This window comes from Xenopus laevis, chromosome 9_10L (assembly GCF_017654675.1).
Source record: "Xenopus laevis strain J_2021 chromosome 9_10L, Xenopus_laevis_v10.1, whole genome shotgun sequence".
Lineage (NCBI taxonomy): Eukaryota > Metazoa > Chordata > Amphibia > Anura > Pipidae > Xenopus > Xenopus laevis.
In genome coordinates this window covers 118,508,892-118,732,560 of record NC_054387.1, presented here as the reverse complement: position 1 = coordinate 118,732,560, position 223,669 = coordinate 118,508,892, and the positions used below count along the sequence as shown (strand labels likewise).

The window sequence follows — 223,669 nt, the reverse complement described above, 5'->3', positions numbered from 1 at the left end:
TTTGAGTGAGGAATGGAGGGAAAAATAGTTTAGAGAGTGGGCTTTAAGTCTTATTTTGTCTGGTGGGCCCCTGGCATCCCACTCCCAACACTGCAGGGGAACCAGTATAGAAGGGGACCAGAATAGTTGAAAGTGGGGTTTGAACTGAAAAAGCTTGACAACCACTGGAAACCCCTTCTGTCCTTAAAGAGTGGTTAAGTTTTAAGTTCACTTTATAACAGAGTTCGTTTTTTAATGATTTGCCTCCAGGCCGGGACTGGCAATCTGTGGGTTCTGGCAAATGCCAGAGGGGCTGCTATAAGGTTCCATAGAAAGTCAGTATTTAGTGGGCTGGTGGGGGCTGTTTGGGCCTCTGTGTACTTGAATGCCAGGGCCTATTTTAATTCTCAGTCCGGACCTGTTAGCCTCCTGCTTCTGACTCTTTTCAGCTTTTAAATGGGGGTCACTGACCTCATCTAAAAAAATACTCTGTGAGGCTACACTTTTATTATTACTGCTACTTTTTATTACTCATTTTTCTATTCAGGCCTCTCCTATTGGTAGTCCAATCTCTTATTTAGATCAATGGTTTCTGGGGTAATGTGGACCCTAGCAACCAGATTGCTGAAATTGCAAACTGCAGAGCTGCCGAATAAAAAGCTCAATAACTCAAAACCCACAAATAATAAAAAATGAAAACCCATTGCAGATTGTCTCAGAATATCACTCTCTATATCATACCATAAGTCAATTGAAAGGCGAACCACCCCTTTAAGCAGGAGCATCTTTATTGAAAACAACAACAAAAAGCCTAATTGAATTAGGTTAACTCCCCCTTTAAACGAGATAATAACGCATTGTTTGGATGTTGTCTTGTCCAGATTTCATAAGCGGCTCTTTCTGTTTTCCCAAAATCCTGCCCTGCTGCCCCCTCCACCACCATCTTCCCTCTAAAAACAAAACATCAGCTTCTCTCAGCCTGTGAGTGAGGGGGAGTCAGCCCGTGCCTTGTGCGGATAAGGAATAATAATATTGCATGTTGAACAGTCCCTTAGGGCCTGCACATTCCTTGCTGCAGCCCAGAACCGCTGGCTCACGCTCCCCGGCTGATGTGCAGCTGCTTCTCATTATGGAGAAAAATAATAGAAAAGCTCAGAATTGTTGGAGGATTTACCCCCACCCCCTAGTACAGGGCATAAATACCCTTTTCTGTGTCCGGCCTACTCTCTTCTTTGCTGGACCTCACAATGCTCTCAGTCAGAGGGGGACACATTCATTTACATAAAGATGCTGTGAGGAATTTCAAGTAGCCATGAGTATTCTACAATGTGGCAACTTTTCTCTATAGCACAAGCTTATTGTCAGAGCTAAAGACTACTTACTACTTACTAGGTGGCAGCTCATGAATTAAAAGGGCTGGCAGTATAGGGCTAGTAATTAAACTGGCTTCTATGTTAAATTTTTACTCCCATTATAAAGGGCTGCAGATCGAATACTAGAATTTGATCCTGGGTTACCATTTCTTTTCCAATGGCCGGGGATTTTTTTTACCCTTTTTTAAAGCAGCACTTAAAGTATGGGATCCAAGAATAACATTTTAATTACTGCCGGGGAATTGGAGTCGTAGCGGATAAAGCAAATATTTTCTCGCTGAGAAATTCTCTAAACAAATGCGTTTCCTTTGTCTGGGAAAACTGAAGTGTAGGAAAAGTTCTTTGTCTAAGCCAATGCCGCCTCCTAGTGGCAGTTTTAAAGGGGTGGTTCGCCTATCAGTTCATTTTTGTGTTATAAAATGGCCATTTTTAAGCAACTTTTCAATTGGTCTTAATTATTTAGATTTCATAGATTTTTAATTATTTGCTTTTTTCCAGCTTTTCAAATCGGTGGGTCACTGACCCCATCTAAAAACAAATGCTCTGTAAGGCTACAAATGGTATTGTTATTGTTACTTTTTATTACTCACCTTTCTAATCAGGCCTCTCCTATTCATATTCCAGTCTCTTATTCACATCAGTGTATGTTTTCTGGGGTAAATTGGACCCTAGCAACCAGACTGCTGAAATTACAAACTGGAGAGCTGCTGAATAAAAAGCGAAATAACTCAAAAACCATAAATAACAAAAAATCATAACCATTTGCAAATTGTCTCAGAATATCACTCTCTACCTCATACTAAAAGTTAACTCAAAGGTGAACAACCCCTTTAAGCTTTCAGAAGGCAACAAATTATCTTAGCTCGCTTAGGGCAAAGCCAGACATGGAGTTTTTACGTCGCGTTTTTAAAAAAGCTCAGTCGGCGTAAATACGCCACTGAAACCACACGTGACCGTCAACATGCGTTTTTCATGCGTTTTTTAGCACGTAGGTTTCTTTTCCCAACATGCACTTCTCATTGTTCTCGTTCCCCATAATTCCGCTGGCTGGAAATAGAAAAGCTATTTAGAAATAGAAATATGCAAAATTGAGAAGGAATGATCGTCAGAACACAACGTAATTATGTCACTGGCCCTAAAAATTTATATGCGTCATTTATCTCGTGAAAATTTGGAGGCCATATTTAAAATACGCTGCGTATTTACGTAAAGTGTGGTTTCAAACTTTCAGATCCTATAGAGTCTATTGATTTAGTAGTTTCTTAACGTATTGGCGTTTCTGCTAAAAAAACGGCAATACTGGCGTCCCGTGTTGGATTTCAGATTGCAAGCGCCCTGGGAGAATTGCCATAGTGCGTTTTCCATTCGTTTCAGTGGAAGTGCAGTTTCTGCGTATTTACACCCGACAGATTTTTTTTAAAAACGCAAGGTAAAAACGCCGCATCTGGCCATGCCCTTAGGTCTGACAAGTGGCACCATAGTTGTTGCCTCAACTCATCAAATTGTGCTTTGTAAATGCTGAGAGCCAGTACTCCATATTCCCCACTAGCTAGATGCAGGTATAACTAGTAGGCAGTTCTGATTCTAATTTAAAAGCAACCCTTGCTTTGTAAATTGCAATTTAACTGTTAAAAATGGAAAGTGTATAAGAATACATAAAGCCATAAAATGTCTTTTGGGTCTTAATAGTTGGTTGCCTACACAAAACGATGTGTATATCATGAATGAACTTGAGATAGTCTAAGTTCCATATTCTGTATTTTTTTTTAGCAACTCCTTTTAGTAAATTGCCCACTTTGTTTAATTAGCCCTTACTACTTTTGGAGCAGGATGTGAAATTAGGAAGCAGCAGGGAGGACATTAGAAAATGAGGATCGTTATAATATAATTGCTTGTCACAACCATAGGGTAGTAATAAACGGCAAGTGAGCTGAAGGCATATCAATCAAGTCAAGCAGGAACAGCCTTATATATATATATATATATATCTATATATATATATATATATATATATATATATATATATATATATATATATATATATATATAAATAATGAATAAAGTACCCCCTCTTGTAAAATATAAGGATATTGTAAGTTACTGAGGAGTTCCATGACCATATAAAAGCACGAGGCCCAGAGCCGAGTGTTTTTATACAGGTTATGGAACTCCAAAAGTGACTAATAACATCCTCATATCTTGCAACAGGGGTACTTTATTTATTATAATACACAAGTTTCAGTGAGTCATGTGACAGAAATGACATCACTAAGCTCTGATTATAACCAATTACATCAATAAGCTCTGATTATAACCATTGACATCACTAAGCTCTGATTCTAACCAATGACATCACTAAGCTCTGATTGTAAGGATATAATTTACATGATATTCTGGGTATTATATATATATATAGTGAATAAAGTAGCCCCTCTTGTAAAATATAAGGATATTATACACATATATAATACACAAGTTTCAGTCATGTGACAGAAATGACATCAGAAATCACCGTTTATAAGGATATAATTTACAAGATATTCATGGCTTTTGTGTATTATATATATATATATATATATATATATATATGTGTGTGTATATATATATATATATATTCTTCACTGGAAGACGGCAATTAGAGCTTGTTTGAAGTTTTCTTGCTTTTGGAATTTTCGTATCTGGAGTCAGAATTGAGGGATTCAGAACCACTAATCCTGTGGGTGTATATAGGGCAGAGCAGGTGCTGCTATGTTTGCAGATAGTATTACGTAGATGGTGCACATTCCAGTAGCACTGGGACTGCAATTAGACAAAGTGTGAGAGTTTGGTTACTCCCAGGAGTTGCACATAGGAGCCAGGTCACCATGTATGGGCTGCATGTAGCTCATGTACTGAAGGATAAAGTATGTAAATGTGTTGAAAGCAGCAATACAGATTTAAGGATCGTGTTATGTATTATGTACATTAGATTCAGGAGTCGCATTGGAGAGCACTTGGGCAATGTAGGAAAACCAGGGCCTTAAAGTGGAGCTAAAGCAGCCGTAACACCGTCCCACGGCACAGAAAAGTTGCAGAAAACTGTAATTTTAGATGCAAGAAAATTCACCAATGACAATTCTACTGAATCAAACATGGGGATAAAGGACAGACTTGTTCAGTGCTGGGAAACTCTGCTTTAAGCTTCCAACTCCAGTTGCAGGAACAAAGAACCTGGAGCCAGATTGATACAGATCAGCTGGGATTCTCATTGGAGGATTTATTTTTTGTATTTTAAAGCAGTCGCTGGCTGTGGAGATTTGGAGAAAAGTTTTATTGAGCAATATTGCTTATGGATACAACCCTGATGTTGCTGGACTACAGCTCCCAGCATGCCTCAACCTTCATTACATGTTACATTATTTTGGGATATGTAGTCCAGCAACAACTAAATAAAGTTTGGTTGAGCAGTGCAGTACAGTAGGGTTTACTACTAGGGATACATCCAAATCCACTATTTTGTACAGGTATGGGACCTTTTATCCAGATCGGGACTTCAGGCTTTCCGGATAATGGGTCTTTTTGTGATCCTCACACCTTAAGTCTACTAGAAAATCATGTAAACATGAAATAAACCCAATAGGCTGGTTTTGCTCCCAATAAGGATTAATTATATCTTAGTTGGGATCAAGTACAGGCTACTGTTTTATTATTAGAGAGAAAAAGAAAATTTTTAAAAATTCGGATTATTTGATTATAATGGAGTCTATGGGAGACATCCGTTCCGTAATTCAGTACTTTCTGGATGATGGGTTTCCGGATAACAGATCCCATACCTGTATTCCGCTGAATACAGAGATTCGGCTGAATACCGAACCAAATCTGAACCATAATTTGCAAATGCAAATCAGGTAGGGGAAAGGGAAAAGAGCCGCATTCGTGGCTAAAATTTTTTATTTCCTTGTGTTGTGACTAAAAGTCACATGATTTTAAGAATTCGGTTCAGCCAGGCACAAGGATTCGCCCGAACCTGAATCCTGCTGAAAAAGGCAGAATCCTGGATTCGGTGCATCCCTATTTACTACACCTTTAAGTAAAAATTGCTTGAAGTGTAGGAAAGCCTTTAAATATGCCTTGATGCTATTATTCATAAGGCCCAGGGCTTTTCTGTACTATTCCCCATATCCAGCAGCTGTATGCCACTTACAGAGCCCCATAGAGAGGCACTGCTCCTTTAAGTGCTGAGCAGTGGGTCGGCTGGAAGGTGCAGGGTATTGGCAGTCTATGATTCCTCTATTTTCTTTTTGGCCATGTGCACTAAAATCATCTCTTGTGTGCACTGACAGGTGGGTTAATGTTATTAGACACAAGTCTGTGTGTGCAATACAGCGTAGAGGAAACATTTGCACCATTACCTTTTCATCTAGAAGAGCTCGAGGCAGGTCTGGAATGGGACTTAAAACACACCCAGGCATTTCAAGTACACAGAGGCCCATTAAATAGTAAATGGCTATGGCATCTTACAGCAGCCCCTCTGACTGCTTGAAGGAGCAAAGCCACATCAGAAGGTGATCTAAAGCTTCTTGATATGGGAAGCAGTAAATACTAATAAAAATGAAGTTTATTCTGTGCTTTACTTACCCTTTAAATCAGGGATTTCTTGCTTGTAATCCTCTAACTAGATGTTTCAGCACCTCAGGGCAGCTTGTAGTTGTATTGTAAAAATATGTTATTTTTAACAAGGTGCCCAGGGCAGTTACTCACCAGCCCATAACAGGATGATTTAAGAAATGTGACAATGTTTCTGCGGATGTGGCTTCTCCTCGGCCGGATTTATTTTTACGTTGTGTAAATACAGAGGTATATGAAGGAATGGACTCTCTGATATAGCCCAGTGGCTAGTATGGGACTTTGGGTCAACATTACTCATAGAACAGAGGACTCGTGGGTTCTTCAGCCACTGGGATGGAGCAAATAATGATCTGGCGTGGTTTAAAGAGGATGCCATGCTTCCCACTGACCAATCCCGCAGGATCCATGGAAATAGATGTACATTTATTCTGTAGGAAGGAACTTATACATTAAGGAAGAGACTGATCCGAGCTTTGTGGTTGCACGTGGCCAGGACGCTGCCTACTGCTTTGGAGACACCATATTTTTGTACTATAAACATGTAATTATATAAGGCACAAGTATCTACGATAAACATTTTAAGGAATAAAAGAAATGAAATACCTTGTAAACTGCTATAAGCACAATAAACTGCTTTCCCATGTACGCTCTCGTGTGATTGGTCTGTCAGGGCAGAACATCCTGTACAGGTCTGGGACTTGTTACCCAGGATAAGGGATCTTTTCATAATTTGGATCTCCATACCTTTAGTGGGTTATTTATTAAGGTTCGAGTTGTTTTCCACGAAAATTCCTCTATTTTTTTGGTTAAAACTCAAATTTTCAAAAAAACTTTTTTTTTTTGAGATTTATTATACTCTGACTGTGGAAATCGCTTGAATCCGAAAATACACAATCTAAAACCTGTCAAGGTCATATAGGAGTCAGTGGCAGAGGTCGCTTGAACCATTTGAAGATGTTAATAGCCTCCAGTTTTTTTCGGAGTGTTTTGCCCAAAAACTCGAGCAATTCGAGTTTTCTGGTTTCTCAACTCGAACTCACGGAGTTAAGTTTTTCTTAAAGTAGAACTAAACCCCCCTTTTAGACAAAAGTCCCCACTGGCACCCCTCCGCTGGCCAGCCTCTCCCCTCCACAGTGCTACAGCAGATTATGTGTCCCCTCTAGGAATACTGACTCGCACCTACAGAAGAGGGCAGCGGAGCTCACGAGCGCCATCTTCCGGCGCTTCGGTAAACTTATTAAAAAATAAGTGCCGCCCCCTGGGATCGTAGGATTCACGGTGCACACAAACAACCCATACATGTTAGGTCACATGAGCCAATTAACAGACAGAGTTCTGTCTTTTGCTTCCATACTTCTTCCTGTTACAGTTGGAGCTGCAGTATTTCTGGTCAGGTGATCTCTGAGGCAGCACACAGACCATCATGAAATGGTTATTCAAGGCAAGAGATGTAAAAGAGCAATATTTACTTAAACATATTTTCCAGTTTGAAAAGATTCTGTAATATGCCACTTAATTTGATATAAACTATCTGTTGCTCAAGTATTCATTGTGGGGGTATAGTTTTCCTTTAAAGGAGATATATAACTAATTAAAAGGCCCCCTTTATTGGAGCTCCCCATAGATCTGCTACGGTCAGGGGCGTAGTTTCAAATGGGTGGAAATGTCCTAACAGTCCCTGCCAGAAGCACAGTAGGAGGGGGGTAGCCAATCACAGCCCTGCAGTCTCACAAGCGCAGACAAGATTCAGTTCCCTATCAGGTCAGCCTAGCTGCTGATAACTGATACAGGTAAAAGCATGCATTGATCTAATTCCAGATGTTTATCTGTGGGACAATAAGAAAAATGAGGTGCAATTATTATTTTTTTAACATAAACCATGTCACATTAAACATGATTCAAAAATGAGATAAGAGGCAGGTTTGGAACTAGCTTCTCAGTCCCTTGGAGCCTGGGTTGGATGGTTTCACTGCTAGAATAATGGCTGGCAATGGCAAGGCCTCGGTAACATCTGGGAAAGATTCCCCTATTCTTCCTCAAGCTACACTCATATCTAATTTCTGATTCGCTACAGAAAGCCTATTTCTCTTTCAACCCATTTCACGTCGCATGTACTTAGACGTCTTTCGGAAGCGGTTAAAAACAATCCCCTTTCTGTGGAAAGACAGGACCACAGTGAAATTCACCTCCCAACTGTACTGAATACTCAGGACAACTATACACTACAACTTCACAACCCCTCAGTGCAACTTCTAACTTCGAGCAAATACCAACAAATGGCCCAATTCCTTTTCAACCTGCTGCTAAACGACACAAAATGGGTGTTCTACCCACAAGCAACTGTTTGCGATGTCCCACTCCAGACGCAGAATTGGAGCATTGTCTTTGGACTTGCCCCCAGATGCCAAGTTTATCACTTAAAAGGGTTGTTCACCTTCCAAACACTTTTTGCACTTGAGTTATTTTCAGATTGTTCCCCAGAAATAAAAACTTTGTTTAGTCGCTTTCCATTTTTAATGTTGGACCGTTTAAACAAAACTGAAGTGTAAAGTTTAAAGAGATACTGACACCAGAAATTAAACCATTTTACATCTATCATAATATTGGTTTTGTTTGCTACTTATAATTTTGCTGTTAAGTATTTGCCCAATGCTTTTACACTACTTGTGTGATGCCCCATGTTCCTCTATGAGGGGGCGGCCATATTTGTGCAGCAGGAGTCTGTTAGCATTAGAAACGCTAGGTGCAGATTCTGAACTGTTACAATTTTACAACATTTAGTTGATACATTTCTCAGGAGCATCTCTGGAGTATTAGCAACTATTGTATCAAGTCTATCAGCTGCCTGTAATGAAACCCAGGGATTCTGCTCAGCAGGGGCAAACATAAGAAATGTATCAACTAAAAGTTAAAAGTTTCAATTTAGAACAGTTAAAGGGTTGGTTAATTTGTTTTTTGGTTAATTGTGTATTTTAAAAAACTTAATAAAAACACACTTTAAAAAAAAAAAAAAAGTGTATGTAGCTGTGACACAGTTGGTACAATCTCCATCTGGTAGTTGTCTGCTTCGTGGGCTGCCATCTTGTGGTAGCCTGAGCCAATAGCAGAAACGATCATGCAAACAAAGTGTGTTTCCCTATAGTTCTAAATGGATCCCAGTGGATGTGGATTTCAATAACTCAGACCATGAGTTGTTATAAGGACACCGGTGCCTTCTTTGTAAGCAGGGCTGTGGAGTCAGTACAAAAATCATTCCCCTTGAGCTCCTTGGTTTATGGTACCTCCTCTGTTTTTAAAGGAACAGCAACACCATAAACTGAAAGTGTATCAAAGTAATGAAATTATAATGTACTATTGCTCTGCAGTGGTAAAAAGGCACGTTACATAGCACATAACAGATAAAACACCATTATATAAGACAGGGCTTATCTGTTATCTGCTAAGTAACCTTTGCCTATTATCCAGCATGAATGGCTGCCCCCATGGCTACACAGCAGCTTGTTTATATCAACTATAGTAGTCTTTCTGAAGCAAAGACCCCAGTAAAACCAGTGCAGAGCAACAGTATATTAAGGGGCCAATTTACTTTGCTCGAGTGAAGGAATAGAGGAAAAAAAACTTCGAATTTCGAATGGTTTTTTTGGCTACTTCGACTATCAAATGGGCTACTTCGACTACGATTTCACATCGAACGATTCAAACTAAAAATCGTTCGACTATTCGACCATTCGATAGTCGAAGTACTGTCTCTTTAAGAAAAAACTTCGACCCGCTAGTTCGCCACCTAAGAGCTACCAAAGTCAATGTTAGCCTATGGGGAAGGTCTTTTTTTGGTCGAACAAAAATCGTTCGATCGATGGATTAAAATCCTTTGAATCAAACGATTCGAAGGATTTAATCGTTCGATCGAACGAATAGCGATAAATCCTTCGACTTCGATATTCAAAGTCGAAGGATTTAACTTCGACAGTCGAATATCGAGGGTTAATTAACCCTCGATATTCGACCTTAAGTAAATTTGCCCCATATGTTAATCACTTTAAAACGCTTTAATCTTTTGGTGTTACTGTTCTTTTAATATACCAACATATTTTCCATATTGTGTGAAAGAAGTTAAATGAGAATTCAACCATTTATTAAAAAAACCTGTACCCTGTACCCTATATAGAGCCCCCTCCCTCCCAGTCTAGCTGCCCCCGGGGAAATGCCCCTAACTTTTTACTTACCCCTCTGCGCAGATTCAGGCACCAGAGTACACTGCAGCCATCTTCCGGGTCCTCGTATCTTCTTTAGGCGCTTCGGCAATTTCTGTCCATTTCGGCTCATGCACAGTTGGCGCTAACTGGTAAATTGTTTCAACTGCACATGCGCTGCTTCGCCGGTCTCCGTCTCAGCTTGCCGAAGACACGGAAGATGGCTGCGTGGAACTCTGGTGACTGGGGCCGAGGGGTAAGTAAAAATATAGGGGCATTTCCCCGGGGCGACAGTTAGGCTGGGCAGATTTAGATATAGAAGAATTGTGCTTAAAGTAGTGTTTTCAGGCTGATTTATTGAATATTTCTGCAAAAACCCCAAAAATCCCTCCCTTCCACTTCCTGAATTCCTAGGCTGTGCAGGGGAGCCAGTGGCTCTCAGCTCACTGCACTGTAGGACAGGAACCAATCAGCAGCTAGCAGGACTTGATAGGGAACCGAAGCCTGACTGTACTTGTGTGACTGCAGGGCTGTGATTGGCTGTCCCCCTCCTACTGTGCTTCTGGCAGGGACCGTTAGGACACGCCCACTCCAGACCAGAGAACATCTATAGGGAACTCCAATAAAGGGGCTATTTTTAAAGATATTAATTTTTAGCACCATGTAAAAGCAACACCATACAGTATATTACTTAGAATTGCCTAAAATATTAGGGTTTTTTCGTTTTTCCAATGTCTCCTTTAAACATTATTGTACCCTCTCACACTAAATAACATCACATGAATGAAGACACAAACTCAGTAGTGCACAACTTTAATGAAAATATAAAACATCACTAATTAAATGAAAGCAGTGTAAGTTTTCCGCCCACATTTAGCAAATGCTAATATATTACCATACTACAACTTGATAACTTCCCAATAGATTGTAATGGGGTTTTATGAAATACCGTACAAAATGTGTGGGCTATTTTTGTTCCCCAAAAGTCATTTTGGCCTTCAAACGGGCCACTTTTTATCTACAGCTTGTGATCTCTTCCATAGGAAGGTTGGTTGCTGCTATGTTCAGGTGGGCCCAGCACCTTCCAGGTTCGGTATCTCAGTCAACTGAAGCTCTCGGACTCCACACTCAGCTCTATCTTGGCTTTTTCTTTTTTGCTCCTGGACAGATGCTCTTGTTGAGACATTCAGAGCACCGGGGAGACACAGGGAGGCAGACTTGCTGCCCAAACCCTACTAGCAGCCAGTTTATCTCACTCCATATTTCCCTGAAAAGAAAGGCAAACATTAGCTACAAGATTATGGTAGCATTTATAGATCAACATCCCAGCAGAGATGGTAGCTTTTCTCCAAGTACAGGAATTAAGATATTATTTGTAAAAAATGTTAATAATTGTGAAGTGTACTGAATAAATTGCATCCTTTGCGGGGAGGATCCTACCTAGGCATCCAGTCTTCCATGGCCACCCGAGTCTCTTCCGGGTTCTTAGTTTCCTTTTTTACCCACTTCAGCCGGTTGGAAATACGATGCACGTGTGTGTCCACTCCTGCAGGGTAAAAGCAACCGCCAAGTTCAGAATCCAGCAACTTAAAAGAACAGACTCTACAGAGATGACGGCAAGCTTCTCTACTCACATCAGCCTTTAAAGGGGTTGTTCAACATTGAATTAACTTTTAGTTAACAGTGACATTCTCAAACAATTTGTAACTGGTTTTCATTTTTTATTATTTGTGGTTTTTGAGTTATTTAGCTTTTTATTCTGCAGCTCTCCAGTTTGCAATTTCAGCAATCGATTGCTAAGGTCCAAATTACCCTAGCAACCATGCATTGATATGAATAAGGGACTGGCATATGAATAGGAGAGTGACTGAACAGAAAGAGGAGTAATAAAAAGTGGCAATACAAATAAATTTGTAGCCTTACCGAGCCTTTGATTTTTTTTTAGATAGGATCAGTGACCCCCATTTGAAAGGTGGAAAGAGGCAAAAAAAAAAAAATAAGACAAAACTCAAAAGCTATAAAATATAAATAATGAAGCCCAATTGCAAAGTTATCAGGAAACGGACATTCCATAACATACTAAAAGGCAAACAATCCCTTTAACTGATTTTATATCTACACCAGGAACAGGCAACCTGTGTGTCTATGAAGGTTTTCATTCATCCAGTTCATGGTATATCTATAAATATAAATATAATATAAATCTAGAGCAACTGGACTTGCTGAGTAATCATTGAAGATGTTTCACTATTCATCCGAGCAGCTCCATCAGTTTAACTGACTGTTGTGGAAAGTCCTTGACATATAAACTCACCCAGTAATCCAATCACATTGGTGCAGTGTCACTATCCAGAGAGGTGACAAATGTGACAACAGATGACCTATCAGGATAGTTACACTGAACCAATGTGATTGGATTATTGGAAGAGTTTATATGCAGAGGATTTCACGGCAACCTTTGTCTCTCTAGTTGCTGTGGAACAAAAACTCCTAGCGTGCCAGTGAAAGCTAACATGGTGGGTGTGAGCAGGGTGACTGGTGGTTTTAGAGTAAAGTCTGGCTGCCTAGTAAGTAAACTAAAACCTACCAATCCCAGATACGTTGTTCCAGGCAATGTCCATAACCAGATGAGCCATTTTGGGTCCTACGCCAGGTAATTTCACTAGGTCGGCGACATTATCAGGAATATCTCCTCCATATTGCTCTTGTAGGATCTCAGTCGTCTGCTTGATGTACTTGACTTTGCTCTGCAGCAAGAAAACAAGAGAGTTGGGGTTGTGCATGCTCTGGGAGAAATCTTTCTCAAAAGCCTCCTATTGTATTCTGCAGCATTACAGAAATGGTGTTCCAAGCTTGAAGGAAAATGAAAGCCTAAAACAGCTCTTTTTCCTGTATTGTTTTTTTTTATAAATTGAGTGTGCATTTTTTTTAGAGTTTATTATTTTTCCTTAATATTTCCTAACTTTTCCTTGTTTTTTTAAGCTTTTTCTTTTCTCCTCTATATTAGAGATATATATATAGCTTTTATATGGGGTGATTTGTGTAACAAATCTTGACATGTAATCAATGTAATAAACATTCGGATTGGTTCTGCACTTTGTACAGAAATTTTCATCTATTGGTTTAGACTGTTTGTAGTGCAATGTATTTTAATTGGTCGACACCGCTTTAAAAGGATTGTACCTGGGGGAGACTTACAGCCTATGAGTAAGTGCCCACACAGGCACGAAACGCGTTAGGCCTATGTATGTTCTAATAAAGCCTTTTTAACATATTGAAAACCAGAGCTACTGCTTTACTTTGAAATGGATATCATCTTACTTGGATCATTTGTACTTTGAAAAATGAATGGCAACCCTTGGACTGGGGGTTGCTCTGATGAGAAACCATTTTGTTATTTTTACTTTCTCATTTCATTTTTCTAGTTTCTTATTTCTGGACTATTTATTTATTTCGCTCCTGGACAGAGCCATACACCAATATATGTGTGTTTATTCCTAAAACTGGGGAGCCTAACAGTTACCTTTTAACTAGACTGTCTTGCCTTTTCTTTAAAAATGTGCCAGCAAGGGACACTTTCCCTCAGAGTGCCACCACCATTCTTTCCCCTCCATACAGAGATATCCTAGTGTGGGTCTGCGCCCTTCTCAGATAATAATATACTGATATACTATAGATGTTGCCAAACTGACCTTCCAAAACCCCACCGGGTAGATCAGCTTCCCAAGGGTTGCATCATCAGTCTCCAGTACCCTGGCAACTGTCAGTCCGTGCTCGCGCAGTCTGCACATGGCGGCCGAGGTCACCTGATCTTTTGTCTGACTGGAGAGCATGAGCGACAGAAGGATCTGGTACCTCATTACCTATTGAAGAGAGGGAAATGGCAGAATTCATGCATCACAATGACGCCGGGGGGAAAGTATCATGAAAGGAAAAATTCTATAAATTCCCTAGGGCTGCATGGTGCCACGATGGCTTGTTAGCACTGGTGTCTTGTGGATAATTCTACCATCTCATCTCCTTGTGTTCTGCATTCCTCCCACATCCCTAAACATACAGATGGGGTAACTGGCTTCTAATGAATGTGCCCCCATTGCATGTGTGCGGACGGTATATATAAATATAGGTCTATATAAATATACCAGTAAACCCTCAAAGTAATGCTGCTCTGAGTGATCTGTCAAGAGAAACACAGCATTTCTTTCCTTCTATTGTGTACTCATGGGCTTCTGTATCAGACTTCCTGTTTCCAGCATAAACCTCCAGGGCTAGGGCTTGAGCATGCTCAGTTTGCTCCTCCTCCTCCCTTCTCACCTCCTGCTGTAATCTGAGCCCAGAGTTTTGAGCGAGCAGGGAGAGACTCAGACAGGAAGTGATGCCACAGCAAGCTAATATAGCAGCTGCTATCCTAAACAAACAGAGACAGTGTCTAGAGCGGTTTACTCAGGTATGGAAAAGCATTCTAAAGAACAAAAATGGTGTTCTAGCTTGCACTGTTGTGGCTAATCTATTGGCAATAAACTGCATTGGTAGCTTTCCTTCTGCTTTAAGTCCCTTGTTACCTCTGGGGCAGCATTCTGATCATAGCACTTCTCCGCTCCCATCTGATCCACCGGAGCATCCCTTTTGCTTCTCATCTGCCGTATGTTCTCCAGATGTTGCACCCAGTTCTTTGGTTCCCATTTGGGCCTTTTATCTACTGTCTGACTTGCTGCCTGCTCGTATTCCACACTTACTCTTCTTTTCCCCTTTGATCGCTCTTTGGGGGAACTCAGCTTGTCATTTTCACTGCTTTCTGCAACAAAAGGATCTGTCATGTCTAACCTCTGGCACCACTTTCAGCTACACATCCCAGGGCTGGATTTTGGGAGTTGTAGTAGAGGGCACCAAATTCCAATCACTAATGTATGAGGAATGTACTATGTGTAAGCCAACCCATTAGTCTGAATGGGATTTTATATCCGAGTGTAAAATACAGTTTTTAAAGGGGTGGTTCACCTTTTAAGTTAACTTTTAGTATGTTATAGAATGGCCATTTTTTTTATAGTTTTTGAATAATTTGCCTTCTTCATCTGACTCTTTCCAGCTTTCAAATGGGGGTCACTGACCCCATCTAAAAAACAAATGCTCTGTAAAGCTACAAAGGTATTGTTATTGCTACTTTTTATTACTCACCTTTCTATTCAGGCCTCTCCTATTAATATTCCAGTCTCTCACTGAAATCAATGCAGGGTCGCTAGCGTAATTTGGACCCTAGCAACCAGATTGCTGACACTGAAAACTGGAGAGCTGCTGAATAAAAAGCTAAATAGCTCAAAAACCACAAATAATAAAAAACAAAACCAATTGCAAATTGTCTCAGAATATCACTCTCTACATCAGTGATCGCCAACCAGTAGCTAGTGCTCCAATCCCTTGGATGTTGCTCTCAGGGTCCCCAAAGCAGGTGCTTATTTTTTGAATTCCAGGCTTGGAAGCAAGTTTTAATTGCATAAAAACTAAGTATAGTGCTAAGCAGAGCCTATTGTAGGCTGCCAGTCCACATAGGGGCTACCAAATATCCAATCACAGCCCTTATTTGGCATCTCAAGGGACTTTTTCATGCTTGCGCTGCCCCCCAACCCTTTTTACATTTGAATGTGGCTCACGGGTAAAAAAAGGTTGGGGACCCCTGCTCTACATCATCATTATAGTTGTTTAATGGTTAGCCTTCTTCTTCGGACTCTTCACAACTTTCAAACGGGGATCACTGACCCCATCGAAAAACAAATGCTCTGTAAGGCTACACATTTATTATTATTACTACTTTTTATTACTCATCTTTCTATTCAGACCTTCTCTTATTCATATTCCAGTATCTTATCCAAATCAGTGCATGGTTGCTAGGGTAATTGGGATCCCAGCAACCAGACTGCTGAAATGGCAAACTGGGGCGCTGATGAATAAAAAAAGCTAAATAACTCAAAAACCACAAATAATAAAAAATGAAAACCAATTGCAAATTGTCTCAGAATATCACTCTCTGCATCATACTAAAAGTTCATTTAAAGGTGAACAACTCCTTTAATAGTGCTTGTTGGCACAGAAATCAGTGCAGCAGGGTTGCCAGGTTGGCGGGTTTTCAGCAAAATTGGGCTACTAATTTAAAGCCCAGGCGGGTTTTAAAGGTATAAACTAGCCAAGGTATGGATTAGGGCTACTTTTTGGGCTTTGGGTGGTTTATACTTTGGAAACCAGCCAGTTTTTCTTGCCCTAATGGGCCAAGCCTGTGTCTCCCAGTGCATGTTGGGTAATGTAGTTTTTGCTAAATTTGCAGATTGTCAAATTTAATGTAAGACTACAATACCCAGCATGCAATGGGACTGACTTGTGTAGTTAGCAGATTTTAGGCTCTGTACCCCAGTCTCCCTCTTAAGCATTCTCACATTTTCCGGTGACTTTCCTCAATTGGACAATTTTGGGGCAAAAATCTACTGGCCACCAAAATGTCAAGAGGTTGACCTGTTTTACCAATATTTATTGAAATTGTATATGTATTAGGGCTTTATTGGACCCCTATACCTCCCAGGCCCCTGGTGACGGGTGAATTTGTCCCATTTTGCTTCATGGAAAAATTTGCTAATCAGTGAAAATTTAAGAAAAAAAAAAGTATTTTCACATATAGTCATTTATTTTTTCAGACTTTTTTTCATTGCACGTATTGTGCTATTTATGGGCTACCTTTGAAGAGCCTCTTGGCTAGTTTTGAATATTAGACCTGGTAGCCCTGCAGAGCAGCTGCATCTAAATGAACAATTAACAAGACGCATGTCTGCAGGCAGGTAGATGAGTAGAGGGGCTAATTGTATTGTACCTATTAGCATGCCCTGAAGAGCTTACACTCTTATTACACACTTACTATGGTCACATGCTCCCCCCTCCCTTCTCACCAATTCGTTGCCCCTTGTTGGTCCCATCCTGCTTCCTCTTGCCCCCGGCTGCCCTTTGCCCTCCCCTCCTCGTTAGCGGTCTCAGAGTGCCACTCATATCAAGCCATCCGTGTTATGTTGCTCCCTCTCAGAACTACATCTCCCACAATACGGCGCGACCGGATATTCCGGGTTGTCCGTCGCAGCTTGTGATTGAACGTGCAATGGGCGGTACTTGGTGTCAAGGGGCGGGGCTAGCAGGCCCAGAAAACAGAGGCCCAAAGCGAAAAAAGAGTGCTGGCAATGGGTGAGGGTTTTGTTCGGTTCTGGTGACAAGAAGAACGGGCCCACAGGTGGGTAAGAACACATGTATTCTCCATTTGTGCAGGCTGCTAGTTCTGCCATGTTCTAAACAGTGAAGGCAACTGGCTCTGTGTCATAAACATACTGATAAATACAAAGCTGTGGCTGTCCATATAAAATCCCTATGTATTAAGGTAAATACGGCAGTCTGTAGCCATAGCCAGTGAGTTTGTAGCCATAGTCAGTCTGTCTGTAGCCATAATCGGTCTGTAGCCACAGTCAGTCAGTTTGTAGCCACAGTCAGTCAGTTTGTAGCCACAGTCAGTCAGTTTGTAGCAATAGTCAGTCTATCTGTAGCCATAATAAGTCTGTAGCCACAGTCAGTCTATCTGTAGCCACAGTCAGTCTATCTGTAGCCACAGTCAGTCTATCTGTAGCCACAGTCAGTCTATCTGTAGCCACAGTCAGTCTATCTGTAGCCACAGTCAGTCTATCTGTAGCCACAGTCAGTCTATCTGTAGCCACAGTCAGTGTCTCTGTAGCCACAGTCAGTCAGTCTGTAGCCCTAGTCAGTCTGTCTGTAACCCTAGTCAGTCTGTCTGTAGCCCTAGTCAGTCTGTCTGTAGCCCTAGTCAGTCAGTCTGTAGCCCTAGTCAGTCTGTCTGTAGCCCTAGTCAGTCAGTCTGTAGCCCTAGTCAGTCTGTCTGTAGCCCTAGTCAGTCTGTCTGTAGCCCTAGTCAGTCTGTCTGTAGCCCTAGTCAGTCTGTCTGTAGCCCTAGTCAGTCTGTCTGTAGCCCTAGTCAGGCTGTCTGTAGCCGTAGTCAGTCTGTCTGTAGCCGTAGTCAGTCTGTCTGTAGCCGTAGTCAGTCTGTCTGTAGCCGTAGTCAGTCTGTCTGTAGCCGTAGTCAGTCTGTCTGTAGCCGTAGTCAGTCTGTCTGTAGCCCTAGTCGGTCTGTAGCCAAGGTGGGACTTCAAGTTCAGCCTGTGAGACATTGCTGTGGCAGCTGTGAGGTAAAACAGTAACTTACAAATGCCTTTCCCCACCCTCTGTACTTCATTCTATCATTCTCATTTTCCTTTAAAGGCACAGTTGGGGTATTTCTTTCCTCATAAACACATTGCAGATGATTGCTCCAATCGAAAATCAACCAATGAACACAACGGGGGCTGGGCAGTATCTGGGGTGCTATATGCCATATGCCTTGGTCATTACTCAAAATTAAACATATTTATCGATTCATTATGAACCACTCTTAAAGGAGAAGGAAAGCTACGGAGGCAGTTTATTGCCAATAGATTAGCTGCAATAGTGCAAGCTAGAATGTTATATTTATTCTGCAGAATGTTTTACCATACCTGTGTACCATTTCTTTCCTTCACAATAGAAGGAAAGAAATGCTGTGTTTCTTTTGTCAGAGGACTCAGAGCAGCATTACTTTGAAGGTTTACTGGTGTATTTATATAGACCTTTCTGATAAGGCTTACTTAATTTTAGCCTTTCCTTCTCCTTTAAAACAAAGAAACCTAATCGTGAGGGGCCCCCTTTTAGTTAACTTTTAGTATAATGTAGAGATGCAATAATAATATGGTTTATGTTGGTGCCAAAAAATCTATATAGGTACTACTACAAAACTAATCAGTAATTCAAAATCAAAAATAAATAAAGTTAATCAAGGGGAATACACTCACAATTCACCCCAGTCCTAGGGTGTAAGTCCAAGTCAACATTTCAAAAGAGAAAAATGTGAGTGTCCCCCAAAATAATGAATCAATCAATTAAAAAATGAAAAATTTCCCTTATCAATAAAGACTAAGTGGGATGTGTATTAAACAGACAGGGAGCAGATAGTTACATAGTTACACCTTTTGTGTGGCACTGTATCAAATGCTTTAGCAAAGTCTAAGTAAATCACATCCACTGTCATCCCAGAATCGAGGTCTCTACTTACATTCTCATAAAAAGAAATTAAGTTAGTCTGGCAAGATCTATTACGCATAAAACCATGCTGGCACAAACTCATAGTATTATGATTTGCTATGAAGTCCAGTATCTTATCCTTTATTAACCGTTTGAAAAGCTTTCCTACCACTGACGTCAGACTAACTGGCCTATAGTTTTGAGGCTGAGAACGGGATCCTTTTTTGAATAGAGGCACCACATTAGCAATTCGCCAGTCTCTCGGCACTATGCCAGATCTCAATGAATCCTGAAAAATTAAGTAAAGAGGTTTGGCAATCACAGAACTAAGCTCGCTAATTACCCTGGGATGAATACCATCTGGCCCTGGACCTTTGTTAATCTTAACATGTTCAAGTCTCTTTTGAATTTCTTCATGTGTGAACCATGCATCATTAGTTGTATTACTAGAATTGGGACTGTTAAGAAGGAAACCTTCACTTACTGGTTCCTCATTTGTATAGATAGTACTAGACGGTTTCACAATATTCTACACATACTAAAACAGGCTAACACACCTGCCCTGATGTTGTCTTTAGACGCTGAGAAGGCGTTTGACAGGGTGAACTGGGACTATATGAAAGCCACGCTAATGAAATTCCAATTGGGACAATCATTCTTAAAAGCCATACAGCCGCTTTACTCCAGTCCAACAGCTAAAGTCTGTACTGCAGGGACCCTGTCAGGCGCCTTCAAGCTCACAAATGGGACTAGACAGGGGTGACCGCTGTCACCCCTAATTTTTGCTTTAATGGTCGAGCCACTAGCCCAGAATATAAGAGACAATCAAAATATAAAGGGCGTAGCTACGTCGGCAGGACAACAAAAGATAGGATTATTTGCAGATGATATACTACTGGTTGTCACTGAGCCTGTTGTCTCTTTTCCAAACTTGTTAAAGGAACTAGAGCAGTTTCAGTTAATATCATGGTACAAAATAAATACTAAGAAAACACAAGCTCTTCCCATTAACATTTCGAAACATGCTATAGCAGGGTTCATGCAACACCATTCGTTCGAATGGAGGGATTCCCATATCTTATACCTGGGCATAAAATTACCCAAAAATCCTGAGTCGATCTATAAACTAAACTACTTACCCCTAATCAAACTGGTCGAATCAGAATGCTACAGATGGCAAAAAGAGTCAATCTCCTGGTATGGGCGCATAACATCCATAAAGATGAATCTGCTCCCAAAGATACTTTATGTGTTCAGAATGTTACAAATAGCCCTTCCCTCTCAATTCTTTGCTAAACTACAAAAAGAGGTTAATAGGTTTATATGCCAACAAAAGCCCCCGAGGTTGTCGTTTGCGGTATCACAATACTCTAAATCTTCAGGAGGGCTAGGTATACCCAACATAAAATCTTATTATTTGGCTACAGTACTTGAAACGGTGGTCAGACTACATGCGGAAGGTGGTTATAAAATGTGGGCGGACATGGAGACTCATAGGGTCAGGGAGAAAACTCTTACTCAGTATTTCTGGTTACCTAAGAAACGTAGACCAACAATAGTTAACCTATTGCCGACAACAATACTCTCCATGAAAATTTGGGATAATACGTCTTTAAAGTATAAGTTTGGATCTTTCCCATCACCATTGCTTCCTCTATCAGCATTCAAATATTATATTCCGCAAATATCCTTGAGCAAGTGGATAGATGCAGGAATTAACAAACTTGGGGATCTCTATTTCGCAAAAACATTCAGCCGATTTGAGGATCTGACGGGAAAATATGGTCTACATCAAAACCAACTCTATGCCTATCAACAAATAACCCATTTTTTGCAATCACTAAACCCGGATTACAAATCTCTCCGAAACAATACTCTAATGGAACACCTCTGAGGTAAATTTTGGAATGGTAAAGCGATCCTGTCAGATTGTTATAAAATGCTAACCCAGAGAGACGAAACACAAAACTTACCGTATATGGAAGTGGGAGAACGAACTGCAAATATCATTCACGCCTGCACAATGGAAACAAAGCATAAACAGCCCCAAAGGAGCTACACACTGTACAAACAGGGTCGGACTGGGGGGCCCGGGGCCCACCGGGACTGCTGGTCCAGGGCCCCCCGCCCCCCTACTGCGCCGCACCGAGTTTGGCCGCTGGAACGCCGCCATGCGCGAGCGGCGCTTCTCGTGTGCATGCGCTTGCGGCGATGCGCATCGGCGAAAACTTTTTTTCTCAAATTTTTATATGTAGAGGGAGTCTGGCCCGGCGGGGGCCCACGAGGGTCGGGGCCCACCGGGTTTTTTCCCGGTGTCCCGCCGGGCCAGTCCAACACTGTGTACAAACCATATAGAAACCCACATGAAAATACTAAGTAGATGGTACCTAACCACAAGCAGAATTGCAAATTTTTCTCCAAACTATCCAAATGTATGTTGGAGACAATGTGGTCATCAGGGTACAGCGATCCATATGGGGTGGAAATGCGCGAAAGTGGTACCATTTTGGAACAAAGTCTTCAAAATAATCAAGGAGGTACTTAATCAAGATATACCGCAGGTGCCACAAGTAGCATTGCTCCAAATATATCCAACAAAAATTACAAAAGAAGAAAGATGCCTACTGTTTCAAATCTTCAACAAGGCAATAACTTTAATAGCTAAAACATGGAAACAGCCTGAGACTCCCACGACACAACAATTGTATACTCGGCTGAACACAAGGACAATGGAAATAATGTCAGAATCCGATACTGACAGGAGAACTAGATTCATTAAGATTTGGGAACCCTGGACTATCCATCAGATCTCCATGTCCACCCACACTCATGTTCACATCCCCTTAAGCATGTAGTGAGGGAGTCTACCTAGTCGGTTGAGAACTAGCTTTAATAGTGCTTTCTAACATTACATATGTAACTCTTACTGTTTGTTCTTGCAACAAATACCTTGTACTTACCTCTTTTTTTTTTTTCTTCCTTTTCTCTGTTTATTTTTGCATATATTATACAATAAAAGCAGAATTGAATTTAAAAAAAAATTAAAAATTTATTAGGACATCAGAGCAAGACCTCTTGCTCTGATGTCCTAATAAATTTTTCATTTTTTAATTGATTGATTCGTTATTTTGGGGGACACTCACATTTTTCTCTTTTGAAATGTTGACTTTAATGTAGAGATGCACCGAATCCACTATTTTGGATTCGGCCGAATTTGCATAAGCAAATTAGGGGTGGGAAGGGGTAAACATGTTTTACATCCTTGTTTTGTGACGAAAAGTCACGCAATTTCTCTCCTCGCCCCTAATTTGCATATGCAAATTCAGATTCGGTTTAGTCGGGCAGAAGGATTTGGCTGAATCCGAATCCTGCTGAAAAAGGCTGAATCCCGAACCAAATCCTGGATTCGGTGCATCCCTAGTATGATGTAGAGCATGATGTTCTGAAACAATTTGCAATTGATGTTAATTTTTTATTATTTGTGAGTTAATAAGCTTTTTATTCAGCAGGTCTCCAGTTGGCAATTTCAGCAATATGGTTGCTAAGGTCCAAGTTACCCTAGCAACCATGCTTTGATTTGAATAAAAGACTGAAATATGAATAGGAGAGGCCTGAATAGAAAGATGAGCATTTGTTTTTTAGATGGGGGTCAGGGACCCTCATTAGAAAGCTGTCCAGATTCGGAAGAAGAAGGCAAATAGTTCAAAAACTGTAACAAAGGAAGAGTGAAGGCAAACTGAAATGTTGGTTAGAATTTGCCATTTTATAATAAATTAGAAGTTAACACCTTAAGAGGGTGTTTTGCCTTTGAGTTGTTCGCCTTTTAACACTTTTTTTTTAGTTCAGTTGGTTTCAGATCATCCACCAGAAATATTTTTTCCAATTACTTTCTATTTATTTTTTGACTGTTTTTCTAATATTGAAGTGTAAAGTGTCATTTTTCATCTTCTAAAGCAGCTCTGGGAGGGGAAAGGATCAACAACTCTGTAACTGTTCTAAATTGAAACATTTAGTTGATACATTTCTCATCTTCGTCCCTGCTGACCAGAATCCCAGAGTTTCATTAAAGGCAGCTGTTAGAATTGATACAATAGTTGCTAATACTCCAGAGATGCTGCTGAGAAAATGTATCAACTATTGTAACGGTTCAGAATCTGCACCTGAATTACTGAGCTGCCAGACTCAAACACCATGGGAACCTTCAACTTTAAAGGGGAACTCCGGCTTCCAAACTAAAACTTGAGAAAGAGCCCACATAACACAGCAACTCCCTTATCGTGAAAAAGTATGAATAAATGCCATTTTCTATGCTGAAATCCAGCTGTGTAACAGTTCTTCTCTTTCTGCATCATTTGAAATCCTGGCAGGGAAGGAGGGACTAAACACTGATGTTACAAATTGTAACAACTTCTCCACAGCTTACAGACAACATGCAGGAACTACATAACCCACATTGCATTGCACTGGGATGTTCCGTTCCTTGGGTTCATTTACTGGCAGCTGGGTAAAGTGAAAAAAAAAAACAGGCCATGATTTTTGCCCGTAGCACCTTGAATTACAGTTAGTGCATGTGGCTGCAGGTCATTGGATTTTGGAATGGAGCACAAGGCAGCACTCTGTGAATACAGCACTTTCTGCATTTGACAACACTGTATTTATAAGGGACATGTGAGGGGAGGCACATATGTGACCCAGCTACCCATCTCCTAACGTTCCTTGTTATTTGGTAGGTGCAGGGGCAGCTGCTGAGAACAAGGTTGCATTGTGCATGCTGTTCCACCACATTTTGAATCCAGCACATGGTTCAGAGTACATTTATGCTCCAGACACAAGTGTTCTTGTTCTGAATGAATTATAAGGCATCGAAGCTTGCACCTGGGGCATTAATAAATTCAATACAATGGAAATCTCATTTGGTTTGTTGATCAGGAAGGCTCAAAAAATGTGTTGGTTTGCCCTAGGAAGCACATGTGCATCAAACAGAGAAACATCGATAAAACTCTTGCATAGAACCTATCTGGTACCATTGCGACTACATAAGATTTATCCATCTTGTGATCCTTAAAGGGATCCTGTCATCAGAAAACGTGGTTTTTTCAAAACGCATTAGTTTATTTTAGTAGATTTTTTTTATATTCAATTTTGAAATCTGACATGGGGCTAGACATTTTGTCAATTTCCCAGCTGCCCCTGGTCATGTGACTTGTGCCTGCACGTTAGGAGAGAAATGCTTTCTGGCAGGCTGCTGTTTTTCCTTCTCAATGTAACTGTCAAGACCGCCGGGAGCGCGAGGAGTCGCGTCCGCTCCCGGCGGCGAAGAATCCAAAATGGCGGCGCCCAGGCAACCCACGTGGGTTCCGACGCTGGCGCCGTGACGTCGGCGCGGCGGGCGCGCTGGCGCAAGGGCGCCAAATTCGAATATAAAAGGACGCCTGAGGCGCCAAGATGGCGCCCGAAAATAGGATTCTGTTCCCTGAGTATTCCTGGGTTCCCTTGCTGTTCCTCTGCTTTTCTGCCTGATTCCTTGTTGTGACCCCTTGCCTGGACCTGGACTTCGCTGATTCTCTGCCTGCCATTGACCCACTGCCTGGCCTTGGACTTTGTTTGTATTCTGCCTGTCTTTTGACCTGTGCCTGGACTTTGATTATTCTCTTGCCTTACCCCTGGATACCACGACCCTGATTCCTCGTGAGGGGCTTCCTCCTAGATCCGGACTACTCCCCAGAGGGGGCTCCCGGCTCCCTGACATTATTTTCGGGCCATGGATCCTTCTGAGGAAGCCACACCTCATGTCGGACGAGCGCTCCGCGGACTGGCATCCCGCATGGAGGACTACGAAAACCAGCAGGTTCGCATTGGGCAAGCACTCGATGTCCTGCTAGCTCAAGTGCCTTCTGCGCCCTCCACTGCTCCACCTACTGGAGATCCTCCCATGGCGGCAGCCCCTACGAACACAAGCTACCCGACAGGTGAGCCTCGCATTCCACCTCCCCCTCGTTTCAGTGGGGACCCACAAGCCTGCAGGGGATTTGCCACGCAATGCCAAATTCAATTTGAGTTCCAACCCACACAGTTTCCAAGTGAGCGTTCCAAGGTGGGGTATGTGATGTCTCGATTGGAAGGCAAGCCACTGGAGTGGGCAACGTCTCTTTGGGAGAAGAATTCCCCGCTGACTTTTGATGTTAAAGACTTTCTCCAAGCTTTTCGTATAGTCTTTGATGCTCCAGGTCGGGTTACGAACGCCCCTGCCCGTCTCTTGCAGCTCCGGCAGGGAAGCCGCAGTGTCAATGAGTATGCTATAGACTTCCGAACACTGATGGCGGAGACTTCCTGGTGTGATGACGCTTACAAGGCTGTATACTACCAAGGCCTATCCATCCGCATCAAAGATGATCTCGTCTCCAGAGAGACTCCTGACACCCTGGAAGGGCTGATCGCTCTATCCATTAAGGTGGACACTCGTCTCAGAGAGCACCAGGTGGAGAGAGAGCGCAGCAGACGATTTTCTCCCATGTTGGCCCCTCGCTTTCAAAGGCCGATTCTGCAAACACCCGCTGTTCCTGTGACTCATGTGTCGACGTCTCCCTTGGAGGAACCTATGCAAGTAGGAAAGACTCGCCTCTCCGAGCAGGAAAGACTCCGAAGACGTATGGCAGGTCTCTGTTTATACTGTGGTGGGCATTCCCATTTTGCCAACGCCTGTCCTGCCAAAGCCAAGAGTTTTGTACCCCGAGGTATGTCTCAGGTTTCTCATGTAGGGGGCATCACTCGAGGTCCTCAGGAGAAGTATCAAGAAAATTCACGCAGACTTCTCCTTCCTTTGCAGATTCACCTGGCAAGTAAGTCTATCTTCGAAAGGGCCTTCCTCGACTCCGGAGCGGATGGCAATTTCATGGATGCCTTTTTTGCCGAACGCATGAAGATTCCCCTGCTTCCATTGTCTTCACCCCTGCGAATTACCGCCATAGATGACAAACCCCTGGAGTTTGAATTCGTCACAAAGTTCACGGCGGAACTATCTGTACAAGTTGGGGCGCTGCATCAAGAAAAACTTTCATTCTTCATCATCCCCTGTCCTTCTACTCCAGTAATATTGGGTCTTCCGTGGTTACGTCTGCATAACCCCACCATAGACTGGTCCACTGGGCAGATCTCTCGTTGGAGTTTATTTTGCCTGCAACATTGCCTTCCGCCAAAACCCCTCGAGAAGGTGAATGTCTCCTCTGCGGAATTAAAGACTTTGCCCTCCACTTACAAGGGATTTTCCGATGTGTTTTGTAAAAAGTCTGCAGAGTTCCTTCCCCCACATCGCTCCTACGACTGTCCGGTTGAACTCCTGCCAGGAGCTATGCCCCCCAGAGGGCGCACCTACCCTCTCTCTCCTGCAGAGACTACCGCTATGAAGGAGTACATCCAAGAAAATCTCCAGCGGGGGTTTATCCGCCCTTCTACCTCTCCTGCAGGGGCTGGGTTCTTCTTTGTGGAGAAGAAGGACGGAGGCCTTCGGCCTTGTATAGACTATCGGGGTCTGAATAAGATCACCGTGAAGAACAGGTACCCCCTGCCCCTGATTGCTGAGCTCTTTGACCAGCTGAAAGGGGCAAAGATTTTCTCCAAGTTGGATCTCCGGGGGGCCTACAACCTCATTCGCATCCGGGAGGGTGACGAATGGAAGACGGCATTCAACACTCGGGATGGGCACTATGAATATCTCGTTATGCCCTTCGGCCTATGCAATGCCCCTGCCGTCTTCCAGGAGTTTGTTAATGATGTGTTCCGAGATCTCCTAGGAAGGTTCGTAGTCGTATACTTGGACGACATCCTGATCTTTTCCAAGGACCTTGAAAGTCATCGCTCCCAGGTGAAGGAGGTACTCTCTCGTCTGAGGAAGAACTCTCTCTTCGCCAAGTTGGAGAAGTGTGTCTTCGAGGTATCCAAGATCCCCTTCCTAGGATACATTATCTCTCCAGAGGGATTTGAGATGGACCCCGTGAAAGTGTCGGCCATCCAGGAGTGGCCTCTCCCTTTGAGTACCAAGGCAATCCAGAGATTCATCGGATTTGCTAATTATTATCGACAGTTCATCCGGGGGTTCTCTTCCCGCATTGCACCTATTCTGGCCCTCATCCGGAAAGGGGGTAAACCCGGCCTGTGGCCTCCATCTGCCATAGAAGCTTTTCAGTCCTTGAAAGAGGCCTTCACTTCCGCTCCTGTTCTCCGACATCCCAATCCTGCACTACCCTTCTGCATCGAAGTTGATGCTTCTGAAGTCGGAGCCGGAGCTATCCTGTCTCAGAGACACTCCACTGATGGGAAATTGCACCCCTGTGCGTTTTTCTCCAAGAAGTTCTCATCCGCAGAGCAGAACTATGATGTCGGGAATCGGGAACTCTTGGCAGTCAAGCTTGCCCTTGAAGAATGGCGTCACCTCCTGGAGGGCTCTGAAATTCCTGTCCAGATTTTCACAGATCACAAGAATCTGGAGTTTATACAGTCCCTCAAGAGGCTAAATCCCAGGCAAGCCAGGTGGGCCCTTTTCTTTTCCCGATTTAACTTTGTTTTGACCTATCGCCCAGGTTCCAAGAATCTGAAGGCCGACGCCTTGTCTCGTAGCTTCACTCCGGTGGACCGTGACCCTGAGAGGCAAGAACCAATCATTCCACCAGTCAAGATCATTGCCTCTCTGTATCCCCAATTTGCCGACCAGATTCTGGCTGGGCAGTCCTTGGCTCCTCAAGATACTCCGATTGGCATGGCCTTCGTCCCTCCAGAACTTCGCCTGGCCATCCTACAACAAACCCACTGCTCCAGGCAAGCTGGACATCCTGGTCCGGCCAAGACCCTTGAACTCTTGAGGCGCCTAGTCTGGTGGCCTGATATCCGCAAGGATGTAAAGGACTTTGTGGCTGCTTGTAATGTCTGCGCCACTTCTAAGCCTAGCCATTCCCGCCCCAGCGGGTTGTTACAGCCTTTGCCGGTTCCCTCTCGTCCATGGACGCACCTCTCTATGGACTTTATTGTCGAACTTCCTCCCTCCGGTGGGAATACGGTGATCTGGGTTGTTATTGACCGCTTCAGCAAAATGGCCCATTTCATTCCTTTGAAGAAGTTACCCTCTGCGGTGGAATTATCCCAACTCTTTATTAAGTACATCTTCCGCCTGCATGGTTTCCCGGTGGAGATCGTCTCCGACAGAGGCACCCAGTTTACCGCCAAGTTCTGGCGTTCCCTATGTAAAGATTTGGGAATAACACTTCAATTTTCGTCTGCCTACCACCCGCAGACGAATGGGGCAGCTGAACGTGTGAACCAAGCCTTAGAACAGTTCCTGAGGAGCCACGTGTCTCTTTGCCAGGACGATTGGTCTGACCTCCTCCCGTGGGCGGAGTTTGCTCATAATAATGCATGTCATTCCTCCACAGGAAGGTCTCCGTTTATGGTGGTGTATGGACAGCACCCTCAAGCCTTTCCTCAGGACTTCGTGTTGTCGGACGTCCCGGCTGCAGATGATCTGGCAGCCCATATGCTTGCTATTTGGGCTGCAACCAAGTCTAATCTGGAGAAGAGTGCTCTAGTCCACAAGACTTTCGCGGATCGCCGTAGAAGGCCCTCTCCTCCCTACAAGGTGGGTGATAGTGTCTGGCTCTCTTCCAGGAATATTCGCTTGAAGGTGCCATCTCCCAAGTTGGGTCCGAAGTTCCTGGGTCCGTTCCCCATCTTGGAGATAATTAACCCCGTAGCCATCAGACTTCAACTCCCACCAGAGATGAGAATCCCCAACGTGTTCCACGTCTCCCTGGTGAAGCCCACCATCTCTAACCGTTTCTCTGATGTCCAATCTCCTCCTCCTGCCGTCTCTGTGGAGGGTCAACAAGAATTCGAGGTGGAGAGAATCCTTGATTCCAGAATCTCCAGAGGGTCCCTTCAGTACCTCATCCATTGGAAGGGCTTTGGCCCCGAAGAATGCTCTTGGGAGGGACACCGTGATGTGCATGCTCCTCGTTTGGTAAGAGACTTCCACTCCAAGTTTCCCCAGAAACCAAGTCCTGGTGGTCCTGAGGCCCCCGGTGAGGGGGGGGTACTGTCAAGACCGCCGGGAGCGCGAGGAGTCGCGTCCGCTCCCGGCGGCGAAGAATCCAAAATGGCGGCGCCCAGGCAACCCACGTGGGTTCCGACGCCGGCGCCGTGACGTCAGCGCGGCGCGACGGTCGCGGGCGCGCTGGCGCAAGGGCGCCAAATTCGAATATAAAAGGACGCCTGAGGCGCCAAGATGGCGCCCGAAAATAGGATTCTGTTCCCTGAGTATTCCTGGGTTCCCTTGCTGTTCCTCTGCTTTTCTGCCTGATTCCTTGTTGTGACCCCTTGCCTGGACCTGGACTTCGCTGATTCTCTGCCTGCCATTGACCCACTGCCTGGCCTTGGACTTTGTTTGTATTCTGCCTGTCTTTTGACCTGTGCCTGGACTTTGATTATTCTCTTGCCTTACCCCTGGATACCACGACCCTGATTCCTCGTGAGGGGCTTCCTCCTAGATCCGGACTACTCCCCAGAGGGGGCTCCCGGCTCCCTGACAGTAACTGAATGTGTCTCAGTGGGACATGGGTTTTTCCTATTGAGTGCTGTTCTTACTGATCTACCAGGCAGCTGTTATCTTGTGTTAGGGAGCTGTTATCTGGTTACCTTCCCATTGTTCTTTTGTTTGGCTGCTGGGGGGGAAAAGGGAGGGGGGGTGATATCACTCCAACTTGCAGTACAGCAGTAAAGAGTGATTGAAGTTAATCAGAGCACAAGTCACATGACTTGGGGCAGCTGGGAAATTGACAAAATGTCTAGCCCCATGTCAGATTTCAAAATTGAATATAAAAAAATCTGTTTGCTCTTTTGAGAAATGGATTTCAGTGCAGAATGCTGCTGGAGCAGCACTATAAACCAATTCATTTTGAAAAAATTTTTTTTCCCATGACAGTATCCCTTTAAGGTCCCCATAGACGCAAAGATTTCTCTTGCCAAACGACCGATTTTAGGGAAGCCCGACCAATCCTTCGAAATTATTGTGCGGTTAGTGGGATTCGAACGATCGTACATCTTATGATTTTTCGGCCGACATCTGTCAAGAAATTGATCAGCCAGGTCGGTCCCAGTGCAATCTAGCTATGTTTGCAGGGCTAAGCAGGCAGCTCCCCTTTGTTTTCCTGGAAAATTGGTCTTTTTAGTTGATGGTAAATTCATATGATCGTTCCGAGAAGATCGTGGTCTCACGATCAGGATCTGATCTTTTAAAAATCTCAACATCTATGGCCAGCTTTACTGTTTTAGAAGATGCCAAGAGAATGGATCAATGCTTCATACATGGTGGAATTGTAGAGTAGTCTTCAAGTTTTGGGATTATGTTAAACAACTACTATCTAAAATACTGCATACTGATTTCCCTAAAGACCCGACTAATATGCTCCTAGGTATAAAACCTAATAGATTTTCCAGTCCAGCTCACAGATAGTCCCAACATATCCTTACGGCCGCAAGACTGATCATTGCACGCAACTGGAAAAAGGCTACTATACCTTTGTCTATGCTAAAAGCAAAAATCATAGACATAGCAGCCAACGAGAAAATGACATATATGCTACAAAATGATATGGAAGCTTATGATAGAATCTGGTTGCCTCGGTTATCATACGAAAATGACCCTCTGCTCTTTTCAGCGTTGCACGTATGAATGGTCAGTTAAGGTAACTTGTAGAACAAATGTTTTCGATATCAGATACTACCTCTCCTACATGTATCTATCTATTATATTGTGAAACCCAGCCGCCCTACTTTACTTAAATTTATTTTATTTCATTTATCTCATGCCATTTTATGTTTATATGCTTGAAAAACCCAAGCAATGTTATGTGAAAAAAAAATATTTTTCTTTGGAAAATTAATAAAACATTTCAGTAAAAAAATAAATAAATAATAAAAAAAAGTCGGTTTGGCTGAAACCAAAGCAAATATAATTTTATATATAGCCTGTCTAACACTAACAATGGAACAGTAGTGACTGATGTTCCTGCCTGGTTCTGACTGTCTTTACATGCATTACTTGTTCTGTTACAGTCATACAAGATCTCTCCCCTAATTGGCCGTCAGTGCTGGGCTTTGGGTTCCATTTAGTGAATCCAACCCCACAGTGTGGAAACCTATGGATTAGACAGATCAATTGATGTGAACTTGTTAACTGGCTAGAGTTTTTAATGGAATGGGTTAATTGCACGGAAATGGGGATGTACCCACTCCTTCATGGCACAGGTATGGGACCTGTTATGCAGAATGCTCTGGACCTGGGGTTTTCCAGATAACAGATCTTTCCGTAATTTGGTTCTTCATACCTTGTCTGCTTGAAAACCATGTAAATATTAAATAAACCCAATAGGCTGGTTTTGCTTCCACTAGGGATTAATTATATCTTAGTTTGAATCAAGTACAAGGTACTGTTTTATTGTTACAGAGAAAAATAATTTGGATTATTTGGATAAAATGGAGTCTATAGGAGACAGGCTTTCCATAATTTGGAGCTTTCTGGATAATGGGTTTCTAGATAACAGATCCCGTACCTGTATATGATAGATGTGACAAAGTAAATTCAATAGGGATAATCCCCGTAAAGACCCTTTATTTTAATTTTATACGTAGGCTGTGGTTTTAATTAGGGATGCACCGAATCCGGGATTCTGTTCGGGATTCTGCCAGGATTCTGCCCTTTTCAGCAGGGCGTATGCAAATTAGGGGCCGCAAGGGCAATCATGTGACTTTTTGTCATAAAACGAAGTAAAAAATGTTTTCCCGCTTCTAATTTGCGTATGCAAATTCGGATTTGGTTCAGTATTCGGCCAAATCCAAAATAGTGCATTTGGTGCATCCCTTCATTATATATTAATGCATTTATTATGGGTATATTTGTTACTATTAGGGATGCACCGAATCCACTATTTGGGATTTGGCCCGAATCCCCTAATCCCTTTTAAAAGATTCGTCCGAATACCAATCTGAATCCTAATTTGCATATGCACATTAAAAATGGTAAAGGAAAAATTGGAAAAAGAATGTTTTACTTCCTTGTTTTGAGACAAAAAAGTCTGTGATTTCCCTTCTCATACATAATTTACATATGCAAATTAGGATTCGGTTCGGCCACACACAAGGATTTGGTCGAATCCGAATCCTGCTGAAAAAGGCCGAATCCCGGATTCGGTGCATCCCTAGTTACTATCATCGAACAAATGTTTTTCGGGCCTTGAAAATATAACCTGTTTACTGTTTGAGCCAGTGTTCTCTCTAAATTCTCATCCCTGCTTTGTGTATTTGTAGTTGTGTCTAGAAATTGTCAACCCCTAGTTAAATGATAACAGGGAAGTCTGATAGAGTCTATGAGGAAGTCACTAGAAAAGTACCCAAACCATATGTGATTTTCTTTTCCTAACTTTAATTTCACCGCAGATCTGCCACTATTCCATGCAATCATGCAGTGTGTGCTTTCTGCTGGGTAGTATGCACTTTGAATTCACCACAGATCGGACATTATTCCATGCAGTGTGTGCTTTCTGCTGTGTAGTGTGTCAGTGAGTGGTTTTCTCTGTTGCACAGGCATTGACAGAGGATGCAACGTGGGCGTTCGAGCAAAACACAAACTGCCATGTGCATCATTCTGTCTGATCACAGCCTGTGCAACAGAAATATATTCAGCCCCATCATCCAGCCGAACAGAAAGCACACTCTGTATGGAGAACTGCCAGACCTGTGGTGAGTTTACAGTACACTAAGGGGCCGATTCACTAACTTCGAGTGAAGGATTCGAAGTAAAAAAAACTTCGAATTTCGAAGTATTTTTTGGGCTACTTTGACCATCGAATGGGCTACTACGACCTTCGACTACGACTTTGAATCGAAGGATTCGAAGTAAAAATCGTTTGACTATTCGACCATTCGATAGTCGAAGTACTGTCTCTTTAAAAAAAACTTCGACCCCCTAGTTCGCCATCTAAAAGCTACCGAAGTCAATGTTAGCCTATGGGGAAGGTCCCCATAGGCTTGCCTAGCTTTTTTTTGATCGAAGGATATTCCTTCGATCGTTGGATTTAAATCCTTCGAATCGTTCGATTCGAAGGATTTAATCGTTCGATCGTACTATCTGCGCTAAATCCTTCAACTTCGATATTCGAAGTCGAAGGATTTCAATTCCCAGTCGAATATCGAGGGTTAATTAACCCTCGATATTCGACCCTTAGTGAATCAGCCCCTAAGGCTTGCAATTTAAATCAAGGATCCAAGTAAAAGTGACGTAACTAATAATTGTTTTTTTTACTTGTACAGGCTGACTCTTGGCTGCAGCAATGGCCAAACAGATGGGTAAAGATCCTGGCCTGAAGGAAAAGGTTAAAATGTTATTTGGACTGGCCCCTTCACGAGGAAAAGCCAAACCTTCAGAGTGGAAACATCCGGAATATGTCATTACTTCAGAATTAATGAAGGTAAATTCAATTTTTGTGCGCTGGGCTGACCGTTAATGGGGTTACATGACGTAATACACTTTTACTACAGATCTTTGATCTATTTTTGTGAATATCACTGTTTATATTTAAATGTATGACTATACACGTCACAATTTTTACGTCACTGCGGGTTCCCGCCACACACCAGTATTTGTGTGGGGGTTTGATATAAGTCTCTACTTTGAGAAAGGCTACGGATGCAGCCGAAACATTAGTTTGTGCCGTCTAATAGTCTAATAAATTATATTTTATATAATTCTAAGAATTGCGAGGCTGGGTTATTATTATGGTATTGTTATGTGTAGGACCATGAGAGCAGAATTCTAAGTACATGATAGGTTACTCTGGGGATTGTTCACCCCCGGTATGTCTGTGGAAGGAGTTGTAGTTTATAACCGCAGGGTAATTTTGTGCTCCGATTCAGACCATAGCAGTGCACCTTAATTGTGGCTAAATTAACACCTCTCCCTGACGGTTCTGCTTGTTACTTTCTACAGAGCCGATTCCCATGGGTCCAAATAGTTTTATATAAAGACTTTGCTTTATTTTGCCTACAGGAGCTGAGCCCTGAGTCTGCTCTCCACATTCGTCTCCGTGCAATTAATCAGGTCTGTGAGCTTGCAAAGACAAAAAAATTTGAAGAGGTACGTATGAACTCTTGCACTTAAATAATATTCCCCAATCGTCCCTATACAGTCACCTAAACATTTATTCTAACTAAAAAAAAAAAAGTATTGCCCATTCTAGCTGCATTTGGCTTTGGCACAGTATACTCGCATGTTTTTAGAATCCTGAGAAATGAGTGTGAATGTCACATGCTGCTAGTCACAACCTGAACTTCTTGTGTTATTGGGAGGCTCAAACATAATTTTCCTTGCTGAATGTTTACACTGAGAGTACATTATTTATTAGGAGAACTCTGGGTATCTGAGTGTCTGGGGAGTGATCAATTGTTTATTTTTGTTTTAACTTGAAAAGAACAGGGACTATAGGCATAATAAAAACAGTTGTATTATACAGAGAGAATGCCCCTAGAAATAAGCAGTTGTGGGTGGCATATAGAGGTCACATTTCTCAAATCTATGTTGAAAGTTGGGGCACTTGAGCTTCTAACATGCTCACAATCATTTAGATCAGGGGTCCCCAAACTTTTTTTGGCCCGGGGACCAAAAATTTTTTTCCCAAGGACCGGGGAGTCGGGAGGGGTCAGGTAGGGGGTCAGCGTCAAATTTGGGTGCGTCGGCGTCCAATTCGGGTGCACCGCATTCATTATTTGGCGTCCCAGTTCAGGACTGTCTGGCCCGTGGCGCCTGTGGTTGGGGACCCCTGATTTAGATAGTTCCAGTGAAGACTTAAAGTATAACTAAACCCTAAGAAGATGGGGAGCTACTGGAGCATCTTCAGAGGCACAGATCTTTATTGCTAAAGGGCTGTGGTTTTTATGGACTGGTATAGAAACCCAAAACATAATGTACAACATTTATAGCCTACTTCTCAAGTTAAGCTTTAGTTCTCATTTAAACTATAGTATCATAATTAGAACAGCCCTCACAGCTGAAGATAGATGGAGGTTAGTGTTGGTAAATTCAGTGACCTGGAAAGACTCCTTTGGGTAGGCTGCATTTCCAAGTGTCACATTGTCGTCTTGGTGCCAGAATAAGGGAGATTGTCACTTAAAGGCGTTGGTCACCTTTAATTTAACTTTTAGTATGATGTAGATGGTGATATCTGAGACAATTTGCAATTGCTTTTCATTTTTTATTGCTTAAGGTTTTCGAGTTATGTAGCTTTTTATTCAGCAGCTCTTCAATTTGCATTACAAACAATCTGGTAGCTAGTGTCCAAATTACCCTAGCAACCATGTATTAATTTGAATAAGAGACTGGAATGTGAATAGGAGAGCACCTTACTAGAAAAGTGAGAAATAAAAATTAGCAATAACAATAAATTTGTAAGTATTTGCTAATTAGATGGGGGTCAGTGACGCCCATTTGAATGCTGGAAAGAGTCAGAAGAAAAAGGCAAATAATATTAAAACTTAATAAAAATAAATAATGAAAACCAATGGAAAAGTTGATTAGAATTAGCCATTCTACTACATACTAAATGTTTACCTTAAGGTGAACCACCACTTTAAACACTGTTGCAGATTGTCACACAAGTATGGGAGCAAAATCCGGGTCCTTTAGAACATTCAACTCTTTGAGAGGGATGAAAAAGGGAAAGGTTTGCTTAGTAGGCTTTTTAGACTTTTTAAGCACTTCTAGGACACATCAGGGCTAACACCTTATCGGTTGCTATAAGTCACTAGACCTAATCATATCTTGTGATTTGTTCCCCTTTATAGAATTAAAAACACAATCACTATCACAATATAACTAAGCAGGCTTATTCATCATTTACAATAACAGGGAATAACTAAGGATCAATGGCAAGAAATTACTATAACCCTTTTTTTTTTGTCCCACACTTGCAGCACGCAGTAGAAGCAATTTGCCAAGCAGTGAGTGACTTGCTGCAGCCTGAACAGCCAGTAGAAGGTCGACTTCATGTTCTGCACTTACTGAAGGCCATTATTTTGGGGCAGGTAATTCTACAGATAGGCGTCAAAATTGGAGTGATGCCTTACCAGTGATGTTGCTCATAGCAACCAACAAGATCTTTGCTTTTGTTTTCTAAATCTAATTGCTGATTGGTTGATCTGGGTAACATCACTGCACAGCATGATAAATATTCCCATTAGTGTTTACCAGGGATGGAGCGACAATTAAATTCAAGCAAATACCGAATCCTCCTCAAAATCCAGAAACAATCCAAACCCAAGTCTGCATATTTAAGTTTGAGAAAATAAGAAATGACATCAATTGTAAACAAAAAATTGTTGCATCTAGTATTCCAGTCACATCAATTAAAAGGTTCGGTTTGGCTGAATTGTCAGTATTCATCCGAATCCTGCAAAAGAAGTGCAGATTTGGTGCATCCCTCTCTTAATCGGCAATTCTGTGCAGTCAAGCAATGTTTCTGAATCTTGGTGTTATTTTCCCCAGGGTGAAAGACTTGGTGTCCTTCGTGCCCATTTTTTCCGAGTCATAAAAGATTATCCTTCAAAAGAGGATGTTGCAGAGCGACTGGAAGTTTTTAAAGCTCTAACCGACAATGGGCGAGAAATTGCTTATCTAGAGGAAGAGCTTGGTATGTTTATTTTATGAAATGCTGGCCTCTAATGTTCAATAAAGGTGTCCAATTGGCATACATTAGATTGTTTTAAAGGGCATATAAAGGCAAAAAAATAAAATCCCATTTTTACTTTCTTTAATGAAAAAGAAACCTATCTCTGATATACTTTAATTAAAAAATGTGTACCGTATTTATAAGAAACCTGACTGCATGCAGTGAAATTCTCCCTTCATTTACTGCTGTGGATAGGAATTGTCAGACGGTCCCTAACTGCTCTGCTGGGAAACAATCATACTTATGAACAGCAGGGGGAGCCCCAGACTTACTTCCCAGCAATGCAGAACTCAAGCAGCTTTGTTTGTTTCCCTGTAGAGCAGTTGATGACTTTGTAGAGAGAAACTGGGATTCTATTTGGAGGATTATTTTGCTGCAGCCGCTGGTTCTGCAGAGTTGGAGACAGTTTGTATTAAACAATACAAAAACTATAAAATCCACATTAGATTACATGACAACACAGGACCCAGTACAGTCTGTATATTCTGATTATTAATCAGTCTTGCTGTATCAGCTTCTGGCAGATATTATTTGACTTGTGCTGTTTTGATTATTTATGACAATCCCTGAGCATGTGCACGGTCTTGGTCTTTCAAAGATGTTTAACAAAGTTACAAGGTGGTGGCCCACTGTGGCCAACTTTGAAAGCATAAATCATTTGTTTTATTAGGCTTCTGATGCAGTAAGTTTAGTATACAAAATACATCATTTCTAGCCTTATTCTATTTTACTTCCCCTTTAAGAAAGGGTTAGCACGTAAAAAAATAAAAGGTTATGCTCTTATAAAGACAGGAAGGATTTTTTCTACTTTTAAGGAAAACTGGAGGCTTCTTCTTCAGATTTTTTTACCTTCTTCTGGATCAGGCTGTGCTGGGCACCATCACTTTAGATCAGAATGGCAGTGAACTTCTCAAAGCAGTCAAAAGTATTCTGGCCAGCTGATATAGGTCTGGTTAGAGAATAATTCAATAAAGCAAGGGATATGCAGAGACTGAGCAAGATTTATTGGTGTCTTGGTATTTGTGCTCTCATATGAAAGTTATTATGAGCTTGTCCGTTATTTGATTTACCCAGCACTTGGGTTAAAGCAATAGCTTGCAGGAACCACTAGCAAGATGTATCTCGGACCTCTGTATCCATTTTTAATGCGTGACCTCCAAGGTGCACACTGGTAACACTGCTGTTGATCTCTCTTTAGCTGCCTTTGTCCTCCAGTGGATGGATATAGGTTTGACTCCGGATTTCTTGATGGTTTTGGTTAACCTGGTTAAGTTCAATAGCTGTTACTTGGAACACTTTATTGCTCCAATGGTGCAGTAAGTACAAAATCTGATTTTAATGTAAAAAAAAAAATGATTCCTCCCCTCCTTAATGTGTTTAGAAACCTAAACATTTATTTTCTCTTGTTTTAGGATGATATGTCTCCTCTGTAATCGTACTACATCTCCTTATGATATTGAGGTTGGTATAGAACTAAATCCGCTCATTTTAAAGAATTGAATGTTTTATTATATTCTAAAAGACAACATTATTTACTGGTGTCACGTATTGGGTAGCTGGGACCAGCTTTCTGCAGGTAAAGCAGCCCACGGCACAATCGCAACTCATGAGAATGTGGTTTCTTGCCAGAGGTTTATTTTCACTTGCAACAAATAAACAAAATAAACAGTTCAAAATAAAATCCTTTGCTCTTAAAGGGGACCTGTCACCTACACCAGAAAATGCCTCGGGTAGACATAAACCGCTCGGGCTGGATTAGCAATTCCGGAACCACTCTGTTAGAAACCTGGGAGATATGTAAGCTCTGGACTTTCCCAGGTATCCTGATCGTGACCTCACCACACTGGTTATAAAATTGATATTTATATACATTGTAATTATTTACACCCTGTTGCTGACTCTGTAAACTGTTCTAAATGATACATTTAGTTGATACATTTCTTGTATTTGTCCCTGCTGAGCAGAATCCCTGAGTTCATTAAAGGCAACTGCTGGAAATGATACAATAGTTGCTAATATTCCACAGCTCCTGAAAAATGTATGAACAGATGTAGAAAATTGTAACAGTTCAGAATCTGCAACACTGAGCTGCCCGACTCAAACACCAGTTTCCAGGCAAGAACATTAAAGGGGACCCGTCACCCAAAAATATTATTCACAATCTTATTATATATCACGTTAGTCAAGCAAAATAAACTTTATTTACACTGTATAAATTATTTGAATCTTGTTTCCTTCAGTCTGGGAATTCATAATTATAACAAGCAGGCAGGAGCCATTTTGTGGACACTGTTATTAAGACAAGCCTTGTATCATCTCAGAATCTTGTTTGTGCACCAGAATGGGGACCTGATGTCCATCCCCATGCCCTGGCTACACAATTATACTGTGAAGGGAACGGGGAATGTGTGGAGGTCAGTGACATCTAAGAAGTGCTAAATGGAAAGTAAAAGTAATTTCCTGCTCCACCTCTATGCCTTAAGCTGGCCATAGGTGCAAAAATCCGACTATGCGAATCATCGTACGATCGGGCTTCCCCATCTCCCGACCTGCCACTAACCATTCCGATCAAATAAAGGACAAAAGAACAGATCAGCCGATGTTCTAACCCTACAGCAATCGTACTAAAGTTATGTCCGACCAAAGCTAGTGACAGTCTCCCACTGAAAATCGTCTGATCGGCAATACATGCAGAGATATTACCCACAGCCGACCGAAATCTTTTAACCTGTCCGATCAACCACACGACTGATCTCCGCTGGATGAAAAATGTCGGGACTCTCCACACACGGTCCGAAAATTGTACGAATCCTCGATTCGTACGAACTGATGTGTGCGTCTATGGCCAGCTTAGAGGCCTAGAGGAGGGGCAGACAAAAATTAATTGACAGCCGAGATTTTTAAATGAGCTTACAGCAGCTATGAATGCTTTAATAAAAAATAGAAATTTGTTTTAATGTTTAATTTGAAAAGGACTTTAATTATACAGATTTTTATGTCTTGGTGATGAGTCCACTTTAAACTTTCACTTTGGAAAAACAGGAAAAAAAAGAAAGGACTTGAAAAAAGTATATTTCTGATGAACAATCTGAAAACAACTGAACTGAAAAAAGTGTTGGGAAGGTGAACATGATGGTCTGTGTGTTCTCTCAGAGCTAAAGACAGAACTTTGCCCATTAATTGGATGATGTGACTTTTAAGTGTGCCTTTGATTTGTTTGTGTGCACCGTGAATCGTATGATCCCATTTAGGATTACCCAATGTCACATACTGCCAAAAAGAGTATATTTTTATTAATATGGTTTTTTTAGATGAAGCAGGGTCTTACTCTTTTTTTTATGAATTATATTTTTATAGAGACATATGTTGTTTGGGGATATAGTTTTTCTTTAAGGAGTATATGGGTTCAGCTCACAAGAGGGAAGTAGTATTAAGGGGCCGATTCACTAAGGGTCGAATATCGAGGGTTAATTAACCCTCCATATTCGACTAGGAACTAAAATCCTTCGACATCGAAGTCGAAGGATTTAGCGCAGATAGTACGATCGAAGGATTATTCCTTCGATCGAACGATAAAATCCTTCGAATCGAACGATTCGAAGGATTTAACGCCAACGATCGAAGGAATATCCTTCGATCAAAAAAAGTTAGGCAAGCCTATGGGGACCTTCCCCATAGCTAACATTGACTTCGGTAGCTTTTAGATGGCGAACTAGGGGGCCGAAGTTTTTTTAAAGAGACAGTACTTCGACTTATTGAATGGTCGAATAGTCGAACGATTTTTACTTCGAATCCTTCGATGGTCGAAGTAGCCCATTCGATGGTCGAAGTAGCCCAAAAAAAACTTCGAATCCTTCACTCGAAGTAAGTAAATCGGCCCCTAATAGTCTAAGCTATATTTCAGTCAGTTCTATATTTAATTTGTCCCCTCCACCATTATTTAAATATCATCTGCTTGCATTGTCCCCGACCAAAGCTAAGATCTTCCTCTTTTTGCAGGTTTCCTTGAAGGTTCTGGATGCAGTGGTCTGCTATAACTGCCTTCCATCTGAGAGTATACCCATATTTGTTATAACCCTGTGCCGCACAATAAATGTTAAGGAGCTGTGTGAACCATGCTGGAAGGTTTGTCATTCAGAGATGTCTAGTTCAATTGTAGCGCTTCTTGAAATTCAGCAAAAGAGAGTGACGCTGAGACTGTAATATATAGGTCATTTAGAGACTGTCAGTAGTAGCTTAGTAGACTCTGCTAACATAAAGTATTTGGTTTGTTAATAATGATTTTGTGATATTGTCTTAGGTAAATGTTTTTTTTTTTCTCTGTAGCTCATGCGAAACCTTCTGGGCACCCATCTAGGTCATAGCGCCATTTATTCAATGAGTCGTATAATGGAGGATAGGTATGAAACATTTAAAAGTGTATCCTGGCCAGAGATCTATAACGGGCAGAGTTTATGCTAGGGCAGCAGCTAATCACCCGGTAGCATTTACTGGTGTAAATCAGATTATTAAAGGAAATATCTGGTTGCTGATGGTTACTAGACCTAGGCCTCTGCTTAGATTAAATGTGATGATCAATGTTTTGTCTTCCGCTATTTGCTCCAGATGATAGCAGCCACTAAATGCTCTGTTTTGGCACGTCACAGTATACAGACTTTTTTTTATCTTTATAGATAATTGCCTTTTATTGGTGTTCTAGTTAAGTGATCGAACATGTGCAAATCTGTACTGTTTCCAGTTCTGTCTCTATATTAAAATCCTGACAGTGGCGTGTTCCTTTAAAGGGATCTGGCAGCTCAGTCCTTCTAAAGCACAAGACCCCCAGATAATAAATAGACAATAAACAAGGTAAATGTTGTTTCATGAAAAATGTGCTTCTTTTGTGAAAATCTGAATTGGTTATTTTGTAGAGTCCATATGGAAGATGCCCCTTTGCTGAGAGGAGCCGTGTTCTTTGTTGGGATGGGTCTCTGGGGAGCTCACAGACTGTTCTGCCTGAAGAACTCGCCAATCTCTGTTCTCCCATCTTTCCTTAAGGTAATGATGTGTATGGATACTAATAATATTCAAAGTTTTTAAAACATTAACATACAAAAATTGTAACGTTTGCATTCATGCTATGGAAGCAACTTTTTTTTATAATATAGCTGCCATTGATGTTCTTTCGAAGCTATACATTTGTATACAGGTTGTTAAAGGATAAGTAAACCTTAAAAATAAGTGAATACCTAGATATTAAGGGAGACATGTACTGTTAATATGAATGAATTTTGTTACAACAGCACCACCTGCTGGTCATTTTCCGACCAGTCTGTCCACCAAGTAGTCAAGGAAGTTGTTGAGAGAAAGAAAGAGGCTGCTCTGATGTTCTTCTACTTAGGAAAGATTTGAGAGGTTTCTATTGTTTTCCCTGACCCTAAGCAGAAGAACATCAGAGCAGCCTCTTTCTTTCTCCTGACAACTTCTTTGACTTCTTGGTGGACAGACTGGTCGGGAAATGACCAGCAGGTGGTGCTGTTGTAATAAAATTAATTCATATTAACAGTATATGTATCCTTTAATATCTTGAAATTAAGAAAAAATAAATAATGAATGTACCCTCATTAATTTTACATTTACTTATTTTTAAAGTTTACTTATCCTTTAAACCAGCACACAATGAATTGTGTCACTATCAAGGATCAGGACAGTTTTTAGCTATACTCTTGTCACACATAATGTGCCCAGCACTTCCCAGTAAGTACCTTCACTTTTGTGGTTTGATTTATGATCAGTGGTTAAACAACTTCTATGTTTAATAAAGATTATCTATTTATTGTTATGATCCTTTTTCAAATAGCGATTACACATTCTGCAATGTTTTATATCATTTATATATCTATCATTTTCATCAGTCCCTGCTTCAGCTTACAGTCTTATGTCCCTATCTTTGTGGGCCCTCATGATCATTTGATACTGAACAATAGTCACACTGAAGAATTTATCCACTTATTACAGTTGTTCTAATTTTCCATGGTTAATTGTATTTGTTTATTTGATTAATTACACTTCCTCTTTTTCGCGATCAGGCTATGAACTGTAACAATGCCGTTGTCTCCTATGAAATTGTTCTGTCGGTCACACGGCTAATCAAGAAGTACGGCAAGGATGTGCAGGCTGCCACGTGGGATGTCCTCCTGGATATCATCGAGCGCTTATTCCAGCAGCTTCAGGTACTTGGTAAATATGTATAAACCTGGTGTGTTCAGTAACTTTGCATTTATTGTGTCAAACAAGGGCAACGTTTCGGGGGCTGGCCCCTTCGTCAGGTGATGTGAAACGTTTTGCTTGTTTGACACAATAAACACATAGGGGTCTGTCCCCTTTTGCATCCATCTCTGTGTGCCGGTTCCTCATTTGTTTGTTTCCTGTGGATCCAGGGGAGTGCCGTCTCCCTAGAGGACTGAGTCCACTGACTGAGTATCACAGGAAGGCCAGCGAGTGCATACGAAATTTACTTTGACCAGTGTTCAGTAACTTTTACATAAATATTTTAAACTATACACAGGGATGTAACTTCATAGCCCTCATAGCCCCCCAGAGAAAAAAATGTTTTCCTCCAACAATTAGAACGCCACCATTGCTGCCGATAGCACCCATCACACTTGCCCTGATCATGTTTATGCGTTAAAGCAATTGCTACCAGCAAATCGGCACTGGGTGCTATTACAGAGGATCTCCTATAGGCACAAGCATGTCTGTGAATGAGGTTTTATTCCCAGTAACTCCCCATCTTCTTTTCTGCTGATTCACTGCACATGCTCTGTGCTGCTGTCACTTACTGACTCACAATATAAAGTACACATAGAATAGAAATGTCACAATATAAGGCTGATTAGTAATTAATACAGATAATTACTACATGGCAGCACAGACACCAGTGCAATCAGCATCAGAATTTAATAATCAGCCCTGTAGCATCAGCTTATATTACAGAGGAACCTCATTTTCTGCTAATTCATTGCACATTACTAAGCTTAGGGACCCACTCACAATATACAGTACACATAGAATAGAAATGTCACAATATAAGGCTGATTAGTAATTAATACAGATAATTACTACATGGCAGCACAGACACCAGTGCAATCAGCATCAGAATTTAATAATCAGCCCTGTAGCATCAGCTTATATTACAGCCAACCTCATTTTCTGCTAATTCATTGCACATTACTGAGCTTAGGGACCCACTCACAATATACAGTACACATAGAATAGAAATGTCACAATATAAGGCTGATTAGTAATTAATACAGATAATTACTACATGGCAGCACAGAAACCAGTGCGACTAGCATCAGAATTTAATAATCAGCCCTTTAGCATCAGCTTATATTACAGACCAACCTCAATTTCTGCTTGATAATTTGCTGAGACCCCTAAGCTTAGCTTCTCAACAGCTGCTCAGAGCGCACTGAGCATGTGAGTGTTGCAGACACTTTCCAAGATGGTGACCCCCTGTGACAAGTATGAAGTCCTGGATCATTGCTGCTACTGAGAAGCTGAAACTTTAGGCTGGTGCAATAAGTTCAGTATATTAAATATGGTATTTTTAGATATTAATTTTTAGGGCTTAGTTCTCCTTTAAATCTTTTAAGACCTACAAGAAAAAAAACGTAATAAAGCTAAAATATGAAATTAGATTATTTCACCACTACAGTGTGGTGTCGGTTGCACTGTAAGGTTTTCTATTGCATGAGTACATAGTCATCCTTACATACGCAGAAGTCAAGTCAATGTTTTGTAAATCATGTGCCACTTGATGTTGTCAGATGCTGCGAAGTCAGGAATTAAAGGCTACAGTACACAATCTCCTGACCACCACAGAGGAACTTTATAACCAGAACGAATTCCATGGAGACGAAGAGAGATTTTTCGAGCTGGTTGAAAAAGGGGCAGATGAAAGACCTGTGAGTTCCATTAGTTTGACCTGTTCTATTATTACTTAATTATATTATTATTAAACTGTTCTATAGGAAATCAATTAAAAGTCTTAAAATCTTATACTGATCAACAGCAGATTTTAATTATTGTGTTAGTTTCTGAAAAACCACTGCAGTTGCTTTGTAGCTGTGTAACACCAATGTGGGGTCTATTAAAATTGTGTCCCATTCTTGCCCCTCTAATATCCATGGAGTACTGAACCAGTACGTAGACACTCAGGGTCATTTTCTGTATCACATAATCAATAGGCCAAGCATAAGAGAAAGTAAGCTGTAGTCTTGCTTGTAGAGGTTACAGTGGGTGGGAGCTTAACCCCATGTCTAACTTACAGAACTTTTTTTTTTTTTTTTTAAAGGAGAAGGAAAGCTACCAATGCAGTTTATTGCCAATAGATTAGCCACAACAGTGCGAGCTAGAACACCATTTTTGTTCTTTAGAATGCTTTTCCATACCTGAGTAAACAGCTCTAGACCCTGTATCTGTTTGTTGATACTTTGTTGATACTGTTTGTCAGATTACAGTGGGGAGGCAGGAGAGGGAGAGGAGCAAACTGAGCATGCTCAAGCCCTAGCCTTGAGGTTTATGCTGAAAACAGGAAGTCTGATACTGAAGCCCATGAGTACACAATAGAAGGAAAGAAATGCTGTGTCTCTTTTGACAGAGGACTCAGAGCAACATTTATAAATACCTTCCTGATAAAGCTTACTTCATTTTAACCTTTCCTTCTCCTTTAAAGGAGACATTTTGTGTAAAAAAAATAAGAACATACCAGTGCAAATACAAGAATTGTGCTTCAAAAAAAGTAGTGTTTCTCTGTCGTCTTTAGGGGGACACAGGGACCGATGGGGTTAAGCTCCATCCTCCAGGAGGCAGGACACTTGAAGTAATTAAAGTGGGCGTGCCAGGTTAGGCTTAACCCCACACACTGTACTCAGACTTCAGTTTTTTAAGTGTCCTGCTACCTGGAGGATGGACATCTCTATCTCTGAGAGAAATCTACGGTCAGTCTGTGACTGACACCAGGGGTGACACCTAAGGCAGGATTACCTGTACTTATATGGTTAGCCCCCTACGCGAGGACATCCACCGGGGTCATAACTCTAGCCTGTGGGCTATACAGACCACCCAGACGTATGCCTGTTCTAATTCTAGCGCAGAGGGTCTGGCCGGTGTGAGGGGGGGGTAAGTGACTACATATATGTTATATAATGTATGTTCACTATGTCTGCTGATTCTGCATGACTTTGTCTCCGGTGACCCCCTTCACCCCCAACACCCCCCCCCCCGCTCACCCGCCCGCCCGCCCGTCCGTCGCCTCACTGACTAGCCTTACCTTACTCTCCCTTAGTAGTGTGGGTGGAGGAAGATAGGAGGAACCCAGCGAGGGAACGTCTAGCGTTCCAGCGCTGCTCAAATGGCGGCTGTCTGCTTCTTCGGCGGGCTGTATTACAGCACGCGCCGAGTGGAACGCATGATGCGTTCCAGCGGCCATTTTGGGTTTTCCTCGGCGGGCTGTTACACGCGCGCGCCGAGTGGAACGCATGTGCGTTCCAGCGGCCATTTTGGGTCTTTTCCCGCGGCTCAGCAGCGCTACACAGCACAGCTCTTGTCTGGTGACGGCACAGGTTGGCTACCCCACACCCTCTACATAGGATGGCAGAAGGTAGGCCAGGGGGGCTATTCAGCAGGGCGGGGGGACGAGTCCCCACAGCACAGGTGAATTTTTTTGTGTGTGCTAAGTGTCAACAAAAATTTCAGGGGGCACAGGGTGAGTCGCTTTGCAGAACTTGCACCAGGGGGCAGCTATTGTCTCTGAGGCTCTACCAGAAACACAAGCTGAAGATACAGTGCAAGGCACTTCTCAGGAATTATCTCATGGGCCAGCAACAGACCCACTCCCTCCATTATGGGCATTACAGTTGTCACAGTCACTGGCTTCTCTTCAGGGATTGCCAGCCATTGCTGATAATCTAGGAAAGGCGCTGGCTAAATTTTACCACAAATCCGGTGGTAAACGCAAACGTCCTGATGACGAAAAAGCAGATTCTGTTACTCACAATTTTTCTGAGGATTCCTCTATTGAACAGGGTTCTTCCCAGTCAGAGGGAGAAATACCGGCATCTATTGCTTCTTCTGATGATGAGCAAGAAGAACAAGATGAGGCAAGGGAAAAGGATAGCCTTCATGATGTTGAGGGCATTATTAAAGGGGTACTCGATGTACTTAACATTTCACCGAAGTCTAAAACAGGGGAGACAAAATCTCTTTTCAAACGACAGCATAAATCTACAGTCTGTTTTCCTGAACATGATCAGTTACTAGGGATCATTCAAGAGGAGTGGGACGCTCCTGAAAGGAAGTTTCAAGCTACTAAGAAATTCACAAAGTCCTATCCCTTCTCTAAAGAGCTTATTGATAAGTGGTCTAACCCCCCGGTGGTCGACGCACCAGTGTCAAGACTTTCTAAATCTACCACGCTGCCAGTCACTGACGCAGCGGCATTCAAGGATCCATCTGACAAAAGACTAGAAGGTTTTTTAAGGGCAATATATTCCTCAGCAGGATCTACACTGCGGCCCTGTTTGGCTTTAGCATGGGTCTCAAGAGCCATTCAGGCTTGGTCCGAGTCACTCGTCAAGGACATTCAGGGTGGTGTTCCCCGAACTGATCTTCTGTCCTCTGCACAAGCAATTGCGGAAGCATCAAGCTATCTTTGTGATACTTCCTTGGATGCCTCACAGCTTACTTCACGTACTTCGGCTCTGTCAATAGCAGCACGCAGAACGCTTTGGCTGAAGAATTGGTCAGCGGACATTAGTTCCAAGAAGTCCTTAACTTCTCTTCCGTACAAGGGCCAACGATTATTTGGCGAGGAACTCGAGAAGATTATCTCACAAGCGACAGGTGGTAAGAGCACCTTCCTTCCACAAGCCAGAAGTAGAGCATCATCAGCCAACAGACGGGGAAAATTTTTTCGTGGCCAGAGTGGCCGGTTCGCGCTGCGGGGTAGTCCGCCACAAAGATCCCACTTTCGCTCCAAAACCAACGACAAGAACCGCCCCCCGTGGAAGAGTAATCGACCTCACAACAAACCATCAGCTGATAAGCCCACGTCGGCATGACGGGGCAATCCCTCCGGAATCGTTGGAACAGATCAGCGGAAAATTACTACGATTCCGGGAGGAATGGATCCGTCACTCTTCAGATGCCTGGGTCAAAGAGATCGTCTCTGGGGGCTACCATCTCGACCTGGCGGCACAGCCTCCCAGGAGATTCATTATGTCCAGGGTACCCTCCAATCCCTTAAAACAAAGACCTTTTCTGGAGTGCATAGACAAGATGGAGAGATCGGGGGTTATCACACCAGTACCTCAGCCGGAGAGATTCTCCGGGTTCTACTCCAACCTTTTTACAGTCCCAAAGAAGGACGGCACGGTCAGACCTGTTCTCGACCTCAAGCGACTGAACAAGTACATCCTTTCTGTGCGCTTCAAAATGGAGACTTTGAGATCAGTAATTCGGGGCATGGAACAGGGTCAACTAATGATGTCCCTGGACATAAGGGATGCCTACCTCCATGTTCCCATTTGGCCTCCTCATCATCGCTACCTCCGCTTTGCATTTCAAAACAGACATTACCAATTTGTGGCACTACCGTTTGGCCTGTCCTCGGCCCCGCGGGTCTTCACCAAACTAATGGCAGTGTCGGCAGCCACCCTGAGACTGCAAGGGATTTCGGTGACACCTTATCTCGACGACCTACTTATCAAAGCCCGGTCAGTAGAGAAGGCCAGGGTGGATCTCCAAAGGGCGATTTCACTTCTCCAGAGCTTCGGCTGGACCATCAATTGGTCCAAATCCAATATGACTCCGAGCCATCACATGACCTTTCTCGGGCTGGAATTCAACACCCTCACGCAGACCGTGAGTCTACCTCTGGTCAAACAGAACAGAATCAGGGGTCAGGTACAGTCTCTGATAGACAGCCCGGTATCCACAGTACACAGAGCAATGCAAGTCCTCGGATCGATGGTATCAGCCATCGAGGCTGTCCCCTTCGCACAGATACATCTTCGTCCTCTTCAGTCCAGCATTCTTGCCACCTGGAAGGGGGGATCGTTGAACCAACCTGTCCGGTTATCTCCGGCGACGAAAGAAGCTCTACGGTGGTGGCTGTCCCCCGAGAACCTAGCAGTAGGACAATCTTGGGCAACGCCAGATTGGAGGGTGATGGCCACGGATGCCAGCCTTCAGGGCTGGGGAGCAACTTGGGAGAACCACTCTGCGCAGGGCCGCTGGTCTCCCGCGGAGTCCAGACTTCCTATCAACATTCTGGAACTCAGGGCAGTGAAGTTGGCACTCAGTCAGTGGAGTCACCTCCTTCGGCTACAGTCAGTCCGCATCCAAAGCGACAACGTCACCACGGTGGCCTACATCAACAGACAGGGAGGGACTCGGAGCCAAAAAGCTCTGGCAGAAGCCAGAGAGATTCTGCAGTGGGCAGAGCAGAACTCTGTCAGACTATCAGCCATTCACATACCAGGCGTGGCCAATACAAAGGCGGACTTCCTCAGTCGAAATCAACTCGATCCCGGGGAGTGGGAGCTTCACCCGGAGGCTTTCGATCAACTAGTGTCAATCTGGGGAAGACCAAGCATAGATCTCATGGCGTCGAGGCGAAATCGAAAAGTCTCAACCTTCTTTGCACGATACCGAGACCCTCTAGCGGCAGGGGTAGATGCCATGACACAACACTGGCAGTTCAAGCTGGCTTATGTCTTCCCTCCACTTCCAATGCTCCCTCGGGTGCTCAAGAAGCTCAAGCAGTCCAGAGCCACAGTAATCGTAGTAGCTCCCTTCTGGCCGCGAAGAACCTGGTTCTCCGATCTTCAAGAACTGTCCGTGGCTCCACCGGTCCGGCTGGACGGCAGGCCAGACCTTCTGCAGCAAGGGCCCATAGCTCATCACAATCCCGGTCTGTTTGCTTTGACGGGCTGGCTGTTGAAGCATCCATCTGGCGAAATCAGGGATTGACGGAAGAGGTTATTGCTACTATGCTCAAAGCTCGAAAACCATCGTCTTCCAAGTCGTACCATAGAGTTTGGCACTCCTACCTCGAGTGGTGCAATGAGTCAGAATTTTCGTTCATGGAGCCCTGTATCCCTCGAATCTTGTCCTTTCTTCAGCGGGGCCTCCAATTAGGGCTTAAACTCAGCTCCCTCAAGGTGCAAGTTTCTGCCCTTTCTATCCTATTTCAAAAGCGCCTAGCTACTGAGGAGACGATTCGCACCTTTCTACAGGGAGTCGCTCACGTGGCACCCCCATTCCGACCGCCTACAGCTGGATGGGATCTCAATCTGGTGCTGGAAGCCTTACTTGATCCTCCCTTTGAACCCCTGGGTTCAATTTCCGATGCATGGATGACGTGGAAAGTGGTCTTTCTGATGGCAATATCCTCTACTAGACGAGTATCTGAACTTAGCGCTCTGTCTTGCGACTCTCCATATCTCATCTTTCACAAAGACAAGGCTGTTCTACGCACACTTCCACATTTCCTGCCGAAGGTTGTTTCGGAGTTCCATCTGAATCAGGAGATTATCGTTCCTTCCCTCTGTCCGGAACCTAAGAACGATAAGGAACGCAGGATCCACAGCCTTGACGTAGTCAGAGCTCTTCGCTGGTACGTTGAACGGTCAACAGCCTTCAGAACTTCAAGGTCATTGTTTGTGATTCCCTCTGGACCTCGAAGAGGACAGGCGGCTTCTAAGACTTCTCTTGCTCGTTGGATTAGAGAAACTATCAAGCAAGCATATACTACAAAGGGAAGAGCACCGCCTGAAGGTATCCGGGCTCATTCCACTAGATCGGTAGGTGCCTCTTGGGCTTGGCGTAACTCTGCTTCCTTGGAGCAGATCTGCAAGGCGGCTACCTGGTCATCCGTTAACACATTTACCAAGTTTTACAAAGTTGACACCTTTTCCTCGGCCGAGGCTTCTCTCGGGCGTAAGGTGTTGCAAGCAGTTATTAAGTAATTCTGCAGTTTCGGTCTATGCTCGCACCCACCCTGCTGTTTGGGACTGCTTTGATAAGTCCCCATCGGTCCCTGTGTCCCCCTAAAGACGACAGAGAAAACAGGATTTTTGTACTCACCGTTAAATCTGTTTCTCTGTAGTCGAAAGGGGGACACAGGGCTTCCCGCCCAGTGACGAGCTACAGACCATATTTGGTTTTCTGAATAGGTTCCTTGGTTTACTAGTTCTGCCTGTTATAAGTTTAGTAATTCTAGTAGCAGCTTTGGAACAAACTGAAGTCTGAGTACAGTGTGTGGGGTTAAGCCTAACCTGGCACGCCCACTTTAATTACTTCAAGTGTCCTGCCTCCTGGAGGATGGAGCTTAACCCCATCGGTCCCTGTGTCCCCCTTTCGACTACAGAGAAACAGATTTAACGGTGAGTACAAAAATCCTGTTTTCAGCTTGATTTATTGAATATTTCTGCAAAAACCCTAATAATCCCTCCATTCTCTTCCTCTTCCTGCTCCCTGAATTCCCAGGCTGTGCAGGGGAGCCAGCGGCTCTCAGCTCACTGCACTGTAGGACAGGAACCAATCAGCAGCTAGCAGGACCTGATAGGGAACTGAATCATGTCTGTGCTTGTGTGACTGCAGAACTTTGATTGGTTGTCTTCCTCCTACTGTGCTTCTGGCAGGGACCGTTAGGACCTGCCCACCCCTCATTTGAAACTGGGACCGTAGCAGATTATAGGGAGCTCCAATAAAGGGGCTATTTTTAAAGATAATATTAATATTTAGCACCATGTAAATATATTACTCCTAATTGCCTACAAAATTAGGGTTTTTCATTTATCCTATATGCCTATTTTAAATAAGGTATTTTAAGTATATGAAGTCCAACAGTCCCCCACAGGCCCATTAAATAGTGACTGTCAATGGCATCTTGCAGCAGCCCCTCTTGGCATTTGCCAGAACCCACAAATTGCTAAACTCGCCTCCTGCAGGTGAATTCACGGTGTGTCGCTTAAGTGGAACACCAGTGATGCTGCGAAGTTTATAAGGTCCTGGGCGTAGTAGTAAGCTTTCATCTCCCTGCTTGTGCTTTGTATTTTAAATGGATTAATAAAGCTATGCTTGTTTCACCGTGGATCTCGGTAGTACAAGTACAATCCCTATTGCTGTGAATCGACGTTGAGTGTGAGGCAGTTATTGATTTTCTGCCACCCCAAATTTTCCCAAAATCTATGTTCCATGTGTATGTGCCTAACCCTAGTCTGGCCCTGAAAAAAATAGAATATTCATCTTTCTTCATTTTGTCTTTCCTTGTAGATTGCATCAGTTGTGAACCTTATCACCTATAGAGCTCAATCCATTCACCCCGGGAAAGAAGGGTGGGTTATGAATCTACAGAAACTAATGGACAGATATTTCAGGTTAGAACCATTACTTACTTGATTTCATCAGCGGGGGGTGTGGGGAAAGACCGTGATATATACAGTACTTCATCATGACATCATGGAACATCATTTATCTAGTCAAAGTCAACCCTCAAACTTAATAGGTCAAAATTCTCAGAAAATCTTGGAAATACCTGGAAACTCAGGTGGTTTCATTGGTTGTCTACAGGGACTGCACCCAAAATGGCCCCATGTGCCATTACACTACTAGCTCTGGCACACACATTTGTTCCTAATTTATACTAGAGTACTTCTACTGAAGGCATGTGGGCAAGATGTGGTCCTCCGACTGCTTCAAGGGGTTGTTCACCTTTAAATTAACTTTTAGTATGATAAAGAGCAGGGGTCCCCAACCTTTTTTTACCCGTGAGCCACATTCAAATGTAAAAAAAAAAGTATTAAAAGAATATCTTGGGGTACCAAATATGGGCTGCTTTAGGTTATTTGTTAGCCCTTATGTGTTCTGGCAGCCTATAAAAGACTGTTTTGGCAGTCCACATGGTTTTTATGCAACCAAAACTTGCCTTCAAGCCTGGAATTCAAAAATGAACACCTGCTTTAAAGCCACTTGGAGCAACATCCAATATGTTGGGGAGCAACATGTTATTCGTGAGCTGACCTCTGTTATAGAGAGTGATATTCTGAGACAATTTGCAATTGGTTTTCATTGTTTATTATTTGTGGCTTTTGAGTTATTTAACTTTTTATTCACCAGCTCTCCAGTTTGCAATCTCCGCCATCTGGTCGCTAGGGTCCTAATTATCCTAGCAACCATGTACTGATTTGAATAAGAGAATGGAATATGAATAGGAGAGGCCTGAATAGAAAGATGAGTAATAAAAAGTAGCAGAAACAATACATTTGTAGATGGGGTCAGAGACCCCCATTTGAAAGCTGGAAAGAGCCAGAAGGATAAGGCAAATCATTAAAAGACTATAAAAAAAAATTAAATCATGAAAAATAAATAATTGAAAAGTTACCTAAAATTGTCCATTCTATAACATATTAAAAGTTAACCTAAAGGAAAACCACCCCTTTAAGAGTTCCAGTGACCTCGTATTATTTTTTATTATTTTTAGGGATGCACCGAATCCACTATTTTGGATTCGGCCAAACCCTCAAATCCTGCGTGAAAGATTTGGCTGAATCTGAACCCTAATTTGCATATGCAAAATAGGGGTGGGAAGGGGAAAACATTTTTTACTTGTTTTCTGACAGTCACGCGATTTCCCTCCCCGCCCATAATTTGCATATGCAAATTAGGATTCGGTTCAGCTAAGCAGAAGGATTCGCTGAATCCGAATCCTGCTGAAATCCCGAACCGAATCCAGGATTCAGTTTGGGATTCGGACAGGATTCTGCCATTTTCAGCAGGATTCGGCTGAATCTTTGTGTCTGGCCAATCCAAATCCTAATTTGCATATGTAAATTAGGGGCAGGGAGGCAAATCACGTGACTTCATCACAAAACAAGGAAGTGAAAAAAAATTCACTTTTTTTTCTTTTCCCGCCCCTAATTTACATATGCAAAGTAGGATTCGGTTTGGTATTTGGCGGAATCTTTCACAAAGGATTCGGGGATTCGGAATGCCAAATAGTTTATTCGGTGCATCTATAATTAAAGTCTGATCAAAATGTTATAATCTGACTGAAAGACATGTATAGAGAATAGCTGTCCTACTGAATGAACATTTGAAAGCCCTGGTCTAGACCAAATTTGCTGAACATCTTTGTGTTGATGACCTGTTGTATTTTGATCTGTGCAACTTCTGCATTTTCCAAATCGGTCTTGCAAAACCAGCCAGCCAGTCAGTGATCAGGTTAATCCACTATTTAATAATCAAGCATTTATATGAAGCTACACAATGGCTAATAGAAATGTTTATGTCTTTCAGGAATGAGTCTCGCAGTGTTGTACGCATGAAGGTCTTGGATGTTCTGTCCTTTGCACTGAGCATCAATCGCCAGTTTTACGAGGTTTGCTTTCGTGTCACTGTTAAAGTCCGTTCAGAATCAAATGTCTTCTTGTTACCAAGTGATATTTCTTCATGGCTTAAATGGGGGGTTCACCTTTAAGTTAGCTTTAATATGTTATAGAATTGCCAGTTCTAAGCAACTTTTCTATTGGTCTTAATTATTTTTTTAGGGTTTTTAAATTATTTTCCTTTTTCTTCTAACTTTTTTTAGCTTTCAAATGGGGGTCACTGACCCCCATCAAAAACAAATGCCCTGTAAGGCTACACATTTATAGTTATTGCTGCTGTTTGTTACTCCTCTTTCTATCCAGTAATGAAAACCAGTTGCAAATTGTCTCAGACTATTGCTCTCTATATCATAATAAAAGTTAACGCAAAGGTGAACAACCCCTTTAAATAGATACAGTTGTGCTCACAAGTTTACATACCCTGCCAGAATTTATAATTTCTAGTTAGAGAATATGAATGATAACACAAAAACTTTTCTTTCACTCATGATTAGTGGTCGGCTGAAGCCATTTACTGTCAAACAAATGTGTTTACTCTTTTTAAATCCTAATCACTACACAAACTACCCAAAAGACCCTGATCAAAGGTTTACATACCCTGGTGATTTGGCCTGATAACATGCACACAACTTGACACAAAACGGTTAGAATGGCTGTTAAGGTAACCATCTTCACCTGTGATCTGTTTGCTTGTAATTAGTAGGGATGTAGCGAACGTCGGAAAAAAAGTTCGCGAACATATTCGCGAACTTGCGCAAAAATGCGAGCGGTTCGCGAACGGTTCGCGAACCCCATAGACTTCAATGGGAAGGCGAACTTTAACATCTAAAAAAGACATTTCTGGCCAGAAAAATGATTTTAAAGTTGTTTAAAGGGTGCAACGACCTGGACAGTGGCATGCCAGAGGGGGATCAAGGGCAAAAATGTATCTGAAAAATCTGCCTGTGTGTGCTTGGAAGAGATAGTGTAGGGGGAGAGCTGTTAGTGATTTCAGGGACAGATGATAGTAAGCTTGCTGGCTAGTAATCTGCTTGATACTGCTCTGTATTGGAGGGACAGAAGTCTGCAGGGATTTGAGGGACATTTTAGCTTAGGTAGCTTTGCTGGCTAGTAATCTACTGTTCTCTTTAAACAACTGCCATACGTTGACCTTGTAGGCATTGTTTGCCCAGTTTTTTTGGACGCAGCCACTGAAGCACAGTTGCCAGAAAAAATATGCCATATAAATGCTGAAAATAGTAATTTTTCGCCATACGTTGACCTTGTAGACATTGTTTGCCCAGTTTTTTTGGTTGCAGCCACTGAAGCACAGTTGCCAGAAAAAATATGCCATATAAATGCTGAAAATAGTCATTTTTTGCCATACGTTGACCTTGTAGGCATTGTTTGCCCAGTTTTTTTGGTCGCAGCCACTGAAGCACAGTTGCCAGAAAAAATATGCCATATAAATGCTGAAAATAGTAATTTTTTGCCATATACGTTGAGTCAACGTATGGCAAAAAATGACTATTTTCAGCATTTATATGGCATATTTTTTCTGGCCTCTGTGCTTCAGTGGCTGCGGCCAAAAAAACTGGGCAAACAATGCCTACAGGGCAAATAATGCCTAAAAGGTCAATTTATACACTAATACAGCGATGGATACGGATTACGTAAAATATATTATGGCTGCTTGAAAAACGTCACTCCGGTGTTTTTTCTGGAGACGGTAATATTATGGATATTTAGACAGAATGTGAACAAGGTCACACAGCTAGATGGCAGTTGGTTGAATAACACACTGGGCAAAAAATGCCTACAGGGCAAATAATGCCTAAAAGGTCAACTTATACACTACTACAGCGGTAGTAAAATAAAAAAAAGTAAAATAAAAAAAAATGAATATTAAAAAAAAAAAATTAAAGTTGGTGCTGCTGAACTACTAGGAGCAGCAGATTAGCACACCAGTCCCACTCCCCAACACTGCTAGACTAATAGCACTGGGCTCTTATAGTAGTAGTAGTAGTAGTAGTAGTAAAACAACAAAAAAATAAATAAAAGCAGTCCTTACAAGGACTACTGTTATTGCAGCAGTCAGCAGATGAGATCAGAAGCAGGACAGCTGCCCACTGCAGCTACATACAGAGCACTGCAGTAGAAGGTAGATTACTAGCCAGCAAAGCTACCTAAGCTTAAATGTCCCTCAAACCCCTGCAGACTTCTGTCCCTCCAATAACAGAGCAGTATCAAAACGATTACTAGCCAGCAAACTTTCAACTGTCCCTGAAATCACTAACAGGCAGCAGCTCTCTCCCTACACTATCTCTTCAGCACACACAGGCAGAGTGAAAAAACGCTGCAGGGCTTCGGTTTTTATAGGGAAGGGGAGTGGTCCAGGGGAGAGCTTCCTGATTGGCTGCCATGTACCTGCTGGTCTGGGGTGAGAGGGCAAAAAAAAGCGCCAACAATGGCGAACCCAAAATGGCGAACGTCGCGCGACGTTCGCGAACTTCCGGCGAGCGCGAACACCCGATGTTCGCGCGAACAAGTTCGCCGGCGAACAGTTCGCGCCATCTCTAGTAATTAGTGCGTTTGTATAAAAGGTCAATGACTTTCTGGACTCCTGACAGACCCTTGCATCTTTCATCCAGTGCTGCACTGATGTTTTTTGGATTTTCATTGGGAAAGCAAAAGAATTGTCAAAGGATCTGCGGGAAAAGGTAGTTGAACTCTATAAAACGGGAAAGGGATATAATAAAATATCAAAGGAATTGAGAATGCCAATCAGCAGTGTTCAAACTCTAATTAATAAGTGGAAAATTAGGGGTTCTGTTTAATCCAAACAGATCAGGCAGACCAACTAAAATTTCAACCACAACTGCCAGAAAAATTGTTCGGGATGCAAGGAAAAACCCGCAAATAACTTCAGGTGAAATACAAAAAATACTGGAGGAAAATTTGCACTCATCAGCCCGAAAGCTGCGCATGGGACGTACTTGGACATTCCAACATGAAAATAATCCAAAACACAGGGCCAAGTCGACCTGTCATTGGCTACAGCAAAATAAAGTGCAGGTTCTGGAGTGGCCATCTCCGTCTCCTGACCTCAATATCATTGAGCCACCCTGGGGAGACCTCAAACGTGCAGTTCATGCAAGACAGCCCAAGAATTTACAGGAACTGGAGGCTTTTTGCCAGGAAGAATGAGCAGCTTTACCGTCTGAGAAGATAAAGAGCCTCGTCCACAACTACCACAGAAGACTTCAAGCTGTCATTGATGTTAATGGGGGCAATACACGGTATTAAGAACTGGGGTATGTAAACTTTTGATCAGGGTCATTTGGGTAGTTTGTGTTGTGATTATGATTTAAAAAGAGTAAACCCATTTGTTTGACAGTAAATGGCTTCAGCCAGCCACTAATCATGAGTGAAAGAAAAGTTTTTGTGTTATCATTCATATTCTTTGTAGAATGGTTAAGAAATTATAAATTCTACCAGGGTTTATGAGCACAACTGTATATAATAGACGTGGCATATTTTAAAGATATTGTAACAAAAAATGTGCAAGGTAGTCGTGCACTAGTAAATCGCATGGCTTTATTTACAAGCCCTATTTGCTTACAGGACGAGTTGATTGAGAAGGTAGTTACGTGCCAGCTAGCCCATATACCTGAGGATAAGGACCACCAGGTGCGCAAACTTGCAACACAACTCCTTGTGGACCTGGCTGAATGCTGTCACTCCTGCCACTTCAATAGTCTCATGGACATCATTGAGAAGGTGATTGTTAGATGCAGTGTGCAAAAAATGTCAATCTTTTCATTGTTTTGTGTGTAACCTGTTTCCTTTGATCCGTCACCTTATTGTTTCTGAATTTAGGTGGTGAACCGTTCTTTGTCTACACCAGAGTCAGGTCACGATTCTTCTTCTTCTTCTTCTTTAGAAGATGTGAAAACCTCCGTTTTGGGGCTGATGGTTATTCTACAGGTATGTCCCAAGCACACCTTTTTGTTGCTGGCTGAGAAGTACTGAAGCACTTCATGCGTTTCTTTTGGGTATTCAGGTTTCCCGTCTCTCCAAAACATACATGCAGGTTATTTGTCTCCTGCTGAAACTGGATATTGTGTGGATGAATGCGATCGGAACCTTAGATTGTAACTATGGATGGGCAAATTTAACCCTTTTCCGCTTCGGCAAAAAATTTGCTGCAAGTGAAAATTTGCCAAAAAGCATGTCTAATAGTTTTTTGACGCGCAACGCAACATTTTTTTCTCACATTGAAGTGTATGGGCGTCGTTCCTTAATAAGGATAAGTGGATTATATCGCTGTGTTTCGCCACGGAAATAATGCCCATAGACTTTGATGGGAGAAAAAAAATGTTGCGCATCAAAAAATATTTGTCGCCCATAGACTTTTAATGCATTTTGGCAAATTTTCGTCAAAAACCAAACGGGTTAAATTCATCCATCCCTAATTGTAACTCCACTGGGGCAGGGACTGATGTGAATAATAAAAAAAAAAAATCTCTGTAAAAGCCTACAGAATGTGAACCCAGGATTTGTTTCGGGATTCGGCCTTTTTCAGCAGGATTTGGATTCTGTCGAATCCTTCTGCTCGGCCAATCCTATTTGCATATGCAGATGAGGGGCAGGGAGAGAAATGTAATGACTTTTTTTAAAAAATGGTTTCCCACCCCTAATTTGCATATACAATTAGGGGCATATGCAAATTAGTATTCGGTTCGGTATTCAAATCATTCGTGAAGGATTAAGGGATTTGGCGGAATTCAAAATAGTGGATTCAGTGTGTGTGTGTGTATGTATATATGTATATATGTATGTGTGTGTGTCTGTACTCTGCATAATGTCACATTTTAATCCTCCGCTTAATTTTACATTTAAATCTTCCGCAGACCAAGCTATACATTCTGCCAGCTAGCCATGCCATGCGTGTGTACGAGATGCTGATTAATCATATCCAGCTTCACTACAAATACAAGTACAGCTCACCCCTTGCTAGCAGTATACGCCTCCAGGTGAGTCTGACTGTTAAAGGACAAGTAATACTAAAAAATTTATAAGTAAAAAATGTATTACTCCCCCTTCCAATAATACTGTTATCTATCTTTAATATTTAAACATAAATAATGTGTTAAAATCTCGCTTCCGGTCTGGTTTAAAAAGGCGATGTGGCGACCTGCACTTACGTGCGCGCTCCAATGCCCTGCTAGCAGTTTCTTTTTAAAACCAGAAGTCACTTGCTTCCATCGAGGGCAGCAACTGGCCTGCGGCCCTGAAAATGTACATCCCTGTTCTAGAGGGATGTTGTTGGCATGGGCTTGCAGCAGGCTAGTCTCAGCCATAAATAGCCTTGTCTGATGCGATGCAGAGCCCCATCTGCACCCAGCAGTCGCGAAAGTCTAGTTCTGCCGCTTGCTGATGGTTCCAGAGATCACAGTTAGGGTCCCAGTTGTTGGGAGAGCTACCTTTCTCCTCTCTGTTCAGGGTGTGAGAGCAGGTGCTTTATGAATGATTTTCAGCCTGCCTTCTCCCTCTGTGTTCCTGCCGCATTTAGGATTGGGAGAAGGTGTGTGTTTTATATCCTCCGCTTCATTTATTTCTGTAAGAGCTCGCCCATAAAACTGTCAGGACCAAAAAAAAAAACCCTGACAAAGTCAGTACGTTCATGCTCTTGTTCCTTTACTGCTCGCAGCTCTTAGGGAAATAAATCATCCTAACCAAAAGGGAGAACAAGGCAGGCTGAAAATCATTCCTACGGCACAGCAAGTAACTTCCGTTTTTAAAAAGAAGCTGGCTAGCAGGACATCAGGTCGCCACATCGCCTTTTAAAACCAGAACGGAAGTGAGATTTTAATGCATTATTTATGTTTTAAATATTAAAGATAGGTAACTTTGTCCAGGATGGCAGTATTATTGGAGGAGGGAGGAATTTCATTTTTTGCTTGTAAATTTTTAGTGTTACTTGTCCTTTAAGAGCAACCCTGTTGTTCAAAATGGGGGTTCTTTGATTAAAATTATAGCCTGCAAGTCAAAATTTGAGTGGTGTATATCCTGTATTCTTTTTCCTGTAAAAGGTGTTTGACTTTCTCCTACACCTCCGAGCTGACTCCTTGCGGCGTGTTGGGCTACCTAACAAAGATGGTGCCTTCAGATTCAGTCCCTATTGTCTCTGTGAATCCACGTAAGTTTTTATTGCTCTTGGCTTGTTTCGTTCTCTGCAGACTCCTTATTGTTTGTAGTTCTTTCATATGTCTATTGTCAACAACACTGTCCTGTCTTAATGCATAGCTAGTTCTCTTCAACACCCCAGTGCACAACTTCAAGTTTTTAATAAAAAGCTATTATAAGCCTTCATTAGGATTTTGGATATTAAGCTGAAGCGACAAACTTGAGTGCCATCACCTTTATTCTTCATGTAATGAAAAATCTGTTCTTTTATACATCGCTAGCTCAGCTCAACAGTCTTGGATGTTTTAAACCGTGAACCATGACCCCTCATTCATTATTCCAACTGCAGTTTCTGTGCTATCCCTTGGCTACACAATCTTTGGATTTAGGGCAAGATGTGATATACTAATATTTAGTCCCTCTGTTAACAGAAATGAACAAGAGAAGAGAGCAGCTGAACGCAAGCCAGCAGGCACCTTATCACCACCCTCTGGTAGCCCCAGTGTCCCATCACAGACTGTCGTTCCACGCATGGGTTTCCTTCCATTCTCCCTAGCATTTGGAGTTATCCTGCAGTGCCTGAAGCAGGCAAGTAGAGACACAAGACTTGGCTTTTGAGCAGAAATAGCCCTCTTCTAACTCAGTAATGTTTGTCTTTCTGCAGGAAACTGACTGGAAAGTCCTGAAACTAGTCCTCAACAAGCTGCCTGAATGTCTGCGTTACAAACTCCTCATCCTTTCATCGCCCTGCAATATAGATCAACTGGCTGCCTCCCTCTGCGCTATGGTAAGGATGACGCGCTTCCAAACTGTCTGTCAAATGCCCAACTCAAGGAGATCTCATTTAATGGACCAAAAATTGGAAAGTTTTTGCTGTATGTTATTAAAGGCTGGATATGGCCCTCTGATTATGCCCCTAGAATTACAATGGAAATTTGGATACACTTATTTCATTGTAATCTGGCATTATCCTGCTTCACCACACGGGTTTAATGCATTTGGTACACCAAGAGGCCCAAATCCAAATTTATCTCATTATTCTCTGAAAAGTATCAATAAAATTTCCTGTGCGGGGAAAAAACATGAAAAAGTTGGATTGTACTAAGTTTTCAGATTTTCTGAAGGAAAACCCAGACTTTTTAAGATTTTTGCCTGAAAACCACAGAATCTTCGGGTTATTGCACGAACCCAGCACAGATCAAGATATCTTCGGGACTTCTCCCACTGACTTATATGCACCCGCATATTTTTTTTTTTTTTCATCCTCGGGGGTGTAATAAATCCAGAAAAATTCAAATTTTTCGGGTTTTTGCCATTTGGACTTTAAAGTGGACTGTCCCCCAGACAAAAAAATCTGTATAATAATTATAAAAGTCCTTTTCAACTTAAACATGGAATCCAATTTCTATTTTTTATTTAAGCATTCGTAGCTGTTATAAGTAGGGATGCACCAAATCCACTATTTTGGATTCGGCCGAACTCCCGAATCCTTTGCGGAAGATTTGGCCGAATACCGAACCGAATCCAAATCCTAATTTGCATAGGGGAAAACATTTTTTACTTCCTTGTTTCGTGACAAAAAGTCACACAATCTCCCTCCCTGCAGCAGGATTCGGCCGAATCCACATCCTGCTGAAAAAGGCCGAATCCCGAACCGAATCCTGGATTCGGTGTATACCTAGTTATAAACTCATTTAAAAATATCAGCTGTCAATCAAATATTGGCTGCCCCTCCTTTATGCCTTAGGCATAGAGGCGGGGCAGACAATTACTTCCATTCAGCACTTCCTAGATGTCACTCAGTAGCGTAACTAGAGGGGGACGGGCCCTGGTGCGTTACGCGCAGCCGGGCCCCGCCCCCTTCCGTACGGCCCGCATTTTCAGTGGCGGTCGGGCTGCCAGGGGGCCCTGGCCTTCTCGCACCCCCTACTCCCCTGGTAGTTCCGCCACTGATGTCACTGCTCTCCCCACATTCCCCCATTCTCTTCATCGTTTAATTGTGTAGCCAGTGCATGGGGATGGACATCAGGTCCCCCATTCTGGTGCACAAACAAGATTCTGAGATGATACAAGACTTGTCTTAATAACAGTGTCCACAAAATGGCTGCTGCCTGCTTGTTATAATTATGAATTCCCAGACTGAAGGAAACAAGATTCAAATCATTTATACAGTGTAATTAAAGTTCATTTTGCTTAACTAATGTGATAAAATGGATTTTGAATAATTTTTTTTAATGAGTCCCCTTTAATAAATAACCCCCCAACTGTTTTGGACTTGAAACTGAAAATGTTTCCTTTGTTTTTCTAGCTTACAGACAAGACTGCAAGTGACCGCCTTTACATTACTCCCGATGGCTTCTCTCGTACTGATCTGCAGCTGGCAGTGGTTCCTGTGCTGACTGCCTTAACTTCATACCACCAACACCTAGAGCTCTCTAAACAGGTACAGGAAAATGTATTCCTTATGTAAAGCCATGCAAGAATTCCACTCTTCATCCAATGGAGAGCACTGTATGCGGGTGTATGCGTGAAATTGCTGCGTTGGAACAATGGCTGCTCCCTGAGATACAAATAAAACACATGCATTCAGCTGATTTGGACCTCCTGTCTAATATGTTTTAATGAACTTTTTTTTTTTTTTTTTTTTTTTTTAAATGAATTTGAATATAAATGCCGCTTCGGAAAAAAGTGTATTTTTTTTTGGGTTTTTTTATATTGTTCATTAACCTAGGGGCTTTTCAGCAGTTAATCACTACTAACCAAGCATTGTCCTCAAAAAGTGCAATATATACCAGTTTTTAACATGAGACTAATAGGACTGCCTAATAAATGTAAATTTTTCCTAAATGTCATTTTTCCTAGAGGGATATGGTGAGGTGTCTAGAAACAGGCCTGATCTTTCGCTGTGGCAAGCAGTGTGTTGTGGCACTTTCCATGTGTGTGATCGAGATGCCAAGCATTCTAATAAAGTCTCTCCCGGTCCTCATCGTGAAGCTAACCCATATCTCGGCCACGGTCACCATGGCCATACCAATGCTGGAGTTTCTGTCAAGTAAGTACGACTTAAGTAGCTGTGTAAACCTGTTGAGGCATAAATGAGTGGGAAAAGTATTTTCAGCTGAATAATTTGCAGCCTTCCTCTGTCTGTTGCGCTAAAGCTGACTTGTTTTCTTTCAGCCTTGGTCCGCCTGCCCCACTTGTATGCAAACTTTGCTGCAGAGCAGTATGCCAGTGTATTTGCCATCTCCCTTCCATACACCAACCCATCAAAGTGAGTCTCCATATTCACGCTATTCACTAAACGTTGCTCATATTCAATATGGGGGGGGAGAGATATATTCTACTGTATAAATTGAAGGGATGCACCAAATCCACTATTTTGGATTCGGCCGATCCCCCAAATCCTTCGTGAAAGATTCGGCCGATTGCCGAACTGAATCCGAATCCTAATTTGCATATGTAAATTAGGGATGTGAAGGGGAAAACATGTTTTACTTCCTTGTTTTGTGACAACAAGTCACACAATTTCCCTCCCCGTCCCTAATTTGCACATGCAATTCTGCTGAAAAATGCCAAATACCGAACCGAATCCTGAATTCGGTGCATCCCTAATATATTGCGATCAAATGGCAAAGGATACCAATTACAGATTTGCAGCGGATTGCCTATATTAGTTCTTGCCTAATCCATCACCAACTATGTAACAACCCAAGTACCCTTAAAAAAGTGGACCGCATGCAGCTGCTACTGTATAGCTGTTCTCTTTAGGTTAAGATGCCTTGGTATCAAGGGTTTGAATAGGGTGCTGTCTTGAATAGGGTGCTGAGTTTTAAGGTGGCACAGGGATGGGTGATAACAATATATGTGGTGTTTGTACATACACTGCATTTGGTAGTTTAAAAGGATACTGTTATGTTTTCTCAAAAGAGCAATCAGATTGGGCAGGGTTGCCACCTTTTCTGGAAAAAAATACCAGCCTTCCTATATATTTATCTTTTTCCCCTATTAATAACATTGGGATCAGCCATCATTTTTACCAGCCAGACCGGTAAAATACTGGCCAGGTGGCAACCCTAGACATGGGGCTGGACATATTATCAGTTTCCCAGCTGCTCCCAGTCATTGTGCTATGATAAACTTCAGTCACTCTTTACTGCTGTACTGCAAGTTGGAGTGATATCACCCCCTGCTGCAGCCCATCAGCAGAACAATTGGAAGGTAACCAGCTCCCTAACACAAGATAACAGCTCCCTGGTAGATCTAAGAACAGCACTCAATAGTAAAATCCAGGTCCCACTACGTCACATTCAGTTACATTGAGTAGGAGAAACAACAGCCTGCCAGAAAGCAGTTCCATCCTAAAGTGCTGGCTCTTTCTGAAAGCACATGACCAGGCAAAATGACCTGATATGCACCTACACACCAATATTACAACTAAAATAAATACACTTGTTGGTTCAGGAATGACATTTTACATAAGGTGGCACAGGGATGGGTGGTACAATATATGTGGTGTTTGTAAATATCCTGCATTCTGGAAGGTTAACTGGCTATGGATATTACATTGTGGCACTGTGTGCCTAATAACAAAAATTTGTTTGATTCCATAGGTTTAATCAATACATTGTATTCTTGGCACACCATGTAATTGCCATGTGGTTCATCCGGTGCAGACTATCGCTGCGCAGAGACTTTGTGCCATATATAACAAAGGTAAGTTCAGCTACACAAAAAAAAAATCCTTGCTTATGGTAGTTATTGGGCCCCATGCAGCGTGTTAAAATGCAGTTTAGTGAACCTGAGCCCACTTAAAGGAGAAGCAAACCCTTACTGATCTATGTAGGGTAGGGGGGTAGGGTTTTTTAATCTTTTGGGTTTGCTTCTCCTTTAAGTTGTGCGTTTATGAACTGGAGCATTGAGAAAGAAGAAACATTGGTGGGCTGATTTCCCCAGTTATAGTGTTGATTAGTGTATTCTTGAAACCTTTCCGAGGGGCTGTGCAGTAATTGGTGACTTAATCTTTACTCTGGTCTGTATACCAGGGTTTGCGATCCAATGTCCTGCTGAGCTTTGATGACACGCCAGAAAAGGGCAGCTTTAGAGCTCGCAGCACCAGTTTGAACGAGAGACCCAAAAGGTACTGTGTTTTTTTTATTCTTTTCTTTTCTTCTTCATTATCCGGTAAAAACGATCACGTCTAAAAAATAGCAAAATGCAGGTTTTCAGTCATCAGTTAAGGGAACACAGAAACAAGAGAGAGAGAGCCTTAAACAATGATATTATTCAAAGCAGATAAGTGTCCTTTTTTTATTAGATATCCTGCATTAATCCTTGGTCCCCTGGGTTAATTTTTTTTTAATTCAAATTTCTTTTTTTAAACATTATTTTTTCCCAGTCCTCCTATTTTATTTTTAAGGCGTGTCTTACACTTACCCATTGAGTCTGATTGGCTTGCACTTACCCATTGAGTCTTACACTTGCCCATTGAGTCTTACACTTGCCCATTGAGTCTTACACTTGCCCATTGAGTCTTACACTTGCCCATTGAGTCTTACACTTGCCCATTGAGTCTTACACTTGCCCATTGAGTCTTACACTTGCCCATTGAGTCTTACACTTGCTCATTGAGGCTTACACTTGCCCATTGAGGCTTACACTTGCCCATTGAGGCTTACACTTGCCCATTGAGGCTTACACTTGCCCATTGAGGCTTACACTTGCCCATTGAGGCTTACACTTGCCCATTGAGCCTTACACTTGGCCATTGAGCCTTACACTTGCCCATTGAGCCTTACACTTGCCCATTGAGCCTTACACTTGCCCATTGAGGCTTACACTTGCCCATTGAGGCTTACACTTGCCCATTGAGGCTTACACTTGCCCATTGAGGCTTACACTTGCCCATTGAGGCTTACACTTGCCCATTGAGGCTTACACTTGCCCATTGAGGCTTACACTTGCCCATTGAGGCTTACACTTGCCCATTGAGGCTTACACTTGCCCATTGAGGCTTACACTTGCCCATTGAGGCTTACACTTGCCCATTGATGCTGATTGGCTACCCCTAAATACTCTGTATCTGAATCAGTGAAGGCAAAATACACAAACACATCTACTTGTATATGTAAGTTCCTTTACACTTTAAGCATCATAGCTAGATAATAAGTGTATTTTGCCCTGGTGTGTTTTTTGTGGTTTAATTTATTTTAATTTTCTTCAGCTTGCTGAAATGTTCATGTGATGCCCATTTGCTTCCTGTTGCTAAATACAATTGTTTATACCAGGAATGTCAATATGGGTCATTGGCTGGTGTGAATACCAAAATCTCTCTCTAAGGATCATGGGAACTATTCCCCAGGCTTGGAATGCCACAAAATTGACATCACATTTAGTAATTCTCAAGCGCAACCAGGGTTGTAACTAGAGAGGAATTGAACTCTGAGACTGCTGGCCAGGAGGTATAAGGAAGCCAATGTGGCATTAACTGATACACAGCCAATATGTTTATAAAAAATTTCATATTCCTAAATTCTGTTACTATGGAACACAGTGAAACTTCTTGTTAAAGTGGACCTGTCACCCACACATAAGCTGTATAATGAAAGTCCTTTGCAAATTAAACATGAAATTTTTTTTTTCTTTAAAACACCTTTTATAAACTTTATAAAAAGTTTTAGCTGTCAATCATATATTGCCTGCCCCTCCTCTATGCCTCAGACATAGAGGCGGGGCAGTCACTTCCTTTCACTTTACATGTTTTTAGTTTTTTCTTAGGGTGACTGGTCCCCTTTAAACCACAGGGTATGACATCTTGATATTAAACATTGCCATGGACTTTTTTCGTTGTTTAAGCTAGACACCCAAACTGTGGCTTTACAGCTTTTCTAAGAAAATAAATTGGCAGTCCACTGAGTAACCCACCGTATCATTCCCTATTTCACACCCTAACAGGCTGCAGCTGGGGAAGGGAGGGGTTTGTTTATGTAGCGACCAATATGTTCAGTACAAGCCCTATTAACTGAAGTAGTGTTAAAAAGGGGCTATACTGCCCTTTAATAGAATGTATGTTAAATGATTTTCCCCTCAACAGCCGTGTAACGTTCATTTTCCTTTATGGCAAACTTGTGTCCTCCCGACAGCTTTAAAGTCCCATCGTTCTCGGCTACTGGCTGGGGCTGCTGGGAGTTTGAAGTCCAAGTTTGTCTTCGTCTTGGAGGAAATTATCCATTAATTTAGCATTGTTGCATTCATTTTTTTTATGTTATTGGCTTTGAAGAATTTTCAGAAAGTTATTTTTTTTATATTTCCTGCAAAATTTGGAATATTTGAATGCAAAATTTCCTTGAGCTGACAGTATGTTTTTTTTATTTTTTTTTATTTTTGCCTTGCTCTGAATTTTTCCTCCTGTTTATATCAATGGTAAAGGGAAAGTATCACTGGGAAGTCATAACAGGCATTGGATTTACACATAAACCAAGGGCACACATCTGGAATATGATTAGGAGAGGCCTGAATAGAAAGATGAGTAATAAAAAGTAGCAATAACAATACAATTGTAGACTTACAGAGCATTTGTTTTTAGATGGGGGTCAGTGACCCCATTTGAAAACTGGAAAGAGTCAGAAGAAGAAGGCAAAAAATTTAAAAAACATTCAAAATAAAAAATTAAGGGTAATTGAAAGGTTATTTTGAATTAGTCATTCTATAATTTACTAAAAGTTAAAGTAAAGGTGAATCCACCCCCAGTAGTAACAATACATTTGTAGCCTTACAGAGCATTTGTTTTTTTAGATGGGGTCAGTGACCCCCATATGAAAGCTGGAAAGAGTCAGAAGTAGACGGGAAATAAAAAAATTGAAGGTCAATTGAAAAGTTTTTAGAATTGACCATTTTTAAAACATGCTAAAAATTAACTTAAAGGTGAATCACCCCTTTAAGTGCTCAGAACCGAGGGGTGATCGGCTTCCTCCAGCATGATCTTTGACCACAATGTGGATACTCCTTACACCAGGGATCCCCAACCTTTTCTACCTGTGAGCAACATTCAGATGTACAAGGAGTTGGGGAGCAACACAGCCATGAAAAATGTTTCTTGGAGGTACCAAATAAGGGCTGTGATTGGCCATTTAGTAGCCTTCATGAAGACTGGCAGTCTACAGGGGCCTCTGTTTGGCATTACACCTGTTTTTTTTTTTTTTTTGTTTTTTTTTATACAACCAAAACTTGCCTCTAAGCCTGGAATTCAAAAATAAGCACCTGCTTTGAGGCCGTGGAGAGCAACATCCAAGGGGTCGGAGAGCAACGTGTTGCTCACAAGCTACTGGTTGGGGATCACTGCCTTACTCAGACATTTTTAGTAAAAGAAAATATAGGAAATCTAGTGGAGCTTTCTGGCCTTTAGATCATGGGGCCATGCATTGCATCCTGGGGAAGCTATCATATCTAATACAGTCCTGTGTAGCTTTTTTTTTTTTTCCCACCCCCTTTTTGTGCCTAATTTTCTTTATGCTTCCCCCCCCCCCCCAATCCTTCTCATTTTTGGCATTTATTTTCTGTTCTGTTTGTTTTCTGTTTCTCCTTCTCTGCTATGTACCCCCTGATTTCCGCGGCTGCTGGTGTTCGCCCTCTACGTCTATTCACCTGGTACCACCTGCATTCTGTACATGTGGGTGGGGTGGATTTTTTTTTCCTCCCCCACCCCTTTATGTGATACGGTGGTTGGGCTGTGGGGGGGAAACAACCCCATTGCCCTGTGGGAATGCTTTTTTTTTTTTATTTTGCCCAACCTCTGTTTTTAATGGGTAGCTTGAAGCTATCTAAACACACAAAGCCTGGCTTCAGTGATACGTCCCCAGTTAAGGAGATGAGAGATCTCTCCAATGCCTTCCGTTCTCGCAGCATCAGCGTGTCGGAGCATGCTGCATACAGGTAGTGCCAATGTCGAGATGGGCAATGCCCTCTGCACTGGGGCGGGAATGGGATGCATGCCAGACAGACCTGCATGCACATGTAGACACTAGTACCAATCCCATAACTCCTATAGGTACCTCTCAGACGTGGGGGCCTTAACCCACCCAATGCACGTTGTTACTCATCAAGTTCTCATAAAGCAAGCGTTGGTCGTTTTTTATTTCCTGTAGATGGACTAAAACACCTTGAGGCAGAAAAGGTTGCAATCTGATTGCCTCTCCGAAATTCTTGATTCCCGTTTGTCCTTTTGGGTTTACTCGACCTCTGCCTTGGTGCATCATTTTTCTCTGTTATTGTGTTTTTAGATATTTCTCAGAAAGTGAAGAAAAGAGTTGGATTCAGAATGCAACCTTTTCTCCCTGGATTTGGTTGTAGACTGCAGTTTATCCTGCATGACTTTTACACTGGTCTTGCTAAGGATCTGACGGGCATGGCCAGTAATCTCCCTGAAGCATTTCCATAGCCACTGGCAATGAGACCTGCATCTCTTAGGTGATTTACAGATAAGTCTCTGCTTATCTTACTGTGCTGCTTTCTCCGGCTTTTTGTGGCATTAAGGGTTGTGACACATGGGTAGAATCAGGGAGATTTAGTCGTCTTGGCGACTAATCAACCTCTTCATCTGGGCGACAATCTCTCAGAACTGACTTCCCGTCCGCTGTAATGAAAAGTCGCCTGCGCTAAAGCACATGCGGCACTTCGTTTTCCAAAGTCGCCCGAGGTTGTCTCACGAGGAAATCTCCCCGAATCTGCTTGTGTGTCTCAACCCTTAAACTCCTAACATTCCTTTAACAAATTCACCAGAGTTGTTCCGTAGTAGAAAGCTGCCTGTTCATGGATAATGCTGTCATTTGATTGCACAGCTCCTAATTACAAAGCATTTTCTGCCTAGGCTCGGTTAACCCTCGGCAGCCATGAGATCTCTACTGTATCATTAGGGTTATAATAATCCACTCCTGGCATTTTCCAAACTGTCAAGCTGGCCTCCCAGGGAGCCTGGAGCAGTAGCAGGGGTAGGCCCATCTGGAAGGTTAGTAAAGGATCATTTCAGTGTAAAAATAAAAACAGGGTAAATAGGCTGTGCAAAATAAAAAAAAAATTTCTAATATAGTTTGTTAGCCAAAAATGTAATGTATAAAGGCTGGATGTCTAACATAATAGTCAGAACACTACTTCCTGCTTTTCAGCTCTCTAACTCTGAGTTAAGCTCCCCATAGACGCGACGATTCTTCTTGCCGAACAACCGATTTTAGGGAAGCCCGACCAATCCTTCGAAATTATCGTGCGGTTAGTGGTATTCGAACGATCGTACATTTTACAATTTTTCGGCCGACATTTGTCGGGCAATTGATCGGCCAGGTCAAAAAATCTTTGTCGGTCCCCGTGCAATGTATCTATGTTTGCAGGGCCAAGCAGGCAGCTCCCCTTTGTTTTCCTGCTAAATTGGTCTTTTTAGTTGATTGTAAATTCGTACGATCGTTCTGAGAAGATCGTGGTCTCACGATCAGGATCTGATCTTTTAAAAATCTCAACATCTATGGCCAGCTTAAGTCAGCGACATTAAAGGGGGCCTCATGGGACATAACTGTTTATTGAGTTTGCAATTGATCCTCCACATTCAGCTCAGATTCAAAAGCAGCATTTATGGCCCATGTGCCCCCCCCCCTTAAGTCCCTGATTGGATACTGCCTGGTAACCAATCACTGGAAACCAAGAGAGCTGCAAAGCAGGAAGTAGTGTTCTGTTGTATTATATTAGACATCCAGTCACTCCAGGTTTTCTAGCATATATTTTTGGCTAACTAATTATATTGGAAACATTTATTTACCCAGTTTTTATTTTTATACTGAATAATTCCCAAGGGTGAGATTTGAGGAGAATGCCCACTTGCTTTCCTAGAAACACCTGAAAACCCATCTCGAAGATAAATAATTGGGAAATTTGGGATGAAAAGGTATTTGCCAAGATATTCTTAGAACTATGGCTGACTGAAAAAATGTTGCTCTATATCTGTAACCTTGTTATGGGCTATAGAGGACTTATACTATACTATAACAACCACTGATTTAGAGTAAAGTTTTATAGAACCCAGTAGTGGATCATTATCAGCCTAATGATACGGGATTGGTTGACTAGTCTGCTTGTAGCCACAGGAGTTTAGCAGAGAATGGCTCAATCTGCATGGCTCAGTGATGCTCAAGGGAATGACATGCCGTGCATCGTCAGACCACAAAAAAGATTTTTCGTCACCAAAACAATATGACCCCTCTGTCTTGCACAGCCGCATGCAGACCTCTGTCACCAGCTCCAGCTTGAGTTCAGCTGACGAGAGCTCTATGGCCCAGGCTGATGACAGCCTGAAAAATCTTCACCTGGAATTGACTGAAATCTGCCTGGATATGATGGCTCGATACGCCTTTGCCAACTTCACGGCTGTGCCCAAAAGGTAAGCCCTTGAATGTTGCTGGATCATGGCTTATGCTGACCATGAGGCTTCTGCTAAACCTAATATACACCCTATTCAACTATTATATGTGGACTGGAATCTTACATCTCAGAGCATTAATTCTGCTGCAGTGTTCAGAGGAATTGTCCACCTACCTATTGTATGTTTGCCCATAGGTCACCTGTAGGTGAGTTCTTGCTGGATGGCGGAAGAACAAAGACCTGGCTAGTTGGGAACAAGCTGATAACGATTACAACAAGCGTGGGCATGGGGACACGTTCTCTTCTTGGCCTGGATACAGGGGAGAACCATGGTGACCCTGAGAACAGGTAAGATCCAATACTATAGCAGTTTTGAGGTAGAATAGTCAGCACGACTTCTTACACCTTGTAGTGCAAATGTAACAACAGTAGAATAAAACATCACCACTCAATCTTCTTAAGATAAAAATGCCTTTATTGCAGACTTCTGGGCATCACAGCAACGTTTCAGGCCTTAAATGGCCTTTTATCAAGCTTGATAAAAGGCCATTGAAGGCCTGAAACGTTGCTGTGATGCCCAGAAGTCTGCAATAAAGGCATTTTTATCTTAAGAAGATTGAGTGGTGATGTTCTATTCTACTACCAATACTATAGCAGCACAGATGAAATCCAAGGAATGGTGGTCTGTAATATACAGAGTACAACTGTTTATGTAACATGGGATGCTGAATTTAAGCTTTTATGAAATCACACTTTTCCTGGATTTTCCCTGCCTTTTATCAATATATGACTTGCTTTGCTTGCAGTTTCAGCCTTGCATAAGACTCCATTGTTCTGTAATGTCAAAATCACACAGAAGCCCTCCGTATTTGCCAGCCAATTAAAGAACATGCCCTCCCATTGAAATATGGAATTGGTGGTGATGCCAACATTATCACATCCTTTACAACCCTGCCAATAGGCTGAGCAATTTAATGATGAAAATCGTTGCCCTCCTATTGTCTTGCAGCTCTCCCGTGCAAACCGAGCAAGTCAAGGAGTTTCCGTCCATGCTGGATCTTCAGCAGAGAAAGCCGGGTATGCAAACGCCTCGTCACAGAGTCCGCTCCATGTCTGGTGAGCTCAGTTTTGTTGGGAGAGGAATCTCTCCCTTTGCTTTTTATAACTTTCCTTGTTGGACATGAAAGCGGAGAAATCAGATTTCCCTAAGTTAAGTAAAATGTGTGTGTGTGTGGCCAATCAAATTTGTGCAAAAAAATCAATCGCTTGAACAGAAATCACTATAGGCAGCTGCTGCTTGCTGTGTAACTTGCTACATGGAGTTATTGATGTCCCGATAGGTCTTCAGAATTCCTTACCAACCAGAGATTTACTACCATTATTTTACAGGCCGTATAATAATGAAATCTAATTGCTGATTGGTTGTTATAGACTTCTGCATTGGAGCATATTTGCACAGTGTTTTCAGGGGGTTGAAAGGGGCCTGCTCCCCGGTCCCACCTGCAAAGAAATTAATCTTCTAATATAGACTATGGTGTTTGGTATTTTAACAGTAAATAAATAAATGTCCATTCCACTTAATTCTCCTTCCCGAAATGTTTTATTAACACACCGCATTATGTTTAATTGAAATGCTTCTGTTTTGTGTCAACTCTAAAGTCGTCGTATTACGTGCTTTGTATTGGCTGTTCAATTTATATTTTGCCAGGCACTGGAGACAACCTCTAATGTTGTTGTTGTTGTTGTTGTTGTGGGTTATTTTATAGGAGGGACTACACTGAGAGCTGGATCATTGGAGGGGACCCCTCTTTCAACCAGTATAGGGCAGCCAGGGGCAACTCCAGTGACCAGAGCAGAGAAACCTTCCCGTCGGGCGCAGGTGAAGAAAGAAAAGACCACCCTGGCTGACTTTGTTCCTGTACTGACACAAGGCTGGGCAGAGGTATTGGTTCGCAGACCCACAGGTAAATCTAGATTTTGCCTACATTTAAAGTGATACACCTTATTTTTTAAATACATCAGCCTTTGTGCGTTCATCCTTCACACAGACCTAGGGTTTGTGCAAGCTTCTCATAGGCTAGAGATCCTTTTTTAGTGACAGAGGGGAAGCAGATCTTGTGGCTTCAGATGGGCCCCTGTGTCTTATAAGTCTTATGTTCTCTTATTTAGTGTAAGTAATACATCAATATCTGCTCACTAGGTAACACTAGCTGGTTGATGAGCCTGGAAAACCCTCTGAGTCCCTTCTCGTCCGACATTAACAACATGCCGCTGCAGGAGCTTTCCAATGCACTGATGGCAGCCGAGAGGCTCAAAGAGCACCGGGAGACGGCACTCTACAAATCTCTCTCTGTGCCAGCCTCCACTTTATCTCCCTCCACAGCCAAGACTACTCTTCTACAGCGCGCAAACACAGGTTAGTGGTAAAACAAAAGGGAGGTAAACAGTCAGGGAAAAATGAAATCCGATTTACTTGACTTTGTTTCAAACCATTATTACCAGCTCCATAATGTTACCAGGCCACTCATTGAAGATGGTGCACATTTAGATTGCTCAATTATAGCTGGGGCTTTGAAAAACAAAATGTAGTACTGCTTCTTATGGCACAGGGTAGCGCCAAATGTAACACATGAACAGTTCACTATTGGAGAAAGTGGATTTGGTTGCACCCAGTGGTGTAACTACAGAGGAAGCAGACCCTGTGGCTGCAGGAGGGGCCTAGGAGGTATAGGGGGCCCCACGAGGCCCTAATTCATCTAAAATTTCAATAAATAATGTTAAAACGGGTCAATCTCTAGATATTTTGGGGGCCTGAAAAATAATTTTGCTGTGGGGCTTAGTAATTTCTATGTAGAAACAATAGAAGGTATAGGGCACTCGGAGAGTCACATGCAGATCAGACAAAAATATCAGAAAAAAATCTTTATTTAGACAATCATATTAAGCTTTATGCATTTTATGTCCATTTGACACCATATATAAATAGAAAACCTCAGTGGACATTAAAATACAAAAAAATAAAAAAATAAATTGTATTTTAATGTCCACTGATGTTTTCTATTCGCGTATGGTCCCTTTAAATTTCTGATTGCAATTACCAGTCGCCCCTCCCCCCTTTTTTCCTATTGGTATTTTGGTCTTTAAATACTGACTTCACATGTAACTGATTTAAGCTTATGACTAAGGGCAGATTTATCAAGAGTCAAATTGAAAATTCGAATTTCTGAGTTTTTTATGGGCAAATTTGTCAAATTCGACTAGGGAATTTTCAAATTCATTTCGAGTTTTTATTCGAGTTATCATACTCTGGCCCTCGAATTTGACTATTCGCCACCTAACACCATCCGAATAGCTGTTTAAGTCAATGGGAGACGTTCAGGGATCAATTTGGAGTTGTTTGCAGCCTTCCTGACATTAAAGTTTTTTTCTGGGTAGAAAAAAAATGAATTGAGTTTACAAAATTCAATTCAGATTTGAATTTGAGTTTTCAGGTCTTTCCTATTCACCCTAGTTTAAAAATTAGATTTTTATAATAAATTTCAATTGGTTCAAATTTCAAGTTCATGGGAGTTTAAAAAAAAATAAAAATAAATAAATTTGACCCTTGATAAATGTGCATTTAAAGGTGGCCATAGACATAGAGATCCGCTCGTTAAGCGGTGTCACCAAATGAGTGGATCTCTCCCCGATATGTCCCCATTAAAGTGGGCTTTTCCGATCGTGGGTCGAATGGCCCAACGTTCGGATCATAATGCATCCGATACAGGCGGTCGGATCGTGGCACCGCATAAACACACAGATGCGGCCACGATCCGATGGGATTTTTTAACCTGCCCGAAATCTGACCAACTTTCGGCCAGATATTGATCTGAGAAGCCCGTCGGATGGCCAATAAGCTGCAGACTCGGTTTTAAGTGTCAGATGTACACGAAGCGCGTAAAGCTTAATATGATTGCCTAAATAAAAAATTTTTTTACTTTTTAACTTTTTTTATCATCTAATCTGTATGTGACTCTGAGTGCCCTACCATTTTATTGTTTCTACACGGATTGACCGCCCCCCCTAAACTTGAGGGCCTGGCGCAGGAGCACCTGTGAGTTATCTACATTACATAGACACATTTGTGCTTATATTTGCCTTTTGGAATGCCGAGTAATTTCTAGTTACGCCACTGATTGCATACATTGATGTTACTGTAACTCCGTACTTTTACTCTCTTGTTCAGTCCCATTCATCAACCCATAAAGATTGCATGTCACACAGCCCTGATATAAAGAGTTACTTACAAGATCTTTCCCTACTATACACATTAATCCCAGCAACCATTTTCAAGTCAGTTGGGCTTAAAGGGATACTGTCATGGGATAACATGTTTTTCTAAAAACGTATCCATTAATAGTGCTGCTCCAGTAGAATTCTGCACTGAAATCCATTTTTCAAAAAGAGTAAACAGATTTTTTTTTATATCCAATTTTGAAATCTGACATGGGGCTAGACATATTGTCAGTTTCCCAGCTGCCCCCAGTCATGTGAATTGTGCTCTGATAAACTTCAGTCACTCTTTTACTGCTGTACTGCAATTTGGAGTGATATCGCCCCCCCCCCATCCAGCAGACAGAACAATGGGAAGGTAACCAGATAGCAGCTCCCTAACACAAGATAACAGCTGCCTGGTAGATCTAAGCCAAGTCCCACTGAGATTGATTCAGTTACTTTACATTCCACATGAGCAGATTCGGGAGATTTAGTCGCCTGGCGACTAATCGGCTCTTCTTCTGGGCGACAATCTCCCTGAACTGCCTTAGCGTCTCTTCCCATCCGCTATAATGAAAAGTCGCCTGCGCTAGAGCACACAAATCAATTCGTTTTCTGAAGTCTCCCGAAGTTTCCTTGTGAGGCAACTTCGGGCGACTTCGGAAAACGAAGCGCCGAGTGTGCTTTTAACGCAGGCGACTTTTCATTATAGCGGATGGGAAGACACGCTAAGGCAGTTCAGGGAGATTGTCGCCCAGAAGAAGAGGCGATTAGTCGCCAGGCGACTAAATCTCCCCGAATCTGCTCGTCTGGACTGACCCATAGTAGGAGAGATAACAGCCTTCCAGAAAATAGTTCCATCCTAAAGTGCAGGCACAAGTCACATGACTGGGGGCAGCTGGGAAACTGACAATATGTCTGGCCCCATGTCAGATTTTAAAACTGAATATAAAACTGTTTGTAGAAGTCTGCTGGAGTAGCCCTATTAACTGATGCGAAAAAAAAGCATGTTTTCCCATGACAGTATCCCTTTAAGATAAGTTACTCTTCTACTAAGTACCGAAAGGTGTTGGGGACAAAATTGCAATTTGCTCTTCCTCTCCCATTACAGTGGCCTCTGTGTCTCTCGTTGCCCAGTCCAGTGGTCAAGGAAAGCTGCTTAGGAGCATTTCCTGGGCAGGTATCTATAGAGCTTGAAGGAATCCTGACAAAAGTCTTGTTTTTCCCCCGATGACTTGTTTATAACTTTATCTAACTGCTCTCTGTGACTGACCTGTTCATGAGATGTTCTGCTCTTTGTTCTGTCTCTAACCAGTGTAGGATTCAAAAGCGGGATTTTTTTTTGTGACTCATTAATGGCACGGGGTAACTGATACATTGCACGTTGTTTGGCTGGTTTCATTACTACCTAACACATTGTCCCATGCAAAATTCAATGTGAGGACTGCATGTTTTTCATTTTAAATACTGAACGGCTTGTCATCAAAATAAAGCTCCGCGTGAAAAAAGCCTGGAGTTGCGCGGCATCAACTTGTCTGTAATTGTGGTTAATCTCCCGTTTTTGTTTTCTTTTAAAAGGACAATCTTCCTACTAAAGCTGTTTGGTTCATGAGTATTCTATTCCTTCCAAAGCGCATCTTCTCTCATCATTTTTATGATGTCGTTTTTATTTGTAAATTACACTGTTTACACTGCAAATAATTCACGTTACAATATAAAATTTCATTCCTGAACCTTAGTTGTAATATTGGTGTGTAGGTGCATCTCAGGTCATTTTGCCTGGTCATGTGCTTTCAGAAAGAGCCAGCACTTTAGGATGGAACTGCTTTCTGGCAGGCTGTTGTTTCTCCTACTCAATGTAACTTAATGTGTCAGTTCAGTGGGACCTGGATTTTACTATTGAGTGTTGTTCTTAGATCTACCAGGCAGCGGCTACTTTATCTTGTTACCTTACCATTGTTCTGATGATGGGCTGCTTGGGGGGAGGGAGGGGTAATATCACTCCAACTTGCAGTACAGCAGTTAAGAGTGACTGAAGTTTATCAGAGCACAAGTCACATGACTGGGGCAGCTGGGAAACTGACCATATGTTTAGCCACATTTCAGATTTCAAAATTAAATATAAAAAAATCGGTTTACTCTTTTGAGAAATTGATTTCCGTGCAGAATTCTGCTATTAACTGATGCGTTTTGAAAAAAAAAAAATGTTTTTCCTATCACAGAATCCCTTTAATACAGTGTATGCCTCGTCACAAACACATCATATGCTCCCCATCCAGACAGACACTACCTTACAAATAATAGCCGCAGAGCGAATGCAGATTTATATTTATATATATATATATATATATATATATATATATATATATATATATATATATATATATATATATATATATATATAATTTTTTTTTATTTATTTTTTTTATGAAAAATAAATGTAAAAATGGAACTGTGGAAATGAGAAATGGGGAGAAGTAAAGGACAAGAGAATTTTAAAGAACAGAAAGCAACCAAAAGAGAGAGCATGAAAGGGAAGGGTAGAAGGCAGCCCAATTTGTATGTGAAGAGTAATTCCACTTTGAAGGAATTAATATAAACTAGAGAATTTGTTGTTCCAGCTATGACACCGTTTTTTTTAATTTTGTCAGAATCTTGTGCTGTGCCAGAAGAAGGGGCGCAAGCCGATGGGGAAGCGGAGGAAGCGACCACTCCCGGTGGCTCTCAAGAGCTGGAAGATTTTGAGGCTGTGGTTAGTGAAGACACTGCTAGTGAGGAGAAGACTGCTAAGAAGACGGAGTGCATTAGCAGAGTGAGATTTCTGTTTATATGTCTGTCTATGTATTCTTGGAAAAAAGCATGGTGTCTCGAACTGTCCTCCCCACCAACCACTAATTACCTTCAACCACGAGTACTAAAACCGAAACAAATGAAGCTGTCCCGTTTCAACCATACATGTATTCCAGGTTAAGGCCAGTTTGGGGGGGGGGGGGTCAACTAATAAAATTAATGACATCGGGAATTATTTAATTCATTTTATCCCTTTTCTATAAAGTCTTCATCCACATCCAGTCAAGAAGAGTCTGCTGCCACCCAAACAGAAGAATCTGAGGCTGGTGGGATACCCATCGAGGGCTCCACTCGTGAGGTCCCATTTCAGACTTTGAGCAAGTCCAGCTCATCTCCTGAACTTCAGGCCTTGCAAGAGCTTCCTAAAGAGTTGGTCTCTACAGAAGACATGAAGAAGCCAGCTGCCGACCTCAAAACACTACCCCGCATAGAAACCCCTTTAAGCCATAGAACTAAATCTGAAGAGGAACGCAGCACTGGGGCATTATCCAAACCAGAAGGCGGAATGCGACTGGAACCAGAGTTGCCTGTTTTGTCCCCGCATTCTCCAACTGGCCACCGCCCAAGGGGTCACACTATCTCTGATTCTGAGCCATCCCGCAGAGGCAGGAGGATTCAGATCGACCCTTTCAAGAACAGCACCAAATCAAGCAAAGCTGAGAAAGTGCCTGGAATAGACCCGAGGTACTGGCCATTTCTGTTTTGGTTCATGGAGAATATCCAGTACTTGTAGCTTGGATGAAATGGGTAATAATGTTTCTTTTAGGTGTATTAGAAGAATAAAGATTCTTATACAGCACTGCATGGGGAATTGTACACAGATTAAAACACAGTGGCCCACAGAGCTTACAAACTATTTTCGGTTCCTGTACATAAAGTGAATAAGGTTGGCCATGCATGGTTGCATCCCCCAGGGGTTACACATTTAACTCTGGTTTAATTTGGACACATGCAGGGATTGTCGGATAACTTGGAGATCTGTTGTTTGGGCAATGGCCTGTGCAAGTGGATTGCTAAAAATTTGGGGACAAACGGCTACGGCAAAGACTGATTGGTGACCATATTTGATTATTATATTGGTCAGAGGAATCCACAGATCAGTCTGTAGAGCCTCTATCTAAACAATAACTCTGGGTACCTACCTGGCGGCCATTTTTGTATATATACATTCCGACTTGTGAATGAATGTACATTACAAAAGTGCTTAGAATAGCTCCCTCATTCATTTTACATTCACTTATTTTTAAGGTTAACTTATCCTTTAACATAGATGCTGACACAGATCACGGTCCGTGTCCAGTGAAGTAGCCTTTCCAGTAATTAAAACGGAGATGATTATTTCTAGTAATGCCCTGCAGCAGCGACGATTTCACAAATGTAAATACTGCCTCTCATTGCAGAGAAAGGGATTCATGTCCAGTTTCATTCTTCTCCCTCCCTAGCTTTGTGTTTTTGCAGTTGTACCATTCCCCGTTCTTTGGTGACGAGTCCAATAAACCCATACTGGTCCCTAATACACAGGTAAGTGGAAATAGTTGTTTTCTAGATAACATCTAATTAACCCCACACAGCCCAGGGTATGTTTCAGAACCAGTCCTACTATAGAACATAATGGCTTTGGCACAAGGGGTGTGTTAGTCACGTGCTTATATTGCAAAACATTCACTTCCCTTTGCAGGTCACTTTCCATGGACTCCAAAATGACAATCCCTGGATCAACTTGTACTATGAGCTATCTCCCATAATAACCCTGTATTCCCTCACTTGCTAAACACCATCCAACCCCTTCTTAAAGCTATCTAATGTATCAGCCTGTACCACTGATTCAGGGAGTGAATTCCACATCTTCACAGCTCTCACTGTAACAAACCCCTTCCCAATATTTAGGCGGAACCTCTTTTCTTCTAATGGGAATGGGTGACCTTGTGTCAGCTGGAAAGACCTACTGGTAAATAAAGCATTAGAGAGATTATTATATGATCCCCTTATATATTTATACATAGTCATCATATCTCCCCTTAAGCGCCTCTTCTCCAGTGTAAACATCTCCAATTTGGCCAGTCTTTCCTCATAGCTAAGATTTTCCATACCTTTTACCAGCTTAGTTGCCCTTCTCTGTACCCTCTCTAATACAGTAATGTCCTGTTTGAGTGATGGAGACCAAAACTGTACGGCATATTCTAGATGGGGCCTTACAAGTGCTCTATACAGTGGAAGAATGACCCCCTCCTCCCGTGACTCTATGCCCCTTTTAATACAGCTCAAGACCTTATTTGCCCTTGATGCTGCTGACTGGCATTGCTTGCTACAGCCAAGTTTATTATCTACAAGGACTCCAAGGTCCTTTTCCATAATGGATTTGCCTAGTGCAGTCCCATTAAGGGTATAAGTGGATATTGTTACATCCCAGGTGCATGACTTTACATTTATCAACATTGAATCTCATTTGCCACTTAGCTGCCCAGATTGCCAGTTTGCAAAGATCATGTTGCAAGTGCCACATCCTGGATGGAATTAATTGGGCTGGATAGTTTTGTGTCATCTTCAAATTTTAATATGTACCAAAGTCCTGAAGGTCTGATTACAACCACATGGAGTCATTCGAAGCCTCTTATGCGTTTATTTATTTGCCTTGCAGACATTCGAGCGAACAATGAGCCTTCTAGATCGAATCCCACCCTACGACACCCACAAAATTGGTGTTCTCTATGTTGGAGAAGGGCAGGTGAGCCTCTGATCACCACTGAGCTATTTCCTTATGTTCATGTGTTTTTCTTTTTGTTCAGTTCTATTGGTGCAGGAAAAATTTTTTTTTTACAGGTGGATTCACTAAAAAAATATATTATCTGCAGAGGGAAAAAAAGTCCAGCCATCCTTATAGTGTTTATCCATTGTGTTTGAACAGATTGGCAGCGAGCGTGCTATCCTATCCAATGAGCATGGCTCGTACCGCTACACACAGTTCCTTACAGGGCTCGGGAAGCTGATTGAGCTGAAAGACACTCAACCTGACAAGATCTTCCTGGGAGGGTTGGACGGTTGTGGAGATGACGGGCAGTTCACTTACTGCTGGCACGATGATATTATGCAAGGTACCGCTTTCTGCATTTAATAGAGGCGTTCCCTAGGTGAGGCCTCTTGTTCTCCTTGGTAGTATCCAAAACAATCCTGAACATTCGTGTATTCTGAAAGCAGGTACAATACTATGCAGCCATCCTTGTAAACAATTAGCAAGAGCAAAGTTATCTGTGTGACACTACCTTGATTAAAGAGATGGTTTACCTTTAAAGGGCTTGTAAAGTCTAAAATAGAATAAGGCTAGAAATGGTGTATTTTGTATACTAAACATAAACATGAACTTACGGCACCAGAAGCCTAATAAAACAAATGATTTATGCTTTCAAACTTGTAACTTTGTAACTTTGTTAAACATCTTTGCAAGACCAAGACTGTGCACATGCTCAGTGTAGTCTGAGCTGCTTAGGGATCATCAAAAATTATCCAAACAGCACAAGTCAAAAATATCTGCCAGAAGCGGATACAGCAAGACTGATTAATAATCAGAATATACAGACTGCACTGGGTCCTGTGTTGTCATGTAATCTAATGTGGATTTTATAGTTTTTGTATTGTTTAATACAAACTTTCTCCAACTCTACAGAACCAGTGGCTGCAGCAAAATATTCCTCCAAATAGAATCCCAGTTTATCTCTACATAGTCACCGACTGTTCTACAGGGAAACAAACAAAGCTGCTTGAGTTCTGCATGGCTGGGATGTAAGTCGGGGGCTCCCCCTGCTGTTCATAAGTATGATTGTTTCCCTGCAGAGCAGTTAGGGACCGTCTGACAATTCCTATCCACAGCAGTAAATGAAGGGAGAATTTCACTGCATACAGTTAGGTTTCTTATAAAAACGGTACACATTTTTTAATTAAAGTATATTGGAGGTACCGGTTTCTTTTTCATTAAAGAAATTGGATTTTATTTTTTTTGCCTTTACATGCCCTTTAAGTTCGCTTTTAGTATGTTACAGAATGGCTAATTATAAGTAACTTTTCAATTGGTCTTCATTATTTCTTTTGTATAGTTTTTGAATGATTTGTCTTCTTCTTCTGACTGTTTCTTTTAAGCTTTCAATTGGGGGGTCACTGACCCCATCTAAAAAACAAATGCTCTGTAAGACTGTATTGTTATTACTACTTTTTATTATTCATCTTTCTATTTAGGCCCTCTCCTATTTATATTCCAGTCTCTTATTCCGACCAGTGCAATGGTTGCTAGGGTAATTTGACTTTGCAAACTGGAGAGCTGCTGGATATAAAGCTAAATAACTCAAAAAACACAAATAAAAACCAATTGCAAATTGTTTCAGAATGTCACTCTCTACGTCATACTAATGGTTAACTTAAAGGCAAACACTCCATTTAATACTAAAAATAATAACTGGGTATTCTATTTAATGCAACCAATTTTAGATTTGCTACTTAACTGAACAAATTTTCACCCATATCTGTCCTTTTGGGGAGAGGAGAATAAGTACAGTTCTCATTTGCATTTTCTTGCTTCTGTCCTTCCTCAGTCATTTTTCAGATCACCACCCTGATGCCAAACAAAGAGATCGATCCGAACCGCTGCAATAAGAAACGTCACGTGGGCAACAACTTTGTCAATATCATCTACAATGACTCGGGCGAGTTCTACAGGTTGGGGACCCTCAAGGTGAGTCTTCTACTGACTTGTTCCTTCCACCTGAACCTGGAGAAACATCCTGTGACGTTGGATTCATTTTGTTACAGGGTCAGTTCAACTTCGTAGATGTCAACATTCAGCCCTTGGAATGCGAGAGTAACCTGGTGACGCTGCAATGTCGAAAAGGTAGCGCCAAATCCTTATGAGCAGGGCCCGGCCTATTAATCTCTGTGCGGCTTCAAGTGTCTTACATTAATATTTCTTTTTTATGTTTCATGTAGATATGGAAGGCCTTGTAGATACCAGTGTGGCAAAAATTGTGTCGGACAAAAACTTGCCCTTCTTGGCCCGTCAGATGGCTCTACATTCAAATGTGAGGATACCCGGGGTTCTGTTTTGTCTCTGACTCCAACGCACAAACTGTTATTAGCCACTATAGCCCTGACTCATATCTTAAAAGTTTATCATTGGCATCAGTCTCTGCTAGGGTTGACAACTTTTCTGGAAAAAAATACCAGCCTTCCTATATTCTTGCCGTTTTTTTCCTATTAATAACATTGGCATCAAGCATCTGGCCGGTAAAATACCAGGTGGCAACCCTGGTCTCTGCCCCAGTGGAGCTTACAATCTAATTTGGCAAGCACTTGCATGCACTGATACTTGGGTTACTTTCATAAAGGGATCCTGTCATGGGAAAAAACATTTTTTTCAAAATGAATCAGTTAATAGTGCTACTCCAGCAGAATTCTGCACTGAAATCCATTTCTCAAAAGAGCAAACAGATTTTTTTATATTCAATTTTGAAATCTGACATGGGGCTAGACATTTTGTTAATTTTCCAGGTGCCCCTGCTCATGTGACTTGTGCTCTGATAAACTTCAATCACTCTTTACTGCTGTTCTGCAAGTTGGAGTGATATCACCCCCTCCCTTTTCCCTCCCAGCAGCCAAACAAAAGAACAATGGGAAGGTAACCAGATAACAGCTCCCTAACACAAGATAACAGCTGCCTGGTAGATCTAAGAACAACACTCAATAGTAAAAAACCCATGTCCCACTGAGACATATTCAGTTACATTGAGAAGGAAAAACAGCAGCCTGCCAGAAAGCATTTCTCTCCTAAAGTGCAGGCACAAGTCACATGACTTGGGGCAGCTGGGAAACTGACAATATGTCTAGCCCCATGTCAGATTTCAAAATTGAATATAAAAAAATCTGTTTGCTCTTTTGAGAAATGGATTTCAATGCAGAATTCTGCTGGAGCAGCACTATTAACTGATTCATTTTGAAAAAAATGTTTTTCCCCATGACAGTATCCCTTTAGGAACCTGTTAAACCAGCAGTATACTTCTGGCCATATAAATACCAGGCAACTGTGCTAATTGAAGGGGAAATATATCTATTGTATACATAATATTGACATATGACTGTAGTTTTATTTTATGGACACTTACACATTAAATTATGAACTAACCTGCTGCTTAACAAAGACTGTTAAAATATTAGTAAACTTTAAGAATAAGTGTAAAATGAATGCGGGAGCTATTCTAAGCACTTTTGCAATGTACATTCATTATTTATTTACTTTTTTAATTCCAAGATATTAAGGGAGACATGTAATGTTAATATGAATGAATTTTGTTACAACAGCGCCACCTGCTGGTCATTTTCTGACCTACAAGTAGTCAAGGAAGTTGTCCGGAGAAAGATTTGAAATTTATATTATATTTAGAAAGTTTCTTATTTCGGTACAATTAAACATATATTAAAGGGGTTGTTCACCTTTGAGATAACTTTTAGTATGATGTAGAGAGGGCTATTCTGAGATAATTTGCATTTGGTTTTCATTTTTTTTTTATTTGTGGTTTTTGAGTTATTTAGCTTTTTATTCAGCAGCTCTCCAGTTTGCAATTTCAGCCATCTGGCTGCTAGGGTCCAAATGACCCTAGCAACCATGTACTGATTTGAATAAGAGACTGGAATATGAATAGAGAGGCCTGAATAGAAAGATGAGTAATAAAAAGTAGCAATAACAATACATTTGTAGCTTTACAGAGCATTTGTTTTTTTAGATGGGGTTTGAAAGCTGCAAAGAGTCGTCAGAAAAAGACAAATAACTACAAAACTATAAAAAGTAAACAATGAAGACCAATTGAAAAGTTGCTTAGAATATGTCCTATAACATAATAAAAGTTACCTTAAAGGTGAACCACCCCTTTTAAATGTTTATTTTCACTTTATTTTCCCTTTATTTTGTTTGTTCCTTACTTTTCAGATGGCTTCCCAAGTCCATCACAGTAGGTCCAACCCTACGGATATTTACCCTTCAAAATGGATTGCCAGGCTCCGACACATAAAGAAGATGAGGCCGAAGGTAAAGCAACTGTAGTTTCAGGAAAGGATTTGGCTCCCTCCTTACCAGCCAGGAACCTGCCCCAGGGCAACAAATAACCTGTCAGTCAGTCCTTCCTCTGACCTTTGATTTTATCATACACTTGCCTTTGTGCAACTCCGTGGCAGGACCCTCATCAGGGCAGCCATCAGGGGGGCACAGGGGGTACTCCTGGCCTGGGCCTGAAGGGCCCCCCTTAACCGGGCCAAAGCCACGCCACCCCTTCTGTCCCGAAAAGCAGAACAGCTGAGGTGCCGAACAGCTGAAGTCCCGAAAGGGGCGATAAGACCCGAAGTCCTGGAAGCGGCGCAAAGACCCAAGTCCCGGTTTCGGGCGAAAAGACCCGAAAATAGCCGAAACTGAAGTCCTGACGCGGCAAAAGGAGGCGAAGTTGAAGTCCTGAAGCCACGAGTTCAATTCTACTGAACACCAATTTTTATTTTTTTTTAATCCCCTGGCCACCAATGTATTATTTTCATACTCTATAGGCCCCTGCCACCAGTGTTTTTTTTTTTTTTAAAAATATTCTCTGGGGCACCAACTTTTTTTTACTTGCAAGGGGGGGCCCAATGTTATTTTAAAAAAAGAAGCTTTTTGGGGGGGGGGGGCTCTGGCGCCAATTTTTTTTTTAACTGGAACACAAATTTATTTACAAAAAAAACTTTTATGGGGGCCTTGGTGCCACAGTTTATTTTTTTTTAACTTATAGGGGGACTTTTTATAACTTGTGCGTGTGTGTGTTACCTTTTTTAGCGCTGATGTCTGCGGTGTTTTAACGCTGTGTGGAGTGGGCGGGATCTGGGGTGGGGCTTGGCGTGGGCGGGGCCCCGTGATTTCTAATGGCGGTCCTGACCCTCATACATGTATATGGGGGATGTACATGATCCACATACAGCCAAGTACAGTGATATTTTCTGCTTCTCTTCCAGATACAAGAGGAGTTGCAGGAGCTGAGTGCCAGCATGCCCTACCAGGTCCCTACGATCTCCAACAAGCCTCCTTCACAGAACCCTCAGACTCCCCCTGGGGCTTTTGAAACGGGCCAGAGGACCAGGCTCATTTCTGCCGTGGACGATTTCACCGAGTTTGCTTGATGCACTTCAGCGCCCTGGGACTTGGACTCGTGATTTGATTGGTACAGCCAGAGCCCTATAGCCACCCTCCAAGCCAGGACCACGATTGTGAGGCAACGACTACCATGAACCTGAAGGAAACTTCCTGCCATTAACTTATCTGTGAACCAAAATAACAATGGACTTTTAAGACACTTTAAAAAGCTAAATTATTTTCAATATTGAAGTAAAAACCTAATTTATTTGTGCTCTCGTATCTTTACTGCTCAGAACACAAAAATGATCTCTAGAGACCAACAACTGAGTTTTCAAATGTTGTTTCTTCTTAACATTAAACTGAACTCGAGAAGATTGAAGTGCTTTATTTTCCTTTAAATATCCTGATGACTGTAAGGAAGCCATAAGCGGCGATTAAAGGAGAACTAAACCCTAAAAATGAATAGGGCTAAAAATGCCATATTTTATATAGTGAACTTATTGCACGAGGCTAAAGTTTCAGCTTGTCAATAGCAGCAATGATCCAGGACTTCAAACTTGTCACAGGGGGTCACCATCTTGGAAAGTGTCTGTGACACTCGCATGCTCAGTGGGCTCTGAGCAGCTGTTGAGAAGCTAAGCTTAGGGCTCGTCACTAATTATCCAGCAGAAAATGAGCTTCCCTGGCTGTAATATAAGCTGATGTTACAGGTTTGCTGATTATTAAATTCTGATGCTAATTGCACTGGTTTCTGTGCTGCCATGTAGTAATTATCTGTATTAATTACTAATCAGCCTTATATTGTGACATTTCTATTCTATGTGTACTGTATATTGTGAGTGGGTCCCTAAGCTCAGTAAGTGGGGAGCGACTGAGTCTGTTTCATAATGGAGATAATGAAGCAGCCACTGTGGGTTAGAAAACAGATTTAAAGGAAAACTATAGCCCCCAAGAAATGTAGGTCTCTATAAAAAGATATTGCATAAAACAGCTCATATGTAAAACCCTGCTTCATGTAAATAAACCATTTTCATAATAATATACTTTACTAGTAGTAAGGGCCATTGGGTAATCATGAATAGAAAATTGCCATTTTAAAAAATAAGGGCCTCCCCCTGGGATCGTAGGATTCATGGTGCACACAAACAAACCATACATGTTAGGTCACATGAGCCAATTAACAGACAGAGTTGTGTCTTTTGCTTCCACACTTCTTCCTGTTACAGTTAGAGCTGCAGTATTTCTGGTCAGGTGATCTCTGAGGCAGCACACAGACCATCACAAAATGGTGGCTCAAGGCAAGAGATGTAAAAGGGCAAGATTTACTTAAACATATAGACCAGTTTGTTTATTAAAAAGTCAGCACATATAATTAACATGCGCAGCGTGACAATGTATAAACCACGATTTACAAGAAATCTAAGCAGAGTAGATCCAGTATACAAAGATTATATCCTTTCATAATTAACATGAAGTGCAATACCATTTGACTGTACGATGCTGCGTAGAATCACAATCCAACTAATCTGACCATTGGCTCCAAATTTTTTATTAGAACCTCTAGATTTATATATTAGATTTTCTTGTGCTGTTAAATGATTAACTTCAGAAAGCCATTGCGCATAGGTGGGAGGTAAATGATCCTTCCATTTTCTGGTTATCAACTTTTTCCCAATAAATAGACATTCACTAGCCAGCATGCATTGGTATTGAGTGTAGTGCTCCTTTAATCCGACATACAGCAAGCATGCTCGGGATGTTCGAGGAATTTCTCCCTCCAAAATTGAATCTAATTTATCTAAGATTTTGGTCCAGTACAAGGTTAAAGCAGAACAATCCCAAACCATGTGAAGCAATGTAGCCTTCTCAGAGTGACACCTGGGGCATTCGATGAGGTCTTTTTATGTAATTTATGTAATTTAGCAGGTGTATAATATTCCATATGCACAAAAAATATTTAACATCCTGTCCCATGCCTATGATTAAGGGATTGTATCCCGAAACACGTAGGGCTTTTTGATCCCTGTATGAGCCTGCAATAAAACTTGCTTCCTCCTCGAATGGAGTGCCGTCCATTCTTTTGGCACTGAATGAATTTTGGCGGTGGGGACGCTGCGGACAGAGCACCTTACGAGGAGGAATTGGAGCAGCCAGAGGGAGGGTAAGCTTGGAGCGGTCCTTTTGGTGCGGAAGAGACATGCATGGAGAGATCCGCCCGTTTGGCGATGCCGCCAAATGAGCAGATCTCTCCCCGATATGCCCACCTGGGCAATATTGGGCTGATCTGATTGTGGGCCCTAGGGCCCAACGATCGGATCCTAACGATGGGTAACGGGCGGTCGGATCGTGGGACCGCATCAACGAACAGATGCAGCTGCAATCCGATGGGATTTTTAGTCCAGTCCGATCGACATCTGGCCGACTTTCGGCCAGATATCGATCGGAGAAGCCCGTCGGAGGGCCCAATACACTGCCAATAAGCTGCCTACTTGGTCTCCAGCTTTTATCGGCCCGTGTATGGCCACCTTAAGAGAATCCCGAGACGGGGATTCCAGAAGCTCATCTCATTCATCATCATTGATGGGCCCCAACTCCACATTTTTCTCTGTTTTTCCAGCGGCTTGTTAAATAGTTTGTCATGCAAAGCGGCATACACATTTGTAATTAGGCCCTTGGAGGAGCCAACCATAATACTATCCAACACTGAGTGCTGTGATAATTGAATAGCCGCCCTATTGCACTGAGCTGACAGAGATCTTTGCACTTGTATATAGTGGAGCCATTGATTGTTGGGGAGAGAAAAATCTTGCCTAAAGGCCCCCATAGACGCGACGATTCTTCTTTGCGAAACGACCGATTTCAGCGCAGCCCGACCGATTCGTCAAATTATCGTGCGGTTAGTGGGATTCAAACGATCGAACATCTTACGATTTTTCGTCCGACATCTGCCAGGAAATTGATCGGCCAGGTTAAAAAATCTTTGTCGGTCCCAGTACAATCTATGGATGTTTGCAGGGCCAAGCAGGCAGCTCCCCTTTGTTTTCCTGGTAAATTGGTCGTTTTAGTTGATGGACAGTTCGAACGTTCGTACGATGGTTCTCAGAAGATCTTGGTCTCACGATGTGGATTGGATCTGTTGAAAATCTGTACATCTATGGCCAGCTTAAGACTTGCAAAGCTAACCCTGCCTCCAGACATCTCCAATCATACAAATGTTACAATTTTCCGACTTTTTTTCCCTAAACGTTCAATACCTGGAAACCAGTGATTGCACCAGAGTGGGGTTTGAGGAGGATGACCGCTAAATAGAAAAATCTGAGCTGCTTTAAGCCAAACTTGGCCGGCATGTTGAATAAAAATGTTGTGATCCGCCAATTTAGTCGTTTTTTTGACAAGTAGCCACTGCAATGGGGTAAGGGGAGTGCCAATTAATTGCTGCTGCAGTAAAAACAACGCTTGGTGGTGCGCATCTTTCACCCAGGAGGCTAAGTGACTCAATTGTGCCGCAAGGTAATACAAATATATACTTGGGAGGGCAACTCCACCAGTTTGATACGATTCTTTAATATGCCACTTGATTTGATATAAACTATCCTTTGTTCAAGTATTCGTTTTGGGGCTATAGTTTTCCTTTAAGGTTCCCACAGCTTCCTTAGAAGGGAGGACCTAGTCACCTGAGTAGGAAGGAGAGATAAGAGACAGTCTCTTCTTTTTCCATAAACAGTCTCCCCTTCTTCCAGAGAGAAGCCTTTGTGGCCTGGGAAGGAACACATTGCTTTAGTGAGGTTGAAGACCAGTGATCCCCAACCAATAGCTCGTGAGCAACATGTTGCTCTCCAACCCCTTGGATGTTGCTCCCAGTGGCCTCAAAGCAGGAGCTTATTTTGGAATTCCAGGCTTGGAGGCAAGTTTTGGTTTCATAAAAACCAGATGTACTGCCAAACAGAGTCTCCTGTAGGCTGCCAGTCCATATAGGGGCTACCAATAGCCAATCACAGCCCTTATTTGGCACCACAACATTTTTCATGGTAGTGTTGCTCCCCAAGTCCTTTTACTTCTGAATGCTGCTCACGGGTTCAAAGGTTGGGGATCCCTGTTGTAGACCAACAGACCTAAATATTTAGTATGGGCATGTTCGGGGTTGGGTTCAGAGGACCCTGCAAAGAGACAATGACATGACCTGAGATCTGAACGAGAGAGGAGAAACTGCAAGAACTGGGAAGTCTGATGGCAAACAAAATGGGGCCTACTAAGTAGAGATCCTGAGGAATGTTCAGGGGACCATTTTTATCCCTCAAAATGAGCACATAATCTGGGGTGGGGGTGCGCACAGTGAGTCTCTTTCCTGGGAACTTAGTTCAGGGAAGATTTTATTCAGTGTCCTTTTCGTGCAGATATTGGAGATGTACTCCAGTCATTGCCTTTGTGCCTACAGTTATCAATTACATATGATTTAGGGTAGGACTACACGGATGTTTTCGGCATGATCCAACATGCTGCAACAAATGGCATGCGACAGAAATAAGTTAGTAATGGAAATGTCGTATGAAGTCACAACGTTGATCCGACGCGACACGACTGTCGGAAGCAGATGCAATGTGCAGCGTATGCATCCAACAGTCATGTCCCGTCGGATCAACGCTGCGACTTCATCCAGCATTTCTATCTCTCACCTTATATCCGTCGCATGCGTTTTGTCGCAGTGCGTTGGATCATGCCAAAAAACGTCCGTGTAGTCCTGCCCTTACACCATAAAATGGAAAATGAAAGCGTCTTTAAAATCACCCTCATTACATAACCCAGGATAAATAATAACATGATGCCCGATTCGAATTTGGGCGAAAAACAATCATTACTTACATCTAGTACAGGTAAATCTAAAAACAACTGGACTTGCTGAGTAATCAATGAAGACGTTTCACTACTCATTCGAGCAGCATCTTCAGTTCAACTGACTTGTGTGGGAAGTTCTCGCATATAAACTCTTCCACTAAAGGCCCAGAGTGGGCCTTTGTCAAAACAGCAGCAACCAAGCCCAACAGGAACACCAATAGAAATAACCGCCCGGAGACACATAGTAGGTGAAACATAGTCATCCTGTATGTAGCTGGAGTGTCTGAGAAACTCAGGAGGAAACAAACACCACGTCCCTGTGTTTTTCAAACCTAGCAACACACTGAGACAAAATCTGGTACACCCAAAGGATCCAACCCCTAAAGAAAAACAAAGCAATGTGGTATACGGAGTCCAGTGTAGAGAGGAGTGTACAGATCTATACATTGGGGAGACAAAACAACTGCTCTCCAAGCGAATGGCTCAGCATAGGAGGGTGAACTCTACGGGGCAAAACTCAGCTTTCTACACATAAAAGACGAGGGACACTCCTTTGAAGATAGCAAGGTCCAAATATTGGATAAAGAAGACCGCTGGTTTGAATGAGGCGTGAAAGAGGCGATACATGTCAAGGTGGAGAAACCATCCCTGAACAGAGGCGGGGGCCTTCGACACCATCTGTCTGCTAAATACAATGCTGTTCTCAGATCTGTACTCCGGCAGTTTCAGAACACTTCACACATCCATTTATACAACTCTCACAAGTAACACCTGTATCTAGGAGTTACATGACACATTGGATAATCCTATCACAACTACACAGAATCATCACCTCTGTGAATTTCAGATGTCACCTCTCTGAAGAGTTACAATGTGCCATTGTTATTGGATTAGTGGAAGAGTTTATATGGTGAGAACTTCCCACACCAGTCAGTTGTACTGAAGAAGCTGCTCGGATGAGTAGTGAAACGTCTTCAATGATTACTCAGCAAGTCCAGTTGTTTTTAGATTTACCTATACTAGATATACCATGACCTGGATGAATGAAAATCTTCATAGTCAAATCATTACTTACGAAATCTGAATCGGCTGGCATCCACCAATGGCTGGGTGCAGCTAGAAGTTTTTGTGGTCATGTTCCTGCTGAAGAAGTGGAATGAGTTGACTCCACCTCCACTGGCTTTTATGCCTACCATATGACAGCCATCCACCATCTTAATCCTTCAGATACACTCTCCTATATAAAAGCAAGTCAGGTTCCATCACATCCCTATTGAGAGGTGGAAGCAGTTGTGGACTTTCTTTAGCTTCTATGATGGAGATTATATCAGAGTAGAAAGGCTTTATTAATAGATTATTGGAGACACATCCCAAACAGTTTGATGAACCATTTCTGGGTCATGACTCTCAGGTTAAGGGGCACATAAAGGCAAAAAAAATAAAATCCCATTTTTACTTTCTTTAATGAATAAGAAACCTATCTCCAATATACTTTAAAAAATGTGTACCGTTTTTATAAGAAACCTGACTATATGCAGTGAAATTCTCTCTTCATTTACTGCTGTGGATAGGAATTGTCAGACAGTCCCTAACTGCTCTGCAGGGAAACAATCATACTTATGAACAGCAGGGGGAGCCCCCGCCTCAATTCCCAGCCATGCAGAACTCAAGCAGCTTTGTTTGTTTCCCTATAGAGCAGTCGGCGACTATGTAGAGATAAACTGGGATTCTATTTGGAGGATTATTTTGCAGCAGCCACTGGTTCTGCAGAGTTGGATAAAGTTTGTATTAAACAATACAAAATCAAACATTAGAGTACATGACAACACAGGATCCAGTGCAGTCTGTATATTCTGATTATTAATCAGTCTTGCTGTATCGGCTTCTGGCAGATATTTTTGACTTGTGCTGTTAGGATAATTTTTGACGATCCCGAAGCAGCTCAGACTACACTGAGCATGTGCACAGTCTTGGTCTTGCAAAGATGTTTAACAAAGTTACAAGATGGTGACCCCCTGTGGCCAACTTAGAAAGCATAAATCATTTGTTTTATTAGGCTTGTGGTGCAATAAGTTCATGTTTATGTTTAGTGTTAATGTTAATACAGCATTTCTAGCCTTATTCAATTTTAGACTTTAGTTCCCCTTTAATAATTCTTGCTCTAGAAGGTTATGGTCAACCAGCCATGGACAGTAATACCTAAAATTGTCAACTGAGCCAATATCAACTTCATAGGGAAACAATTATAATTGTGTCTCCATTATACTTTATGAAACACCACTCAGACTCAAAGAGAACTTCTTGAGCAGTCAGTTTTATTTAACGACATTGTCTCCTAAAAAGTATTGCTCAAGCAATTACAGAGTACAACAGTGATTGGCTGTGCCTGTGGAGTGTGTATCCCTGTGCCAAACAGTAGTAGCTCCATGATCTTGTCTGAAACAGCAACACTGCCTCTGCTGGATGGAGTCCAACATTACAACCATACACTCGGACGCTAGGCAATAAATACAAAAATGTAATGTGGGAAATAAACAAACGAAAGCAAAACATTTAGACTCTTCTGCTGTGAATACAATGAATCCGGTAAAAGTAGAAGAGGGGGTTTAAGTGCAGGTTTTTAACATTGAGCAGCTGATGCAGCCAAAGTGGCTTTTGTCCTTTTGAATGAGGTGTAATTTGTTACCTGCTACCCCATAGGAAAGCCCTTGGCAATCTCCTATCTGGTACCCAATGGGTTAAGAGCTTTGATTTGTAAACTTGGATAAATAAAGTCACTTCTAATTAAATTATATTCTCTCTTTGGATCAAATCCTATTTCATAATAAAATCCAGCTATGATTCCTAATCAAAACTGAGTGAAATAATATATAGAGATTTCCAAATCAACAATTTAAAGGGGTCCGGTAAAGAGTGCCTGGTCTGTAGGTGGCTGCTGGGAGTTGGAAACACTCCATTAATGCCTCGCTCACCCAATCTCACTCTACTAATATTAACTTATATTACCTTCTCAGAGATTATTATCCCACTGTTACTATAGGCACCATCTCTCCCTACTATACATGCTATCCCACAGTCACACTCCCTTCCCAGAGACTATTATCCACTGTTAGTATAGGCACCATCTCTCCCTACTATACCTGCTATCCCACAGTCACACTCCCTTCCCAGAGACTATTATCCACTGTTACTATAGACACCATCTCTCCCTACTATACCTGTTATCCCACAGTCACACTCCCTTCCCAGAGACTATTATCCATTGTTACTATAGGCACCATCTCTCCCTACTATACCTGTTATCCCACAGTCACACTCCCTTCCCAGAGACTATTATCCACTGTTACTATAGGCACCATCTCTCCCTACTATACCTGCTATCCCACAGTCACACTCCCTTCCCAGAGACTATTATCCACTGTTACTATAGGCACCATCTCTCCCTACTATACCTGCTATCCCACAGTCACACTCCCTTCCCAGAGACTATTATCCACTGTTACTATAGACACCATCTCTCCCTACTATACCTGCTATCCCACAGTCACACTCCCTTCCCAGAGACTATTATCCACTGTTACTATAGACACCATCTCTCCCTACTATACCTGCTATCCCACAGTCACAGTCCCTTCCCAGAGACTATTATCCCACTGTTACTATAGGCACCATCTCTCTCTACTATACCTGCTATCCCACAAGCACTTTTCGGAGCACTGCCTGCCTCGCCAATCAGAGAATACATAATGTATTATTAGTGTTCCCCACAACCCTGCAGCCAACAGTTCCTTCTTGACAGCACAATTTCTCCACTACTTTAAGGACACCTACAGAGCAGCACCGTCCCCTTCCTACAATATAATTCAAGGCCTGCTTAGCAAAGACCTTGCTTGAACTACTTTAATCTATTGATATCGCATGATACCTGGAATAACCCCAGCAGAACCTTCTGCCTCTCTCCTTCATGATCCAAAGCCTGAGCAATAAGCGCTTACATGAACAAATACCCAGAGTTACGGTTTTCATTTAGAAAGGTGGATAATTGAAAGAAAAAACAAAAAAACTCACAAAAACAACATCTATATTCCCAGTATACAAAATATATAAAATATAAATTAGAAAGCAGCTCCGATATGTTTATTTTTGCATTATATGCTTTCCCCTCCAGGCTCCTAGCTTTGGCCTCAGGTTACCAGATCATCTGAATAAAAAAAAACCAGGGACCCTGATAATAAACGCACTAACACTGAGCTAAAATCTGTGCGGCCCTTCCAACTGGAACAGCAAAAAGTGCCCCTGATTTATCACGTGATCTGCTAACCTCACTTTGGCCTACAGTATGTCTAATCAATGGTGCTTTAGGCGGTATAACTGTGGGCTGCATTGACTAAAACGAGGGCTCCAGCAGTTGTAGAACTACAATTCCAAATAGGCTCCGACTCATTGGAACGACCCCCACCATGAAAGCAAATAACACTTGATAAAGGGCATACCGCCCGAAACATGTTGTGGTAATAAACACATTCAAGCAGCAAGTACTGCGTCTGGCTGAATCTCTCAGTACCTTTATATGTCTGACTAAGTTTTCTACACCAGGTGGAGGTGTAAACTGAGATTGAAAGAGCCTATTATTTAACCCTCCAAGCGCAGTCAATCCAATTGTGTGGTGAAAGCTGAATTTCCACAAGTCACTTTTTTTTTTTATTATTTCACTTCATATGTCCCTGTCTACTCGCCTGCTGACACTAAAGGTGGCCATACACGGGCCGATAAAAGCTGCCGACAGACTGTGTCGGCAGCTTATTGGCCCGTGTATGGGGGCCCCCGACGGGCTTCCCCGATCGAGATCTGGCCGAAAGTCGGCCAGATCTCGATCGGATGGGACAGAAAATCCCGTCGGATCGCGGCCGCATCTGTTCGTTGATGCGGTCCCGCGATTCGACCGCCCGTTTGCCGAATGCTAGGATCCGATCGTTGGGCCCTAGGGCCCACAATCGGATCTGCCCGATATTGCCCACCTCAAGGTGGGCAAATCGGAGGGAGATCCGCTCGTTTGGCGACATCGCCAAACGAGCGGATCTATCCATGTATGGCCACCTTAAGATAGTTGACAGTAAAATGGTGGCCGTGTAGTCTTTCTGACTGGAAATTCAGCTTGTACCTGATTGGATGTTTGCCGGTCACATGCTTCTTCCCTCCCACATACAAACTGACTGACCTATTCCTCACAGACTGGCAGAGAGGAGAGTTGCCTACAAATGGACACAGTCTTTTCCACAGTCAAATATAAATTTTTCAGTCAGGGATGATCTGGAATATGTGCTATAACATGGGGCAGAGCCTGGCCTCTTAATTTTACCTCACATTGGGAGGGTGGGGCCTTCAACTAGAGAGCAGCCTACTCATCCTTCTTTAACACTTTCAAATTGGAATATTCTTCTGTCACCCAAACATACATTCCACAATTAGGGTTGCCACCTTTTCTGGAAAAAAATACCGGCCTTCCTATATATTTATCTTTTTTCCCTATTAATAACATTGGGATCAACCATCATTTTTACCGGCCGGACCTGTAAAATACCGGCCAGGTGACAACACTAGCCACAATGATACTGGGACTCTCATAACAGTATCTGAGCAGCTTATCTGATTCAAATTCCCTGTCGCGCCTTTGCAGCCCTTGAGAGGCATACTCACAGTGAAACATGGGAGTTGTAGTTCGACAACAGCTGGAGAACCTGTGCAGCCTTTGGCGGAAAAAAAAAAGCAGATCCTTCTATTTAGATATAAAATAAATATGTACAACGGCACGTGAGCACAAAATACCTCATTTAAATAACTTTAGTGTGCTTCTAGGGCTCACGGATTATAATGCTATCAAAATATAGCAAAACCTGCAAAAATATACAAATTATGTAACCTGTAAATACGACTCACAGGTCTCCTAATAGTGACATGTTAGTGGGGCTGTGGAAAGGAGTCTCTTTCTCTCTCTCTCACCCCCATCAAGAGGAGCATAATGTATGTGGAGTCATGAGAACAGCTCTTTGGTAAAGGGAAGCAAATTTGGCATTGCTGTCGTATTACACTACACTGCCACTATATACCCTGTTGTATTGTATAGAAAGAGATTAAAGGAACAGTAGCACCAAAAAATGAAAGTGTTTCAAAGTAATGAAAATATCATGTAGTGTTGCCCTGCACTGGTAAAACTGATGTGTTTGCTTCAGAAACACTACTATAGTTCATATAAACAAGCTGCTGTGTAGCAATGGCGGACACTGAAAAAAGGCTATATGGCACAGGTTAAATAATGGATAACAGATAACACCAGCTTATTTATATAAACAACAGTAGTGTTTCTGAAGCAGTTTTACCAGAGCAGGGCAACACTACTCTATATTTGTATTAGTACTTTAAAACACTTTAATTTTTTGATGTTACTGTTCCTTTAAGGTACAAGGGAACAGAACAGTTTTTGTGCCGGGCGGGAGGGTTGTCTTATCAAGAGGCCATTTTTGATTTTTAGACCCATTACATCAGTTTTAGCCAACTGTAAGGGGGACTCTGTAATGCCCATGTCAAATGGCCCTTCTAGATCACTCACTTCATGGCTTCAAGTGAAAGGGGCAAAACCAGGAAATGTAAACCCTCGAAACTATATTCATGGCAAATTGCGATTGCTCAGAGCGCATGGAAGGCACTTGTGGGGGCAGTGAACACCTCTATATACCTTTACTCAACATGAGTGCAATAGATAGGACAGGATAGAAGTTTAGTATATCTTTTCTTTGAATTCGAAAAAAAAATCCATCTTTACCTCAACTGTTACCACATGACCTCCCCCCTCTCCCAGTGGAAACAGCGTTATTGTTCAAATGAAGATAATGAGCATTACATAAACAAACTCCTCCCTTCCCCATGCTGCAGCCGTTGTGATAAGGAGCAGCTCATTATTCACTGGGATTATCTGTGGACTAATATTTTGCTTTACTGACTACTCCTCTGCAAACAGTGACTCATCAGAACCAGGAAAGGAGGCACCAAGTTCAAAACTGAAAGTGGTTTCAGTTTCTTGTGTAGTGCAAGAAAAAAAAAAAATTACATTCAGAATAGTAAAAAGCATATCCAGTTCAAGTCCTATTCATTGAGCTCGTGTTGACTGATACTGTTGATAATTTCCCCTTTTAGCATGGAAGGGTGAGAGAGAGAAAGGACCAAGCACAAAATAAACCCACAGCCCACTAAATCCTTTGTATTTCAGTTCATGATTTCCCCCACCTAATGCTTCTCTTGTGGTTTGTTAAATATTTTTGTTCTAGTAACATGTGTTAAAGCATTTGGTAAAGTGCTAGGCGCTCCATGCAAACTGCTGAATATATCTATATATAATTATGTATGTGTATAGAGCGAGGGAACCTGCTGCCATTCCCCTGTTCTGGAACTACAACAACTCCCAGCATCTTTGCTGGGAGTTGTAACAGATCAGCTGGTCGAGGGAAGCAGGTTCGATAACTGCTATGCAGCGATAACACTACATTCCAACAGAAACAACATTAAAACATTTGAAAAGAAAATATATCTTTAAAGCAATGTGCCAGCTGTATGACCTATTTAGGGCAGCCTGCACAGGTGTTTTCAGTTCTTGTCTTCAACCCTTTTTAGAATATACGAATATTATTAACGACGCAATAGTAAATGCTGTATCTGAAACCCCTTTAACATTCCTGTATTAGAAAGTAATGCCACTTAAAGGGCTGACTTTTAATAAAAAAAAAAAATCAAGTGGGAACTTTGTTCCTTTCTCCACCTTTGTGGCAAATGTCTGTTCCTCTGGCAAGGTTTGGTTGGTGTCCATCCCTTCAATGCACAGCTGATGGTCTTTCCTTTCAGGGTGGACAAAAAAAATGTCATCAATGTATCAGTCCTGCCTAAATGTTAAATGGTAACTTGCTTGCCGTTTCTTGATATTGGGGCTGATATATTCTAGCAAGAGGTTGAAGATGTGTCACGTAAACACAAATGTAGCATTTAAGGCAAAGCGTAGTGCGATTTACTGTAATACAGTCAGACCACACATCTGACATACCATACCATATAAATTCTTCTCGTACATTTCGTCCTTGTTCCCTAAGTGCATAATGAGGTCAATGGTCTTTTACATTGTGAGACCATGTTTTTGTTTTTAAAGGAGAAGGGGGAATGTGTTCCTTTATTCAGGGTTCGCCGATGTCCTAAAAGAATAAAAACAGAAACCTGCAGCACCCTGATATATTTACATAGAGACCAAAAAGGAAGAAGCCAGTGGGCCTGTTGTAATACTACAGGAGTGGCTAACAAGCCAGTGGTCCCTCAAAGCACCAAGGAGTTGCAAAAGGCAACACTTCCCCTCCATTCCTCGAGTACTGCTATGAACATTTGATGTAGCATTTCCTAAATGAGCATTTCCAGACGCCAGCCCATAAGCACCATTAACAGGACATGCTTTGAGACAGCCAGCTGCCTGCAAGCCTAAGTTATACAGGAACCACCAGGGCTCATGGAGGTAACTCTGAGAAGCCACCAGGGCCTCTATTAGGGACGTTATAAAAACATAGCCACCAGGGCTTTTAATGGGATGCATTTAAATCTTTAGAGCCACCTGGGCTAACCAAGGTATGGGTTCAAGACCATAAAGAGCCACCAGGGCTCATGTAACGACATTTGGAATTAGTCCTGTTGGTTGCCTTAAGCTTAGACGCAGGAAAACACAGATAAAATTGATTGACGCTGAGAGGAAGTGGCCTAAAGTTTACTCTCTGTGTTGACACAAAAGAGCTATTCAACAGTGGATCTCGTAGCTTCCCGGGCAAAAAGCCCAAAACTTCCATCTGGAACTGCACCCAAAATTATTTCTTTGGGGCTGGGTAAGTGCATAGAACTCTGTTGTCTCTTAAGACAAGCTTTCAGAGGTATCACTAACATGGATGCATGGATGCCCGCTAACTTACACTCGGGTGAACTCTATTATGTGCCCGTATTGACTTTCTCTTTTTATTCTGGGCAAAGTTTATTTGCATAGGTACCACAGCCGGCTCTTCTTTTCTTGCTTTGTCCACAGCATTCACCCTGCATGCTCCTGAGTTCCCCACCAATGTCTGAGGAGCTGTGGATGGTCTGGGAACCTGCATGGAATCTTTTGGAACCTCACTGCGTGTATTGTGTTTGGAATGATGTGTTTGGGCAGCTGCTATGTTTTGGGATGTTCCGCTGGAAAGCTGAATATTCGATAAACTTCTCTTGGCTTTAGGTCTTCCACATTTCCTTATCTTCGTTAGATTCTTGGATGCCCTTTTTTGTACATCTTCAAGGGAGCACTCTATGCGATATACGTCCTCTGTGGCCTGGTTGACCTGATCAAACTGTGACAGCAGAGTATCCAGCACTGGCACTAGCCTCTGCACATTGGCATCTACCTCTGCTCTCTCCCGGGAGCTGATGGCACTTAAGTTGTCCAGTTGGCTGGAGATGGTCGAAAAAGAAGATGACGAGGAGGTGTCAGAGGCAGCGCTTGGAGTAAGGCCTCGGAATGATTTCGAGTCACTGGATGAACGTGAAGGGAGCGGTTCCATTCCTTCAAAACGCACCTTGTGTCTGAACTGAAACAGGAAATAAGTTGTGATGTAATGTAGATACTGGAAGACACACTTGAGACTGTACAATAAAAATTCAAGGCTATATTAGGCTTTCTTCATGGCTATGGGTGTTTCTCTATATCACTGTGGTATAGTGTAGTTTAGGGATGAGCCGACATTGTGTAGCATTCTACGTTCCACTCCAACTTACAACTACATGAACGTATTATATAATAAAGATGATAAAGCCATCATACCTCCTTAACCTTGCTGACTCCCATCCATATGCGTAGCCTCCTGAGAAAAAGCTCCACCATCTCGTAGTCTTGAGGTTCGAAAGCCGGGCGGAACATTTCCAGTCTCACCTGGCGGTAACTATTTATCAGCACTGCCGCAAAAAGGCGCAGCAGTATCCACACTTCCAGCACCAGATAGCTTGCAAAGTAGAGGTGAGAGATGGCAGAAGGATATGGGAAAGGTGCCTTCAAACTGACACTGCCTCGTGCCACAGCAAATAGAGTCAGGATGCTGGAGCCAAAGCTGTGGAAATTCTCCCAGGATGAAGAAAAGAGCTGAACGGGAAAAAAACAGGACAATGAAGAGAACAATTAGTAGGAGGTAAGAACTGTGGATTTCTGCAAATGTCTATTTTTGTAACTCGTCCATGTGTATTAATTTACCCACGGAGAAGCTTTTTAGTTCGAAATTAGCCATTAAAGCCAGGGGCCACTATTATGCTTTATTTATAGAATCCATGTATGTTATGTATGAGAATGCTCTCCTTATGGACACACAGGCAGGCCACCTCAAAGCCTGTATATAATCCCCCCAAAAATAAATACTAACAAGACACAAACTCTGGGACAGAGAAGTGGTGGCAAATGGTGCCATGTGGAGCCATTCCTAGACATTATTCTGGTACACAAACAACAATCTTGCTGCCCAGTCTACTCCGCTATGAGCACAGTGAAAGTTATTAAGTAAACCAGAGCAAAATATGGAAATCTTACAAACTGACACATAAACCCAAGACTCAACAGACTTTTATGATTGTCCTCTTACCAAAAATCCAAGCTGAGCATACACCAACACCAGTCCAAGGACTGCGCCAGATGCAGCACATAGCTCCCTCACTGCTAGGCTGAGTGTTTTCCCAAACACAGACCACTCTCTGATAAATCGCATCTGCTGGGCAGCCTGGATGGATAGTAAGTGGGAGATGTCACAATATGCCTTGTCACTATCATCAGGGTGTCAAACGTATTAATGGCGCTTTAAGATATAATATCTTACCTTCACAGTGAGCAAAACGAGGAGGGAGGCAGACAGGCTGTGGAAGGTGTTTCCCAGGAAGCCCACTTGATACAAGCTGACAAAGGACTCTTTGTCCTTCAGGTACCGGTCCCACTGTCTGTCAGCCAGACTGGCCTTGCTGAGATATACCACCACCGTACAGACTGCCAGTACAGTCAGCAGCCACTGCACGTAGTTCCAGAAGTGGGTGAAATACTGCAGTCCTTCCTTCCTGATAATAAGGCACTCAGAAAGGACAAAGTACACCACAAACATCATCAGGAAAACCTAGGAGGAAGGAAAGGCAAGGTTTGGGGTGCTATACCCACTGGCAGAAATTCCATCTCTGTTATCGCAAAGTACCTGCAGCAAATGAGTCAGTGAGTGACTTTGCCCCATACTAAAATCACAGTTCTCCCTGTTTGTTAACAATTGCAGCATGAGGTTTTAAAGTCTCAAATAACAGAAGGGGATATACATTGTACATACCATCATCACCAGAAGGAGGTGGGTGCCACTGGTCAGACGTAGCAAGGGAAAAGCCCTGATGTCAGTGGAAGGAAGAACACTGTCTGCCAGCGGGAATTCCAGGAGCAGAGTAACCGAGGCGTATAGTTCTACCCCGGGGCTGTACAGGGAGAACTCCACAAACAGGGCCCTTGTGCTGCAAGGGAAAAGATGGTAAGAGCTGAAGAAATATAATTACTATTGAAAGCAGCATCTGTCTGTCCCTTGTTAATTCCTTCACTGCTTGTCCTTACTACATGCACCATTAAAGGGAATGTAAAGGCAAAAATATAAAATCCCATTTTTACTTTCTTTAATGAAAAAGAAACCTATGTCCAAAATACTTTAATTAAAAAATGTCTACCGTTTTTATAAGAAACCTGACTGTATGCAGTGAAATTCCACCTTCATTTACTTGCTGCTGCAGATAAGAAACTTCAGACGGTCCCTAACTGCTCTGCAGGGAAACAATCATACTTCCGAGAACTCGAGTAGCTTTGTTTGTTTCCCTGTAGAGCACCCGGTGCCCGTGTAGAGATTTGTATCCACAGCAGTCAGAGCAAGTAAATGAAGGGGGAATTTCACTGCATACAATCAGGTTTCTTATAATAATGGTACAAATTTATTATTTGGGATAGGCTTATTTTTCAGTTAATAAAGTAAAAATGGGATTTTATTTTTGCCTTTACATCCTCTGGTTTCCAACTCCAGCTGCAGGGACAAAGATCATGGAGACAGATTTAAACAAATAAACTGGCTGCAGGGACAAAGATCATGGAGACAGAATTAAACAAATAAACTGGTATTCTATTTGGAGGATTATTTTGCTGCAGCGACTGGTTCTGTAGAGTAGGAAAAAGTTTATATTAAACAATACAAAAATTATGAAATCCACATTAGATTATATATAACACATGACCCAGTGCAGTCTGTATATTCTGATTATTAATCAGTCTTGCTGTATCGACACTGAGCATGTGCACAGTCTTGGTCTTGCAAAGATGTATAACAAAGTTACAAGATGGTGACCCCCTGTAGTGACCCTAACCCGCCCTGCACCCGCTTCCGGGAGTCCTTTTATAGATCCGCGCCGCCGATGACGTCACTATGATGTCACAAAAGGGGCGGGGTGAGCAGACGCGAGAGTATAAAACAGGAACCCAGAAGTCGGATGCTGGCATTTGAAGGTGGCGGGCGGGGAGAGCAGGAGAAGAGCACAACCCGCACCCGCAGGGAGCACTGCGAAGTCGACCCGTGGGTATCGGGTCAGCCCGCACATCACTAACCCCCTGTGGCCAACTTTGAAAGCATAAATCATTTGTTAATTAGGCTTCTGGTGCAGTAAGTGCATGTTTATGTTTAGTGTACAAAATATAGCATTTCTAGCATTATTATATTCTAGACTTTCTAGTTTCCCTTTAAAACAATGTAGAACAGGGGTGTCCAAAATTTAGCAATTTTTTAACTTACTGTGCATAATGCCTGTGCATAATGCCTGTAATATCCTTGGGTTGTTTCCAGTGGCTGGAAATAACCGAGGGCCTGTACTTCTAACCTAAGAATAAATTAGAAGGCAGTTTTGTCAGTGTTACTTTTACCAAGTATAAACATGTGCTAGCTTACAGGTTGTCAATCCAATAGCTCTGCTGTAGTTTCTCCAACAGTTCCTCGTTATGCTTCTGGCTGCCCTGCAGAAGCTGCACATACCCAGAGGTGTCATAGAAGGAGAGGAATCCCCAGTACCAGGCTCTGCAAGACCAAAAGAGAAGGGAAAGTTAGACAGGAACATAATCGTTTAGCACAGAAACAAATTACAGCTGTCATGTGGATCAAGTTCTACAAAACAGGTTCCTGGCTCCAGAGGTCCCAATATGACCACAACATCATCGGGTTAGGGCTTGGAATTTCATTGGCTTTACAGTTAAAGGAAGATAAACACTCTTTGGTAAACTGGCAGTATACAGTATATGCAGTTGCTGAGGAGGTTGGGGGTTAGTCGGTCACTAAATAAGATATTGCTTACCCTGTATTATCAGGTGGGGAATAGGACCAGTTCAGTGATGGGAGGACAGCACTTTTGAAAATGGCATCATCAAAAAGCTCTGGGCAGGATCGTCCAGCAGATAACAGTTGGAGGCTGCATGATGCTGGCAAGGCTGGAAGAAGACAGAAACATCAGTAGTTACAGGCTGGGGAGTTCATAAGTGGTGAAAGTCAGTGTGAAAGTTACCTACCTTCCTTCAGTCGGACCTGGCGCAGGCGAGCTACTCCCAGCAAGCTGCTGTAACCCTGCTGCAGGGGCTGCTTATGGTGCAGATATGGTAACAGTATCTCAGATGCCCACGTCCAGAATTCATCAGACCTTCGGAAATAGAATATAGTCAACCTAAAAAGACAGACTCACTGCGAAACCTACTGCTCTATATATATTGATATATATTGTGTGTGTGTTTCATATATATATTATATGAAACTGGCAGTTGTAGGAATATACTGTATATCTTTAGCTGCCTTATACCTTTAGATGTTATACCTTTTGATGTGCAGGAATTTGTGAGTGCCCAGTTCCTGTCTGATGGAGCGCTGAAGGAGGTAAGCGTTGTTGTTTTTCGGAGCTTCCCCGTAGTTTGTGATGAGGATGACCAGGAAGAAGAGCATGAACACCACAAGGTTCTAAAATAACCCAAAAAGAGAGAACATTTGGCTTGTAAGCATTTACACAGCATACATAGTGCAGTCAGCTGAGTTATCACTGATCCAATGCTGCCTTCAAGGAGAAGGAAATACATCCTGCACTTGGGGCTGCCAAATGTTAGGTACCCCCAAGTGATTGTATTTACTTACATGAAACCCTGGGCCGGTGCTCCTATCAGCAGAAATCTGCACCGGCCCGGGGTTATACCAGTGACCACCTCGAAGCTTCTTCTTGCTTCAAATTTCTCGGGGGAAAGATGCATGTGCGGTTGAACGAAATAGCCGACTTTTTAGTTAAAGTTTGGCTTTTCGTTCTACTGCGCATGCGCAGCAGTGCAAAGAAAGTGGAAGACAGAAGATGAGCTCTCCGTGGTGGTCACTGGTATAACCCTGGGCCGGTGCAGTTTTCTGCTGATAGGAACACCGGCCCGGGGGTTTCAGGTAAGTCAATACAATCACTTGTGGGTGCCTAACATTTGGCACCCCCAAGTGCAGGATGACTTTCCTTCTTTAAAAACCAGCCTCATCTTCAAACCAGTCCTTTAACCACAGTTAAACTATTTGTGAAGCAGGGAAATTAAACAAGGAGCATTTTAGAAATATATACCGCTGCCCTGTTTCAAATATGGATGCACCGAATCCACTAATTTATGATTTACCTGAATCCTTTGAGTAAGTTTTGGCCGAACATCAAACCAAACTCTAATTTGCATATGTAAATTTGGCAAACCAAAAGCTGTTGGATTCGGATTCAGTAAATGAATAGTTTTTGGATTCGGATTCAGTTCAGCCAGGCACTGCCGAAAAAGGAATCTCAAACCGAATCCTGGATTCGGTGCAACCCTATTTCCACCATGGTGTGCTGCTAGCTACCAGCCATAGATAATTCTCATTCTTTACCTTCAGCATCCTGTGCAGCAATTTCACCTTCTGTGCCTCCTCTCTGGCCTGGAACAAGGCAAACCCTTGGGGAGGTCTCACTTTAGTGATCCGCTCAGACACTTGCTCCACTATAGGGCATTCCACCAGAGTGTCTTCTTCTTCTGGGTGCAGACGTTTCACCACCAAAGCAAAGTACAGCGCTTCAAAAAGAACCTGCCAGGCAAGCAACAGAATATACAGCTTTCTCACCTTTGTATGTATTACCAAGGGGAGCAGTTTAAGAATGGATCATCATACTCCATTGTATAACTTGACTTATTTATCTATCTAGATAACAGGAGACTGGACTTAAAGGAATTGTTTTGTTACCTTTGGGGCAGAGGACAGACCTAGAATTTTGGAACCACTATCCTACATTATAAATAAGCAAAAAGTGGGACTGTCTGCCTAAAAGGCCCAAATCAGTGTAATATGGTTCCAACCAGAAGCCCAGTTATAGCGAGAGTTACTGTAGGATGGAGATCTTGTAGTTAATGGAGTTCTAAAGCTTCTTAACCAACTTTCAAGGGCTTAAACCCAAAAAACCTGTGATTTTGACACAAGCAGACTTTTACTTCAAGGAGGCATTCACCTGCCAACCACTCACCTTTAGGGGCTCCAGTATGAAGAAAGAGCAGAGGAAACTGAAGATCCCAGAGATAAGCCACATGAGGCCCACGCTGGAGGTGAAGCCAACTCCGATCCAGGAACTGACCACAAAGCAGGAAAGCAGAAGGAAGCAGCTTAGAGCCAGAGCAACGCGAGCACACCACGAGGGCAGCATCTCTCTGCGTCGCTGAAAAGCGTCTGTGATCACTGTGCAGATGAAGCAAACAGGTTAAATGCAGATCTTAGACAACAACAACATTTCTCGTTTGTGGTTTACAACTATAACCATCAGGAGTACATGTTCTGTTTTACTGGGGGTCCAGTACCATCCCACTCATGAGAAAATGTGTTTTCCACTGTTGAAACCTTGAAGGAGAAATTAGGTTTCCTCCAGCCAGAATTCCCATAATGGTTTGCCTGGGTCTTCACAGGTTTGGGAATCAACTGGCTTTTTTTTTAACATTTACAGTAGTCAGAAACCGCAGTGCAAGGCCCAAAAAGATATAGCTTTCATCAGTTCTCCCTGTAGAAGGTCAATGACCAGATATAGATGGAAAAGTACTAATAAGTAATTTTTTTTTTGGTGCCGAAACTGAATCCTGTACCTGTTCTAGTCGACTTGGGTGATCTTGTCATCTCTTTGGCATGGCCGGCCACTGCCTGACCCTTCTCATTCAGTTTCTCCAATATTATGGTCTCTGTCTTATCTCCAAATGGGTTGGATCTATGAAGACAATCAGTAACAATAACAGTTCTTAAAATCCAAGGGTAAATCATATACCATGAGAGAAGCCTCGTAGTCTAGTTGGGCTTGTGAACCAAGCAGGACACAGAATATTGTCTATGCCATTGGAGGTGGGGGTGGTCCCCTTTCCTGGAAGGCTTTGTTAAGATGGGTATTGGTGTTAGGCAAGTATAGTATTGATTGCAGTAAATGTCTTATTACATAACCAGCCATTCAATTTGATTTACTTCATTAACAGGATTCTACTTACAGGTCAGACAATAGATCGGTATCTGTTCTGGAGATCCGCCTGAGATCCTGTGGGAGCGACATGCTACTGGCTCCATCTGCAGATATAAATCAGACAATAAATATATATATATCATGCAAAATCAATGACAAAGACCTCAATAGCTTTTCCCTTACCTGAAGCCAGAAACTGGCGGGCCAGGGAATGAGGAAGGCCAAGCACGACACTATCATCTTCACTGGGGTGGGAGCTGGCATCGAGTCCAAGGTGACGGATGGTTCTTCGTCTCTCTAGCTTCTGAATAGTATTTCCCATAATAGAGGGATCACTAAGCAGGTCTGGCCAGCTGAGCATGCCTTCATTGCTAGTCCACTGGATGAAGCTGCCGGATGAGACCCAAAGATGAGGATCTATAATGATCTTATAGAACCTGCCCAACAGTAGGCAGTCTGTTGTCTCTAATCTATCTTGTGTATATAAAGGTTCATACACCTTGTCAGGTCACTTACCTCTTTGTATCATCTATAGGTATATCTGTTTTGGTTTGGTCTGAAAAAGCCTAAAGAATAAAAACGAGATGTTACTGGTAGTGCCAAAGCCAACATATCTATGGCATCATTGTTGTCTTTGATTGGTTAGGCACAATGTCCAATCAGAACTGAGCTTGGATAAACAAACTCATTGGGTTGGAAGCATAAGGCATAAACAACAAGAAACAGCATTTATCATGCTCGGTCAGCGTGTGGCCTCACCTCTCCATGGATTCCAGTATATGTTATAAAGGAACTTTCCATCATATCAAGGTAATTATCAATTTCCAAAGACTGTTGATCAAAGTATGAGAGGGACTGCCTGATGCAGGTCTGTGGAGGAATCATATGGATAAAGAGACTTCAAACACAAGGACTGCCAGAGAAATGATAATGAGGACATATATCTGGCTATTGCTTTTGGGAGTTATAGTACCACACTCAGGGAATGGAACATAGGACATACTTGTTTTGGGAGTAATATATACATTATACGGATATCAGAATTCATATATTAAGGCACAAGGCTGCAGGCTGAGTACTTATATACAGGCCACATAAGTACAAGTTGACTTCTAATATCCTCACATTTTACAACAGAGGATTTATTATGTTTTATAATATTCTTTCACTAGTTTGCAGTGACAAATGCCTGAAGATTCACACTCAAGCCATAGTCACTTTCCCCATATTTTACCTTGCTTCGGGCTCGTCTGAAGAGGAAGAGGAGAAACAGGTATATAGGATACACCAATACACTGGTCACCATCCCTACAGCCACCGAATCCACGCTTAGAGGAACATGCTGGGACACAGCACCATCCCTAGAGCACAAAGCAGAGTTCTCATTCACAAACAGCATTGGTCAGCACATAACCATCCCTAGACTTATAACCGACTATTCCAACTACAAATTAATACTTTGGAAGGTTTTTCTACAATTATGGTTCCCATATGGACAACTAAATAACTATGGGACCAGCATCAGTGCCGTAGAGAATAATCAGACAGCTGGTGATACAAAAGATGTTCTGCTTGCCATCGAGTTTAGTGAAAGAGACTCACCCAAGTTCCTTGTCTCCGACCACTCCATACCACACAGCATTGGCACAGAGGAAGAGGAAAATGAGCAAAGCACAGCACGTGGCTCTTTGAACCCGAGTGAAGCGGCTGCGCGGGGGGCGATCCCACATCGACAGCCAAACGTGCTTCTCGGAAACCCCCCGCTGCACCTCTGCTACAAAGATTCTGGAGAACTGCTTCAGCTCTGTCTCACCTGAAGGGAAAGGATAGAGTTTGTTCTGCACGTGTCTGGCCAGAGACAAGACATGGAACAAGGATGTACCAGGAATACTCACTGGCAGCAAAGATCTCTCTCTCTACTCTGCGCCCGCTCTCCTCCCGCCCCACCGATAACCAGTCATTCACCAGGAAGAAGTATTCCTTATTGCTCTGAAGATCTCGAATTATGACATGCTGCACGTACCAGGATGGACTCAGGCCTGAGAGAGAGAAATTAACTGTTGGTTCCTAAATGGTGGAGCCAGGGGCTGTATGTCTTAGTGTTTATGCTACGTAAAGCACTGCACGCACTTGTAATGCTATAGAAACAAATACAGTAGAAATACAGCGTCGCTTCCATGCACAATAGATTGATTTTTTGGACAGACATAATATCAAAGGCTATTGTGATACAAAACTCTATAGTTAGTATAAATATGGGTATATATAATTTATATGAAAGTATGGAGGGGTGTGTGTATGGATGCTGGGTTTTCATTTGGAGGGGCTGAACTTGATGGACTTTGTCTTTTTTCAACCCGATTTAACTATGTAACTATGTAACAATACCTTTATTGTCGTGCCAAAGGCGGATTTTCCAAATGTTCCCCAAGTTCTTCTCTGTTGCAATCTGGAAGATATCCACGCTGTTCCTGTGGAAGGTGTTGTCTCCATCTAGATGCCTGTGCCCGCTCTTGTAATCTACTCCATAAAGACTGATCCCAACGTGTGCTGTTGTACCTGTATCAGAGAAGCAGGTGTATCAACAAGAGCACAATTGTTAGTGTAAGGTAAAAGAACATGTAGAGTTTCTGTAGTCCAATCATTTTTTACTACATTTACTCTACTATTTTTATTCACCTCCATCAACAGAATACACTCTAGAAAACTATTGGCATCCAACAATGACCTACACCCTTCCTGCAACATGACCAATCGTAACACATGCTCAAACGGTACTTGCTACTCACCGGAGCCTCGACCCCATCCAGTCTTCACCAGGACCTTATATTTAAAAGATCCGGCCTTGCCACAGAAAGGGATAACGCCAGCTTTATTCACATCAAGCAGGTCCAGCTTGTGAACTATTATAGTTGCCACTGAGTAGGTGACAAAGCAGACTGCACAGGTGAGTAGGACAATGTAGTTTATTCCAGGGGGAGGAGGCTGCAGAGACAGAAGAGTGGTCAACTGACCCTTAGCAACATAAGCATTACCATACTCCATCTGCCCCTATACATTTCCTTTATTATCCCTTTATTACTATTGGACAGATTTATTTAAGACCAAACTGGAGAACAGAGAAGGATTTACAGGGGTTTAATCTTTTTCACTTACTGGGTGGATAAACATGACTGAATGAGGTGGGACAAACAGGCTGGCTCCGAAAGCGGTGAGGTGCCGGGTCAAACACACTGCTTGGTCCGGTCGGGTGTCATTTAGAGGAAAAACCCCATCTGTGCTCCACTTGTTCTCATTCCCATCGAAGTACTGGCACAGGGATGTGTACAAGCCAACTGTCACCTCCACAGAGGTCCACATGTAGTGATTGGTGATGTTTAGATAATAGTGCCTGGACAGGTCCCCAGTCCTAGAAGTTTAACAGAAGAGAAGGAAATGAGAGGCAATGTCCTTTCCATAAGTTTCTCTGACTTCTACAGCCATACATTGTTCCTTGCTGTCCCCCCTTGATATCACTTTTAATAATTCCACTGCTTTCCCTCTCCTCTTCCTCCATATCTCAAATTTAACAACAGAAGAGCGCTTTATGACCTGTTCCTTTTCTCAGATCCTTCATCAGGCAACCCCTCACCTCCTGACGATATGTATGAGACAGCTGGAAACTCCTACTCTACTAAAAAAGGAATTGCTACACTACTAACAGAAAGAACTGCAACACTACTACCAGAACAAAGTGCTACAGGATTGTAGCATGTCTGTGAGTGAAACAGGCATGCCCTGGGTGAAAAGTGGGTGTGTCTAAATAGGACTCTTCTCATATTCTCTCCTCAATTCATCTGCTCAAATCCTTCTATACCCAATAAATACAAAAGCTGGAACTTGGGGTGCGCAGAAGAGTCTATGGTGCAACAACGGTGTGGCACTAGGCATGTACCTCTTCTGTTTGCCTACCCTAACTCATACAAAAAACAATGTCAAGTAGTTTGATTTGGGTGAACACTGAGGATTGGACCAAATCTAAATTCAACCAAACCCTGGATTTGGTGCATCTCCAAAATCCAATCCAAGGCCTTGTACAAGATGATACCTAATGTCACATAGCATTTACACTGGGCACCGTGGCACATATGACATCAGCAACTCTCCACCACATCTCTGCCCACTTCCATTACCACTTAAGTACTACTTGTAGCATCCACCCAGTGCAAATCATGGCCCTCCCACATTTTTTCAGCTGATGGATATGCACATCCCAACTGGGACAACACATTTCTTAAGCCTAAAATCAAACAGTTTTCACAATACTTCAATCTTTTTCATTTTTCCAAGATACTAAGGAGTCTCCAGTTGTCCTGGTGACCATCATGCCCTGTATCGAAGGTATGGATCACTACCACAATAAGTCTGTACTTAATGTTCTCTTACATTGGCACTAAGAAGAACGTGTAGAGCTTGTGATCCTGTCTGGACAAATCCTCCATCCCAATCTGCTTCATATCAGTGAAATTGTACTGGTTGGGGTGACCAGATTCATGTAAGTAAGCAGTGATGAATGGCTCCGGTTCACTCAGCACATACCGATCTGCATGGGAAGGAAAATCAGTATTGTTAGTTTGGGATAGTCCAGGCAGTTATTTTGTTGTTTGCACGGTGAAGTAGAAATCTTTCTAAGGGTTCAAGCATACGGGCAGATTCAGGGAGATTGTTGCCCCGCAGAAGAGCCGAATCTGCCCGTGTGCTAGCTCCCGTAAAACATAATACTTCCTCATAGTTACTCTGTGCTGCAACTCCACTTGTTCAGCAAAACAAAAGAAAAAGGAAAATATCCCCAGCAAATTAACTGCAAAACAATTTACTACAGGTAGTGGTTACACAAAGTTTCGGTCAATACCCTTTAGTAAGTGTGACACTTGTTGGTTGCTGTCTCCTGTGGCGTTTCAGACCTTTTAGAAATATTTTTATTAGCATGGAGACCTTGCAGGGTGCCTAAACACGTAAGTACTGAGCTCCAGTGAACCTACAGTAACGCATGTAATTTACTCTAGCTGTCTCTATGACATAGGCAAGACTAGTCTTTCTATGTGGCAGTTTATAATGAAAGAAAAAAGGAGAAAATTTTGCACCCAAGGGCAGAAGGAAATGATGCTCTTTATGTCAACACTAAACATTTGCCTAGTGGACTCCAATTCCTGGTTCTGTTTAACGCACTCACCATCAAGGACCACATAGGTGACTTGTATGTGAAGCCTCGCATTCACATTACTGCTATTTGTCTCTATATCCACCTTCACAGAGCGACGGCGTTCTATCGTGGCTACACCAGCTGTTATATTGCGGTCTCCGGTGTTGTTATCAATGCGGACAGTGATGGCCTTCTCAGAGTCCAAGCTCTCGACGGGGATCTGGCTGCCATTGCTGGTGTGGAACTCCATGGAGGCTACCTTGGTGGACACTGTGTAGTCAGTGATAAAACCATAAGGATAGGGGTTGGAGTCCACTTGGAACATGACCTGGATTATATCTGACAGGTCAGGTAGGGCACTGTTAAATCCCTGGGGAATGAAGAACTGGCAGCCTGTCTGGTTACTATAGCAGAGCAAGTTGAGTGGATCAGAACGCTTGCCCCGGGCCAAGATTTCTCCTCCTTGGAGGGTCAGAGGCTCCTCGTTGAGCACCCTAGATTTCATGAGGATCCGCATAAGGTCAGATGAGAGGTTGTACGCCTTAGAGGCCACTGCCAAGGATTTGTCACCAGCACAAAGATTCCCATGTTTGTATGTGGGAGAGTTGGTATTGACCAGGTGAATGAGGTCTCCTGCAATACAGAAATTTCATAAATATTGTCTATTCCTGGAAATAAGCTCTATATATTCAACTCAGCTTTCAAGAAACACAGTAGGCATTCTTTCAAATTCCATTTTAACAGGACACCAGTGGCCCAGTTTGGGACCACAGCTCTAAATTCATTACAAGGAATGTTCACCTTTAAATTAACATTTATATTTGGAAACAATTTACAATTGGTCTTCATTTTATTTGTGGTTCACCTTTTCAGTGGAATTTCAGCAGCTTTGTGGTTGCGAAGTTCCATATTACCCTTGCAACCAGGCAGTAGTTTGAACGAGAAATTGGAATATGAATAGGAGAGGGACTGAATAGAATGATAAGTAATAAATAATGACAATAAAATGGTAGCCTTACAAAGCAATGGGCTACTGGGGTCAGTGAAAGAGAAAGTGTCAGAAGAAGAATGTAAATAATACAAAAACTATAAAGAATATTAAATGAAGACCAAATGAAAAGTTGCTCAGAATTGACCATTCTATAACATACTAAAGTGAACTTGAAAGTGGACTACCCCTATAATATGGGCAATGGCTGACCATTGTGACTTCTTCTGGCAAATTGTCAGCCTATTGGCTGGTGCATTAAAACTGTCCCTTCCACAAAGGTCATCTTATTGGGACTGGTTCCTATTCCTTTGGTCATGAACTATGTCAGGACACGGATGCCCTCTGCAGCCAACAGTTTTGCATGGACACACTGAATATCAGAATAGTTGGCCCACCTTATGGGTAAAAAATGAAATCAACCCAATTTAGCCCATCATTTGGGTGACCGGACCAGGCTCCCCTTTTTTGGACCAGGTCCTTTTTCTATAGGGCAACTAAACACATATACCTATTTACTAAATAGGCTTAATTAGGCCTATTTCTCTCTATATGGCCTAGAATTTCTCATGTATTAAAAGAGACCTGACGCTCTTTACATTCATTTTCTATTTTTTTGTTTTGTTTTCCCACAATTTTTCTTTTTCACAGTAGAAGAATGTCATTTTTACACTGGGCGAGTTTAGAACATCCTACATGGAAGAATCTGTCTAACAAATGATGACAAATCACCCCGCTGTCAATGCAAGACCTCTGCAATCTTATGGCAATAAATCTCTTGGCTACAAACATGTTGGCAGGGGATCATAATTCATACAAAACATTTTGAAGAACATCTTTTCCATGTTAAAAGACTTCTCGTGGCTACAGAGCTGAAGTCTTTCAGACTCAATGACTTAGTTGAAGGCTCTATATCCATGGGTACTTGCCGTGCAGAGTAGTTATATGAGTTCTACACCACAGCAAACATGGGTTCATTGATTTCATTCTGCACCACAGCTCAGTTACTCACAGGAGCCAACACCAATGCAGAAAAAATCTGATTTTTTTTGTTGGTGTTCACTGCTGTGGGTATAAATTTGCCATGCAGAATTACATCATATCACAGTTGAATTGCTGTGCCGTGTCCCAGACACAGATACACCATTTTATGTGAACAGAACTTAAAGACTAAAAAGAATCATAAAGTCACAAAGAATGGTAGGACAACCACACATCTACATGAACTCTAAAGGTGGCCATAGACACAAAGATCCGCAACATCGCCAAACGAGCAGATCTTTCCACGATATGCCATTAACGAGCGTGGCTATATCAGGGGTAATCTGATATTGGCCGAACGATCCGATTACGATGCGCAATGGGCTCCAGCGGGATCGGTCAGATCAAAATCAACCCTGACCGATTGACCAAACGACCGATCTCCGCCAGACGAAAGATGTCGGCACATGCCACACACGATCCGAAAATCGTACGAATAGGATCTGTGTGTCTATGGCCACCTTAAAGTGGACCTGTCACCTACACATAAAAAGCTGCATAATGAAAGTCCTTTGCAAATTAAATATGAAACCCCCAAAAAATTTTTCATTAAAACATCCATACCTGTTATAAAGGTGTTTAAATATCTAAACTGTCAATCAAATATTACCTGCCCCGCCTCTATGCCCGTGGCATAGAGGAGGGGCAGTCAATTACTTTCACTTTCCATTCAGCACTTCCTACATGTCACTGCTCTCCCCACATTCCCCCTTCCCTCCTCAGGCTCTATAATTGTGTAGGGCACTGCACATGGACATTAGGTCCCTCATTCTGGTGCATACACAAGATTTTGGGGTGATACACAATTTCCCTTAATAACTGTGTCCACAAAATGGCTGCTGCCTGCTTGCTGTGATTGTATAATTCCAAGACAGAAGGAAACAAAATTTAAATAATAAATACAGTGTAAGTAAAGTTTATTTTGCTCAACTAACATGATAGAAAAGAATTTGAAATTTTTTCTTAGGATGACAGGTCCCCTTTAAGGTACAATCCACACAGCCACTGAGCACCAAGATACAATCCATATTTATAAATGTGCATCTTCCATGTTTGTTCTTTAATGCCATCCTCTCCAAACCTGCTTTAACCTCCTACTTCTATGTCTCTCTTCCTTTAGTTCTCACCTCTGTCTGCCTTGAAACAAGCCAAAGAAAGTTCTGATTTTATTCCTGGCTTACCCATGATATTAAGGATGTTATCGGCGATGGTGGTGGGGGTCATTGTTCCCTGGGTGGTCTCGTTCTGCAGGATGGACATCATAGTTTCCAGTTTGCTCAGTGTGTGTACTTGGCAGGCTGCACACTCAAGCTTCTTGCTGGCAACCTGAATGGTAAACAGAGTGTAACATGTACTTGCAATCCTTTGCAACTGTGCTTCTTTGTAAGGATATCAGCTGGAGTAGCCTGCTCCCAGAATGCTCTACATCACTCTACATCTCAAGTAATATTCTTACCGTGCACTGGGCCAAAGCTGCAGCAATCTTTCGTATGTCATCGACCGTATTAACTTTCAAAGAAATGAGGGCTTCTGTGATGTTTTGGCGTACAATATGGAGGTCTGGTTCATACGGCTCCACTCTTTCATACTAAGGAAACATGAGGAAGACACAAACCTAAAGTGACATGGGATAAGGTGAGCATGCTGCAATAGGCACTTGGCCTTCTATGAGGAGGATGTCTCCAGATTCATACTGCAAAAGCACTACACACCACACACATTAATGTCTTAGTTACCATTTAAACGACTCAATGTCTTGAGCTACAATCCCCTTAAAGTCTACTTTCATTTACCTCATTAAGAATAGTGATGAGAGCCAAGGAGAACTCGGTGACGTGCTGGGGGTCACCCTGTATCAACAAGCCATGCAGGTCGGTCTCTGTCAGGTTCCTCATCCAATGAGTAAAGCTGCTAAAGCCTTCAGGGACAACAGGCAGTAAAATATTCATGGACCTGTGGAAAATGGGGGCAGCAGATGAATGCATACGAAAGTCTCCCAGCTACATGAATGTAATAGACTGATACATAATTATAATAACACAAATCATTCAGTACTAGGGTAAGTATAATTGGGAATGCACTAAATCCACTGTTTTTGGGATTAGGCCAAATCGCAAATAAGATTCAGCCGAATACCAAACGGAATCGGATTCAGTTCAGCCAGGCACTTGGATTCGTCCAAATTCAAATCCTGCTGCAAAACACAGAATCCTGCCTGAATCCCGAACGGAATCCTGGAAAAGGTTTATTCCTAAATTAAATACCAAAATAGACACTTAAATACAAATTATATGATAATAATAATAAACCAAATACATTTTCTTCCTGGGGAGGTTGGCTCATTGGGTGGAGACAGGGTTCCACCTTTGAGGTAATGTTAAAGGAGAAGGAAAGCTACCAAGGCAGTTTATTGCCAATAGATGACCCACAATAGTGCAAGCTATAACACTATATTTGTTCTGCTGAATGCTTTACCCTACCTGAGTAAACAGCTCTAGAATCTCTCTCTGTTTGTTTAGGATAGCAGCTGCCATGTTATCTTGGTGTGACATCACTTCCTGCCTGAGTCTCTCCCTGCTTACTCATAGCTCTGGAATCAGATTACAGCAGGGAGGGGGGAAAGGAAGGGGGAGAGAGGAGCAAACTGAGCATGCTCAAGCCCTAGCCCTGGAGGTTTAAGCTGAAAACAGTAAGTCTGATACAGAAGCCCATGAGTACACAATAGAAGGAAAGAAATGTGCTGTTTCTTTTAACAGAGGACTCAGAGCATGAATATCTTGTAAATTATATCCTTATAAACGGTGAGTTCTGATGTCATCAGTTATAAACAGTGAGTTCTGATGTAATTTCTGTCACATGACTCACTGAAATTTGTGTATTATAATAAATAAAGTACCCCAGTTGCAAAATATGAGGCTATTAGAAGTTACCTTGGAGTTTCATGACCTGTATAAAAACACTCGGCCTTCGGCCTCGTGTTTTTATATGGTCATGAAACTCCTCGGTAACTTATAATATCCTTATATTTTACAAGAGGGGGTACTTTATTCACTATATATATATATATATATATATATATATATATATATATATATATATATATATATATATATATATATATATATATATATATATATATATATATACACTGCTCCAATAGGAATGTAGAGATATAAGCTAGTAATCAAGGTTGCAGCAGGAACACATCACGTAATACTTTCCACTGAAGACACTGTTTATACTGTTCTACCTACTGGTTTAAAGCCACGGCGGCTGCTCCCTGCTGGTCCTGCACCACCACAGACACATCAACTGCAAAATCCGACTCGTGGAATCCAGTAGGCAGATGGGTGCTGTGTTCTGATCGGCTGCCCTTGTACACCCAGAATTCATCACAGTGACCTGGCTTGCAACGTCTCACTATCAGGCTGAACACAAGGGAGCCAGCCTCATCCTCTGCATCCCTCCAACCTGTAGAGACAAACACAGGGTGTAAGAGCAATTCTATAGTATATATAAATATAGTAATGTGAATAATACACAGGAGAGGGGTGTTTTGCCTACTTCTGTTTTCCACCGCAGAAAGCACCCCATGTGGCAGTGCCTTAGCGTATAATGGCCCTTTAAAGATCTCCCAGGCTCAAAGACGTATGACTCTTAAAGGGGAAGTAAAGTCTAAAATAGAATAAACCCAGAAATGCTGTATTTTGCATAATAAACATAAACTTACTGTACCACAATATTTTGTGGTCACAGCCTCATTGCACCCTGCCTAATGATTTTAAAAATAGTGGTGAGCACAACTTTCCCTTGTTTGTTATAGTTTATACAGGAGCAGTGACCAGCTCCATGTTGTAGCTCCCACCCTTCCCAAATATAGTCAGGTGATCCCACTGGTGTCTAATAAAAGGGCAGCCAAGTTTGGGAGTTTTACTTTGAAAGCAGCTAGTAAGTTACGGGTAAAACTTTGTCCCTTTGTAAAATGAAGCAATATAATTCTTAATGAATCCGATGCAATTTGAGCGCAGGACTGGCCAGATATGGGATGACTTTGACGTAGTTGGCAGCTTAAATATATTGCAATATATGGAAAAACAATCCCTGTTTTGTTTAAAGGGTAAGGCATTTTTTAGTAGCTGTATGCACAAAATGTCTCTGTCTTAAATATATTGATAATGGGTTGAGTGCAGAGGATTCTTGTATTTGTCTTACTGCACCACAAGCCTAATCAAACAAATGATTTATGCTTTCAAAGTTGGCCACAGGGGGTCACCATCTTGTAACTTTGTTAATCATCTTTGCAAGACCAAGACTGTGCACATGCTCAGTGTGGTCTGGGCTGCTTAGGTATCATCATAAATTATCAAAACAGCAAATAATATCTGCCAGAAGCCGAAACAGCAAGACTGATTAATAATCAGAATATACAGACTGCACTGTGTCCTGTGTTGTCATGTAATCTAATTTGGATTTTATAGTTTTTGTATTGTTTAATGCAAACTTTCTTCAACTCTGCAGAACCAGTGGCGGCAGCAAAATAATCCTCCAAATAGAATCCCAGTTTATCTCTACACAGTCACTGACTGCTCTACAGGGAAACAAACAAAGATGCTTGAGTTCTGCATGGCTGAGAAGGCAGGGGCTCCCCCTGCTGTTCATAAGTATGATTGTTTCCCTGCAGAGCAGTTAGGGACCATCTGACAATTTCTATCCACAGCAGTAAATGAAGGGAGAATTTCACTGCATACAGTCAGGTTTCTTATAAAAACGGTACATATTTTTAAATTAAAGTATATTGGAGATAGGTTTCTTTTTCATTAAAGAAAGTAAAAATGGGATTTTTTTGCCTTTACATGGCCTTTAAGGTGGCCATAGACGAACCTGTCAAATTCTCGAGAGGTAATTGGGCACTAAATGATCGTTCACCTAACGATTTTCATCTGACATCAGTTAGGAAATTGATCAGTCAGGTTCGAAAATTTTCATCTGTCACAGTGAAATGTATTCATTGTCCAATTGTTTGCTGGGCCAGGCAGGCAGCTACCCACTGTTTCCTGGATTCAACTAGACTATATTGCTTGAAAAGGCCTTTTTTGTCTACGGACAAATTGTGCATTTAAACAATTGTTTCAGGTCCCACGACAACGACAAGATCTTTTAAAAATCGTAAAATCTAACTTTACACTTACCTGTGCACACAAAACTGATCTTTCTGGACAGAGCATGAACGGCCCCGTTGGGAGATATGGTACAGGAACCCCCAGAAGGAGGGCTGTTTGGGAGCAGATCGATAGAAGCAAATCCCTCTTCCATGGAAGGGTGAACGACACGAAGAGTAAACGTGTATCCTTGCCCATCCTTCAGCGCTCCCAACCTCAGTACCAGGTTCATCTGCTGGTCCCCCGTAGATGTGGTGCTTGAGTCTAGTGGAAGGGTCTTGTTTTCAAAGCTTTGTGCTGTCCATCTCTGCAACAGAGAAAATGTTAACCAGCTCAGCAAGAAGCTCTGTTTTATAAAAAAATGACAAGTTGGTGCATTCTGTAAGCTGTAACAAGTTCTCGTTTTTAGAGCACGTGATCCAACACGTCACCGACATGTCCTACCAATATGGGCAGTCTGATTGTGTTTGAATCCGATGAGATAAAATCTGAAGGACTTTTACTTCTCATTGAAATTGACTGTTGACTATAGATGCATGAACAAAACACACCATCCAACTTTATCTGATCCAATTTACATTAAATATTAGGGGATCCAAAAATGTTGTGCTGTTTCATGACAAGAATTTGTGGGTCAGATGTGGGCCCCAGACAATCTAATCAAAATCTCCTGAATAGTTTAGCCCTATAATCTTCTGGTTCCCTAGCTTCCTCCATGCTTGTATATGCCCAGTACAGAATGTCTTGCATACACTCAGCCGTGGTGGTGCAGAGGACCAGCAAAAGAAATATACCGCGGGTCAGTGAATTTTTGAAAATCCCAGAGAAGCAGGCTGGAAACTTCAATTCAGCTTAGCCCCCAATATGAGAACAGCCGCCTATGGTGGTTACAAATGTGAAGAGACAAATGAGAAGGTTCTTACTACATGCCAGGAGTCATTCAGACAGTTTGTGCAGCGGCCTTCCAGGTAGACATATGAACTGGCGCTGACTTCATAGACGGACTGGGCCTTGCATGACACGCACTTCAAGGACACGATGGGAACTGTCCCCCTTTTAATCAAAACCTAGTGGAACAAAAACAAGACTCCATTAAAATGTTATTGCAGCTGAGCTGAGTATTTACAGAGAATTCATCCACACTGCCCAAACGTAACAGCAAAACTAACGTAAAACAGCATATCACCCAATGAAAGAGTGTAGACAAGACTAGCCGCGTACTGACCGTTTGATTGGTGGATTCAGAGTTCATGCTTGACTTGCTGACTGTCAGGAAAAATGTGTACTCCACTTCCGCTTGCAACATGGATTTGGGAATGGTCATGAAGCCCAGCTCAGAACTGAACTCTAAGGGGCATCTGATAGCTTCCGAATTCTAAACATGGAATTGGACAATGAACAGCAAGAGATGACATTTATCATAATCATTGGTTGTCATGATGTATTTTACAATAAAGCTGTGGAGCGCCAATTAAGCATCTCCCAGTGACCAAAATTCCTAATTTTTTAGCCCTGACCTTTGTGCCACTGTCCCTGGGTACTTTGCTTGGGGAGCCATTTTTCCTCTGCTCCCAGGTGACCATTGTGAGGGGCTTTTGTTGGGCGGATATGCCCTGAAGTAATTCTGCTATTGCACAACCCAAAGCCAATACAAGGGGTACCTGGGAATAGAGGACAATTGCACCACCATTTTATTATATGCATGTTTATTACAAATAAACATGCATCAATGCCTACAGATGCCTCAATGACTTCAACCCCCAGGCAACCCAGCAGTAACCTTTATCTATCGTCCCTGCAGGTTTAGCAGTAGGGGGTAAGTCAATTATTCTGCCGTAGGCAAGGAATGTGCCCGTCCCAGGATATCTGGCCCTGATAAGGCAGTGGAATCATTTTTGAAAATGTATATCCAGAGTTTGGGAATCCCACACTGTAGGCAGAATAACTGTGTTTAACAAAAATTTTATAACACCACACCGAAACTCGTTTGTTAAACACTTATTTTTCACACTTGAAAAAGGGCCTTGGTGACCGAAACATGTCGTGTGGACAATAATAAAAATGCAATTTGCTGTTATTCTGCCTACAGAGTGTGATTCCAAAACCCTGGATATACATAGTTAATACAAAGAGGAGGCCAGGGATGGAGCCTCCAGGGAACCACTACAACTGACTACTAAAAATTCCGGCTAACTGTGTGTAAAACAAGTATTGGGTTTTTGAAAATGTGTCTATGCCTACATCGAATGAGCCAGTGTTTAGCAAATATCTACTGTATAGCAATCATCCTCTCACCTTTGTGAATGTTGTGCAAGACCATCTGTAATTCAGTGGCGTTTGGCTGCTTTCTACCAGGTTCGGATCATAAGACTTTTTTCCATCCAGCATAAGGTCACGGCTTTTGGACCAAACACGATAAGAGCCACCATCGATGATGGGCACCAGCTTGCTCGGCATCATGGTTACATTGGCAAAGCTATTCCTTGACAGAGGCGTGTCTCCAAAGGTCACAGAAAAGACAAAGCAATAGTCTCCAATGTCTAAGGCCAGTTTGGGTATCACCAGCTGCGGTCGGCTTAAATCAACATTCTGGAGATGAACTTTGTCAGATTCCTGGTAGTGGAGACAGCTGGCAGCTCTGTATATCTCCCACAAGTGCTTGGTTTGATAGCTAAAGCAATTGTGCAGGTCAATTTCTGCTTCAATGTAATTCCTTTGCGAACGTCTCATAATGACTTGAGGTGGCAGTGCAAGCTCAACTACAGGCTCTACACACTCCAAAACCCGGGTGGTGATAGTCAATTGGAAAACTAAATAGTTAATGAGGTTAGAGGCATTTACCGTGACCAGGTAATCTCCAGGTGCATGATAGGTATGATTGGCCTGTTCTATGTAAGTTATCTGCACAGGTGTTCCGTCTCCAAACACCCAAAGGAAAATCACGTCTTTAGAACTTGGTTTAACAATTGCCTCAAAAGTGACACTTCTGTTGACAAAGGTATTTACTGGTTTCAGTTTCCCCTCCTCGATCATCTCTTGGACTCTGATGGTTTTACTGATGTTCAGACCCCCCAAGTCATTCAAAGCACTCAAATGAATTGTCAGAAGCCCGGCAGCCTTTGGGGTGTAGGTGACATTTTTGCCTGCAAGGCTGGTTGTGGAGTGACCCTGCAAATCAAACTGCCAAGTGTACGCAACTAAGGAGCCATTACTGACCTCCGCGATGAAGCTCCTCTCTATTCCAACCGGCATTGCTACCTCACAGCAGTTAACTATTGTCAGGTCCCTTATTGCTTCAAGGACAGAAATCATAACTGTGTCCCTTTCTTCGCTGACTTCATTGTGAGCGACTATAGTAACTGGATAACCTCCTATTTTGGTGAACTCGTGGGTATAAGTGGTGCTGTTTAGCAAAATGGAGTAATCCCCATTGATGGTGAGCTTGTAGGTGACAGAGGAGCCGGCGGTCATGTGGATGGTAAAATTGACTTTCTCTCCAGGTTCCACCACTTTTTTGCTGACCAACAACTTCAGTCCTTGGATTTTGTCCTGAACGGTGATATTTTTGCTTTCAGTTTCCCAGCTGATGTCATTGGATGCATTCAGGGTGATAACAAAGAAACCGGCTTCAGTGAAAGGCACTGTTACTCTCCTTCCTTCTTTCATGCCTTCCTGCAGATCCCATGACCAAGAGACATTGGTACCTTTCTGCACATTACCGTTTAGGCACAAGACAGTCCCTGTGGGTATATGGTCCCCTCTATGATCCATGGCTGAAATAGATACCCCTTCAACTGGCTCTTGAACAAAGATTAATATTGTTGAGTTGACCAAGCCCAAGGTGTTGTTCGCAACACCAAAAACCTCCTTGACACCAGGGCTAATAAAATGATAGAGGACAGACGATTCATAGGTGAACCAGATGACACTTTCTTCCAGATACCAAGAGTAAGTCACTCCAGAACCACTGCTTAGAACCATACTTATATTAACACTGGCATTGACTGCAGCTGGGTTAGGAAATGCCAAGAGTTTAATCTGGCCAATAGTTTCTATGAACTCAATGTGTTTGCTAACAGTACTGTTTCCCAACATGTTGGTTGCTTTCAGTACAATAGTATAAACGTCGGCTTCTATGCTGGTAAACTGATAGTTCTTCCCAGAGCCACTCTGAATGGTACGGTCATTCCTCAGAATAACCCAACTGTATGAGATGTTAGTTCCCTCTATCACATCTGCCTGGAGGGTAAGACTTCGATTGGTCGGGAAACAGCAGTCATTCACCAAATCACTTGTTACAATATGGAGTCCTTCGATCGCTTCCAAGACATATATGACGACACTGGATTGTTGGGCACTGACGTTATTCTCAGCCGTGACGCTCACATTGAAGGTACCGACGGAGCGGAAGGTATAAATGATTGTGGAGCACCCAAGCATAGGTGTACAGCGGTCGCACAGAATCCATGAGTAACGCACATTGTCTCCTGCGAGGAGGAAAGCAGTGAAACTTACAGAGCTATTTAGTGGCACTACAGTCCAGTTAGCACTCATGGTTAGTCCTTGTATCCTTGACATGACTGTGACATTAAGACTGGTCTTACTGCTGCTGACATTATTGTAACTATTTAGGCTGACTGTAAAGCTGCCGGTGCTTTGATAAATCTGAGTTGCTATCTGACCCTCTTGAGTGTTGCCGTCTCCAAAGTCCCAGTGGTGGCTAACTTTTGTCCCATTACTGACAGCTGTAAACTGGTAGGTCTGATTGAGCTCCAGATCCTTTGTCCCGTTGTATATAATCGAGATCGTTCCCACCGGTTCTTGAACTTCGACGAAGGCCGTATCGTTATTAGAAGATACGTTATTGAAGACAGAGACCGTGACGACATACACGCCAGGAACCTTGTACATGTGACGAGCTTCTGTCCCGCTGCTTTGCTTGGAACCATTTGTTCCAAAGTCCCATATGTATCTGTATTGATAGAAAGGGAAGACTGTGACTTGGAAATAGCTCTCGTTGCCAAGTCCCACAAACTGACTCACTGGCAAGAGGGTCACATTGACAATTTCGGGTTCCACACAGACATTGGTGTAGTAATAGGCCTTGTTTACTTGGCTGGAGACAATGAGGGAGAGAGGAAATATGCCGCTTGTTGAGAAGTTATACTCTACCGATGACACGCCAAGAGTAGTAATAATGTCGGAACCGTTGCCAAAGGTCCAGTTGAAGGTATAGTATTCATAGTCTCCTGTTACTTCAGCGGTGAGTGTAACATTTGGGCTTTCCAATATGCAGCCGGAGGGCTCTATTCTTACCACTTGTAAAACATACACATGGACCTTCAGGGTCTCTGAGACGCAGTTCACCGGATTAATGGCGGTTACGTTGACTGTGTAGTTTCCATCTTTTGGATATATATATTTTACAACAGGCTCATTGCCCATCTGAAGTTTGCCATCCCCCATGCTGAAGATCCATGTGATATTGTCTCCTGATTCTACGGAGGCATTTACAATGGTCGGCAGGCCTCTCTCCGTTGGTTGATTCGAGGAAACATTCAAGCCAGTTATCTCTTCAAAGACCTGGAAGACTTCACTGGATGATATAGCACTTAGGTAATTTCTGGCCGTAACCTTCACATTGTAGACCCCCATGCTTATGTAGGTGTGATTCAAAGTAGGGTCACTGATATTAAACTCTTCAGTCCCATCGCCAAAATCCCAGTCGTACTGAACCTCAAACGCTGAAGGCTCCACTTTTGCTTGGAAAACGGCTTGTTGGCCGCTCACTAGAACTGCCTCTGCTTTTATCGTGAGATTAGTCAGGAAGCTCTGAACTTGCAGAGGAATCAGCTGAGAGCGGTTTTCGTGCATGTTGGACACACAGACGGTTATATTGTAAGCTCCTGTTTAAAATATAGAAAAAAAATTAATTGCATCTCAGGGGAAAATAACACAAGACTCGAGCAAGAAAAAGTGAAACGTAATCAGTGAATGGTGCCTACTGTCTGCAAGGAATATTAAAAATACAGATTTTGGAATCTTCTCCGTACCTGCTTCCCGATAGGCATGTGTGACGTTATTCTCTATCAGAACTTGGTAGACAGATGGGTTGGGTACTGGGAAGGATTGGTTGTATGGAGGCAAGTATTGATAAAGCTGGTATGTGCCGTCTCCAAATGACCAACTGAAAGAAAGGGTATAAATGAGGTTATTTGGGTCTTAGGGTACCCAGCGTGTCTGGATAAAAATAAGTTGAGTAAAAATCCACCAAAAGCACAAATATCAACACAGTGACTCATATTTGGTCAAAGCTGGACGACTTTTCCACATTAACTGACCTCTGTATTTGTATATAAGCATAGTACAACGGAAGCGGACAATTTGGCCCTAAATCACTACTGTATGTACTGTAAATGCAGGAACTGTAAAGACTTGTAACATATGCATCGACCTTCAGGGTCTCTGTGACGGGAGTTCACCGGATAAATGGCAGTTGTATATTTTCCATCTTTTGGATTTAGATACTTTATCTAAAACATTAGTTTTTTCTAATATTGCCATGCAGTTAATGCAAACAAACCTTACCTGAACATTGCATCCACAGCTGAATCAATAAGTATCATGGCTGACAACTCCACCAAAGAATTCTGGGTGGCAATAAGCGGCACCCCGAAAACCATCAGGTCTTTCATGGGGTTCATCTTTTCTACTGTCACGTTGTAATTCACAGAGGCGTTGCTTACATGGTTCGATGCTGTGAGCTGCAAAAACATACGAGTCATCAGTGTATGTGTGAATTAGTGAACAGAAAATAAAGAGCAAATTAAGGTTGTCACAGACACACGTGCAGATCTTTTTGATTGTTGTAGCCAAGAAACGGGTCGATGATAGAGATCCAATCCAAAGTCTGATCACAATTACATTTTTATAATTAGAACATGTATTAAGGGTATACTGCACCAGATGTAATTTATTTTCATATTAGAGAAAGAAAAGAACAGTTGAATATCAATGAGTACAGATGCAGAATAAAGCAGCACATGGTACATACTGTGAGCTTGTACACCGCTGCAGACTGATAGATCACATTGAAAACCACATTATGGTAAGTGAAAGAAGGCTTGTCGTCAACTGTCCACTTAAATGAGACGTTTGTGCCGGCTTCCACCGAGGCCACGTTAATCTGCAAGAGAAAAACAGACAATAGCCTGTCACTGCTGAGCCTATTAAATCAAGAGGCTGGGTTTAGCCCTTGGCCTTAATCTTTAACCAAAAAAGCCTAAAAAATAAACGGCCCTATCCATATTGAGTATCAAACTCTGTCTAGGAGGAGTCAAATCTATAGATATGCAAGACAGTATAGCCCATTTATCAAAATACTTCTAAATGCTGTGCCAGTCTCAGGCCCTTATTTCCCTGCATGCTTAGCAGTTTCCCCAACCTGATTGAGTTTAGGAGGGTAGAAGCCAGGGGACAAGTGCTAAGTTTGATTGGTCTGTGCAGAATATCATCTGTTGGCAGGGTTGGATTGGCCTCCCGGGGCCCACTCCCTGCCCACCCGTCCAATTGACAGTCAGCCCGTCCGCCCTTCACTCTGCACTCACACAGCCTGGCAAGTGGCAGTCCTGCAATAGCGGAGGGGACCCGGACATGACAGCTGGCTGGCTCTTGTGGCGTGTGTTGCATCTGCACGTAGGGTCGGACTGGGCCGGCAACCCGTGGTTCCTCTTCTTGACGAGACTGGCCTGAAGAAGGGCCCGATGCCCCTAGAACACGTGCACGCACGCAGCAAAGCAGGGAGCAGTGGCGGGGGGCCCTGAGTCTTGGGGGGGAAATTGGCGTGGGGAGCAAGCAGGTAAGAGGGGTACAAGCAGGGCACTGGGCCAATTAGTATTGCTCAGGCTGACAAAACTACTTGTCCCGACAATTTATTCACCCTGATTCAAATCAGGGTGAATAAATTGAATTGTCAGAACAACAGGGCATTGCAAACAAACACTTTGCCTTTATTTTACCTTTTATGGGCCACAATATTATTCTCAAACTTTAGCATCATTTTTCCAATGTCGATCCCCTTTTTCCTCCCCTTTTATGGAAGACATCAATACCCAAAAGCAGAATCCAGTGAGAGCCCCACCCTAATGTTAAGGAAACGCCCTTGTGAATACTAAAAAAAACAAAAAAAAAACCTTCATTCATTTCAAAGATGATCATGAACCACAACAAAAAGTTTAAACATAAACAAATGTATCTGATGATATTGCCAGCAGTCCATTAGTGCGCCAATTATATCCACTCCAGCAGCAGTAATGGAAAAAAGATGTAGACTGGAGCCTCATTGGCCAAAAAAAATTAAGTTTCATTTAATTATTTCTAAATTATGCTACTAATGCTTCAATAATACTTGAATAGAAGATATTTTTGTAAAGAGGGCATGAATAGGGAACACATGGTCCTGCAGATGCTGCTGGGCTACAATAGGGACTAGACAAGTCTATGTGCAACATGATTTCTACAAATGGGGCCTCTGTTATCCATTGGGAGGGAAATTATTAAGTCCCCATCTCCCAAGCTACAATAGAGACATCATACTACTCTATCCATGAGAATTAAAGTCTAAATTTTTTTTAGACTGTACCAGCCCAGAGGTTGAGCAGTCCTTTAACGGTAATGATCCAGGCCTTCAAAGTTGTCCCCAGCAGCTCCCCATCTTGTTAGACCATGTTTTGTGCGTCAGTGGCACTGCACATGCTCAGTGGGCTCTGGGCTGCTGAGAAACTAAGCTTAGGGGTTGTGGGAAATTATTAAGCAGAAATGGAGGTTTGTCTGTGATAAAGGCTGATGAGTGAGTAAATAATGGACACATGTAACTTACCACTTTAGTGTTGACCAGGACTCTGGTCTGAGGGAATGGGCTAGCACTTAATCCGCGGATGGGATCCTCTATTTTCACACTGACATTCAGGCTCTGTGAGTTTATCATGTTCTGCGCTGTAATGACAACATCTAAAAAGTTCTTGCCACGCCCATCCAGGTAAATCTCTGAATACCAGACATCTTCCCCCTCGGTGCACACGTCAGTGAAATCAGCGACGGAAAGAGGACACGTCGGTTGGAAGCTCCAACTCTCATTGCTGCCAGACCAAGAGGCTGTAGCATTGGACCCTGAGAGGATCTTCAGGACAAGAACAGTATTGTCTGAGGGAAGATAAATGATGTCTTGCTGTGGAGATGGGTAGACAGCCTGTAGACCTGACACTGGTGAGTTGACTTGGAAGGTGCAGGATTTGTTGGCCTTAAACTCTTGGTTTCTAAAGAACGCTGTGACCGTGTACTGGCCGGGCCAAGCAAGACCAGGATTTTGGTTCAGAATTGGAGCATTTACTTCTGAAGTCCCAGTCACCCTCATGGAGCAGAATTTACTATCCATTTGTCCACTCTCTCCTGACCAATCACCTGCCGTGTTGACATTGGTTGCATCTCCCAAGACGTTTGTTGGGATGCAGCTGATCCAGTGAGAAAAGCTGAATGTGCGAACAGCAGACTCAGAAGGGGAGCAGTTAAGGAATCCATGGTTTGGGCCATCATGTTGTACAACAAAGAGGTGATCAGGGTGCACTTGGATTCTTAGATCATCAAACAATGCCTTTAAAATAGATAAATATATTTGTATATATTAATACGTTTTGGCGTTCCATATCTCCCTGTAACTGAAACAGCCAAATAAAAGACACTTGGTGGCCTTCCAACAGACCCTGATAAAACATAAGACACAAGAATGCCAATCCATGAGTTATACAAACCCTGAACTTTTAGGAATCCATCCCCTTGTGCTGCCTGTGCTCTCAGATGTAACAAATAACTAAATTGGCCATAAACCCGAAGATCTGCTTGTCTGGTTACCAACTGAGCAGATCTTTGCCTAATATCGCCAACTATGTGCTGAGACATATCAGCCTGATCTGACTGTTCAGATCATAATGCGTGCCAATGATTTTAATGGTTTCTGACAGTTCCCTAAGCCTAGCCCCCTGCTCTCCTGCTGATCTGTCTGACTACTTTGCTGAGCTGGCTGACTACTGTTACTTTGTATCAACAGGCTGCATCATCCAAACCCCAAAATTCCCTGCACACTTGATTTCAATAAGGAAAGGAACAGTGCAATGCATTGTGGTTTATGTAGTTCCTGCATGCTGTCTGTAAGCTGTGGAGAAGTTGTTACAATTTGTAACATCAGTGTTTAGTCCCTCCTTCCCTGCCAGGATTTCAAATGATGCAGAAAGAGAAGAAATGTTACACAGCTGGATTTCAGCATAGAAAATGGCATTTATTCATACTTTTTAGAGACACAGAAAACTGTCATGGGTATATTAGGGGTTTCTGGGATATGTGGGACTCTTTATCAAATTTTGGCTTGGAAGCTGGAGTTCCCCTTTAAAACAAGCATAAAACAATTCCAAATTACCATGTAGTTGGTGGTGTTCCCCGGAGGAATAATAAAGTTGAACTCTCTGTGCAAGACATAGCTAGGAGAGCCAACACCAGGCTGTGGGGGGGCAGAAGTGGTATATTCAATGTCCTTATCAGGCACACACCCGCTCCCTAAGGGTATACTGCTGTTTGTGCTATTGGACGTGTCCTGCCCCTCTTCACACTCTGATTGGCTTTGCTTTATGTTCTGGATGATAGGCAAGGAAGTCGGAGTATCTGGGTTGCATTCTAGTTGGAAAGAAAAAAAATAGCTGTTACCAGTCGGATGGTGAAAGGCATCTAAGGCGTTATACCTATGGTATACGGGGTATTTCCGTTGTTTTGCCCACTGTGATTTCAGCATCAAGACACTAGAAATCCCCCACCCCGTCTCTATGATAAATGTCAGTACTAGAGTCTGTCAGCCAATTGCAGCCTAAAACACACACCCACTTGAACGTTTTTGACCAGCTGACATCTGACAAGAGATAGAGCAAAACACCTGAAATCTGTCCCACAGGCCCCAGGCCTTAGACCTACTCACCATGACTGTTGTCTAGAGAAAAGACCTGGAATTTCATCTGCACGGATCTCTGAAGCTCCTTGGTTTCCAGTTCAAGCACTGACAAATACACGTCCTGGACAAAGTGTACTCCGGGGAACACTAGGACCTGATTGGAAACACAAAGTACAGACTTTCACCCTCTAGCCGTCTGCATACAGGGTGTGCGAGAATGCCTGAGATTGCTCTAGAACCCGATGATCTTGTAATAGACGATCTAAAGTGTTTTGATGTACTGCGTGGCTCTTCTAAGCATTCTCTAGAATAGTGGTTTCCAAATGTGGGTCTGGCCCTCCTAGGAGGGTCTGGAGCAATGGCTGGCGGGCCCCAAAAACGTTTTTTTGAGACTCACCATGTATACGAGGAGGTCCAGGTGCTCTGCCCTGAGCCATGAGCTTAAGGGAGCAGTGTTTGTAGAGCATGCACTCAAAGAGCAATTCTCCAAGCAAGTACAAACATGGATTACAGTCTTATGCGTTTTGCGTTCTACCAACACAACAGGTTAGGGGCTAGACTGCCTCTTTGCAATCTAAGACACACCTGGAAAGCCAATCTGGAGGTGTATCAGGGTGAGATTTGAAAGCGACAACAAATATGAGTTGGTCCCACATCTCACCCTAAGAAGCCAACATTATCCACTGCTTTAAATCATCAGGCAGGCAGTTAGGGAAACCAAGACACCAATGAGCATATAGAGGGCAGGTTGCACTGTTCTTTGGGAGAAGGGATCATTCATAGAAATTAATATGGCAGACTCCCTTTTTTCTATGATGTACAGAACTCTAGGCAGAGGTAATGCCGCAAGTGCAGCAGAACAGGACACATACCTCAACCTCGTTTCCATAAGGAAGAGACACGTTTTTACTTCTCCGCAAGTTTTTCAGCGATTGCATTTCACCAGAGAGTGATCCCAGCACAAAGTAGTCAGCGTTTAACTGAATGTCTAGGAGAAACAAGATAAACCGGTCAACTGACATTGCAAAAAAAGTCTCCAAGAACGCAAAGTTTTTCAGCTCGAGACATCCATACTGTCATTGGAAAATATGTTTTTTTTTTAATGAATCAGTTAATAGTGCTGCTCCAGTAGACTTCTGCACTGAAATCTGTTTTTCAAAAAAGAGCAAACTGATGTTTTTATATTTAATTTTGGAAATCTGACATGGGGCTAGACATATTGGCAGATTCCCAGGTGCCCCCAGTCATGTGACTTGTGCTCTGATAAACTTCAGTCACTCTTTACTGCTGTACTGCAATTTGGAGTTATATCAGGATATAGTAGCACATTCATGTATAATAACCCCAGAACCCTAGAATTAATTGTGTTGGTTTGGGGGAGAGGGGCTTAGTCTTGCCAAGCCTTATTTAAAACACACAGATCCCAAAAATAAGCATGGCATCTCCTTATGGTCCGAGTTACCTTGGGGTTTATATTCACACACATAACTGTGTTTGGTGCTGCACAGATCCGTGTTACAGACCCCGCTACGACCCATCATGACACAACGATCAGCCTGCGAGGGTTCAGGTTGCCCCGGAAGCCAATTCTGGCAGCTCTCTAGAGTGAAGTTCCTACCGGAGTCATTGAAACCGATCCACAAATCCACAGGGAGTTGAGGGCTGCAAACAGGTAAAAAGCAGATACATGAGCCTTAAATTCACTAGAAATGAAAACAAAAAAGACATATGGCTTTTTTAAAGAGTATATTTTTAAGATATAAATTGTTTTGCCCCCAACACAGATTTATTCACCTTAATTACCATCAAGTACAATGCATTTGCTTTAGTATAGTATTATTATTATTATTATTATACAGTGGTTGGCTTAAATAGAACCTCATGGGAAAGTGTTGGACTGGAGTACCCCGGCCCACAGGAGAATTCCCCTACTGTCACCTGCTACTGCGGCACTGCACAATCTGGACATCACTCTACCCTCCACCTCCTCGCACAACAAAAAAAATAAGCAGATAGGTGAAGAAACGTGTAGTGACAGAGCTCACCAGGATTTTACCCAGTATACTGCGGGCCTGTCCGACCCTGCTATGGGATAAAAGTCCTGCAAGGGTTTGTTTAAGAAGATCTTGGCCGACCAAGACCTGCAGACCCATATTGCACCTAAAGGTTCAGTCTACATTAAACCTCCCCAAACAAGGGTTTACCCAGAGCCCACCTTTTGCCCTGCTGGAAGTCTCTTAAACCTGGAAATGACATCAGTAGTGTGGGTGGGAGAGATACAGGAATCCAGAACCAGAACTGCTGTCCAGAAGATGTCACTGACAGGTCAGATTGTCTGGGAGCTCACAATTTTTTTTAAAACCTTTATGCCCAATTGCTTCTCCAGGGTACCCCCTGGATAGGGTTGCCACCTTTTCATAAAATTTCCACCAGCCGGTGATGGGGGCGGGAACAAAAAGGGGTTGGGCCATGGAGTAAAAGGGGTGCACCGTGATGCAAAAAGGGTGTGCCATTATGTAAAAGGAAGTGGAGCCATGTCCTGCAATGGTCAGAAGGCAGAGAAAATGTTTTGAGGGAATTAGGGGCAGACCATGGGCTTTTTTTAAGATTATTACAAATTTACCGGTAACTACATTGCTGGTAAATATATAATACCAACCTGGTTTAGTGTTTTACCAGTTAGGCCAGTAAAATATCAACCGGATGGCAACCCTACCCCTTGCCTACCCACATGGTCAGGACATCAGGGCTTTTCCGTTCAAATTCTGACCACTTTGTGGGTATTCAGTGGCTACTCCACCCCCTGCAGGACTCTATTTGGGGAAATGGTCTTGTATTTTGGAGCTTTGTAGAAATGGCTCTCTGGGCCTGTACAAAGGATTTTAATCAGAATCAGTGAGATTTATTTACTCATACCAGGTAAAAACACCCTTGTATAGCAACACATAGAAACCAATTCCATGTTGACATTGAATGATGAAAGTGAATGTCTGATTAGTATCTTGAAGAAATTGCAATTGTGCAAGTAGAGCAGTCTACTACACTGTGCATTGCTCTAATAGAGAAGGTAATGTATTCGGAGAACAGGGTGCATCACTCAGGTACCAAGTTGGACCCCTATTGCAGGGCAAACCATCATCATAAAGCTGACCATACATAGGGAAATCCGCTCATTTGGCGATGTCGCACAGTGAGCAGATCTCTCCCCGATATGCCCACCCTAAGGAAAGCGATGTCAGGCTGATGCAATTGTGGGCCCTAGGGCCCAACGATCCGATCATGAGAAGAATACGGGTGGCCTGATCGAGGGATGAGAGAAGAATAGGGGTGGTCGGATCGAGGGCTGAGAGAAGAATACAGGTTACCGGATCGAGGGCTGAGAGAAGAATACAGGTGACCGGATCGAGGCCTGAGAGAAGAATACAGGTGGCCGGATCGAGGGCTGAGAGAAGAATACGGGTGGCCGGATCGAGGGCTGAGAGAGGAATACAGGTGGCTGGATCGAGGGCTAAGAGAAGAATACGGGTGGCCAGATTGAGAGCTGAGAGAAGAATAAGGGTAGTTGGATCGAGAGCTGATAGAAGAATACGGATGGTCGGATCGAGGGCTGAGAGAAGAATACAGGTGGCCGGATCGAGGGCTGAGAAAAGAATACGGGTGGCCGGATCGAGGGCTGAGAGAAGAATACGGGTGGTCGGATCGAGGGCTGAGAGAAGAATACGGGTGGTCGGATCGAGGGCTGAGAGAAGAATACGGGTGGCCGGATCGAGGGCTGAGAGAAGAATACAGGTGGCCGGATCGAGGGCTGAGAGAAGAATACGGGTGGCCGGATCGAGGGCTGAGAGAGGAATACAGGTGGCTGGATCGAGGGCTAAGAGAAGAATATGGGTGGCCAGATTGAGAGCTGAGAGAAGAATAAGGGTAGTTGGATCGAGAGCTGATAGAAGAATACGGATGGTCGGATCGAGGGCTGAGAGAAGAATACGGGTGGCCGGATCGAGGGCTGAGAGAAGAATACAGGTGGCCGGATCGAGGGCTGAGAGAAGAATACGGGTGGTCGGATCAAGGGCTGAGAGAAAAATACGGGTGGTCGGATCGAGGGCTGAGAGAAGAATACGGGTGGTCAGATGGAGGGCTGAGAGAAGAATACGGGTGGTCGGATCGAGGGCTGAGAGAAGAATACGAGTGGCCGGATCGAGGGCTGAGAGAAGAATACAGGTGGCCGGATCGAGGGCTGAGAGAAGAATACGGGTGGCCGGATCGAGGGCTGAGAGAGGAATACAGGTGGCTGGATCGAGGGCTAAGAGAAGAATACGGGTGGCCAGATTGAGAGCTGAGAGAAGAATAAGGGTAGTTGGATCGAGAGCTGATAGAAGAATACGGATGGTCGGATCGAGGGCTGAGAGAAGAATACGGGTGGCCGGATCGAGGGCTGAGAGAAGAATACAGGTGGCCGGATCGAGGGCTGAGAGAAGAATACGGGTGGTCGGATCGAGGGCTGAGAGAAGAATACGGGTGGTCGGATCGAGGGCTGAGAGAAGAATACGGGTGGCCGGATCGAGGGCTGAGAGAAGAATACGGGTGGCCGGATCGAGGGCTGAGAGAAGAATACGGGTGGCCGGATCGAGGGCTGAGAGAGGAATACAGGTGTCTGGATCGAGGGCTAAGAGAAGAATATGGGTGGCCAGATTGAGAGCTGAGAGAAGAATAAGGGTAGTTGGATCGAGAGCTGATAGAAGAATACGGATGGTCGGATCGAGGGCTGAGAGAAGAATACGGGTGGCCGGATCGAGGGCTGAGAGAAGAATACAGGTGGCCGGATCGAGGGCTGAAAGAAGAATACGGGTGGTCGGATCGAGGCCTGAGAGAAGAATACGGGTGGTCGGATCGAGGGCTGAGAGAAGAATACGGGTGGTCGGATCGAGGGCTGAGAGAAGAATACGAGTGGCCAGATCGAGGGCTGAGAGAAGAATACAGGTGGCCGGATCGAGGGCTGAGAGAGGAATACAGGTGGCTGGATCGAGGGCTAAGAGAAGAATACGGGTGGCCAGATTGAGAGCGGAGAGAAGAATAAGGGTAGTTGGATCGAGAGCTGATAGAAGAATACGGATGGTCGGATCGAGGGCTGAGAGAAGAATACGGGTGGCCAGATCGAGGGCTGAGAGAAGAATACAGGTGGCCGGATCGAGGGCTGAGAGAAGAATACGGGTGGTCGGATCGAGGGCTGAGAGAAGAATACGGGTGGTCGGATCGAGGGCTGAGAGAAGAATACGGGTGGTCAGATGGAGGGCTGAGAGAAGAATACGGGTGGTCGGATCGAGGGCTGAGAGAAGAATACGGGTGGCCGGATCGAGGGCTGAGAGAAGAATACAGGTGGCCGGATTGAGGGCTGAGAGAAGAATACGGGTGGTCGGATCGAGGGCTGAGAGAAGAATACGGGTGGTCGATTCGAGGGCTGAGAGAAGAATACGGGTGGTCGGATCGAGGGCTGAGAGAAGAATACGGGTGGTCGGATCGAGGGCTTAGAGAAGAATACGGGTGGTCGGATCGAGGGCTGAGAGAAGAATACGGGTGGTCGGATCGAGGGGTGAGAGAAGAATATGGGTGGTCGGATCCAACAGTATTTTTAAACCGCCAATAAAAATCTGGACAGCTTTCAGACAGATATCGTTTGGGGAAGTATAGTCGGAGAGCCCCATACACTGCCCAATAAGCTGACAATGTAAAGTGTCATCAGTTTATATCTGCCAGTGTATGGAGGCCTTTACACTGACTTACTAGCAATGAGAGGCCAGGAATAAGCACAGGAGGGAGGGACAAGATAACTCAAATATAAGCATTTACATGCAGGTGTATAAGCACAAACACACAAAGCAGCTTATATGCACATGTACACATAACATACATACCTGCACAGATATAAAGTAACCCATAGCAACCAATCAGCAGGCACCATTTACTCTTCACCTGTCATACATCATGGGTTGCTATAGGCGACTGCTCCTGGGCAAACTTAGTGCATTTTATTACATATGGGGGTATATTTGTTATAATAAAAGCAAACAAAGAAGCCCATGACACGCAGGGAGGGGATAAGAGCACAAAGCCAGGCAGCACATGTGTGTCCTATCCCAGCATCCGCTCCAACTGGCTTCCTCAGGGGCCCAAAGTGCACATGGGAAAGGATCTCGTGCAGCTGCTGCATAGAGACGCTCATACGGGGGCTGTGCCAGAACCGCAGCTGAAAGGGGTGACTCAGAGATTTTGTTTTGCCCCGGACCCTTCAGCCCAAGACTGTAGCTTGCACTCTCTGATCCCTCCCCGCCCCCATACACTTGCTTCTTATTATTATCGTATCTATATATCCAAATGTGCCGAGATGGAATCATCTGTGTCTCTATAACAGACCTTGCTCCAGGTCTAGTAACCCATAGCAACAATCAGTAGAAAGAATTGACTACTTTGCTGTTTGAAAGCAAGCATCTGATTACTAATGGTCTGTGAACCCCACAGTGTATGTGATCATATTTTATTAAAGGGGAAGTAAAGGGTAGAATTCGTCCAGATTTAAACTAAGATCTTCACACTCACACACAGTAACTATAATATTAATTAGCCAGTGTGTCGCTTTCATCCCTTTAAGGTTCTATCTAGATGACAGATAACAGCTGCGGAAGTCATTCTTGGCTCTCACTCTTTAATTAACTTGCCTAATGAGGAGAGCAATTAACTTTAATACCCTCAGAGACTCTATGGTCTTATAATTACCAGCTTCACGAGGTGATATGAAGGGTATTAATGTTATTTACTTTTTCTAAACCACAAGCACTGGGGCTGCCTCACTCCTTTAAAGGAAAACTAAACCCTAAATATTTATATGGCTAACAATTACATATTTTATACGCTGAACTTATTGCACCAGCCTAAAGTTTCAGCTTGTCAATAGAAGCAATGATCCAGGACTTCAAACTTGTCACAGGGGGTCACCATCTTGGAAAGTGTCTGTGACACTCACATGCTCAGTGGGCTCTGATTGGCTGTTGAGAAGCTAAGCTTAGGGCTCGTCACTAATTATCCAGCAGAAAATGAGCTTCCCCTGTAATATAATCTGATGCTACAGGGCTGATTATTAAATTATGATGCTAATTGCACTGGTTTCTGTGCTGCCATGTAGTAATTATTTGTATTAATTACTTATCAGCCTTATATTGTGACATTTCTATTCTATGTGTACTGTATATTGTGAGTGGGTCCCTAAGCTCAGTAAGTGACAGCAGCACAGAGCATGTGCAGTGAATCAGCAGAAAAGAAGATGGGGAGCTACTGGGGCATCTTTGGAGACACATATCTTTATTGCTAAAGGGCTGTGGTTGCCTTGGGCTGGTACAGAAGCCCAAAACATAATGTACAACATTTCTAGCTACTTCTTTAGTTCTCCTTTAATGCCAGCCACATATTGAATCCACATCCTGCATGGCAAATTAGCAATTCATTTAGATGCACGCTGCAGACTGAACTGAGCTTTTTGTGCAGCAATGCAGCATGCATCTATATCAATTGCTAATTCACCATGCAGAATGTGGATTCAATATGTGGCTGGCATTAAAGGGGTGAGATGGCAACCCTAACTGTCACACGTTATTAGAACATGGAGATGCCAGTGCTCGTCGTACCAGTACCAGTGATGATTCCAATTACTTCCATTGCTGCAAGCACCATACCTGATTAAATTAGAGAGAAAGTTCCGCACATCATCATTGCGCACAATGGCCAGGTTCCCATGGCCTAATTCTTCACAAGTCCTCCGTGCCTCGAACCATCCCGCCTTTTCGGAAACCAGCTGGTAGCAATGATTATTCCCGGGGAACCGCTCACTCCCTGGCGGGCACATGTAGAACACTGGTGGAACAGAGCGTGAAACTCAATGAGTCACAATGATATCCTTCCCAAGACTAGTCAGATACGTAACCAACTCTAGAATTTATTTTAAAGGGTTGATCACCTTTGAGTTAACTTTTAGTATGATTTAGACTTTAGAGAGTGATATCCTGAGACAATTTGCTATTGGTTTTCATTTTTTATTATTTGTAGTTTTTGAGTTATTTTGCTTTTTTTCAGCAGCTCCTCAATTTGCATTATAAACAATCAGGTAGCCAGGGTCCAAATTACCCTAGCAACCACATATTGATTTGAATAAGAGACTGGAATATGAACCTTACTAGAAAGATGAGCAATAAAAGTAGCAGTAATAATAAACGTGTAGCCTTACAGAGCATTTGCTTTTTAGATGGGGTCAGCGAGGCCCATCTCAAAGCTGGAAAGAGTCAGAAGAAAAGGGCAAATAATTATAAAATTATAAAAAATAAATTATGAAAACCAATGGAAAAAGTTGCTTAGAATTAGCCATTCCATTACATACTAAAAGTTTAAGATGAACCACCCCTTTAAGTAGCCAAGGCCTAGGAGCTGATTTACTGGTATTAGGGATGAACCGAATCCAGGGATTTAGCCAGGATTCGGCCTTTTTCAGCAGGATTCGGCTGAATCCTTGTGCCTTGCCAAACTGAATCCGAATTTGAATATGTAAATTAGGGGCAGGTAGAGAAATCACGTGACTTTTTGTCACAAAATAAGAATTTTTTCCACTTTTTCCTTTCCTGCCCCTAATTTGCATATGCAAATTAGGATTCGCATTCGGTTCGGTGTTCAGCCAAATCTTTCACCAAGGATTCAGCCGAATCACAAATAGTCCTTAATCCCTAACTGATATAGGTGCAAAACTGCCCATAGCAACTAATCAGTTTAGCCTACTACAGGTATGGGACCTATTACCCAGAATGCTCAGGCCCTCTGGCTTTCCAGATAACAGATCTTTTTGTACTATGGATCTTCCTACCTCAAATCTACTGGACAATCATTAAAACATTAAATAAACCCAATGGGCTGGTTCTGCTTTGTATCTTAGTTGGGATCAAGAACAAGCTACTGTTTAATTATTACACAGAAAAAGGAAATCGTTTTATAAAATTTGGATTATTTGGATAAAATGGAGTCTATGGGAGACGGCTTTTCCGTAATTCGGAACTTTCTGGATAATGGGTTTCCGGATAATGGATCCCAAACCTGTACTAGTTATGTATCCACTTACCTTCATCTCTGCCCTCTGATGTTACGTTGTATTCAACAGTCAGTTCCGTTCCGCCTCTGCTCGACACGTTAACCTTCAGGCTCTCATTGGTTCTCACCAGAGATGGGCACATCAACTGAAGCTCCTCGGGTAACCCAACAACATGCACTTTATTATTAACCAAGACATCTCTGTCGCCCACCACCAAGGTGACAGTCACGTTATAGAGGCCAGGCAAGGCATATCTGTGGATCATGTTACTCTCTGTGCTGTTGACCATTTGGTCTCCAAAGTCCCAGTGACAAGGTGTGATGGGAGATGGAGCCTGGACTTGGAGCTCCACTGCTTCCACCAGACTGTAGGTCTCCTTGAAATGGTTAACTGATGCAGAAAGCCGAGTTCTGAAAACATCATGGACGACTGTCAGGTTGCAGTTCGAGAGAGAAGATGGGGCCTCGCACAGTGCGTGGCAGCTGGAGGACATATTAGAAGCAAGAGCACACCCACACAGGCAGCCATTTTGTGGTCGCACAGCTCCATGCGTATACTGATCAACAAAGCAGAGGGCACTGCAGAATTCATCGCTGACGTTACGGACGCTTGCCGGATTGTATGGGGTGAAAATCAGCACCGATTCGTTTTGGCTGGACGAGTTGTCCGGGCAAGCTATGAAATCAGCTACAATTTAAAAACAAAACAAAAACATTTGGTAAAAAATGGAACACAGGGTATACAGTATCTAGTAGAACTAAGCCTGAAGCAACTGGACTTTTCTGAGTTTTCTTGAAAACATTTCACCACTGATATGAGCGGCTTCTTCAGCCCGGACGATGTTTGATTGAACCGCCATCTCCACCAATCAAAAAAACTTCATCTGTATTGGGAGCACAGTGCATGTGTGATAGGCAAGATTCAGAGATGGCAATTCTCTTGTATTTTCTGGGAGTCACCAGGATTTATATGCCAGGCTCAGGGGTGCTGTCTGGCTGTTAAATGGGAGTAACAAGGCACGACTGGGTGTAATATGGTGAGGTCGAAGTGAATGAGAGACAAGGCTTAAGGCCCCCATACAGGGCAGCCATCAGGGGAGGACAGGGGGGAGAGTTGTAGGGCCCGGCCATGCCACACCCCATCTTTGTGAAAGCTGCTGACTTCGGGAAGGCATGGATGTTTAAGGGGCCCTGGCCACCAATTTTCTTATAATGTGTGTGTGGGAGGGGGGGTCCTAGCCACCAATATTTTTTAATGGGGGGGCCCTGGCCACAAATGTTTTTTTATGGGGGGCCCTGACCACCAATATCTTTTTATTAACATGTGGGAACCCTAGCCACCAATATTTTTTTTTGTTTTTTACTGTGTGGTGGGGGCGGACCTGTAGGTGGGGCTTGTGGTGGGCGCAGCCCAGGGGGCCCAGGAAATTTTGTCGTATGGGACCCTGCGATTTCTGATGGCGGTCCTGCCCCCATACACAGGCTGATAAAAGCTGCCAACAAACAGAGTCGGCAGCTTATTGGCCTGTGTGTGTGGGGCCATCCGACGGGCTTCATCGATCGATATCGTGGCCGCATCTGTGCGTGTATGTGGTCTTGTGATCCAACCGCACATATCGGATACATTATGATCCAATCGTTGAGCCGTAGGGCCCACAATCGGATCAGCCCGATAACACCCACTTCAATGTGGGCATATCGGTCAGGGAGAGATCCGCTTGTCTGGCGATGTCGCCAAACGAGCAGATCGCTAGTCTATGGCCACCTTTAGCCATAGTCAAAATGTATAGAAAAAAAATAGAAAATGCTTCTCTAGATTGTACCATAACGCCGTTACTCCTAACTTACCACAAGATCCAGGGAAGGAGAGATTCAGCAAGGGCTGAGCAGTCAGTGCAGAGGGCTGGTCACAGAAAGTGGAGTTTTCCTGATGAACGGAGACACCAATGTCCTTAGCCCAGCATGGCAGCCAGTAGAGGTGACAGTCACACAGCCAAGGATTGTCGCTCAGGTCTCTGCAAGGAAACCACAAAGGCTTACACAAACAGTAAAAATGCCCTACATCCCAGTTCAGCCATGATGTGCTGCAGGTAGGACTCTTAGGAACTCTCTTGGAATCTATCTGTGTGTCTGTCCCTCATTCTATCTGGCTGCCTGTCTACCTGCACCCCATTACTGCTCTCCATTTACCTAATATTTCATAGTACAGAGGCTCGATGACGTGACAGCTCATTTAATGCAGATTCTGAACTGTTACAATTTTGCACCATTGAGTTGATACATTTCTCAGCAGCATCTCTGGAGTATTTGCAACTATTGTATCAATTCTAACAGCTGCCTGTAATGAAACCCAGAGATTCTGCTCAGCAGGGACAAACATAAGAAGTGTATCAACTAAATGTATCAGTTTACAACAGTTTACAGGGTCGGTGACCCCCCTCCCAGAGCTGCTTTAAAAGGTAAAAAAAATGACACTTTACACTTCACTATTAGAAAAACGGTGACACGTAGAAAATAGAAAGTAATTGGAAAAAGTCATTATTTCTGGTGATCTATCTGAAAACAACTAGTCGTTTAAAGATGAACCAGCCCTTTAAGTCAGCTTAAAGGCAATGCCTACTTCAGGAGATTTAAGATCCACGTTTTTAGTAGCCAGACAAGCATGGTACCATGGCACCCAGTGCAGGCCCGATATAAATCATCAAAACCAAAGAGACTTTGTTTCAGCCAATATTGATTTACATTAAAAGGGCAACTTTTCAATCTGGCCTTCATTTTCTTGGCCTTTTTCTACTGACTCTTTTCAGCTGTCAATTGGGGGGACCCTGACCCCATATAAAAGTAAAAGCTCTGTAAGGCTACACATTTAGGGGGTTATTTATCAAAGGTCGAGTTATTTTTTCCCAAAAAAATTCTAATTTTTGAGTGTAGTTTCAGTAAGCTTTTCGGGTTTAAAAAAAAAACTTGAATTTTCCGGGATTTATTGTACCCCGAACCTGAAAATAACTGAAATCCAAAAATACTCCAGCTAAAACCATGCCGAGGTCTTGCAGATGTCAATGGCAGATGAATTTATTAATAAAACGCAATAAATTCTAGTGGTTCAAGGTTTTTTTTGTTGAAAACTCTGTAAATTCGTGTACTCGGGTTTTTCCCCTCGAATGCGCTGATTCCAGTTTTTTACATTCAAGTTTTTTCATAAATAAGAAAAAAATTCAAATTGTGAGTTTATTCGAGGTATAAAAAAAACCTCACAAACCTCTAAAACTTGACCTTTGATAAATAAACCCCTTATCATCATTACTCATCTTTCTATTGAGGCCTCTTCTATTCATATTCCAGTCTCTCATTCAAATCAATGCACGGTTACTAGGGGAATGTGGACCTTAGCAACCAGATTGCTGAAATTGCAAACTGCAGAGCTGCTGAATAAAAATCTAAATAACTCACAAACCACAAATAATATAAAATGAAAACGGATTACAAATTGTCTCAGAATATCACTCTCTACATCATACTAATAGTTAATTTAAAGGTGAACAACCCCTTTAAAGTCTATTGGGGCCGAGTTTTCTGAATAGTAACATTTTGCCCCTTTTGCCATTACCCCAAGAGTTCAATATTTTTTTAAACGCAATGCGTGGTGCTTTTTTTTGGAAACCAATCATGGGAATTTTATGTAGCTCCCTGAAGAAACAGGGCATCTATAATAAGGATTTCATGGGCACTGCAGGTATAGGACCTGTTATCCAGAATGCTCAGGGTTTTCCGGATAACAGGTCTTTCTGTAATTTGGATCCTCATAGCTTAAGTAAAATAATATAAACATTAAATAAATCAAATAGGCTGGTTTTGTTTCCAATAAGGATTAATTATATCTTAGTTGGGATCAAGTACAAGCTATTGTTTTATTATTACAGAGAAAATAGTTTTTAAAAAATGCGGATTGCTTAGATAAAAAGGAGTCTATGGTAGATGGTTTTCCTGTAATTCGGATAACGGATCCCATGCCTGTACCACATAACATACACCACTGATTTTTGGACTTTTTAATGAATTTATATAGTTTCATGGTTCATCCCAACCTGCACCTCTCGGGGACAAAGGCGTATCATCAGAGAGGTCACATTTAAACTTACATCACACTCAGGTTTGATAAACCGGAGAAGATCCCTTCTTCTAATGTGGAAATCTGGTTGTTGCTGATATTCCTGCAAGAGAATAGGGCAATTATTTCTCTGACAAACTCTGAGCAGGGAGCAGAAAGCAAAATGGAAATGATCGCCCCGCCCCTAGCAACGTCCCAGGCTTGTGTTCTACTGAAATATGGAAATGTTTACTACAGCGTCGGCTCGATAAAGCAATACCAGTTTTTGCCAACCGGCTGGCAGGGGGCCCCCCAGCAGAGAGGAGGATTTTATGACATTTATTATGAAATTTTACTTACAGTTCCCTAAGAAAGTGCAGGTTTTCAAACAGTTCTTTATCCAGGGATTTAATACTGTTATTTGACAGGTCCCTGAAACAAAACAAAGGGAGAATGGATATAAATACACACATAAATATGAAACCATTCCTTAAGCAAACAGCCCCCTACAAGCCCAAATAGCCCCCTACCAGCCCACTATATGGTAACTTTCTATGGAACCAAACAGCAGCCCCTCTGGGCTTGGATACAGGTATGGGACCTGTTATCCAGAGTTCTCAGGACCTGGGGGTTTCCAGATAATTGATCTTTCCATAATTTGTATTTCCATACTTTAAGGGGCAGATTTATTAAGAATAGTTTTTGGTCGAAATTCACATTTTCGGGATACAAAATAAAAATAAGATTTTTTAAAAAAAATTTTTAAATTTAATATACCCTGGAAATAGCTCAAATCCGAAAATCTACCATCTAAGACCTGTTGAGGTCATGTAGGAGTTAATGTCCCTTGAACCATTTAAAGGGGAACTCAGGCTTCCAAACCAAAATTTGATACAGAGGCCACATAACACAGAAACCCTTAATATACCCATCACAGTTACCGGTTTCTTCAAAAACTATGAATAAATTCCATTTTCTATGCTGAAATCCAGCTGTGTAACAGTTCTTCTCTTTCTGCATCATTTGAAATCCTGGCCGGGAAGGAGGGACTAAATACTGATGTTACAAATTGTAACAACTTCCCCACAGCTTACAGACAACATGCAGGAACTACATAACCCACAATGCATTGCACTGTGAAGTTCTGTTCCTTATTGAAATCACGTGTGCAGGGAATTGTGGGGTTTGGAGGATGCAGGCTGAGGACAGATGGCTGTTGATACAAAGTAACAGTAGTCAGACAGCTCAGCAAAGTAGCCAGACAGGTCAGCAGGAGAGCACTCTGGGGGCTAGGCTTAGGGAACTGTCAGAAACCATTAAAAATCATGAAATATTGCATTAAATGATGTATATTGCAAAGTTGCTTGAAATTATGTTTAATTTTAAAAAAAAGCGTAAGTTATGTTTGTATGGAGTTCCCCTTTAAAGATGTTAATAGTCTGCCTGATGTTCAAGTTTTTTTTGGAGGGTTTCGCCCAAAAACTCAATTCAAGGGATTCAAGTTTTTTCCTGCCGACAATCCAATTCGAGTTTTCGAGTTGTTAACCCCCGAACTTGCTGATTCAAGTTTTTCCCATAATGCTTTCCAGATAACGGATCCCATAGCTGTGTTTATTTCCAGCTGTTCAGAGAGCACCTTTTCTACATAAGTCCAGCTGAATGAGCTCATGTCAAAAGGCCTTGGCCTAAATAGCTCAGGACACAAGATTTCATTTAAACTATTATGGATGCCAGTTAAAGGAAAACTATACCACCCAAACAATGTAGGTCTCTATAATAAGATATTTCATCTCATATGTAAAACCCTGCTTCATGTAAATAAACCATTTTCATAATAATATACTTATTTAGTAGTATGTGCCATTGAGTAATCATAAATAGAAAATTGCCATTTTAAAAAAATTAAGGCCCACCCCCTGGGATTGTACGATTCACAGTGCACACAAACACAGAAAATAAACTACTTGTTAGGACTCATGAGCCAATTAACAGACATTTTGCTTCCACACTTCTTCCTGTTACAGTTAGAGCTGCAGTTCTTCTGGTCAGGTGATCTCTGAGGCAACACACACACCATCACAAAATGGTGGTTCAAGGCAAGAGATGTTAAAGGACAATATTTACTTAAAGGAAAACTATACCCCCAAAATGAATACTTAAGCAACAGATAGTTTATATCAAATTGAATGACATATTAAAGAATCTTACCAAACTGGAATATATATTTACATAAATATTGCCCTTTTACATCTCTTGCCTTGAACCACCATTTCGTGACTCTATCTGTGCTGCCTCAGAGATCACCTGACCAGAAATACTACAACACTAACTGTAACAGGAAGAAGTGAGGAAGCAAAAGGCAGAACTCTGTCTGTTAATTGGCTCATGTGACCTAACATGTGGTTTGTATGTGTGCACAGTGAATCGTACGATCTCAGGGGGCGGCCCTTATTTTTTAAAATGGCAATTTTCTATTTATGATTACCCAATGGCACATACTACTAAAAAAGTATATTATTATGATAATGGTTCATTTACATGAAGCAGGGTTTTACACATGAGCTGTTTTACTCAGTATCTTTTAATAGAGACCTACATTGTTTGAGGGGTATAGTTTTCCTTTAAATATATATATACCAGTTTGATACGATACAAAGTTTATTAAAAACTCAGCACATATAATTAACATGCGCAGCGTGACAATGTATAAACCACGATTTACAAGAAATCTAAGCAGAGTGTAGATACAGTGTACAAAGATTATATCCTATGTACCAGTTTGGTAAGATTCTTTCATTTGCCACTTAATATGATATAAACTATCTGTTGCTTAAATGTTCATTTTGGGGGTAAAGTTTTCCTTTAATAAAGTGACCTTGTGCCTTTTTGCACTGAGGCTCTTTTTTTTGTCAAATACTGAAAAGGTATTATGGGTAGAAAATGCCAAACTCCAGAGAAAGAGCTCCAAGGTAACATATCAGGGTGAATATGAGCTCTATGCCTGCTTGATAAATGACCCTTCACCCCCTCCGTAATCTCAGTTCATGACACACCACTCAGTGCAGATCCCTGCAAGGAACCTGTTATAGACATTCTCATCTCTTAATGATTAAATGCCCCCTAGTTAGTAATACACGCATAGAATATAATCAATGTTTAGCTAATGGGAGATGTCATGTGAGGAACAAGTAACTCTGCCTATACTTTGCTTCTTCAGCAATAAATCTGCCCCTATATCAAAAAGCAGCAGAAGAACAGGTATGGGACCTGTTATACAGATATGGGATCTTTCCGTAATTTGGATCTCCATAGCTTAAAGGGGTGGTTCACCTTTAAAGTAACTTTTATTATGATATATATATATATATATATATAATATAATGTTTTTATAGTTTTATAGTTATTTGCCTTTTTCTTCTGACTCTTTGCAGCTTTCAAATGGGTCGCCGCCGTCTCCCTTCTACAAAACAAATGCTCTGTAAGGCTACAAATGTATTGTTATTGCTATTCCATAATACGGAGCTTTCTGTATAATGGCTTTCCGAATAACAGATCCTATACCTGTTTAAACCATTGCATTAAAGCTATTATGCAGGCCGAGCTAGGGTTGCCACCTGTCCGGTTTTGACCCGTATTTTGAGGGGCTGCCCGGGTCTATACTTCCTTCCCGGTTTTCCAAATAAGGAAAACCGGGCGGGATTCCCTTGACTGACACAGTGATTGGCCAATCACTGATCGCCACGTCATAGCCCTGCCCACTGACGTCACGGGTCCGCCCACTGATGCCATAGCCCGCCCACTGACATCACCGACACGCCCACTGACGTCACGGACCCGGCCCCCGCTTGGTCTCAGCCAGACATAAAGGTGGCAACCCTAGGCCGAGCTCAGCCCAAATTCTAAATGAATAAATAGTAATAGATTTGGATTTTTCGGTTATTTTGTCCACTGCCGATTCAGCCTTTCAAAAAGAGAGATAATTAAGACCTCAGTCATAAAAACAGGACAGGACTGCTGACTTGTAACGCACTTTTTATCTTGTTTGCGCACTTCAAGGGGATGTAAAACTCCCCTCCAAAAAAATACTGCCTAATTAGAAAATATATTATTCTAAATGACTTTGTCAATGTTCATTGACACTTGTTCAGTGTTTTTTTTAAGTTACTTGTAAATATAATTGCTATTGAAAGCCCTGTGTTTTTTTATTCCTTGTGTGCTGCCATTTCTGCCAATTAGCTCCAGCCAAGACATAATGTGCTAATGAGCCGGCTTCAAAATTCATAACCACCAGTGCAGGGAATAGGAAGGGACAGACGTTGCTTTCCCTTACAAGCCACTTAAAGGGGTGCTTCACCTTCAAGTTAATTTTTAGTATGTTATAGAATGTCCAATTCTAAGCAAATTTTCAATTGGTCTTCATTATTTACGTTTTGTAAGTATTGGCTTTTTTTCTTCCGACTCTTTCCAGCTATCAAATGGGGGGGTCACTGACCCATCTATAAACAAATGCTCTGTAAGGCTACAAATGTATTGTTATTGCTACTTTTTATTACTCCTCTTTCTATTCAGGCCTCTCCTATTCATATTCCAGTCCCTTATTCATATCAATGCATGGTTGCTACAGTAAAAAGTGAAATAACTCTGAAAATACAAATAATAAAAAATGAAAACCAATTGCAAATTGTCTCAGAATATCACTCTCGACATCAGGGGTGCCCAAAAGGTAGATTGGTATCTACGAGTAGACCTTTAGCCATACCTCCCATTTTTCACAAGACAGTCTCAAATTTGACAGCTCAACCGGAAGTCCCGGATTGTTACTGAAACGTCTCGACTTTCTCTTTGATCTCCTGCACTGACTCGAGAAAAGGATACAAAGTTTCTAACTTTGGAAGTGAGCCCAGAATATGTGGCAGCTGCACTTAGATACTTTTGTAACAATTTAGGATAAGCAAAGAAACAATTGTAACCATTTAAGATAAGCAGGTCTCTTGGGGAAACTGACTTGCAAGTGCAATTCACCTTCATTAGCAAAACTGTAATAACACATAAAAACCACAGAAATGACCTGCCAAATTTTGTAAAATGAACACGGCAATTAGGGTGTGTCGCCACAAAAATGGGCGTGGTCAAAAATATTTTTGTCCCTCTTTTTATTTCCAAAATGTTGGGAGGTATGCATGAGGCAACTGATTTCAGAGCTCCATACTAGTGTTGTGCGGCCACAAAAAAACTTCAGTTCACACTGCCAGCTGCCGTTCCCTGAATTTATAAACTCTCAACTGCCCCGCCCCTTCCAATAGAGGGGACAGAGCAGGCCAGTTTTGGGTTGAGAGGGGCGGGTTTGGGTCAGGTGCGAGTAGAGGGAAACTCAACTCGCACATCACTCCATAGCACAGTACAGGATCCATTATCTGGAAACCCATTATCCAGAAAGCTACAAAGTACGGGAAGGAATTTCCAATAGACTCCATTCCAATCAAATAATTCTAATATTTAAAAATGATTTTCTTTTTTTCTCTGTAATAATAAAACAGTAGCTTGTACTTGATCCCAACTAAGATATAATTAATCCTTATTGGGAGCAAAACCAGCCTATTGGCTTTATTCAACATTTAAATTATTTTTTGTAGACTTAAGGTACAAAGATCCAAATTATGGAAAGAATCTTTATCCGGAAAACCCCAGGTCCCGAGCATTTTGGATAGTACGTCCCATACCTGTACCTGCAGAGGGTAAAATAGATCTACAAAATGTAAACACCCCACTGCCCAGCCTTCCCCTCTATTGATAGATGCTTTCTCCATACAAGCCTACAATCACAGCAGCTCTCAAATCAAGCACTCTGATTGGCTATGGACAAACTAACCCCACCCAGGAGGCAACTCCTTCGTTCCATGTAGAACGCCATGCAATTCCCAAGGTAAGTCACGCTTCCCATGTCCCACTTCCCGTTATACAGTTACAGAGCATCAATGAGAGGTCACTCTAAGCAAATAGCCAATGTCCAGGAGAAAATACCTGAAATTCCATGGCTTGTACAGCAAAGGTTTATTGTAACTTTAGCATCACATCTACAATTTGAAAATCACTGTCCATGACAATAAAAGGGCTTCAGTGGGCTACAGAAAGCTTAGGCCTGATTACGCCCCAACCACTCCAACCTCTCAGGTCATTTCACAAGGCTTTATAGTTCTTTTCAATTTAACGGGTGGTTCACCCTTTAGTTTAGAATTCTAAGCAACTTTTCAATTGGTCTTCATTATTTATTTTTTAATAGTTTTTTTTTTAATTATTTGCCTTATTCTTCTGACTCTTTCCAGCTTCCAAATGGGGGTCACTGACCTCACCTGAACGAACAAATGCTCTGTAAGGCTACACATCAAGGGGTTCTTTACTAAAACTTAAATTTATCTCCTCTTTTTATTAATTCAAGCTCGACCAAACTCCCATACATGATTTTAACGTGTTTATTAATAAAACAACTCCAAAAAAATTTGGTGCAGGTAAAGACTCAATAAAATCCAGCAAAAACTGGAATCATACGCATTTTTCAGATTTGTCACATTCTCATTTTCCGGGTTATCGCCTGAAAAATCGAATTTTTTCAAATCGTTGGATGAAACCCAGAGCAGATCACCATATATTAGCAGGACTACCTTGAATTAGGTCTTTTAGCAGCTTTGGGGTATAATAAAAAATTTTCCCCAAAAAAAACCTCAACCAGAAAAAAACACAAATTTTATTGCTACTTTTTGTTAATTGCCTTTAGACCCTCTCCTATTCATATTCCAGTCTCTTATTCAAATCAATGTATGGTTGCTAGGGGTTCTGGGCCAGGATTCAGCTCAAGATCCGGGCATGATCCAGCTCGGTTCCGGCCAAGATCCAGCTCGGTATCTGGCCAGGATCTGGCACGTGTCCGGCACGGGATCCGGCCAGAATTCAGCTCCGAATCTGGCCTTTTTCAACAAGATTCGGATTCAGCCAAATCCTAGTGCCTCGACTTACCATAACTTTTTGTCAAAAAAACAAGGAAGTAGAGAATGTTTTTTCCACTTTTTTCCTTCCAGTCCCTAATTTGCATATGAAAATGAAGATTCCGATTCGGTATTTGCCCAAATCTTTCATGAAGGATTCGGGGATTCAGCTGTATCCCAAATAGTGGATTTGGTTCATCTCTAGTAATTTGGACCCTAGCAAAACAGATTGCTGAAATTGCAAACTGGAGAGCTGCTGAATAAAAATCTAAATAATTCAAAAAACACAAATGATAAAAAATTAAAACCAATCACAAATTGTCTCAGAATATCACACCCTATAACATACTAAAAGTTAATTTAAAGGTGAACAACCCAAGTCAGGTGCAAATTACGAGGAACGGGAGACTGTGCCATTCCTGTGGGAGAGCGGAGGATGAAAAATTCCAGAGAGTTGATGCGCCTGAGACCAGGAAGAAACAGTCCATGGAGCAGTGCCCGTCAGAAAGAGCAGAGTTTAACTGCCGTGGATCTGCTTCTATTCCCAGAGCAGGCATAATGCTATCCATTTATATAATGCAAGGCCGTGGATCACTTTTATAGAGTTGAAGGTTATGGCTGCTCACAAGCCACAGCCTGTCCCTGTAGATGAAATAGAGCTTTTGGCGGCCAGACCAACACACACTTATATCACTGTGATTCTAAGCTGGTCTTTAGTGGGGGGTCCAAACAAAGAGCAGTCGCCTCACACACCACAGAATAGAAACAGAATGTAGCAGTAAAGCAATGTTATTGTGCCCCTCAGATTTTCTCAGAAGAGCCAGGGCAGCCATTAGAGGGCCTGATATGTGGGAATCCTGTCAGGGATAATATCAATAGCTGAAAGGATTACTAACATGGGCTCCAGGGGATTAGGGCCCTGTAATATGGGGATCCCTCATTTCCCATTGCAGAGTTTATGTAGATATGTCAACTAACATGGATTCCTCGGGGGGGGTCACCCTGATATAAAGGGGTAGATTCACCTTTATGTTTCATTTTAGTATGTTATAGAATGGTGTATAGCAACTTTCCAATTGACTTTCATTATTTATTTTTTTATAGTTTTTTTAATGACTTTTTTTACTTTCAAATGGGGGTCACTGACCCCATCTAAAAAACAGGACCGGATTTCCCAGATTGCCCCAAGGCCTCATGGTCGTAGCGCCCGCCATAGCGCTGGGGAACTGTGCATTCCCAATACACGTTAGGATGTGGCTTGGCCCATGCCGACCCTAAAATTTCACCGCCCTAGGCCTGGGCCTTTGTGGACTCCCTGCAAATCTGGGCCTGCTAAAAAAAACAAATGCTCTGTAAAGCTGCAAATGTATTGTTATTGCTACTTTATATTACTCATGTTTCTATTCAGGCCTCTTCTATTCATATTCCAGTCTCTTATTCAAATCAATGCATGGTTGCTAGGGTAATTTGGACCCTAGCACCCACATTGCTGAAATTGCAAACTGGAGAGCTGCTGAATAAAAAGCTAAATAACTCAAAAACCACAAATAATAAAAATGAAAAACAACTGCAAATTGTCTCCGAATATCACTCTCTACATCATACTAAAAGTTAATTTAAAGGTGAACAACCCCTTTAACCACACCTCCCCCAGTCACCTGTAGCAACAGCCCAGTCACCCACCCTCAGTAATTTTAAGTCAACCACTCCCATGGAAAAGAATTAAAAATTAATTTAAAATTCCCAGAAACAGGCAGTTTAAGGCAGAGTTGGAAAAATCCCGGTAGGCCCTGGCCCTTGTGGACCCCTCTGGCCCAGACCTGCTATTGGTGCTGCCCCTAACCTCCCTCCTGGCCCCCCGTTCGCAGCTGTGAGCAGGAAAGAAAGTAGGCGCGGGGGGGGCTGAGGTGTCTAAAGTGTTTTCACCGCTGGGGTGGCGTGGAGATGCTATAGGTGGGAATTGCCAGGGTGGTAACAGGTTGGGCCATGGGAAGTAGCAGGGTGGCCAAGACTTGGGATGCACCGAATCCACTATTTTGGATTCGGCCAAAGCCCCAAACCCTTTGTGAAAAATTCGGCCGAATACTGAACGGAATCAGAATCCTAATTTGCATATGCAAATTAGGGATGGGAAGCAGAAAATGTTACTTTGTTTTGTGACAAAAAGTCACGTGATTCCCCTCCTGCCCCTAATTTGCATATGCAAATTATACAAATTAGGGTTCGGTTCGGCAAGACAGAAGGATTCCGCTGAATCTGAATCCTGCTGAAAAAGGCCGAATCCCAAACCGAATCCTGGATTCGGTGCATCCCTACCCAAGACGCATCTGTGGTTTATAGAAAGGTTTAATTAGCAATGGAACCTGCTTTAAGGACTGCCATGCTGTGATTCTCTCTGAAACCCCTCTGGCAGTGACAGGGTTGCTGATTCCAGAGAGCACCGTCCGTGTCAGGCCAGTATCTCCGTTCCCCAGAGCGCCCGCCCGTTGTACTATTACAGAAATCCAACTTGTGTAAACTTTCCCACGGATGCAGCTCTGCTAGTGAGGTAATGCTGGCCCCGAGCCGCACCAGCTACAGGCCCCAAAAATAGCTGGAGACAACACCTACCCCCTGCACACTGCCTGTGCTCTCTTCCCACTCAGCCTGCGCTTCGTTAACCTCTCCAGTGCCACTGATAAGCAAACAGTGCAAAGGCCTCACCCCCTATTGCGTCAGAGTAACACCATCTTTGAGAAGTTACTACAAAAGTTATTCCACTATTATCAAAGGGGAAGTATGCCACCAAACATTTAGAGAGTAATATTTATAAAGCCCAGAAAGTATTGTCTAGCTTTACTAGTCTTATTATAGACTATAATAAGACTAGTAAAGCTAGGCAATACTTTCTGAGCTTTACATGTACATAGATTATTCCTAGTGCCAATTCCCATTTGTCCTCCCATACAACCCCCAAGTGCCATTAAAGGGGCGATTCACCTTTAAGTTAACTTTTAGTATGTTATAGAATGGCTCATTCTAACCTACATTTCAATTGGCCTTCACTGTTTCTTTTTTTTTATCATTTTTGAATAATTTGCCACCAGCTTTCAAATCTAAAAACAAATGCTCTGTAATGCTACAAATGTATTGTTACTTTTTATTTTATTACTCCTCTTTCTATTCAGGCCTCTCCTGTTCCTATTCCAGTCTCTCTTATTCAAATGCATGTATGGTTGCTAGGGTAATATGGACCCTAGCAACCTGATTGCCAAAACTGGAAAGCTGTTGACTTGAAAGCTAAAATGATAATAAATAATAATCAACTGCAGATTGATTCAGATGGGGGTCCAAAGTGGTCAGTATTTGGGCAAATTGGGTGGCCTTTGTCTTTACTTCAATAAGTAATTAACTCAACCTTACATTATTGCCCCCCCCCCCTTCCACTACAATCATGACCCAAGATCCCCCCAAGTATGCATTTGGAGGGTGAATCACATTCCTCTTCCACCCTCTTCCCCGGGACCCCTACGATTGCCACCTACTGCTACACCACTGAATGAATTGGTATGTTATTACAGGTATAGGATCTGTTATCCAGAATAAACCCAATAGGTTTGTTTTGCTTCCAATGAGGATTAAAAATATCTAAATTTGGATCAAGCACAAGCTACTTTTTTATTATTATAGAGAAAAAGGAAATAGTTGAAAATTTTTATTATTTGGATAAAATAGAGTTTATGGAAGACATCCTTCGGAGCATTCTGGAGAATGGGTTTCTGGATAATGGGTTTCCGGATAACGGATCCTATACCTGTATAAACCATTGCATAAACATTGCAATGCAGTTATTATTCAGGCAGAACTCAGTCCAAATTCTTAGTAAATCAAAAGGAATATATTTGGATGCTTCCATTATTTTGTCCACTACCTGAAAACACAGACATGCCGCCACAGAGTTATGTTCTGGGCCCATAACTTCCTGCATAATAAAGCATGGCTCCTCCCCTTAAAGAAAGGGTTATTATCGGTACATATGGACGATGAGAAGGAGCTTCAGCCGGTCTCATTTTGGAGCGGCCCAACTCGTGGGAAGAGGGGAGGGAGCGCAGGGAACACTGTGTTCCCAGATTCCAAAAAACAAAATCTGTGAATCAGAGCCGATTTGGGGGATGATGACTCCAGACAGTGAGCGGCAAGCACGAAGCTCAGGACTGAGACGGATTTGATAAAAACACTCTGTCTGTAATATCCCAGCAAAAGGGGAGCTGGGGGGGGCTGTATGAAATCATATTGAAGGTTGGGGCTGGAGGTGGGTTGGTGGGAGGTTGGCCGTGGGCAAGAGTTTGTTGAAACCACTAATGGGGTTATGTCATAGTCTGATCCCCATCCAAATGTTCCTCTCAGCACTGAGACAACTATTTTGTGGGCTATTCAGTAGGACTGACCACATGAACAATGTATTAAATTAACATAACCCATCTGGGCCACTTGCAATGACTCACTGCCACCATCTGACTCACAAGCACTCCATTATTCCTGTGTTTATCAGTATTATGGGCTACAGCTAGAGCTTTTCTGCCTCCAATCTGCCAGTTCACCACCCTGTTGTGTCCTAACCCCACCCCCTTTATCATTGCCCTGCCCACTAATGTCATGGCCACATCCCTCTTTGACAACACCATCTGGTTTTATACAGCCAAAAAAGGTGGCAACCCCATACTGAACTCCCCGCTGAATAAAAAGGTCTGTAGATGTGGCTACTGCTACATTAGTAGTATCTACAGCTCAGGTGAGGTTTCCACCATCTTCCACATAGAGTCTTGCGCGGGTCCATTTTTTGGAACCCGCATTCTTACCCGCTTGGATCCGCTACCCGACCCTACCCGCAAGTACCTTATCCGCAACCCGGACCCACTGACCATCAAGAATCAGGAAGTGCTGTCATTGTAAACTGGAAGTGACACCATCAGAAGTAGGCGTGGCCAGAAAAAAAGGAGTAAAACAGGAAGTGCTGTCATTGTTAACCGGAAGTGACATCATCGGAAGGAGTAAAAATCGCTATTGAGAAGACCCGCGACTCGCAAACCAGCATCTATGCCCACACCCAGAACTTCTACCCGCAACCTGCAGAGTACCGCAGGTTTTTGCGGGTAACCCCGGGTACCCGACCCGCTGCAGGACTCTACCTCCACAGTCCCAGCCATAAAGCAAGGCAGGACTGCTGTTCTTTGCCAGAAAGGAAGTACCATAAAATACACTTTCCTCACGCAAGAACCAAACAATATCTCATTAGTAATGTTACTGTGTAGGACTGCCCTCCCTTACATAATATTACTGGTTATTTTCAGCCGCTTTATCTCCATTCCTTAGGATGAACCCATGGAGTCGGCTTCACTGCGGAGGAGTGGGGCAGCCTGGGATTCACCGTATCTCTACAATAAATTAAAATAAATTGGCCCGCTAATTTGAACAGGCTGCCCGAGCGCTGACAAATCTTATAAAGAACATGCAAACCAAGCTTTTAAGTGGGAGTTCTGTAATGAAATCCAGCGTGCATGGCAATTTGCTGTTGCCGGCCATGATGTAAGCCTCGTTGGCCCTGTACACATGAAGGGAACATCTGGTCATGATCTGGGTCACAAAAAGGACTGTATTTTTAAATACGTTTAAAAGTTTGCCTTTGATTTAACCTTTATGGGAACTACTTGCGGAAATGACAATTTGACATAAGCGTCACCTGAAAATGTCTTTCAAAATAACCGACTCTGACACAAAGCTGCATGTAGAGAGACAGATGGCTGAGAGGGGGACAGCGAAGAATCACTGGATTTTTTCAGAAACAATGCAGAATTTTGAATTGGTTGTATTTATATGGTTTCTTAATTTCACGACATTAAAGGGGTTTTATCAAGGGTCGAATTTCCAAGTAATGGGAGTTTTTTTGAACTCCCATAACTTCGAAATTCAAATAAAAAAAGACCAATAGAAATTTATTTTAAAAAATCAAAGTTTTTAACTTCGGGTGAATACGCTGTATTTCGAATCATTCGATTCAAAGTTTTAGCGCATTCGATCGAATTTGAAACACAGTATTTGCCCCAAAAACCTGAATTTTGGCCTATTCAATAGTCGAAGTACACAAAAATAGCTCGAAGTTCGAATTTTTTTACTTCGAATTTTCACTTCGACCCTTGTAAAATCAGCCACTTAGTTTGATGTAGAGAGTGATATTCTAAGACAATTTGCAATTGGTTTTAATTTTTTTATTATTTGTGGTTTTTGAGTTATTTAGCTTGTATATTCAGCAGCTCTCCAGTTTGCAATCGAGTTGCTATAGGTCCAAGTTACCATAGCAACCATGCAGTGATTTGAATAAGAGATTGTGATGAAAACAGGAATAGGAGAGGGCCTGAATAGAAGTAATAAAAAGTAGCAATATCAATAAATCTTAATAAATTTCAATAAATATGCCTTACAGAGCATTTGTTTTCTTAGATGGGGTCAGTGACCCCCATTTGAAAGCTGGAAAGAGTCAGAAGAAGGTGGCAAATAATTCAAAAATGATAAATAATGAAGACCAATTTAAAGGTTGCTTCGAATTGGCCATTCTATAACATACTAAAAGTTAACTTAAAGGTGAACTAATAGTTAAATTAAACTAGAATTGACACAATAGTTTTCCTTTAATTTGTCGTAGATTCCTTGCAACATTTTAACTGGTCTTTGTTAATTGCTTTTGAATTATTTGCCTTCCTCTTCTGCCTCCTTCTAGAATGAGGTTTAAAACGCTATCAAGTGGCTGGGGGTGGGGGGGGGGTCACTAACCCTGGCAACTGAAAAATTCTTGCAGAAGATAAATTTATTGGTAGAAAAAAAAGCTTTATTTTTCATTTTTCTACCAATAAATGTATCTTTTAACTGAGCATCTTTGGTCTTGTGGATCCGTTTGAGTGCCGGTCAGCCCTGCTTCTTTATCTTCTGCTGTACCGCTCCCCGAAGCTGGGGGTCTGGGGCTGGTGCACCCGGACCACATTCACTGTTTGGTGAGTAACCTTACAATAAATTCTGGAGCACCTTGTCTTCCTCTAACCATTTGAACTGAAAAATTCTTTCTCTAGATGCACTGGCCTATGCATTTTCTTCTCTGAATTCCAAGCAGCTGCCTGGTTGCTGGAGTAAATATGACCCTAGCAACCATATAGCCATTGAAATTCCAAACTGCAGACTTGCTGCATTCAGAATTTATCATCCTCATCATCATTTATTTATATAAGGAATAATGTAATTTTACCCTGGAAGCAAGAGCACTAAGGGTAGAAAAGGCACAGGTAAAGCAAGATCTTTAAAGGAGAACTAAAGCTTAACTAAAGAAGTAGGCTAGAAATGTTGTACACTATGTTTTGGGCTGGTACAGAAGTCCTTCTTTAGGCAACCGCAGCCCTTTAGCAGTAAAGATCTGTGTCTCCAAAGATGCCCCAGTAGCTCCCCATCTTCTGCTGATTCACTGCACATGCTCTGTGCTGCTGTCACTTACTGAGCTTAGGGACCCACTCACAATATACAGTACACATAGAATAGAAATGTCACAATATAAGGCTGATTAGTAATTAATACAGATAATTACTACATGGCAGCACAGAAACCAGTGCAATTAGCATCAGAATTTAATAATCAGCCCTGTAGTATCAGCTTATATTACAGACCAACCTCATTTTCTGCTGGATAATTAGTGACGAGCCCTAAGCTTAGCTTCTCAACAGCTGCTCAGAGCCCACTGAGCATGTGAGTGTCACAGACACTTTCCAAGATGGTGGCCCCCTGTGACAAGTTTGAAGTCCTGGATCATTGCTGCTATTGACAAGCTAAAATTTTAGGCTGGTGCAATAAGTTCAGTATATTTAGCATTCAGCATTTTTAACCATATTCATTTTTAGGTTTTAGTTCTCCTTTAAACGAAAGGGCACGTCTCTATTCAGCCTCAGCTATTATGTAAATATATATATATTAGGGATGCACAAAATCCACTATTTTGAATTCGGCCACCACTTTTCAATTAATCCATTGGCCGGGCGAAAGACTGTCTGAATCCGAATCCTGCTGAAAAAGGCCGAATACTATATACATAAGATCGACACAGCATTCCTGCCCTAATCCTATCCAGCTCTTCCCCTTCTGCAGGTCTGCGCTTTAGTGAGGCTCCATTGAATCTCTGCTACGAGCACGGATACCAAGTGACAAGAGAGCGCTGCAGATGCGCAAATCAGTTCCGCATGTTCTCACCACACGTCCAGCATGCTTTCTGCCAGCCGGTTGCAAAGGGCCGCACGGTGCTCATATTCGGGCTCATAAAAAGGAGGATATTCCTCTCGCCAGATCCTGACTCTGTTTATACAGCTGGAATCAAGCATTAACCCTTTGCCCATGTGCAGAATGAATACTCCCATACAGCTGCTGGCTACAGTACAAGTATTAAAGGGGATGTTCACCTTTATTTCATTTTAAAGGACAAATTAAGCCATCCCTGCACATTCATTATTTTCCTTGAAGATCTATATTTAAACACAGGGTAAATAGATAGTATGTGCAAAATAAAAAATGTTTCTAATATAGTTAGTTAGCCAAAAATGTAATGTATAAAGGCTGGAGTGACTGGATGTGTAACATAATAGTCAGAACACTACTTCCTGCTTTTCAGCTCTCTAACGCTGAGTTAGTCAGCGACTTGAAAGGGGGGCCACATGGTACATTTCTGTTCAGTGAGTTTGCAATTGATCCTCAGCATTCAGCTCAGATTCAAAAGCAACAGTTATGACTCATGTGGCCCCCACTCAAGTCACTGATTGGTTGCTGCCTGGTAACCAATCAGTGGAAACCAAGAGAGCTGAAAAGCAGGAAGTAGTGTTCTGGCTATTATGTTACACATCCAGTCACTACATTACATTTTTGGCTAACTAACTATATTAGAAACATTTTTTTATTTTGCACAGCCTATCTATTTACCCAGTTTTTATTTTTACACTGAACTGTTCCTTTAACGTCAAGACAGCATGCACAGTAAAAATGGCCATTAGCCAAAAGCTGACAGGGCATGCTGGGAGTTGCAACCAAACTTGACCCTAATAAACATCTTTAGATTTAGACAGAGGCGCATGCTCAGCCCAGGTAGATAAAAAGGGGGGTTAAGAAAGTATGAGAGACAGTTCATGAGAGTAGCAGCTAGTTCTGCCGTGAGTGATTATACAGTGGGCCGTTCCTGCTGAGTATGTATGAGCCCACGTTCCATTCACAGCAGCCCCTCTCATTTCTGCCCTGGACAAGTGCCATCCATCAAGCTCGGGAAAAAAACATTTCAATTTCTTTTTTGTCTGAAACGGAGAAAACTGAGAGCAGCAATGACATAATAGGGCATGACATCATTCCTGGCTTCGGCCTTGCAGCTTAACCCATTAATGCTTGCACCGATTCCCACTTAGCAGACGTACTTGCACTGTGCATAAATCTCCCTAGGCACCTACCGTGGGCCCTATCTATACTAGAGGGCCCAACCGAGGTTTAGGAGAGACAGCAGCATGAGAGCAGGGCCTTCAGTTGTCAGGGTTAGTGATGGGCGAAACTGAGCCGTTTCGCTTTGATGAAAATGGCGAAAATTCATGAAAATGCATTGACGTCTATGGGCAACAAAATGCTGACAATTTTTTTCTCTATTGGAGTCTATGGGTGGTGTCATTTTCGCAGTGAAACTTGGTGAAAAATTTCGCTCATGATCACTAGTCAGGGGGTGCTGAGGGTTAAACTCTACCAACTGAAGGGTCACAGGTTGGGCAGCTCTGATATAGAGTCTTACTTGTGCCCCAATGTTGCCATCTTGCCCTACATTACTCAGCGTTCCTTACTGACATTATTGTTGTCACCTTTTGTAATTCAGGGGGCGGTGATGAAAGGCGGGTCTTGATATAAGTGGCGGGGTGTGACAAGGGGGAGGGGGTAGGGTTACAACCAGGTCGATGTTATACCTGCCTATCTCGTAAAATATCTGCCAAGGGCCCCAAAAATTTGCTTATTTCACACAAAAATTCAGCCTCTGGCCCGTCCACTTAAAGGGGTGATTCCCCTTTAAGGTAACTTTTATGTTATGGAATGGCCAATTCTGAGCAACTTTTCACTTGGTTTTTATTATTTATTTTTTAAAGTTTTATAGTTATTTGCCTTTTTCTTCTGACTCTTTGCAGCTTTCAAATGGTCGTCGCTGACTAAAGAACAAATGCTCTGTAAGGCTACAAATGTATTGTTAGTTACTTTTTGTTACTGTTCCTTCTATTCATATTCCAGTCTCTTATTCAAATCAATGCATGGTTGCTAGGGTCATTTGGACCCTAGTTACCTGATTGCTTAAGATGCAAATTGAAAAGCTGCTGAATAAAAAGCTAAATAACTCAAAAACCACAAATAAACCAATTGCAAATTGTCTCTCTCTACATCATACTAAAAGTTATCTCAAAGGTGAACGACCCATTTTAAGGCTGCAATCCACCCAGAATCTAGGAAAAACTTACCCGTTTTCTCTTACAAGAACCTCCTTGAGCTGGTGTGATGTCATAGCCCGCCCTGTTTCAAAATCACCCCACCAAGTGACATCACAGACTCCCCCCACCCCGCGAAAGTCGGTGCCACCTTTTTCGAAAGGAAGCAACCCTTGGTGGCCTTGTCAAAGGTGGTTTAGCACGGACACAAGGAGAGCTAAAAGGTGGATCGGAATGAGATAGTTTGTTAATCCCACTGTGCAGAGTTTAGAGTTTAAGAATCTACATTACTACAAATAAACCCACTCCCTTTCTTTTTGCACAGGAATGATGTCCTATTATAGGTTAGTAGGGCCTGTAGTGCAACCTGTACCACTGAAGGTTAAGTACGAAAGAAACATAAAGGGGACCTATACACTGCTACATATGTAAAATTGCTCACAATACACTTTGCTGCATCTTTACAATTTATATTTTTTTTTAGTTTTTATAATATTAGCAGTTTAAAGGAGAAGGAAAGGTTAAAACTAAGTAAGCCTTATCAGACAGGTCCACCTAAATATACCAGTTAACCTTTAAAGTAGTACTGCTCTGAGTCCTCTGTCAAAAGAAACACTGCATTTGTTTCCTTCTATTGTATATACACAGGCTTCTGTATCAGACTTCCTGCCTTCAGCCTTAACCTCCTTGCCTTCGGCTTGAGCATGCTCAGTTTGCTCCTCTTCCCCTCCCTCCTTTCTCTGCTGTAATCTGAGCCCATGCAGGAAGTGGTGTCACACCAAGCTAATACTGCAGCTGCTATCCTAAACAAACAGAGAGAGCTTCTAGAGCTTTTTACTCAGGTATAGTAAAGCATTCTACAGAATAAATATAGCATTCTAGCTTGCACTATTGCAGCTAATCTATTGGCAATAAAATGCCTCTGTAGCTTTCCTTCTGCTTTAAGACTTCCAATATCAGGAAGGTGTTACAGGAGTGCTCCCTGCTGTTCTTTCATGGTGCCCGCCAGTTTACTGCCCAGTTCTATAGCTCAGCAGTATCAGCTGTGATTGGCCGGCAGCAGTATGACTAGTGAGTATCCAGTCCCTGGGATAATCAATTGCTTGAACCATAGGCTGATTCTGCAGCCGATTTGGTGGATACGTGGATAATACTCCATACACTTAAGTTGTGCGTATTTGAGTCAGCCTACAGCAGTTATGGACTGTTGGAAAGACTTCAGGCCTCTGTAGAAAAACAAAGAACCCATTTGAGGCCCTTGAGGAAGCAGAACAGTTAAGGTATGGTTGCCATGGCAGCAAACAGTTTGATGGCCTAGTGAGCAGCTGGGTAGCGTCCCTAATGAGGCCCGTCCAGGAAACCTTACTGCTTATTTTCCTCTGTAATAATTTAGGGGGGGGGGGAGTAATTTAAGTGCCAATGCTCCTTCAATTCAGCTGACACCACCAATTTTCGGGGGCCTTGGAGCAGTCTCTTTCCAAGGGCAGAACGGAAGCTCTGGAAGTTTATGCAATGGTAGAATGTTCCAGACTTATAAACTTGGACAAGGAAACTTTCTGTCATAAAAGCGTGCCTTCAGTCAGTCTCTTAACCCTCCCAGTGCCTAAAGCGCCTGCACACTTACATTCAATAAGGAACATTGAGTATGGCATCCTACAATCTTCCTTTTTTATGGGACCCCTTATCTGGAATCTTCAGGACCCAAGACATGAATAATGGGTCTTATGAAGATTATATCTGTCCCTCCAGCAGTATGTCTGACCCATTGACATTAAATCTGTCCCTCCAGCAGTATGTCTGTCCCATTGACATTAAATTTGTCTCTCCAGCAATATGTCTGTCCCTCCAGCAGTATGTCTGTCCCTCCAGCAGTATGTCTGTCCCATCAGCATTATATTTGCCCCTCCAGCAGTATGTCTGTCCCATCAGCACTATATCTGTCTCTCCAGCAATATGTCTGTCCCATCAGCATTATGTCTGTCCCTCCAGCAGTATGTCTGTCCCTCCAGCAGTATGTCTGTCCCTCCAGCAGTATGTCTGTCCCTCCAGCAGTATGTCTGTCCCATCAGCATTATATTTGCCCCTCCAGCAATATGTCTGTCCCATCAGCACTATATCTGTCTCTCCAGCAATATGTCTGTCCCATCAGCATTATGTCTGTCCCTCCAGCAGTATGTCTGTCCCTCCAGCAGTATGTCTGTCCCTCCAGCAGTATGTCTGTCCCTCCAGCAGTATGTCTGTCCCTCCAGCAGTATATCTGTCCCTCCAGCAGTATATCTGTCCCTCCAGCAGTATATCTGTCCCTCCAGCAGTATGTCTGTCCCTCCAGCAGTATGTCTGTCCGATCAGCATTATATCTGTCCCTCCAGCAATATGTCTGTCCCATCAGCATTATATCTGTCTCTCCAGCAATATGTCTGTCCCATCAGCATTATGTCTGTCCCTCCAGCATTATATCTGTCTCTCCAGCAGTATGTCTGTCCGATCAGCATTATATTTGCCCCTCCAGCAGTATGTCATTCCCATCAGCATTATATCTGTCTATCCAGCAGTATGTCTGTCCTATAGACATAATATCTGTCCCATTGGCAATATGTCTGTCCAATCAGCATTAAATCTACCCCTCCAGCAGTATGTCTGTCCAATCAGCATTATATCTACCCCTCCAGCACTATGTCTGTCCCATGAACCTTTTCCTTTAGCACCTTGTGATTTCCATAGCTCCTCCACACAGGGTCATTTTGTCAACAGTACCTTTCCCCAATATTAAAATATCCTATATTTTTATTTCATCAAAAGGGTCACTATTGCTAGGGTTGTACAACTATAGTGCAGCTTTCAGCCTGTTTCGGATCTAAAGCTTTCTGAGAGTTGCAGTTCGGCGAGAGCCGAGACCCCCAGCTTTCTGGAAAAATACAAGAACATATGGTAAAGAATTTGTTTAAGGAATAAAAAAAAAGCCTGAACATACACAATAAAAAGCCCTGACCTGGAAGAGACACAATAAAACAAGAATTCTGCTAGTCTGGCTCTGATTGCAAGCATGTGAGCTACAGAACACTCATTTGGATGCAGTCCATTCTGTTCTGTACTACAGTAAATACCATTACAGACCACACACTTATATGCGCACAGGGTGCAGTCTGGATGTGTAAAAAGTACCAAAAACCCTCTCAGTGATGTCAGGGAGCTTACAATATAATGTGTTGCAAGGGCATGGATCAAGAATCCAATCTGGCAATAGTGGGAATTCAGTAACTCAGCCACTCATCCACAGAGCAAACTTATAGTAAAGCCTGGTGCATTCGATTGTTTGAATCCTAGAGCAACCAATCAGGTATTTGCTTAGATGATTTCAGCTGCACTAAACAGTAAGATGCTAATCACTGATTGGCTGCTGTGGATTACTGGATCAAGACACACATCTGACCATGTTATGTAACAACTAGCTCCGTACAACAGATTTTTATGGAGGAAATAAAAAAAGGAAGGCTGTGCCCCCCAGATGAGTATAAAGGATGTTATTTTAAATCATATGGCCCTTCAGCTGAGGTTGAATTACACCTGTAAGTTGGGAGATGGTTAGCCTAAGGAGGCACCAAGTGATGCAACGAACACTTAAAGGGGTTGTTCACCTTTAAATTAAGTTTTAGTATGATGTCGAGAGTGATATTCTGAGACAATTTGCAATTGGTTTTCATTTTTTATTATTTGTGGTTTTTCAGTTATTTAGCATTTTATTCAGCAGCTCTCCAGTTTGCAATTTCAGAAATCTGGTAGCTATGGTCCATATTACTCTAGCAACCATGCATTCATTTGAAAAAGAGACTGGAATATGATTAGGAGAGGCCTGAATAGAAAGATGAAAAAGTAGCAATAACAATACATTTGTAGCCTTACAGGGGCATTTGTTTTTAGATGGGGTCAGTGACCCTCATTTGAAAGCTGGACAGAGACAGAAGAAAAAGGCAAATAATTAAAAAAAACTATTAAAAAATAATAAAGACCAATTGAAAAATTGCTTAGCATTGCATACTAAAAGTTAACTTAAATGTGAACCACCGCTTTAAAGTCATGTGACATTAAGGCTCTCTGGAAAACTGAATATCAAAATATTTAGTTCACTATTGATACAATATTTTCATTTGTCTTAAATCTGAATATGCAAATTAGCTCTTGGATTCAGCTGGGTATCCAGCAAAATCATTTGTGGATGATTTTGAATTCACCTGGGATTCGGTGCAGCCCTAGTTCAAGCACAAGTGCAGAGACTTCAACAGGCCCTTTTATAGGATGTACATTGGCCACTCCCAGATACAACCTGGCCACGCCCCATTATGTCCCTTGTCACGCCCTGATCTCTCTAATATCTTCCCCACATTATCTGTATCAAAGGTATTTGTGGATGGGTTAAGGCCTATTCAGTTGTGGGTTAATTACATTTTTTGGGAGTAGGAGACTGGACTAGTACTGCAGGTGACCAGAAGAGCGGACGCCAAAATATTGTGACTCCCAAAAAAAATTACATGTTTATAGCTGGATTGCTATAGGGTGATCATAAGTGATCTAAACACAATGTAATATTCAAGTAATAATAAGTAATAGTAGTAACAACAAGAGCAATATCTGGTACAGTATCACACCTCCCAACAGTCCTATTTTTTGTGGGACAATCCTGATTTTGACAGCTCAGCCCACAGTCCCGGATTGTTACTGAAATGTCCCGCCTTTGATCTCCTGCACTGAACAGCCAGAAAAACATACAAAGTTTCTAAAAGTTAATTGGCTTTTGGCAGAGAGCCCATGATATGTGGCAGCTTCACTTTTACATTTGTAACAATTTAAGATAAGTAAAGGAACAATTGATACGCAGCTTAAAGGGCAATTCACCTTCATTACCTTCAAAACTGTAATAACACATAAAAACCACAGAAATGTGTTCAAACTTTCATAACCCAGCAAATGTTGTAATGGTAATTAAGGGGCGTGGCCACAAAATAGGCGTGTTCAAAGATTTTCGGCTCGTCAAATCTTTTTTCCCATTTCCAAAATGTTGGGAGGTATGCAGTGTCCCCCAACAATGAAGTTGTGGGGCCCAGGGATCCGCTCTGTATAAAAGCAAAACTATCTAAAATATACATTGGAACCCTCCCAGACTTGTTTGTCTCAAAAAGCAGTAACACGTGGACGAGCTCGCGGTTTTCTCCGGTTTAGCACATTGCTCCCTGTTGCACAAAAGCAGCCTAATATGGTCATGGAGCAGCAGAGACGACACCAGCCCCGAGCACTGTCACATTTTGGCACAGCCTCCCCGTTCCCCCATTTGTTCTGTTACGGATATCTGTAAACTGTTTGGGAGACGAGAGCAGACTGGAACATTAGCTCACTTTCTCTAAAGTTTTATTTTTAGACTCGCCTCCTCCCTTCAGTTCCACAACGAGACGAAATTCACATTTTAGCATCCGGCCATCTCTCCAGTTTAATGGCACCAACCCACAGTCTGGTCCATAAGATGTTGTATTATAGGGGGAGAATAAAATGGCCTTGCGGAGAAAACAGTGGGGTAGCTAGGAGGAAGGATAACTAAGAGGCTAAAGAAGTAGCTAGAAATGTTGTACATTATGTTTTGTGCTTCTGTACCAGCCCAAGGCAACCACAGTCCTTTAGCAGTAAAGATCTGTGTTGCTAAAGATGCCCCAGTAGCTCCCCATCTTCTTTTCTGCTGATTCACTGCACATGCTCTGTGCTGCTGTCACTTACTGAGCTTAGGGACCCACTCACAATATACAGTACACATAGAATAGAAATGTCACAATATAAGCCTCATTAGTAATTAATACAGATAATTACTACATGGCAGCAGAGAAACCAGTGCAATTAGCATCAGAATTTAATAATCAGCAAACCTGTAGCATCAGCTTATATTACAGGGGAAGCTCATTTTCTGCTGGATAATTAGTGACGAGCCCTAAGCTTAGCTTCTCAACAGCTGCTCAGAGCCCACTGAGCATGTGAGTGTCACAGACACTTTCCAAGATGGTGACCCCCTGTGACAAGTTTGAAGTCCTGGATCATTGATGCTATTGACAAGCTGAAACTTTTTGGAGTAAGTGCCCTTATAGGAAACGCGTTAGGTCTTCATGTCCTAATAAATTTTTCTACTTTTTATATTTGCCTCTTTATTTTTGGAGACCCTCACACCCTTTGGATTTAAGATGAAACTTTAGCCTTGTGCAATAAGTTCAGTATATAAAATATGACATTTTTAGCCATATTGATTTTTAGGTTTAGTTCTCCTTTAAAGGGGTTATTAACTTTTAGTATGTTGTAGAACAACCTTTCAATTGGCCTTCATTATTTATTTTTCATAGTTTTTAAATTGTTTGTCTTCTTCTACAGACTCTTTTCCAGCTTTCCATCGGGGGTCACTGACCCCATCTAAAAAAACAAATGCTCAGTAAGGCTACACATTTATTGTTATTACTTTTTATTACTCATCTTTCTATTCAGGCCTCTCCTATTCATATTCCAGTCTCTTATTCAAATCAGCAGCGGAGCTCACTGGGGCCATCTTCAGAGCTTCAGGAATACTCAGTAGGTAAGCGCCGTATCGGTGCATGCGCAGTTGTAGCTATATCCTGGTCCTGAACAACTGCGCATGCGCCGAAAGCCACGGAAATTGCCGAAGGGACCTGAAGATTAAAGAAGGGCCGGAAGATGCCGCCCGTGAGCTCCGCTGTGCTGACTCTGCAATGAGGGGTAATTACCAGCTATGGGGCATTTACTTGTGTGAACGCCAGTGCGGGGGGAGCAGGGAGGGGGGACTATGGAACAAGGAGGTTTAGTTCTCCTTTAAAGGTAAACCACCTTTAAGCGCTATCTGTATCTAACTGTCCCTCCATGTCAGGTTCTCTGGTGGGTCCAAGGAGGCCAGTCCAACCCTGGATACAACTGATTAGAGGGCAGAACCTTTGCAGCAAGGTCATTCTCTAACCATTTCAGCTGCACATTTTTCTCTGATAATAAATATAAATACAGGTATGGGACCTGTAATTCAGAATGCTCAGGACCTGGTGTTTTCCAGAGAACTAATCTTTCCGTAATCTCCATGCCTTAAATCTACTAGAAAATCATGTAAACATCAAATAAACCCAATAGGCTGGTTTTGCTTCCAATAAGCATTAAAGGGGAAGTTCACCTTTAAGTTAACTTTTAGTATGTTATAAAATGGCCAATTCTAAGCAACTCATATTATTTATTTTGTATAGTTTTTGACTCCTTCTTCCTTCCAGCTTTCAAATGGGGGTCACTGACCCCATCTACAATTTAGATGCTCTTTAAGGCTACACATTTATTGCTATTGCTACTTTTTATTACTCTTCTTTCTATTCAGCCCCTCTCTAGTGATGTGTGAGTCGGGTAAAACCTGACCTACATCCGACCCGCCCTCCCACAAGCCACGCCCACCCGCTTTCAACTTCTGGGTTTGTTTTATAGACCCGCGCCGACCCAACCCGCCTTTAACATCACAAAAGGGTCAGGGCAAGCCGGCACGCGGTTATAAAGCTGGAAGTCGGCATCTGAAGGTGGCCACCTGTGAAGAAGAGTGTAAGGTTGGCCCGAACCCGCCAGACCCAAGGGTAAACCCGTGAGTAACGCGGGTATCGGGCCAGCCCACATATCACTACTCCTCTCCTTTTCATATTCCAGTCTCTTATTCGGATCAATGCATGGTTGCTAGGTTAATTTGGACCCTAGCAACATGATTGCTGAGACTGCAAACTGGCGAGCCGCAGAGTAAAAAGCTAAATAACTCAAAAACAACAAATAAGGTAAAATGAAAACAAATGTAAAATTTTCTGAGAATATCACTCTGTACATCATACTAATAGTTAATTTAAAATTGAACAACCAATTTAATTGTATCTTGGTTGGGATCAAGTTCAAGCTAACGTTTTATTATTACAGAGAAAAATAAAATCATTTTTAAAAATGTGGATTATTTGGATAGAATGGAGTCTATGGGAGAAGGTCTTTCCGTAATTCAGAGCTTTCTGGAAAAAGGGTTTCTGTACAACATACAATTGATAAAAAAATGTTAAAAAAAAAATGTAGAAAACGAAAAATGATAGTGTTCCTTTAATATCATGCTTGTGGCAAGCCAGGGCGGTCTGTCCACCATGTGAAAAACACAAGCAAATTGAATTTGAGTGAATTTTTTGGTGTTTAGACTACAGATCCATGTGTGGTTTTATTGCGGTGCTTTTAGAGCCAGTGTCCTGTATAACTGGTTATGCAGTAACTGCCAGGCTGGTTATCACAAGAGCAACTGCCAGCACAAGATACGGCTTTCCAGCAACCAATCACAAACATCATACACCTGCCAATAGCATTACTGTCCAGCTGGTAAGGTTCAGCCCCAATTCAATGGCAGTGACAAGTACAACTATTGCTCGGGCCTCACTGTATCACTTATAATGTGGCATTTAGCAACTAAGCCTGGGGGGGGCATCCTGAGAGTACCAACGAGGGTCGCAGCCCCTGGCACCGTGATTACCCAAAGGCACATACTACTAAAAAAGTATATTATTATGAAAATGGTTTATTTACATGAAGCAGGGTTTTACATATGAACTGTTTTATGCAATATCTGTTTATAGAGACCTACATATAGTTTTCCTTTAAATTGTAAAGTGAACTGTTTTAAAGGGGAACTCCACCCAAAAACTGATTTTTGATGCTCAAGGAAAGGAAATTTAATTATAATCAACCTTCTATTACAGATATAGGACCTGTTATCCAAAAAGCTCCGAATTATGGAAAGGGCGTCTCCCATAAACTCAATTTTACCCAAATAATCCAGATTTGTAAAATGTATTTCCTTTTTCTCTGTAATAATAAAACAATAACTTGACCTTAATACCAACTAAGATAGAATTAATCTTTATTAGAAGCAAAACCAGCCTATTGGGTTTATTTAATGTTTATATGATTTTCTAGTAGCCTTAAGGCATAAAGATCCAAATTACGGAAAGATCCGTTATCAGGGAAAACCCCAGGTCCTGAGCATTCTGGATAGCAGGTCACATACCTGTATATGTTCTTTAAATCTTTTCATTGGTTGTAAAGTTATTTCTTGCATTCAGCGCCGATTCGTACCTTAGTGCCGCCTGAGGCGGCTCCTGCAATGCCGCCCCCCCTCGCCGACTTACCTGTCGGGAGGGGAGGCAGGAATGCGGAGAGCGCATTCGTAAAGCCGAATTTCCGGTTTAAAAACCGGAAATTCGGCTCTTAAAGGTGCAGGAGCGGCTTTTTGCCGCCCCTGGAAACCGCTCCGGCGTTGCCGCCTGAGGCGAGCGTCTCAGCTCGCCTTTGGCGGCGCGCCCCTGCGTACATTTTACTGAAAGCAGTATTTCTGTCCCTTCTGGTCTCTGAACAGCTGGTTCTGACTCCTAAAACAATGTAGCTGAAGCCGACTGATTAACAGACTTCTGCTATTTAATTTCGAGAGTCACAACCACAACAAACACTCGGAGCATATTTATCAAATGGTGAAGTAAGAGATCACCACAGCCCACTAGAGTGAAATTCTATGGGTCCAAATTCCCCTAGCAACCATGCATTGATTTGAATAAGAGACTGGAATATGAATAGGAGAGGCCTGAATAGAAAGACGAGTAGTAAAAAGTAGGGATGCACCATATCCACTATTTTTGAATACCGAACCGAGTACAAATCCTAATTTGCATATGCAAATTAGGGGTGGAAAGGGTAAAACATTTTTTATTTCCTTGTTTTGTGACAAAAAGCCACATGATTTCCTTCAGATCCCCTAATTTACATATGCAAATTAGCATTCAAATTCCGTTTGGCCGGGCAGAAGGATTTGGCTGAATCCGAATCCTGCTGAAAAAGGCCGAATCCTGGATTCGGTGCATCCCTAATAAAAAGTAGCAATAACAACACATTTGTAGCTGACGCTGTAACTGAGCATTTGTTTTTAGATGGGGTCAGTAACCCCCATTTGAAAGCTGGAAAAAATCAGAAGAATGCAAATTATTTAAAAACCATGAAAAGGGGAAAAAATGAAGACCAATTGAAAAGTTGTTTAGAACTACCCATTATATAACATACTAAAAGTAGGTGAATCCCCCAATAACTGTATTTTGGAAAGTTGACTCCTTTGTCTCATTGGCAATTTTTTGGGTGGCGTTCCCCTTTAGGTGAAAATGTTTGAACTAGGGATGCACCGAATCCACTATTTGGGATTCGGCTGAATCCCCGAATCTTTGGTGAAAGATTTGGCTGAATACCGAACCGAATTTGAATCCTAATTTGCATACAGAAGAGGAAAAAGTGGAAAAAATTATTACGTGACGAAAAGGCATGTGATTTCCCTACCCGCCCCTAACTTACATACGCAAATTAAGATGTGGATTCGATTCGGCCGAGTCCAAATCCTGCTGAAAAAGGCCAAATCTCAAACCGAATCCTGGATTCGGTGCATCCCTAGTTTGAGCTAATAGAAGCAGTACAGTCCTAGTCACGCAGGCCAATAAAGGGTTATTTTTTCCACACTACCCCCCAAACATTAGTTACAGGTTCTTAATGGAAACTGTGACCCAGTTGTGGTTTTCCTGAGGCCCCCATCGTAATGTACCAGTGACTACTGTAAAGGTTTTTCGGGAGGAGGAGGGGGGCGGTGCATGTGTGCGTGGGCGGACGTCCCTTAACCCGTTCACCGCCGGAGAGTTTGACATTACAGAGGCAGAAGTCTGATTTCCAGTGGAAACGATGCTGCTATAAAGCATCCGAGGGCTTCACAAGGAAACCCCCATTTCCCAGACCTGGCACGGCGGCTGCCATAAAGCGCAGGACTCAGACACGAAGTCGCCTGCTAATGCCTCTTAAATTCGGTTGCCATGATGGGTTTGTTTAGCGTAAGCGTTGTGCTGTTTCCAGAAGCAGCTGGCAAAGCAGCGCCCACATCTGGATATCAGTATCAGGGGCCCCAATAATTCTGCGGGTTATTAGTAGCGTTCTGTGCGGATATTACTCGCCTATAAAAACATGGAAACCAGCTCTTTTATAAAAGGCACAAAATAACATTTCTGGCATTTCTGTTTAAAGGAGAACTAAACCCCAAATCACTGAGAAGTGCAAATCTGCTAAAGGGGTGGCTCACCTTTAAGTTAACTTTTAGTATGTTATAGAATGGCAACTTCTAAGTAACATTTTCATTTTTTATAGTTTTTGAATTATTTTGGCCTTTTCTTGTGACTGTTTCCAGCTTTCAAATGGGGGTCATTGACCCATCTAACAAAACAATTGCTCTGTAAGGCTACACATTTATTGTTATTGCTACTTTTTATTAATCATCTTTCTATTTAGTCCCTCTCCTACTCATATTCCAGTCTCTTATTCAAATCACTGCATGGTTGCTAGGATAATTTTGACCCTAGTAACCAGATGGCTGAAACTGCAAACTGGAGAGCTGCTGAATAAAAAGCTAAATAACTCAAAAACAAATAAAAAAATAAAAAAAATGAAAACCAATTGCAAATTGTCTCAGAATATCACTCTCTATGTAATACGAAATGTTCATTGAAAAGTGACCAACCCCTTTAAACGCCCCTCCAATGACCCGAACTAAATGGCCATGGGTCCACAGAGCCCCTTATTTTACATTGGGTATTTTATTCTGATGTATTATGACTTGATCAAGTTGGTATAAAATAGTAATGATTTGTTGTCAGCTTTTGCTTTTATTTGTATAAAACAACTAGCGATGTGACCCGCCCCCACAACCCGCGCCCATCCGCATCCAACTTCCGGGTTCCTTTTAGACCCACGCAGACAATGTCACAAAAGGGGCGGGGCAACCAGGCACGCAGCTATAAAGCCGGAAATCGGCATTTGAAGGTGGCGGGCGGGGAGAGTAGGAGAAGAGCTCAACCCGCACCCACAAAGAGGAGTTCGAGGTCGGCACAAACCTGCCCGACCCGCAAGTAAAAGCTCGTCTGCATAAAAATGTTCATGCTTTCCTCCCCCCTTCTTTTTCTTTTCACGTTGAAAAAAGATGGCCATGGATCTCTGTGTGTAATAACATGGATATTAGCACTTTGCACAGAGAATCTAATGCAGTTTCATATTAGAACTTCATCTGCTATGTTGCTATAATGCAAGGAGGAGAGAGCAGGGCCGGATTTACGTAGCGGGCACTCCTAGGCCCACTGTCGATCGTCTCCCCCCGTCCTCTCCCTTTTATTCACGTATATTTTCATCATCAGGACCGGAGCAATGGGGATTGACGCACGAGAAATTATAAAAACTATTTTATCGAATCCCCGGTGTTTCTGAACCAATGTGGGTGTGGTTGGCCAGCTTGCTGCCCCCTAAAATCCTGCCACCCTAGGCCCGGGCCTTATTGGCCTTTCCACAAATCCGGGCCTGGGAGGGAGAAACTCTGAGCCAGTCATTAAGTTGTTGGATCCCAACGCAACGGTATAACGTTACAGGGACCCACAGCAAAACCATTTTAGAGCCACCCAAAAAAAACTAGTTTAGCAGATCTGGAATGTCTATAGGGCTGATGTAACCAAAGCCACAATGTCTGCACCAGGGACAGTAACCATAGCAATTAATTTGCCAACAGTAGGTGTTTCGGAACAAACATTTGATTGGTCGCTCCATTGGATTGGTTGCTCTGTTTGATTGGTTGCTCTGTTTGATTGCTTGCTCCATTGGATTGGTTGCTCCATTGGATTGGTTGCTCCATTGGATTGGTTGCTCCATTGGATTGGTTGCTCCATTGGATTGGTTGCTCCGTTTGATTGGCTGCTCCATTGGATTGGTTGCTCCATTGGATTGGTTGCTCTGTTTGATTGGTTCAGGGGTGTCCAAACTTTTGGCATCCCGGGGCAACATTGGAAATACACACTAACGCTAACTTTTGATTTATTTTATTGTAAAAGTAAAAGAAAAGAGGGTATCATGATAGGTTTTTTCACTTGTTAACAGCTTTTCCTGCTCTAGGAAGCCACACGCCCCATGTAAATTTAAAGCACACAATTAGCGACCGCGTACATACGATCTCTGTGCGTGACATTGCAACATGACGTTTCCTGGATTGGCGGAAATTCGCGCTGGGCCGCATTCATATCCATCCTGGGCCGCACCCTTGGATTGGTTGAACGGGCGTTCACGAGACCGGCAAAGCGACGCATGCGCAGTTGGAGCAATTTTCTCTTTCGTGACAACTGCGCATGCGCCGAAACTCAAGAAAACTGCTGAAGCGCTGGTCTCATTCCGAAGATTACCGAAGCGGCTGAAGGTGGCGCCAGTGAACTCTGATGCCTGAATCTGCACCGATGGGTAAGTAAAATGTTAGGGGTATTTGCCTGGGGTAACACTTACGCTGGGGAGGGAGGGGGTCTATGTAGGGTAGGGTTTTTTTAACTTAAGGGTTGAATTCTCCTTTAAAGAGACAGTTCCCCTTTAAATAAGTGTCTGGTATGATGTAGAAAGTGGTGTTGCAAGACAATTTGCATTGGGTTTTTATTTTCTTGCATGCAATATTGTACAGGCATGGGATCCGTTATCAGGAAACCCGCTATCCAGAAAGTTCCGAATTACACAAAGGCAGTCTCTCATAGACTCCATTTTATCCAAATAATCCAAATTTTTGTAAAATTTTCCTTTTTGTTGTTTTTTTTTTTTTTTTAATAATAAAACAGTACCTTGTACTCGATCCCAACTAAGATATAATGAATCTTTATTGGACGCAAAACCAGCCTATTGAGTTTATTTAATGTTCACATGATTTTTTAGTAGACTTAAGGTATGGAGATCCAAATTACGGAAGGATCCGTTATCCGGAAAACCCCAGGTCCCAAGCATTCGGGATAACAGGTCCCACACCTGTTTCTGATTGCAAGGGTCCTAACACAGTGTAGAATGTAAGCTCTATGGGACAGGACATACAAGTACACCACTGTATATGAATAAAGGCAACGATAGGGAACAATATGGCGGCAGCAGTGCAGTTGGTGATCCCAGTTTAGTACAGCGGTGGTCCTATTCCCAGTAAGGGTGTCCCACCTCTCCTTATGAATGTGAACTCAGCACAGCACCACCGGCTCCCTTACCCAATGTGTCTGGAATCCACAGATGTTTCCGCCTTTCTCCTGAAGTCCAATCCCAACCTTCTCTTCCTTCCAGATGTGAGTCTGCGGGGACGGCTGCTTCTCACATCCCCGGCTCTGTATGTTGGGAGCCGTGACCCATTAGATCAGTGGCAGGAAACCTGTGGCCATGGCTGCTATAGCAATTGTAGTTCTACAACATCAGTGGCATCCTATGTCCCATAGATTTTATAGATTATACACAGGTATGGGATCTGTTATCCAGAAAGCTCAGAATTACAGAAAGGTCATCTCTCATACACTTCAATTTATGCAAATATTTTTAAAAATTATTCCTTTTTCTCTGTAACAATAAAACAGTATCTTGTACTTGATCCCAACTAAGATATAATTAATCCTTATTGGAAACAAAACCAGCCTATTGAGTTTATTTAATGTTTACATGATTTTCTAGTAGACGACGTGGGGGGTTATTTACTAAAATCCGAATGTATCTCATATTTTATTTAAAAAGACCACAACCAAACTCCCATTTTCAATTTTAGCTTATTTATTAATAAAAATTTGATTAAATCAGATTGTGGAAAAACTCAAAATCGAGCAAAAACCCAAATCTCTCTAATTTTTCAGGTTTTTTTTTCCGAACTGCTTGGATTTTTCGGGCTCTTCTCCCGAATTGCCGAGTTTTTTGCCTGAAACCCCCAAGCTAAACCCATCGCAGACCGCGAAAACTTGAAATTGAGATAGGTGCCTCACCCATTGACTTATACCGAGTCTTCGATAGTCGGATTCTGCAGATTCTGGCTTTTTGCAGCATCGGGGTATAAAAAATTCTAGTTTTTTTCCCTCTAAAAATTTGAATTTTTTAGTGAAAAAAAAAAATCACATTTTTAAAGATTTTAACATTTTCATTTTAATAAATAACCCCTGTAAGCTATGAAGATCCAAATTACGGAAAGATCCATTATCTGGAAAACCCCAGGTCCCACGCATTCTCGATAACTGGTCCCTTACCCTATATGTAAGAGCATTGGCACAGTTATGTAGTCACAGATATGTTCCCATCTAGTAATCCACAGCAGCCAATGGGATTTTTACTATTCATATCCGACCTTCACTAGGCCAGAAGACGTGCACTGTTGATCACTTTGCTACTTATTTTAATTATTTGTATATTTTATTTTTCATGATATTATGAGTTGCTACCTGCCAATATCATGAAGGTGTAATAAGAACACCCACTGCTGTTCTGTCTCAGAGGTGACCAGCAGTGATATGCGGGCCGGCTCGATACCCACGGTTCGGGCCGACCCCGCCACCTTGCACTGCCGGCTTTCGACTTCCTTTTTTATAGATGCTCACCTGCTCGCCCCGCCAATTTTGTGACGTCATCGACGGGGCGGGCGCGGGTCTATAAAACGAACCCTGAAGACGCGTAGGGGCTGAGGGAGGGCAGGTTAGGGTCGGTTGCAGGTCGGATTTTACCCCACCCGCACATCACTAGACAGACAGACAGAACAGGAAAAACTGAATTTAATGCAGGAAGTCTCACTTCTACGTCTCTGGACTAATAGAACTGAGCAGAGAATCTTCAGCAGAAGTTTCCACAATCAGTAACTTAAGCTTTTGCCATTTTGGCCAGTCACCTCCAGGACTAGGGTTGCCACCCAGCCGGTATTTTACCGGGGAGTGTTGTCCCCAGGTAATCAGGCCACGCACAAAGTCATCTGACCAATCTTCCTGATTTAACCAACCAAAAAAACATGTGTGGCCCACTTACGGCTAGCATCTTATCTACTGGTAACACCAGACACCCTATTGATCATAATGAGAGCGGCTCGCCACCCTGTTGGTCAGTGTCAATTTATTTAAAAGGATCCAAAGCTGCAAAACTGGACATCACTGCTGTCCTGGTATCATGGATTGTCTTGGCAGCCGACTATAATACAAAATGTTCTTGTTTTAACTGTTACCGTAACAAGAGGCTTTCGATTCGTGCCCCAGAGAGCCGGTCCATTTGCCTGTTGGAAGGATTCTGCTGCAGCTGGAAGGGAGGCTCAGAATAGTAACAAAACCAAATATATCTGTTTAATGGGATTTGGAAGGATTGAATTGTTTAGCAGTGCCGGCAGCTCTGATCTTCTCTGTGCGGCTGCTCTGGAGGTAGGTACATTCCAGTTGGTAAGTAACTGGCAATACACACACTGTACCCTAAGCACTGCCAGGCAAGGGGGCCATTAAGACAGATAATGCTGCTATCCTGATGGAAAAACTCCCATTGGTCAGATGAAGAGAAGTGAAGAGGAGCCAACCCCAAACAAATGGATCAATAGAAAAGAAGCGATACATGTACAGTATATGGTTTTCATCTCTTTGTCTTGCAGGCCAATCGGTCAAAGTACTGTATGTTGGAAACCAACTGTTTTTATCTGATTGGGCAGACCCAATGATGGATGTCATGTCCCACTGGACCAGAAGTGGGGTTACTAATGGGGGCGGATCAGCCAAATAATGAAAAAAAAATTTTTTCCCTTTAATCTAGATTTTATTTTACTGTAGTTGCTTGGTGCCCACAGGAGGTTTCCCACAGACTACCCGCATGGTGGAGAGACCAATGCTTTTTCCATTAAATACACCGTTGGTTTGTGGGTAATCTGTGTGTATCCGACTTCATTCAGGACTCTACCATACAGGGGAGTTTACCTTTAAATGAACTTTTAGTATAATGTCAAGAGTGATATTCTGAGACAATTTGCTCTTCATTTTCATTTTTTATTATTTGTTGTTTTTGAGTTATTTAGCTTTTTATTCAGCAGCTCTCCAGTTTGCAGTTTGAGCAATCCAGTTGCTAGGCTCCAAATTTCCCTTATAACCATGCATTGATTTGAATAAGAGACTGGAACATGAATAGAAGAGGTCTGAATAGAAAGGTAAGTAATAAAAAGTAGCCATAAAGGAGAAGGAAAGGTTAAAACTAAGTAAGCCTTATCAGAAAGATCCATCTAAATATACCAGTAAACCCCCCAAAGTAGTGCTGCTCTGAGTCCCCTGTCAAAAGAAACACAGCATTTCTTTCCTTCTATTGTGTACTCATGGGCTTCTGTATCAGACTTCCTGCCTTCAGCTTAAACCTCATTGCCCTGGGCAAGAGCATGCTCAGTTTGCTCCTCTTCCCCCCGCCCCTCCCTTCTCTACTGTAATCTGAGCCCAGAGCAGGGAGAGACTCAGGCAGGAAGTGATGTCACACCACATTAATACTCCAGCTCCTATCCTAAACAAACAGAGAGTTTCTAGAGCTGTTTACTCAGGTATGGTAAAACATTCTACAGAATAAATATAGCATTCTAGCTCGCACTATTGCAGCTAATCTATTGGCAATAAAATGCCTCCATAGCTTTCCTTCTCCTATAACAATACATTTGTAGCCTTAGTGTAAGGGCACACGTTAAGATTTCGTGAGTTTTAGTCGCCCGGCGATAAATCTCCTCTTCTTCGGGCGACTAATCTCCCCGAAAAGCTTTCCCGCTGACAAGAATCTAAATTGCCGGCGGGATGGCACTCGGAGCACTTTATTTTCTGAAGTCGTGAGGCAACTTCGGGCGACTTCGGAAAAACGAAGAACAAATCTTAGCGTGTGCCCTTACCCTTAGGATGATGACACACAGAGCTACTAGTAGCAGTTACTTTTTGTGACTACAAAGTACCCTGCCATAGACAACACTGAGTTAAAACACACTTAGGGACCAATTCGGTTGAGGGTTTTAGGGGGAAAAAACTTCAAATTTTTAGAGATTTATCATACCCCAAAGCTGCTAAAAGTCCGAATATGAAAATACTCCATCCCAAACCTGTTGAGCATAATCCAAAAAAGTCAGGGTCTCCATCCAATAATCTGAAAAAATAGAGTTTTCTCAGAAAAATCTATAACATTGAGTTTTCGGAGCGTCAATCTACCATTCTGATTGGCGCCCGATTTTGTCGCAACGCTATGTCGCTCCAATTGTTTTGCAAAAAAATTATTAATAAATGAGTTCAATTCATGGGAGGGAGTTTGGTTGGCTTTGTTTTCATAAAACACTGAGATTAATTTGAGTGTTAGTAAATCAGCCCCATAGTGTATTAGCAAAGTCAATTATGTAGCCATGTGTCTTAAGGAGTAGTTTAAGTGTACCTTATGTATATTATGGAATGTCCTATAATTAGCAACTTTTCAATTGGTCTTCTGTATTTGCCTTCCTCTACTTCCTCACCGTGAGGCTACAATTTTATTGTTATTAATTTATTGTTTTTCCTTTTATTTCTACTCAGGCCCTCTCCCATTCATCTTCCTGCCTCTCAGTCAAACCACCAACTAGCAACCAGATAGCTGCTGAAATCCAAAACGGGAGAGCTGCTTCTCAATTAGCTAAAAACTCGTTTACAAAACGCCAGCGCAAGGATTTAAAAATGCGCACCTTGAAATGTCTTCACAAAGGGAATTGCAAGTAGTTATTATGATAGATCTAAAGTAGTTAAGATAAATCTACATGGCAAAATCTTAATTCTGCAATTCCAGTCATCTGCCCAACCCACCCCTCCCAGCAACTAAATGCACTCCCCCAGAGCACTCTATGTTATAGAGGAGGAAGAGAGCATCAAACCAGAAGGGGGAATCCTGGACTTAAACAAGGAAAAACAGTCATGGGAAAAAGTCACCTTCAGTGTCTGCAGCGTAACTGGGCCTGGGGGTGGGTGGGTATATGGGCAATGATTAACTCTGGGCACATGACTGCCAATCCATTCATTCAGCTGGGTAAGCTCATTACATTCCCAGGACTGTCTCTATGGAACTCAACACTACAATAACATTCTGCAGCCACAGCACAGCCCTGCCCCACAGAGCTTGCACTCTAAGCTGCCAAATGAACATAGCTGCAATGAATGCAGAAATTAACAGTATTTCTAGGCAGGGTTTTCTTCTTTCACTTCACTTTCATGTACAGGTATGGGACCTGTTATACAGAACGCACGGGAACTGGGGTTTTCCAGCTAACGGATCTTTCCATAATTTCGATCTTCATTTTAAGTCTACTATAAAATCATACAGTGCTACGCAATATGTTGGCGCTATATAAATACATGTTAATAATAATAATAAAATAATATAAACATTAAACAAACCCAATAGCCTGGTTTTGCTTCCAATAAGGATTAATTATATCTTAGTTTGGATCAAGTACAAGCTACTGTTTTATTATTACAGAGAAAAAGGAAATCATCTTTTAAAAGGTGGATTGTTTGGATAAAGTGGAGTCTATGGGAGACGGCCTTTCCGTAATATTCCGAGTATTTTCCGAAATGATTCTCATCCTTTACATGAAAGTTTGGAGTCATATCGTAGCTCCTTTAGTAATCGATTGATTTTACCCAGATGTACTACTGATCGTTATAAGAGATCTTTTTTACCTGCAGCTATTGCTGTTTTTAATTCTTCTCTTTCAAACAAGTAATTGTGTCTGTTTTAGTTATTTAAGCTGGCCATAGATGCAAAGATCCGATCGTACGGACTTTCCCATCTCCCATTACGATCAAATAAAGTAGAAAAAGAACAGATCAGCTGATGTTCTGCCCCTGACAGCAATCGTACGATAGTTATGTCTGACAAAGCTAGTGACAGTCTCCCACTGAAAATTGTACGATCAGCAATGCAGAGATATTATCGGCAGGCGACAGAAATTTCCGATCGATCGACCAAACGACCGATCTCCGCCGGACGAAAAATGTCGGGACTCTCCACACATGGTCCGAAAATCGTACGAATCCAAAATTCGTACGATCGGCTTTATGATGTGTAATGTATTATAATGTAATAATGTATAATATGTGTGTTTTTGTGTGATTGTATGTTAAACAAGTAAACTCTGGCATAATAATTTGCCTAGGGATTAATAACGTTCTTATCGATCTATAATTTGGATAATGGGTTTCCAGATAACAGATCCCGTACGGTACAAGGTACTGTTTTATTATTACAGAGAAAAAAGGAAATCGTATTTAAAAATTTGGATTATTTGGATAAAATGGAGTCTATAGGAGGCAGCCTTTCCGTGCTTTCTGGATAACGGATTCCATACCTGTAAAGGTTCTGTAAGCAGTATTGTAGCAGTGTCGGTGCTACCCCACTGCTACAATGATGTATTATATAGTGAATAAAGTACCCCCTCTTGTAAAATATAAGGATATTATAAGTTACCGAGGAGTTTCATGACCATATAAAAACACGAGGCCGAAGGCCGAGTGTTTTTATACAGGTCATGGAACTCTGAGGTAACTTCTAATATCCTCATATTTTACAACTGGGGGTACTTTATTAATTATAATACACAAATTTTAGTGAGTCATGTGACAGAAATGACATCACTACTCACCGTTTATAACTGATGACATCACTACTCACCGTTTATAAGGATATCATTTACAGGATATTCATGGCTTTTGTGTATTATATAAATATACACACACTGCAAGTTTTTGCTGGGATCACCCACATTTAACTGCCTGATACCTGCCCAATACCCATATTTGGCCCAAAAGAGCAGTATTTCTCTGTCATGCCGCATAAAATAAATCATAAACATCACTTCAAAACATTTCAAAAGTAAAAATCATGACACTATAGGCGACACCACCCCTCTGCCCTGGCATTTCACAGTTAAGCCACCCCCCAACTCAAAATGTAAAAATTCCCCCCCATTATATGTAAGCTCCACCCATTTTAGGATCGAAGAATTATAACTGCCCAGCATAAATAACCCCATAGTCTCTGCAAGAAGCTATTACTAATATTTCAATTACAATTGGCAATGAGTAAATGAGACCCCTCAGTGGCCCTTTAAAACCATGGCACAGGGTGGGGGCGTTTACTGGCTACTAGATGTGACAGCAACATACAAACTGCCACCCCCGTAAGGGCCCGGCACTAAGACGCTCATTACCGAATCCCTCATGATTGCAGGAAAACTCTCTTTAAACAGGCACTAATGGCTGAAGGGGATTAAGCAAGGCTGGCAACCCAAATGTGCACACACTGAGGAAATAAAAGGACTTTTTGTATTCAAAAATCTAGGAAAATTGCCTGTTAATTTTTGCCAGACATTCAAAAAAAATAAAATAAAAAAAAGGCTTTTTCATTTTAGAGGATTAACGAATAATAAAACAAATTTTTTTTTTGCTCTTTTTTTCTCCTCAGTGAACATTTAACCCTCTAGGCTAAGCTTATAATATTAAATATATTAATTAATTATAAGGCTAGATCTTCTACTATCTAATGGGCCAACTGGCAAACCCATCAAAAATCATCTTCACAGCAACACTGAAGTAAGGAAAGCTAAAGTGAGTAGGAGACATTTAACCCCCCACGTACCACTTATAAGGATATTAGAAGTCAGGAAAATGTTCCATGCACGCTTGAGGCTACAGGTCAAATAACTGTCAGTATATTATTAGGGACATACACCTACTGTAAATGATAAGGATATTAGAAGTCACTGAGGGGTTCTGTGACCATATAAAGGCACAAGGCTGCAGGCTGAGTTATACAGGGAACTTTGAGTATCACTCATGTATTATAAGGGATAATGTACCCCTACTGTTAATAATAAGGATATTAGAAGTCACTGAGGAGTTCTGTGACCATATAGAGGTGCAAGGCTGCAGGCTGACTTATACAGGGAACTCTGAGTATCACTCATGTATTATAAGGGATAATGTACCCCCTACTGTAAATGATAAGGATATTAGAAGTCACTGAGGGGCTCTATGACCATATAAAGGCACCAGGCTGCAGGGTGAGTTATACAGGGAACTCTTGAGTATCACTCATGTATTATAAGGAACAGTAACGTAACTAGAGGGGGGTGGGCCCTGGCGCAGGACGCGAGGCCGGGCCGCCCCCTCCATACGCCCAGTACTGCACAGGATTCATTGCGCGCAAGCTGCCGGTGGGCCCTTAGGGGATGCGGGCCCACCAATCGCTCCCCCTGCTCGACGGTAGTTACGCCACTGATAAGGAACAATGTACCCCCTAGTGTAAATGATAAGGATATTAGAAGTCACTGAGGAGTTCTGTGACCATATAAAGGCACAAGACTGCAGGCTGAGTTATACAGGGAACTCTGAGTATCACTCATGTATTATAAGGGATAATGTACCCCCTAGTGTAAATGATAAGGATATTAGAAGTCACTGAGGAGTTCTGTGACCATATAAAGGCACAAGGCTGCAGGCTGAGTTATACAGGGAACTCTGAATATCACTCGTGTATTATAAGGGATAAATAAGGGATAATGTACCCCCTACTGTAAATGATAAATATTGTACCCCATCTGTAAAATATAAGGCTATTAAAAGCCACTAAGAAATTCAGTGACAATAAAGAGCAGTGACTTTCAGATCTGCCGCCCACTGGTTACACCACTGAATATTGCCCTAATATACTGACTATATCATCCATTCTACAGTTGCTGCTCTTTAAGGGCCCCGGCAGTCACCCCAATTGCACTCCCGTACAGAAAGCTCTGGCTCTCAGGGAATACTGGGAGATGCAGTTCACTAACATCTGGACGCTCTTAGGTTTCTTATCTTTGGCTAAGAGTATTTAGTTCAGAGAGGAAGGTGTTTGATGCACCGAAAGCCCGATCTGAACATCTGGAACAGTTAAAGGCAAACATGCCCAAAGAATGTGTATTTTCCTTGATGCTTTGGGCGCTGCTTGGTCTCCATAGAGAGGAAATCTCTACATCCTGAGCTCCTGTCTGCAGCCTTCACCTCCCCAGCTGTTCCTCTATGACATTTCTTAGCCTCCCTTAACAGGCTGCCATGGGATTCTGGGAGTTGTAGTTTAACAGCTGGGGATTGACATGTTGCAGATACCTGCTCCGTCCTGCCCATTCTACACCTCACTGGGATGAGAGGAGCAGGAATGTAATGGACACAGCAGGGAATGACGCTCCGGCTGAGAATTCCGGAGGGGGATTCTCAGAACTGATTTCCTTGGGAAGGGAACAGAAAGCAGACCCACGGCCATCTGTCTTATATAAGAGCAGAAGGGAAGTATTGGAACAGCACCAGTCTCCCAGGGGCCCAAAAAGCACTTTACAGGAGAGCAGCAATCAGTGCAGCCATGGTGGGATGAACAAGAATTCTGGGAAAGCTATAGGTTAAAGCTTTGATATAGGCAGTGGGGCTCTTAGGCTGGTCCTACAATAACAGCATTGCAAAACGATTGGCCAAAACAGGCCTGTGGGGCATTATAATATGGCAGACATATCATGGTCCTTGTCCTTTACGGCAATTACCATTTGCCCAGTTTTCTGGTTCCTTGAGTCCCGCTTTCTCCAGCAACCAAGTAGACTGGGAGATAAATAGGACAGGGTCTCATTTTGAACAAGAAGAAAAACAAAAAGATAAGCGAGAGTAAAAATCAATCCCTAGCCCTACCTCAGATATCTAATTATCACTGCCATGAGGAGGCTCAGGGGAAAATGTGCTTGTGCCATAGGCCACAATCACAGACATTAGGGCACCTAATTCCCCTCTCCTACTAACCAAATGTCAAGGTACCTACCTACCCCATCTCTTAATATACAGACATTAGGGCACGTATCTCCCCTCTCCTTCAAATACCCAAAAGTCAAGGTACCTACCTACCCCATCTCTTAATACACAAACATTAGGGCACCTACCTCAGCTCTCCTTATAAGGCCAGTGACACATGAGGAGATAAAATCTCCTCTTCTGCGGGCGACTAATCTCTTCCAAATGCTTTCCCACCTACAACATATGCTTCGCTTTATTTTTCCAAAAAAAGCAACTTTGGGAAAATGAAGGGCCGCATATGTTTTACCACCAGTGATTCACTTTAACCCTGGTGGGAAAGCATTTGAAGGAGATTAGTCACCCGCAGAAGAGATTTGTTGCAGGCGACTAATTTCCCTGATACAAAATTGTCAGGGTACCTACCAACCCAATCTCCTAAGGGTAGTGGCCGACGGCGAGATTTGTCACCTGCTTTGTTCTTCCGAAGTCGCCCCAAGTGGCTTTGGGAGGAAACTTCAGACGACTTTGCGATATTTTGGTTTTACCGACAGCGATTTCAGTTATTTTTAATGGAGATGCAATTTTCAGGAGACTTGTCGCCCACAGTTGTGCCTAAATAATCATTGGCCACTGCCCTAATACCTAGACATCAGAGCAAATATGTCTCCCCTCCTCTAATCATGAAGAAAAAAAGCTACTACTAGCAGCAGCTACTTGTCACGGCTACAAAATGGTCAATAATGATAATTGGCTTTGCTAAGACACTACGTGTGTTTTAGCAGAGGGAATTCTCAGTATTGTCTATGGCAGGGTATTTTGTAGCCACATAAAGTAGCTGCTACTAGTAGCTCTGTGTGACTTCACCTTTGAAGGGGTTGTCCACCTTCAAAACACCAAGTTGTTTTCAGACAGATCACCAGAAATAATAACCTTTTCCAATGACTTTCTATTTTCTATGAGCGACTGCTTTTCTACTATTGAAGTGCACAGTAAAATTTTTCACCTTCTAAAGCTAAGGGGGGTCGCCGATCCTGTAAACTGTTCTAAATTTATACATTTAGTTGATACATTTCTTATCTTTGTCCCTGCTGAGCAGAATCCCTGGGTTTCATTAAAGGCAGCTGTTAGAATTGATACAATAGTTACTAATACTCCAGAGATGCTGCTGAGAAATGTATCAACTAAATGTTGCAAAAAATGCAGAGTCTGCACCTGAATTACTGAGCTGCCAGAGACATCAAATTTAAACTTAGTTTTTGGAAAAAAGGTAAAAAAATAAATAGTGGAAAGTATTTGAAAAAAGTCTTTATTTCTGGGGAACAACTGAAAACAACTGAACTGAAAAAAAGTGTTTGAAAGGTGAACAACCCCTTTGATATACAGACATCAGCGTGCCTACCTCTCCTAAATAGAATTGATACAATAGTTGCTAATACTCCAGAGATGCTGCTGAGAAATGTATCAATTAATGGTACAAATTGTAACAGTTCAGAATCTGCACCTGAATTACTGAGCTGCCAGACTCAAACACCAGAGACACCAACATTAAACTTTAGGGCAGACACACGGTCAGATACGGGGGCGATTAGTCGCCTGTCGACAAATCTCATCTTCTTCGGGGAAACTAATCTCCCTGAACTGCCTTCCCGCTGGCTAGAATTTAAATCTCCGGTAGCTCAGAGAGCTTTGTTTTCCGAAGTCGCCCAAAGTTGCCTCACGAGGACGGGCAGGGAAGGCAGTTCGGAGAGATTAGTCGCCCCGAAGAAGAGGAGATTTGTCTCGGCGACTAATCTCCCCGAATCTGACCGTGTGTCTCTGTCCCTTAAACCTACAAAACTGAAAGCAATTGAGAAAAGCCTTTATTTCTGGTGAAGACTCGAAAGGCAGACGGCACTTCTGAAGATGGGGTTTATTGGAGTTCCTGCTGGAAAAAACCTAACGCGTTTCGGGAGTTATCCCTTAGTCATAGGTTACCCTATTTATAAAAGGGACGAATACGTTCTACAGGAGCAGTGACCAGCTCCATGTTGTAGCTCCCACCCTTCCCAACTATAGTCAGGTGATCCCACTGGTGTCTAATAAAAGGGCAGCCAAGTTTGGGAGTTTTACTTTGAAAGCAGCTAGTAAGTTGCAGGTAAAACGTATTCGTCCCTTTTATAAAATATATAATGAAACCATAGAATTCTTAATGAATCAGATGAAAATTGAGCATAGGACTGGCCAGATATGGGATGACTTTGACGTAGTTGGCCAGCTTAAATATATTGCAATATATGGACAAACAATCCCTGTGTTGTTTAAAGGGTAAGGCATTTTTCAGTAGCAGTATGCACAAAATGTCTCTGTCTTAAATATATTGATAATGGGTTGAGTGCAGAGGACTCTTGTATTTGTCTATATGTATTTTGTGGTCACACCCTCATTGCACCCCCGCCTAATGTTTTTAAAAACTAGTGGTGAGCACAACTTTCCCTTGTTTGTTACAGGCAACAAACTCTCCCTTCCTCCTAATACAAAAGCATCAGGACACCTACCTCTCCCCCCCTCTTTATACATCCATACAGGGCACCTACCTCTTCCTCTAATAAACATATCTCAGGCCACCTACCTCTCCCCTCCTTCTAACAGAAATACATCAGGGGTCCTACATTAATGCTTAGAATGCTTAGAATTCTTAGAATACATGTTGTTGTATTGCATTTGTGCTTTGCACTGTTCCACCCCATGTCTATATACACAGGCCCGTTATTTATGCTGAGCTTGTACAGATCCGTGTCTCTCCCTCCCTGCCACACCTTGAAGTGAGAACATTTTAGAAATTTCAACCCAAAAAAATGTGAGCAATGAAGGAGGTTTCAGTGCAGTTTCTGGGTGTAACCAGACCATGGTATCCTCTCGGGATCTGGACTTGGACTAGGAAAGAGTATCCCACGCATTCAGATGGATATATATATTTACATCAATGTCCATTGCTAATCCAAGGACCAGTTTAGTACAAGTAAGGACACATCTACCTGAGAGACCCAGTGCTGTCTCAGAGATAACAGATATTGATAAACTATGGGTGGGGCTGCTGGGAGTTACAGCTTGAAAGAACCCCTGGTACCTGGAAAGGTATCAATAAAATGGAATACACCCTATGTATAAGTTCACACTACCTCTACATTGCAATCTTCCCTACATACAGTATTTTCTTTTATACACTGAGTAGGAGCTTCCATATTGATTGATTGATCAAATTCAATGGCTGGATGTCCATGGGGGTCATTGCTCTAAAATGGAGAGCGTAATTCGTTATGGTAATTGGATCCAAACACAGAGCTTACACTGGACTTTCAGGTGCCCAAGGTGATATTTGTAACTGGCACTCTCTCGTACACAACATGATGTTTGCAAGGGGTGAGGTGGAAACTATGGCTGAGGTTTTTTGGGGGGATGCTGGGAGTTGTAGTCTAACAACAGCTGGAAAACCACAGGTTGAACATTCCTGACTCAGATGGGGAGGCTGAACTTTCCTGCACTGCCAGGGCCGTTATTCACTCCAGACCCGTTTCTCACCGTGGCAAGAAGAAATATGACAGGGAAGCAGAATTTGATCCATCTTGTTGCAATAAAAGCCGAGTTTTCAACCTTCCTTCGTCCAATCACAACGCCCTAAATTACAAACTGACACATTCTGGGAACAGTGTGCGAAATGTGCCTTTGTAAACTGACAGGAACGGAAACGCACTGAATGAAGGTACAGAAGCGCAGGGCTTTGGGCTCGTTAAGGTGCGCTCGTTTCTCCCCATCGTGCTTATTTAGCTTCATTTCCTTTTTTAAAGGTAAACTATCCTACAAAAAAGTATTCCACTTTTCAAACTACAGGTATGGGATCCATTATCCAGAAAACCCACTATCCAAAAAGCACCGAATTACAGGAAGGCCATTTCCCATAGCAGGGTCTTAACTACAGAGAAAGTAGACCCTGCGGCTGCAGGGGGCCCAGGACCCCCTCATTCATATACAATTTTAATCAATATTGGTAAAAAAAGGTCAACATCTAGATCTAGACATTTTGGAGGCCTGAAAAATAAATTAATTTATACTTACACCACTGTCCCATAGACTCCATTTTAATCAAATAATTCTAAATGTTCCCTTTTCTCTGTAATAATAAAACAGTACCTTGTACTTGATCCCAACTAAGATATAATTAATCCTTATTGGAGGCAAAACAATCCTATTGTGATCCAAATTACGCAAAGATCCCTTATGCAGAAACCACCAGGTCCCATACTCTGTCTACAGGTATGGCACCTGTTATCCAGAATCCTTTTAAGGGATTATTCCAGAATTTGGATTGCTATAAATAAGGTCTACTAAAAAATCATGTAAACATTAAATAAACCCAATAGGATTGTTTTTCTTCCAATAAGGATTAATTATATCTTAGTTTGGATCAAGTAAAAAAAATGATTTTTTCTTCAAAGGGGAACTCTGGCAAAATTTAAAGAGGCCACATAAAACAGAAACCCCTAACATACCAATGAAAGTTACCTGTTTCTTCAAAAAGTATGAATAATTGCCGTTTTCCAAGCTGAATAGTGATGTGTGGACCGACCCGATACCCGCGGGTCGTGCGGGTTCGGGTCAACCTTGCAGTGCTCCTCGCGGTGGCGGGCCACCTTCAAATGCCGGCATCTGACTTCCGGGTTCCGGTTTTATAGTCTCGCGTCTGCTCGCTCCCGCCCCTTTTGGGACGTCATTGTGACGTCATCCGCTGGGCGGGTCGGCACAGTTCTATAAAAGGACCCCGGAAGCGGGAGCAGGCAGGTGCGGGTTGTAGCAGGGCAGGTTAGGGTCGGGTGCGGGTCAGGGAAACCCTGACCTGCACATCACTAATGCTGAAATCCAGCTGTTTAACAGTTCTTCTCTTTCGGCATCATTTGAAATCCTGGCAAGGAAGGAGGGACTAAACACTGATGTTACAAATTGTAACAACTTTTCCACACCTTACAGACAGCATGCAGGAACTACATACCCCACAATGGAATTGTGGGGTTTGGAGGATGCAGGCTGAGGACAGATGGCTGTTGATACGAAGTAACAGTAGTCAGTCAGCTCAGCAAAGTAGTCAGAGAGATCAGCAGGAGAGCAGGAGGCTAGGCTTAGGGACCTGTCAGAAACCATTCAAAATCATGAAAAGTCTGCATATTTTTTAAATGATGTATATTGCAAAGTTGCTTGAAATTATGTTTACTTTTCAAAAAGCTTAAGTTGTGTTTTTGTGGAGTTCCCTTTAAATTTCAAATGAATTGATTAAAATGGAGTCCACGGGAGATGGCCTTCCCGTATTTCATAACTTTCTGTATAACTGCGCAATATGTTGGCGCCTTATAAATACATGTTAATAATAATAACAACGTATTCCCAGATATCGGTGATGTTACTATGTATATACACTGACTGCTTCTAATAAGCACCTTTTTGTTCTTTTATTTTCCGCACCTTATGAAGGGAAACTCAGCGTGCGCCAATAATAATATTATAAGTCCGTCTTATTATTTTCACATTCCTCATCTCCTAGTTATTTCACTTTCTAACACCCTTCATTTAGGCACTGGTGCACATAAAGGAACAGAGCAGTGAGTAAATCTGGCCTGAAAAATAAATCAGTTTGTGAAACTGAAGCCGTTTACTCAGAGAAAGAATCCCCAGCAACGCATGAGCACTTAGCTGCAATCAGCCAAATGTGGTGAGAAAAATGAATACAGAATGGTTGCTAGGGGTTACTTCCCCCCATGTAAACTTTTGTTACCCTCCTCCCAACCTGTGTGGCTCTTCACAGGACCATCATTACTTTAAGGGCAGAGACATATGCTGCTATTTCGGGAGAAATCGCCCATCGACAAAACGCTTCTTCTTCGGGCGACTAATCTCCCCGAACTGCCTACTCGCTGGCTAGAATGTAAATCGACGGCGGGATGGCACTCGGAACACTTAATTTTCGAAGTCACCTGAAGCAGCCTCACAAGGAAACTTCGGGCGACTTCAGAAAGCCGAAGTGATCCGAGTGCCATCCCGCAGGCGAATTATATTCAGTTTAGGGAGATTAGTCGTCCAAAGAAGAAGCAATTGGTCGCTGGGCGACTAATCTCCTGAAATAGCCGCACGTGTCTCTGCCCTTACCCGGTAACAGCAATCGAATCAAAAACAAACTCAGATTAATCAATGCCATGGCAGCAAACTCCTGATTGGTCATAACTGATTACTACTTCTGAGGTAAATTTACACTTGTTTTTTGAACCCCCCCCACCCCGTATTTTTCAGCTGCTTCAGTGGGATACTGGAGGCAACAATTCAACCAAAGCTAGGGGGGGTGTAAACTATTAATTATGGTTTGCAAGAGCTGGAGGGCATCCAGTTCACAAAAGCACAGGGTATAACCATGGATTTAACAATACGGGATGTTAGAAATGTATTGAAAAGAAATTGCCTGATTCGTGAGGAAAGGTTTATCTGTTAAGATTAGCCATTTGAATTGATAAATAAATAATATATATATAAGCCATGAATATCTTGTAAATGATATCCTTATAAACGGTGAGTGCTGATGTCATTTCTGTCACATGACTCCCTGAAATTTGTGTATTATAATAAATAAAGTACCCCCAGTTGCAAAATAAGAGGATATTAGAAGTTACCTCAGAGTTCCATGGCCTGTATAAAAACACTCAGCCTTGAGTTTTTATATGGTCATGAAACTCCTCTGTAACTTATAATATCCTTATATTTCTACAAGAGGGGGTACTTTATATATATATATATATATATATATATATATATATATATATATATATATATATACTTTTTTTTTTTTTAATTTATTTATTTTTTCTATGGTGAGTTATAACAGAACTGTAGACAGAATTTTTCAGGCAAAGTTGGTTCAGCTAAAAGGCCGCATGGCTACCATTTTGGCTAAGGTAGTGTTTAGTGTAGGAGGCAGGGTACCAGACTACCCCTTTTCCAGCATACACGCCATTGCCACAGAAAGAAACACCCCCAGTGCTGTATTTTGGTCTGGTGCTGCCCTAGACAATGGACCTCAGCACAGCCACCCAGAAGTTCTAATGCAAATGTGCAGGAAGTGACATCATAGGCACCCGCATTACGTGACTTTCTTGGAAGCTTCTTTGTTTCCACTGGATGTGGTATTTCTCCCAATTTTTATTACCTTTATGGTCAGTTCCTGTACCCCGTCCTTGGTACTGGCAATCAATTGAAAGTATAGTTGGTTCCACCAACTATACTTTCAATTACGTGACTTTCTACCATGCAATTGCCCCTCAGCCCTTCAGTTAACCCCCACTCACATTTAATAGGCAAGTGGCAGCGGGAGAACTTCTTTTTTTGCCATATAAGCACCCACGGGCAGCCCCCTTAAAACTGCGCCCTAGGCACAGGTCTGTACTGTATATAAATAGGGCCCTATGTACCCGCTAAGCTTCGCTGTTGGATTCAGCTGCAATGTCCAGCGCCTGTGAGGGGAATTTATTTTATTTTTTACATATAGGCACCAGCGGGCCATCACACAAAAGTTTCTGCCCTAGGCACAGCATACCTCCCGACTGTCCCGTTTTTCCACTGGACAGTCCCAATTTTGACAGCTCAACCCGCAGTTTCTCTTTGCAGAAACTTTCTCTTTGATCTCCTGCACTGAACAGCCAGAAAAAGATACAAAGTTTCTAAAACTTAATTGGCTTTTGGCAGAGAGCCTTGTCAGGCTCACTTCGATGCTTTTGTAACAATTTAAGATAAGCAAAGAGACAATTTTAACAATTTAAGATAAGCGGTGCTGAGTGATGTCAGTTCTGTCACATGACTCACAAATCAAACCACCACTCTGAGTTGGGGGCCTGTGACATCATTAAGAACTAATTATAATAAACCAATGACATCACTAAGCATTGTTTATATAGTGAATAAAGTACCCCCTCTTGTAACTGTGGAGTTCCATGACCATCTGCCTCGTGTTTTTATACAGGTAATGGAATTCCAAGGTGACTTATAATATTTTGCAAGAGGGGGTACTTTATTCACTATATAAACACTGCTTATTAATGTCAGTGGCTTTTTATAATTAGTGCTTAATGATGTCACAGGCCTCCAACTCAGAGTGGTGATTTGATTTGTGAGTCATGTGACAGAACTGACATCACTCAACACCATTTATATAGTGAATAAAGTCTTGTAATTATAAGAATATTATAAGACACAGAGGAGTTTCATGACATCACTACTCACCGTTTATAACTGATGACATCAGTATTCACCGTTTATAAAGATTTAATTTACAGGATATTCATGGCTCTTGTGTATTATATTATATATATATATACACTGTATAGAGGCAATAAACTATACTTTACAGCAAGGTGATTTCATGCTCTTCGCTGTTGAGAGTTGCAGTTGCACAACATCTACAAGCTTTCGCATTCTTTGCACTGGTTTCTATTTAAAGGGAATCTGTTAAAGGAGAACTAAAGCCGAATTAGTAGGCTTAAAATGCTGTGCATTATGTTTTGGGCTTCTGTACCAGCCCAAGGCAACCACAGCCCTTTAGCAGTAAAGATCTTTGTCTCCAAAGATGCGCCAGTAGCTCCCCATCTTCTTTTCTGCTGATTCACTGCACATGCTCTGTGCTGCTGTCACTTACTGAGCTTAGGGACCCACTCATAATATACAGTACATATAGAATAGAAATGTCACAATATAAGGCTGATTAGTAATTAATACAGATAATTACTACATGGCAGCACAGAAACCAGTGCAATTAGCATCAGAATTTAATAATCAGCAAACCTGTAGCATCAGCTTATATTACAGGGGAAGCTCATTTTCTGCTGGATAATTAGTGACGAGCCCTAAGCTTAGCTTCTCAACAGCCAATCAGAGCCCACTGAGCATGTGAGTGTCACAGACACTTTCCAAGATGGTGACCCCCTGTGACAAGTGTAAATCCTGGATCATTGCTGCTATTGACAAGCTGAAACTTTAGGCTGGTGCAATAAGTTCAGTGTATAAAATATGCCATTTTTAGCAAAATTAATTTCTAAAGTTTAGTTCTCCTTTAAACCGCATCCCTTACTGTGCCAGCAGTGCTCGCAATTCCCTCTCAGGGGCCCAGGAAGGGTTACACAGACTGGAACCTACTGGTGTTCCTTTACTGATCCCAGCTGTGAGATCCTGGGCCTGCAGACCTCTTGTATTTCTTTAACGCACATTTGCACATATTTCACATTCCACCCTTGGAGTTGCCATGGTGAGTATTCAACCAGGATAAAATGTTTTCCTTGCTCCCCCCCCCCTTGTTTGTCCCTGGTTTAATCAGTGCCAAGAATGTTTGCATCCCACACTGGCACATATACAGTATCAGGGCAACTATCCATTGCCAGAGACTAGCCACTCACTGTACCCACGGAAACTGTGGCCGACTGTATTTCTGGTGCGTGGCTGCCTTTAGAGTGGCGCTGCAAACTTACCCTTTAAATATTGGTCATGAATTAATGTCACACAATGTGAAAGCCAATAGCAAAAATACCAGGGGCATGCTGCAGACTGCACTGGTTTCTGTGCAAACATGCACCGATATTATGGCGGATGTGATGGCGGCTCTTCTACTTTACTTCAGATTATAACCAAGATCATCTCAGCAGCCAAATGGTTAATGAGTTACTCTCACCTGTTGCGGCAGGTGACCTGTACTGGCCCAATGAGCAAAAGGCATGAACGGCTGCTGTTTGACTACAACTCCCAGAATCCCTTTGACGGCTGAAAGTCCTTAAGCAAATAATTCAATTGCGGTATTTCTCAGCACATTCATTATTACGTATTGTTAACATTTATTTATAGAGCGCCTACATATTGCACGATGCTGAATGTCACAGACCTCTGGAATTTACTTTCCAACAAGGTGGACAGACAGCTGGACTCTGGAAGTCGCCAGCAGCTGCATCCCACCGGCAATTAACAGGTTAAACCATGGGTTATGGCACTGTTGGCAGAGGAACAGTTAAGTCAAGATGCACCCTAGCAGCAAGTCTATCATCAATGTTTGACACGCCGCAGGCTGACAAAATTAACCCTGTGATGCTTGACATTCAATTAACCCTCACACTGCCCGCAGACGTGAAGCTTAATCCACACACACTATTTCAAAATGACAAATATAGTCGTGGAGTTAAAGTGCCCACATTAACCCTATGCTGGCTTAAACCCTGTAGCACCGTGACATGACCATTACATAACACTGCCTTGTACAGTGCCAGCGCCCTACACAAATAAGTACGACTTAATTAATACGTTTACTACTGGACTTCATCACTCAGTGTAACCCCTGCAGCGCCACAGCATTTTACACATCCACATTCAAATACACAATACAGTACTTAGAGAATGGAACATAACCCTCAAAGTGCTGGAGGGTCGTGTAATTGTCGGGGCACTTGTGGTGGTTAGAAAGGAGGCAAAAGGCATCACAACCATATATATATATATATATATAGTCTTGAGCCAATTTATTAATAAAAATGTTTTCTACATTTTAAGACCTAAGAGTGCGGATCCTTTTTGTAGTTGTTGGAGATTAAATGATGATCGTGCACCCAGACATACTAACACTCTATATCGAGAGTGCTGGCTTCTCGTGGATTTGTTTATATATATATATACACATACATATATAGTAGAACACCTATTTTACATTTCTCAGGGGACCAGGAAAAAATTATGGAAAATCTGGGAAAATGTAAAATCAGGGAAATAGTGTTAAAGTAACTTTTTCTTCAAGTACTGAAAGGATATAAACACAGGAGGCTGTTTTACTATGAGGTACAATATTTACTGTTAATAACAAGGGTTAAACATTGCAGAGTTAATGTTACACTATGGGGGGCAAAATTGTGATGTAAAATATTAGTTAAAACAGGGAAATGCACCCATTCAAATGCATTATAAATTGGGGGGGACCACAAATAAAAAATGTAAAATGCGGGGAAACTTAAAATCGAGGTTTCACTGTATATAAATGCATGGAAAGGGTTCAACGCTATGACACCACAGGTGCCCCACTAACAGAGAAAGACGATTGGTTGTTGTTTGCCATACACAAAGCAACCTGTGTTGCAGCGCCAGCTCAGGGGTTGGCACAGAGTAGGTGATGGGTACATACACTATACACTGACAGGGACAAACGTGATTACATAGAGAGAGAGTTGTGTGTGTGTATGGAGTGTGTATGGAGTGTGTATGGAGTGTGCCAAGCAGAGAGGGTAATTGATGTCAGGCTGGCAGGGGTTGGCACAGAGTAGGCGATGGGTATTTACACTATACAGTGACAGGGACAAACTAGAGAGAGTTGTGTGTGTATAGAGTGTGCCAAGCAGAGAGCAGAGAGTGTGTAGATGAGTCAGCCTGGCACTGGTTGGCACAGAGTAGATGATGGGCATTTACACTATACAGTGACAAACTAGAGAGAGTTGTGAGTGTGTATGGAGTGTGTATGGAGTGTGCCAAGCAGAGAGTGTGTAGATGATGTCAGGCTGGCAGGGGATGGCACAGAGTAGGTGATGGGTATATACAATATACACTGACAAACTAGAGAGAGTTGTGCTAGTTGTATGGAGTGTGTATGGAGTGTGTATGGAGTGTGTATATAGAGTGTGTATAGAGTGTGTATAGAGTGTGTATAGAGTGTGTATAGAGTGTGTATAGAGTGTGTATAGAGTGTGTATAGAGTGTGTATAGAGTGTGTATAGAGTGTGTATAGAGTGTGTATAGAGTGTGTATAGTGTGTGCCAGAGAGAGTGTGTAGCTGAGTGAGTCTGGCAGCAGGGGTTGTCACACAAACACAAGTGCTGATAGTAAAAGAGAATTTACTCACAGAGCAGTGACACAAGTGCTGATAGTAAAAGAGAATTTACTCACAGAGCAGTGACACAAGTGCTGATAGTAATAGAGAATTTACTCACAGAGCAGTGACATAAGTGCTGATAGTAGTTATAGAGAATTTACTCAGAGCAGTGACACAAGTGCTGATAGTAGTAAAAGAGAATTTACTCACAGAGCAGTGACACAAGTGCTGATAGTAAAAGAGAATATACTCACAGAGCAGTGACACAAGTGCTGATAGTAGTAAAAGAGAATTTACTCACAGAGCAGTGACACAAGTGCTGATAGTAATAGAGAATTTACTCACAGAGCAGTGACACAAGTGCTGATGGTAAAAGAGAATTTACTCACAGAGCAGTGACACAAGTGCTGATAGTAGTAAAAGAGAATATACTCACAGAGCAGTGACACAAGTGCTGATAGTAGTAATAGAGAATATACTCACAGAGCAGTGACACAAGTGCTGATAGTAGTAATAGAGAATATACTCACAGAGCAGTGACACAAGTGCTGATAGTAATAGAGAATATACTCACAGAGCAGTGACACAAGTGCTGATAGTAGTAATAGAGAATTTACTCACAGAGCAGTGACACAAGTGCTGATAGTAGTAATAGAGAATTTACTCACAGAGCAGTGACACAAGTGCTGATAGTAGTAATAGAGAATATACTCACAGAGCAGTGACACAAGTGCTGATAGTAGTAATAGAGAATATACTCACAGAGCAGTGACATCCAGAGGGACAGTGCGAGTCTCCAGCAGCCCGAGGCCTGAGCAGTTCACCAGACACCAGGAGTCGCTCTGATTGGCACAAGTGCAGCTCCCCGGGCAAGGCTGGCACCACTCAGCTGCCCCCGATCCGAGCCCCAGTAGGAGAAGGACGAGGGGGCAGAGCCGCAGTCCCAGTTTAGGGGGGGAGGCGCCATCTTTCCTCTGGGCTGCAGAATGGCCATTTCCAAAATGCATAATTTACTCACATCGCATGGGCCCCCTGCTGCCTCCCGCGCCCCCCAAGATCTCGGACCCCAGCGGCCCCTTTCCCAACTTTCAGCGGCGGGACGTTCTCATAATCACGTGAAACGGCCTCACTCTCTCTCCCTCTCTCCCTGTGTGAGTGTGTGTGTGTGTGTGCGGCTCGTTGTGTCTGGGAGTCCAGTAGGGGAGTGAGCTGGCGCTGCGTCTCTGCAACACTAGGGGGCGTGCGCGGGTTGGAGCCGAGTATTCCCATCCTATTCCCATTAGTAAATCCACTCGCGAGCACTAGGGGTCGCTAGCGACTTCATATGGGAAAATACAGTACGTCACGTTGTGGAACTCAAGTGTATTAGCAACGCCCTCCCTCGATTAAAGGGGAACTCCGGCTTCATAACCAAAATTTTATAAATAACACAGAAACCCCTAATATACCCATCACAGTTACCTGTTTCTTCAAAAAGTATGAATAAATGCCATTTTCTATGCTGAAATCCAGCTGTGTAACAGTTCTTCTCTTTCTGCATCATTTGAAATCCTGGCAGGGAAGGAGGGACTAAACACTGATGTTACAAATTGTAACAACTTCTCCACAGCTTACAGACAACATGCAGGAACTACATAACCCACAATGCTTTGCACTGGGATCTTCCTTTCCTTATTGAAATCACGTGTGCAGGGAATTGTGGGGTTTGGAGGATGCAGGCTGAGGACAGATGGCTCTTGATACAAAGTAACAGTAGTCAGACAGCTCAGCAAAGTAGTCAGACAGATTAGCATGGGAGCAGGGGGCTAGGCTTAGGGAACTGTCAGAAACCATTAAAATATTGCAAAGTTGCTTGACATTATGTTTACTTTTCCAAAAGCTTAAGTTATGTTTTTGTGGAGTTCCCCTTTAAAGGGGTTGTTCACCTTTGAATTAACTCTTTGGGGCCCATTTACTTAGCTCGAGTGAAGGAATAGAATTAAAAAAACTTCAAATTTCGAATGTTTTTTTTTGGCTACTTCGACCATCGAATGGGCTACTTCGACCTTCGACTACGACTTCGAATCGAACGATTCGATAGTCAAATTACTGTCTCTTTAAAAACTAAACTTTAGTTCGCCACCTAAAACCTACCGAAGTCAATGTTTGCCTATGGGGAAGGTCCCCATAGGCTTTGCTATCTTTTTTTGGTCGAAGAAAAATCGTTCGATCGATGGATTAAAATCCTTCGAATCGAACGTTTCGAAGGATTAAATCGTTCAATCGAACGATTTTTCTTTCAATCGAACGAATTGCGGTAAATCCTTCAACTTCAATGTTCGAAGTTGAAGGATTTAACTTCAACAGTCGAATATCGAGGGTTAATTACATAAGTGAATTTGCCCCTTAGTATGATGTAGAGCAGGGGTCCCCAACCTTTTTAACCCCTGAGCCACATTCAAATGTAAAAAGAGTTGGGGAGCAGCACAAGCATGAAAAAGACCCTTGGGGTGCCAAATGAGGGCTATTTGGTAGCCCCTATATGGACTGGTAGCCGACAAGAGGCTCTACTTGGCACTGTACTAAGTTTTTATACAATTAAAACTTGCTTTCAAGTTGGAATTCAAAAATAAGCACCTGCTTTGAGGCCACTGGGAGCAACATCAAAGGGGTTGGAGAGCAACATGTTACTCACAAGCTACTGGTTGGGGATCACTGATGTAGAGAATGATATTCTGAGACAATTTGCAATTAGGTTTTCATTTTTTTTTAATTTGTGGTTTTGGAGTTATTTAGCTTTTTATTCAGCAGCTCTCCAGTTTGCAATTTCAGCTATCTGGTTGCTACAGTCCAAATTCCCCTAGCAACCATGCATTGACTTGAATAAGAGGCCTGAATAGAAAGATGAGTAATAAAAAGTAACAATAACAATACATTTGTAGCCTTACAGAGCATTCGGTTTTTTTTAGATGGGGCCAGTGACCCCCATTTGAAAGCTGGAAAGAGCCAGCGGAAGAAGTCAAATAATTCAAAAATGATAAAAAAGAAAAATTTAAGGTAAGTTGCTTACAATTAGCCATTCTATAACATGCTAAATGGGTTTCCTTCGGGAAAGTCCCAGGAAACCTACATAAAGGCAATAGACTTAGAATGTTACATAACTGTTTTTTTCTTTTGGCTGAAGAAAGTCTGTTATCAGTAAGAGCTGACTCATACAGCCCACCTTTGGAATTGTCCAGGGATGCCTTGATATCATGGAGGCACCCATATGTAACAAACATGCAGAAAATAATCACATACAAAGGTCCTCTATTTCTTTTCTTTGCTTGTAACTTGTTTTTATTTATGGTAATAACATAATAATATTTATTTACATTTGTACATATCTTTTCAGAAGTTGACAAAGTTTTGTGATTATAACAGCAAACATAAAACATTTTAGTAACTGTTACAACTTTCAGCTCATTTGAAACACACATATATATATATATATATATATATATATATATATATATATATATATACACACACACCCTATGAGGAATTATTTAGATAACAGGTCAGTAATTTGTTAATCTGGTGACTCCTGGGAGGTGTGTAATCTGGTTGATCCTGCGTTTTTGCTGTAAGGTTCTTAAAGGGGAAGTAAAGTCTAAAATAGAATAAGGCTAGAAATGCTGTATTTTGTATACTAAACATAAACATGAACTTAGTGCACCAGAAGCCTAATAAAACAAATGATTTATGCTTTAAAGTTGGCCACAAGGGGTCACCATCTTGTAACTTGGTTAAACATCTTTGCAAGACCAAGACTGTGCACATGCTCAGTGTGGCCTGGGCTGCTTAGGGATCGTCATAAATTATCAAAACAGCAGAAGTCAATAATATCTGCGTGATGCCAATACAGCAAGATGATTTGCCCATGTGGCCTTTATTACATAGGTAAGACGATACAAAAATTAAAAGATAGATTCATTAAACATAAAAGTGTGATCAAAATAGGTAATTGCTCAGCTCCTAAACATTCCAAGTTTTCATAATGTGAAAGAGTGGATCTTTCGTTTAAACACGGTTACTCCTTTTGGCCTTAAGGACTCATTAAACTTGTCCTGTTTCTTACAGAACAGATAATTGCTTCCACATATATGTTATTGCTCAGCTCCTAAACACTCCAAGTTTTCATAATGTGACCTCTACAAGAAATCCCTTATGACCCTGGGTAGGTATGTTTGCTCTCTGATACATCTGAGCTCCATTTGAGTAGTATGCGCATACTTGCTGTCATCGCCTTGGGATAGGCGGAAATGACGTCACACGCCAATGGATGGTCAGTTGGGAGTCAATTTGATAGGTTCAAAGGTATTTAAACTGCACAATGCATACAATCTTTCTGCCTTTTTTATTCTTTTTTGTACTTGAAATGTGTTTTTCTCCTGATGAAGACCACCATAGTGGTCGAAACGCGTAGGGTGTTCTGCTAACATGTAAGTGTTTGATACAATAAATTTTGACTGAGTGTGCAATCCTTATATTCTTTTGGGCTTATATTCATCAGGAGGCTTCATTTGGGCAGCCCCCACAGAATTGGCACCTCAGCATTTGTCTTTTGGGTGTGCGCCTTCCAAATTATGACTGCCCCCAGTCATGTGACTTGTGCTCTGATAAACTTCATTCACTCTTTACTGTTGTACTGCAAATTGGAGTGATATCACCCTCCTCCCTTTCCCCCCAGCACCCTAATAATAGAACAATGGGAAGGTAACCAGATAGCAGCTCCGTAACACAAGATAACAGCTGCCTGGTAGATATAAGAACAGCACTCAATAGTAAAATCCAGGTCCCACTGCGACAAATTCAGTTACATTGAGAAGGAGAAACAACAGCCTGCCAGAAAGCAGTTCCATCCTAAAGTGCTGGCTCTTTCTGAAAGCACATGACCAGGCAAAATGACCTGAGATGCACCTACACACCAATATTATAAATTTAAAAAAAATACACTTGCTGGTTCGAATGACATTTAATAATGTAGAGTGAATTATTTGTAATTTAGAAATAAAAACTACATCATAAAAATCATGACAGAATCCCTTTAACCATTGTTGCAGAATTGTCTTTCTGGCTGCTGCTGCTAGTCTTCCCATTAAATTATTTTCGGCTTTTGTTAGTTGTGTAAATAAGGAAGTGTTGCTAAATAGAGCCCATTCTATTTGTATTTTAAGGGGGTTTCCAGCCATCTGCTCACCATATAAGGCTTCCTCTTCCCAAAAGGTTTGTATTAAGGGACATGACCATTGGTTGTGTATTAAGTCTGCTTTAGGGGAGTGGCATTTTAGGCAATTATCAGAGGAGAGATTACCCATTTTATGTCATTTTAATTGGGGTTAAATATGAGTTATAGAGAATTTGCAGTGACATTTCCTGATATCTGCTTGTTGGGAGTAACTCCATAATGCTTATATGTTGTTCTAAATGTGTGGTTCACCTTTAAGATAACTTTTAGCATGTTACAGAATGGCCAGTTCTAAGCAACTTATCACTCGGTTTTCATTATTTATTTTTTATAGTTTTATAATTATTTGCCTTTTTCTTCTTCTGACTCTTTCCAGTTTTCAAAAGGGCATCGGTGACCCCATCTAAACAGAAAATGCTCTCTAAGGCTAAAAATGTATTGTTATTGCTAATTTCTGTTGTTTCTCATCTTTTCAGGCCTCTAATATTCATATTCCAGTCTTTTATTCAAAGTAATGCATGGTTGCTAGTGTAAGTTTGACCTTAGCTACCAGATTACAGAAATTGCAAACTGAAGAGCTGCTGAATAAAAAGCTAAATAACTCAAAAACCTTAAATAATAAAAAATGAAAACCAATAGCAAATTGTCTCAGAATATCGCTCTCTACATCACGAGTAGAGCCCCTTCACAATAATTGACTGCGTCTACTCCTGTGCTCCCCTGTGGCTGAACGGGAGAAAGTGCAACGCAGGGGAGCTCAGGAGAAAACGGCCACGTGTAAGAGCCCTAACATTAACTGGGTGATGATTACACACGTATCTCTAGCGTTAACCATTCCTGCATTAAAAACATATATTTTATTTATAAAATTCCTTTTGCATAGTTTGCAGATGTTGGAGCTGGAGACACCGCAATTCTTGTTTCTACTGATTTAGTCTCCATATTTAATAACACAACAGCTCCATCTGGTGGTCTTTAAATGGTTGCTCTAGTTGGCTCCACTCCCTTTGCTCTGTTTTTTTTATTGACTCCCGGCATCCATTCAGCACAGCTGGGAGTTTTTTTCTGTCGGGTTCCAAGCTGTACAATTATTAACACATACAGGTATTGGACCTGTTATACGGAATGCTCGAGACCTGGGTCTTTCCGGATAATGGATCTTTCCATAATTTGGATCTTCATACCTTGTCTACTACGAAATCATGTAAAAAATTAAATAAACCCAATAGGCTGGTTTTGCTTCCAATAAGGATAATTGTACCTTAGTTTGGATCAAGTACAAGCTACTGTTTTATTATTACAGGGAAAAAGGAAATCATATTTAAAAATTATTTGAATTAAATTGAGCCTATGGGAGAAGGCTTTCCGTAATTTGGAGCAATCTGGATCCGGATTTTCCAGATACCTGTATTTATAAAGAGCCCACCTATTCTACAGCACTGTACTATAGAAGGGTATACACTAATTATACTAATTACATAACAATTAATCAATATAGGAGGCCCTGCTCAAAAGAGCTTACAATCTATACCCCCAGTTTGATTACTATTCACGTTCTGCAATATCTAATTGAACCTGAGTATGAATCACAGCCAGCCCACAACTGTAAAGCTGCTCCTTTCAAATAAGAAATAATAAGCTTTCCAATGCATATTATTCTTATTCTTCTTATTATTATAAATAATAATATTAATAATAAGAAAACACCATAAGTGTTGTGTAAATAGAACTGGCAGCTTACAGTATGTGAACCAAAAATTTTAATTCAAGACAGACTCCCATTCTATATACAGTGGGTTGTAACTGAGTGGTTGACACAGGCCTTTCTAAGGAATCTTTATCCTGGTTTTTTAAGGCTGCTATAGCTGAGATAATTCTCATTCTACTCTGCTGAATTCAATAATGAGAGTTATTCTAACAGCACATGGCACTAATAGGTTAAGGGCAAAAAAAGCATCAAGGGTTTCTTGTTATTTAGCATTAAAGGGCAAGTCAACCCCAAAATAAAAATTTGGCCAATAAATGAAAACATAATTCTAAGCAACTACAATATACTGCAATATATATTCATTAACATTTTTCTATGGTTTAGTTGTTATATGTATTGCTATTGAAAGCAGTGTCTGTCCCTTTCTATTCTCAGCCCTGACTTTTGATACAATGTAAGACAAGGCAGCTGATTAAAAGACATCTCTTTGCTGGGGGAACTAAGACTTTTGCAACATTGATTAAAAAGACCAGGAGTTAAAGGAGAATTCAACCCCTAGGCTCAAAAATCCCTCCCCTGCGCAGGACCCCCTAACTCCTCCTTCCCTGGGGGGGAGGTAGGCAGTAGGAGGCATTTGCCGGTTCGGATCTTCTGCACGAAAAAGAAATCGGAAACTTTGTGACTTTCGGGCGCATGCGCAGTGGGAGGCATTTGCCGGAACTGAGCCACTGTGCATGTGCCCGAAAGTCACGAAGTTTCCAATTTCTTTTTCGGACTTTCGGTGCATGTGCAGTAGATCCGAACCAGCAATGCCTCCAACTGCGCAGGTGCCACCAAATGCCGATGACTACAGGAAGAAGAGTGCTCTGGAGAAGATGGCTGCCGTGAACTCCGCTGGAGAGGACCTAGAAGGAGGGGTAAGTAACAAGTTAGGGGTCTATGCCCAGGGGCGAGGTAGGCCGGGGGGAGGAGGCAGGGGGGCCTATGCAGGGGAGGGATTTTCTCACCATGGGGGTTGAATTCTCCTTTAAGCAAATGCTGCTTTCAATAGCAATAGTTTTTAGAAATAAATTTAAAAACACTGAAAAGTTTTAATAAATGTATATTGGAAAGTTGCTTAGAATTAGGTTTTTTTTATTAGGAAAATTTTTATTTTGAGGTTGACTTGCCCTTTAATAACCTTAATGCATGTATTTTATTAATCTCTTGCCTCTAGGTGGCGATGTTACATTACCAAGAAGCAATGCATAAAGGTTTTGAGTTAATAAGAGTCAGTAAAGCATGAAAATCATTGCAAAGCAGAAGCATAAGGGGCACATTTATATGACCTTTAAAACCTATAAAAGTCAACAGGGAGCTATGGTGTTCTTCTCTGAGCTCTGTTTTTACCCACTGATCAGTATGCTCCCCTGACTGGGGTTGCACCGAATATCGGATTTGTTTCATGATTAGCCAAATCCAAGCCTTTTTCAGCAGGCACAACCTCCAGCCAAACAATTTGGGCAGATTGGGGTCATGATCAGGCAGGTATATGGGACCTTGCCACCAGACAATACATAGGGTAGAGAATTTAGATTGTAAGCTCCACTGATAAAAGGGCTGATGTGAATGATGAGCTATAAAGCATAGCATATTGGGCCTACAGAAATAAAGGATATTAATTGAAATCCATTTTCAGGCTCTTGAATTGGCTGTACTTTAATGATGTGATGTAACTACCGGGGGTATGATTGTACCCAGGCCCACACCCCTTTGGGACCCACCAGAGCCTAAGTGGGGCAGGGGGGATTTTTTCGGTTTTGTAGAGGGAGAGCCCAGAGGCAGGGGGGTTGGAGCATATACTCTCCCGGTGGATAGGTACACCACTGACTGAAAGGCCAATGGGATGAAACGTTAAACACGTTCACTCATTTTAAAGGGGCAGTAAACCACAAAAGGTTGAGAAGGGGCTTTACATCCAAGTGAGTGAGACCTGTCCCCTCCAATGATGGCTAAAGTGAGTGTACACTGTGGGCAACACTGTGACAACAACAAAAATAGTAGGGAGAGCCGCAGAACACTGATTTTATGTGCACTGCAATGGCCAATCATAACCCATATCCAGGTAATCAGTAATGCTGCTCCATACCCCAATTATTACCTCTCTGGTCAAACCACTGATCTGTTCTGGCCCCTCACCACTAATGCCAAAACTCCATCCCTGATCAACTGAAACCCTGCCCCTTTTGCTACCCACAAATAGCATTTTCAATTTGAAGGGCCTCCCATTTGGTCTTATATGCCTTCTTCTCCTTCTGGTTCTTCACAGCTTTCAAATGGGGGTCACTGACCCCATCTAAAAACAAATGCTCTGTAAGACTACAAATGTTTTGTTACTGCTGCTTTTTATTGCTCATCTTTCTATTCAGGCTTCTCCTATTCATTTTCCAGTATTTTATTAAAATCAATACAGGTTTGCTAGAGCAATTTGGACCCTAGCAACCAGATTGCTGAAATTGCAAACCGAAGAGCTGCTGAATAAAAAGCTAAATAACTTAAAGGGGAACTATTGCAAAAATAAAAATGTAATATAAGTTTCATCATACTGAAGATAAGAAAATTCTGCATTCTGCATCATTTCTGAAATAGTCATGTTTATGTTCACTATTCCTCTCTCAACATCTGTTTCTCTTCATTCTCTCTTCATGCAGCAGTTGGGTGTCAGTTAGATCCAATATATGGTATAGGGGGGCTTCCTTTCATAGCAGATGTATTAGAGCTCACTCTGATTCCAGTACAAACAAAATCTCACAAAATAAATGACATTGGCACAAATCGTGCATGTAGAGAGACATGATGTCTGGTGATTTTAATAGAGTGAGCTCTAATACATCTTCTAGGCAAAACAAGCCCCCCCCCCGTATAAGATATATTGGATCTAACTGTCAATGAATATCTGACCCCCAACTGCTGCAAGAAGAGAGAATGAAGAGAAACAGATGTTGAGAGAGGAATAGTGCAGATAAACTTGATTATTTCAGAAACTGTACTAACTTTTTAATTGATTATATGTGGAAAACTTCTTATTTCAGTGTGATGAAGCTTATATTAAATTTTCATTTCGCGATAGTTTCCCTTTAAAAATCACAAATAATAAAAAATGAAAACCAATTGCAAATTGTCTCAGAATATCACACTCTACATCATACTAAAAGTTAACTCAAAGGTGGACAACCCCTTTAAAGGATAAGTGAAACTGTTCAGGGTGCTTTCCTAAGCACTTTCATTACAAAGTTTCAGAACTATTTCAGATTTTATTAATACCAATATTATACATATTGTACCAACAGTGCCACCAGCTGGTCCATTCCTTTAATATGTTTAGTCAGAGAGATACATTCAGAAGAGCGGCAAAAAAGAAAAGAATTGTTCTGATGTGTCTCTGCTTAGGAAGAGAATGTTTCCTGAGGCTCTTGATCTTTTTCCAGAGCAACATCAGAACAATTCTCTGTTTTCCTGCTGAAAGTATAGCTCTCCTATCTCTGACTGTACAGCTACAGGAATTGACCAGTAGGTGGCGCTACAAGTTGTTATAAATTACATTATGTTGGCAGTTAATTATAAATGATGAACACTGACCAGCCAGGCATTGATTTAATTCTGCCGAGTACTTGGGAACAATTAAAATATCAATATTGTGCGGAGATATGTGATGCTCGCAGTAATTCAACTCATTCTCCTCTTTAAGCCATTCCTTTTTGCAAATGGAATCAGTTCAGTTTGCTGGATCGATCCATCACAATGGAGGAGGGTAGGGGTAGAGATGGTGATAATAAATATGCACATAAAAACAGTTTGTAAACAGTATGTTAAAAATAACCACTGATAACAGGGAGGGTATTTATCTACTCATGTCTACTATTTCTATTCTATCTCTGTTGGCTGCTATGCTTCCTGGATTGACAGTAGATAGGAATCACTGCAGCCAGACCTTAATTGGCTGCAGAATGTATAAATATCACAGACGGCAGCTGCTGATAAACTGTCAGTTAAGCTGGCCATAGATTCGTATGATTTCCGGACAGTGTGTGGAGTGTCCTGACAGTTTTCATGCCATGGAGATGGTTGGTTCAGTCGATCGGACAGGTTAGAACATTTCTGTCGGCTGCCGATAATATCTCTGCGTGTATTGCCGATCTGACGATATTAGTGGGAGACTGTCACCAGCTTTTGGCAGACACAATCGTACGATTGCTGGGGCAGAACATCGTCTGATCTGTTCTTTTACTACTTTATTTAAACTGAAGGTTAGTGGCAGGCCGGGAGATTAGGACGTCTGTTCGTCCGTCCAGTGTCGGACTGGGACACCAGGGGCCCACCCAAAAACCTTTGACTAGGGGTCCACCAATTAATCTTAGACCAGGGCCCACTCTTAGTACTATTATTCTTCCTTTCTTCACTCATCTATTCTCCTTTTCTTTCCATACTATAATCTATTATTCCATCTATTTAGCCACTTTGTTCTCATAGAAATAGGGAATGGCCATGAAATAGGCCAAATGTCTAGCAGCATGAGGGCCCACTGACACCTGGGCCCACCGGGACTTTTTCTGGTATCCCTGTGGGCCAGTCCAACACGGCGTCCGTCCGTCTGATATTGCTGGTAAACCTGCACATCTATGGCCAGTTTTGGTTGGGTCGGGGTATCAACAGATCCTGTTCACACTGGTGTGGCCTCTAGGGGGAGCTCTTATTGCACATGAAAATAATCGCTGAGATTTACCAAATGTTTTTTGCTTTTAATAGGAAATATTTTCCGAGTTTATTTAGAATTTTTACAGCATGTCCACTGGTACATAGATTATCTCTGCTTCCTACTCAAAATGCAAAAATGGTCCCCAGAATGCAACAATGTTGCCTAGAATTCCTGAGTAAATTGCACCCAAAAATGTTGGTAAAAGGTGCAAAGCATAGTCGAACATTGGGTCAGGTACCCGCAGAATACCTGGGTTTTGGGAATTAAGACTCTGATTCCCTGATTGTGTGCCGTAGCTGGACCCTGTCTGCCTACCTAGTTAAAGGGGTAGTAAACCCTGCTGAACTGCTTAATTAGATGTTACTCGGTTGTTGCTGGACTACAAATCCCAAAATGATATGATATAAAATTATGGGTTGAGGCATGCTGGGAGCTGTAGTACAGCCACATCAGGGTTGCATTCTTAAAGCAATATTGTACAATAAAACTTTTCCCCAAATCTCTGCAGCCAGTGACTGCTCTATAATGCAAACAAAAATCTTCCAATGAGAATCCCAGCTGATCTGTATCAATCTGGCTCCATGTTCTTTGTTCCTACAACTGGAGTTGGAAGCTTAAAGCAGAGTTTCCCAGCACTGAACAAGTCTGTCCTTTATCCCCATGTTTGATTCCAGTGTCATATAATGAAGAAATAAATGACATAATTATCTCTATATGTAAGATAACAGCAAGATGCCTGACATGGTGCTGGGAATCTGTCCCATTTCGCTTTGCCAAAAAATTAGCTAAATGGCGACAAAATTTGCAAAACGTCGAAAAATTTGCAAAATGCATTGAAGTCAATGGGCGTCAAAATTATTTTGATGCGTGAAAATTTTGACGTGATCATCAATTTATTTATACGATCGGCTATTTTGTCCAAATGCATTAAAGTCAATGGCCATTCAAATAATTTTGATAATAATAATAATGCACACAAATTGTTTTTGTCGTGGTGAATTTTTTGCCAGTTTGGTGAATTTATTCATGGGCAGCAAAACGCAGAAATTTGGTGAAAATTCATGGCGAATTTATTCGCCCATTACTAAAAATAAGCCCTATGTTAATTTCAGAATGTCTGTAGCTGCAGCAAGACTAGGAAGCAAGTTATAATATAATGTAGCATAACATAGAACTATTAGTATTTCCAAATCTAATTTGTTCTTAATTTACCATTAAACAATTCTGCATAATTTCATCATTACTGCTCCCGAAGTAAAATAACTTTAACCATTCCTGTCCTTCTGGTACAATGTCTTTCTTTATTACCCTAACAAGCATGTTGTTTGCCCCATTATGAATATATGTCAGGGTTTACTGCCTGCACAGTCAAGGCAAAGAACACAGTTTTTATTTTGCAAAGTGGAAATAAACTCTTCTAGGCAAGCAGACAAAGCATTGTAACAACAACAATACTATGCTATAGGCGTTGTTAGGAGTGTCAGTGGCACTGCACATGCTCAGTGTGCTCTGGGTTGTTGCTGATAAGCTAAGCTTGTTGCAAATCAGAAGTAAATGAGGATCCTAATGATATATATATATTCTATTTTAATGTAAGTAATAATTATGAAGTTTTATTTTTTAAAAATCCTGGTGTGCACATGTCTTTTTGGATAATATATATATGTACATATGTATATATATATATATATATATATATATATATATATATATATATATATATAGAAAAAATAAAAACTGACACAGCACTCCAAGTTTCGTATGCAAAAAAAAGATATATATTGTAGAAAGACATACCAAAGCCCATAGGGCGACGTTTCGGGGTATACAAACCCCTTTGTCAAGCCAAGGGCAGCATTCAAGTAACAAACATTGGTTTACACCTATTTATACAAGGTAACACAGGAAGTTGCATATAGAACATGACATCATTAACGATCCTCACACATTAACCCCTTAATTGCTTAATGTTATCCATGCAGGCATATGACAACTCAGCGTTAGTCCACTGCATATCCAAATCCAGCTAAAAGAAACAAAACAGAGAATAAAAAACAGAAATGAGACCAATGTTTATCCCATCATAGAAATACATATAGGTCATAGTCTCTATTAAGCCCATTTGGGGCCAATGTGTTTAATTGGTGTATCCACCATACCTCTCTTTTCCTCAGCAATAGCTCTCTATCTCCCCCCCCCCCGTCTGGGGGAGGGTACACATTCCAGAACCATATATTTCAAATCTGTATCCTTGTGTCCTTTCGCTGAGTTGCCCTATGGGCTTTGGTATGTCTTTCTACAATATATCATCAATGTGTCAGTTTTTATTTTTTCTATGATATTGGCTACTTTGGCAGTGCCTTTTTGACTACTTGCACCCAGAAACCAAGAGTGTTGTGCGGCAATATCTCTTTTTTTATATAGTATATATATATATATATATATATATATATATATATATATATATATATATATATATATATATATATATATATATATATATATAGTGGGTTGACCTTTCAGTTCGACTAAAGGTGGCCATACACGGATAGATCCGCTCGTTTGGCGATGTCGCCAAACGAGCGGATCTCCCTCCGATATGCCCACCTTGAGGTGGGCAATATCGGGCTGATCCGATCGTGGGCCCTAGGGCCCAACGATCGGATCCTAGCGTTCGCCAAACGGGCGGTCGGATCGCGGGACCGCATCAACGAACAGATGCGGCCGCGATCCGACGGGATTTTTAATCCCATCCGATCGAGATCTGGCCGACTTTCGGGCAGATCTCGATCGGGGAAGCCCGTCGGGGGCCCCATACACGGGCCAATAAGCTCCCGACTCGGTCTGTCGACAGCTTTTATCGGCCCGTGTATGGCCACCTTAAGGCTTATAGTTTTTTCTAGGGATGCACCGAATCCACTATTTTGGATTCGGCCGAACCCCCAGATCCTTCAAGAAAGTTTCTAAACTCTTGATAGACATTCTGTGCTCTTCCTATAACTGAAAAACAATATCTCTGTGTCTATTATTTTAGTAGAGAAGAAGAGGAAACTCCTAGGGAAGTAGCTGTTGGCATTTACAAGGAATATAGGGGTCCGTTTACTAAAGCACGGTAAATTTGACCATATGTTTTTCCGCATGTTATCGCTGCAAATATTTTTCCACCAAAATATTCACATTTTTAGCGACAAATTTCTGTCGACAAATTAAGTTTGTGTATATTTATGCTATAAAATAGTCTTGTTTTATGGTGTTTATTATGGCATGATTCATGGCCAGATATTTATCTTCAAAACTGCAAAACTTTAAAGATATTATCAACAACAACACCCAATCAAACATGTATGCATCATATACATCCACATTTCAATACATCCAGTCACAAGTAGGGTTGCCACCTTTTAATAAAATTTCCACCGGTCGGTGGAGGGGGCGGGAACCAAAGGGTGGGCCATGACGTCAAAAGGGGCGGGTTGTGTCGATAAAGGTGGCGGAGCCACGTCACACAATTGGCTGGGCGGGTCGTTGCGTCAAAGGTGGCGGAACCACGGCGTACAATTGGCCAGAAGTCGGCAGCAAAAAGATTAGTTTTCACCAGGCCAATGGCTTTTGTTAGGTGTATTACAAATTTACTGGCAGATACATTGCCGGTAAATTTATAACACCAGCCCCGGCCTTGGCAGGTGTTTTACCGGCTAGGTCACTGAAATACCGGCCGGGTTGCAACCCTAGTCACAAGACTTACCCCCTGCCAATAGAATCATATAAATAAAATTCATAAACAAGTTTTACCAATCAATCTGTGTGCATCATATAAATGTAGTTTAATCTGACAAAGCCTTTGATCCCTCCTAGCCATTATAAATCGTCTTTCAGCTGAAAAAGCTGCTGTAGCAGCAGACAAAAGAATAATCCAAAACATCTTTGATTATCCTGTTGTCACTTCTCTCTTCTCCTGTCAGGACAGGAATAATGTAACATTTTGTGAATATTCTGGCGTTAATTTTGTCTTTCATACATTTTGCTGTTTAGTAAACCGGGCATTCATTTGTACCTACTGTTATTTTCAGCAAATGCGATAACTGGCTAAAACATATTCTTGCGCAAGACTAGGATGACTAAGGATCGCAATTACACCTCATCTCATAATGTAAGAAACGTCAGGACTGAATAAACCCTGCCAAGGAGACGGATCCTCCTGCCTGTGGGATACATGAGGAAACAGGTCCATGACCTGGAAAAAGCAGTGATAGAGTCTATTCATGACCATGAAAGAAGGGTCTCTTGCATCTTGTGTTCCATCCATGGAAAGGCAGCAATCCCATGGCAACCAAAACCAACCTGTATAAAGACATTCTTGCATAGTCATCAGTATGGAAACCAGTGCAGTCGGCAGCAAGTGTTAATTATATGTATCCCAGTATCTTAATTACAGTTGTCCCTGTTTTTATCTCTCTACTCTGCCACTAAGTAAATAAGGGAAAACATAATTGCATGCCTTGCTCCTCACTCCAGCTTCCAGCTACAAAGACTTTGATATATTATCCTTAAAGCTTTTATTTATAAGCGAAGATAGAAAGTGACACGTGCGATAAGGACAGCTGACAGCGAGACGTATGATTGAGGGGCCCACTTAGTGCAGATTGTCTGAACTGAATTGTTTTTGCATCCACTAAATGCCTGGCAGGAGCCTGAGTGGAAAGCCAAATGAGAGCTGTCATACCGGCAGACAGATGTTTCAGAGGGATGAGAGACGCTCCCAAAAGGCTTTTTACTTTCTGTACAAAGTCTTCTCTGCTTGTACCCATTGTAAATGTGCACCTAGCAAAGCCATGAAACAGTTGCCCCCACTGGTGGCTCTCCCTGTACACCTGTAATTCTAAGCAACTCAGTATGTAATAATATAACATTACACTATTTCATTGGCTTTTAAAGGGGTATATGGATGCACCGAATCAGTGGCGTAACTAGATATTACTGTGCCCCACAGCAGATTATTTTTCAGGCCCCCAGGTTGACCAATATTTATTTAAATTGTATATGAATTATACCTCCTGGGGCCCCCCTGCAGTCACAGGGTCTGCTTCCTCTATAGTTACGCCCCTGCACAGAATCCACTATATGGTATTCATCCAAATCTCTGAATCCTTCATGAAAGATTTGACGAATACCGAACCAAATTCGAATCCTGCTGGTCATTTTACAACCACCAAGTAGTCAAGGAAGTTGTCAGGAGAAAGAAAGAGGCTGCTCTGATGTTCTTCTTCTTAAGAAAAATAATAGAAACCTTTCTCAAATAATTCCTAAGAAGAAGAACATCAGAGCAACCTCTTTCTTTCTCCCTTCTCTGTACACTCTTTCACAGTGTGTACATGGCTGCACATCAAAAAAAGGAACGGAAAGGGAAAACTTTGGTTCCTTGGTGCCTTTGTGGAAAGGCCACCAAGGCCCGGGCCTAGGGCAGCGGAATTTTTGGGGTCGACATGCTGCCCAACCATACCCGCATTGGTTCAGAAACACTGAAGATGCACAGGACATACAATAGTTTTTAAAATTTTCCGTGCACCAATCCCCATTGCTCCGGTCCCGATTTGTTCGAATAAAGGGGAGGGGGCAACGAACGGCAGCAGGCCTTGGGGCGCCCGCTACGTAAATCCAGCCCTGCTTGGTTCAGTCTTTGCCCATGGGGTGGTAGTTATGCTGTCGGATACACACGGGGCTCCTTACGGGTGTAAACAATGAGCAAGATTGATATGTATGTTTATAAAGAAAGTAAACTTTTGGATTTTTTGTGGGGTGCCTAAAATGAATTTCCAATGTGGCCTCTTATATCTATTATGCCACTGGTTTACCTCCTTATAATTGGCTAAAGGTAAAGTGACTTTTTCAAAGCCAATCACTTTTCCTCTTACTGTGCACCCTCGCAAGGGGAAATCACTGTTTACTAGTCTCCCTATATCATTATAGAGGGGTGCCAGGATTGCCTGACCGATGTACCCAGGTTGCTGACCAAAAAGACAGGCATCGAAGGCGGCTTATGCCGAGACCTACCACATACTGTTCCACGGACTGAGGTCCCACGGGGTCTGATTCTCCAGGAGACACAATGAAGCAGTGCCAGTGGGATTTATAGAGTTATTTTTGTCCTGTTTTGATAACCTTACACACAGCAGGAACAATTGCAATTGACATCATTTATTCATAAAGCCTTTATCATTGTAGGCAGGGAAATATTCTTTATTTATAAGCAGAGGTTTCACTTCCATTTATTATGCTTTAAATATACAATAAAGAACGAGGACATGGCATATAGGTTGCACTGCATATACCTCTTAGAATTATATATATTTATCTATATATAGTTGCTTGAGCAGCCCAGAGACAACAAGCACAGAGATTCCTCTGTAGAACCACTAGATGGTACCCAGGTCAGCATGGTGCCCAGGTGCTTGATGTAAAGAGCAGTTTCAGACGGCACAGCTCAGTCCTTTTTTGTGAAGGCCAGAATGCAGTGTGCAATGAGCAAAAATGTATATTTAAAAACTTTAAAAAATAGCAAGTTCTATTATTTCACATAATGCACACATGCAACACATGGCACTGATTACGTGTGATATCAATAAACACCATTTATATATATAGCAAACTATGTACCCTCCCCCCATTGTAAAAAAAATAAGAATGTGATAAGTCACTGAAGCATTCCATGTCCAGACATGTTTTTATACAGGTCATGGAACTATACTTACTTTCCTTCAGTCACAGTCCCTTCCCAGAGACTATTATGCCACTGTTACTATAGGCACCATCTCTCCCTACTATACCTGCTATCCCACAGTCACACTCCCTTCCCAGAGACTATTATCCCACTGTTACTATAGGCACCATCTCTCCCTACTATACCTGCTATCCCACAGTCACACTCCCTTCCCAGAGACTATTATCCACTGTTACTATAGGCACCATCTCTCCCACTACTATACCTGCTATCCCACAGTCACACTCCCTTCCCAGAGACTATTATCCACTGTTACTATAGACACCATCTCTCCCTACTATACCTGCTATCCCACAGTCACACTCCCTTCCCAGAGACTATTATCCCACTGTTACTATAGACACCATCTCTCCCTACTATACCTGCTATCCCACAGTCACACTCCCTTCCCAGAGACTATTATCTCCACTGTTACTATAGGCACCATCTCTCCCTACTATACCTGCTATCCCACAGTCACACTCCCTTCCCAGAGACTATTATCCCACTGTTACTATAGGCACCATCTCTCCCTACTATACCTGCTATCCCACAGTCACACTCCCTTCCCAGAGACTATTATCCCACTGTTACTATAGGCACCATCTCTCCCTACTATACCTGCTATCCCACAGTCACACTCCCTTCCCAGAGACTATTATCCACTGTTACTATAGGCACCATCTCTCCCTACTATACCTGCTATCCCACAGTCACACTCCCTTCCCAGAGACTATTATCCACTGTTACTATAGACACCATCTCTCCCTACTATACCTGCTATCCCACAGTCACACTCCCTTCCCAGAGACTATTATCCCACTGTTACTATAGACACCATCTCTCCCTACTATACCTGCTATCCCACAGTCACACTCCCTTCCCAGAGACTATTATCTCCACTGTTACTATAGGCACCATCTCTCCCTACTATACATGCTATCCCACAGTCACACTCCCTTCCCAGAGACTATTATCCCACTGTTACTATAGGCCACCATCTCTCCCTACTATACCTGCTATCCCACAGTCACACTCCCTTCCCAGAGACTATTATCCCACTGTTACTATAGGCACCATCTCTCCCTACTATACCTGCTATCCCACAGTCACACTCCCTTCCCAGAGACTATTATCCCACTGTTACTATAGGCACCATCTCTCCCTACTATACCTGCTATCCCACAGTCACACTCCCTTCCCAGAGACTATTATCCCACTGTTACTATAGGCACCATCTCTCCCTACTATACCTGCTATCCCACAGTCACACTCCCTTCCCAGAGACTATTATCCACTGTTACTATAGGCACCATCTCTCCCTACTATACCTGCTATCCCACAGTCACACTCCCTTCCCAGAGACTATTATCCCACTGTTACTATAGGCACCATCTCTCCCTACTATACCTGCTATCCCACAGTCACACTCCCTTCCCAGAGACTATTATCCACTGTTACTATAGGCACCATCTCTCCCTACTATACCTGCTATCCCACAGTCACACTCCCTTCCCAGAGACTATTATCTCCACTGTTACTATAGGCACCATCTCTCCCTACTATACATGCTATCCCACAGTCACACTCCCTTCCCAGAGACTATTATCCCACTGTTACTATAGACACCATCTCTCCCTACTATACCTGCTATCCCACAGTCACACTCCCTTCCCAGAGACTATTATCCACTGTTACTATAGACACCATCTCTCCCTACTATACCTGCTATCCCACAGTCACACTCCCTTCCCAGAGACTATTATCCCACTGTTTACTATAGGCACCAATCTCTCCCTACTATACCTGCTATCCCACAGTCACACTCCCTTCCCATAGACTATTATCCACTGTTACTATAGGCACCATCTCTCCCTACTATACCTGCTATCCCACAGTCACACTCCCTTCCCAGAGACTATTATCCCACTGTTACTATAGGCACCATCTCTCCCTACTATACCTGCTATCCCACAGTCACACTCCCTTCCCAGAGACTATTATCCCCACTGTTACTATAGGCACTATCTCTCCCTACTATACCTGCTATCCCACTGTCACACTCCCTTCCCAGAGACAATTATCCACTGTTACTATAGGCACCATCTCTCCCTACTATACATGCTATCCCACAGTCACACTCCCTTCCCAGAGACTATTATCCCACTGTTACTATAGGCACCATCTCTGCCTACTATACCTGCTATCCCACAGACACAGTCCCTTCCCAGAGACAATTATCCACTGTTACTATAGGCACCATCTCTCCCTACTATACATGCTATCCCACAGTCACACTCCCTTCCCAGAGACAATTATCCACTGTTACTATAGGCACCATCTCTCCCTACTATACCTGCTATCCCACAGTCACACTCCCTTCCCAGAGACAATTATCCACTGTTACTATAGGCACCATCTCTCCCTACTATACCTGCTTTCCCACAGTCACACTCCCTTCCCAGAGACTATTATCCCACTGTTACTATAGACACCATCTCTCCCTACTATAACCTGCTATCCCACAGTCACACTCCCTTCCCAGAGACTATTATCCACTGTTACTATAGGACCACCATCTCTCCTTCTAATCCGACGCACAAGTACACACATCCTTACCAGAGAACTACTTATCCCTACACTGTTACTGATACCCGGCAACCATCATGTCATCCCTACTATATCCTGGCTATCCCACAGTCACACTCCCTATCCCATAGAACCTATTACCACTGTTACAATAGGCATCCATCCTCGTCCTAACTATAACCTGCTATCCCACCAGTCACACTCCCTTTCCCAGAGACTATTATACCAAACTGTTACTAAATAGGCACCACTCTCCGCCTACTATACAATGAGCCTCTATCCCCCACATCAACCCTTCCAGAGACTATCATCCAACTGTTACTCATAATAGGCCACTATCTCCCGCCTACTAACCTGCTATCACACCAACTGTCACAGCTCCCCTTCCCAGAGCTCACATTAATCCACTTGATTTACTACATAGGCACACTGCACTCTCCGCTACTATACCTTGCTACACTCCTACCCCAGTCCACAACTCCCTTACCGCAGAGACTATATCCACTGTTACTCTAAATGGCAAACCATCTCTCCCTACTATACGCTCTATCCCACAGTCATCACTCCCGCTGCGCTCAGAGACTAGTTATCGCCACTGTTACTAAGGCAGTCATCTCTCCCTACTATACCTGCCTATCGGGTCTCGCACGAGAGCTCCGATAGCCCTCCCGAGAGGACTATTAATCCCCTGTTACTATAGGCATTTCCCATCTCTCCCTACTATACCTGCTATCGCAGCACCACAGAACGTCACAGCTCTGCCTTCCCAGAGAACTATTATTCCCACTGTTAGCTATAGACAAACGACCACCTCTCCCTACGTATCCTGCTATCACCCATCAGTCACACTCGCTTCCCAGAGACGAATTACGTCCACTTTACTATTAGCGGGCACCATCCGTATCTTCCCTCACTATAAAGCCTGCTATCCCACAGTCACCACTCCCTTTACCAGAGACATTATCGCCAGCTGATTACTATATGGCGCATCAGTCTCTCCTACTGATACCCTGCGTATTCCCACAGTCTCATCGACTCCCCTTCCCAGTAGACTATTCATCCCAGACCTGTTGATATATATAGGCCAACCAATCTTCTCCTACTATACCACTGCTCAATCAACTACCGACCACAGTCACACGTGGCGAGCGGTTGTATACCCACGTCCAGGACTAAAATCATTATCTGTTAAGCACATGCGATGCGAGGTATTGCCGCAGATAATGTAGCGAGCTCGCACCTAGATCTCTCCCTACTATAACTGCTCTATCTCCCATCATAAGCACCAGCTCACACTATCCGAGCTATCCTCTAAGCCACCAGAGAAGACTATTTATCCCATCTGTTACTATAGGCACCATCTCTCCCTAACTATACCGCTAATCCAGGCAGTCACACTCCTTCCCAGAGACTAATTATCCACTGTTAGCTATCATAGGCACCATCTCTCCCTACTATACCTGCTATTCACAGTCACACTCCCTTCCCAGAGACTATTATCCACTGTTACTATAGGCACCATCTCTCCCTACTATACCTGCTATCCCACAGCCTGCTTGAATCTTGCAGCACCCTTAAGCAGCAGCCACATGCAAAAGACAAATAGGCAGATCATAAATTAATTTATGACAGCTCAATACATTTGCTATCAGTTACAATAACCTCTAGACTATTATATGGCATTTGCCATGCAACCTGTATTGCTCCCACTATCTCTCATTTCCACCTGCTATTGCTGTCAGATCAGAAATTCATCCTTGCCCCCCCAACAGTTTAGACCTTGTGTATTTGTCACACATCTGCCAAACACAATACTGCAGGATTATAGGCATTAAAGCGATAATGATTCTAAATTCAATAAATAACAGTGATGACGATGTGACTGAATAAATGCACATTCTGTACAATTCATGTCCCAAGTCAGTCCACATGATATAAGCATGAAATCTAGTGTGTTGATACCATTAGCTAAATCTAGTGGTGGACTTGAGGGCAAGGAGGTAACCCCTCTTGCAGTGGCGGAACTAGATGTTACTGGGCCCCACAGCAATTCATTTTAGGACCCCCAAAATATCCAAAGTTTGCCCTGTTTTACATATATATATATAAAGGAGGGTTTCACATGTGAATTTGATTTCCTAAGTGCAAACCTTTTCTCAGCTGATGAAAATGATTTTTTCTCATGTTTTATGCTCAGGGCAGTTTTTCTATTCACGCTTGCAATTTATTTTAGCATTTTCTATCGAATTATCCATAATAGATTGTAAGGCCTAATACGGTTCTCCTGCTCTTAAGTGGCATATAGCATGACATCCTCGGGCTAAATTGTAACAATTGTATTTTTTTTAGCATTCTGTTAAAATAGCATAAATGTTTACAAAAATGATCAGGGCAGAACACACTCTCCCAACCTTTTCCCCTGCGTTTATAGAGAGTGATTTCTCAGTCCAACAACACAGGCTAGGAGGTTAAATTCAGAACAAGATGTTTTGACTCTTAGAGGGAGATTTTTATTTATACCATGTTCTATAAAAAAAAGTTGGTACCAACGAACCTTTCCGAAGGACAAAAATTCTTACCAACCCTCCAGGTTGCAATTTGCAGTTTCAGCAATCAAGCCGAATCTCAAACCAAATCTTGGATTCGGTGCATCCCAATTTTAGTATGATGTAGAGAGTGATTTTTCAATTTGCAATTGGTTTTCATTTTTTATCATTTGTGGTTTTTGAGTTATTTAGATTTTTATTTACCAGCTCTCCAGTTTGCAATTTGCAGTTTCAGCAATCTGGTTGCTAGGGTCCAAATAACGCTAGTAACCATGCATTGATTTGAATAAGAGACTGGAATATGAATAGGAGAGGGACTCATTATAAAGATGAGTAATAAAAAGTAGCAATAACAATACATTTTTAGCCTTACAGAGCATTTGTCTTTTTAGATGGGGTCAGATCATGGGGGTCCAGTCAGAGCCGCCATTCCCTGTCTGTGCCTGATGGTAAATAAAGAATTAATTCATTTATCCCAGTGCTGCTGCTGCTGTTTTCTGCTCCATTGATTCAATTTCTGGGAGACCTGGGCTCCATCTCTTGGGATCTGGGCAGTAATCATTGCTGCTGTGAGTACTGCTCAAAAGATAATGATAATTATGGATGGGGGACAGTGAGGAAATCACCAGGCGGCTATGGCCGATAGGAGATGTTTAGAATATCAGTGGTGGAGTGTACAAAGAAGGCTGTCAATAGGCTCATTACCAGTGGAATAAAAAGAGGGGAGAAACTGCTTTCATCTATAGGAAAGGGACTACTGTCACCATTATGCCCAATTATCTCCATCTCGCTCTACTCTTGCCATCTTGCCCTGTTGTCACCATCTTGGTTTTATTGTCGCCATCTTGTTCTATTGTCACCATCTCAACCTACTGTCACCATTTTGCCTAATTATCTACATCTCGCTCTACTGTCGCCATCTTGCTCTACTAATACCATCTTGTTCTATTGTCTCCATCTTTACCTACTGTCACTATTTTACCCAACTCTCTCCATATTGCTCTACTGTCGCCATCTTCCCTGTTGTCAACATCTTGGTTTTATTGTCACCATCTCTACCTATTGTCACCAATTATCTCCATCTCGCTCTACTATTGGTATCTTGCCCATATGTTACCATCTTGATTTTATTGTCACCATCTTATCTAACTGCAACCCTTTTGCCCATCTATGTCAATCTTCCACTACTGTCATTTTAGCAGGGGTATTTCTCAATCCCATGATGGAGATCTGATCCCACTGCTTCTTGCTCTATTTTCACCATCCACTTCTACCATCATCACCTTGTAGCCCTACTGTGTTTATACTATGGTGCCATACTATGCCTGCTATGGTCTATACAATGATGTCATACTATGCATGCTATGGTCTATACTATGATGTCATACTATGCCTGCTATGGTCTATACAATGATGTCATACTATGCCTGTTATGGTCTATACAATGATGTCATACTATGCCTGCTATGGTCTATACTATGGTACTATGCCTGCTACGGTCTATACTATGATGTCATACTATGTCTGCTATGGTCTATACAATGATGTCATACTATGCCTGCTATGGTCTATACCAGGGCTGTCGAACTGGCGGCCCACGGGCCGCATGCGGCCCGCGACCCCCCCTTCTTTGGCCCCCCAGATGCTGTGTCTGTTTACCATATGTAAGCTTTAAAAGGTATCACTGTAGAGATAAACTGCACCCTGCATTGTTTAAACCTCAAATTCAGACTCTAATCCCCTGTA

The 223,669-nt window shown here is 42.2% G+C and overlaps 3 protein-coding genes across 8 annotated transcripts; 1 reads left to right on the top strand and 2 right to left on the bottom strand.

Moving 5' to 3' along the window:
• Positions 1-10,996: 10,996 nt before the first annotated feature.
• Positions 10,997-17,216, bottom strand: nthl1.L (nth-like DNA glycosylase 1 L homeolog). The gene is made up of 6 exons (NM_001368036.1): positions 17,083-17,216; positions 14,716-14,948; positions 13,846-14,016; positions 12,741-12,900; positions 11,594-11,699; positions 10,997-11,420 (listed from the first exon to the last, which is right to left on the bottom strand). The coding sequence occupies exons 1-6, from the start codon at positions 17,177-17,179 to the stop codon at positions 11,288-11,290; spliced, it is 900 nt and encodes a 299-aa protein (NP_001354965.1). The 5' UTR covers positions 17,180-17,216; the 3' UTR covers positions 10,997-11,287.
• A 71-nt stretch (positions 17,217-17,287) lies between these two features.
• Positions 17,288-87,653, top strand: tsc2.L (TSC complex subunit 2 L homeolog). 6 transcript variants are annotated; one of them, XM_041577515.1, is made up of 42 exons: positions 17,288-17,414; positions 33,635-33,792; positions 34,371-34,457; positions 36,290-36,400; positions 36,861-37,005; positions 38,243-38,360; positions 38,457-38,505; positions 41,044-41,169; positions 41,371-41,444; positions 41,955-42,081; positions 43,113-43,256; positions 44,856-44,993; positions 52,369-52,472; positions 54,391-54,472; positions 58,083-58,238; positions 58,338-58,445; positions 59,372-59,494; positions 60,554-60,660; positions 61,079-61,235; positions 61,312-61,434; positions 62,956-63,090; positions 63,510-63,699; positions 63,825-63,918; positions 65,258-65,360; positions 65,690-65,784; positions 69,453-69,575; positions 71,899-72,063; positions 72,240-72,392; positions 73,054-73,121; positions 73,811-74,008; positions 74,245-74,460; positions 77,410-77,478; positions 78,950-79,110; positions 79,354-79,832; positions 80,591-80,669; positions 81,787-81,873; positions 82,054-82,240; positions 83,729-83,868; positions 83,946-84,024; positions 84,120-84,211; positions 86,113-86,211; positions 87,159-87,653. In XM_041577515.1, the coding sequence occupies exons 2-42, from the start codon at positions 33,655-33,657 to the stop codon at positions 87,321-87,323; spliced, it is 5,394 nt and encodes a 1,797-aa protein (XP_041433449.1). In that variant the 5' UTR covers positions 17,288-17,414; positions 33,635-33,654; the 3' UTR covers positions 87,324-87,653. The 6 variants fall into 6 exon arrangements, with proteins under 6 accessions (XP_041433449.1, XP_041433447.1, XP_041433450.1 ...); XM_041577513.1 differs by having other exon boundaries at positions 73,054-73,160; XM_041577514.1 differs by having other exon boundaries at positions 17,303-17,418; positions 73,054-73,160.
• An 11,539-nt stretch (positions 87,654-99,192) lies between these two features.
• On the bottom strand, positions 99,193-199,580 carry pkd1.L (polycystin 1, transient receptor potential channel interacting L homeolog). Its single transcript, XM_018236581.2, has 46 exons — positions 199,142-199,580; positions 145,642-145,713; positions 145,334-145,405; positions 143,043-143,209; positions 141,226-141,882; positions 139,799-139,976; positions 133,540-133,739; positions 132,950-133,065; positions 132,105-132,231; positions 131,556-131,809; positions 129,966-130,736; positions 128,142-128,273; positions 127,676-127,851; positions 127,141-127,274; positions 123,383-126,993; positions 122,313-122,462; positions 122,011-122,154; positions 121,118-121,394; positions 119,183-119,399; positions 117,722-117,881; positions 117,385-117,516; positions 117,110-117,254; positions 113,930-114,532; positions 113,143-113,299; positions 111,874-112,126; positions 111,507-111,702; positions 111,106-111,276; positions 110,613-110,756; positions 110,320-110,530; positions 109,952-110,078; positions 109,477-109,587; positions 109,234-109,283; positions 108,901-109,106; positions 108,746-108,821; positions 108,356-108,474; positions 107,749-107,957; positions 107,121-107,315; positions 106,060-106,199; positions 105,761-105,888; positions 105,550-105,682; positions 105,150-105,275; positions 103,509-103,683; positions 103,020-103,307; positions 102,789-102,923; positions 101,984-102,298; positions 99,193-101,750 (listed from the first exon to the last, which is right to left on the bottom strand). The coding sequence occupies exons 1-46, from the start codon at positions 199,384-199,386 to the stop codon at positions 101,094-101,096; spliced, it is 13,062 nt and encodes a 4,353-aa protein (XP_018092070.1). The 5' UTR covers positions 199,387-199,580; the 3' UTR covers positions 99,193-101,093.
• Between the last annotated feature and the right edge of the window lie 24,089 nt (positions 199,581-223,669).

What these genes read in the sequence shown, in the direction of transcription:
- tsc2.L (XM_041577513.1), top strand. Translation starts at nt 33,655, where the DNA reads ATGGCCAAACAGATGGGTAAAGATCCTGGCCTGAAGGAAAAGGTTAAA. An exon ending in TCGGAGCATGCTGCATACAG is followed by an intron (nt 69,576 to 71,898) that starts GTAGTGCCAATG and finishes TGTCTTGCACAG; the next exon opens with CCGCATGCAGACCTCTGTCA. An exon ending in CATGGTGACCCTGAGAACAG is followed by an intron (nt 72,393 to 73,053) that starts GTAAGATCCAAT and finishes ATTGTCTTGCAG; the next exon opens with CTCTCCCGTGCAAACCGAGC.
- nthl1.L (NM_001368036.1), bottom strand. Translation starts at nt 17,179, where the DNA reads ATGAGTGGCACTCTGAGACCGCTAACGAGGAGGGGAGGGCAAAGGGCA. An exon ending in CAACAAGGGGCAACGAATTG is followed by an intron (nt 14,949 to 17,082) that starts GTGAGAAGGGAG and finishes CTTTTGTTGCAG; the next exon opens with AAAGCAGTGAAAATGACAAG. An exon ending in ATGGAAGACTGGATGCCTAG is followed by an intron (nt 11,421 to 11,593) that starts GTAGGATCCTCC and finishes CTTTCTTTTCAG; the next exon opens with GGAAATATGGAGTGAGATAA.
- pkd1.L (XM_018236581.2), bottom strand. Translation starts at nt 199,386, where the DNA reads ATGCATTTTGGAAATGGCCATTCTGCAGCCCAGAGGAAAGATGGCGCC. An exon ending in ATCAGAGGGCAGAGATGAAG is followed by an intron (nt 139,977 to 141,225) that starts GTAAGTGGATAC and finishes CTGTTCCACCAG; the next exon opens with TGTTCTACATGTGCCCGCCA. An exon ending in TCAGACGAGCCCGAAGCAAG is followed by an intron (nt 109,588 to 109,951) that starts GTAAAATATGGG and finishes ATTCCTCCACAG; the next exon opens with ACCTGCATCAGGCAGTCCCT.